Source organism: Phalacrocorax carbo, chromosome 10 (assembly GCF_963921805.1).
Source record: "Phalacrocorax carbo chromosome 10, bPhaCar2.1, whole genome shotgun sequence".
NCBI classification, from domain to species: Eukaryota; Metazoa; Chordata; class Aves; order Suliformes; family Phalacrocoracidae; genus Phalacrocorax; species Phalacrocorax carbo.
The window spans coordinates 25,648,825-25,877,118 of record NC_087522.1 but is presented as its reverse complement, the minus strand read 5'-3'; the positions used below and the strand labels follow the sequence as shown (position 1 = coordinate 25,877,118).

At 41.9% G+C, this 228,294-nt stretch overlaps 5 protein-coding genes across 44 annotated transcripts; 2 read left to right on the top strand and 3 right to left on the bottom strand.

The window, feature by feature from the left end:
• Nucleotides 1-5,735: 5,735 nt before the first annotated feature.
• On the top strand, nucleotides 5,736-76,113 carry MYBPC3 (myosin binding protein C3). The gene is made up of 35 exons (XM_064462671.1): nucleotides 5,736-5,877; nucleotides 14,657-14,923; nucleotides 21,248-21,343; nucleotides 21,597-21,683; nucleotides 21,832-21,980; nucleotides 22,941-23,058; nucleotides 24,406-24,454; nucleotides 25,713-25,754; nucleotides 28,092-28,148; nucleotides 28,858-28,860; nucleotides 33,105-33,128; nucleotides 33,880-34,046; nucleotides 34,819-34,951; nucleotides 35,185-35,187; nucleotides 35,629-35,753; nucleotides 36,375-36,480; nucleotides 40,526-40,692; nucleotides 41,072-41,237; nucleotides 42,198-42,304; nucleotides 42,628-42,657; nucleotides 42,817-42,953; nucleotides 44,521-44,598; nucleotides 45,819-45,978; nucleotides 47,058-47,162; nucleotides 50,747-50,935; nucleotides 52,945-53,079; nucleotides 54,278-54,445; nucleotides 55,793-55,881; nucleotides 60,602-60,797; nucleotides 68,790-68,929; nucleotides 69,689-69,848; nucleotides 70,441-70,577; nucleotides 73,153-73,339; nucleotides 74,417-74,459; nucleotides 74,975-76,113. The coding sequence occupies exons 1-34, from the start codon at nucleotides 5,853-5,855 to the stop codon at nucleotides 74,425-74,427; spliced, it is 3,813 nt and encodes a 1,270-aa protein (XP_064318741.1). The 5' UTR covers nucleotides 5,736-5,852; the 3' UTR covers nucleotides 74,428-74,459; nucleotides 74,975-76,113.
• Nucleotides 76,114-89,913: 13,800 nt separating this feature from the next.
• On the bottom strand, nucleotides 89,914-165,984 carry MADD (MAP kinase activating death domain). Of its 15 annotated transcripts, none has more exons than XM_064462590.1 (37): nucleotides 165,924-165,984; nucleotides 152,545-152,737; nucleotides 149,112-149,726; nucleotides 146,126-146,429; nucleotides 145,656-145,787; nucleotides 144,281-144,394; nucleotides 143,528-143,608; nucleotides 141,095-141,148; nucleotides 140,167-140,345; nucleotides 139,327-139,562; nucleotides 138,808-138,963; nucleotides 137,717-137,818; nucleotides 136,649-136,842; nucleotides 135,711-136,042; nucleotides 134,933-135,072; nucleotides 133,600-133,701; nucleotides 131,613-131,672; nucleotides 131,051-131,153; nucleotides 130,109-130,295; nucleotides 129,784-129,934; nucleotides 127,139-127,345; nucleotides 122,194-122,247; nucleotides 119,064-119,161; nucleotides 118,635-118,718; nucleotides 117,132-117,290; nucleotides 115,391-115,499; nucleotides 114,778-114,840; nucleotides 114,275-114,395; nucleotides 113,026-113,131; nucleotides 110,485-110,595; nucleotides 109,423-109,530; nucleotides 109,175-109,339; nucleotides 107,825-107,897; nucleotides 104,473-104,579; nucleotides 98,089-98,158; nucleotides 93,194-93,240; nucleotides 89,914-91,466 (listed from the first exon to the last, which is right to left on the bottom strand). In XM_064462590.1, the coding sequence occupies exons 2-37, from the start codon at nucleotides 152,604-152,606 to the stop codon at nucleotides 91,359-91,361; spliced, it is 5,094 nt and encodes a 1,697-aa protein (XP_064318660.1). In that variant the 5' UTR covers nucleotides 152,607-152,737; nucleotides 165,924-165,984; the 3' UTR covers nucleotides 89,914-91,358. The 15 variants fall into 15 exon arrangements, with proteins under 15 accessions (XP_064318660.1, XP_064318659.1, XP_064318661.1 ...); XM_064462589.1 differs by lacking the exon at nucleotides 165,924-165,984 and adding an exon at nucleotides 165,649-165,853; XM_064462591.1 differs by lacking the exon at nucleotides 165,924-165,984 and adding an exon at nucleotides 165,734-165,850 and having other exon boundaries at nucleotides 137,717-137,814; nucleotides 138,807-138,963.
• A 3,413-nt stretch (nucleotides 165,985-169,397) lies between these two features.
• On the bottom strand, nucleotides 169,398-200,586 carry NR1H3 (nuclear receptor subfamily 1 group H member 3). Of its 17 annotated transcripts, none has more exons than XM_064462657.1 (12): nucleotides 200,412-200,552; nucleotides 198,944-199,142; nucleotides 195,330-195,403; nucleotides 187,372-187,483; nucleotides 182,840-183,087; nucleotides 179,210-179,476; nucleotides 176,139-176,347; nucleotides 175,707-175,886; nucleotides 175,239-175,338; nucleotides 173,483-173,596; nucleotides 172,549-172,643; nucleotides 169,398-171,342 (listed from the first exon to the last, which is right to left on the bottom strand). In XM_064462657.1, the coding sequence occupies exons 5-12, from the start codon at nucleotides 182,955-182,957 to the stop codon at nucleotides 171,196-171,198; spliced, it is 1,230 nt and encodes a 409-aa protein (XP_064318727.1). In that variant the 5' UTR covers nucleotides 182,958-183,087; nucleotides 187,372-187,483; nucleotides 195,330-195,403; nucleotides 198,944-199,142; nucleotides 200,412-200,552; the 3' UTR covers nucleotides 169,398-171,195. The 17 variants fall into 17 exon arrangements, with proteins under 17 accessions (XP_064318727.1, XP_064318728.1, XP_064318719.1 ...); XM_064462658.1 differs by having other exon boundaries at nucleotides 198,958-199,142; XM_064462649.1 differs by lacking the exon at nucleotides 187,372-187,483.
• A 36-nt stretch (nucleotides 200,587-200,622) lies between these two features.
• Nucleotides 200,623-210,399, top strand: ACP2 (acid phosphatase 2, lysosomal). 5 transcript variants are annotated; one of them, XM_064462643.1, is made up of 11 exons: nucleotides 200,623-200,810; nucleotides 200,893-200,988; nucleotides 201,049-201,135; nucleotides 203,950-204,102; nucleotides 204,458-204,556; nucleotides 204,719-204,808; nucleotides 207,000-207,132; nucleotides 207,208-207,278; nucleotides 207,907-208,013; nucleotides 208,251-208,426; nucleotides 208,509-210,399. In XM_064462643.1, exons 1-11 carry the CDS (start codon nucleotides 200,709-200,711, stop codon nucleotides 208,643-208,645), a joined length of 1,251 nt encoding a protein of 416 aa, XP_064318713.1. In that variant the 5' UTR covers nucleotides 200,623-200,708; the 3' UTR covers nucleotides 208,646-210,399. The 5 variants fall into 5 exon arrangements, with proteins under 5 accessions (XP_064318713.1, XP_064318714.1, XP_064318712.1 ...); XM_064462642.1 differs by having other exon boundaries at nucleotides 200,626-200,810; nucleotides 207,208-207,296; XM_064462646.1 differs by lacking the exons at nucleotides 200,623-200,810; nucleotides 200,893-200,988; nucleotides 201,049-201,135 and adding exons at nucleotides 201,194-202,788; nucleotides 202,889-202,959 and having other exon boundaries at nucleotides 207,208-207,296.
• A 367-nt stretch (nucleotides 210,400-210,766) lies between these two features.
• DDB2 (damage specific DNA binding protein 2) lies at nucleotides 210,767-225,216 on the bottom strand. 6 transcript variants are annotated; one of them, XM_064462626.1, is made up of 11 exons: nucleotides 225,105-225,216; nucleotides 224,073-224,256; nucleotides 221,176-221,309; nucleotides 220,038-220,229; nucleotides 219,036-219,181; nucleotides 215,951-216,050; nucleotides 214,268-214,445; nucleotides 213,448-213,593; nucleotides 213,021-213,185; nucleotides 212,677-212,722; nucleotides 210,767-211,986 (listed from the first exon to the last, which is right to left on the bottom strand). In XM_064462626.1, the coding sequence occupies exons 2-11, from the start codon at nucleotides 224,242-224,244 to the stop codon at nucleotides 211,736-211,738; spliced, it is 1,530 nt and encodes a 509-aa protein (XP_064318696.1). In that variant the 5' UTR covers nucleotides 224,245-224,256; nucleotides 225,105-225,216; the 3' UTR covers nucleotides 210,767-211,735. The 6 variants fall into 6 exon arrangements, with proteins under 6 accessions (XP_064318696.1, XP_064318694.1, XP_064318698.1 ...); XM_064462624.1 differs by lacking the exon at nucleotides 219,036-219,181 and adding an exon at nucleotides 217,149-217,315; XM_064462628.1 differs by having other exon boundaries at nucleotides 221,176-221,306.
• Between the last annotated feature and the right edge of the window lie 3,078 nt (nucleotides 225,217-228,294).

The following is a 228,294-nucleotide window of genomic DNA, read 5'->3' as shown; positions in this document are numbered from 1 at the left end:
AATACTTTAGACATTCCCTCTTCCACTTTTTCCCACCCACCAACACTCTGTACTCTGTTCCTTCTCTAGACTCAGCCACCAGATACCTCCATATAGATCCTCCATAGATCCTCACTGCTTTATTCTCAATGTTAGTTTTCAACTTTTGCTCGGCGAGTCTTATTTCTTCCTCTTAGACCAACTTTTCTCACATGTGCCTCCAGTAAGAGTCTCTTTATGGGAACGGTTCTCAGTTCCAATATATTTGTTCAGCCATTTATAGTTTTCCCATTCCACAACCTCTTAACGCTTTCAGTCTTATCACCTACTGACTCCCAGTTCTCTTCCCTCTCTCCCATGTGTACCCCAGCTCTCCATTCAATGTTCTTGTCCTTTGAAGATCTGTTTCAAACCCCTCCCACAACCTGTAGCCTCCCTCAGTTTTCTTCTCCCTACCCATACCCTTCAATCACATATTTTTATTTCCTTGTGCTCTGCTTGGTGTGCTCCCTTCTCCCTCTGAAGGTCCAATTTTTGCCCCCCCCCCAGCTCTCCCCACCATTTTGTATGCACCTGAGGGAGATGCTGTTTGGAGCACAGGGCAGACGTGCTGTTTGCTCTTAGTTCAGGTCACAGTGGCCCAGAGACAAACACAGAGAAAATTCTGCTGACCCAACTGACAGAGTCAAAAGTTTTTCAGAGGATAAAATCTAGAAAGTTCTCACAGAGCAGATGTGGACTGCATTCTTTCCTATAGTCTAGAATGTGGAGTAACTCAGGTTGGTTACCATGAAGCTAGTTGAAAGTACATCCCTGAAATGAAAGCAAGTTAACTGTCAAATGTCCAGAAAGATCCCAAGTATGGGGTGTAAAGGGTAGGGATACAAAATGGTTGTGCAGGGTGAAGCTCAAATAAGCAGGATCGGCATTACCCAGAGCTCGTAAGCCCTTGTAAACTCAAGTTCTGTCAGTGAGGCCAAGTGCCTCTGCACTGCGCGCCCCAGAGGTCTGGGCTTCAAAACCACAAAGGAAACAGTGTGCCTGGTTTGGTGGGTGCAGCACTTCGGTGAATGACTCCTGCTGGACCTGTGTGCTGCACCGAGCCAGCTCAGCTGCCCCACCACCCACACCAGTAAATCTGCAGCCCCCTGGAACCCCCCGGAACTGTACTACCTCCTCCTCAAAAACTGCTGAATCACAGAGGAGATATTTTTCACAAAACAGAACTAAGAGGCAGAGAGACAAATAAACAGAGACAAGAAATCTTATGGCGTGACAAAAACTAAAAGCAAAAAAAGCCCAAAGTAGAAAAGTAATATACAGATTTACCACTTGGCTAGCTACATTCGGGCAAAGTCGCACCAGTCTGAAAGCATTGCCTTTTAATAGGAAGTTGAATAGCCTTATTAGAAGGAGGTGCTGCTAATTTTGTCTAAAATTAATAAATCCCCGGGTTTCTCTGCAGAAGCCGTCCTGCAGCTATCCAAAATCAGGAAGATACATCACATGGCCTGTCACTGCAGCCCATCTATTACTGTCATTTTCAAACTTGACTTTTTACTACATGATGAAAGCCACTGTCTGAAGCACAGAACAACAATTTCAGGCTTGCAAGATCAGTCCTTTGATGAGGAAGGACACCCTTTCCCCTCTCATTAGCTTTTTTAGCAAAGCCCAGAGACATTTATTACGTGTTGCTTCACTATGCTTGTACACCAGTTTCATCTGCATATGGGACGAAACCACACACTTTCTAAAAAATTGTCTAGTGTTGCTGTGCACTGGTAAGTAGTTATGATCCACTACGCATCTATTTTGGGCTGGTGTAGCCATCGTTATCACATATTTCATTTGCATAGCAGTTTTGTTATTAAAAGTGGGTAAATAAATAAATAAATATAATGTAGAAAATGCTAGAAAAAAAATTACTGTTACAACAGTGCTGCCACCTGGTAACCAGAAGTATAAAAGCACGGAAAACATTAATTTTGCTCTGCCTGAAGACACTATTTTAAACAGCATTCGAAATCACAAAAGCTGCAAAGTTATAACTGGAATAGGATCATTTCCTGCAGCAGCCTAAATCATTCCCATGGCTCTGCTTCCTTGTGGAGAAGCAGTAACTCATACCCTCCCCAGATGAAACTCGATTCAGACTCCTGGAAAGTATCTATGGAGAATAACCAGTTAAAGGACTGACTCACCACAGTACTTGAATTAAATATGCTGGATCTTGAGCAAACAAGTAGTCAGAATTATGTCCACATCTAAAGTTATTCATGTCCTACCACTAAATATTTACAGAAAGAATCAAATCTACAGTGATAAAGATATGGAATAGATAAAAGAAATCCTGAGAAAAGAGATCCAAAGAAAATAAGATGTCGGGTGTTGTCAGAAGTAGAAAAATCCATTAATGAAAAGGAAAATGCAACAACCACATTAAATGAGGAATATGTATTTAAACAGAGAAAAAAAAACACATCTAAATGTTGGTAAACATGAAATGCATTGGTAAAAGGTACCCAGGCATATAAGAGTCCATAAATCTTCAAGTCTAAAGTAGTTTCCAAGAGAAAGTGCGAAACAGAATAAGCTTATTTACATGACCCCAGCAAGCATCGTTGGGATGAACCCCTGCATGCTGTACTCCCTACATTAATAAAGAAATGCAGAATGTATTGTCTAGCTTTCCTTTCTAACCCACAGTGCAAATGCTTCTTCATCTTATCTATTTTTAGTGAGCTATTATCCTAGCATATTAGCTTTTTCAGATTAGCATAAACTTCTTTCAAATTCCCTAGGAAATAATGGCTCATAGACTGTTACTCAAACCCTCAAACAACACACCTTTAGAATTCAGTCTAATGAATTACTGTGTCCTTTGAATGGCAACATGGTTTAGATCATCCCATAAATTTCCAGAGAAACACACATATGCAATTAATCTGCAAGTCATGCAATGGCAGGATGAAGTCCCCATTTGCCCTGGAGGAAGGAGAACCCCTCCACCGCTGTCTAAGTGATAGAAGTGACCTCTTACAGACACACTGTTGTCAGATACATGCCTGACAATTTTACAGAGAAATACCTGACAATAAGAAAGCAGCAAATAAAGGAAAATATTCCCATACGTAATGTCAGGTTTAAACCATTTTAATGTAGATTTACATAGCTGTATTTTTTGTCCTAAAAAATTGGATGTGCTGTGACAAAAGTATAGAAAACAGCCAACATTCAGACAACGAATGGCAATTTCTGTTGTCCCAGAAGAAGAAAATATTAAAATTAAAAGTTGGGAAAACTCAGAATCAATAATAGAATTCCTGTTTTTACAATATGTATTTCAACAGTGGAATCACCACTGTTGGAAAGTATCGAGACCAAGGAGTAAATGTCATTTGACGGAGAAATGAGTATTTAGGTGAATAAATAATATTGAGAGTTCCAAGAACTTAGAAGAAATATTTAAGATGTACTTAAGCCAATATCTGTTAGCATTCAGAATGAGTTCTGTGTTAGATATCAATTATCCTATATTTAATTATTCCAAGGTTCTCAGTTCTTGCTTTGAAGCACCTCCTACTGGACACTCACAGAGAACAAATACAGACTTGGATTATATGATAAACACAACATGCCTGCATTTTAAAGCGTTTGTATATAGGTATATATTTTCTTTAAACCCATATAAAGGGGTTTATTTCCACTAACACCATTTTAGTTAATGGTAATAAAGGCCTATGGTGCTAACTGTAAAAAAAATTCAGAAATGAGAAATCTTTTGAATCCAAATCTAACATGAAGTGTCAGCACACTATGTATTTTATCAACTCAAGAACCTCAAAACATAGCATATAGGCTTTCAGTAAAAGTAATTATTTGCTTATAGGTGAGGGAGAAAGGCTGAAGTAGCAAAACTAGTTTCTCTAGGCAAAATGATTCCTGAGGAAGAGTAGCATATTCTGATGGCAGTTACTAGAAGTTCATGTTTTAAATCCCGCAGAGGTGTCTCCTAGCCGATAATTTTCTTTGTAAAGATATTTCAAGGCGACATGCTAGAGAGGCACCTAAGTCGAGAAGAAGCATGGCTTTTATCACGGTCCACTTCGGGATAATCTGCAGATTTTTTTTTTTCAGTCTCCGTATCAGCTGGTGGTAGCTCTGCCTCCTGTGGCCTCCACTGGCTAAGGTCTGCAGGGAGACAACTCTTCCCAGAAGGGATTTGGATGCCCTTGCAACAGCACATTGACAATCAATCAGATCTGGAGAGAAGAGAGAGTTAATGGCAGCTCTCTAATAGGAAGAACCCTTTAAGAAAGGAATAATGATCTTGACTAGTCGAGTGGCAGATTTTTCATTTTGTGGGACACAAGCCCTTTGAAAGATTTTGAGTCAAAGCAAATAGCCGAGATTTCCTGACTCCCAGTGAAATGCCTCGGCACAGGACAGTAGGTCAAAAGCATATCATGCTAACTTGTGCTCCACTAGAAACAGAGGCAACAGAAAATGTACATAGGTCACATCCTACCCATCTTCCTCAGTTATATGTAAAAAGTTCCTTCAGGAGAAGTGGAGGAAGTATTTGACCCAAAATCAGGAGAGGGAGCAGCAGTCATTCTCACGTGTTCACATCTGTCCTATCAGCCTACCCAGACAGTCAGACTTCAAAGACAGACACCAAGTACGGTGACTGATGGGCTGCCTGCACACTGGTCTATTCTGATCTCCCTGCCAAAAGCAGAAATCCTTTAAATTGAGGTTTTTACAGGCTGGTAAAACTGGAAAAACTGAAAACCACATTTTTCTTTAAATTCTTTTTTCAACACTAGTGGTAGCTAAAATGTGCTAAATGCTTGGCCTACAGGGTTTCTCTGATAAAGCTCAAAAGGAGACAGACAAAGGTGAAAGGCAATGGATACACCACCAAGTCAACAAAGGGATGATTGTCTACAGTTACTATTTTGACATATGCTAAATGTATGAATAAATAAGAAGCAATGACAGGAGCATGAAATGGCAATACCAGAGTAATTTTCTAGTGAGATTTTCCCCCAATCTTTTCCATATAATTAAGCAAAATTAAAATTTCTAGAGATATCTAATAGAACCTTGGAACTATTCTTTAAATGGTACTTAAAAAAACGACTTGCTAGTTTTCAAGAAATGTATGCTGTGGATGGGGGCGGAGGATAGAAACTATTTAAGTAATGTCACGCCTTCTAGTTGTGACTGCAGATGTCAGTAATGTATGTGTCTCTGAAAAAGAAAGTTCTTTCCTGAAGGTTAACGTTTAGTTCTACAAACACAGCTTTGGGTAAAGGGTGGGGGGAGAGAGAAACAAGGGGGGGACGCTCTCTGCGGGGCTTTCAGTTCTCACCCAGTTGTAACAATAGCAAAGATTGAAACAGGTAGCAAGAGTGCAAGCAGAGACATAATTAAATTACAGAGCCAGCACACAGGAGCTGTAGCTATCAGATCTAGTTTGCTGAATGTGCTATAAACATGGCAGAATAGGAATTCTTCATGCGCTACATATGTGACGCTGGAAAATGTACTGTACACATGTGCAATGTCAGATTGTGCTCCGGTTTGTACCAGCAGATCAGTGGTAGCCAGTCTTGGGTGGTTTGAGCTCTCTGGCTCCTGGAACTTGGCTATATTTATCCCACTGATGTAGCCTGTCAAGTGGTGTCTGCTGTTGATAAGGTGCCATAGTTGACAACAGTGGGGGATCAAAGGGGAGGAGCAGGATTGGGCCTTCTACCAAGTGTTTCTTTAAAGGGTCTCAAAAGCCCTGTGGCCTCATTCCTGTTTAACTCGGGCCCTGCTTTCCAGCTACAACTGGGACCTTCATCAGAAACAAAGTGAAGATGCCAGAGCCTGTAAAGAAAACAGGTAAGGATCATAACTAACAGACAAAACCTAAGAACAGCTTGACAGAGAAAAATGTGAGCAGCTTTTCTATGCTAGAGAAATTAGATGTCTCAGTAAAAAAAAAATAGAGAGGAAAAAGAGACAATATTTTATGAAGTTATAAGTGACATTGCAGAGAAATCAGTAACTAGTCTGGCAACCTTCAGGCACAGAGTTTTCTCAAGAGACTTTGGATGAGGAAAGAATAGAGGTGAAATCCATTTAATTCTCAGATACTTTTCACTTCTCATTTCCTTTCCCAGCCACCTTTAGGACTCTGAAAAAAGCTTGCAGAGCCTCTCTTGGGCAGTGAGGCAGTATAAACCTCTCCTAGTTTGGTTTTGTTTTTTCCCTGCTACTTTTGAGGAAGTGTATGCGGCAAACTTTGATGATATCTGTTCTTAGTGAAATCTCTGTGAAAACGAAAGCAAATGGCACCTGGTTCAGAGCTTACTCTTTCTAGTTCTTCCAGCCAGTGACAGCAGAGCTCTAGGAAAAAAGAAAACATTGTACTATAAAGCATATATGCGTATTTCTTTTCACTCACACTCTTCTATCCTCTCCCCTTGAGCCAGAACTAGCCATTTCCAGAAAGCCAGGGTCACATAGCCCAGTGCAAATTCTGCCCCATTAGAAAAACATCAGGAAAAGAATTCAGATTTAGGAAGGTTCTAATTTAAAATTGATAAAAGAGGAATCACTGCCCACATAGGAAAGAAGGGGAGGCCGAGGATGGGGTGTAAGGTGTAATGAATCTGTTTGTCTGAGAAAGAGGAAGAGAGCCTAGAAAGCAGAGGTAGGGAGAGTTTAGCTTCAGGACACCTGTGTCTGGGTAGAGGAAGATGGTTCAGGGGCACTTTGTGTCCATAATTAAGTTTGGAAAAAAATGTTGTCAAAAGGTAAACTTATGATTGTTTGAAGAGTGTGCACATATCCAATACACAAGGCTGGAGAAAATGGTACTAAATCTGGGATTCAATTTTAGACTTCCCACTTCAGTGATCCCAGTGTATACCAGAATCAATACTACCTGAATCTATAGCACAAGGTGCATGCTTTTTTAATAAAGTGCAGTTTCCGGAGTTAGTCAATAATAGCTGTAGACACTTACTAATGTAACCCTTTGTGCTTTGCAAAGGATTGAACAGGCACCTCCTGTTAGGCTGGTCAATGGGAAAATCTCCTGTGGTCACCACAACAACAGAAGAACTTGTTAAAAAGAACTTTCATTTTGGCCAAAATATTAGGAATCATCCACTGCCAGAGGCAGAGCACAAATCCGACCTGTATCACCCATTAAGAACTGCAAAGCATTAAAGCATGATTAACTCCAACAAGATTCTTTATATTCTATATGATAAGTCTAAAGCAACAGTGATGACAAAAATCCTTCAGTTTTATCAGAACTATAACATCATCTGATGTTCTTAAAGCTGCAGTTTCTGAAATCAGATGGAAGTAGAATCATATATAAAAAAGCAGTATATACCAGACCTTGCAATTGTAGAGAAAACTTTGAAAATATAAGCTGCAAAGGTTCAGCAATCACCCCAAAAACAAGACATTCATAATAATATTGTATTTTTAAAGTCACGTGATTTTTGAGACCTATTGAAATGTCTAATGTTTGTGGTTGGCAACGCTGGCAAAAAGAGATACGATGGAGTAGGCAAAATTTGTCATTGTGATCGCGTAGGCGTTGTGACTTTTGATTTCTAATGTTTTAACTGCCTTTAAATTAACGTTTTCAATCTCTGTGGATGAGAGGCAACTTCCCTGTCAGGGAAGATGCCCATCTTTGCTAGCTAATGGTGAAGAGAAATTCTATTCCAGTTTATTTCTCCAGAGAAATCTAACAGGTGTCTAGTATCACCAGTCCTACAGGATTCTTATGAAGAAGCCAGCTCAAACACTATGATTATCACAGCAGGGAGAGGAAAAGCTCCTATCACCCACTCTGACCGAGACAGAACCAGTCACGTGGCACATAACCTCTAGAGGGGATCTTCTCATTCTTCCAAGAGACATTAATCCCTTTGGTTTTCTCTTTCATGTTGTTTACATAGTTCAAGCCATTTCAAGATGGGATAATGTTGAGCATAATCTCAGGAGGGCTGAATAATCATCTAGCAATTCGTAGAAAGGAAAATGCTTATGCCAGAGAATGATCAGAGATATTCTGCCTGTATCTGCTGTTTTAACAAACCTTTTAACATATTAAAAAAAAAAAACCAAAACAAACAAAAAACCCCACAAAACCTAAAACAGTGAAGTAGATTTTCCAACAGACATTCTTTTACTTTAAACTGTCCAACTGAAATACTTCAGGGTAAGGCACTGCCCCATGTAATTACAGAATACCAGAAGAACTGTCATAGATTTCCAGAAAATCCATACACTCCCCAAGAGCTACAGGATTTAGATGACCTCCAGCAATTTAGTGTCAGAGCAAACAATCAAACATTGAAAAGCATATTTTTTTTGCACGGTTCTGTTGCAGAAACTTTATGTTCTTCTCCCTTTGATTTAAACATTTCATAATTAATCTCTGTTCAAAGGCTCGCTTTTTGGAAAGTTTTGATGGCTTTTTGTGTTGTGAAAATTCAGAAAGGTTAAAAAAAACCCCAACCATTTCCCTAACAATATTTTGTGACAGTAAGAGGAAACAGCTGACCTTTTAAACACCAAATTTAGTAGATAAATGGGACTTAATGGGAAATGTGTGCATTACTATATCTGGAAAAGGAGAAGTCTGGTATTACTCACCTTCTATGAAAATCAGTCAATTTTTATTCACGTATTTTATAGTTTGAGGAGTCTGGATTTTGCAGTTCAGATTAGGGAATTTTATCAAAGGTTTATAAATAAGGTGGCTTGTAACTACACAAAGGCTTTTTCATTATTATTAATAATAATCATAATAATTAATGTTGCATAATGAAAAGTAGACTGTAGAATTTTAGTTTGAATCATCATTTTACATTTTCAAGCACCTAGGACAGTAAAGTACTGCTTCATGATCTTCTGTGCATTACAGAAATACCAAAATAAATAATAATAATTCATATAGTTATATTTTCCTGCTTTGTAAGTTAAGATTCAAAGCAAGCTGAACACTATTATCCCCATTTTAGAGAAAGTATGATGGATGCATAGAGAAAGAGGTGACTCTGTTTGCTGAAACTATTCCTCGCTTGTTGCTCATGTTACAGGAATTTACAATCTCAGCTGCTGAAGGAGGCAAGGAATGATAAGATTGCGTAGTTCAATAGCTTTTAGATCATGGAACAATTAAGCTCGTAATTGCAAGAAGCCACTTAGGTCCCGACTGAGGAATGTTTAACATCTTTATATAGTTCCTCAGCAAGGAATTTACAAGCTCCGTTACTGAAGTCTGCTTATCCACGGTTTGGCTTTTAACTCGATGGAGGAGCAAATGGTATAAAAGGAAAACTGGATGCTAAGTGGAAGTACTAAAGCAAAGACACATTTTCACATGAAGTCTTAACGACTTAAGGAATTCTAAAAGCTAATATTACTTTCATAATATTAATTCAATGCATTGGCCAGATACATATTTTAATACCAAATACACAGAATGTGCAGTAACTCAGCTTTGTGGGAAAAAACCTGTGACACTATTTTTTCTAATTACATTCATCACAGATTTCTGTTGGAGTTTGTAGCACATGCATTCAAACAGATACATTAGATTCTCCTAAAACTTTTATACCTTTAACAGTTTTTATTTCAGAAAGGCAGAAATACCATTTGAAAGCCTTATCTAACACACGTTCTCCTTAAGTGTTTATCTCCTTCTCCTCCAGGTACATATCACAAGTAATGAATGATCAAGAGCTGAAGTCAGAGCCACTGCTCTGAAAAGCAGGATAAAATAAGTAATGGCTCCCCTCTATCCCTCTACCTAGTTAAAATCACTCTTGTGGAATCCACACTTCTTCCTCACTCCATTTCACATGCTTCACACATACTTCAAATTCAGTAATTTTTAGGAAAAGGTTTCACCTAATGTTTGTGATCCTTAAAAAGCCAAATTATTTAGAAGATGTGGCTAGGAAACAAAATTTTCCAGCCATTTAAATATTAGCTTAATATACATCTCATCTCCATTTTCTTCCACCAATAATGAAATAGGAATATCTCTTCTAGCTCCTAATACTAACTTTATTCTTATTAGGGATACAATGGTACTTAGTAGCTACTTACCAACAATTTGATGCTGTATAAAGACAACAGAAGACCAGTCTCTGCCTCAAAACAGACAAAATAAAAGCCCAGTAAATAGATAGATAGTTGAACAAGAGAGCAACGGAAACAATGATTAGTACAATAGATAGTGAGCTGGGTAGTAGCTTAGCCATTTTCTAGGTTTTTCAATAGGAAAGTAGGGAAAAATTTTGAAGCAGAGTAGTGAACCAGGGTGATGGTGGATCTTAGAAGGAGATTGCTTCAAAGCAGGTCAAAAATTAAGGGAGAAAGCATGAAGGTGCTAGTATGAAGATTCAGTAACTGGCAGCAGGAGGAAGGTAGAACACTAGTTTTATTATCTTATTTATGTGAAAAGAGAAGGAAATTGGTTTTGGAACTTAAATTATTTCATTCTAGTTTAATTTGGCCAAAAGCAAATGTATTTTATATTTCTTCAGCTTCCTGATTGAGAGATCTATTAATTAGCAAAATGCAGTCTGATCATGGGCCTCCAAGTAGAGCTTTATGTAACTACTTAACGAAGCTGTAACTCATTTAACACACATAGCAGTATGGCTGATGTGTACATCTTCAGGTGCTGCAAGACTTCTAAAGGACGGCTGCTGCATGCAAGTTCCAGCAGCAGCAGTGTTAGCCATGGAAAAGTTTTCTGTTGCAGACCACACGCTGCCCACTTCCCCTTCTTCCTGGCGCTGAAATTTGCTGTTTTACATTACTCACAAGTTATATGAAATTCTTTGCATTATGGAAGATAGAAGTGATTAGGAAGGTTTGGATATGAGCAGTGAAGTGCTGAAAAATGGGTTAGTACAAAGCGGCTCTAGCCTCGTTTTCTCCACATCCCTCTTCTCTCCTGATGGTAAGTCCCCACAGCAATTCCAATTCTATCTCCACAAAACACACACACACAGAGCACTTATCGGTCTCCTTCCCTTCCTGTCATCATCAGCACCAGAAACTCATGTGCATCTCTGCCCTCTTCAGAATTGCTATAGCATGTTAGGACTAATGTCACCTTTCTCTCCCTTTGTGCAGGGTGGGTTAGAATTTACGGGGTGGCAGAGGATGGGTGCTACTTGGCCACTGGGTGCCCCAGTCCAATGGCTCCTAAGGGAATTCGACTCGGGTCTGGATAAACATGTGACAGTGCCTGAGATCTGTCAGCGCCTGACAGGCACAAGAGCTGTAAAACATTCCACAGCATCACCTGAGAGGTGTCGCAGTCACTGGGGGGTGGTGCACCCAAGGGTGTTTTGAGTGTGGGACGGATATGTGGAACGTAGAGGGGTGTATCTGGGTAGAGGCCAGATGTTGAATTGAGAGAGGTTGCCAAATGGGGAATGTGTTTCTGATAAAAGCAGGCAAATTGAGGCTCTCCGGACAGACAAGGAGTTTTGAACAGTGGTGTTTAGGAACATTCCTAATGAGGAAATAACGCAGATTAGTGTAACTGCATGAGAAAAAAAAAATCTGCTCGTGAACTTGGATTTATGTGTTACATAAAGTAACAGCCACAACAAAGGAGACTGGGAATAGCTGATCTCTCACTTCTCTTTCTTTTGTTAAGCAGCCAATTTTTCCCCCAGAAGGAAAAATGATGGCATTCTCTTCACATGCTTGTTCAGCAATATCTCTTCTGCAATAAAGTTATTTCTTGTAAAATCTCCAGCCATATATCACTACTTTTCCTTTTCAAATACGAACAGTGAAAGACGAAAGGAAATGCAGATGGATACAGAGAGACACTATTTTGGACACAGTCACCCATCACCCACTGACCCCGAATCTCAAGGGCAGAAAAATTACTCTTAGGTTCTCCTTTATTTGTGAAAAAGTGGCTTCTCAACAACTGTTCTTTCAGGCCTTTATTCTAATGGGAGAATTTTGGCTTTTCCAGTTTTATGCTTTAGTGGCTGCTTATCATTTTACATTGGAACCAAAATTAGTCTTTTGGCAGGAAAGGGAGAGGGGAAAAAAAAGACATAGAGAATTATTTGTAAACTACTACACATGTATTTAGCTTTCCCAAAAGTCAGAAATATTATGTGGTGGTGGAGATTTCTCACTGTGCATGTACTTCTGGCCAACAATCTGTTTTTGTGGAGTCATCTAAAGCAAATGTAAGGAATCCAATCACTTTGCAGGGTGTGCAGCAGATCAGAGTTACTTCCAGGTATGCCTGTCTTGAAACCCTGCCATTTGTAGGCTGGAACCTTTACAGGCTACGTTGCTGTTAATTAATGTATTTATAGATTCTTTGGTGCTTAAATAGAAGAGTGATGATGATAGCACTCTTAGCTGCCTTATCTCTAGCTTCACAGGGAGAGGAGCCAGATGGTAGGTATTTCAGGAGTGGGTTCCAGGACTGACCTGGCTCCCCGTTGTGGGCTAGTCTGGCCACCTTTACATGCCTTTTGAATTTTGTACATCGAACCTGCTGTCTACAGCAACTCTTCTGCAATTATTCATGGTGCGCTGCACCAGAGCATACCCTGCTGTGTAACCTACAGAGGCGCAATACTGTGTCCAAAGATGTGCAGCTGATAACAGGCATTTGAGCATTACACTATAGTATACAGTCCTATATTCTACATGGCACTATATACTGTTTAAGGACAAGTATACCACTGACAGGCATGAGGTTAGGAAAAACTCAGACAAAAGCATGCAGGGCCATTCCACTCTCAGAGGAAATTTTACACATTTATATCTTAACGTGCAAGAAAAGCGTGCAAAAGAATACAACGGGAGCTCAGTCGAAGCTACTATAGGCTCAGTGCAAACCAAAATTGATTTTTTTCAACAAATATATAAGGCAGAAAATATAGAAAAAAGGAAGAGAAAAATGTAATTTAGGATTTTTATAGAACAGAGGAAAAATACAATAGATACTAAAGTCTAAAAGTATTTGTAATTGATATTTCAATTGATGTTTAAGCAGGTTTGAATCCTTTGCAAAACAGATCCAGAAACATGAACTGTATTATGGCTAAAGTCCAAAGGCCATCAGGTGAAATCTTTGTAGGTGTAACTTTGCTGAGGTCAATTAATTTATGCAGTCTGAGGACATGCTGCAGGAATAGAGATTTTGTGTAAGGAACAGATGCTATTAGTAATATACTATTTATACTAATTAAAGCACCTGTTTGAACATGAGTAAAAATTACTTCTGTTAAAATATTTCTATGCCATGTTTCCTTCATTTTTATAAAGCAGAAACAAAAGTTTTAATCTATTTATAACCATTGTTGTGGTGTTTGGAAGTGTTCTTGTTGCTGCCCGAGTAGAAAAGCCATAGACAATTTGCCACAGAGGTGACAGATATAATTAAATGTGATGGAATTACTAATATCTCATAAAAGCCTGGTTATCCAGGGGTAAGTCAATAAAAAGGTGACATAATGATGAACAGAAAACATTCAGTGCATGAATCAGAATGTTAATTACTGGTATTTTTATACATTATCATATCTCATGGCAATTAGCAAAAAGATAATATATTTCATTAAGACCAAAACATGAGCAAAACATGAAAAACTTGATTAAAAATGAAGTTGAAGAAATCTAAATAAACCAGGGTAAAGAAATTAGTAAAATAAGTTACTGTATTAACATCTGATCTTGAGAAAGATGAGGACACTCGTGGACCAAAATCATGATACATTGCTTGTTTTCCAAATTCCTACCTATAGCACTGCTTTGATTACATATGAACCAAAACAGATAATTTGGTTCATGCATGTTCACCCCATATATTTATTAATTAATTCACATTATAAGCATCGCAAGTGCTTCTTGACACATAGAGGAAATATTTTGATCCACTTTGTAATTAAGCAGAAAACTAGTTGTCGTAAGTACTTTAACTTTTAATGCTGAACTAAACATTTGAATGCAAACAACAATTTATATTATTTTAGCTGGAATAATATTGTAAGGGCCATCATAGGAATGTGCATCCCTTTCCATTAAAGCCTTGATCGGCCAAAACAGAAGGACTATAGACGTTACTAACTATACACGTTAATTCGGCGTGGTATATTAGGACACAGGTTACTGCACAAACTGCAGTTTTTTGGGGGGAGCAGGTCCTGACCTGTTTAATAACTGTATCAAGCAACTGTTAGGACAAAATTAATATTTCTGAGTAAAACTACATGGCAAATTAATGCAGAGAGCTTGGTATGTAAGAATACATATACCGTTTTGTCATAGATCAAAACATTCAGTTATGAAAAATCAGAGCTCTTTATGGGGGAGGGAAAGAGGAAGACGGAGAGTGAGGTGAGTTTGCTATCCATTCCATTTTATTTTGGGACAATATGGTGAAGATAAGACATCTCAGTCAGAGACAGAACTTGATAAACACAAAGACAATTCCACAACTTCTCTGTGGAAAGTGTTGTCATTTATATATTGCAAGGGCAGATGGGAGAGAAAGGAGACAGCTGTTGCAGCCACAGCAGCTGACTACACCAGATATGCCACAATTGCAAAACAGACTTTTTGTGAGCCCTCTCTCTTTTTTTAGTTTCTGCATTTACCAAAAAGCCCAAGACAACGGAGGTGACAGCCGGAAGCACAGCTGTGTTTGAAGCAGAGACAGAAAAATCCGGCATCAAGGTGAAGTGGCAGCGAGCAGGCACAGAAATTACTGAAAGTGAGAAATATGTCATCAAGACAGAAGGAAACAAGCATTTACTGACAATCAATAATGTAGGAAAAGAAGATGATGTGACATATGCTATAATAGCTGGAAGTTCCAAGGTCAAATTTGAACTCAAGGTCAAGGAACCAGGTACAACATTTCCTAAGCAATTATAATTTCCAGTCCCAATGCAAAACTTCATGAATGAGGTCCGTGGAAATTAGCCTAACTTAATACTGTAAAATTTCACTACCAGCAGTATATCTGTTTTACCTGCTTATTTGAAGCTACTCACAGAATCACAGAATCCCAGGTTGGAAGGGACCTCAGGGATCATCTAGTCCAACCTTTCTAGGAAGAGCAGAGTCTAAAAGTACTGTTTTATTAGTTGCTTTGTTACCTCAGTGCAATTTCTCAGCCATTTAGATACACTAAGAGGAATATAAACAACACAGGCAACTGGTTATAATCCTCTCAGCTAAGGAAGGCTGGTGATTTGGGGATATACCTGACTCTTTTTCCTGTTGCCTCGGTGCTTGTTAGCATGTCCACTAGTGACATTTCTCTGTAAGAACTGGAAAAAAGAACAAACGCCAAAAGACGTAAAGCAGCCTATGTCCATTTTAAGATACCTGGAAATACCTAGAAGAATATATATTATAAAATTATTATAATTTTCTTTTTACCTTCTTTTAAGGATCATTCCTACTTATACCAATGTTGTTTAGTCAAATGATGTAACATTTAAATTAAATTTATTAAGTAATATTGCTGTCTGTTCTAACTTGAAGATGCTAGTTTCCGTTTTTGATATGTTAGATTGTTGCTGACAGTTACAGGGCCTGTTGGGGAGTTGATCATTGGGCCTGGATAGATGGTCTTGTGATAACTGAAGGCTGGCTCGGGATCATTCTAGGTAGCTGAATTGAAACGGGCTCTCCTTTTTGCAGCTGAACTGGAAAAATGAAGAAAAGAGTAAGAATATGATGGGTGTAGGTTTGAGATGAGCAAAGCACAAAGGATTGTAATTCTAGATTGCTTGTAATTTAATTCCTTAAAGAAGGATATGCAAAATAGTAATAAACCAGCCTTTGACTTATCAGGGGACCTGTGATTTTTCTATGTCAAAACATGCTGTGCTAATTCTAGTTTCACTGGCATACTTTGGAATCAAAGACTGCTTTATAATTAGCTTCAATCTCTTTTGTCCTCCTTCAAATTTCTAAACGCCGGAGTCAATTAGAACACGTCATGAAGTTCAGTAAGGACTATGGCATGCATTGCTCTCATTCCATTTTATCATCCTCTTCCTTGCTCTCCTGCACTAACATTTCAGAGAAGAAGCCGCCATCTTCTTTGCTTCTTAACAGCTACCAACTTCAGGTAAAGCCTTCTTTCTTTTTCTTCCCTTTTTCTGAAGCAGGGAATGGTAATGTGTTGTCAAATGAGGAATATTGCTTATGAAGATGTGGAAAGGCATTTCTTGTTATCTTCACAGACTCACAGGTTAGAAGGGACCTCACGGATCATCTAGTCCAACCTTTCTGGGAAGAGCACAGCCTAGACAAGGTGGCCCAGCACCCTGTCCAGACGACTCTTGAAGGTGCCCAACGTGGCCGAGTCAACCCCTTCCCTGGGGAGATTATTCCAGTGGTGACTGTCCTCAGTGTGAAAAATTTCCCTCTCACGTCCAATCAGAATCTCCCCAAGAGCAACTTGTGTCCATCCCGCCTTGTCCTTTCCATGGGACTCTGTGTAAAAAGGGAGTCTCCATCTTCTTTGTAGCTGCCCCTTAAGTGCTGGTACATGGGGATGAGATCCCCTCTGAGCCTCCTTCTCTCAAGGCTGAACAAACCCAGTTCTCCCAGCCTATCTTAATACAGCAGCTTCCCAGTCCTCTGGTCATCTTGGTGGCCCTTCTCTGGACCCCTTCCAGCCTGGCCACATCCTTTTTGTACAGCAGGGACCAGACCTGCACACAGTGCTCCAGGTGTGGCCTGACCAGCGCTGAGTAGAGCGGGATGATGACTTCTTTCTCTCTGCTGGCGATGCCCTTTTTGATGCAACCCAGAATCCTGTCGGCCTTCTTGGCCGCAGCAGCCACTGCTCGCTCATGTTGAGCTTTCTGTCCACCAGGACCCCCAGGTCCCTTTCCACAGAGCTGCTCTCCAGCCAGGTGGGTCCCGGTCTGTGCTGCACTCCTGGATTATGTTTTCCCAGGTGCATGACCTTACACTTCCCCTTGTTGACCTTCATAAGGGTCTTGCTGGCCCACTCTTCCAGCCTATCCAGATCTCCCTGCAGAGCAGCTCTCCCTTCTGGAGTGTCTACTTCCCCACTCAACTTGGTGTCATCTGCAAACTTCATCAGGCTACACTTGATGCCGGTATCCAGATCACTTATAAAGATGTTGAATAACATTGGGCCCAATATCGATCCCTGGGGGACCCCACTAGTGACAGGTTGCCACTTGGAAAAGGAGCTATTTACCACCCCCCTTTGGGTGCAGCCTGTCAGCCAGTTCCCCACCCACTGCACAGACCCCTTGTCTAGGCCATAACGCATCAATTTCTCCAGGAGGAGGCTGTGGGGGACCGTATCAAAGGCCTTGGAGAAGTCCAGGTAGACAATGTCCACCACCCGCCCCATGTCAACCAGGCAAGTCACTTTGTCATAGAAGGCCACCAGGTTTGTCAAGCACGATCTGCCCTTAGTGAAGCCATGTTGGCTTTTCCCAATCACGGGCTTCATCTGACTTGTGATGGCCCTCAGGAGGATTCGTTCCATAACTTTCCCAGGGATTGAAGTAAGGCTGATGGGCCTATAGCTACCCGGATCCTCCCTCGAGCACTTCTTGTAGATAGGGGTAACATCTGCCTTCCTCCCGTCCTCTGGGACATCCCCCATTCTCCATGACTTCTCAAAGATTATGGAGAGCGGTCTCGTGATGATGTCAGCCAGCTCTCTCCACACCCTCGGGTTGATGGCGTCAGGGCCCATTGATTTGTGGGGGGTCAAGCTCCTGTCGTAATTCATGTACTAACTCTTCCTCCACCCATGGTGGGTCGGTGTTTGGATCAACCGGCATTTTCATTCCCAAAGCCTGGGACCCGACAGTGCTGGTAAAGACAGAGGTGAAAACACTGTTGAGGGCATCTGCCTTTTCAGCATCGTTGGTGATTGAGTCTCCTTTTCTGTTTACCAGTGGGCCTGTTTTCCTTCTTTTTCTGCTTGTGGTTGACATGTCTGAAGAACCCTTTCTTGTTGTTTTTGACATCTACAGCCAGTTTCAATTCAAATTGGGCTTTTGCTTTTCTAATTGCACCTCTGCACTCTCTGGCTATGCCCTTGTAGTTCTCAGCGGATAATCCTCCACTTCTCCATCTCTGGTGTGCTTCCCTTTTGGATTTGAGTAGACCCAGGAGGTCATGGCTGAGCCATGGGGGCCTCTTGCTCCGCTTACTTCCCTTTCCTTTGTAGGGGATAAGTTGGCTTTGTGCTTCCAGTAGAGAGTTCTTGAAGAACTCCCAGCTCTCACCAGCTCCTTTGTCTTCCATGGAAGCTTCCCATCAAATCCCTCCCAGCTGAGCCCTGAGCTCACTGAAGTTTGCTCTTCTAAAATCCAGAACCCTTGTCTTAGAGCTGACCTTCAGCACACTCAGCAGGATCCCGAACTCCACAACATTGTGGTCACTGCAGCCAAGGCTGTCGCTAACCGAGATATTACAAAGCAGGCTTTCCCGGTTTGTGAACAGCAAGTCCAGCAGCGCCTCGTTCCTGGCTGGCACATCTAACGTGTGCATCAGGAAACAGTCCTCTACGCCCTCCAGGAACTTGGTGGATGACATGCCAGCTGCCGTGTTGTTCTTCCAGCAGATGTCTGGGTAGTTCAAGTCACCCATCAGGACCAGGTTCTGTTGGCCAGAAGCTTGCTTTAGTGCCCCAAGTATTGCTTCGTCAGCATCGTCGTCATGGTTAGGAGGTCGGTAGCAGATGCCCACTGTGAGGTCCTGCTTGGAGACGACCCCTTTGACTTTAACCCAGAGGCATTTGATAGAGCAGTCATTAGTATTAAGCTGAGGAATAAATTTCCTGTGGCTAAGACACCCATTTCCAGATGTCAGAAGTCCACACAGTAGAGATCACAGAGGAAATCTCAATGTACATCTTTAGAATTCTCTGTCAAGCTTTTCAGTTTAACTATTGAAAAGCAAAGCAAAGCTAGTCTAACCGAACCTGGCTAAACTAAGATGCCTGAATATTACGCCTGTTTTTTGGGGGTTTTTAAAAATTATTCTGTTTAAATACAAAATTTTAACAAGCAACAAAAATTTTACAAGTTATGCTGTGATGCTTTTAGGAGTTCATACATTCCCAAAAACTGTCTCAAGAATCACCTGCTAATAAAAATATGTATTTCAAAAGGGACTTGAATACAATGAGTACCTTTATATTATTTACATATCACTTATTGTTACTACTTCTGTATGCATTAAAGAATCAGTTAGATGGGAAATTGAAAAACTTCCCCAGGCTTTTCCTGGGAAAAACTATAAAGAACCAAATTCACATAATTTTCTCATTAAAAATGTCTGAAGATGCTGAGGATACATGAACTCACTTGTTTTTGGGGACATTTTGTCCTTCCTGATCCATTATTTTTTCCTTTCAAAATGATCCCCATTTGCCACATCTGGTATTTTAATTTTCCCTTTTTATTTTGGGGAAAAGCCTTAAACTCAGGTTGTTTATATCACCTCCTCTTCTTTGCTATCCCTGTTTATTCTAGCAACATGATGGTAGTGAGATCTTCTGTTCAGCTGAAAAGATACTGTTGAATATTTAACAGGAGACAAAACATTCTGTTCCAGATGAAAAGACAGTGCATGACAGGTTATGAGGAAGGGAAAATCCTGGTCTGGATTAGGACAGTTTAACAGCTGTCAGGCCATATAAAAGTATGATCCTGCTGGCCATCTCATCCTGAAAGTAAACAAGTATATATTATACTAGTTATATCTTCCTCATTGTCTTTCAGGTTAGTTGCAGGTAAAGCCTGCTACAGGCAGACAGCCTACTAATAACAGACTTACGGAATTTGGAAATGTAAACATTACCTAAAAGCAGAACATCTCTGGCAAGCACACGTTGGTGATGGGGATATCGGGATGCCAAGGGAGAGCTAATTTTCCTGTATACATTACATATTGATGCCTCAAAATAACTCTTTTCTAAAAAGCTATGCATCCAAGTTATGGGGGCATCTATGCTACATTAGTTAGAATAAGGTTTAGTTCTTTCCAGTAAAAATTGACTTGAAATTAATTTGGACAAGATCCAATGGAATACCTTCTAACAATAAAAGCAGAAGAATTTGATACTTAGGTATTAAAGTAATACCAGTTTAAAATCACACTGTTTTCTTTCAAGCCACAAATACAGTTTAGGATAAAAGGCATAAATTTTCTGAGAGTGGGGTTGACCCATGTTCATAAATTCACAGATGCTGCCTTGTTTTTCAGACCTTACCAAGATTAGATTGTTAAAGGGTAACTGGATTACCTGTTATTATTTTCACAAACAGTAACAATTTCAGGTCTTGTTATCAAAAAAATTGAACCCTAACCTGCCCAGTTGCAGCCACCTCCCTTTGAGACAGAGGAGCCACTCAAATTAGTCATCACATGACACAATAGCACCAGAGATCTCTGGCAGAAAAGGCATCACAAAAAGCTGGGAAACTGCAGCGGTGCTTGCGGGGGAGGTAGGCAAGGCCCTTTGCAAGTGGCTCTGCAAAAAAGAGCGGCTCTGGAGAAAAAAATGAAATCCTTCTGCAACTGATCCGTTTCAAGAAATTCTGCCTCCCTCCATCTGCCCCAGTTGCTCACTCCTAACCTCTTTTTGTACATTTCTATCTTCTCCACCGTGCCGAACGCATTTGCCTGAAGTTGTCTGTGAGGTCATAGTTTAATTGAGAGGCCATAAGCTTCCATGAGCCATGGAGAAATGACAGACATTTTTAAAATACTTTCTCGATACTGATTACCAGCAGTGTCTAGAGCTTCTCCCAAGCTGCACACAGCAATAGCATTTGGAATATTACAATCCAACAGCAGAGTTAAACAAAATCTTATGAATAACCAAATTGTTAACAAAAATAATAATTTTTCTATTTAGACCACGGAAGTTAACACCAAATAATAGTGTTACACATCAGCTGACAAGTTTCTACACATCAAGACTATAGAATTTAAAAACCCAGTCATCAGTTCTTTCCAAGCTTGGCAACAGTGAGCCTCATCATCCAGCTTCAGTGGGCCCCTTCCCTTTCCAGCACACCCTCTAAATTCTGGAAACCACAGCTAATTTCTCTGCATTTCCTAACATATATTAAAAGCTGTTCTTTTGCAAAATTTCTTCAGAAAGGAAGTAGAAATATGACTTTCTCTAATCTTGGCTTACATTCATTTCCAGAAAAGAGCGAGACAGTCACTCCTGCTGAAGCTGCTCCAGCCCCAGCTGCCTCAGAATCACCTGCTCCACCAGTAGAAAGCAGCCAAAACACAGAAGGTAACAGAGAACACTGTCACCAGCTCTGGTTCATTAACAGAACAGGAACAGGGAAGCCTTAGAGTCAGTGAGGCAGAGACAGTGGCTGAAAGCAGAGCACTAGTGATGAATAACAGAAAATAAAGAATATGGACTTTCAGAGACGGAAGAAACACACTGAGATATTTTGAAGTGACTTAACAAATTCACCGCACGGGCTGTAGCAGGTGCTGGTGCAGAAAGTTCTAACTAGTAATCCTGATGTTTATTTCAGCTGCATCTGCTGGGGCTCAACCAGAAGAGCCTCCAGACCTTATTGGACTCTTTGTGACACGACCCCAGGATGGAGAAGTTACTGTTGGTGAGTACAAAAGTGTGAGTCAAGTGATGTTTGTAAACTGTACCTGCTGCTTGACTATCTAGCTCTCCGTGTACAGGATGACAGCAGGGATATAACAGATGAATTGAACACTATTCGTAATCTTATTTTAACCTACTTCCCTTAAAAGGTGGAAACATCACGTTCACCGCCAAAGTTGCAGGTGAGAGCCTGCTGAAGAAACCATCAGTGAAATGGTTCAAAGGAAAGTGGATGGACCTGGGAAGCAAAGTGGGGCAACATATCCAGCTGCACGACAGTTATGATCGAAATAAAAAGGTACAATTGGCAGAGAAGGTTCTCCGTCTTCTAGTTACTAACATTTAATCTGGGGAAAATACAAGCTAATATAGGAATGTTTTGATATTAAGGTACCCAAAGCTGCACACGATGCTATACTTATGCATAGAAGTTTATGTTTTGACCATGCAGACAAGAGAGAAGCACTACATACAGACCCTTGCATACCTTATCTCTGATGAAAGGAGAAAATGTCTGGAGGACTAGGGGAGCAGTTTTCCTCTACTACTGCAGTAGATTCCCTCCATCTTCCTCTCAAGTAATAGACACTTGTTATATTTAAGATAAAACAATAAATCAGGCAGATATTTAAGAATGGTCTATCTTGGTTTTAATAGATCAAGCATTCAGCTATTAGTGATGGAATTTATTGTTCTTTTGCATTGTCTAGACTACTTTAAACATCTGTGTAAGATCCATTTTTTATCACAGATGTGTTCAAAGATACACAGACAGGAATACAAAAGAGTCTGTACCACGGTGCCGCATCCTGTGTGGTGTATGAAACACTACTACCCTCTCCTGGATGGAACAGAAGACTTGCTCAATTAGTCACTCCTTTTGCTGAATTTTTAAATCAACTGTATACATTCTGGGTAGAGGCTATATTTGTTTAATGAAAGCTCTACTCCTGTTTCCAATGTACATGCAATTAGCGTATATGAAGGCTGCACACACCGGCACACCAGCATAGTTTTCTAACATCGCATCCTCTGGAAGACCTGTACTAATACTCTTTAGCTGTTCCTACAGAATTGGGTAGATATGTAATTTTTATTACGGTAATGTTATGTGCTTAGGAGGTTCTTAATTCTAAAAGAACACAGCAGCATATTTCATCCCTTGCCTATTTCTCTCCGTGCCTTAATATGCTGCATTCGCTCTATTTCACCATTTCAGTTTCTAACTTATGAATTATACCATTGGTGTCTGTTCTAGGTGTACACCTTTGAAATGGAAATCATAGAAGCAAACATGACTTTTGCAGGAGGGTACAGATGTGAGGTGACTACCAAGGACAAGTTTGATAGTTCTAGTTTCAACCTGACAGTCAATGGTAAGATGAATTCCAGGTACCTTGTTTCTTCATTTTTTTTTTCATCCTGTACGCCCACCAACAACTCTTTCTGGTACATAGTGGCTACTTAGACAAGGACAGATCTGAAATACAGACCTGAAGAGCTACAGGGACACTTACAGAGGCCCACAGATGAGCATTGGGTTGGGCTGGCAGAGATATAGAGCATTATAAGTAACCCTTGGATGTCACTCAAGTCAGAACTGTGATGCTCTTAAAGAAAACACACAGAAAGATGCAAATCAGCCCAACATTTCTCTGGCTTTATTCTGATTTCAGCTCCATTCTCTCGTGATATTTAATTCCACTAGAATAAGAGAGAGGTCTATTCTTACTTTGGCAAAAGCTCAGTAGTAAAAATGGATACTTGAAAAAAAAAGGGGGGGGAATGGAAAGATTTAGGCATGTGACACTAGAAGCACCTTGTGATATAAATTGTTTTAAGATTAGAAGACTTATTTTACAAAAGACATGGTGCCACACTCACAACTGCTATACTAAACAGCTTATCAGCAATTGGAAGGGAAGTACATTTTAACATCAATTTCCACCTAGTGTGGACGAGTTTGGGTAAAACAGTGTAAGCATGGCCAGCCTGAAAGAACTGAACATTTGGACCATCCCCTGTTTCAGTGGTTCTGCTGAAGGGACTGTATCATTAACTTGCATCCATCAACCAATGAGAGAAGACAGAAGTTTGTTGACGTTACTCAATTAGCAGTGTTCATTTCTGAAGTTTCACTAATTGGCTGTAGGACTCATAAGACTTCAGAGCTGAGACTGGGAACAGTTTTCCTCCCAGAAGTAGCAGTACATTATTCATACCAACAGGGGCTTAGAACGGAATAATAGTTTTCTCTATGCAACATCCTTGATGGAGTTTCTGTACATCTCTTCATATTTCCAGGAGTTTGCCTTTGCTTTCAGACAATGGATTACAATTTATTATTAGCAATAATATTCAATTGATATCCAGTGGTTTTCTCATTAAGATTTAAATACCCTGTGAAGCCAGTATTGAAACTGAAATTTACCAGCAGGAGAATTGACAAAGAGATAAGGCGGATCATCATCCTACAGGTTATTATGAAGCATGAGACAGAATTAAGCTATCACAAAACAGTGGATGTTGAAAGCTAATTAGTGAAGGCTACTTGTTTAGAGACGATGCTTCAATCTTTCAATATGTAACTGATCACAATTTACAATATAAGAACTTTAGGAAGAAAAGTCTGCAAAGGAAAAGCTTTAGAAAAAAAGCACTGTATTTTTTGCATTATTTTTACTGGCTCTCCCGTACTTTTTTGTCACTTTTTGTCACATCAGAAGCACCAATAGCTGGAGACTTGGATATTCGCGCTGCCTTCCGACGCACGTGAGTATGTACAGTAGAAACTTATGTAGATCAGATTATACTTCCATGCAGAATTCATGACTTTCCTTGACAACACTAACTAAAAGCAAAGTTGTTGTACAAACAAGCACAACGATAGGGATATGTGCTAGGAAAATATTTCTACTAAGAAAATATTTCTGCTATTAAAATACTATACAACTCCTAGAAATCACCTAATAGCGTTTAGACTTTGTACTAGCATAATAGTCATGCTTGTCTTCAGTTATACAATTGATAATGTGGCTAATTCTACCAAGAACTTCAGCAGGTTTTTTCCAGACCTGTAAAGAGCACTTCAGTTCTAGATCAACAGACAGGAAAAGATTCTCTGTAGTGCCTAGTCTTGATCTGGTCTGGCTTGAGGAGCTACATGTACTTTAATAGAAACATTTGATAAACAAAAAAGTGGCGTTTGATGTGAGCTTGGTAAGTAGCATATCACCGACAACATTAATACAAGCATCTTGATTGTATTTGTTTTCATGTTCTATGATTATTTTAATTGAATGAAGACAATGATACTGTAAGTGTCTGCATAAACACTCAGATATGTGTAGGTCTTAGATATTAAAGACTGCAAGGTATTGCACTGGTGTTGAAAAGGCTACTCTCCCCATATATGTAACACTGTCTGAATTGATGTATGACTTAATGGAATAATGTTCTTTTCTATTAGCAAATTTCTCAAAATTGGATTTTTTTAAATTTAGACATTAACAACACATATTTTTTCACTGTTGCTTTGTGTAATTCAGTTTCTGTTTTAGCTTTTTTATATTTTTGCAAAGTTACTAGACCAGGAATATTCCAACAGACATCTGTTTCTCTAACATAAGACACAAATCATCTGTGGCAACTCCTTGTGTTTTTCCCTATAAGTGCTATTTTTATATGAGATTTCTTATTACTATTCTATCCCAAAGAACTAAAAAAGACTTGCAGACCTTATCTACCATCAAATCTATCTATAGGTAGCTGACCAGCCTCTCTGTGATGCCTATTAAATAGAGGACACTCAGTGCATAGCTGCCTTGTGTTATTTCACTGCAGTGAAATAAGGCTTCAAGAGTTTCTCTTCTTGCTAGCACAATTAAAAGAATTCAGAATCAGTTCAGAGTGAGTGTAGTGCGGGTAGCTTCAGGCTGTTCAGATTTTCAGTTTATTCTGTAAGAATGGAGCCAAATTTTGAACTGAACTGTTTAAATCTGAAGCTTTGTCTTTGATACCCTCAACTCAGGAGCCTGGCAGGAGGGAGACGGATGACTTCAGTCTTTCCCAGGTAGCCACTGTCCGTGTCAGCAGACAAATTCAAGCCTAACAGTGAACTGTCTCTCTCTGCTTAGGAAAAGAAAAAAAAAAAAAAAAAAGAAAAGAAAAAATTCCCACAGAACTAGCTGCAGCTTAAATTCCAAATAAATCATCGTTTATTGCATGTAGTATTTATATGAGATGAATACATACAAGTAATAATGTAAGATGACTACAAATAATGAAAAGAATAATTTGATAGTTCAGTGAGAGGCAGATTCATCTACAGAAAATGCATGTGTTTTGCAAGTAGCCTCTTCTCACCACTGTTAGAAGAAAAAGTAACTTCAATTTATATGCATGTCTGTGTTAAATGTTTTCATACACCCTGTGTTTACATGTTTGCTTCTCTACCGAGCACGGCCTGACTAGAATTGTTACTACTCACAGAAATGTACCAACACACATGCGTACAAAAACCTGTCGCTCCCTGGCACACTCTTTATCATAGTATCATTAAGTTTCCCGCTCTGTGCCTTTTGTCTTCTACCCAATCTCTTCTACCATAATGAAAATAGGAACTCTGAGATTAGACCTAACTCTGTGCATGTTAAAGCAATTATTAGGGTCTTATTCTTCAGAAAAGCTGAACGTAGATTGCTAGGCTTTCCTGAAAATCTGATTTAACCGCTACCAGGGAAGCAATAAGGTGACTAGTGATCACAAGAAGCCCTTTCCAAATTTGGGATTATACTAGTGATTTTAACATACATTTTATGCCTGCAAACATTGAAAAACGTGTGAAAGTAGGGAACAAAGTGGCCAAAACTATACTTTTCTCTTTGATTATTATACACCAAAAATTATCCTGTCCAGTACTCTACTATCTTGAAAGTAATCACAGAAGTAAAACTGGTACTTTCTTAATAAAAAAAATCCTGTCTCACAACATATTCACAATCACACTGATTCAAAATTATTACTTATTCTCACTAACCTTGCACTGTCAAGCAGCACAGGTAGTTTGGCACTCATTTCTCTTCCATTTTATTAACAGTACTGTTAAAATGCCCAGCATTTATCTGTTGAGGCTGTTTTCTTACTTTTTAAAATATTTGTTCCTGCAAATATTGAGTTTTCATGAAATTCTGGTTTATACTTCTACAGACAGACTGATTTTCTCCAAAGCAACTAGCACTGTGTATTGACAGAGACAGCATTATGGGCTACAGCTATGGCCACCAGTACAACTGCAAAGAATAATTTCTATGTATAGAAAAATAATTAAATATAAGGTGTTTCTGTTGGAAGAATCTGAATGCTGTGAGCTGGCGTCACCAGATTCTTATACCCAAGACAACAGAAATGTCAAGGAGCAGCTGAACATTGATGATGGGAGACTGAGATGAAGAAAATCCATTTTGACTTTCTAAACACTGTCTGAATGCAAAAAAAGACCCTTTTTTCATTTGTTTGCTAAGTTGAGTAATCAATAGTCATGAAATCCAGTGTAACTCCCAATATTTTTATATCAAATCCCTGAAGTGATTTTTTAGGAATTAAACCCAAAGAAGTTATTTTAGTGACTTTACACTAAGTTTTCAGAGTAGATCTACACTTCAGATCTGCAGAAGCACAGCTAAAACACCAAAAATAGTATTGCGCATTCCATCTGAAATCACCATATGTAACAGACAGAATTACACATCAAAAAAATCCTACTCCGGCTTCTTGTTCTCATGAATCAGTTCATCACAACATTTCTTGCCATGATGCGTGTCGAACAACTGCATATTAAACCTCATCTGACAATCAAATTAAGATCACATGGTTCTTCTTTTGATTCTCCCAAGCACCAATGATGCAACACTTTTTTCAGTATAATGAATTGTGGAATCACAAAGAACCTTAAGAAACAACTACAGCTGGGATAAGAGTAGAAAAAAAATGTGATTTTTTTAGATTGTAAGAAGTCCCACAAAAAGGTTGGTTAAATACTGCCCCGCCCTGTAAACCATATCCACATTCCTAAAACTACAGCTTTCCAAAAGCACTAATGATTGTAAAAGAAACCTTCTGCAACACCTTTATGATAATGAATACATGATCACCAAATTAATACTCTGTACAACTTTATCCATAATCAGTACAGAAAAAATACAAGTTCATTAAATATATTCCTTAAACCTAAATGAAGACCGATACGGGCAAAGAACCTAAGTCACCTTCCATGGCAGTGGGCATCCTAAGTCAGCCTAAACCCATCAAATACTACCCTACAGAAATATATAATCTACATAATGATATAGTCTCACAAGCTATTCCCATTTCCTTCTGAAACTAATTATGGTTTTCTGTTACTATACAGTTCCGAGGGACATGAAGAAGGTGGAGAGTTTAATTTTAGTGCCCTACTGAAAAAGAGGTAAGTAAAAATCAATAGACTTAGAGAAGTAAAGTAACCAGCTTCTGCTGAACAACTCTGAAAACACTAAAATTAGAATGAATGAAAGTTTCATAAATCCAGAACTCTTGGAGTTTTCCTAAGGCAGCTGTAACTGGAAAAAGGATGACAGGTAATTATGGCAACTTCCCCACGTACTCAGCATTTGCTACATTTCCGCTAGGTTTATACTGGGCGTGGGGGGGTGGAGGGAACTGGCCTTTCCCAAGAGAGAAAAGGCTGGGACTAGCGTAATTATATGCTTCCACCAGCACTTTTCATTTAAAAAACCCAAACCACAACATCAATTTATGATACTTGTCTGTAACGCTGCCTTATTAAGAATTTTCTGTCCTAAGTTTTCACAATATTTTGCATCAGACAGCGAGGATGACAAGCCTTTTTATTAGATATTTAAATGTTACTGTTACACTATACAACTATATATTATATAGCTGTTTATCATATATATAAAAAGATATTCTACGTTGTATAAATATTATAAAAATATTTTTTACTCTTCCAATTCTAATTCTTATTTCTTTCTTTTACTTACACGTTTTTTGGTGGAATTTCCTCTCCCATTCTCACCCTTCCTTGCCACATCTGTTTTCATAACCTATCTACTTATGTTTTTCTCTTTTTACCACCATCTTAATCTGGATGTTTTGGATTCGACTGTTGCCAACAGAGAGTAAGATGCCTATTTCATTATATTATAAATGCATGGGTCAGACTGAATACAAGAACCATTTGGTTTGAAATAATGCATGCATCTTTATCTTTCTTACACATAGTGTGTGACAAAAATTAGATAGTATGGAAGAAAATTATCAGCCACCAATTTCTGAGACAAATATTTTTAAACAATTAGTGGTAGTTCAGGTTGGACCATTCAAATCAAATCAATGTACTTCTCTGAATGTCCTTTGGTCTTCACCATCACTTTCTTCTATAAGCAGTTTTAAATTGTCTTTGAATTTCCAGATTTTCGCGATAACCTGTTGCAATAGAAGTGAGAATCAGAAAAATAATTTACATAATATGCCTGCTGGTGCCTCTCAAACATGTGCTGAAGTTTTGTTCCATTCATCCTTAAACATGATAAGTGAACGTATTACTGAAGCCACTTATTCCATAAATATACAGGCTTCTCTGTTACAACACGTCTCTTTTTATTCCATGTAAAGTTTTCATTGCTCATTATCATCCCATTACTCCAAGTATGCTTCTTTCTGTTCACTGCCCCATGCCACTTACTCTGTTTTTCCAGTTCCTGAAGTTACTTGTCACTAGACTCAGGTTTTGCAAATCTAAGCTTACTCAGTTTAAGTTTTCAGTCAACTGCTTGGGCAAATGTTGTTGTGAATCTGTGTTCAGTCTCTGCTCAGGTATTGGTATCACTATTTATAACGTGTTTTATCTTCACAAAGAGTACAGGATCGTGTAGATATCTGAAGTAGTCTGGTTACAGAAGGCAACAGAGCCACAATAGCCTCACATTTTCCTCAGGTTAATTCACGCAAATTTCAGTGGGACAAAGAAGGGCACATAGGTATACAAAGCCCAGTATTATGCAATATGCGATGGATCCAACTAGAAGTGACCTCCAGCTCTGCAGTAACACTACAACCAGAACTCTCAAGAGGGCCAGCTAGCAAAGCCAGAAAGTACACCCATCTAACTTTCTATAGCTGACACTGATATCAAAGTTTCTTGTTTAATCATGAAGCCCAGAGAAGTCTGAAATTAAAAGTGCATTAGAATTTTTTTGTAATTCAAATGTAGGGAAAATATGCTTTCTGAATAATGGCAGTAATTAAAACTGTACAGGTTTGAGAGCTGAAATACAGTGTGTACAGTAGTTGTATTCACATTCTAACTTCTATAGAAAATGTTGATAACTTTTTAAAAATTTCAAATAAATTGAGGTCAACATGAAAATATTTGCATAATTTCATACAGTGACTCCAGCTGGAATTAAGTGCTAAGCACCATGAGCCCCCCTCCTAGTGTCTTTCCCTTCTGCTTTCATAATTAGTTTTGAGCAGTGATAGAACTCTAAGCAATAGTAAAAATCTCCAGTATTTCCAGAAATGTTCAATTTGCGGCGTTAATTATTCATTATTTGTTAGACTAGAAATATAGTTCTTTAAAAGAAGCTTATAAGTTTCACTGCATTTCATCACTGTTTTGACCTTTCCTGGCTACAAAGCTCTGTTTAGTGAATTTAAGCATACTGAAAAATTCACCACTCCTAGCTGTTTTTCACAGCCACTTGAGACGTAACTTGTGGATCCTTCAGGCTTTGCACGTCACAGGTTGAAGACCACTCCCATATTAATGAGAACTGATAGGCGTGAAAACTCATCACAGAATGAAAGTATCCTTCATTAAAACAGAATAGAAAAAAGGACCTCATGCTGAGGAACTCTCAAGACCTATAACAGGTTCAGAGAGAATTGAATATGCTTCTTTTACCACTTCTGCTTTCTCCCACCTAATTTACAATTGCCCCTCAGTCTAGAGGTAATGAACGTTTGCACTAAAATAAAGCAAGCTTTATTTAATACTATATCTCCTATCGCTGTGATTTAATTAACAGGTGTTGACGTACAGATGTAACGGGCCAAGGAGAGGTCACTGGGAAGAGGAAGGGAACAGCGTCACAGAACTATTAAATGGGATAGTGCGCAGAGGCCTTGAAGGAGGTGACAGCTGACAGGGTCCAATCAGTTGACAGTAATGGGATAGGAAGGAACCATCTCTGGGATGTACAAAACTATTTTTAACCCCTATACATATGTTTAAAATGTATCAGCTGCATATTCCATTTACAGCAGGTTCACTAAGCTGCATCTTAATGCCCCCAAGCACATAGTTAACCTATGAGGTGATCACTCTGAATAAGGATCCCCAGCATCAGGGTGGGAGAAACATCAGGAGCCCAGGTGCTCTATTACTTTTCATACACTGCTTAGTTCCTGTTGGTAGTGGAAGAGTACAGCCTAACTGTGGAAATTCTGTGTCTTTATGGGAGCAAAGAGAATGTTTTAACAAATACAAAATGGTGAAAAGGAGTACTAGGATGGGGGAAACTGCTCAGAGGCAAAGACCTTTCTTTTCTTTTTCAGAACTCAGTTAAACACTATACAAATGACAACTTTTAGCGTTTAGTACCATTTTACACGCAACTTACAAGCCTTTTCCTCTAGTTAGAAGGTATTACTATTTCCAAGGGAGAGGCTATACTCTTGCTTATGATCAAATTCTTTTTATTTCAGCTTGCATATACCAAAACAGTACTGCCAGATATAACAATGGGATGACACTGAGTAATGGAAAAGCTAAAGCAAAAATTCAGGAAGGAAGTCTCAATAGTGAGGTACTCTAGACTGTGGAATTGCTTCCAAATTAGAAGATTTTTCTCGTGATGTATTCAAAAATAACTCACACAAAATATTTCTGAAAATGCCACAAATAATCCTACCTGCAAATTTTCAGGTAAAGGAGTGTATACAGATGAATATATAAGTTGGCATCAACAGAGAGACCGCCAATATTTATATAATGCCTGAGGGAAAATAATAACATTTGAATCTGTTAAGTCTTTCCTATCTCCTGTGATTTTATATTTCCTTTTGAGATATGGTTTGCTGCACAGAATATTAATCATACTAGTACAAAGAACTCAGCACATACTAGAAATATTACTTATTCCTAGTTTTATGTACTTAAATATCTATTCCAATTTACATGTATTTAGAAATATTTTTAAGTTGCTCATTGATATGATGAGGGCAACTAGCCCAAGAACTGCTTATGTTAAAAACAATTCTTGGTCTATTTGGCAAATCAGTTCAATTGTCCTGCCTTCTGCTAGGCAAAACTACTGACCATTTGTAGCTGCCCCAAACTAAATGATAGGTACATAGGGAAGAGGAATTCTGATTAAATTTGTGGATGATGTGGATGCACTGTTATGGTAAAGCAAATACTCAGTAGGCTGCACTTATCACGAGGCGTCCAAACTTCAGGTACACCTATCGATTCAATGAGTGCTAGTGAAGGCTTAGTGCTTAGCGAGTGCTAAACCACTCCAAAGATATAAGATATTGCGTGCCATATTTCAGCTCAAACTCACTGAGCTGAAATCCTCTTCTCTTGCTTCTTTTCTGTTCAAGAGCTACAAGAGCACTGGAAATCCCAAGCCTGGACTGCAGTACTTTAATAAACATAGCACACTCGTTACACGCAAGCCTTTTTGGGGCAATAAAAGCAGTACCAGAAATGTTTGGTTATATTTCCCACAGACTAATGGGACTGCTCTTTTCCTGAGAAAAAAAATGTAAATACACCCAATAATCCTCCATTTTCCTCTGCAAACCTGTTGCATAAGTTGTCTTCTTGTTGGGGTTTACCACTGAACATGGCTTCATAACAAGGGTATGCTCTGCTGCGCTGGAATTGGCTGGGTCCTGGTGATATCAGAAACAACAGCCACAGGAAGTTCCTTCTTGTAAAGAAATTTTTAAGAAAACGTTACTTCTTTCATCCTTTCTCTGTTTACCAAAATGCAAGTTGTGACAGGCAACAACTCCATGACAACAGGTAGAGCTATTTGTTTCCCTGTAAGGCACTCAGCCAAGGTTAGGAATAAGCAGAAGTGCTTACGCTTACGGTATATATTGCAGAGTAGAACTGTACAAAGTGTGGGAATGAGTTTGGTTTCAATAGGGAACAGCATCTTTCCCAAGTCTATTTTGGAGCTTTTCCATGAGCTCCTTCATCTCCCTGCTACCGAAGCACAGGCTTGTTCTGCTAAAGGTGAAGATGGCATTTATGGCTCTTTTGTATTAACACACGATGCTCTGTTTCTTGCCCGTTGGGATGCTACATGTTTTTCCAAATGGTTGTCTGCATCATTCTGGAGTACAGCAGCTTCTTGCGCTCAGTAAATCGGTAAGGTTACACCCATTTCTATTTTTTATTTATGATCTTTTAAATAAAACGTATGATGACAGAAAAAGAAGGCCTTTCCCAAAGTCAGACAACCAAATTTTCAATTCGTTTTGCTAAACCAAACATTAACTCTTCCATAATCACTAGTTCTTTGGTTAAACTGTAAAACAAGTAGTCCACTATAAATATTGTCTTGTTTACCACTACTCACTAGTCTGTGTCCTTATGTTTTATAGATTACTATAGCCAACAATTGTCTTTACAATTGACAATAAATATTTTAAATATTTTAATAATCTCATTCATTTTAGTGAAGAGAAAAAGATGTTCCAAGTAGAAAAGGACTTGTTTCTTATTAACATAAACCAACGGCCTTGTTTCTAAGGCATTCTCAGGATATCAGTTCTTGCTTTGCCACATGTTTTGTGTATGACCATGACAGGAAAATAAGCCTCTTTGTGTTTCCATTACTCATTGTTAAAGGAAAGTTAAGATTTATTTGCTTTGGCTATTAGAAAGTAAACCCTTCAGGACAGCAATTGGATTTAAATCACTGTATATATAAATATAAGTAAAACTAGCCGTCAGTTTTATTTCATTATTTTAGGTAATAATACAGTTAAAAGTTAGACTGCTAATATTTTTTTATTAAGAAACGGCTTCATCAAGGCAATATGTAGCTTGCCAAGTCTATGGCTGTTTTAAAATCCTCTCAGTAGTAGCATTCAGATTCTCTAATCCCTTTCTGCAGAGGTGAAGCAAAATCTGAATCACAACCTGATGTTGATGTCTGGGAAATCCTGAGGAAAGCGCCTCCTTCTGAATACGAGAAAATTGCTTTTCAGTATGGTATCACAGATTTGCGTGGGATGCTGAAACGCCTCAAACGCATAAAGAAGGAAGAGAAAAAAAGTACAGGTTGGCAAGCTGTCTTTATTCCAAACATATGTATTCATATCTTCTTCAGGTGTTCTTCAAATATTAACATCAGCCAGATACAAGAGCATGAGAAACAGGAGCTTCCTATTGCAATTGTTCCACAGTACTTACATATGAAATGCTGATTACCAGCGATTAAAGCTACGCCCAAAGCTTTGAGCTACCTTGCTCTGAAACTATGGATATTCTGAACCTGCGCATTTTACTCGTTTCCTGTGCTTTGTCCTGTATCTTTCCCTGAACATAAAACAACACTCCCCACTCCCAAAAGTGGGCAGTATATAAGGCATCAGTGACACATTTAAATAATTTCATTTCCATTGGGATGATACGTTTGGCATTCCTGAGCCTTTTCTACTCTTATGAAGTATTAATTACCTAATTTTAACTAATTTGTTTTAAAAGTACTGAGATGATCAGTATCATTTTCGTACATGGACAGACATAGCTGTAACTCTATTCAGGATGTGTTGAAGTACATATTCACATCTGATTTAGAATATTCTACTTTGATTATTTTAGTTTATATCACATGCTTTTCATCCTGTGTTAGGGAGAAACAGAAAACAACAGGATAAAGAGCAGACAGAAATGGTAAAAATGCAAACAGAATGCAGAAGGTTTAAGATGATGGTAAACAACAGGAGAGGGGATAAAGATTTACTTTCCTGACAGAGAATGTAAAGAGAATATTTCAAGTATAAAAATGATTAAGATAGTCTTTTTTCTTTAAAATCATTCTTCATCATAGCATTCCTCAAGAAACTGGATCCAGCTTACCAAGTAGACAAAGGGCAAAAGATTAAATTAATGGTCGAACTTGCCAATCCAGATGCTGATGTAAAATGGCTGAAGAATGGACAGGAGATCCAAGTGAGCGGAAGGTAAACTAGAAATATGGGAAACCCAAAAAGGAGTGAGCTACAGGGTGAACAAAGTGGTAAGACTAGCTTTCCTTAGAAAGAAATGAAGAAAATAGGGAGAAATATGAGCTGAGAAACACTCTACATAGTGCTTTGGCTGAGGGTGAGTTTGCTGTTCTTATGCCTTTGTCTTTTTCTTCCCTCTGCTCCATATATCTACACCTGGAACTGGATGCTTACATCTGCCTACTTAGCAAGTAAGTCCTCAGATTATATTCTGATCTTTATGTGTATATCCAGGGTTCAAAATTACTTTCTTGTGATATGGGATATACTTCAGTGTAGGTTGTTTGTAAAATAAATTTCCAGTCATTGTGTGCTGAAGCCATGACAGAGCATGTTAATGGTAGTCAGGTTTGTTTTATGGCTCGATGTTAGAAAAGCATTCAACACCATTCACAGGAGTTTGTATGTCTCACACTTGTGTGAAGATTTCTCCATAATTTCCTTCGCTAATTTTTCAAACACTACTGCTGCCCACTGCGCCAGAACAGGGACACAGGGCTCGGGTCTTAACAAACCTTGCCACCGATGTCAGAAAAAACAGTAAGAACCTTTTCCTCTGCCAGGCAGGGGAAGACAGCGACAGGGTGCAAGAGAGTTACTCTCTGATAATTACATTTAGATTCTCTTTTCAGATATATTTTTGAGGCCGTTGGGAATAAAAGAATACTGACCATAAACCACTGCTCTCTGGCTGACGATGCAGCTTATGAATGTGTGGTAGGTGAGGAGAAGAACTTCACAGAATTATTTGTAAAAGGTGAGCAATGGCAGCAGAAGGAAAGAGATCTTCCCTATCATTTAGCATTGAATTACTGTCACCTTCTCTACTCTCAAATTAGTTAGTCTCATAGGAAAGGAAATCCTCAAACATATGAACAAATGCTGACATCTATTGTAGTAGGTATTTTTCTTATGGTTAAATGAAGGAAAATTTTCCCTTTAGATGCAACTAAGAAACCACAGGAAAACAGCACAGTAATAATTACCATTAATTCTCATTTGGAAAGTGATTTGTCTTCCCAACAGTAGGGCTAGAAACTTACTTTAAAAATTTGATTCCACTCATGATGAACACATGCCTCAGCTCTCCAAACAAGTTGAGTAGTACAGAAAACTAACACCTCCAGTTTGAAGTTTCAGATTATATGTGAAAACCGATTAATCCTGTGTTTGTATTCTGTCTCATGAAGCAAAACCCAAAAGGTAATTCGATAAGATTGGTAATGTGATCTGGCATAGTAAACTTTAAGTTCCAACACAGAGAGCATTACCATGTGTTTCGCATGGGGTTCTTCATGTGGAGTGCAGAGTGGTGAAATCTACCTCTGGTCTTCAGTCTTTCAGAATACTGTTTTAATAAAAGTCTCTTCATTTCCAGAACCTCCAATCCTGATCACTCGCCCACTGGAGGATCAGATGGTGATGGTTGGAGAGAGAGTGGAGTTTGAGTGTGAAGTGTCTGAGGAAGGAGCCACTGTGAAATGGTAAGGGAATAGAAAATGGAAAGAAAAAACCAAACAAAATAAAACCATATCCATCCATGGGACATTCTAGGATCGGTGTTTGTGGACAAGAGTTGTGGAATAAAAAGGAAGAAGGTATCCTACATACCTGTTTGCAGGAAAAGATTGATCCTCCTCCAATATGTCAAACATTGAGCAGGAACTGAGAGGCCAGAATATGGCAGAAAATAAATCAAGTATAGATATTTTACAGGGTCTCTAGAATTTCTTGTTCAATGTTTACAGAATGCTACTGACTGTACCAAGCTGCTAGCTTTAAAGTTTTCTAAACACTGACAGTCTAACTATTGCTGAGACTAATCAGACCTGTACTGCGATGAGTCTGCTGTACTTTACAGAATCTTCTGGTCTTCTCAACTGCAGTGAGGGTGGGTTTTTTGTTTTGGTTTGGTTTAAAAGTATTTTTTCGTAGGTAAAAAGTTAGTGTCTCTTGAGACAGAGAGGAAAGGTCTTATTTTAACATATCTGTTGTGGTTATGCTGCAAAGTCGGTCATTATGTATATGCAGCGAGCAGGATTAAGATGACAAACATTTCAACCGTAGAGTCCATTTTGTTGGGCATTCCAGCTGAGTGGAAGCTGGAAGGCTCACGCTGCTTGGGCAGGCACAGCATGCAGCGCTCACATACAGGTCTTACGCACACTGTTCTCCCTTCATTTCTCTACCAGACGAAATTCTCTTGTGCTTGTTAACAGCTCGAGGCACATGGTTATTAACTGTTCCCACAATGCCCATTACATTCCTGGTAAGTGCCAACCACTCATCTGCTCTCCCAAAGGAAGGAACTGAGAATTTAAATAGAGCCCAAGAGCTAGTATCGCTATGCAGTACACTATTAAGGCCACATGCACAGGCACACACATGCTATTGTTTGGGAACTGCTTACAGGTGCCTGGTTACAGCAGATGGGACAACTAGATCTGCCCCTCTCAGAGCACAGTGCAGCTGCCACACTTTGATCCTATGCCTTTGAACAACTCCCATACATCTTGCGGAGCTGGCATCTGTTGGATGGGCATTTGGCATGACAAGGGCAAACCAGCAGCTGTCTCAGCCCAAAATGCAGCAAGTGGTCAGAGAAACCCTGCAAATCATAGAAACAGAAAACTGAGCAGTCAGACATTTATGCTATATTTTACTGGCTTTATTACATGAGACGCGGTCAATGCTTTTGGGCAACAAAGGGAGCGTTTTGGACAAGGGAAAGAAGTGTCCAGGGAACACATGAAACACAGTATGGAGAAAGAGTTCCGGTTTTATGGCCCATTAGGGAAATGCTCAACAGTTTAAGCCAGATAACAGGCACTAATTCAGGGCACCTGTTACAGCTCTTGCACCCTTTAAACCTGGGATATAAAAGCACAAGCACATGAACAACAGCAATTGTGTCACTCACACAAGACAGAAATAAGGCTTATAGCTTCTTAGGCATGACCATCAGACTAGGGCGTGGAGAATTCATTATGTGGGTCTCTTCATAGTAAACAGGAAAGAATGTTCCCTTCAACACCCAGAAAGTTCTCACATTATTATTATGCAGTACTATGGAATAGTTCTTTCTAAACCTCAGATGGTCTTGGAAAGACTATAATTCTTGAAGAAAATGATGGAATAAAATACATCGTTTTGACCTGATTTCTCCATCTCTGAATGCTGGATATACCATCTTATCAGCTCCAAATGAAAACAAACTATAGTAATGTAATAGTAACAATAAATCTGTGTGTCCCTACTACGACATAGTACCTACATCAGTGATATCTCAGAAGAGAATAACTAATTTATCCTTACCTTCTAAACAGGAAATAGGAAAACATTTCCAGACAGAGAAAAAAGGCATTGAGCGGCAAAGTAGAAAACAGATATTTGATCTTGCAGATGTTCAGGACTTGGATTGACTAAACCACTGCTGTCCTACTTATTATTGCACTAGTTATGCTTCAAGTGTGAGGCTGGACCAGGTGACCTATGGTGGTCTTTAATACAGCATTTCTATGGTTCTACAAAATCCTCCACTTACACTTTAATATCAACTGATTCTTCTACTTCATTGCTCTAGTTACCAAAGGAAGGCCTGTAATATTAACTTATATCAGGTTTTTCACTTTTCACTGCAGCAGGGTAGTATTTTAAGCCAAATGATACCTAGGAGGTCTTTTTTGAGATTTACATTTTTATCACTCCGCTGTCTGTCAGTACACCCCTTTGCAAACTCTCTACTCATACACAGCATCAGCAGTGTGTGAGTCGCTAAAACAAACACAAGTTAAATATACTATTCCCTTTCCAGGGATTTACGACACTAGTCATTGCAAAGAAATCTATTTTCATTATTTAGACAAGATCGGAAGAGATCTCTTTCTTACCAATGGCTGAATAGAACATTCAGATATCTTTGGTGAGCCATGTGTCAAAATACATCTCAAAAAGGAAATTAAAAATTTCAGCCTTGGAACACTAGCCACAGTGCGTGTGCCTGGTTTTGCCACAGCAGCATATTGAGCTTTGGGATTACAGTCCGTTCTCAGTAGCTCAGCAAAGGTTTACACATTGCATCGTAGCACTTGTTCCAGAACTAATTGGCAGGAATGCAAATACCAGCCTTAGGAGAACAACTTGCATGTGGCCTCAGACTCTGGCTACTTAACAGAGGAAACATTACCCTGACAGAGCAACAAGCACTGTGTTTCACATGGTTGTTACCGGCATCCTCCGTTTCCTCCCTCACTAGCGTTGCAGTCCTGTGACTACAGGAGACCAGCGTTTTTCTAGACCAGCTATAAGTTCCAATATGTTGTGCTCTAAAGAGCAGTTAGGAAGGAGTAACCTGTAGTTATTTTGAAATGCAGCTGCAGCAGGTACATCTAAGTCACAAGTTGGATTCCTTGTCTCTGTTTAAAGTTTTTACTTTGTGCTTTACTTCAGCAGACTCTGACAGAGGCAAAAGGTTTCCTTGCATACATCTACATACAGGTTAGAGGTATAGTATTTTTCATGACACCCTAAGTGGCATGTCAGTTTGCTATCTTGTAAGCTCATTTGTTAAGCTGAATAGTCATTGATAACAAGTAGCACAAGGCAGAAAGGAAATTCTTACTCTGTTAAAAGCGTAACATCCTTTCTATTTCTTCTTCCACATGAGTAAGTATTGAAGAGAAAACCTTTTTCATTTACAAACTGCAGCAGTATTCAAGTAAGATAATATAAATATATTCAAATAATAATGAAAAACAGCAAATGCTACAAAAGGAGTAAGTTGAATAAATTCCAAGATGCTTTCTTGAAGCCTGTTTATGTTATTTAGGATTAGGAACAGGAAATCTTTAAAAAGCTTATGTATTTTTGTATGACCTTGGTAAACAGAGAGAATCGTCTCTGCTCGTTTGCCTTCATGATGACTGGAAATTACAATAATTAAATTTCCTCCCAGGCTGGATGGTGAAGCTTAATTTAGTAATGTCTTAAATATACCTGAATCCTTGAATGGAAAGGGCTACAAAATACAAAATACATCTTAATTTTAATCTGTCTTAAAATTTTCTTCTTCTACTGATGCCCACAAACCATAAATTTATAACAATTATAATTCACATCAGGGAAGTTAAGACCTCTAAGTCATTTCCCAGTAAGTCCCATTCACCTTATGGCAGCTTTTAAGATAGTGCATTCCCTGCTGGTGACATGTGTGTTCATCACTGTACCTTCCATAGCATTTAACATACTTCCATGTTTATCTATAGCATATAAATAGTAACAATCAAGTAATTCCTTGTCAGTGAACCATCTTGAACCAGAAGTCAAATACCTAGTGAAAATTAATGGTCAAGCTAGAAGCATTCTGGTTTTGGTTCCACTAACATTTGTTCAATGGTCTCTTTTTGCTAACTTGAAATGCTACAAAGATTGGATTTCTCTTGTGTCTTCCAATCTTTTGTAACATTGAACTGACTCTTACTCTTCTCTTCCAACCATAGCAAAATGACTCAACGCTATTTGGCATTGCAGGGAAAAGGACGGAATTGAGTTGACACGGGAAGAAACATTCAAATACCGATTCAAGAAAGATGGAACAAAGCAGTATCTAATTATTAATGAGTCAACCAAGGAGGACAGTGGACACTACACCGTGAAGACCAATGGCGGGGTATCAGTCGCCGAACTAATTGTACAAGGTAGGCAGCGGTAATATCACAGAACCAGAAAAATGAAAACAGGCTGAAGGTAACCTTCTCCAGGATAGTGCACGGGGGTAACATAATCCTCATGCCAGGGGAAAAGAAGACTTAATAAGGGGCATAAGGTTTGATAAGAAAGGCCTCAAGGAGAACTGGGACCTGTGTGCTGAATGTAACAGATACCCTGATAACAACAGGTGTTTAGCCATCCATCCTGGTAAAGCCCTGCATGCTGTGAGTTTCCTTTCATATTTCACCCTTTGGCAAAAAGCTTTCTCAGCCCCGGCCTTTTCTACTCAGTAAATCCACACCAATTGTTTACTTACAGATCTAGTCTGATTTGTTGATGTGTGTATCATTATTCTCACCGTATCAGAGAAAAAGCTGGAAGTTTATCAGAGCATTGCAGACCTAACAGTGAAGGCACGCGACCAGGCAGTCTTCAAGTGTGAAGTTTCTGATGAAAATGTGAAAGGAATCTGGTTGAAAAATGGAAAGGAGGTGGTCCCAGATGAAAGGATAAAGATCTCCCATATTGGCAGGTTAGTCTTATTTCAGAAAGCTGACACAGGCTTGGGTATTGCATTACAGCCCACAGGAACTATTATCTCAGGGGCTAGGAGTATAAACCAAGGCTTTGTCCTGGCTGCAGCTAAAAGGAAAACAGTTAGAAACCTTCTCCTACACAATCAACTTACAGCCACAGACTTGCTTTGGCACGTGTGCAGCCTTTCTGTGTTGGTACGTTTTGCATGTATGGCATCAGTGGTCTATCAGCAGAATTCATTCTCTCTTTCCATTAGGATTTCTTGTTTTCTTGGTATTCAAACAATCTAGAAAACATATTGTTGATAACTTAAAAATTAGCAGTAGTATTTAGAGAGATTAAAATAGCACTTATGTATAAATCCCTTCAGAAAAATTAGTGTTTATATTAACTCATACAGTTGCGCAATTCAGTGATCAAGTTTCTTAGCACTCTAACTACTACTGGAAATGGAGAACAAGAAGACTCAGAAGACACATAAGCTTTACATGTTTGTTAAAGTCTTCCTTGGTACTCCCTTTCTATATACTGTTTTGAATTTACAATAATGCAGGGATGGAGCATCAATTTTTATCTTGTTTTTCCAGAATTTATTGTAGCCACAATCTGATCAAATGAAACCAGTCAGCGGTGTTACAACTGCCCTAGTAAAGGTAAAGGACTGGACTAAAGCAGAGAAATTGCTTCCTCTATTCAGACTAGACTGTGCATCTAGTCTGCATCTTTTTGACAAGAAAAATCAATTCATAGACAACATGCTGACATGGCTTTGCTTGAGTACTGAAAGTAAAGCAGTCTACAGCCCTGGTGGTTGTTGACTTGATATTAGGGCAAGGTGAGAAGAAAAAGTGATTTCTGTTAAGACCACATAGCCTGCACCTTGTCTCTTAAGATAGACCTGTTTCTCCTGGAAAAGGGAGGTAAGGGAGTGGAATATATTTGTTCATGCTTCCAGAATCCATAAGCTCACTATTGAGGACGTAACACCAGGTGATGAGGCTGATTATTCCTTCATCCCTCAGGGATTTGCTTACAACCTTTCTGCCAAGCTTCAGTTTTTGGGTAAGTTATCTTTGAATATGTAATGGGAATTGCAGAGGGATAAAACGATGGCATTAGTCATGGTTATACCAGGGAAGAGTATGCAGACTCTCTTTCCTGATACCTCAATATAGGCACATAGCTTTTCCCTACTATTTTGCATTATCATTATCACATTGTTTTACAAAGCCTATTTTCCAGTTTATTGCATTAATCTCTTCGTGTATATGCCTCATGAGATTTTAAGGATGAATAGTTTTTAAATTATTTTTTAGGTGCAGATGCTACGTAAATCCTGTTTTCTGATCTCTTTCTCCCCCCCACCCCCCTTTTTATTCCCCCAGAGGTCAAGATTGATTTTGTACCAAGAGAAGGTAAGAACAGCAGTCATTATTTATATGCAACTAAACATGTTTTCAATAGCAAAGAAAGCAGTGTTTTTAATTTTTAATTTAATGCATGAACCTTTTTTTTTTCCCCATACAGAACACTCAGACTATATTTAAAACTAATTTTCTCTGCCCTTGCTACAGAACCTCCCAAAATCCACCTTGACTGTCTGGGCCAATCCCCTGACACTATTGTCGTGGTGGCTGGGAACAAACTGAGATTGGATGTTCCCATATCAGGAGATCCAACACCCACTGTCATCTGGCAGAAGATAAATAAGGTAATGTTTAACCTGACACAGTTTCTGAGGTAAAGAAGTCACAACAGGAAGTTTATCTTCTTGCTCAAATCTTGCTTTGATTTACACTTCTTAGTTACAAGTATTTTCATCTTTCTTTTAATTTTATTTTTTTAAAACCCCTAGAAAAAAATCAAATAGCTGCAACGCAGCTGTTTGGGATTTAGATCTTTTTCTAAGAGTCATCGTGAACTGTTGTGGTTTTTTTTTTTCTGAACTGTTGCCTGTTTTTCTATTCCGAAAGAAGGGACTGAGTATATATGAGTAGACATATGTACATGCAGACACTAGGATACCATATAGGTTTATTCTCTTCCTACCTCAGAGGTGAAGAAATAAATGATCACTCACCCCATCACTTTCACCTGATAGGATGGACATGTTCTGGTGATGGCAGCTTCTTTTTTAAAAAAGAAAAAAAATCTTTCTCAAGAATTCTATAGTCTATGAAGAAAATGTCTTCTTAGCAGACCACTGGGGTAAAACTATTTTGTGGAGTGAAAATAGAGGACACTTGCTATTTGCCTTATCAAAGCAATCATAAAACACCACAGAAAGAATTTAGAAGCTAGACACAAAATGTTAAGTGAGCTTCCTTTCTGGCTATCTCAGAACATCTCCACTCCTCACCATCTGTGGGCTCTTGAGCTATAATTAGCACAAAACACAGAAATACTTTGCATAATTTTATACAGCATCATTACACTTCCCATAGGGGTAGATATGGACAGAATAATATTGCCAGTTACATTAACTGCCCCAGTCTTGTTTCTTCACGAATCTGCTGCACTCTTTGTTCAGCGTAGCATACTGAATAACACTTAGGACTTCTTTCTGCAATGCAGAATTGGTATGGAAACAAACAAAAGAGCCATTTGTCCCTCTGGGAAACCAAGAGAAACTGTCTCATACAGAAGTGTGCCTAATAAAATGACAACTGGGTATCAAACAACCTCTATATAGTATTATTTCTAAGATGTGAGGTCTCAACATGTGAGTGAAAGAAGCCAGTCTTGGTTTGAAGGACGTATAGTCTATACTCACTAATGAAATCCTAAACAAACAGTAGCACAGCTTCAGAATGCAGGGTTTGATGTGTGTTACAGACCTGACTACATTTCTGACTGTTAAAACATTTACATCAACTTGCTATCCCACTGTTACAGAAAGAAGTAATCTTTTTTTTTTTTTTTTGTAGTTACTCAAGATGAGTAACTAGTACCCCAGGGCAGATTCACAACCAGTTACAATGCTACTGTAGGAATGTCATGCATCTTTGGTAATCTGTAAATTTGGTTTTGCTGACTTATCCTTCCCTTAATTCACTGCAGTCTGATACATCTATTTCCATTTCTGCTTTTTATTTTTGTATCAGTTGATTTCCTTCCCAGGTCTGCTTGCTGCCTCACTTTGCTCTTCACTTTTCTCACACTTCTATATTCAAGCCCCCTAACAAACCTATGGACACTTCTCCTCCACCTTGTAGAAACAGCTTTACTGCTCTGCTCAGAAAGAATTAGTTGACACTGTGGTTTCTTTGCGTACCTAGAAAAGTGGCCTTGTTCAAAGCAATGATGATTCCATTACTCCCTCAGAAAACAGCGGTGATTTAAATACTGATAGTAAGGTAAGTTCCTTATTCTTTATGCAGACACACAAACATGCTTAGTGTTTTCCAGTTAAAAGCAGATATTAAGACTGGTGAAGCAAATAGCACATCAGGCCCAACATCCTGCATCACAATGGTGATTACAAACACTTTGAATGGGCAAAAGAGATCTAGTGAGTAATTTTAGAGTAGGATGCTGATCAAGGAAATCTCTTTCTAGTCACTATCTCATGGTATCTGGATTACATTGAATCAAAGTAGTCACTTGAAAACCCCTTTCAATATATTTGTGAATGTTTATCTCTCCCCCCAGCCTGTAAGGTTCAATAATAACTACAGGAAGAAAAATAGGACAAAAGTTTTACAGGACACAGGGAAATATGACAATGGATTGAGAGAGTGGACTATGTATGTGCAAAAGAGTGAAAGAGGGCTCATTTTCCAACAAGTTTCCTTTTTGTCATAAATAACCTTTTTATTTTGATTGAGTAAAACATATTTAACATCTATTATGCAACAATAGACCTTTCTCAGGGTTCGGATTCTGCCGTAGTGGTCACTTTTTAGGCACATATGCTTTCTAATGGTTCGTGTTCTAAGTCTAAAGATATGCGGGCACATAAAGAAGAAATATAATAAACACACAGCAAAGTAGTGGTCATTATGTTTAGACCTCAACTCAGAGTAGAAAGTTACTCCATATGACACTGAGTGGAAGAGATCACACTGATGCCATTAACCATTACAAGAAGCATGGTAAATATTTTAGAGGGAAATTGTTTAAATCCATGTTATCTGATGCCAATTGTAGATACTGTTGATTAGGAATGTTTGCTCAACTACTGGATTTTGAATTTGCAAACCTCCTTGAGCTCACACAGGACCCAACTGTTATCCATGAAACTCTTTCAGTTGATACTGAGAGTTATCCCAAGTAGGAATTTGAGGAAGAACTGAGTAACTTCTCTGAAATGTAACTGGGTATGTGTAACTAACAATGAATCTTAACAACCTGCAGACTTTCAGAACCAATTTTCCCAAATGTTATTTATGTGAGCCACTTAGTCTATATTTTACTCTGTTCTACTTACAAATAGAACTTGAATTACTTTATAGCTTTTCAATAATTTTGATAATATTCAGTGATTTTAAGATTTTCACCAGCTTACATACAGGCTCATCAGGCTGTCCCTGGCACAACTTACAATGTCTTTCTCTGTTGCTTTCGCTGCCCACAGCTTCTGTTTGAATCTGAAGGCAGAGTTCGTGTGGAGATGCATGAAGACCACTGTGTCTTCATCATTGAAGGAGCAGAAAAGGAGGATGAGGGAGTATACAGAGTTATAGTTAAGAATCCAGTGGGAGAAGATAAGGCTGATATCACAGTCAAAGTTATTGGTAAGTGAAGGAAGGAAACAACCAGAGCATGAAACCATCTTGATTTCACTGAAACTCATGCTTCTCTAAAACTGAGGCAAGTTCTGACTTTATGTTTAGAAAAAGAGAAAAGGATCATAAAGGCAGGACAATTAGAAAATTTTGCAGAAGTATTTTTCACAGGTAGTTGCCTTCTGCGTGAAAAGTTAAGAGAAAAACTCCCAGTAGAAATCCATGTATTTTCCTTTTAGGTGTTTTATGAAATACATAAAAACGGATAGGCGATCGTATCATTATATCATTTTACAGATTATATTCCCTTCTGAAGTATAGGCTTCATGCTTGTCTGAGATAAGAAAAACGTGTCATCTTGTTGTGGTTCATGTTTTCAAGCAAAGATTACATCATTCTATAAGCAGTAAATGGTTAACGGAATAGAGAGACAAAGTATCTGACAGAATATAAACAGATTGCTACTGAGTCACAGAACAGCTGGGAGTAATATGATTTTGGGGCAGTAATTTTTATAAAATTTTTCATAATATTTGGCTTGTAACCTGCCACACATATGACAAAAGGTCAGGTTATAAGCAAACTGAGAAATTATAAAAGAAAATTATTTTCACCTACAGTAGTAAAATTTAGAATTCACTGCTTAAGTGAGTACTAAGTCTGTGTTTATCTTTTATAAATCCTAAGTCAGGATATCTGCCACAAATAGTTAAAAATAAAATATGTGAGACATGCAGCCATTATATTCTGTATAAAGTTTATTCTATGGAAAATAGGAAACTCTGGGGCAAGCCTCTTCTTACAGAACCTTGTTACCTTCCATTTTTGCAAAAAGTTGATTAGGTGTGGGAAGAGCAAGGGAGATGAATAATCAATGGTATTTAAAGGAAAACCAACCTAACATAGAAGCATCAAAGAGCAAGATTCACTTTAGACTAAGGTAATACATTCTTGATTGTACCTACTGTTGCCATCTGACAAAGCTGCATCAGTACAATAAGAAAAAAATGTTAAAGAAAGTATTTGATTGACTTGTATACAGGAATTGAAACAGCAACAACTCTTATTCATTCTCACACTTTCTTCAGATGTTCCTGACCCTCCAGAAGCTCCCAAGATCAGCAACATTGGAGAAGATTACTGTACTGTGCAGTGGCAACCTCCTAAATATGATGGCGGGCAACCGGTACTTGGTAAGAAGTGCTAGAATATAAAGTCCCCAGCAGCCTTGCCTATATATTTGTTGCTCCTTTAAAATGGCACAGAAGTTCAGTCACTCTAGGAAGCCTGACCCTCAGAAACTAACTAATATATCAACCCTTCAAACTGCTCTAGGTTCTGGCCCTTCAAGTTTAGGGAAAGAGTGCCCCCTACCCAAGCTATTTGAGTCAGAAATATATCAGCAATTTAGTTACCAAAGCACAAAAACGTGATACCAAAAATAGTTCAAGCTAAACATTCTCATTCAAGACTGAAATTTCAGGTCAGTATACAGGGCTTTGGACTTACCTAGGAATACCCAAAACAGATCTGTGGCCACCTCAGCCATCAACTCCAGTCGTCTGCAATCTCAGGCACTCATTCAATACACGTTTCTTTTGGAAAACTACTTCATAGTTCTGCTTCATATACAAGCACACATCACAAGTCACAAAACAGTTTTAAATCATTTTAATAACCTTAAAATCTGTACTAAGAACTAGCAGCCAAAGTTATCATGCAATACAGTAGATGAGTAGAAGCAATCAAGGACATCACTGATACCATTTTTAAGTTGTCTGCAGAGCATGGTGGGTTTTACATAAAACCCCATGTGAGCCTCAGGAGGAAAAGAAAATAGTGCAGGATCTTGGCCAATTTTAGGAAAAAGCTCCTCTGGACTCCAAATCTAACAATTTGTTTAATAAAGATCACTGGAGTTTGAGTTTCTTAAAAAAAAAAGTCACTGAAAGCTACATGGACTCCCATGGAGATGCCAAGGCTAGAATTCTAAAATTGTATTAACACCTTCCATAGTATCTGGAAGAGCGGAGTTTGTATTTACTTTTGGATATTTGGGCTTCATTCACTTCCACAAGAATAGAGTAACCTCATTTAATTCAACAGAGGTTATCTGTGCAGGAATAAACCAGATACTACTGGGCCAGTCCTTTGTGGTTTCATCTGTTCTGACAGGAAGCAAGCAAGAAGGTAACAATTCAAACTGCTATGCGCAAAGATATATACCAACAGCTGTCCCGTTACCACAGCTGACCGCCCCCCATTTGACTATGCAAAGCCCATGATTTTGTTTTGTAGAGTTTTCAGGACACATTTTGGAAAGGTCTTTGTTTTGTTTTCACTGTCAAAGGAATAATTCTGTTAATCTTCCACTAACAGCGCTTTGCACTGCATGGGGAGGTTTCTTCAGTTAGCACAGTGCTAACTAACAGAGCTAGACACACCTAGCTTCTGTGTTACTAACAGAGCTAGACACCTGGGAGGAAATAAATAAAGCCAAGAAACAGCACTATCCAATCAAACAAAGCTTTAACAGCAAGTTTAAAGGTAGGGGAGAAAGACACATGCATTCTTATCCGACTGCATATTGTTATAGATGGCATTGTAGGCCGTCCGCTACGGTCTTTATTAGCTATATCCAACAGATACAGAAAAGAAATTCATACCCAACTTCACTGCTAGGCAAACCTTTCATGGGATCTTGTATACTTTTTATCATACACTCTGTCATTCTGTGCATTTACAGCAATAATCTGCTTTACCAAATGTCACCAGTAGTACCAGCATTGTCTTTTTACCTCTTTTTTTTTTTTTTTAATTCAATTCTGGTGTGCCACAGTGAAGAAGTGTCTCAGTTCTGACAGGAAACTATGCTTATCTGAAGTGGCAGAAAATCAGAAAATGAGTTGCTGAAACTTCTCTGAGTCTGACAGACCCTGGTGAAGAGAGAAAAAAGCAGAAACATGGCAAAGGAACCATAGGTTCTTTGCTTACAGCATTTAACCTTGTTTAAAAGCTACTGAAAGCAAGCATGCGAGAGTAATGTTATCCAGTAGAAGTGATGACACAGCCTGTCAGCTCAAAGCTATTTCCACCACTCATTTCCCAAAACATTCTGTAGACCCCCATGCTCTTCTTGCAATTCAATGTAGACAGGAAAGGCTGCTGATGCTGATGCCTGTGCCTATAACGTGCCAGCAAACATGCCTCCAGCTCCCTTTAGATGCTTGAAGTGTGAATTATACTTCCCAGGTATACCAAAGGGGCATCTGCAAGTTTGCTAGCCATGACCTTTGTGAGCAGCTGGGATCGAATCACTGACCTACACAGCGCAATTCATGAGTCTTTACAATGTGTTTGCTATAGACTTATACTATTGTAGCTGACCACTGGTACAGACATGTCCTCTGTAGACTATGGGTAGAAACAGGCATGCAATACATACAAATACTTGGTATGTGTAAATCACTCTTCAGTGTTTTTTCTGATTTTTCACACCATAGTGAAAAGATGCTTTCAAAACAAAATCTGTTTAAAAAGAAGTCTGTGTGCATCACATCCAGGCATACTATCTGCAGCACAGAAGCAGCAGAAACTTAATATCACTAGATGGAAGGAAACAGTTGATAAGTCCTTTGAGGAAGGTCACTGGAAAATAATTTATACAAATGTTTCCAATGTGATATACAACCATCCTCCATATCAAGGATCAAGAATCACAGATTCCATTTCCAGTTTGGGGAAATGAGAAGTCTATCTTTTAAACTGATAACCCAGCCTGACTTAGTCATTCTGAAAAACAGCATGGTAGTGAGGTAAAGGCTGTGGATGTTGAAGGGCCATAGGATATGTACTATATCTGGATTCTGGGCATACAGACTACATCTAAGCTATGCTACGTATTTGTTCTGTAGTACGTGGATTTGTTCAGTGCATCCAGCTCTCTGGGTTCTCTGTAATCATACAGATTAGCTTTCTTTCCCAAGGGAATCAGAGCAAGAAAATGGTGGTGTGTGCCCAGGACTTGCTCCCCAGGAGGGCTGAAGCAGAGCTGGGATCTGCATTGTCGAGGAAGCACTCCACAATTCCACCACTTTGCAAGGAAGACAGAGATCTAACATAAGTCCTCTGATAAATCGTTACAAAAAAATAAACAAAAATCACCCACCCACAACCAACAACACACTAAAGAGAAGTGTCAAACTGTTCTTCCAACTAATTTATTTTGGATTTATGCTGTGAGTCAAGATTAGTGAATTGCAGCAGAATATAAGAAAGAAATTAATTTTTGACTCTCTGCCTCATCTTACACATTTCAAGGCAATTTCTCCTTCACTGAAAGGGCTTCCTGTTGAACGGCTGTGGTTTTTTGCATTTCTCTGCCATTAGAAGTAAATGACCATGTTCTCACCAGAAAGGATTTACCATTTAAACCAGCTGTGCTAGTATCTTTATCCTGCGTACATCTGAATACATTAATAGTAGCGTTTAGCGAGCAAAATGTGCTTGAAGCCTAACACCAGACATAGACAATTCTGAACAACTTCTACTCTGAAAGAATGATTGCTCAGGTAAGAATGTCAGATAGAAGAAAAGGAATACAAAAAGAAACTGTGGGAAAATACCAAAGCTTCACACAATTCAGTTATATGCAAAAATTCTGGATCACATTTGGCTGGTTTATGCCGTTGGAAAAAAAGAAAAGTTATTTTCTTTTTTCCTGCATGTGAGCTAATAATTTGCAGTTCTTTTACATCATAAGAGCTATTCTTTCCAGGCTATATTTTAGAGAGAAAGAAGAAGAAGAGCTATCGATGGATGAGACTGAATTTTGACCTTTTGAAAGAGTTAACCTATGAAGCCAAGCGAATGATTGAAGGAGTAGTTTATGAGATGCGGATTTATGCTGTGAATTCTATTGGTATGTCCCGGCCAAGCCCTGCCTCGCAACCCTTCATGCCTATTGGTGAGTTTTACCATGCTCTATATTATTTCTAGGACAAAACCAAGACAGGACAATTTTCACATCTTCTCTTCAACTGCCCTTATACCTAAAAAGGATGTGTTAGGAAAGAGGCTGCCAACCATCTCTATATTCCGTATTTAATCAACCTTTTCCTTTGTAATCCTCCTCTTCTTTGTCTCTCATTCCCCTTCCTGAGAAGCACAGAGGCTCCAGTTTCATGAAATTGCTGATGAATTTTTAGTTGTTATAATTAGAAGAGTGAGAGCCAAGCTGGATCTCAAAAGGAGAACTAATTGACAGAAATTTCCCTGTCCCTCTCAGCTTCTCCCATTCCCTTATGGATGCAAATATCACAGTATCCCACCCAGTACTCCCTTAATCCTGGCCCTTTCCATAGATAAAAGGATAGCTGATTGAGAAAATATTTTAGCAGTTGTTTTCTATAAATAATTCTTCCCAATGCTGCAGTGCAGTGGCTCCATCAGTCCCCAAGCAAGGAGCAAACTAAAGGAGTCCTCAAGAAGCCTGCCTGCTAAGAGCTTTAGAAAGAAGACCCAGAAAAAATACAAACAGCTGGAGATCAAAATGACTAGAGTTGCTAAATCTACAAATATCAGTGAAGGGGGACAGCCTGCTGAAGGAGATAATGTAAAAGCAGATGATGCAGTGAAGGGGTCAGAAGGAAAGGTTGAACTGGAAGAAGGGTCTCTTAATTTTCAAGCACACAGCAGCTGGTCTGCAACAAAAGAAGGCAAACAAAAGCCATCAAGTGGAGCTACTGGAAAAAAAAGGTCCAAATTTTTCATGGGACAGGCAGAGTTTTACTTGATTAAGGATAAAGTTCCCACTTACTGCTTCAGAGAAGATGTTTGGGGTTTTGGTCGTGTACTGTGTGGTTGTGCATGCTCCCGACTGCCTTTGCCTCCTGTGTGCTGTTCACAGTCCTTGCTTGAATATGAGAGATTTTGGCATAGCTACAGAAGGGAAACTGGGTAATGATTTACTTTTTTTTTTACCATAACTTTGGGAAATAAGATCAATTTCAATCAGTTGCACAATTTATTAACCTGTGCGTAACTTACATATGAAGCATTTTTCATGTGTAAATTTTGTTATGTATATTCAAAAGATGTACATTTTTTAGTACATATACACAGAGTATGCCAAACAAATTTCTTTAACATGGTTGCTTTCATGTCATGTATACTAAATTTTATGTTCCAGCAGTCTAAATGTTATTTTGAATAAATTATCTTCCTGTTTGCTTTTTGGAATCAACTATTTCACAGTAGCATTTGTAAGTATGTGGGATTCTCCAGTAAGGGCTTTTCTTGATTGTTTTTTTTCATTAGTAGACAACAGTCATGCTTAAGACAACTGAATTTAGCTAATGGTCTTTCTGAACTGTGGATTTAAAAAGAGCCACAACACTCCTGTTCTGAAGAGATGTGAAATAGCTATACCTAAATATTTTTCGCAGGCATGTCTCTGTTACAAGTGTGCAAATCAGAGCTAGCATTTCTGTAAACATGTAGTCATAAATAACTTTTGGTCATTTTCTCCACTATTAAAGGAAAACAAGTTAAGTATAATTTAACCACTGATGAATTTGGTCCTCTGACTATGTGAATTTTGTCTAACTACAATCAGGATGTAAGTAAAGCACACATTTTATGCGTTTTTATTTATAAACTTTTCTGCAGACTTCTGCTGACAATTTGACTCCCTCTACAACTCTTCTTTTTTTCATTGGTTTTTACTCAAAGGGAGCATATGTGAATAAGAGCTACTATCTTTACCTCTTCTCCTCCTCCCTATTTTAGGACTCTTATGCTGCACTTCTATGAAATGAAGTATTAGGTGTTACATTTTACAACTGAGCTTAAATATATTTTATTAAACCAGAGAGTGGTATATAATTCAGCTGCTAATCACTCCTCCTATAGCCTTTGACTTCTCACTGCTATATTGCTGTTTCTCAGAATTTACTTCTACATACTTCCTTACAGCTCCTCCAAGTGAACCAACCCACTTTACTGTGGAAGATGTTTCTGACAGCACTGTTGCCTTGAAGTGGAGACCCCCTGAGCGGATTGGAGCTGGGGGATTAGATGGTTATATTGTGGAATACTGCAAAGATGGATGTAAGTAAGCTTGAGTACTAGGCGGCAGCAACTGAATATTATTAAAATACTACAACTGCAATAGCTTCACTGCAATATCGCAGTAAGTTAAACATAACCAGTATCATTAAATATGAACTCTGATCTATGACTAACATCCTTGCCAACCATCACCAGGCTTACCGTGACATAACTGTAAACCCATGAAAGCCACGTCAACCATAGCGTCATCTTCATGATCATCATAAACTTCAATACAGAAAAGTGCTACAAAAATACCAGCGCTGTTCTGTAATCACTACTATACTTGCATTGCATTCACAAATTGCGCATTCCTTAAAATCAATATAACAACATGACTGTAAAAACATCAGTCAAACCTTCAACTGTTACCTTAAGTCATTTAATACTTGTGGTCTGATAATAAAGAGTATAACTGCACCATATCTACAACACTCAATTTATTGTGATGCTACAACAACATAATATTTATGTCATAAAAATCAAATAAATTTATAATCACTTCAATGATGACATTTTCTCTGACACTAAGCTCAATTGCCATATAACCTAAACTAGGGTTTTTATAGGGTATAATTTATCCAGAAGCAATTTATAGTATTTAATGAGATAGTACCATGGAATTAACAGAATCCCTATGTCATCATCATAGAAGAATGATTTTATCTGTTGTACTTCTGTGTCAGTAGCATAACTAAGGAAGCCCTAAGAGTTCTGTTCTGCAGTGTCAATTGAGAAGTTGTTAATAAATTCCAAGAGTTACGTGCTCTATTATTGTTTTCAGCATATGTTGCTCTCACCAACCCATGTGGACACCCATAGGAGATATATTTATTCCAAGAAAAAATTAAGGATTCACTTTCTTGCTAAAAATACTTACAAAAGTCTCTTCCCCACTATTGCTAATGAAAATAAACGTAGAGAAGCCCCACATCTCTAAGCTTTATAAACAGAACAACAAAGGAACCACCCAAAGACAATTGCCTTACCCTTAGCTATTTTGAATAAACCAAGTGTATACATTTCTTAACTCCATGTATAAACACATATTCTAGGTCCAGCGTTCTCTTTCCAGATTAGTTCATTCCCTTTTAAGCGTGGTATTGCATGTTAAAATCATTTTACCCTAATATAAGTTTACTTTCAATTGTTTGGAAAAATAATACATTATTTCAATATGCAAACCCTATACTCGCAGCTACAGAATGGATTCCAGCTCTTCCTGGCCTAACTGAACGCACATCTGCACTAATTAAAGACCTTGTCACAGGGGACAAACTTCATTTCCGTATAAAGGCTATAAATTTGGCTGGTGAGAGTGGAGCGGCAATAATCAAAGAGCCCGTAACAGTTCAAGAGATCCTGCGTGAGTATCTAGACTGAATAAATCTTATTCCTCTACTTCCTCTGGTCAAAATTCTAATCACGTACACATGCAGAAAGACTCTGGGACTGACAAGGCCGCGCCGTTTTCCGAGAATAACACCCAGATAAGTCTTTTGCTTTGACTCGGTGCCCAACATGTTATGATTCTGAGAGCATTACTATACTGTCTTGTCGTATATTTCTAAAGTGCAGCTCCTAAAATCCTACTTCTTACTTTCAAAATATGGACATTTCACCTCTTGTAATGGCACTGTCAGCATTTAAGAGACACTTTTTTTTAATATTTAGCACTCTGCTGGAAAAGCTGCTATATTACTGGAAAATTACCGCATTGGCTATGTCAAGAGATCTATTTAAGTAAAAGCGGTTATCTGTACTTGATTGTCCTAGGCTATTAATTAACACCCTGTGTATCACCCAACAGCAGTAGGTTATAATTCATTTGACTGGAGTCCAAAGATATCGAGAGCTAATAGCGGATTCCTCAACCTTGACTCACATGAAGTGCCTCCCAGAGTCTCACTGACAGTAAAATGACTCAGTGTAGATGAAACCAAGTTGTAATGCATCTCAAAACCAAACGGACATGAAGACAGATACTCCAATTGTGCATTAAGAAATTATTTCTGTAAATTACTAGGAAAAGAAAAAGGAACACATGGAGAACATAGAAAGCTTTCCAGTGAGATAGAGGAAAGCAGGGACTAGGTGAAAGAACATGCACTAAGGTCCTCTTTTTGTTAGTGAAAAGTAAGCTGCTACAATGAGACTCCACTCCTTCCACCTCAGGGAAAGAACTGTAACTGATTGACTGTAGAAAGATAAAGGAAATCCATTGATTGCCCTGCTTCTGAGTAAGTCCATAAGTATGTCCAAATGGCAATTTACAAGGAGCTGCAGTACCAATACAGTAATAGATTAATCACAGCCTATAATCACTCTTTTACTGCAGTACACCCTTTATCCCATCCCTTCTACTGAACTGATAAAGTTCTCCAAAGAAACAAAGGCCACATCGAAGGCTCACATCCAACAGAAGTCACTGAAATCTGGCATTTCAGATGCGACACAGTTTCACAAATCCTATTGTCATTGAAACCTGCCCAGTTGTAAATATATAACTGACATTTGCTCCTAAATTTGTATCCAGTAGTCAAAGACATTTTAAAGTACTTGGAGAATTAACTGTATAAACAGAGTCCGCACAACTTTCTTATGCTTACAAGTATCCACGCCCCTCCTTTTTGGTGTTTTGTCTTATTTGTGCTGTAAGTAATATTTCAAATTATCGAAGCTTTGTATTTAATGTACTAATGCTTAACTGCAGAGCGTCCCAAAATCTGGTTGCCACGCCATCTCAGGCAGACTCTGGTGAAGAAAGTGGGTGAGACAATCAATATTGTGATCCCTTTTCAGGTATGCATCAGTTTATATTTTGTCATGGTTATTTGTCATCGCTTACCTAAAGTAGTTTCCCTTGTCAAGTTCCCATTGCTTCACTGCTTAAGCAGTGGTACATAAAGTATGGTTGATGACTATTTCTGAAAGGCTGACTACAAAGATTAGAGTTTGTACATGAACAGAATATCACAATTGGCCCTATATAGAATCTGTGTGTATACAAAAAACAGCTTGGGTATTACTGTACACGAGCTTAAGGTGTAAAAACCACAGCATGCCAAGGATTATCAAGCCCGTGCATGTAACTACACGTGCTGCTACGGCATACACAAAATTGCTAAGATATACACACAAACCGAGCTCACTGGTTATCCTGTCTTTGCATATTCTACAGCTGTATAAGCAACTATAACAACTATTCATAAAACACCACATGCATATTTTCAGATGCAGGGTGGTACTATCAATACCGTGCAAGAATTAGTGTGTGAAATGAAAAGGCTTTCGGAGTGAGACATAGGAAAAGAAATTGTAAGTTGCAGATTCATTTAATCTAGTCCTCATTTATAATTTGAAGAAACTAAAATTTCTCGGCTGTTCAGAGTTGACATTTATGAAAATGTAATTGCTTATTAGTGAAGAATTTTGAAGTCCTCATGTAAAAGATGCTGGAAATATGCAGAACATTTTTTCAGCAAGGGAGACATATACGCACACATTACCTATATTCTTTTGTTTGGGGAGTACCACCAGGGGGGAAAAAAAAAATATATAAAAGCAAAATCTATGTAAAATAAAATATACGTGCCTTTTACCCTATGGTTACTGGTTTACATGAAAGTTGTTTTTTTCACAAAGATATATCTAATCAGTAAACAGCTGCAAACCAATACATGGAGTAACTGCCTTGAATTGCATGCTTGACCCACTTCGACATAATCACACGCTTTTTTTTCTTTCACGTTTCTTATCTCCAAAATAGCTAAAATGGCCCCTTCACTGAGGTCTAGCCACATGCAAAATTCAAGATTTTACATCTGTTATTTCTGAGTTATGTAAGTCTTAAAAAAATTAAATACACATATTTTAGCTGCTTTGATGTCCAAGTCGAAGAAAATTTGCACAAAATTGACAAGCTGTCCCATAAGCTAGAACTGATAAAGTTTGGCATTTTATAGATTTGTGTCTTATATCCCCTATATCACCATTTTCCCAGCCTAATAATCCACCTATTTTGCTTAGGGCAGCCTCACTGCAATATTCCCAGAGATTTGCCAGTCCTTCACCCTACGCCCCTAGGTACTCCTAGCTGACACGTCCTCAGTTCCCCAGGCCAGAGGGGAACACTTGTTGCTGTACAGTTACACACAGTAACTAATCCAGAGCTTCACTTATCCCGCCCGATCCTTCAGCTATTGCCAAAAAAATGGATAAAGACCAAGTCTTCCCTGACTTTTCCTCAGTGGGGACACTGACTGAGGTTTCCATATTTCACCTCATCGGCAGTTTTCACAAAATCATCCTAAACTAATCTTAGAGATTTCTAGAGCACTGTCAAATCTAGCTGAAATGATTCAAAAGTTAAGTTGCTGACTGACAGGCAAATCATGTGTTGGTATAAACTCTTGTCTCCTAAAAGGCAAGGCTAACAAAAAATTGCTAAGATCTGTCAACACCAAATTTTAGCTTGAGAACAAAACCAGAGGATTTCAATTCAAAAGGTATTTTCTGAATCAACTAAATTTGCAATGGTGTTGAATTGCAGCTGTAGCTACACTGCGTAACACTGGAAAAGCTATTTAGAATATGCAAAACTGAGGATCTTTCAAAATAAAAGAGTAAAAAGAACATTTCTCTTTATATTCTGGAAAAGTTTAAATCACTGAATTTCTATTGAAGAAAAACACTAAGTCAATATGATTGCAATCTTCCAATTACAAAAAGGATATAGGAGAAAATACATAAATACTGGAATTACTGTAAGCCCTGAGCTAGGGAACCCAAGCAGGCAGAATATTATCTAAAGTGTAACTCAGTGTCTTCTTCTAATTGCAGTTTCTGTACAACCTTGCCAGTGACCTCTGTGGTCACTACTGCGTCATTTAACACCAAAATTCCATTAAATACCTTGTCAAGGTATCCTGGGCTAAATGCTATTTGCAAATCTATCCAGATCTTTAGATTAAAATGTACAGAAAAGAACAAGTACAACATTATTACTAACCCTCTGTTGAGCGCGTTAAGCAGGTGGGACATTCTGCTGAATGGAAGGGAATCAACACATTCTTGTTTCAAAATGAACTACACAGACATGTGATTGAAGGGATATTATATCCCATTAGTGGATAAAATTCACAGTATTACAGAGCAGTCGTCTTGCCCATCATATATGCATGAATATAAACATCTAAAAGCATTTAAATTCATTCTTCCCTGGCAGTAAGCTCCCTGAAGACTCTCTGGTGTACTGTTTAACCACCCTGTCACTCACTGTTCTCTCTCAGATTACCTATTAGGCATTGCAGAAATCCAGTCCTCTGCGATATGTATTAGGAACACGCTTTCTATATGTTTATGCTTTTCACAGTCTATAAATATAACAGTATATGAAAACTCCAAAAACTTGCAATCTTTCACTGGCACTCCACAGCGCCTCAAAAAAGGAGGTGCTGTGAGAGACCGTATCTGATCAACCACACCAGAACACCAGCAGTAAGTAGCAAAGCTTGATATATAGGCAAGATATTTTGTGTGATAAAGATAATGCTATGGTTTCTCATACCAATTTTTGCCAAGATATCTAGGACCAGATCCTCGATTCACCTCATTACTCAGTCCATCAAGAACTATTAATTCTTGTAATCAGTCTGAAAACATAGCCAAGCATTTATCTTGACAATTTGGAAATTTAAATAAAATTTCCATATAATTATACCATTTAAAGTAGATTGTTTTTATTTTGAAAGCATTCCCATAGCCAAAATTTCCAAGCAGAATCCTCATGTCATCTTAAAATATATACTTATGTGGAAAGTAAAATAGAGTCAATTCTTGTCAAGTTCACCAATAATTAGACATGGATATGGGGAAAAAACAAAACAAAACAAAAAAAACCACATCCTTTTACTTGTTCAGGAATTTCTTTTATAACTTCCAGCTGAAGAAGGGAAGCCATGTCTTACTCTAATAGGTTTTTGTAAAGGTTCTGTGAAATAAGACCAGGGTGAAGGACAAAATCTAATATTGCAGAGCTACAAGCCTGAGGTGCCTTTACTACCTGGCAGAAAGCAGTAAGAAAATCTGTTACCAGATGGGGCAAATGGAAGATCCAAAAACATTGCTGACACAAGGTTTATCATCAGCCCTGATGTAAAACCAATTACAATATCTCTGACAATTTAGATGTCAGAGAAAATAGTATTTATCAAAGAATAACAATTTCTAGGGGTTTTAGAAGTCCTTTAATTGTAATTTTGGATGGATCTTGGCCTGACTTTTATAAAAGAAGTTTGTTTTTTTTTCTAATACCACAGGAAAATAAAATGATGCTGCACAGACTTTCTGAACAAACACCAGACAAACCTGAAACAAAGATGCAGCAAATTTTTATTTTTATTCTGCCTACCTTTAGGCACCTAAACCAAGAGTCTGAGTAGCTTAATCTCCCCTCTGCAGCCTAAGGAAAAAGTTACAGTCTTACAGAGTATGTTCCAGGAACCCAGTGAATTGAGAAGCCTTCCAGAGGTGATTACTCTGATGTTCACTAGAAGCGGAGGGCAGTATGTGTCCTAATTTCAGTGCCTTAGCCTTCAGCTCCAGGGAAGCCTAAGCAGATCTGGCTGCTGGCTTGGATGGTCTCATTTTCCCTCCCCCAAATTTGAGAGCTCCTCCTGGCATTCATCTAGCCCTGTTTCTTTTATTCTTTTGCATTATTTTATTTCATGTTAATCTGGCAGAAACTTAAGAAAACCCACTGAGTTATTGTCTGCTAGGTTGACTATAAATATATTTAATAAATATGATACGGCCCTTTCCTGTTTTCTTGGGATTCTTGGTTTGGAGCTGTACCGTGGAAGTAGTACTCAAACAACTTTTGAAGAACTAGATATTATCTAAGATTTTTCCTGGAAATGGGTGAGTGACAGTGACGTAAGCCACAGATATCTTACTGATTCCTCAATATCATCTTCCATGGGTATAGCAAGACTGACAGCTTAGGCTGACAGTCACCAAAACAATTTTTGCAATGCAGAAAGAATTGTACGGTAAATTTCACATCCCAAGACTTCAAGATTATAAAAATTTTTGAAATATCTTAAAAATGCCTGGGGATAGAGAATCAAGTGTTTTAATAAGGGGGGGGGGGGGGGGGGGGCGCTAATAAACTCCTCAGATATTAAAGACTTCTGTACTTAATAATAATCAGAGTGAGCCAGATCAACTGTTGGCTTCAGAGATGCCTGGGAAAGAGTACCACACCAGCAAAAATATATTTGTTCTCAGTATAATTTCAGTCTCTCTGCTAACTGTAACTAAATTATATCCTCAGGGCATGGTACCACTAAACCACATGGATGGGAGCAAATATTTCTCTGCAAGAAAACAGTATTTAAAGAGTTTACTATCTCAACTGCATATTAAATTAGGCTTTCTAGACTTACATATCACTAAAAAAAAATTGAAATCTATTATAGCCTTAAAAAAAAATATCTCAACAACCTTTTTTTCTCTTCAGGGTAAACCAAGACCCAAAATCACTTGGATGAAAGATGGTCAAACTCTAGACTCCAAAGACGTGGGAATTCGGAACAGCAACACAGACACAATCCTTTTTATCAGAAAGGCAGAACTTCATCACTCAGGAGCATATGAAGTCACTCTTCAGATAGAAAACATGACTGATAAGGTTTCAGTAAAAATGCAAATCATAGGTAAGAACTTGACATCATCAAAATTAAGCATATCATCCAAAACAAAATAGTGGCTGTACTGAGGCAATCAAAGATCCAACTACCTCAGAATCCCTTCTCTGACAACGGTTGATAGCAGATGACTAGGGCAAAGCTCAGGGCAGGGCTGGCATGTTACTTTATTTTTCCAGGATATTTTTGCTGCTTGAAATGATCCATTTCCTACAGACTTTCAGAGGGACAGAGATTATCATGTGTCCCATAGCTCTTGAGGGATTTTTTTTTTCTTGCATGATTTTATCCAGCCAGGTTTTTAATCCAGGTCTAGTTTCAAAATTCAAATATCCTTTTTCTTGGTGTTCTTGGGAATAACCATATTGTCCTCAAGGAAGGAAACGTGAATCCTAGAATAGATATACTCTTACTGGGCTTCTTCTTCATCAGATAAGAACAGCAAGGATCAAATCAATGCACCAATATACCTCTACTGTTCTGAGAATTAGAAATTACTATAAGAAACAGTACTGTGAATTTGGAAAATTCACATTTAATGCCTTACCCTGTTAAGAGTGTCTAATTAGCCTGAGGCTTAGTGGACACTTATTCTTTATTATACAATTCCTAGTCTCTTTTCTAGTATCATTTTAAAGGAATGCACTGCCAAAGTCTCAGTAACTTCCCTTGGGATTTTGAGAGATATATTCTGAGATCTTTCCTACTCAGATTCCATTAATGTTCAGCCAGAGATCTTCTATTTCTCCTCATTACAGGTCTATGTAACATTCCTGCGAATTGTTTTTATTTCTCTTTCCCCATATATTCACACTGTCATTCCAAATCTTCTCCAATGTATCAATACAATTTTAGAATATGTATTTTGGCACCAAAAAAAAGAGTATTTAAACATAGCTCTTAATGCTTTGGAATTAAAGATAAGATGCTGGCTGTATTCTGCTTAAAGTTCTATAAAATAATGTTGGCAGAATGGGTATGCAGTGGTGCCAACAGCAAACAAGAAAGGCATAGCAAATTGAAGCAAATGCGTCTTGATACCACCAGCTGCTTCTGCTCAAGAGGACAGCTGCAGTTCTGCAACAGCAAAATAAGTAAGTGGCAGCTGAAACAAAATAATCAAGGGACTCAGATAAAGGGGAGTAGCTGGTTATTGACTCTAGATTCCAGCACCTTGCTCTTACAGCACAGTACCAAGTAACTTCCACCCATTGCCTAGTACTGTAGAAAGGCATAAAAACACATACATGTACCGTTGTCAAAAAGTTATTTCACAGAGAAAATGAATGGCTGAAAAAAACAACTAATCTTATCACACAGATTAGTACATATCAGAGTTCGAGGACAGGTATTAAATTTTTTACTTCTTGGGTAACTTGATCAACTGAAGGGGAATAAATAAATTTCATTTAACTACTGACTAAGAGGAAGGTCTTGTAACATACACAGAAACTTCTACAACCAAGGCACTTACTCTGATTCTTGGTTCCATCGCTCATTCTTCCAAACTACCTCTTTTCAATTCTGTCAGCAGCACTTTTTGCTCTCCAGATTTTATATTCTCTTGGCAGAAGAGAAATACGGGTGATTCAGGCACTCATTCTATACTCCTAGTAATGCTTTAGGTGCTGTAGAATGTCCTTCTGAAAAGCCAACCCAGCTTTCAGAGATATAAGAAATCAGTGATCTTCTGAGGTGTCTGTTTATCAGCTAACTTCCCTTGGCAAATGTCTGTTTCATGAAGGAGTGATGCTTGTAGCTTCAGCCCTCATCTTTTTCGGACTAAGGCAAGAATGCAGGTAACCAAAAACTCTGCTGCTATGAGGAGTCACCTGTCAGTTGTGAACAGGAGGGAACACTTCTGTTACTGCATTACCTGCCCTTACGGCCAAAACTATTGCTGCAGTTTACTCTAGAGACCTACAAAATATGGACTTTTACAATGGGACTAGAGTATATTTCAAATACTTATAGAAAGGCCTCAAATAATGAAAATAACTCCAATCTCTGAAAAATATGGGTCCCCCATCTTTTTCTGCCTCTACATGAATCAATAAATGATGCCTTCCGTTATGCCTTCTATCAACCAAAGCAAACCTCAGTTCTATATTTTTAAGTTTTTTAACTGGAATTATTTACTTTTCTCATTATTTATTATTTGAAAGTGTAAATTATCATTTCTTTCTGAAAGATAATTCACACTTTATCTCTTCTTCCCATACTATAAAATTCAGTAATATGCAAAAATCCTCAGAGGAGGTTCTGCTGAGGGTAGCAGAATATTTCCCCAGAATATAAATCCCCACTCTAACATAGACTCCTACAGATGAAAATAATTTGTTACAGATGCATCACTAGGATTATCTTTTCCCATGCTCTGTTTAAATTACCAGTTAGAGATGTATTGGTTAGTACTGAGAAAGGAATAATCTACAATACTACAAAGGAATTTTGAATAGATATTCTTGCAGCTTGCATTATCCCATCAAACCACAAAGATTAAGAATATAAAAATCCATTTAGCAAATTTATCCACCTCCCTTTTTTGTAAGATTGTCCTTTACAAAGCCTTACAAACGTTGAGGCTTTCAGTACACTCTCTTTATTCCATCTGTACCACCATGGGTAGAGGTAATAATTAATTAAAAAATAAAAAGGGATCATTGAGCTGTTATCAAATTAATCTACTAGCAGGTTAATGCTTAAAGTGTTTTTCTGTTCTTAAAGTCATACCCCGAATTTGTTCCCACCCCCAAATTATATCTATATCTAGGTACCTAAGCACATACAGAAGAATGTCTTTTTAATATATATATACACACACACATTCCTGAAGTCTAACTCTTCGAATAGATTACTGAATTAATTAATTACCTGCCATCACATTGTTTTTAGTTTTGAAGGGAGGTTCCCAGATAATTGTTTTTAGGTAACTAGGAACAATAAGGCACAGGCTTCAAAATCAATCTGTCTAGTGAGGCATCCCCAAAAAGTAGGGTTTTTTCCTTTCATAGCACTTAAGACTGTATTTTTCTTCCATTTATCATTCTCCTCCTATAGTATTTAAACCAACTACCATCACCAAGATCGCCACATGTTTTGAGAAAGCATTATGTAAGCATCCCTTTACAAGAAAAAACAATGGTTGTGTAGAAATATCTGTAGGTAAGCACACAGAAAAAATACTTGTAAAACTAGGCAGATACTGCAAAGGGTTATAACCATAGGTAGACTTGAAAATAATTAACAAATTGCTAAACATCACCCCACCTGTCTACTATGGGATTGTAATACGCTTATTCAGGGCTTGTGGAGCATTGACCACTGAGACTGTATAAGTTTTCATACCCACGTATATTCATATATAGTATCCAAAATTCTTCTCTCCAAATCAGAATAGATTAACTGATTTCTGTATAATGAAGATACATGTCTAGAAATATATCTAGATCTTTTTTTTTTAAGTAGTAATTCATGACAATGGGGTGGTTTTCAATTACTATAACATGCTAGAGAGGGATGGAATCCATTGGTCTAAAATGGGCAAGGGAATCTTCAGCAGTAGGCTGGCTGACTTGGTGAGGCGGGCTTTAAACTGAAGGACTTGGGGGGTGGGATCCATGGCAAAAACGCTCACACCAGCACGTCCAATGGGGGAGTAAGTCAGGCCAAGCAGTGTGGTGATAAAGGTTCCTTAGCCGTCTCCCAAGAGGTGAAACAGAAGAGTAATTGCCTCAAGTGTATGTACACGAATGCACGCAGCCTAGGTAACAAACAGGAGGAGCTGGAGCTCCGTGCCCACCCAGAAGGGTACGACATCATAGGAGTAACTGAAACACGGTGGGACACCTCAAATGGCTGGGGGATCGCAATGGAGGGTTACAGGCTCTTTCGTAGGGGCAGGCAGGGTAGAAGAGGTGGAGGAGTTGCACTCTGCATTAAGGAACACCTTGAATGTATCAAAGTCAGCTCTGGTGACTGCGACTGCTCTATCGAATGTCTCTGGGTTAAAGTCAAAGGGGTCGTCTCCAAGCAGGACCTCACAGTGGGCATCTGCTACCGACCTCCTAACCATGACGACGATGCTGACGAAGCAATACTTGGGGCACTAAAGCAAGCTTCTGGCCAACAGAACCTGGTCCTGATGGGTGACTTGAACTACCCAGACATCTGCTGGAAGAACAACACGGCAGCTGGCATGTCATCCACCAAGTTCCTGGAGGGCGTAGAGGACTGTTTCCTGATGCACACGTTAGATGTGCCAGCCAGGAATGAGGCGCTGCTGGACTTGCTGTTCACAAACCGAGAAAGCCTGCTTTGTAATATCTCGGTTAGCGACAGCCTTGGCTGCAGTGACCACAATGTTGTGGAGTTCGGGATCCTGCTGAGTGTGCTGAAGGTCAGCTCTAAGACAAGGGTTCTGGATTTTAGAAGAGCAAACTTCAGTGCACTCAGGGCTCAGCTGGGAGGGGTTCGATGGGAAGCTTCCATGGAAGACAAAGGAGCTGGTGAGAGCTGGGAGTTCTTCAAGAACTCTCTACTGGAAGCACAAAGCCAACTTATCCCCTACAAAGGAAAGGGAAGTAAGCGGAGCAAGAGGCCCCCATGGCTCAACCATGACCTCCTGGGTCTACTCAAATCCAAAAGGGAGGCACACCAGAAATGGAGAAGTGGAGGATTATCCGCTGAGAACTACAAGGGCATTGCCAGAGTGTGCAGAGACGCAGTTAGAAAAGCAAAAGCCCAATTTGAATTGAAACTGGCTGTAGATCTCAAAAATAACAAGAAAGGGTTCTTCAGACATGTCAACCACAAGCAGAAAAAGAAGGAAAACAGGCCCACTGGTAAACAGAAAAGGAGACTCAATCACCAACGATGCTGAAAAGGCAGATGCCCTCAACAGTGTTTTCACCTCTGTCTTTACCAGCACTGTCGGGTCCCAGGCTTTGGGAATGAAAATGCCAGTTGATCCAAACACCGACCCACCATCGGTGGAGGAAGAGTTAGTACATGAATTACGACAGGAGCTTGACCCCCCACGAATCAATGGGCCCTGACGCCATCGACCCAAGGGTGTGGAGAGAGCTGGCTGACATCATCACGAGGCCGCTCTCCATAATCTTTGAGAAGTCATGGAGAATGGGGGATGTCCCAGAGGGCTGGAGGAAGGCAGATGTTACCCCTATCTACAAGAAGTGCTCGAGGGAGGATCCGGGTAACTATAGGCCCATCAGCCTTACTTCAATCCCTGGGAAAGTTTTGGAACGAATCCTCCTGGGGCCATCACAAGTCAGATGAAGCCCGTGATTGGGAAAAGCCAACATGGCTTCACTAAAGGCAGATCATGCTTGACAAACCTGGTGGCCTTCTAGGACAAAGTGACTTGCCTGGTTGACATGGGGCGGGTGGTGGACATTGTCTACCTGGACTTCTCCAAGGCCTTTGATACGGTCCCCCACAGCCTCCTCCTGGAGAAATTGATGCGTTATGGCCTAGACAAGGGGTCTGTGCAGTGGGTGGGGAACTGGCTGACAGGCTGCACCCAAAGGGTGGTGGTAAATAGCTCCTTTTCCAAGTGGCAACCTGTCACAAGTGGCGTCCCCCAGGGATCGATATTGGGCCCAATGTCATTCAACATCTTTGTAAGTGGTCTGGAAAACGGCATCAGGTGTAGCCTGATGAAGTTTGCAGATGACACCAAAATGAGTGGGGAAGTAGACACTCCAGAGGGGAGAGCTGCTCTGCAGGGAGATCTGGATAGGCTGGAAGAGTGGGCCAGCAAGAACCTTATGAAGTTCAACAAGGGGAAGTGTAAGGTCATGCACCTGGGAAAACATAATCCAGGAGTGCAGCACAGACCGGGATCCACCTGGCTGGAGAGCAGCTCTGTGGAAAGGGACCTGGGGGGCCTGGTGGACAGAAAGCTCAACATGAGCGAGCAGTGGCTGCTGCGGCCAAGAAGGCCAACGGGATGCTGGGTTGCATCAAAAAGGGCATCGCCAGCAGAGAGAAAGAAGTCATCATCCCGCTCTACTCAGCGCTGGTCAGGCCACACCTGGAGCACTGTGTGCAGTTCTGGTCCCTGCTGTACAAAAAGGATGTGGCCAGGCTGGAAGGGGTCCAGAGAAGGGCCACCAGGATGATCAGAGGACTGGGAAGCTGCTGTATTAAGATAGGCTGGGAGAGCTGGGTTTGTTCAGCCTTGAGAGAAGGAGGCTCAGAGGGGATCTCATCCCCATGTACCAGTACTTAAGGGGCAGCTACAAAGAAGATGGAGACACCCTTTTTACACGGAGTCCCATGGAGAGGACAAGGCGGGATGGACACAGGTTGCTCTTGGGGAGATTCCGATTGGACGTGAGAGGGAAATTTTTCACACTGAGGACAGTCACCTCTGGAATAATCTCCCCAGGGAAGGGGTTGACTCGGCCACATTGGGCACCTTCAAGAGTCGTCTGGACAGGGTGCTGGGCCGTCTTGTCTAGGCTGTGCTCTTCCCAGAAAGGTTGGACTAGATGATCCGTGAGGTCCCTTCTAACCTGTGAGTCTGTGAAGATAACAAGAAATGCCTTTCCACATCTTCATAAGCAATATTCCTCATTTGACAACACATTACCATTCCCTGCTTCAGAAAAAAGGAAGAAAAAGAAAGAAGGCTTTACCTGAAGTTGGTAGCTGTTAAGAAGCAAAGAAGATGGCAGCTTCTTCTCTGAAATGTTAGTGCAGGAGAGCAAGGAAGAGGATGATAAAATGGAATGAGAGCAATGCATGCCATAGTCCTTACTGAACTTCATGACGTGTTCTAATTGACTCCGGTGTTTAGAAATTTGAAGGAGGACAAAAGAGATTGAAGCTAATTATAAAGCAGTCTTTGATTCCAAAGTATGCCAGTGAAACTAGAATTAGCACAGCATGTTTTGACATAGAAAAATCACAGGTCCCCTGATAAGTCAAAGGCTGGTTTATTACTATTTTGCATATCCTTCTTTAAGGAATTAAATTACAAGCAATCTAGAATTACAATCCTTTGTGCTTTGCTCATCTCAAACCTACACCCATCATATTCTTACTCTTTTCTTCATTTTTCCAGTTCAGCTGCAAAAAGGAGAGCCCGTTTCAATTCAGCTACCTAGAATGATCCCGAGCCAGCCTTCAGTTATCACAAGACCATCTATCCAGGCCCAATGATCAACTCCCCAACAGGCCCTGTAACTGTCAGCAACAATCTAACATATCAAAAACGGAAACTAGCATCTTCAAGTTAGAACAGACAGCAATATTACTTAATAAATTTAATTTAAATGTTACATCATTTGACTAAACAACATTGGTATAAGTAGGAATGATCCTTAAAAGAAGGTAAAAAGAAAATTATAATAATTTTATAATATATATTCTTCTAGGTATTTCCAGGTATCTTAAAATGGACATAGGCTGCTTTACGTCTTTTGGCGTTTGTTCTTTTTTCCAGTTCTTACAGAGAAATGTCACTAGTGGACCTGCTAACAAGCACTGAGGCAACAGGAAAAAGAGTCAGGTATATCCCCAAATCACCAGCCTTCCTTATCTGAGAGGATTATAACCAGTTGCCTGTGTTGTTTATATTCCTCTTAGTGTATCTAAATGGCTGAGAAATTGCACTGAGGTAACAAAGCAAGTAATAAAACAGTAGTAAAAGAGTTAATCACACCCATCCAAGAAACACAAACTTCTTATTCCATTTTAAGTAAGAGTTTGTCTGGTGCCTGTGTTACTAATTCTACTGCGTTGCCTATTTCTCAGTAGGTTTCAGGCCACTCAAAAGAATATTAACAGGGTATTTGAAAGTTTCCCAACTTTCCTGTTTACAGTTTCTACTTCACATAAATGCAGTTCATTGTTATGGAACAATTATAGATTGTTATCAAGTTCTACTTCTCCCCTGCATGGGAGGAAATGACAAAGCTCTTAGATCTTGAAGCAAAAGCTAAAGGTTTGGTTTTTTTCATGTCTCCTCTGCAGACAAGCCTGGTCCTCCTCAGAATATAAAGCTTGTAGATGTTTGGGGCTTTAACGCAGCCCTGGAGTGGACACCTCCACGAGATGATGGCAATGCACAGATCTTGGGCTACACAGTCCAGAAAGCTGACAAAAAGACAATGGTAAGAAATTGCACTGAATCGGTGACATTATATGGAGTTTGAAGTACAACGTCCTGGGAACACAGAGACTTGAGGAAAACAGGTGAATTCATGACTCTTGGTTGCATGTCAAAGGTATCCTATGGCATATCAGAGGCAGTTAAACATTGAAGAATGGAATTTAAAAAGAACCAAAAGGTGAAGTATAGAACTGTATAAACTGCCTTGTAGAAAATATAAAGAGCCAGCGAGCCTGTTCCCTCTCTGGTGGTGACTGGACAGATAGCTCTACCCAGCGGGTGGAAATATATTTTTTATTTGGTATTATATTTTCCATATATAAGGAAAAACTTGAGGGGAGGGAGGAAGTGTTAGACTTGAACTCAGATGCTGGGCATGCTACGGTATATACTGGGAGAGGTATGTGTGGGAGTCAAACCTGAAAACATCTTTCTCATGGAAGTCCCCATCAAGTAGTCGTGCTCTGAGGACACGTCTTTTATCAGGTTCCCCAGATATGAGTAGGGCTAAAACGCAAGTATTTTTTTATTCCTCAAGTTGCAAGTATTCGTACATCTATCACACCAGCCAGAAAATACAAGTAAGAAAACAGATCAGCCAATCATCACGGGAAGCTACATAATATTCCATTTTGCAGGCCAGTGTTAAATACCTGTCTACCTGACTTTTCCTTGTAGCAAGAAGGATCTCTCCATACCAAAACTGTCACCATGTCTGACCTCTCATAGCATCTTTCTAAACAGTTTAGTCTTGTTACAGGAATGGTATACTGTTTTTGATCGCTATCGTCGCACCAACTGTGTAGTGTCAGACCTGATTATGGGAAATGAGTATTTTTTTCGAGTCTTCAGTGAAAATTTGTGTGGATTGAGTGAAACTGCTGCAACCACCAAAAATCCTGCCTATATCCAAAAAACAGGTAAAGCTCTTACACTTCTTCAAAACAACGATCACAAAAGCTGCTAAGTACCAGAAGTAGCACATCGGTGAATGGAAAATACAGTATTACTGGATGTCCCACTGGAGATATTTTCATTACTTAGTAACTAGCATTTTGCATTTACTAATACATTAGTATTTTAGCTTCAAGACCCTTTACCTAGGCAGACATCATGTACTAACACAAACATCTGTTCAAAAATTTTTAATCACAGAGTCTTCCTAAACTATATTATTTTAAGAAATTAACACAACTGGGGAGTTATATTTTCATTCTGGGGTTAAGAGTTTAAGATGTCTGTGGTGAAGACTTCCCCTACAGACTATGGCTTTCATATTTTTAAGAGAAGCCGAAAACCCGTGATTGACAGGACTTTTTACTTTAACTAAAGCATTAAATAAACAGGAGATGTGTTTTAGAGTGAAGCAAATGTAAAGATTTGTTATATGATAAATGCCATAGCTTTGAAGCTTCTCTAAATCATACAGGCAAATTAAGTGACAAATAGATTGTACCCAAGTCGCCAGAATTGAAACCACAGTTCTTACTATTTTGTTTCTTCGAATTGCAGGCACCACTTATGAGCCACCCCATTACAAAGAGCATGACTTCTCTGAACCGCCTAAATTCACTCACCTTTTAGTAAACCGTTCTGTGATTGCAGGATACAACACCACACTCAGCTGTGCTGTAAGAGGAATCCCCAAGGTACAGATTACATCAACTGCCATTGATAAATGTTGCAACAAGCAAAGATGCTGCCATGGAAATCCATGCCGGTTCAGCATGACGGGAGCGTAATGTGACTATATTAAGAAAAAAGTAAAGGGCACCCAATTATGTCCCACCTCACTCGTAACTGAAGCTTAACCAGAATGCACGGTGCAAGCATTTGTGTGGCTGTGCACAGAACTGGTGGGGCAACACAGTAAAGGAGACAGAGGAAAGGAGAGTCATTGCTTATGGTAACACCATGCCATTGGAAATATGCCATGTCTGCATAAAGTCTACTCACCGAAGGTGGTGAACAGCAGCAACAAAAAAAGCATCCTCTCACAATCTATATGTTGTTCTCTTTGGTCTTTCAAGAAAAGAGTAGCTCATGTTATATACTGTTCCATTAACCTAAATGATACATAGGAACATATAGAACATAGCTTGTCTGTTATGTCAACACACCCATACAGCTTTTTGAGATTCTGAGTTATTTTGCAAACTAGAATAAGACCTGCTGTTATGCGTGAAGATTTGGGTTTGGTTTTTTTTTTTAATCTCACAGTAATATTTTCTCAGTCTAAATATATTTATTGAAGTCTCTTCAAAGAGTACAAAAAGATGTACTTTTTGTTAGTGAGGAACAAGCAGTAAAAACTGTATCAGCTAGGAGCTAAATTTAGGTTTCTCAAAAAAAGGGAAATAAGCTTTTTGTCTGCAGTGAAGGAATTTACCATACTGTGACATAATCTTGCCATAAATTTAAATGAGTACAATCACAAAAATTAGTACAATAGTGAAGAAATTCTTTTCCCTTCCCCTTCTGGCTGCTTGTTTCCAGCTCCTCTTCCTTCCTCATGCCTGCACAACGATCTGATAGCTACACAGCAAAACACTTAAGATAATTGCTCAAAGTTCAAATTAACTAGAAAAAAAAAAAAAGTCTTAATGCAATCGTTTGCTGCAGCTCATTGGATGAAGGAGGAGTTCCAGACTAAACTCAAATATAAAAAAGGAAGCATACCCATGGAAATAGCTGCAAAAGAACAAGACCATCATAGAAGAAATATCTGCAAAATCCATCCTCCAGTGGCTGCCTCAGCTTAGATGAATCATTAAATGAGTGTTAGTAATGCTATTCCCCCTTGGTGAACTGACCTTTTTTTGCATCTGTATCCACTTCATTCAGTTTCCATGGTTTTAAGAAGATTCTGAGAAAAACTTCATATTTTACAGCTCTTAACTGCAGTAGTCACAGGTTTCTGAGTTGAGCGCGCTGGCTCTTCCTTCCACGCTAGCCTGAAGGATGCAAAGTAGCCCTTCTTCAGTACACCTAATACAGAAATATAGCTGGAAAAAGTTGCTTTAAGAGTATGTGCGTTGCCCAAATTACCCTTAACAAAAAGTTTCTGTACCTACTGCAGAACTCTGCAACAGGTCTTTTTCACAGAGAGTAGCTAATGTTAATAGAGCATTCCAATTCTGAATAACTACAGATCATCAAGCACACCTCATGTATGATCTGTATGGCAAGAAAAAGTTACCATGTCAAGAACAGCCAATATTCATGCCCTGGTAGCAGTGTTGAAATGAAAGACACATAACCCAGAAAGATGAAGAGCCTATAGAAAAAGAAGCAAAGAATTCTGAGGCAGGAAAAAAATTTACAGCTGATATCTTTAAAGAAAATTAAGCATGGCAACTGGGGTGCCCTGAATTGGATATCACAGGTCAAAGACACAAGTGATTCAGTAGGCTTGAATGTACTCTATAAAACAGTACAGTAGTTTTATATTTTTATGGGTGAAGAAACAGATAAGGTTAATTCCGAAAGTAAAACAAAAATGCAGAGCTTGGTCTTCCAATCTTTAAAGCCTATTTCTCGCTATTGTAATAAGGAGCTTGAAATAAACAAAAGCAGTTTACTTGATATCAGATTTTTCATTTTCAAAATTTCATTTCTAAAAATTAAAGGCACATTTTCAAGTCCTGGAAACAAAACACAATGGCTTGAATTGGTACAGAGCCAACCGCTTTATTGCTCAGCTGAAGCCAACAGAAACTTTACTTTGAAATTCCTGAGATTGCTAAAGATATGCTACATAGTTTGGAAAATCCTTTCCCAGCCCAAAACTTGGCACCCCAAGTTGGCCACCCAGCATCAGCAGACCTTTATGACAACCCTGGTCTAATAATCTGTGCAATTTAATTCCCCTTCTGTAAGACACCTGAAGCATTCAAATATATTTCAGTAAGCAAGATCAAATAACTCCTGAAGGAATTATTTGTAGCCAGTTTGTAGGATTTTTAAAAGCTGCAATAAAATAGGACACTGACCTACATTCTCTGCGTGCTATTTGAGAGTTAAAGAAAATACTAAACATTTTTATTATTGGTTTCATGATTTTGTATTAAATGAGGAAAGGTTCCTTGAAAAATTAACACTGCTGTGCAATATATAGCCCTCGCAATGAATAAACCTTTGATGGCTAAATTAAAGCACTAATATCATCTGTAAGTCTTCCATTTTCCACCTTCAATTTTAAAATTATTCTTTTGTGTTCTTCAGCCAAAGATATTCTGGTACAAAAACAATATGGATCTCTCTGGGGATGCCAAATACCGCATGTTCAGTAAACACGGTGTGTTGACCCTGGAGATCCGGAAACCCACTCCGTTTGACAGTGGCTGTTATACCTGTAAGGCTGTTAATGAGTGTGGTGAAGCTGAAATAGAGTGCAGACTGGATGTCAGAGGTAATCAGATGAATCTTACGGATAACACTAATACTGCAAGGAAGAAAGACTAACCGATAGCTTAAAAAACATAAATCCCAGTTCCCCTTTATCTAACCCTTACTTCTTTGTTGGTAGCTACAAAGTTTGATAATTATACGCACCAACAAGATTGTGTTTTTCATTCTAAACCGTTATGATAGAATTAAGCTACTTGCTAGGTGATACAGGTCAGAAGATGGACAATTAATATGCTTCAGACAATACTTCTAGAGAAGATATTTAGCTCAGGAATGGAGGGCTATCTACAAATATTACATTGTGGCTAATTTTATTATCCATTGTGCTATACTATGAAATTGAAAGTTTTAAATGAAGTCATTAAACATATGTAAAAGGTAGTTCACGCTATATCACAAAGGTTTTTCAAACACTGATAGCTTATTTTGTTTCTCAAAAGGGCCAGGAAAAAAAAAACCTCACGTTTACAACACAGTAAGGAATACTGACTGAATAGTTTGGGTAAAGCCACCACTACTGTATCTGTTTGTCAGTACGAACCTACATAGCACCACTTTAAGTGCTCCAGAAAAAGCTGTGAAAATGACCTGCATAATGGCCATTGACCACGATCCATCTTCAGCGCGGCGTGCCTATTCCTGCGCAGCAGAGTTCAATATTTTACCCAGTGCTAGATCGGGGTGCGCACGCAGGGCACCCCGCAGCGCAGAGCGCCGACATCCTACTTGGCAGCATGCAAAATAGCTGCATTGGTTCTGTGACAGCCTCGGGCTAAGAGCTCTGAAATGTCTAGCTAATCTATGCACCAGCTTATTAAGGTGTTCGCACTACTTTCAGTTCAAGAGATAGCTCAAGTATTTCTGCTCAGTGTCATACCGTACTGTGTAGGCACGGCTTAAAGCTTAATATTATGACCTTCCGAAGCTTTCCTTAGGAACTTTGAATCTCCTTGGAATCATCAGATAAAAGCAGCTACTATAAAGATTCCATATATCACCTTCAGCACCAAGCCTCAATTTAAAATTAACATCCTTTAATGTCTAATAACATCATCTTTTTTTTTTTTTAATTCTCCAGTACCTCAGTGAAACTCTGAGCCTCAATCCATCTGCGAGCCAAGGTATGAATCAAAATAATTGAGCTGGATAAAGGAGCAACGGCTGTTTGGTTAGATGGAAGATTAAACAGCCATTAGATATTAATGGCATTATAAAACTTTATGGAATTTTTATAACGCTGGGTCGACAGTGCTTGTTTTGATTTCTGTTTGGTTTTTCAATAATCATACTAAAATCACATTCCTGCAAGGCAATTTATTTGGTTTACTTTAAAGTCAGAACTTTATGATTCTCAACTTTTAATATGCTGTGCCAGTGTAAAAATCTGTAAGAATAACAGAATACTCCATACGCTTTTTTTCTTAACTCACTACAAGCGCTCCCTCTAGAAGACTTTCACATAGAGCTATCTAGTATCAAAAATCCATGCGCATTACTTTAACCAAGCAAGCAGAGTGAAAATTACAGTGCATGTAGAAGTGTAATGTACATTTTAGACTTAAAAAAAAAGATAGCTATAATAAACAATCAGGTAATGTATTTAACAATAAATCCTTCTCTCCATTCTCTGACTCAGCATCAAAATGGAACTTGAAAAGAAGAAAATTGAAGAAATTAGTGAAGAATAATTTCAGTTACATTTCCTACTCATCTTAAAAGTCATTTAATACATGTGTACTAGGAGGTGGCCTAGTCAGCATATTTTCAGCCCGTATTTCCTCTTTTCATACATCTGTTTTAACTACATTGCTCCATCTCCATGTGAAGAAATTCAGAGAAATAAAGATAAAACTGTCGCCCCCCTTATGTGTCAGGGGAAAAAATTATTACAATTATACGCAGACCCAATCCATTCCTAATGTCTAAAATGAACATAAATTCCCCACTTCTACAGTTCTCTCCATTTTCTCTTCTGAAGAATTATTTGTAATATTTAACCACCTTTCATTATACTGATCTCTGCACCATAGAAAGTGACTTTCATTCCTACTGCTTTTACTGTCAGCGCTTGAAATATCCAATTCCATGCTCCTGAGCAGATCCTTGCAGCACCACGTCTTCAACACACAACATTTGGGAGTCTCTGGCTAAAGCTGCTCTTCTGTTCTACATAGAAAATAGTTTCTTTGATAATTACTCACTACTGGTTTTCTAGCTTTTGAAAATACACCAGCACAGAATTCCAGTTATTAGTATGATGTCTATGACTGGTTGCAGAAACATCTAATATACAGAGATAATTTGTACATCAGATGAAACAGTGAAAGGCGTAGAGAGGAAGATTGCACATAAATAGAAAATTTCAAAACAAAAAGCTTGTGACTAATGCAATAAACCTACTGCCATCAAATATTATGGGAGGCTTTTGAAAGCCTATGTATGGTATGTGTGTATTTTTGCAAAAAATTTTGTCTAATCAAATGACACCATAGCATCTCCGGCTTCTCACCTGCTAGTTTGAATAGTATTTGGGGTGAGGGTATTTTTGGACCTGCAGTAGTTGTTAGTAGGTTCTGGCTGGAAAGTGTTTTTTCATGATCACTGTACAAGAGCAGGTGGGAAGATGGTCCAGGAGGCATTGCCTTTTGGAAGAATCAACACAAAGGAACCGAAGTAATACTGCTCCCCTGCCTCCAGCACGTCAGTCAAGATGGGAACGCATGCCTGACACAGCATGTTAGTTGAACTAAACAAGCAAATATATCTTCATAATAAAAACACTGATGATAATGAGATGTGTATTCTGATTATTTTATTATGGTATCAGAAGAAAGAAGGGTGCTCTTCTAAAACCAAAGGCAACTTATTCAACGTCAACATTTCTCTGTTGCATATTGTTCTGGTTTAGCCTGCAACTCACTCCCCCACCGGTGGGATGGGGGAGGGAATCAGAAGGGTAACGCTCGTGGGTTGGGATAAGAACAGTTTCATAAAGAAAATAAATAAATAAATGCAATGGAAAGGAAAGGAAAACAATGAGAGGCGTGAAACCCGGGGTGGGGGGAAGGAACCACTGAAACAAACTGCACGCGCCGCAGCCACTCACTGACCCGATGCCGCTCCCGAGCCACAACTGCCCCCCCTTAATGTACTGGTCATGGTGTCACGTGGTATGGAATGAACCTGCCATTGGCCAGTCGGGGTCAGCTGCCCCAGCCGTGGCCCCACCCCTCCCAGCCCCCTGCCCACATGGCAGAGCCCGGGAAGCTGGAAAGGTCCCTGACCACCACAGTGAAGAGAATTAACCCCTTCTCAGCCAAAACCAGCACACGTAGTTGTTATTCAACAAATAAATAAAAAAGATGGAAAATATGCAAATAAGTTATGTTGTTTTGTACTTTCTTTTTTTGAGCAACACCATTATCTAAAAAATAAAGCACATACCACACACATAAAAGTCAGAGACATTCTATATTATAAAGAGCCTATGACCAGAATGCAGTGGACTGACAGGATCATCCCAGCATCTGTGGGACAATATCTATTGAAAAGCAGAGGCTGAACTGCAAGAGCTTAGATTGCAAAGGACACTTCACCCTCCAGGGAGTTAGGTGCTGTACAAAACACATTCTATTATCAGAAAGGCATTTCACAAAGAGAGTAGACTTTCATGTTGTAACAGGGTACGATACTGAAAGAGCGCAAAAATAAATCAAAAGTCACTAAGGAAATGGCATTTTCCAGTCAATTCTTAGCTATTCAACACGAGGACAATGTTTTTGGGAACAGCAGTGCTTTCACAAGTGACCATTTATTTCACCTCTCAGCTGTGAGAAACAGTATACTGCAAACTGATGCTTTCACTAGATGGTAGTCAATTTTTTAATGACATTTCATTATTCCAATGGTCTTCAGGTATGAAATTCTACCATATATGAAATAAGTTTCCGGTGTTCACAAATTTACTTTCTGCTGGTTTGAAGTCCTCAAACTTATGAAAACCAAAGAAATGACTCCTCAAAAAAAAAAAAAAAAGCAGCCAAGATACTACTTCTGGAATTACTTCATGTAGAGTAGCACCAAATAGAATCTCATTCTAAAGGACCTTCTAAGATGATGCTGTACATGAAAAACAAAAACTAGTTTTAACTTCCAAAACTTTCAGTGACAAGACATGAACCAAATCCAAATCTGAATAGTTACCAAAAAGAAGCACACCCTAGTTAGGTTTCTAAAAATTATTCTTAGAGATGTGAATTCTGACAATTCAAAATGCCAACCACTTCTCACACACCTGAAAGGGGGAAAGGGGGAAGGTCCACCTGTAAGATCTGAACTTTCTGTGATTAGTTCTAGAAAGGTCTTTAGAAAGTTGTAGGTGTTGATGTTTTGCAAGCATATAGTATTGTCATTTAACTGTTCCATGGCTGATACCGATCCCAAATGTATAGTTCATTAATTGCCCATTAATTCCCTGTAGTTAATAAACAAATAAACTGCTTCCATTCCAATCTGATTAAAACTACATAAACTGAGCAGCTTCTCCCAAGCCCAGCTGGCTAAGAACAACAGAGTGTATCGCAATTTTTCCCCATCGCAGCTGAAAGACTGGCTGACCTAAGATGGTTTTAACTACCTTTTTCTGTGTGGGGTCTCCCTGATGCAAAAATTGGATGGACTTATCTCTAAAAGTCATGGCAAATGTTCTTACCTTGTAGTTTTTATGTGCTGTTAGAAAGAAGTGTGCGAGGTAAGATCTTATGAAAAGAAGTTACTAAGATAGGCCATAAACTTTAAAAATTCTCATCTGCTGGCATTCTCTTTTAGCATATTGTGCCTTTCACAGCTGACAGCAACCACTATCAAGAACAAAAACAACAGTCATACTGAGTCCTTTCAAGTTTTCCCAAGACAAAAAAACTCTGCTATTGCTCGAGTAAGAGATCCTTCCATGTGAAAGTATTAGACAATGTTTACTTGCTCCTGGCAACGGGAAGCTTTACTTATTACTCTTTATAAAAGCCACAAGATGTAATTAAACTGTCAAACGCAAGCAATCCTTAGCAGAACTCCTCATTTCTTTTAGTCGCTTGATACTGCCTTAGCGTTCAAATCCTGACCACCATTCTATGAGTGAAAAATAATAGCAAAATGAGTTAACAGTCAAACAATATTTTTAAAATAACAAAAAAAAAAATTAATGAACCACCATGAACAAAATATAGTCCTTATTTAGGGGCCAAAGTAAAGCAAAGCAGAAAGCAATTTCTGCTTGGAATGTCCCACCTCTCCAGATGAAGCGTGCTTCTCTCACCAGGGCTGACTTACAGACCAGCAGTCACCTCCACAGTATTTGCAGACACGTAAACTTCGTCAGAAGATCATGTGGAGGAAATACAATTTTGAAGGCTTGGGAAAGCATCTGCAAGAAGCTGAGAAATGTCTCTCAACTCCCATCCTCACTAATTCAATTTTAAGATGTACAAATAAGATAATATGATTTAAACATAAATCACCTTCAAATCTGCAAGCATTACGAAACCTTGGAAGATAACCTGTGTGTTGTCTTGTTTTCATCTTGTTCTCAAAGATGAAAGATTGGCTCCTTCAAGACTATATAAATTATTTTCTTACTGACTAACCTGATTTTAAAGCATTACCCAAATCTTACTTAAAAAGCACAAAACTGAGCTTCTCATCAGGATGCTCACAGACTAAACTTCAGAGCAGTGATAGGGGAGGGGTTTAACTTAAACGCTAACACCTGACTTTTGGGTAGTGGCTGTAGCAGGATTTGAGGAGGCTTTGAAATCCACCCCCTTCCAGGGCCACAGGTGTAAGCTGGTTAGGACAGCTCAGCACTCCTGGCCAGCGTGGCAGTCCCCCCCCAGAGACATGCATTCCTCCTATTAACAAAGGCGAAGTGGATCAGTTGGCGCTAAAGAAGGGGATAAGCCGTATGTCCATGCTGAAGTCATGACAATGACTGCATTTGGTGGAGCTTCTCAGGTTTTAGCTATTTTGTATTCTGCTATCATAAATACATGACTACTAGTATAAAACCAGCAGGCATATCCATGGTAACACCTGCAGAATAAACATGCTTATTGTTTCTTTCCTAAGCATTAGATTTGTGACTCGTTAATAAAAAATCTATGTAGTATTTCATCCCCAAGCCACTGTAAATCCAGGTGTATGCTCTAGTACTAGAGCTATTCTTGTAGTAAGTGTGCCAACTACTAAACCTATTTTTATAGGTTTACTATGCTGGTGGGTCCTTGTGTGACCAAGGAAGGGTAACCTGTGTAATAAGAAGCTGTTTCCATCAAAATGAGCATATTGTTGCAGATTAGGTACTGATGTATTTGATTTAGCTATTTGAGTTAGGATTAACTACACCAGTCCACACTGGTTGTAACAGAAGGTGCACTAGTGCAGTTATGCTGATACAAATGTCCTAAATTTTCACACATTCACGTTTGCTACCAAATCATTGCTTGGAAGATCATTAAACCATTAGAGAGAAGTCAAAATAACACAAAGAAAACTACTTGCGTTTAGTAACATGTTTAGAAAAATTTCGTTTTCCTTAGTAGCTTGTAAACACTAAGCATTGTCCTTGATGGATTGTTTCAGTTTAGATGATCAATTTAGTCAATGTATGACCCAATTTTAGCACAAGCTGATGATCTGTGCCCCTGCTTTGTTGCTTGTTACAATACTTAAGTGATACGGTGGGGCGAAATGAAAATTAAATGGATTGAGCTCAAATTGTCCCAACAGAATGTTTAAAATGGAATAAATACCTATCACAAATATATCATCCTGTTCTCTCTGCAAGAGGGAACAGTTATCTTTATTGACTTTTTCAGATTTGTCTGAGCTTATTATCATAGAATGCCCTGAGTTGGCAGGGACCCACAAGGATCATGGAGTCCAACTCCTGTCCCTGCACAGGACACCCCCAAAATTCACACCATGTCTCTGAGGGCAAGTGCATCTCGAATAGCGTCAGGCTTGGTGCTGTGATGCCTCCCTGGAGAGCCTGTTCCAGGGCTCCGCCACCCTCTGGGGGAAGAACATTTTCCTCATAGCCAACCTAAACCTCCCCGGCACATCTTCCTGCCAGTCCCTCGGGTCTCTGTCATCGGTCTTCAGAGAGAAGAGATCAGTGCCTGACCCTCCCCCTCCCCTTGTCAGGAAGCTGTAGACCGCAATGAGGTCTCCCCTCGGTCTCCTCTTCTCCAGGCTGAACAAACCAAGTGACTTTAGCCACTTCTCATACGGCTTCCCCTCTAAACACTTCACCAAATTCGTGGCCCTCCTCTGGACCCTCTCCAGTAGCTTTGTATCCTTAACATACTGTGGTGTCCAAAACTGCACCCAGCACTTGAGGTGAGGCCGCACCAGTGCGGGGCAGAGCGGGACAATTCCATCCCTCAACCAGCTGCAGCGCAGGGCTTGATGCCCCCCAGGACATGGTTGGCCCTCTGGGCTGCCAGGGCACGCTGTTGGCTCATGTTTAACTTGCCATTGACCAGAACCTCTACGTCCCTCTGCAGAGCTGCTCCCCAGCCCCTCATTCCCCAGTCTGTGTGTACACCCAGGGTTGCCATGCCCCAGGTGCAAGATCCAGCACTTGCCCTCGTTAAATTTCATATGGTTGGCTATAGCCCAGCCCTCTAATTTGTCTAGATCACTCTGCAGGGCCTCTCTGCCTCGAGAGTGTCAATGGCTCCTCCCAATTTTGTGCCGTCAGCAAATTTAGTTAATATTCCTTCCAGTCATCGAAATCATTTATGAAGACATTAAAGAGTACTGGCCCTAAGAAGGACCCCTGCGGAACCCCGCTAGTGACTGGCTGCCAGCCTGATGTAACCCTGTTGTGGTTTAGCCGGCAACTCAGCCCCACACAGCTGCTCACTCACTCCCCCACCGGTGGGACAGGGGAGAGAATCAGAAGGGTAAAGCTCGTGGGTTGAGATAAGAACAGTTTAATAATTAAAATAAAACAATAATGACAACAACAATAATGCAATGAAAAGGAAAATAACGAGAGAGGTGAAACCCGGGGCGGGGGGACTGAACCACCAGAACAAACAGTACGTATGCAGCCGCCCACCGCCCGCCGACCCAACGTCGCCTGTCCCTGAGCCGCAACCACCTCCCCCACGCGCCAACTCCCCTCGTTAATTTATTGGTCATGGCATCCCATGGTATGGAATGAACATCCCACTGGCCAGTTTGGGTCAGCTGCCCCGGCCGTGGCCCCGCCCTTCCTGGCGTCTTCCCCATGTGGCAGAGCGTGGGAAGCTGGAAAGGTCCCCAACTACTACAGGCTCTACTTAGCGACACTGAGCCGCTACTTAACAGCAACTAAAGCATCAGTGTGCCATTGGCACTTTACCAGCCACAGTGAAGAGAATTAACTCTATCCCAGCTAAAACCCATTTGCTATGACCCTCTGAGCCCAACCCGTCAGCCAATTGCTCACCCACTCCATTACGTATTTATCCAGCTCTATGCTGGATGTCTCGTCCAGGAGGAGACTGTGAGAGACAGTAGTGAAAGCTTTACTGAAATCCAAAAAGATTACATAGACTGGCTTTCCTTGGTCAACTAGGTGGACCTAGTCATAGAAAGAAATTAAGTTTGTTAAGCAGAACTTCCCCCTCATGAACCCATGCTGGCTGGGACCAACAACTGTGTTGTCTTTCATGTATTTTTCAATAACTCCCAGAATAATCTCCATAATTTTGCCAGGCACAGAAGTGAGATTGATGGGCCTGTAGTTACTGGGGTCATCCCTTTTGTCTTTCTTGAAGACTGGGACAACATTTGCCAGATTCCAGTCAACAGGGACCTCTCCAGATTCCCAAGAGCATTGAAAAATCATTGAGAGAGGTTTTGCTATGACATCAGCCAGCTCTTTAAGTACCTTCATATGAATTTCATCAGACCTCATTGGCTTATAGGGATCCAGCTGAAGCAGCAAGTCCCACTCAAGTTCAGAGTTGTTTGAGAGTTTATCATTCGCACAGTCATGGCGCTCTAGCCCAGGGCTCTAAGGATCCCAGAGCCCAGCACCGATTAGGTGTTGAAGACTGAGGCGAAGAAAGCATTAAACATCCCTGCTTTGTCTATGTCCCTATATTTGCAAGGTGACCATGCTCATCAAGCAATGGGCCAATGTTATTTCTGGCCTGCCTTTTGCCATTAACATATTTTTTAAAGCCCTTTTTATTGTCCCTCACAGTACTGGCCAGCTTCAACACTAATTGAGCTTTGGCTGCATGCATTTCCTCCCTCAGTGGCAAACAACATCTCTGTAGTCCTCTCTTGTCACCTGACCTTGCTTCTGTGACCATGTACTTTCTTTTTTTACCTCATTTCTAGAAGAAGATCCCTGCTCAGCCAAGCTGGCCTTTTGCCTCGCCTGCTTGACTTCCTACACTTTGGAATTACCTGCTCCTGTGCTCTTAGGAGGTGGTTCTTAAAAGGTGACCAGCACTGATGGAGCCCAGCACCTCCGAAAGCTTTTCCCCAGGAAACATACCAATTAGTTCCCTGAGCAACCTGAAGACTGCTCTTCTCATATCCAGAGCTGAGGTCTTGCTGGCAGTTTTCCTCCTGTTACCATAGATTTTAAACTTAACCACTTCATGGTCACAGTGGCCAAGGCAGCCACCAGTCACCCCTTCACCCACGAGGCCCTCTCTGTTAATAAGCAACGAATCAAGGAAGGCACCTTTTCTGGTTGGTTCCCTTAGTACCTGTACGAAGAAGTTGTGTAAATGGTTTAGAAACCCTTTGGAGGTGCTTGTACCAGCTGTGTGGTATTCCCAGCTGACATTTGGCAAGTTGAAATCCCCCATAAGGACAAGGTCAGATGACTTAGGGACAGCCCTTAGTTCCTTAAAGAATAGTTCAGTGTCATCATCCTGGGTAGGTAGCCTACAGTAGACTCCCACAACAACATCCGATTTATTTGTCTGTCCCTTAATCCTTACCCAGAGGTTTTCAACTGTGCCATTGCCAACTGCAAGCTCCATGCATTCCAGCTCCTCCACTACATACTATGCCACCCCCTCACCTCACCTCACCTGCCTATCGCTCCTGGAAAGCCTGTAGCCATCCATCATGGCACACCAGTCACACGACTCATCCCACCAGGTTTCACTCATGCCAATGATGTCACATCTCTGGGACTGGGCCAAGGCTTCCAGCTCCTTTTGCTTGTTCCTCATGCTGCATGCATTTGTGTAGAAACACTTCAAGTGTCGCTCGTTGTACCCATCCGGAGCAGTCTGAAGAATCTCACTAGCATGCAGGTCCTCGAACTTTAGCATGCCATCCCTGACTAGCCTCGTATTGACCTTTCCCCCTTCCGATCTAGTTTAAAGCTCTATCAATCAGCCCTGCTAACTCCTGAGCAAAACCCCTTTCCCCTTCTGAGAAAGGTGCATCCCATTGGATGTCAGCAGACCTGGTGATGAATAGACCATCCCACGATTGAAAAAGCGGGAATTCTGCCAATGACACCAGCCTCAGAGCCACACGTTGATCAGCTTGGTCGGCCTGTTCCATTCAGTGTTCTTCCCTGCTACTGAACGGATCAAATAAAATGCTACCTGAGCACCTGAGCCTTCAACGAACCGCTCTGAAATCCCTTTTGACTGCCTTTGAACTTTTCTTTACTAAATCTTCTCTGCTGACATGAAGAACCAATAATGGGTAGTGGTCTGAGGACCTTACCAGACTAGGGAGTTTTCTAGTGACATCCCTTGCCGTGGCCCCAGGAAGGCAGCAGAATTCCCTGGGGATGGGTCTGGTCAGCATATCTGACCCTCCGGTCCCCTCAAAAGTGAGTCACCTGTGGCAACTACCCTTCTTTTTTTCTTAACATGAGTGGTTGTGATGCAGCAGGTGGGCTGTCTAGACGACCCCTCCATCCCAGAAGGACCTTTGTCCCAACATCATCAGTTGTCTGCCGTTCCAATTCCAGGGAATTCCATACCTGTCGCGTACGGGCAGCTGGGAAGGTGAGGCCGGCTGAGAGTGGATTTGCCTGCTGCCCCGCACAGTGCTTCCGTCCTCCCCGACCTCTGAGGTCTCCTCCTTCTGCCTGGTGCTGAGGGGGTAGGGAGTCCTTTGTCTCTTGCATAATTATATAAAATCAAATATAAAAATTAAATTCTATTTGTTGAAACTTACAGTGAGATGTCAAAAGGTTCCCATATATTATTGTAACAAAGCTTTTCAATGCAGGACAAGATAGATATTTAAGATGGCTTCAGCACACCTCACCTGCAGCTTTCATTCCTTCTAAGAAAGGATTATTGTGCTAGCTATTCCAAGGGGGATCTATGATCGAGTAGAATTACTACAAAAACAAGAAAATACTAGCTGATAGCATTTTTTCCTTAATTTAATTATCTGATGTCCATTCAAATGAGAGCAGTAAGGAAAAAGATGTTTCTGGAAATTAGAAAAGTAATTTATATTGCTTTTAACACAGAATTTCTTTGAAATAAAATCCTTATATATGTTTAGGAGAGAGGTTTGCCACTAACATATCGTCCTGAAGCAGGTTTAGAAATACAAGCCATTCCTGTCTCCTTACGAATTAATTTTGTCAGAACAGTCTGCTGAGATTAAAAATAGCCCCACTGATACCTTTCAAGTGCTTCCCAACCACAGAACTCTATTTTAGGGAAACAAAAGTTGTCAGTGAGATATCCTTTACTTGTCTTTGGGCAGGGTCCACACAGCAGTCTGCATAAGCAACACATCTTAAAACAGTTTGAACTGGTGAAAGTTTAAAAGAAACAGATAAGAACCATTTATTAGGTCCTGATATGGAAAAAATAGTCTAGCATCTGCTTCCTATGCCAGACAGAAACTTTGACAATAAGCAGCCCTAAAACCACAGATAACTGTCATAGCTATGACAGTTTCGGTCACAATTCGGTATTAGGATAGCTTTACAGAAGAGAAATAATCCAAAAAATGACTAATCCAATATATATAAAATATCAGTGGATACGAAAATGTATGGAATTGATATAAGGTGGAAAAACTAAATGGTAAGTGTGTCCCCTTGTTGTTTCTCCACCAAGTTCAGATAATCATCTGAAATAAAAAGACTATCATACATAGTTTTCATTGTTTTGCTTAGAAGTATAAATTGTGGGACCCCAAATATATGAACCCAGAATGTGGATGAAAGTAATTTAACCTTCAGTAAGGTTGCATTTGCTTGGTATCTGTCACAATGCTAATAATTGCCTCAGTGACCCAGATCTACTCCGGGAAAGTATGATCACAAAAAGACTAATTACTAATATAACTCTCAAATATATTTTTGCAGTTTACTGCTGGTTTTCATACACCAAACCCAGAAAAAAAAAAAAAAAAAAAGCTGAAAATCCAAGCTTTCTTCTGCTTTGTAGGTCAGTTCATGTATATGTTGTCCTAAAAAGAAAAACAACCCAAGTACAGTAGATTTTGATCATTGGAAAGTCCTCAAAAGTTTCTACCTGGAAACAAGACTTTCCTTCCTCACTGGTATAAGGGGGGCTTACAGTACTATGTATTTACAAAGCAAGATATTTCCTCTTATGCTTTTTTGTTTCCTACAGCACTGAAAAATGTTAACAATTTGTTAGGTTACAAGTCTGTTCTAGACAAGTTTGTTTATTTTTAACATCTGATCAAATAGTTGATCCATTTCTAACAAGGAATGTAGGGATGAGCTGCTGCTGGGAGCTATGACAGAGCAGCAGAATTAGGACTGGAAATCGTTTCTTTTCCCTCTATAGCACTCTTCAGCACTCCACAAAAAATAATTCCATTTAAATGCAAAGGGAGTAAGAGCAGAATAAGGCTGAGGGATGAAAGAAGGTGGCAGAGAGCTTGGTAAGAACAGGAGAGAGGAAGATGACTACGAGTGGAGTCTGGAAGGGGGCAGCGACTGGTTGGAGCAGGAGACCAGGGAAGCGCATAGGTCTGAACTGCTTGGGCAAAAGAGGCTGGAAGATGATGATGGTCGCAGAGGCGAGAGCGTATGAAAAAACACTAAGGGAAACAGATGGAGAAATCTGATGAGAAACTGAGGTGCAGAACTGAGCCTGGCTGGCTGAAGAGAGCGTAGGCCAAGAAAGTGTGAGGAAACGATGAGGAATCTGAGCAGGGAGACAGGTAAAAAGGGAAGAGAACCTTTTGGTTCCCAGAGCACCGTGGATAGACTGGCACTCACTGGAGTTAATAAGAGAAACTGAAAAGGCAAAAAAGAGTGGAAGGAATGGAAATACAGAACTAGAGTTTTTGTACACTTGAAGGAAGAAACTGTTTAGAGTTTTACTGTGCTTTTCCTGCCACCGTTTCTTCCTTTTTATGTACAGCTATTTTGGGAGAAGGGGATTTCTATTTCTATGTAGGTTCCTAAACCACGTTTATCACTATAGTAACTGTTGCAAATACAAGCAGGACTGTTTGCCCCTGGCTGTTTGTATATATGATTCTTTGCTGGACTGATGCTTTAAAACAAAATTAGTCAATGCTAGAACAATGCCGCAGAAGTTTCAAACCATTGTACACAAGTAAACAGAAAATTAACTTACAATTTTACTAACCTCGGTATAAATGTTGAGCTGACTTTTATCAAATCTGAGCACAGAATGAGCCTGAAAGGGGTCCTCTGTAAGTCTGGTTTGTACTTAGCTGCACTCAAACCTCCTCTATCACCAACATCGAGCTTTTAAACCTTCAGATACAGCGCTGGAAAGAGGGGTCACATACCCATTATTATTTAAAGCATTTCTACTATTTAAAGCATTTCTACTATTTTAGTTAAACAGCCACACTGGGAGCTGCTGTAGGAACTCAAAGCTGTCGCTCACGCTGAACATCTTTCAAGAGTGGTACAGGGTAGGGCTGTAGTAGCAGAAGCGAAACAACGGGTGTTTGCCCTGAGCGGTATTGCCTGTGTCCTGCCCTCACGACAAGCAGATGCCTCTGGCTGAACCGCAGCTTCTGGAAGAGCAAGAGGCTCTTTGGAATTGCCTTTTCTCTGGCAAGGTCATTCGCACAAAGGTTCTGCTCCTTGGTCCCAATTCCCACTTCTTCAGGAAGCAGGAGATGTTGTCTTTCACCAAAACCTGGCTCATGTAGGAGCAGTGACTCGGAGTTCCTGAATATCACTGGAGTGAGGGTTGAGCAGAAGCCATTTTACTCACAGAAGGAAGATCTCGCCTCACAGGCACCTTCTTCTGACTTTCACCCATTTGGCAATCAAGGGGAACTGGGAAGTAAATATTGGTCTTCGTGAGAAGTTCAGCTTCTATTTTCTGCTTAGTTCTGAATTCAGTAGTAACAGGAGCCTATGACTGACACAGGGGCAAGCGACTGGTTTGTTCCCATTCTAGGCAGCTGCTTCCTTACTAACAACACACTCAGTTGGAATCAAAAGCCCTCCTCTGGCATAAGCAGGATGATTCTAGAAATATCTCCAATATCTTTGCAACATAAACATTCTTACAAAAGCTTAGACTCATAGCCACATTTTTCCATCCACTTTGATCCCTAAGATAGAACTTTAGCTGGAATCAAAATTCTTCATGATTTGCATTTATGAGCAGTTTAGCTTTTGAATGCCCAGCTGAACACTTTATCTTAGAAACTATGCTATCCTGAAAGTGTCAAAGTAGGAGGGCAGGGATTATCTGAAGCTAGTAATCAGTGTGTGGGAAATTTGTAAAATGGCCTTCTTAAAGTAATGAACCCTTCCCTTCAACAGACACCTTCAAAGCTTTTTTCCAGAGATATCCTCAGTAAGTATTTAAGTACCGTTGTTGTGACACTCACTGGCGTTAAAACCTTTAGCCTTTAAAACATGGGCACATACATATTAGAAACCAACCCTGCATTCACAAACAAAACAAGGGCAATGTTTTTGAACATTACAACGAAGATCTGCGATCCAGAAGCCAGATAAATTAGTAACCTTGGTTTCACTTCGAAAACTGCCAGGAAGGCTAGTCACAAACCCCAGTGTTTGCAGAGAACACTTAATGGTAATTTTGAAAACAAACTTCCACAAGCAAGGAATTGTAACAGAAAAAGAAACTTCTTCACAATAAACAAATACCTTAAGTTTTAAGGCAAGTTCGTGAATCTTTGTCACATTTGTGTAAGTGCCTTGGAAATACCAGAAGCGCTAAAATTAGAAGTTTATCTTGAAATACATAAACACTAAGACACAGGCTCCTCCTAGTGGTAAAACAAGGAGGATTATTCATTTTGGTCTAAGAATCTTCTAACACTATTTATTATTACCAAGTATTCTCAGTTTGTCTTCCATTTGGTTCTGGAAGTTTTAGAATCCTCTAAGTTTTACTGCTGCCAAGGACTTCTTACCTAAAGATGAAAACAAGTGAGACATGACAAAACACATGCAAATTACTGTTAATTTTTTTTTCCTCAGAAGTAATGTTTTCATACTGATTAATGCTTAGGAGTAAGGAAGTGAAGGTGGAAAGGATGGAAGACTGCATTCCAAAAGACTTATGCTCCCGTAACAATTTTAAGTCCAACCTCCAGGTCTGCGTTTGGTATCCAGAGAAGAGCACTGTCTATTTAGCACTGGAAACGCTGCACAGTGTGCCTTTATCTCAGATGAATATGCTACATTCTCAGTTAGCAGAACACCTGCCAAGTTACAGTCATCACAGATAAGATTTTGTAAATTTCAAAAATTTTGAAGCCAAGTCAGTTGCTCTCACCTAAAGAGCAGAAGCCCAGTGTCTGAGGTTGTTACTGATTCTTCCTCACCATTGAACGTAGAATCATTAAGGTTGGAAAAGACCTGCAGGATCATCAAGTCCAACCCCCAACCCAACACCCACAGGCCTCCTAAACCATGTCCTCAAGTGCCATGTCTACATGTTCTTTGAACACCCCCAGGGGTGGTGACTCCCCCACCTCTCTGGGCAGCCTGTTCCAACGCCTGACCACTCTTTCAGGAAAGACATTTTTTTCCTAATATCCAATATAAAGGACACAGTATTACAGTAAATGGAATATCCATTGCAGACCAAAGTGATTTTACTCTTAACTGTGTTTGTAATACAGTAGTACCAATAATACTACAGCTGCTAAAAATTCAGATATTGCTAGAAGTAAATTTACAGTCTCAGAAGAAAATAAGTAAATTAAATACAAAACAGGCTAATTTCAGGCTTTGCCAATTTCAGTTTTGCCTTTATACTAGGAAAGGATGAAAAAAAACTTTATTTTTTGCTTCTATTTGTATGTGTGCAAAAAAAATTCATTGTTTCAGATGCATCTGTTTTCCCTATTCATGTTTTTCAATTTTTGTTTTTTTTTTTTTTAGATTGATTACACGGACATTATGATAGAAGAAAAAAGCAAACCCAAGTTTCAACTGCTTATGTGGAAAGAACTGTAGATTTTTTTTCTACTTAGTCTTCTCTTTTTCATTATTTCATATATGTGTATGATGTATTTTGTATATAGCTACGTTAATTTCAGAATAAGTTGCATCAATAGAAACACACAGGAGGATGAAAACCAGTTGCTGGTTGAATGACATTTTATTTTCACATTGAGACAGCTGTACAGTTTCTATAAATAGATGTGGTACTACAATATTTACATCATTTCCTCATCCATTACTAGTGTATTCCATTCAAAATGGTAGACACCCTGACCAAGCCAAAACAGGGTTATTTCTGGGTGCATTTACTCAGAATTCTATGTCAAAACATACAATACATCAGTTTGCAACAGAGCATTTTTCCCAGGTGTTTTACATGTCACATTATTTTCTCCAGACAGTCCCTCCTTCCAGCACCTAAGAGCTTTCCAGACAAGTGCAGTACAGTTCGAGAACAAAAAACAGGATGCAAAACACATTCATATTCAGCCTACTTAAAATAAGGAATGTAATGGATAATTTTAACCATGGGAGTTTCATTATACATTAACATGCTATTTGCAAGTTTTCTTGATAATACAGGTACAGGTTGGAAAAAAGCAATAGGCTTAAAAAATCTGGAGACAGCATAATCCTTTGGGATTCTGGACATATTCTACAGATTGCTACAGAAATATCTTGAGTAGAACAGTTACAAACCCAAAAAGACATGGGTCTGCCATGTGCTTCTGCCAATAAGGTTTCCAAGTTTTACATTTCTTTATTCATTTTCTAATCCCTGTGATTAACTGCTTTAGGTAGTGCTTATACGCATCTACTGACTCTACTGCCGCGATATCTACAAACATTACCTAAACTCTCATTTGAAAATCCACACTATCCATGACGTGTCAGGGTTTTCACAATATACTGCCTTCGAAGTTTTTCTCTCCACTTCTCTTCCCACTTGAGAAGCAGTCACCTCCACAGATGGACCAATTTAATATCCACGCTTCAATTGTCTCATGATATTTTAAGACTATGGTAGCTAAATTGTTCACGTCTACCAAAAGGGTCTGAAGAACTATGTGACAAGTACTCCATGTTGGGAGGTAAAAATGAACAATACAGAAGGAAAACAATAAGACCACCACATTTAAACAACATGCAGGACCAGACTGCTTCCACTGTGCACATGCCAGAGAACCTGAAAGTAGAAGCCTGCAGTTGTAAAGTGATTAATCTGTAACAAGTACCACTAGAAACAAAAAACCAACCAAAATCAAGCTGATAGTCATCTTAAGAAAAAAGGAATTCCAAAGGAATGGCCAGAGTAGGTCACTCGCAGCTGGATGCTGATACTCAAAACTGTCTGATTAAAGAGCTCATAAAACCTCCATTAAGGATGAATTCAGGAGACTGAGCAGTGAAGTCTTAGTTTTTTTTTCTATGGGTAAAGACTTGCAGGTTCATACATGAACAATCAAGTTCTCACAGAAGAGAGTAAAGTGAGCTTCAGTAACCAGTACAAATGGGAGCGCTGCACGTCAACATGCCAAAGGGTAGGTGTTTCCCACCGTCGTGATCAACTGGAAACTGGTCGAGGTGGTTTGCTTTTGTTTTCTGCCTCTTTTCCACGAATGGCAGCAACATAAGAGAAGAGACACAGCACAGAGTAGCAGATCTCATGAGCCTACAAGAATTTAGAAAATGAGATAATGCAATTCAGATGATTTAGCGTTTTACAAGATCCACTGCACAATTTGTATTTTGCTACATCTTCCTTCGTGGGACAATTACTCTGGCTACAGACAAAATCAGGCAAAAGTGTCCCACAGTACCTTATAAATGAGATGGACAGAGAAGAAAAACCTTATAAGAAATTTTAAAAACCCTCCTTTGGGATAAAAACATCAGTTGCTTGATAATACGATTCTAATCATTAAGAACAGCAAGCTAAGCTAAAAAGTTGGCCAGCTGGCTTTAGAAAAAACATCCTACGTATTTGCTTTTGGTCTGTCATATAAAGTTATGAAGTTACAAAAAATTCTCTGGGAAGGGTCGAAAAAGCTAACTAAAAAGGCTAAAACTAAACATCCAATACTGTACCTTGACTCATGAGATGGTGGGATTCTTCCTTATTCACAACTGTCTTTTTATGCTCAAAAGTACAAGGACTGGTAATCCTTGTAATTTTTAACCAACGCTAGTGAATCCATGGATAATACAAGCTTTTTAATTCTTTTGCCTTTTTATTAATTAAAAAAACATAACCCAACATCACGTTTCATATGAAGAACACCAAGCAATTTTGTCACTACCTTAAGGCAGAGGGTTTCACATAGCATTAGCAAGATTTATAATTATTGCTTTTAACTCATTAAGTGTGCTATGATTTAACAGAAAATCCTCTTTCAGCATGTGACTGGCAGCACAGTTTATATCCTAGTTCTAATACTGGCTATTCTGATCATCTTAAAAGTTCTTGTCCTATAAATTGACATTTATAATCTTTGTAAAGGTAATAACAACGTGTTGCATTGTATTACAGTACAAGTAAAACACTTGCGTAAAATACAATTAATTTCCATTAAACTGGCTTTTCTTATTAAAAGATACAGCTATCTGCTTCTTAAGTTACATATATTCTAAGCATTTTGTTTCTAAAACATTTCTACCTTCTTCAAGTAATTTCCCTCTCTCTCCTCTCGAAGGGCTGAGTTTCCATGCAATCACCAAATGTACATGCTGCACTTCAGACATAAAATAACTGGAGAAATTTCAGTTCTGATCATAATCATTGGCTTCTATTTCTTCCTCATAAGTGCCTGTAAGCCTGATCATTGAACTATTATGTGTAAGAGCACTAAGTATCATTATTGACTGCTGGTGTTCAAAAAACGTTATGAAAACTGAACAGTAAACCAAAGCAGTAACTCACCTCTATGGCAGGAATCAATACTTACACTGTTCTCTTGCATCTCACTGCTCACTTTCATGAGGAAATGGGAGTTTTTCCATAAACTCCATTAGCAATCATTTTATGCCCAGGAACTAGTCTCCCATTCCACCTGTTCTGTGGATTACGGATCGTGTTCTGCATTGTCTTAAATTTACCAGTTCCAGTAGCTCTTACGGGGCTAAAGTTCATGTCAAACCAGCCACCTTGCACCCTTATCTATCTAAAGAAAAGAGACCACGCTTTCTGCACTACCTAAGAGTTCCTCTAGTTTCACGAAAACAACAATCACCAAGTTTCATTTTCTTCCCTTAAGGAAAACTATCAGAAAAGAGCAGGTGATGTTTCGCTGCAGTATTAGCATTGAAAATCCTGCAATCTCAATGTAATTCTTTCCACCACATGAAAATGTAAAGATATATCCTCTAAAGAACTACCAGAGGGCATCGCAGTTGACTCACCATTGGCGTCTTGTACTTGTGGCTCACCACTTCTTTAGTTTCAGGAACTAAAACCGGACGGGCAAGAGACAAAACAAAAAGTTCAAAAAACGAGAGGAAAAAGGGAAAGAAATAGCACAATGTTCCCATAGGAAAGGGAAGGGCTGCACACAGACAGCAGGTGCAGGTACAGGGCACCTCACCATCCCTCATGCCTAGATACTCTTCCTTCTCTTCATTTACATTACATATGTCCTTGAAGACACTGGTAACGTCATAATAAACTACTCAGATTGGCAAAAATATTTCACTGCCTCTGTTTGGAAAACCATAGTAGATATTTGATAGTTCTTAGAGGCTCTAGCTTTTCTCATACTACTTATTCCTGCCAGACACAAAAATTAATGACAAAATATGCCTAATGTCAACTACAATAAAGCATAAACCAGCAATTTCAGAGGAGTTTGTCAGTACACGATTCCCAAAGATTTTATCCTTTAGGTGTTTGAATCCTTCTCTGCTGAAAAACAGACCTCAAAAGAACTGTTGGACACTGTAGTAAGTTAGTAAAATCCGGGGCGGGGTGGGGGGGGGAAGGAGCTGATGGAGAATTGGAGAATATTTTCTAAACTGGCAAGCTGTTTCCCGGTTCTATTTCAAGAGTTTCTCAAAACATTCTTTCTCCTGTCAAGGATGTGTGTGATGGTATTAACTTGACATACTGAAAACATTCATTGCTTTCGAACAAGTTGCCTTAAAATAAAATACTGATTTTAGTTGCACGTATTCTTAAAATACCAGGCTTGTTGATTTCTAGAAAACTTTCTATATAAAGAGGATTAGGGCACTGATGAAAAAAAATCTATTATCTGGAAAATTTCATCTTGCTCCCTTGCACTGCCTCAAACTAACAGAAAAGAAACAGGCGTAATATAGCTAAAGAAAATTTGCCTTTTGTTCTCATTGTGGAATGCATAGAAAAGCAAGCTGTAACCATCCCGGTAGTGTGCATTGCATCTGAACTTGCCTTTGACCCACACTTGGTCTACAAATATTGTTGTGAACAGATACCATGGGAAATCACCGGGAGAGAACAAAGACCACACTAAGAACATACAAATGGCAAATCTAAACTATTAAGGTCATTAGAATACCAACATCAACTTTGAATACGTCCCTTCCAGAATTGCTGAAATTTGCCATGGAATTTCTGTGCCACAACAAAAAAAATTTAGAAGCAGCAATACAGAAATTACGCAAAACCAAATCATACCAGGCTCACAGAGGAAGGGTAAATGTTTTATTACACATAGTACTAGTGACAAGAAAAGAAACAGCGGCAGATGAGTTCAGTATGAATAACTAGGAAGCCCACAACAAAACCTATCCATGCAGATGTCACCTTTTCAACTGTGATATGGCATGGCTAAACACTGAAGAGGAAGACGGATCACACTCTAAGGGGCCAAAAATAGGCAGTGCAGACTGGGTTTGAGAAAGTGGTCTAAATATAAACCAGTGCCTACTAATTCTCATATATCATGGTATTTTCATTCTTGAAAAAGATCTAGTGAAAAGTACAGAATATGATTGTAAAAAGTAATGTAATATTTTTAATTTTTCAATTCTCTCTTTTCTTGGAGTTGGCAGTCACATTAAGGACTGAGAAATAGGGGAAGTACACACCCAGGCTGCACTGCCCCCGTGCCAGTGACTAGAGTTGGGGAGATACGGAGGTGCACATCCAAGGTACCTTACCCGTTGGCACCAGCTGTTCCAAATTAACTCTATGTCACCAGGGGATAAAGGTGGGAGTGAGGCTGGTGCACAGCCAAATAGGGTAGGAATTTACAGCTGTGTAAGTCTCACTGCCCACGGGATAACACACAACTGCTCACAGACTCTTCAAAAAGCAGGGAGGGAGAGCTGTAAGGACCTTGTGCCGTGAGGGAAGGAAAGAAGGGAAGCTGTAAAGTCCTGTATCGTAATTGAGGGGACAGGAGAGCACTGAGACAAGGTACTGTCCCCACTTCACTGTCAGTAAGTTGCCTTGTCTTTAAGTACTCCTTCACGGTCCTTCCAATGGGGAAAATTCTCCCGAGAGGACTGAGTTAGGAAGAGTAAAAAGAGTGGGTTTGGATTTACACTCAGAGAAGTCAAAGCACTACCACTGCAGAATACAAAGATAAAAGAAGGGGGGGGGGGGGGGTGGAAGAGACCCAAGCCTCCAATTAACAGATTAGCAGAAGCACTTGTATTCTAACATTAAAACTTATTCCTGATGCTGTTGAACTAAGTGGATGAAGGGAGTAAATTAGTAAGCACCATCCTGCAGCCTTTGGTCCTGTGAATGAAAATATGGCGCTAGCATAGAATGAGTTTAGGGGACTTCACTTTACCTGCTGGAGAATGAAGGTTTTCATAGCAGCGGCGGTGAAGGGGCCACAAGAAAGTAAAGCACAAGTACACAGCAGTAACTCAAATTCCAGAGGGAAGAGCCTTACATTTCCTCACTTAATTAAATCTCCACTTCCATTTGTGGGCAACAATTCCTGAACTTCTGTTTGCATCCTCCCCTGAAATCACAATTCCAACTTTCACACTGCCACCTAAACCCAGCGTTAACACAAACAGACCTTTAATTTCCTGATGCGATATCACTGAAACTGGAGCACTCATGCTTGGCAAAACCAAAACAAACAAATCTTGCATCGAAGTATTCCCCGTCGGGCTGGAATACACATGCTTACCACTCCCTGCCTTTCTGAGAGGAGACAGTACTTCAGTATACTCCTCCTATAATGAATCTGATTGCAAGTTCATGATGTTTAACACAGCTAAATAACCTCATTCTTAAGAGGTCTGTGCAAGTTTTCGGTGAATGCTGTTAGTTTACTATTAACAAATGAACATGTTAATTTCTCTTGAACAGGACAGATTGGCATACCTTCTCATCTTTGTAACAATTAAAGCAGCTCTGAGGTTGTCTCTTATCTCTGCACAAGAAGAAAGGTTAGCTCCCCTGCAACATCTTTCTTCCTTTCTTCTTTCTCTTTGTTAGCTGGATGGGCAAATTGTAAATCTCATTTTGTACCTTTAAATTGGTTTTTGTCTGTGACCTCTATTTTTAATTTGTTTAATTTCTGGTTTTGCTTAGAGTGTCCAACTCCCAGTTTATTTCTAATTTTTAAAATTCTTTTAATTCTTAAAATTACCCTTTCCTAAGTTCCATATCACAATTCTAGCTTTTGCAATAGGCCCTTAATTATAAAATTTTCTGTAAAAAAAAATGTTCTTTTTCTTACAGTTATTACATCATTATTTAGGGGGTAAATGCCATATTACAGAGTCATGAATAGAAGCTGACTGGAAACAACTCAGTCAAATGCTGTCTTTCTTCTTGTGCAATATAAACAAACTATTAAAAGAAATACTTTGAGTTAAAACCCCTCAAAAAAGATCCAAAATTCATTTCTGATCCAAGTAATTCCATTTAAGTTAAAGATTTCAGAAGCTGAAGCCATTCTTTCAACTAATTTTACAGCTTCTGAGCTCTTATCTCCGAAAAACTCATCAATAATCTTTTACAGCCTTACGCAATTTCTGTAAGTAGTAAAATGAATCATGCCCGTCAGGGTGAAAACAAGGTATCAAAGGAATATGCAACCATAAAGTGCAGACAACTAAACTATTAGAAATTTTTCAGGGTTTAAATACACTGATCTGATCATTTCAACAATGAACAGCATTTTTAGAAAATGGGAAAAAAATTGTTCACAAATTCAAATCCCAGACTTCTGAGAGATTAATTTATGGCAAACAACAGCAAACTGCAACAGTCAGAAAGGCTTTATCATTTCAGTACCTTATAACTTTGTATCACCGAAAGGAGACAACACATTATTATGTACAAAGACATTAATTTCAGCAATCTCATATTAACTGTCTTTTATATTCGAAGAGAGAATCCCTTGGCCAGAGCATTCTATTCACGGTACCAAAGCACAATGAGAGTCTTGGTAAAGGGAGCTGCTGATTTAGATTTTGATTAACAGACGAAGTGTGGATGCTGATCTACTATGGAAAGAATGATTTATCTTCTTTTTAAGTGTTTCATACATACACTTAAGACCTAGACAAATGTCTCACAGATGGGTGGAAGAATAAACCTATATGGGTTTCAGGATTATTTCAAGCGAAGTATGTGGAGAGTATTCTGGAGAACTGCGTCTGAAGTCATTCATTTTTTCCAGACATGAGTCAAGTGTAATGTGAGTGACATTAACACTGAATAGTAACCCAGAATTTTCCCCAAACTAGACTGTAAACAGATTATATACAATAGCAATCACTGACCAAAATAACACAAATTCTCTATTCTCCTTAACCTTTACTTTTCCACTCTTTACCAGTCATGCTCTGAAACAAAAACCACAGGATAAATAAAGTGCAACCTGGCAAAACATCTTCTGCTTCATACAACAAAAATGAAATTCCACATAGAGCAAAGAGGAAACTTTGTAATTAACAGTAGTTCTTTGTAATGAAAGCATAGTGTGTTCAGAAAGATCGACCATAAGTCCTGCTTTAAAAAAAGTGCTTTCTCAGATGAAAAAGGAACATGCCAAAGAAAATTCCTACACACATCCAAGTTTAACTGTTCTTTTGATTCCTTCAGAAGACTCAGGACATCATCTTTGTCTCTTAACAAAAAGCACCTAGGCCACAAATCTTAATATGATGAAAATTAATGTGTAAATTTCTATGTGAAGTCACCCATCTCTCAGGCAACTTTTCACATGCAATCTACATTTCCCTCCCATTTTTGAAACTGCAGTGCAACTCTGAGTGTGAAGACTGGAAATTTGAGTTACTGCCATGTGAGTACAGACCTAATATCAAAATAATGTAATTACCAAATTCCTCCAGGACAAAGACTCCTCGCACAGTATTGCACTTTTTAATGTGATTCAGCTCTATGAAAACCTATAAAAACAGGAGGGAAAGTAACATAAAATTAGTCAGGTTTGGTTTTTTTTTAAACTAAAAACCAAAATTAAACAAAAACATCACAGCAGATACAGCCTGAAGTGTTGTAGCATAGACTACCAGTTCATTTACAGTTTAATATATAAAGGGTGAAAAAATATTCAAAAGACAAACTTGCCACAATGCTAGAAATCAACAAACAACTTAAAAGTGCTAAGAAGCGAAGACAGCAGAAGATGAAGTACCTTCCGCTCCTTGCAGGAGGAGAAAGCATGGAAGAGAAACGAAGGAGTTAGTAACTCTGACATATCCAACATTGCTACCCCTTCAGGCACTCAAATGAGTTATTGCAAAAAGAATACCAACACACCTGAAATACAACAGAAAAGGGGGACGAGAATAAAGCTGGCTCCCAAATTTGGCACCATTTGTAGCCTCTGATCCATCCCAGTTAGTTTCTGCCCCTCCATGCATCCTCCTCCAGCACAGAGGGCAGGTAAGGGGCACTACACTTCCCACCCTGACGCTGATCCTCCTTACCTATCCCATAGCTGAGTTTAATCCAATGAGGAACCACTGATCTTCCTTCTCCCCAAGAGCCCTGCCATGTAAGATCTTACTACATTTTATGACACATAATCTGCATACTTACTCCTGGAACTGTGTCCTTTAACATTCAGTACCATTTTTCTGCTTTAGGCAGGATGGGAGAGTTTGGACCCTTCTCTCAATAGAGATCTATTTTCTCACTTCACATATGGCTGCCGCTAGCTGAGCTGTCACTTAGAAAACAAACCTGCTTTAAACTCATGTTTTACTTACGTCAATCCCAAAAGACAAAACAGTTGAACTACCTGACTAGCTTTTTCAGTCCAGAACCAAGATGGCAGGATTGCATGAATAAAAAAGTTCTCTGAGCATACGGAGTTTGTTCAATATCCAATCTATTTCAAGATACAAAACAGTCCCTTCTTATATACACATCTCCAAAACAGTCAGAGTCAGTTAACAGACATAAGAATCCATAGAAAGTGCTATAAGGAATCAATTCCATATTCCAGTTCCTAATATAATTGCTTTTCCAAAGCAAGAGAAACACTAAGAGAAACATCGCCCTAACATTCAGAGTAAGTCTATGTCCATTACCTTAGGGAGATTATATTACAATAGTCTGGATTGATACTTTCATTGCCTGTACACTTATCACACCATGATCTCAGGACCTTTTTTAAAAAATGTTATTAGAGAAACTTCATTGTCTTGGAAAGAAGGGAAAGGAAATCTCTGCAACCCTCCTGAAACCAATACTAACACCACCCATGTAATCATAGATGATATGCTACCCAAGAAAGGCAAAGGAAGTCAACACCAGAAATCGCTGTGGCTTTTTGAAGAAACAGGCTTATCTATACCAATAGACATCAGTAAACGCACCCTACATCTGAGAGAAGTCAGGGTGAATTTCAAGCCAAAAGGGTTTTATTGTTATTAGCAGAGAACTAATATACAGACCAGGATATTTTTTTCAATATAAAAAACTAAACTTCCAATTTACTTAACAGAAAATCTGAAGCTTGCTTTCTGCTTACATTCAAGCATGCAGGGAAAGACGACTTATCATAGAAACATTAAGGTTGAAAAAGACCTGCAGGATCATCAAGTCCAACCCCCAACCCAACACCCACAGGCCTCCTAAACCATGTCCTCAAGTGCCATGTCTACATGTTCTTTGAACACCTCCAGGGGTGGTGACTCCCCCACCTCTCTGGGCAGCCTGTTCCAATGCCTGACCACTCTTTCAGGAAAGACTTTTTTTTCCTAATATCCAATATAAACCTCCCTTGACACAGCTTGAGGCCATTTCCTCTTGCCCTATCACTAGTGACTTGAGAGAAGAGACCGACCCCCACCTCACTCCAGCCCCTCTCAGGCAGTTGCAGAGAGCGATACGGTCTCCCCTCAGCCTCCTCTTCTCCAGGCTAAACCCCCCCAGCCCCCTCAGCCGCTCCTCATCAGACTTGTTCTCCAGATCCTTCACCAGCTTCGTTGCCCTTCTCTGGACACGCTCCAGCACCTCAGTGTCCTCCTTGTCCTGAGGGGCCCAAAGCTGAACACAGGATGCAAGGTGGGGCCTCACCAGTGCTGAGTACAGGGGCACAATCACCTCCCTGCTCCTGCTGGCCACACTAGTCCTGATACAAGCCAGGATGCCATTGGCCTTCTTGGCCACCTGAGCACACTGCTGGCTCGTGTTCAGCCATCTGTCAACCAACACCCCCAGGTCCTCCTCCACTGGGCAGCTCTCCAGTCACTCTTCCCCAAGCCTGTAGCGTTGCATGGGGTTGTTGCGAGCCAAGTGCAGGACCCAGCACTTGGCCTTGTTAATCCTCATACAATTGGCCTCAACCCATCGATCCAGCCTGCCCAGATCCCTCTCCAGAGCCTTCCTACCCTTAGCAGATCGACACTCCTGCCTAACTTGGTGTTGTCTGCAAACTTACTGAGGGTGCACTCTATTCCCTCATCCAGATCATTGATAAAGGCATTAAACAAGACTGGCCCCAAAACTGAGCCCTGGGGGACATCACTTGTGACCCACCACCAACTAGATTTAGCTCCAGTCACCATAATCCTGTCACTTAATCCCATCTTTCTTGTTTGCCTGTTTTTGCCCATGTTTTATGTCAGTATAGTTGGTCAAAAACATTTTATTTTTCAAGGAATATTTACAGAGAAAACAAGTCAATAACAGAACACTGTTGCACTTAGTTTCCTTTTTCTGTAATGGTTTCTGTGAAGTTTTTGCTAGTAGTCTAACATACAAAATTTGCAAAGTGAATAGAAAGGCTCAGTTGAAGCATTGGTTGTTTTATCTGGTAACAGTAAAGCTGCCTAGAAGACATGACTGCCCCAGGTGCTCATGGTCTGAATATAACGTTAAGGAGTGCTGTATTCCCACAAAGGTTAAAGCAAGATGAGAATTTATTTTGTCACAATTACAGTAAGTTATCAGTTTTCAGAAGATATATGAGTTGATGGGCAATTTCTTGTTATGTTATTTAAGGGACAGAGGTAGTCTCCTCTCACTCAATCGGAAAACAAGAGTAAAGGAAATAGCAGTTACTTACCCTAGGGAAACTGTGCTTCTTCAAGACAGAGCATTCAGTGTGGATCCTACTGTAGATGGGCATGTGCCTGCTGCATTTTATTAAACTTCCATCTATTTTTGATACAGATTAATTCATAACGGGGACAGAGTTACTGAGGCCCAATATTATAACATAATTTGTAGATGTAAACTCAGAATAGTCCACCAACACCACAGGTACACTTGATTCCTCCTTATTCCAAGGGACTTCCTCTGACCTGCTAGGCACAGATAGACTTGAACATTTTTTTCTTCTTAAACTTACATGTGCTGCTGGCATGGTGAGATGATTTGTGAACACTAAAGACAACTATCACATGTCGATAATAGGTTGGCCCACCATGCATCTAAGACATTTCCTGAGGATTTCACAATACGGTAAGAAAGTATATGCACTGCAAATCAAGATCCTTCAAAAACATTTTCATGAAAGCAGGTGTCATTCTAACACTGAAGGAGTATGTTCAGTCTTCTTCTCAGGTAGGACAGAATAGACTCCATTTATCTTCCTTTTTTTTTTTTTTTGTTTTAAAGAGGAACTGTCTCTTGCTATGCTCTAAATCCATGATTTCTGATGCCCAACCCAGAAAAGCAAGAGAAATACCTTCTTTTAGTAAGCTGCATTGCTGAAAAGAAAACTTGGAAAGTGGGCCAAGAACAAGGCCTGTATAAGGAGTAAGGAAAGGAAGATAAAGAGAAAGCTGTGCCTGATGAGGTCCTGTAGGCGTTGGTCAGTATCCCCATCCAAACTCAACAGGAACAGAAAAAGCCATTTTCAACACAGAGAAATGGCTATAGGATCCTGGTCTTAATCACGCTCATACACATATTCTGAAATCAACTGCCTTGGGGAGCAATTTATATAATTTATATAAAAATTGGAAATGAAAATTCATCCAGACTTATTAAGAAAGCAGACTGGTTGATGAATGTTAGAATAAAAATGCAAACATCCTTTAGCTCCACAGATTATGAAACTGGAGGGGATTTTTTTGGATGGTGCAACTAGAAGTCCTTTCCATAACTGCTACAGTTGTCCATTCTATACGGACCCTCAAATGGCAGACCTCTGATACCTGTCTAGACACTTTGTTTTGAGAAGGAAAACAAGGATATGTCTTAGGTCCACTAAATGGCACTGAATGCCCCTGCCAACTGGCAATGTAAATCTAACAGACCAAGAATTAAGCATATTGAATAAATGAAGTAAGTTTTCCAGAACTGTACTTGTTTCAATACCCATCTTAAGTAATGGAAACTGATCCAGCTACAGCCTTATTGGAAGGGTGATCAAGAGGAGGAATAATCTTTCAGCTGGGGGACGCAGCTGGCATACTTTCTGGGTTTGACCTGCACAGATTGTCTTCCAGAAAAGATGTCATAATTTGCACCACGGACAGCAAATGAGAACATTCTCTGTAAGGAAGGATATGATAAAGCTAGTACTCTAGGAGTGCTGGTGGTAGCACAGGACTCCGCATCCATGGTAGGAAATTCAACTGATAATGGTCCTGACAGTTGTATAATAACAATCAGTACTAGCTTTTCCTAAGGTTTCCTTCAGAATGTCATTCCAGTCTTTTGGGGAGGGGGAGGCTTTGATTTAAGGGCAAGGGTATATTCTAGGATTTAAAGTTTTCCTTTTGGACAGATGCACATGTGCTCGCTACGTGCTTAACACTGAGTGTCTCTGTCTTGTGAAGATGCCTGTTACACTTAAGAAACCATGATGATGATGATATGGCTACCTTCTTATATCTTTTCTCACTGCAAATGCATTTATACCTGGGTGTTCATTTATGAAATAGAGTCATCTCCATAGACTGTTCAAGAGATGAGCAGTTAGAGGTCAAGATCTTCTTTGAATTCTGGCAGAAGAAAAAGGAGAAGCAAACAGAACACTCCCTGTTACCTCTGTCTATAATGATATCAAACTGTTGCTTTGAGAAGCTGGTTTAATTTTCAAGTGCTTCATACCTGCCATTTCCAGTAACTATGAAAATTCATTCTGTATTACCCATGAGTTCCTCTTGCAGTTCTTCATAGTTTGGCATATCCAATAAAAAGGTAAAACCGATAACTAAGTCATACAGGTAGGCTGTTCCATCACAGAGTAGTTTTGAAATACTAGAGCAGGTCAGCTGTAATCCAGGTTCTACCTTAGTAATAGACAGGAAGAAAACTGAAGGGGAGGTTCACAACTCTCCACTCGTTATACTGGCACGTATGAGCTCAAAGAGGCACATGGTGCTGCTGTGACCCTGGGACAAGTATTAAAGATTTTGAGCATGTGTGTTTGAGATGCACGTGCACTTCCAGTGGGATCTACACTGATGTATCCTCAAAGAAGAACAAAGCTTGTGTGGGGAGAAAAGTCTAATCAGGAGGAAAGGAAAAAACACTCCACAGAGGACTGACAGAAGCTTCTCTCTCTCCCCTAAAAATTGATTCTACTGTCTAGCATAGCATGCATTTAATGTCATATGCAAAACAAAAAAAAACACAAAGCAAAATAAAAAACAAGAATCAAAGGAAGCAACAGAAACAACATCCGGAGAAAGGAAGAAATGACAATTCTAGTGTGTTTCCTCTATGCCCACGAGATCTGCTATTCAGAAGGAAAAAAGAATCAGTATTTTTTTTCTTATTTTTGTATATTACAGCAAGAGCCACTTTCACTTTCTATTTTCACACTAAAATCTACGGATGATTTCTCCAATTTTAAAACAAGACCAATTAAATATGATGCAGAAGGTTGCCCTCTGTACCTGCAATATTGAAACACTATCTTTAAAGTTGACGGCCTATGCCATCAGGATATGTTCACAGTGTGACACATGATGTGACACTTTCTGTCCCTTAATAGAGTGGCTACCATTTTTTTTGTGCTTGGACAATTCAGAGCCCCAGAAACAAAAAGCTGAAACCTGTATCAACGTTTTTCTTCAGTTAACTATAGTTTTCCTGAGGATATTTAATTTCAGAGTATTTTTACATATCTTTACATATTTTTATCTGTGTGTGAGTGTAAATATACATATGCTTTTTTACCCCCATCACACTATCCCTTTTCCTTGTTGACACTCTGGGAAGAGGAAACACATATGCAGGCATGCAGCAGAAAGCTTCATGCTCACAGTCTTCTCACAGATTTCCCTCATACCTGACTGTGCATAAATTTCAGGTTAATTCCTTCCAGCGTGACCTGAAGAAGACCACCTTCACCAGTCTTCATATCTTGTACAGGGAACTCACCACCCAGCTCAGGGCCTGTGATGGGAGAGAGGGGGGGGGAGAGAGAGGGGGGGAGGGAGAGAGGGGGGAGAGAGGGGGGAGAGAGGGGGGAGAGAGGGGGGAGAGAGGGGGGGAGAGAGGGGGGGAGAGAGGGGGGGAGAGAGGGGGGGAGAGAGGGGGGGAGAGAGGGGGGGAGAGAGGGGGGGAGAGAGGGGGGGAGAGAGGGGGGGAGAGAGGGGGGGAGAGAGGGGGGGAGAGAGGGGGGGAGAGAGGGGGGGAGAGAGGGGGGGAGAGAGGGGGGGAGAGAGGGGGGGAGAGAGGGGGGGAGAGAGGGGGGGAGAGAGGAGGGGAGAGAGGAGGGGAGAGAGGGGGGGAGAGAGGGGGGGAGAGAGGGGGGGAGAGAGGGGGGGAGAGAGGGGGGGAGAGAGGGGGGGAGAGAGGGGGGGAGAGAGGGGGGGAGAGAGGGGGGGAGAGAGGGGGGGAGAGAGGGGGGGAGAGAGGGGGGGAGAGAGGGGGGGAGAGAGGGGGGGAGAGAGGGGGGGAGAGAGGGGGGGAGAGAGGGGGGGAGAGAGGGGGGGAGAGAGGGGGGGAGAGAGGGGGGGAGAGAGGGGGGGAGAGAGGGGGGGAGAGAGGGGGGGAGAGAGGGGGGGAGAGAGGGGGGGAGAGAGGGGGGGAGAGAGGGGGGGAGAGAGGGGGGGAGAGAGGGGGGGAGAGAGGGGGGGAGAGAGGGGGGGAGAGAGGGGGGGAGAGAGGGGGGGAGAGAGGGGGGGAGAGAGGGGGGGAGAGAGGGGGGGAGAGAGGGGGGGAGAGAGGGGGGGAGAGAGGGGGGGAGAGAGGGGGGGAGAGAGGGGGGGAGAGAGGGGGGGAGAGAGGGGGGGAGAGAGGGGGGGAGGGGGGGGGAGAGAGGGGGGGAGAGGGGGGGAGAGGGGGGGAGAGGGGGGGAGAGAGAGAGGGGGGGAGAGAGGGGGGGGGAGAGAGAGAGGGGGGGAGAGAGAGAGGGGGGGAGAGAGAGAGGGGGGGAGAGAGAGAGGGGGGGAGAGAGAGGGGGAGAGAGAGAGGGGGAGAGAGGGGGGGAGAGAGGGGGGGAGAGAGGGGGGGAGAGAGGGGGGGAGAGAGAGAGGGGGGGAGAGAGAGAGGGGGGGAGAGAGAGAGGGGGGGAGAGAGAGAGGGGGGGAGAGAGAGAGGGGGGGAGAGAGAGAGGGGGGAGAGAGGGGGGGAGAGAGGGGGGGAGAGAGGGGGGGAGAGAGGGGGGGGAGAGGGGGGGGAGGGGGGGGGGAGAGAGGGGGGGAGAGAGAGAGGGGGGGAGAGAGAGAGGGGGGGAGAGAGAGAGGGGGGGAGAGAGGGGGGGAGAGAGGGGGGGAGAGAGGGGGGGAGAGAGAGAGGGGGGGAGAGAGAGGGGGGGAGAGAGAGGGGGGGAGAGGGGGGGGAGAGGGGGGGAGAGAGGGGGGGAGAGAGAGGGGGGGGGAGAGAGAGGGGGGGCAAGAGAGAGGGGGGGCGAGAGATAAAGAACAGAAAGCAGTCATCCAAGTCATGATATGTGGAAAAGAAACATAAAACAATAAAAATAACTTTCGTCTGATGCATATAGCACAAGGACACTACAAAGAATAGCAGGCAGCATTTCAATAGAGCCCACTTTCTAATGACAGCCTTCTGAGAACCACTAGACTTTTAAGTATTGTAACAAATTTCATCTTGGTTACATGAAGGGACATTGTAGTTCATATTGGGGTTTTGTTCATTTAAGTGCCAAGTCTCATTTCTGCCTAGTAAGACGCTGCAATTACATAACACCAGATAGCATAGTCTTAAGTACAAAAACATAAGCAAGTAGAAACTAGGCTTGCATTTGTAAGCTTGATGATTTTGTATGGCATTGTTTTATGCTTTCAACAATGAAAAAGTCAACATGGTTACAACAAAGACAATTTAATAGAGTGCATTGATAGATGACAATCTAGGTATTTTCATCTAGTTTCTTTTACATCATTCAGTTCAGCTAGAAAGTGCTTTCTTATAGTGATTTGTAAAAAAAAAATCATTTATGCAGAATGGCTTTCAAATATATTTTTAATACTACATTATTGCCTAATTCTTAAAATGGCTTTCAAAGACACTTTTGCCCCCTCTACCCTCAGTGAAAGTCCAGTCCTTCCTCCCCCTCCTCAAGTTAAGTTGGACTAACGGTAGGAAGAAAATGGTGGCTCTTCCAAGCTCCTACAGCTAGCTGAGAGTTGAACACTTAGGATGCCAGATGTGATTCTGTGATTTAAACACAAGTCATTTTCTCAGTCATGCTGATGTCATTTATAAGTATAAAAAGTAGAACCCTTTGATGTGGCATTAAGACACACCTAAAATAGGCTTGTACCTCAAAGCATGGCTCCCAGAGTCCTAGCATTCACTTAAAAAAAGAAATACTTGCAACAAAAATCAAACCACAGTGATGTTACCCTGAACCTGCAAACAGCCTCCAACAAGAGAAAAACAACCATCTTACGAAGGTAGAAAGTAAGCCACCTTCGTGTTTTTTACGCAGGTACATCCAGCACCTGCTGCTCTCTGAGGACTAAGAAAAGTGGAAAATCGCCTTCCCAAGAACTCAATCGCCCAAAACTGCAAATCCATTTTTCTAGGTTTTTTTGACTCAACAGGAAAAGGAAAGAGGTGTTTGCCAAGAAAAGTTTCATCAGTGTAATTATACTATCCTGTCCCAGATGATGATGCTAAACTAAGAAGAATAACTAGACTGAAGAAATTCTACTGATACAAGGACGTTGGGTTAACTGCACCTTTTGACTTGCACCAGTAGGAAACTTTCCAATGTAGAAAAGGTTTGTGCATTGGAAGTCTGCAGAAAGCTGCAGATTCATCGCTGTAGATTCACGAAGACAAACAACCATATTTACTAGCCTCCCTTCTCAAGACAAAGTGGACAACATAGAACTATGTCTCAGTCAGGAATATAAGAGGTAGCTAGCCAACCATGAAGAGAAAGTAAAGCTGAAGTTTCATAGTCTTTTCTTAGTTATTTTACTGGCAGCTAGTCCTTCTTACATGTAACTCTTCCTTATACAGGTGTTTTGGTTTTGTTTGTATTTAGAGTGAGAAATATGGGGGCAAGCTAATAATCACAGTAGGTCTGCTATGTACACACGGATGTACAAAACTACCCTCAGATTTCCAAGTAAAAGGAGATTACATTCAAAGTTATTATTAATTAAAAATGTTACTGATTGCAGATTAAACAGCAAATGCTGCCAACAAGCAAAATCTTGTACCTGGTTTAATGCTTTGCTGTCTTGCTGCTGCTCGCTCCATACTGTCTTTTACACAGTAGTATAATTCCCGACACTAACATATAAAAAAGAAGAGTAATGTTATTTTTCCAAATTACTAAGGGAAAAGAACAGCAAGATTCTAAGATTCTACAAAAAGAACACATCCCACATGGTGCATAACAACAAAAAGCCTACAAAAGTTCAATCACAGCTAATTACTATATAGTATTTATACTTATTTTTCAAGTTCACAGAGAAACTACTTCACATAATTTCATAACACAAGCTAGTGATGAGCTCATGGCTTGGCACATGCTCATGAGCAATCTAACCAAGTTTACTCAGTTTCCTAGCATAGAAAAAGCCTCAAAACAATATCACAATACCTCCCTTTCTTTCAGCTTCCAGCAGTCAATGTTACTGGCCATGCCAGACAATCTATCTTTTTGTTATTCCTATCAGTCTCCTTATGCCACATTGTTCTATTCATCTCCTCCTAACTCCCCTCTCTAATATGGAATAATGATAAACCATAATCTCAGAGTAAAATTTAAGAAACTTTTCTAACTGAAGTCCAAGTTACATGCAATGAAGTTTTCCAAGTAGCACACTGCTTTTGTCCTCCTTCCCTTTGTATTCACACCTGCACTATGATGACCTGGTCTATGTAAAATGAATTTGTGGAAGCAGAAGTCTAATCCCTTTATATATCTCAAAGATAATAACCTTTCAATATATGACTTGCATTTAGAACTCTCTACATTTTCTTTGCTGGTCATTGTGTAGGAGTTAGAGGAGTTCTAAGAGTTACTGGAGTTTTCCTAGTAGATTCAAGCTATTTCTTTACATTTGCAGTTAGTCATAAGGAGAAGAAAAGGGCATTAATATTAGTGGAGAATGTAGGCATATATGAAAGAAAAATCAAATATGGTCCTGTGGAGAAAAATTTTTACCTATTTTGTCAGTTTGGGTGTGCCATTAAAAATGACACAATTAACTCAATTACTAAGACAGTTTTGTTTAGCTTTTTCCCCATGAATCTACCACAATACTTTTACTACCTTTATAAGCCTGCAAAATAATGCAATATTTAGTAATACTGATGCTTTCCTCCTTCTAACCAAAAAAAACAAGTAAATTTATTAAATTACATCATGCTGTACTGCTGTCTTCAGGTAAATAACAAGGCATAACAGACGTCAGTGCTGTTAAACAGCCACTGCAGTTCAGTAACCAGTGCTGGAGAGACAACGCTATTTTTTTGACTAAACATGGAATATGACACACCAAGGATTTGTTCGTTCTATGCAGTTTTCCCTCTGTATTGTGTGTATTAAACAAGACGTATACCTTCTTTGTATAGAACTTGTTCAGTTGTGTCTCCTGACCATTCCTCCGCCAAAGGCACAGCACTTTTGTTTTGGGACAGTAAGTCATGTTGATGAGCTTCTCATACCACCAGCGTTCATACACTGTTCCAATGTTGCTTCTCAGCACAATGCAATCATCACATACCTGGGAGCACGAAATACTACATAAGATTCCTAATATAATTTGTTGAACACTATTAGTTGCATTAATATTATTTTTGTCTCTACCTCCATGAAAAATATGTCTCCTGTTGTGTCTATCCCAGCATGTACTACAAAAGTCTGCTTCTTGATGTGGCGGCTACCACTGGGTCTCACAGGGAGCTCCCGTCCATTCTAGAGGGGGGAAAAAAAAAAAGAAACCATTACTGAATTTGAAACCAAGTTCACCTGACCTATTGAAAAAAAAAAACCAACCCATTAGGTGACACTAGAAGCATTTTCAACAAATAAAAGGAAAAAGAAGTATTTTCAACACAGCTGATTGGAAGCAATTTTGGACAAAGCCTTAAGCAAGATACTCTAGGAGTGTGACAAGTTTAGTTTCAAAAAGCGTGACTACAAGAGTTATCACGCCATACAACAACGTTCACGCTGGTACCATACTCAGTATGGGATAGTGAGGTGCCTAGGTTCCAGTGATGTTGCAGTAAACTGGTCTGCTTTTTCCCAATTAATTGTGAGATAATTTTGTGTCCTTTTTTGTGCATAAAACTAGGTTCCAAATGCAAAATGCTTTGAAAAATGAGCTTTCAAAGGGCCTAACTCCCATCTGCCCTGGTGACGGTTAAGTTAGTAAAACTAGCCAGCTTTTAACACAAGTGTTAGCCTGTATTCTTAATGAGCGTCACAGGACGTAAGGTTTATTCTGCATAGCAGCTGACAGAGGAAATAGTTTTGTATAGAAACTGATTGCTACAAGTCTTACAATGACCTAGAAACTGATGGAATACTAAATGTTTGTTACACTCGTAGTAAGAATAAAGGTTTCCACCCACAAAAGGGCTATTAAGAAAATGTTAGGGTTACTGTGGAACTGAAGTGTCATGTTTATACATATTTGTATTGCAGTTCTAATTGATAACTGCATAACATTTTATAATATTATAAATGTGGTCATACAATCACTGTCTTTATTCTATATATGCATAGGCAGCATTTAATAATTCAATTTTATTATTTTTAGTATTCTAAATTAGTGTTGCAGGGCATTTATAGAAAATTTTTCAGATAATTTTTTTCCTCTACTGTAGCTCCCACAGGTACATCATTCATCACTGTTTTACTTACCAGATTGGCAAGTTTGTCTAGAATATCATTTATTTGCTGGCTGTGCACCAATCCAATATGCGATTTTCCCATTAGACGCCGTACCTTTTTCCTTATATCATTCTTGTTCACCTAGAAAGCAGATATCAAGATAGTTACATACTCTACTCAAAGGCAGCAACTCCTATCTCCCAAAATCAACATCTCTTGTTCTCCATTGCTAAGACAGCAAAACAACCGATCTCCAGCTCAGCCATGCTGGGGCCTCTTTAGCCCAGCAGTACAAGCAGAAGTTGCAAGTACATCACTTTTCCCAGCTACTGGGCAAGCGATACTGTGAACAACAGATTTCCTGCCTACTCTTGCACAACAGAGCAGCAATTCCACTTCCAACTACTGACATCAAAAGCTTCAGTTCTCCATGTTGCCACTTATGTGATGGGTCTCATCTGCCAGGCTAGCTTCTCCACCTTTTCCTCTGCAAAGAGCTGGTTTAGTCAACCGTGGAGCCCATAACACAAGAAATATTAACTTTCAGAATTCTCATTCTTTCAGAATCTGTTTCCTGGTCACTAGACCAGGGCTCTAACAAACATTTCCCGATAGTCCTCAAACAGCAGCAGGTTCCTCCTGAAGACGAACTACAGGGAAACAAAACACATGCCCCAGGGGCCATTTCAAAAGGCTATTATGAATGCCAGCCGTTGATACTAAAGGCTTCAAGACGGTAAACTCATGCTTGAGAGCTGACTTCATGCTAGATGGGACATTCTTTGTAATCATACTGTGATTATGACCGTAGTGCTACGGAACATATGAAACAAACTCAACCTGCTTCCTTCCTTTGGCAAGAATTCTTTTCACTTGAATGCAAGCACTGTATTTTTTAAAAAAATTTTTTAGGTAAAAACTGTTAGACTCTGCTATCTCAAAACAGGAAAATAAACTCAAACATCAAGGTGGTGGGTTTGGAGTGTAATGGTTCCCTTGACGGCTAAGAAGAACCCACTCCTCTAGTAACAGAAGGCCTTCCAACTTCACAGTTTCTACTAGAAGCTGCCCTAAGATGAGATACTTTGGTATAGTCTTTAGTCTCTGAAAGCTTTCACTCTAACTGCTTGAAAAAATCCTATATACAAATAATATATACCAAATTCTAGATTCACCACCTTTTATCCCAAAACTGATAATCGGGGGGGAAAAGTAACCACAACAATAACAACAAAAAAAACACACAACACCCCACAACCCCTCTTTTGCCCAGTTCTTCATCCCATCCTCAGTCTTGAGTACCTCTGACGATGCACCTTAAACAATATTTTTGTCACAAGTCTCAGATCCCCTGTATTCCCTTTTCACCTATAACCCATAGGCCCAGAGTGATATCAATTTCAAAGGCATAATATCCTGTTTGCCTCCTTATCCCTTTCCCCAGGAAACTGTTTTGTTGGGGATCCGATTATTTTCACCACACCAAAAGACACTCTTCCCCTCTGGGACTAACTCTGTCAACATCTGCCATGAGGTAGCCTTTTGAAACCAATATTATCTGCTCTCCTCTTCTGCTTCCTGGGATGAAAGTATCTGCACTGGTTATTATTACTTCTATGTTAAGTACTGCAGCAATGCACACCCTAATGGCCAAATCCCAGTTGTCTTCTGAAAAAAACTCATTCCAAATATACTCAAATCCCATCTTAAAAGTTGCCTCCACATTCCTTTTATGTCAGGTAAAATCAATACCTTCCTTCCCTCTCACCACTCCTTCCTCCCACCCACCAAAAAAAATAATTACAGACAATAACTTCTTCCACTGGTTGGGTAACAGACATTCTTTACCTATGGAATGATGCCTCACCTCCTCATTTAAACAGTGAAAGTTATCAAACTATCACCTGTGTACAGCTATTCTTACTGGCAAGCTGTTGCACCAAACAGCACAGTGCATCAACTCTGTTACAGGTGAAGCCATGCACCTAAGCCAATGCTAAACATGACAAAAATATTAGAAAATTGATTTTCCAGTGACTTTGACGGAGGATTTGGACAACTAAGAAATTAATCAGACTAAAAGAAAGATATTGCTAGTAATCACCTACAGGATTATGGTGCATATAGACAGCCTACTGAATGAGATAAAAAGGGTTGCTTACTAATAACAGCAAATTTCTTGTTAAGTTATTGATACACATATTCTAATCTGATTTCGTCACAGCTGCAAATTCCAAACGTGGGCAGATTGTGAAGATGCTCTCTACTTAATTTATAACTCATACTCTTAAAAATAAGAATTTCATCTTAAGTTACTAGTAGAAATACTAGATTTCTATTTTAAATGGCAAGGTATATGCATAGGACAGCGTAAACTCAGATAATATATCTCAAAGAATCTCCAAGTACTGAAGCATTTTTTTCATTAAAATTAGATGTTTTATAACATTCTTTTACACTTTGCTGTTCTGAGCTCTGTGAACAGAGATATATGGTTTCAAGACAACACCAACAAAATATACTGCTTAAATCTAAGCAGCGATCCATTAAAAAGGAAAAGAAAAAAGTCACCTTTATCATAAGCATGTAAGCAATCATATTGTGCAGCAGTGTAGCCAACAAGCGGTCCTCATCATCCTCCAAACGTTTTCGATCATGTTCTCCCAGGGAAAGATACCTGCAAGAAGAGCTAGATCTGAAGCAGACTCACAGGCATTCTTCATCCAATTCACTAAAGCACTTGCAGAGGACATATGACTATTTGTGAAGCGTATGGCACCTAAAATCTCCAAGAACACTAAGCCAAATGGGCATTTTCCAGTGAAACACTGATCACTAATTAAACATTTCCATCACTTATTAACTAGTTGAAGTAAATACCACCTGCTCAGTCAAAAAGGTCTCAGTAAGCTACTTATGGGCTTATCCATTTCCTCTTTTCTGCAGTCACAGCTCCATGACAACTGCCAGAAGACGAACATATAACTCAGTACAAGAGCTACCCACCTTTAGAGCTTAAATGTAGCTGTAAGGCTGAAACAAACTGATAAAGGAAGCACACAGGCACTGTCTTTTTCCAGTGGGGTAGGTAAGCTTATGGAAAAAGAAACCGCTTTCAAACTAGCACCCCACAAACTAGTTCTTACGCATATTTTTGCCAGATCCCATGTTAACATGATAGCATGGGTGTAGGTGGTACAGCCGCAGGTGGTAGACAGTGCAGAGGATGATCAGATATTAACAGAGATGAGGAAAAAAAAAAAAAGAGCAAGCAGGTAGCGAAGGCTGACATCTTAGAAGCAAGTCTAGCTTTAACCAACCATGCAGATATTTCTAGAGAGTGATTCCCTTGGGTTTTTTGTTTGTTTCTTTTAACTACAAACTGTAAAGTAAACGCATTTGTAAGTGACTCTGCATTTTGAGAAGGCTCAAAATGCAGTTTCTGAAGACATTTAGTTCTTTCACTTTATGCCAACACACTGATATCTTCCTTTATTCCAGAATGTAGTTATCTTTCCAGAGAAATCTTTATTACTGATCTAGTCTATTCCATCTATTCATCCAGTGATTATGCTTACATTACCCATTTCTCTAGAAATATCACCTCTGCCAAAGAGTTAAAAAAACATATGTGACAGCTGAAGACAATATTTCAGTAGCAGGAGTTACTGGCCAGCACAGAGACAAAAGGAACAGTCATGTATTGCAACAAGGTTTACAAAGTGACAACAGCATGTTCAGCAGAATTAAAACAATTATTTTCCTATTTCAGCCCTAGGTGAAACAATGAGGAGGAAGGGGGTCTACTAAAAAACCTTACCTGTCAATCATCTCCTGAGGTCCCTGGTCCATCCCCATTCCTTCTCTCTCTAACATCACAGCATCCAAAAAAGCATCTTCCCAGAATTGCATCTGGTCCCACAAAGTTGAACGTTCTTTGCCTATGCAATGTATACAGAAATTGAGCATTTATTCCGTTAAATCCAGTCGAACACTAAGATTAATTCCTGTTCCTTCCTACTCCTTGAAAACACCATAAGCCAACACACAATTAACCCATATTTAAAAAAAAAAAAGTTACTTTTAAAAGCAAGCAATATCACAACAGAAGAAAGGTGTAAAAGAGAAGACAAGATGTACCTCTCATTCTAATTCATAGCATAATATTTTCAAAAGCTTACAGACAAGTACCTCTAATCTCTATTCTTTAAGGAGTACATCTTCTTCCATACACCGTTAACACTGCCCCAAAGAGACAGGAATATCTCACACAAACACAGATCATGGCAAACATACAGAGGAGTAGAAAGATAAGATGATTACTCAGAGAGAAGGTTTCCATTGCAGCATCCTCTAACTGGTCCCAGACAGATCCTTTATCCCTACCTGCACCATTCCAAGCAGGGAGGAACGATAAATGGAAAGAATGAAAAGCACAGGAAGAGAGAGCTTTTAATTAACAGCAAGTCAAGATTAAATACATTTCAAAAAGCCAATATACTCCTAATTCAAGGATACACTCAAAGGCTATTAGTATTCTGAGTTCAGTAGTCCTCTGTTCAATGACTTCAGCTGAAGGATCTTTTTTCAACATCAGTCATACATTTTAGCCCTCCATGCATAGCTAAGTGATTTCCTTCTCCTCTTTTTCCAACAGTTGAAAGAATTCATATCAAAGAACAGCAGGAGACTTGGACAAACTACATTTTATGCAAACCACACCACCCACACCAACTTTCTCTCACTCTTATTCAATCTCCCAGCAAATCTTTTACCCTGAATGGCCTAACACACCCTCCTATTCTACCAGTATGGACAACAGTAAGTGGTTAAAATGGTTAAATACGGTCTCTGGGAATGCAAAAATTCCAGTCTGCCCCAGACATGACTCCACTTCAGTCCAACAGATCACCTCCCACAAGAAAAAATAGTTTACCCAAGAGGCCTTCATAGAGATAGACACGTTGGTTGCCATCCTCTGGACCTCTCCCTGAAGTACTGCATTTGCTATCCTTCACACTCTGCTTCAGGCTGTGAGACTTCGCCTGAAAATAATGCAAGAGATGTCAGACAATTTAACTCTGCACCCTGCAGGGCTGTTTCTTGCAGTCCACTGTTGTATTTAACAGAAGTAGTTTGCAAGCTATACTTCATAGATTTTTCTCCCACAGATGTTCACAAAACAAATAAGTTACTCTGTTCAAACAGCAAGGTAATACACTTAAAAGTCCAGAGTCAGACAAAGGAAAACCAAAGACAGATAGAGAAATCAGAACACAGAGGAAGCAAAATGCTTCCCTGAAGGAAAACTGAGACAAAAGAAAAAAATGCAACTTGTAGACTAAAGAACAGTTAAACCTCTTCTGTACCACCCCCATATTTCATGTGTATGCAGTAAGTTCGCCCAAATTCTGATAGTAAATCTTATTCAGCTATTTCCTAAACAGTGAGAATCACTGTCATTGTACAGATCATGAGGAAGAGGAAGAAATACGCAGCCTTCTCAGGACTACGCAGAAAATGAATATTCACAAGCTGAATAAGATTACCGGAGCTCTAGCTCACATTCAGACTTTACAGGTTTTTCTTTCATTTACCATTCATAAAAGGTATGACATTAAGCAAATTATTATGTATCATCTGGTCTGAAGAACTGGGTGCTGGGACTATCAGCCAGCAGGAGCTGTGATAATAAAGCTGGCCCATCTAGTTCTCTACCACGAGGTAAACTACAGTGCGATACTTGACATCCATCATACATCATATACGCCCATCATCTTTGTTCTAAATCTGTTGCAAGAGTTCTTAAAATTCTATTTAGTTTCATTAATCAAGCAGAAAAAAATGCAGAACTGTTTAAAAAAAAGTCTAATTTTAGTAACTGATAAGACACCCTCTTGCAGCTAAATAAGTGGACATGGTTACCTCATTTTCATGCTTTTAGAAGAAACCTTCAATGAAGCACAATGATTTTGTTTGTTACTTTAAAATTAGAAGTATAAGATTGTAAAAGACTTTACAGGGCTTATCAGGATTATAAAATAATGAACACAGTGAGACCAATCTTAAGGCATTGCAAGTTGTTTTCATATTTGGCTGACAGCTTGATTTAGCCAATTGAGTATGTGATTATTTTCTTGGTAAAACGTGTATTAGAAGTCATACCCAATAATCAATGACTTTAAAGCAAAAAATGAACAAGAAGTACTCTCAGATCATTTGAATTTTACTGTATACAGATCTTCCAACTAGGAAAATATATTTAAAAGAAACAGAACAGCTGCTAAATCTACAATGGGTCATCCCTTTCCTGTATCAAACAACTGCTCCTCAGAAACAGGGGAATCCGTTCCTTTTGGTTAGATAAGGTCAAACAATGTCCATCAACGTTCTTTTGCCTCTGAAGGGCAATTAAATGTCCATTTCGTTGAGAGAAATATTGAATGAGGGAGAATTAAATATTTCTAGACCCTGTAACATGGTGCAAGATGTGAATCTACTATTCTCAAAGAGCCATGGAAAGCCCAGGGAATGAAAAGAAGTATGTGGATCCATACAAAATTACATCTTTAATATTTTAATATTGTAAGTCGTTGCTGATTAACCCTTAGAACAGAATCAGAGATCCTCTTCCACACAAGCACACACATTGAAAGGGAAGTCTGCAGTGCCCTTACAAAAATAGAGCTAGTAGCAGAGTTTGTCTCAATTTCACTGTCTGACACAGTGCCTCTGGATCCTGTCAAATTGCCACCATTTTCCACGCTCGGGCCATCACCAGCATTGCTACTCAAGTCACTGTCTGCTCCTAATGTCTCTCCAGAACTGTTGCTAACCTGTGGAGAAAAATAAAGCAGTTACCTGCAACAGACAAAGACACTGTGGAGAGAAAAGTTGTAAAATGCTTCTTCCTAAGGCACAAAATAAGAAGCAGTACAACTGAAGGCCACATTATCTTTCTTGTACCAGATTTTTCCTCTGGTCTCAGGGGCCTGGGATTCCTGAAGGCCAGTTTTACTGGTAAAGACTGAGGCAAAGAATACCCCCAAGTACCTCAGTCTTTTCCATCTGTCACCAGTTCCCCTGCCCCATTCAGCAGCAGGCCCACATTTCCCCTAGGCCTGTCTCTTGCTGCTTATGTACCTGTAGAATCTTTTCCTGTTTCCATTCACATTCTTTGCCAAGATTCAAACTGCAGGACCATATTGGCTTTCCTAACCCTATCCCTGCAGGATGAGACAGCAAATCCGTACTCCTCATGGGTCACTGCTCCTGCTGCTTCCACTTCTTGTATACTTCCTTTTTATATCTGCATTCAGGTAGGAGCTCTTTGCTTATCCATGCAGGCCTACTACTGCCTTTGCTTGGTTTCCTACTTGTCGGGATAGACCTTTCTTGAGCTTTGAGGAGGACATAGTTGCATATCAACCACGTCTTCAAGACTCCTCTTCTATCTGGGGCAGTGTCCCATAGAATACAGTTTATGGGTCCATTAGAGAAAGACAGTCAGAGTTGTCATTCCTGTTACAGGCTGGGAAAAGATTGTGGAAAGCCAGATATTCACAGGTATACAGCAGTTTAGAGAGAAGAAAAACCAACAACAAAAAAGAAAAGTTCCTTGGGTTTTGTCCCTGGAATATGCCATACCAGATAACATGTGGTAGGAAGAAGGCTCAATCTTTTTTTACTGAATGCATTCCTACTACCTTTTCTCTCTAGGTCCTATAATCGATCAGAAAGTAAGCAGGTGTATTTTAATACAATTCATGTGCTTTAAGGTAATATATCAGAAACTTTGTTCTTGTTTTTAATGCATCAGATGATCTGCCTTTTTTGCTCTCAGGTTCATTTTTAAACTTCTTTATAAGTGGCTTATATAGAACTAAAGCATATTTATAAAATTATTGCAATCTACCAGTTCCATAAATACATCAATATATAGGAATATGTTAAAGCAATGAGCACCATACATGAAGGATGCAATCTGCTAATAAAGCACTGCACGTGTTCTGTCAGACACACTTGCTACCCACTCAGAGGCTCTGGAGAGAGAACTCAGACATAAATTACGCATGTGTGACAGTATGCAGCCATACCACGCAAAACGTAGGCACAAAACGCCCTCTCCCACTTTAAAAAGCAGTGAATCACATCAAGATTTCACTTTGGGCATATCCTACCACTGTGCTAACTTCAGAATCCTGGCTTGTACTTCGGACCATAACTGCTGGTCCTCCGCTGGGAACTGAGTCAAAATCACTCTTCTGTAATAAAAACATATAAAGGACAAAGAAAAGTCACATTAGTTCTTACTGTAAAGAGAGAACATCACTTCCCATTCCTTTGAGATCTTGAATCACACACCTTACGCTTCCTTGGTTTATTTAGCCAGCCAAATAGCAACTACTGCCTGCGTGTCAAAAAGATCACGGGGTAGTACAGTTGAGGATTTTGCAAAGATCAGTCCGCTACGGGAAGGGGGGGAAGAAATTTTACTGAACGAGCCTTTCAAGAATGCTCAAACCCTAGAATTCTTCCCATAATTAAGTAGTGAATAGAAGAATCCTCTCTCTTATCACATAAATAAAGCAAGCATAGGAGCCACTGACCTGAGAACCTGAGGCCAAACTGAGGCCACTGTCTGCACTGATTTGGGATTTTTTCTCATCTGTTTCTCCCAAATCAATGTGTTTCACACCTTCTGGCCCTGAACAAAATAAAAAGTAAATCGTTACTGCACCAAGAAAAAACAGTATGGCAGAAAGCAGAGGACAGACAGAAAGCAGGAACAGTACCAAGAAAACAAATTTGCTTTCTCATTCCTTTGAGTTTTTTATGTTCCCTGGTACTGTAAACAACAAGGCCAGCAGAACACATCTGCCATTCTTCAAACATTAGTTGGAATTCCAAATACTCCATAGGCATAGTCCCAGAGTGACTATCACTAAACAGTACCTTTGTTAGCCATTCAAGAGAGAAAAGAGGACAGACAAAGGTCTGGTAGCTTCCAGTTACAATAACACATGCAGAGCAGTTGCCATTCAACTCTAGGAAGCCACTTCCTTATTCTTGGTAAAATAAAGGACACCTATTTACTTGAAGTGAGAATCCTTTTTTGAACAGCTAATTTGCTCAAAGTCTTGGACTGAGTTTGTTAGGTTGCCCACAGCAACTATCCAGGCAAAAATCAGGCAACACAACAATAACATAGACAGCAGCAATTGGTGTTACACCAGTAAGAATTTCAAGGAAGAAGCTTATATGATGCTGTACTTCATAACATTCCCCAACTGCATTAACAAATGGCTCTCCAGAGTTGACAATCACATAGGTCAGTAGTGACAGAGGGAATTAGCAAGCTTTAAGTCATGCATTCAGTAACCCGGCAATTAAAAAAAAATATATAAAAAACTTTATGTTCAGTATCCCGTGGAGTTCTAGAGTCATATCATCTATTGTCCTCTGATGGGATGGCAGAAGGAAAAGAGAATGAAGGAGAGGCAGAGCCTGAAAAGAAATTTGGATAAGCACTGAACGAGGTAAATAACGAGGCAAGAAAAGAATGTGTTATCGACCGTACACAGAATGACACTACTCTCAGAAAGGGGAAGAGACTGAATGCAACACTTCTGCCATATCCATATCTGCCAACTATTCAGTAACAGGAACACGTGATCAGCAGCTGGCATATTTGTGTTATATACTCATTGCTATATCCAGTATCTCTAAGCAAACAATGCCACTATCTCTTATAACCACTGATCACAACCACCTGGGAATTATGAACATGTTTGTATTATATGTAATATTAGAGAGGGTAAGACAGCGAAAAGGAAAGATAAAGGGAAGGGAAGAGAGAGAGAGAGAAGGATAATATACAAAGATTTGTGGGAGTGAGTTTGAGATGGTATGTAAACTCATGAATAGCAAAGCCATAAGCGGGCTGTGCAGACCATACTAGCTTACTACGCAACCAACAATTCTCCATGTGAAGTGTTTTACAGAAAGTGTTCTTCATTTGTTAAAGTATTCTGCCTCTAAATCCATATGCCTTAGTTACTGGAAATCAAACCACTGAAGATTCTATCAAAGAGAAAGTTAAAACAATTTTACAAAAAATAACTAAAAACATTATTTCTAAGAATTTGGAATCTTATTTTCCACTGAAATACACACTGCTCACTTCTAGAGGTCTATTTCTGCTCATTCAAATGGCCACCGTTTCTAGTTCTGAATAATGATGCAGCAAAAAGTTTTATATCTCATTACTACGGCAAGAATATTAAACTTCATCTGTGTCTTTTAAGCAATTTAACTGTTCCCTGTCCCAACCAACACATAAATTACCAGAAATATATCTGAATTGACTTCTAAAGCAAGTAAAACTGGCTGAAGCAGTCCAGGTAGTTACTAGTATTGCCCACAGCTGTCAAATGAGTTTAAGGAGCACAAAACCCACAATCACATTGTTGTTACTATCAATTTACAGGTACTTGCAAACTTCCCCTTCACTTTATGGAAGACTGTATGTCTAATACACATAAAACACTAAAACCATAATTTATCCCTCCCAGTGTAGGCACCTCCCTGAAAGGCCCAGTCTGGGAGCGCAGGTGTGTGCGTGTGCTATGTGTCTCTCTCACACACGCTCCTAGCTCAGCAGAAAGCTATTCAGATCTTAAACATTGTAAGCTGTACTGCAGCAGTACCCCATTCCCTCTGAACTAAACTCCAGGTGCTCTCTAGCTCTTAACTGAGGACCCTAAAACTAATGTAGCAAATCGAGGCCTAGTCAGAATGTCAGTAATTTTCACCCATTGATCTTATATATTAGTCCTCCCCAATCTTCAGTCTGTAAAAGGGACATCAGCTCTGCAAAGCAGAAACTACACTTATGGTTAGTAAAACATCTACCACATCATGGTTATTATAAACTAGCTATTGTCCTTATGACATGTGTCCTTATTTACAACAGTCATAACCAAAGAGCAAAACTTTGTATTATACCTGCAGATTATATATATTCAATATTGTATTCAATATTGTATTCAATATTATATTTCAATAGATGTTAAGATTTGTATAGATTTGGACTACTATTTAGACTCTGCAACAGTCTCAGACTGTTTCACTCCTTTAACATGAGATATAAAAAACAAAATCAGGTTGACTCCTTATTATGAGGCTATTCTCCAACAGCCATCACTAAATACAATTCTTCACATACACCTTCTCTCTCCCCCTCAAAAGTATTTGTTGTTGCAGACCAAGTGTGGTCATAAACTGTTGATGGTTGATGCCAGGTAACAAATTTGCCATCCCACATAATTCTTCATTTCAGTAACATTCAATCAATCAATATATTCATGTCAAAGATTTGTTAAGCAAAACTGGTCTTTAACTTTTAAGAAAGGAAATGGAATATCTTAAAATCCTTCCATATATAGCTGATACAGTGAGGATGCAGAATATCTGCTTCTTCTTTGAAGAAGGCAACATTCAGGGGAGGAAAAAAGAAAAAAAAAAAAAGATACATTAGAATACAATTTCCCCAAGGCAGACTGATCTGTTTGGTGTCCTCTATAATGCAGGCTTTCTTGATAGACCTTTGCTCGTGCAGGCATAAAAACTGTTGCCATAGATGCAAGCTCACCCTGCACCTGGGGAGTTGGCAGTTATGGGGAGGCTAGAGGAGTCAGTTTCTATGTGTGGGTTGGTTGGGTTTTTTTATTTCCTTACTCGTTTTTTCCAAAGATTTTTGCTTTTTCACTTCCTGGTGCTTGTTCCACAATTCTACCCAAGACGCATTGAAAGCAGGAGAGAAAGAGAAAGAGTCAGCAGCTGATCAGACAGGTGAAAATGTTGGGGGGAGGGGAGAAAAAAAAATTGAAACAAAAAACCCACCCCTTCATCTCAAAAAAAAAAAAGGCAGCAGAAATTTACAACTACTGAGTGAAGGGTTAATTAACACCATTTTACAAGAAATCAATGTTAGGAATCGAGCACTGCATCATCTCATTTACAGAATTCAAAAATTAGAGATGACTTCATAAAGTGAACCAACTAAGAAAAAGCAGCTATTATGAACACATATAATGCAATTAATCACCTTTCATGAGAAAGGCCTTTAAGATTGTCAGATATTTATTCTTCCAAAACATAGGCATCACAGAAGCTAATTAAATATTTTAATGTCTCTAGTTTAAATCATTGAAAGGAAAAGGCATAAAAACAAGCAGCAGCAATTCCAAGAAAATTAAAACTGTAGGTTAACACAATATTTAACCAATATTATATCTTAAAAATTATCACAAAGTTTACAAGTACAGCAAATTATCTTTGACCTGGCAGCATTCTTAAATTATTGGCTCTGCCTATCAACCAGTCCTACATGCAAAAAACTGAACTTCTCTGCATCCACTTCTTCCTATCAGGGTATAAAGAATGCAAAATAGGGAAGAAGAAGAAGAAGAATGAGCAAGATATCAGTCATGCTTAATGCCAGCTTCCAAAATTCAAATTAAGTCACAGCATCCCAAGTCAAGGAGTTCCATAAGAGGATACAATGCAGAGAAAAGGAAAGTCTGAAGTCTGAGAGCACTCTTTTCACTTGAGGCTTAGCCCTGAGACAAAATAGTGATGATGCATTTGCATTTTTCTGTAACTCACATTCCTCAACCCTCTGAAATGCAGCCATCTTTTCTGCTGAGAAACATCAGATCATTCCAGGTGCTGGCCTGTTGGCCCAAGGAAACAATGCAAGCTGACAAGCTCGACTGACTCTGAATGCTGGCACTGTCCTCTCTCACTAGCATGGTTAAAGCTGGGAATGTTACAGAGGAAGATACTCTTAGAAAAGCAGCAAAGGGAAGGAAAAAGCAGTACAATATTCTTCTATTGCTCTTCAAGGAAATTTGCTGAGCAACCAAAAAAGGCCACTTGAACTGTGTCAGAAACCCATCCCACCCTGCAAACGGCAGAATTTAGGGCAAGACAGGCTCTGAAAAGGTTCTATTTAGCAAAATGTCTACTGGAAAAAAAATTTAAAAGGCTAGTGTTACAATTGTGGAGGAAGGCTCCAAAGTATTATTGTTAAGCATATCAGGAGCAAGGCAAATGTAGCCAGGGAGAAAAAGCTAGAAAGACAGCTGCTAGACAACTGATTTCTATATCTGCTTCATGATTGATGGATGTTCCTTCAACTTTCGTAAGTACACAGATGGACAGGATAGAAGTGCTTATGGATCCAAACAGCATCCTATAGGCTTATCTAGCTGAGCACTCACTGACACAAGTAACAGTCTCTTTAAGAGGTACTGAATTTGTTTGTTAAAGGGCTTTGAAAACATCTGACCTCTTAAGTGCTCAGTCTCTATGGCTTTACTTTAAAAACCACCAGGCTGAAAGCTACAATACCTGCTGTTAAAGTACTTTTAGCTGACTTGCCTGTTAATTCAGGGTAAAGTACAATAGCACATTAAAAACAGACTAGATTTTACTCTCAACTACTTTGACAAAGAAGAAAAGGAAAACCTCCAATAAACTTAACGGGCATAAAATACTACACCTGTGACTTTACTACATGAGCCCAAACTAAACAGGACAGCAGGTCCAGAAATTATTTGATGCAAACAATGTAGGTAGCATAATCTTTTCTGCTTCAAAAAAATGTCAGAGTCATCTGCCAGCATTAAACAATTATTTAAAAGGTAATAATGGAAGCCTCAGTAAGTACTGACATTTTTATTAACAGTTACTGCAAGTACGCAGTAAAACCAAACTAACCACTAACGTAAAGGGGAAAACTATTAACTATCAACTTCAAAGCCACCAGTGTCCTAATAAAAAGGCCAACACTACAGATGATGACCCTGGAAGACAAGAACCCCAGAAGTAACAAATAATTGGTGATCTTTTAGGAAACAAAGTATCAGAAGCATCATCTTTACAATAAATTTCCTAGCTAAGCAATTAGGTACTAAAGCACAGCAAAGACCAATCCTCAACTGATAAAAATCCATCACTCTCCACCTCAGAAATAAGAGTTTTGAATACCAATGGCCTTCCCTGTTACAAGGAGGCATCTTACATACTTCAGAGAAACAATAATCTTTCCAAAAAGTGATGAAGAAAAGGTCAAGCAGGAACACACCCACCCCGAACTTTGAAAAATTCTGAGCCTCCTGGCCATTGTTTCTGTAGTACAAGAAAACCGCACACATTCAGCTACCGTACCTCTGCATCTCAGAGATGAAGTTTAATCGCCACACTTCATGTACGGCTATCGCAAACAGTGCCATACATGATTTTACTCCATCATGCTGATGATTCACTTTTCGTTCTAGTATTTTCTCTTGTAACTAGTTCAAAAGGTTGACGGCCCAATTTGTATTTTGTCCATACAATACCAACAGATTCATTGAGAGTTTTATTTACATATCTGCAACCTGAGGCTGTAATCACCGTCCAAACTTCATAGATTTAAGGTGCTGCTGAGGTTTAAAGGGACCTCTGGAGATCATCTAGTCAAATCTCCCTGCTCAAAGCAGGGCCAACTAGAGCAGGCTGCCACAGGACCACGTCCAGTCAGGTGCTCACTATCTCCACAGATGGAGAATCCACAGACTTTCCAGGCAACCTGTTCCAGCGTTAGATCATCTTCACACAAAAACATTTTTTCTCATGCTTAAATGGAATAACTTCCAAATACTTGGTTATTTCAGCAACATGTAAATGTTTACCAAATGCTTCTTCCCTGAAGAAATTAGTTTGAACAAGAAAGCCTACATTTCTCTACAGAAGAGATTTCAGCCTAGCTATGACTAACTCTGGTTCTATATATCCAAAGTATTGTCTTATAATGAAGCTTCCATAAAGGAATTATAATAGCCAAGCAGCTTTAGATCATCTTTCTGCAATGCAAGAGTAACTCCCTTTACTTCTAGATCTCAAGGGTCAGATGAACACAGACACTACGATGCTTTTAAAGCAATTTCTTGAAGACTAACTTGCATACTAGCTCATGGTTCTTGATGACAGACAAAACCACTTCGAAAAAAAGATTTCAGAAAAAACAACAGTGTCTTTCGAACTTTGATCAGTTTTGGTGAAACCATATCCTTCCTGTAACTTAGTTCGATAGAAGACAAGTGGAAATCATTAAAGCATCAGAGCCACAATAAGAATTTACCTGTTGCCTGTCCTTGACCACTGTGAATTGTTTAAGGATAAGATTCTGGCAACAGTAGTTAACGTAACATATTAAGTAGCACTTCTTTTGGAACGCACTTCTTATAATGCTTCACAAGCATGGACAGTCTGATCTCTATGATTTCCATTTCTATGAGGCTTGAATTTCACCTGAGGGAAAGGAGCAACCTCAGCAATCCAATCAAAAGATTTCCCTTCATTCTTTAATAGAACACTGGCCTAGCGTCTGTTTTATTCTTAGTTGTGTCAGAAGCATACTTTCCTTCTTCTTTTCTACAGAAAAGAAATCAAGTACCCAGAGCTAACCAAACCACTAAACCAAAACGCTGGAAATCTGAATCTCTTTTAGCTCCCGACAGATTTCCAAAGAGTGTACAAAAGCCTAGTTCCTGAGCAACGGCCTCCATAGATTACCTCTTGAAACAAGAAAGCAAATCAAGTCAGAGGGGTTCAGTATCAGTTCAGAAGGACTTGACACCACTCAGCCTGCAGCTATTATGTGGGTGTAAGAATGAATATCTGCACTCCTGCCACATAACTGCCCATACACATATTCCCTTGTCTTACACCACATACTGCACGTGCAGCCACACAATAGCACACTGCTTTCAGGAGATTAATCTTTCATACAATGATTCAATTAAAAAGTTATTTTAAAAGGGCTATAAGAAGCAATGGCTAAAATTTAACGTGACATATTTTTGGAATTGACAAAGAATTTGTCTCATATGCTGATGGTACTTTTCTTTTGTTTATAATCCACAGCAGGTTGGATGCAACCAAAATATTTTTTTCCTTCCCCCCAAAACAAAAAATCTGTAAAGCCCTTTTTAGGTAAAACAGTTTAAAGCCTACCTCTAACTTTTTCCCAGACATAAGGAAAAGCTACACTAGCTAAGAAATTTAACTGGGAAAATTTCCAGTGGCCAGCCTAGCAGATGCTGTTTAGGACATGCATTCTATTTGCTATTGCATAGAAGGAAGATCCATCAGCCCTGCTTACTGAAACTGTAACACTACAACCAAAATCTTTTTGGCAGCTTCTATTATTAACAATAAGCAGACCCTGGGTCCCACTTCTATCAGAAGTGCAATCTATGCAATCTAGATTATCCGCAGGTAGTCAGCAACGATTATAAAGCTTTCCCCAGTTGCCCTTTCCAAAGTCCTGATGGCCCTGTTTCCCTTTTGCCATTTCCTGTCGCTTGAAACATCAATCACAGAGCAAAAAATAAAGCTGTCTGAAGTGCAATGAAATTCAGAAACAATTAAGATCAGAAAGCTTCTGGGAGAAAACTGCCCTGGATAGTTTATCCAAGAGTAGAGTGACAACACATATGATTGTTCCTTGTGATCCAAAGTGTAAATGAAATATGTTACAGAAAAATGTAGTGTGTCAAAATGGGGAGAATGCAAATAGAACAAAGCCAAAACAGAAGTCCCTCCTGCACTTCACATGCACCTCAATACACACCAATCGAAGCAATAAAATTTTCTTCCTTTAGACTCCTTGTGTCAAACTCCCTTGGCCCTTTGCCTGCAGGGCTCGGTGCCTTTGGCATCAGCTGAGGTACTGGCAGCTGCGTCACAGGTTTTGGATCCGCTCTTGGGGATGATGCAGGATCCTTGCCAACTGGAGTGACAGATCCATCCGTTGGACTTCGTTTTCTCTTTTCTGGTTCTTTAAAGAAAAAAAAAACCAAAGCATTAAAAAAAATAAGGACAAAGGAAATGAGAGCAGAAAAAGGAAGATGAGACAGACAGTCTCACCTAAATCATCAAACCTGGCACTGAAACAGCTCAGTCCCATATTTGTTCCCATAGGTCACCACGGCTTGCAGATAGTCTGACACACTGGTGGAAACAGCAGATGAGAAAGCCAGCGTGCTGGTTTTGGGATACTCAAATTATCTCCTTCCTGTATACTTGGAACCTAGGCATCTTCTTTGATCCAGTCACTGTAGCATCTCCTCTGCTCAGTTGTGCAAGATTGAACAACTCTGCCTAACCTACCAAGAATATCTCTTCTAGAATACACATAAGCTCCTCTCACAGTGAAAAAATGAAAAATACAATCATATTTCACAGGGAACCCTCAATGAAACTTCATTTAGGGAAAAAACCCCAAAAACCCTATCAGCTATAGCTCTTTCATCATTCTCCAAGACTTCCTATAATCATATGTCCCTAAAGGATTATTTCTCTGTATCAAATTCGCAGTTTGAATTACAGCAAAACTTTCAGAATAGAATAATTAAAATTAGGTTTTCCATAAAGAACCTCCTGCAATTCTGCACAAACTGTTCCAATACCTGATGAGGCTAATAGTAAAAATTGCTTATCTTAATATATAAATGTGACGTACCACTAGACCTTGTGATACCTTTGTCCAGTAGATTGAAGATTCTGCTATCAGCAGCACCTTTCAATTTAGATAACTGAAAACAATCAGCACCCTACATTCAGCAGACTGAACACCTCCATCTTTCAGAGTAGAAGTGTTTTCCCAATTCCTTCTAGGCCTTTTCAGAAACCTCCTAAATTTTTCAAGATGCAATGACCGGAACAGGAAGCACTACCTGTGCTGTGGGTCTTGTTAGTGACATATCCAGAGACAATACAATAGCTGCATCCCAAATCTATATTCCCAGGTTTACACAGTGTCCCCCTCTCCCATTTTTACAGACACAGTAAACAGTGGGAATTTCCCACACAGCTGCCATTTTCAGAAACACTGCTTCCTAGGACATAGCTCCCAATCTTGCTATTATTGCCCACCGTCCTTGTTCCTAAACACAAGCTCCTAGTTTGCCCACATTAAAATAAATTAATCACAACCATGCTTTATTAAGATTCAGCTTCCTCTAGACAAACAACCTATATCCATCATGTCCTGTTCAAATAGTATGCATCATATGCAAACTGAACAATTTTAGGATTACTAGATCACCACTATGTGTTAAATAACATTAAGATAAGCACTAATCTCTATAAAACATTTCTAGAAATATCTAGATCAACTCATGGAAAACAGGTAAAACATTAAACAGCTAAAATTTGACTATAAATCTAGATGTCATACAATAATGGGAGAAGTCCTTCAAAGATGTATCAAAGCTTTAAAAGTTTATATCAAATTTTGTCTATCATGACCACAATTAATTTACTGGGTAAACTCTACTTATCATCAAATTATGGTATCTGGCATTATATTAGCAAGACTTCACTCTATAACCATTGAGTTTTACAACAGCCACTCTATAATTTTGCTCAGGATCAGCGTCAGACTAAAAAGCTTATAATTACCAAGATCAGCCAGTTCCCCACATTCAGGACTGTTACAGTAGCACAGTCTTCCTTACCTTCCACAACATTCTAATGACAATTGGAAATTAAGACCTTTAATCCACAGGGCTTCTAAGCCAACTTATAAAATCCCTGATGTAAGCCACCCAGAACACCAACTATAAAGGGTTTAGTATATGTTACTCCTCTGCTATAACAAAATAAATAGCTTTCCATCATCTGAGATTACAGCTGAGTCAGATATTAAGCAGAGAGATTTTGGTCACCTCTTCCTCTTTCTCCTTACGCATGCATTTTCTTATTTTGCATTAAGAATCAGATTTTAAGAAAAAGCTGAAAAGTAAAGAGGTATTTTCAGACTTTCCTCTCCAAGAGTACTTAGTGATTACAGGAATCATTGGGTAATGCAGAGTGGTTGGTGAGAAATAAATCTCACATGGTTCCACATTAGAAAACTCCCCCTCCCTATTCAGGTTGTCTGCAATAACTTTCCAAGACTGTGGTTGGGACAGTGTTAGTTGAAGGTCCCCACTCAGAATTTCCACTTGATCTGTAAAAGTCCCAGGTTTTGTATCTTGCTGCATAGTTTCAATTTTCAATCAAATCGCAGTATGGCCATTATTTTGCTTTGGTCTGGTTACATGTGTCCAGGAGAATGGTTTCAAGCTTTGTAAGGTTTCAGTAACGATGGTACGGTTCTCACCTATTTTAGAAGTGTCATAAAACCCCTGAAATATCAGAAGACGCAGAACAGCTGCCTTCACAATAAGGATCTTGTTTGGTTCACTGTATTCTCATAAACATTTTTCCTACCTTTGTTGTAATAGTGCGTATGTGCTATCTCTAGCAGGCCAAAAACACTGGCCATGCCTCCCAGGCCGGCATTTGCGTATGACTGCTCCAGGCTCAACACAGTGCACTTCAGCAAGTCCAGCATGCCTTTATAAACCTTGCGGCTGATCTCCTGCAATGAAAATCCCATTAGTGTCGCTATTTTGGAAGCGAGAAAGTAATTCAAGAACATAAATTCCAAAACTACTGTAACATCAACATTTAGGAGGCAATTTAACAAAAACTCTCTATGGATAGAGCCTCAGCAGACACTAGGTATGAGGACCCTGCTATGTTCAGCACTGACCACATCCTGTATGACATCCTGTCGAGCATCTTCTTCTGACTGGATCACACGATTCAGCTTGCTTAGTACAAAGACGCGGAGCTGCTCACTCTCCAGCAGGCGTCGGACTCTCTTCATGTTCAGCCAGCCAACACCTTGCCCATCGAGAACATTGTGTACCACCTCCTTCAGGAACTGCTGGTTCTCACTGACAGATTTAAGAGGAAGCAGGCAAAAGTTAGCCCTCTGCTTACCTTGGCTTGCATGGAAAGAGAGATATGGCCAGGACACACACAGAAATGCATTTCCTATCAAAGCTAAGTTTACAGGAAAAGAAGTTCAAATCTAGCTATGCCTGCTGCTGACATAACTGGAATGGTAAGAAGGGAACTCCTGTGCAACCTACTGCATACCCCCCTGTGAACTGCAGTTACTGTTCTTGCTTGTCTCCCAACCACAGCAGCTCAAAGTAAATTTCACTCCACCCATGACTGCTACGTAAGAAAGGGAGGAAAAAGCACAGGCACAGGTCAGGTAATGTTTACTTGCACCATTCTGACTCCCCTCCCAAAGGTGAGAAAAGCATTTCTTGTGACTTCATGGAATCAAACTACTTCATATGACTCAGCTGGTTCCCTGCATGGTGCATTAAAATTCCACTGGCTAGACTAGCTTGTTCAGAACAGACTCAATTACAAACAATAAATACTGAGCTAAAGTAGGGACTTAAATTTTTTTGGATCTCAGACAGAAAGAGGATACATTTTGGAGCACAGAAGAATATGTATGTGTGCTGTTAACTATAAGTCCATCCATACAGAATCTTCTCAATAATACGTGCAAGCTTGGGGCCATAGAAAAGTACTAATTAGTCTTCAACAGCTAAATTTCTGAGAAGACATTGGCCAAGTATAAGACCACTTTAATAACACTTTAGACTCAAAAAGCAATGAAAAGTATTACCTGGAATTGCTAGTTCGTCCCTGAGGCGATGAAGACTCTCTCTTCACAGTCGGGCTGTGCTTAATGACCGAAGACTTTTGATCCACAAGGGCTCGTCTATTTCCTACACAGGAAAGGAAACAGGATGAGAGGAAGCGGTGGGAGGCACACAGTCTGATGCCAGGACAGTAAAAAGCAATGCTAAGGTTGGCTAACAGACCTATTCAGATTACAGGTAACAGACTTCAAACAAAATGGAAACTCCAAAAAAGCAGCAGCGTATATCATATTCTAGCATCACACATCGGCAGAAAACAGTAATGGGAGTAATGCATAGAGAAAAAGAGAAGATAGTAATGGGAGCAGGAGGTGAAAGGCAGAAAACATTTGGCTGATCTGCATGCAGTTCCACAGCATGAACCATCTCCATATTAGTCACTATATGTAAAAGCATAATGCACCAGGGGTGACTAGTATAGATCATGTGGTACTGGTTACCCAGTGAGAAAGGTAGCCCAAAGTCAGGCATAGGGAATGCTGGAAATTGTTATATCATGCACAGCTCATGCTGTAGGGAACCCACCTTCATTGCTTACTGGGCCAGCTTCAGTAATAATCTCCATTATAGTATTTAACCCAAATACTGGGACACAAAATATACAATTAGTAGTGTACTACAATATCTACACTCCCCACCATCAGCATCAAAAGAATCCAACTAGCAGCTTCTTCCCAGCCCTCCCTCAAAACAAAACCCAAAAGACACTAGAGCAGGAAGGATGCTTGAAAGCCCAAGACAACAAGGGCCAGAGCAATTAATCTCAGAGAGAGTGATTGACTTGAAATTTGGCATCATGGAACCAATGTATTGCATCTTCAAGGACACACTATTGCACATACTGTATGTCAAGGGCACTATCAAAAACATTCTGCATCACTGAGGAAAAAATATCAATGGATATGCACGAAATAAAAATTAAAAAGGAAGATGGAAAGTGATCAAACAGCAGCAATGAGATGGCATCCCAGCATCATTTCCCATTACAGTTCGAAACACAGGGTACCACACACACTTGCTAAGAACAAGTTAATGCAGCAATTTTATACCTATACAACAGAGACAAAAACATTTGAAAACCAGTGAAGTGCCCAGTGGGAATCACAGTGAGCCAGCATGCACACATAAATGAACACCAACACACACAGACTTGCACATGCATAAAACAGACGGAGCTACTCCACAGAAATCCCATCCTCGTATCTGCATAGTAACATTAAAGGCCCTACAAGATTAAATAGTCAAGAAAAGAACACCAAAGTGCAGAAGATGAGGCACAAAGCATGAATGTGGAGTGGCAAACCCCATCACTGTTTTCTTCCAATGCATGGAATCAAGTCATTAAGTTTACCCATGGAAATAACCCTGACAGGAAGCACGTTTCATATCCAGTACAACTGGACATGAAAGCATAACCAACTGGTAAAAGGTTGTCAAAAACAGCTTTGCAGAGTCTCTGCTAGTGTTTTTACCATACCAGTCCTGTTCCTCCTCATTTTACACACAGGGAATGATTACTTGTCTCAAAAACAAAGTCCAAAGCAGAAACACAAAACCCAGCTTTTGGCCTTTGTTTCTACGAGGTCAAAGGTCAGCAAAACATCATACCAACCTTCATCCATATCCCTTCCCACTTCCAGATTAAAGTAATCTTTACCGATGAAAATGATGAGGAGGAAAAAATAAATTTAAAAAATCAACATATTAAAACAAAAGCAGTAAGTTCTAATCAGAGTAACTCAGAAGGTAAAATAAAACCTTTCCCCAGTTTAGCAACTGAAAAGGTCTCAACACTAAAACACTGGCACGTGTTCAGTCACTCTTCTGTTATTACATCTTGTACAAGGACAACTAGGCTGTCTAACTCCCCACGGTAAAAGGGTCATTTCTCTAGTGGCCAATCAGACATGCCATCTAATGATACTGCAGAAAAATGGGAGATGTTCCAATGAGAAGATTGTGCACATAAGTTAGGGATCGATCTTCACTCTGAATGAGCTGAAGTATGGTTATAATTCAATTTTGATCGGAAATTTTCTATTTTAATGAACTGAAAAGACTATAAACACTTTTGAAACCCATGTAAACTGCAGTCTCCATGGGAAGTTGGCATTATCCCCACTTACAAATGCAGCATCATTGCTCTAACAAGCTACCTAAGGCTAATCATTACGATAGTGGCAGTACAAAAAGTGAGACCTACCTCTTGGTTCCCATTCTTTACACTAAGTACTTAAAAATAAACAAAACAAAATACAAAAACAAAACCAACATTCACAGTGTATCCATTAACAGAGGTTGGCTAGCCAGTCTCCCATCCCAACACAGCCCAATTGCTGGGAAGAAGTCTGACTGAGAAATATCAAGACAATTTACTGTCTTGACACTTAAGACAGGTACTACCCAAACTACCAAAATATATCACCCCCAGGATTCCTGTTAGGTTAAGACCTCAGGCTGCCAAGTCAGAAGAACTGTAAAGGCTGTAGAAGACAAAGGGAAAAACGGTTACCTTTCAGGCTGGGAAAGGGAGTATTCTTGTCTCTCCCAACTTTGGTTGGTAGGGCTAAGTTGGACAAACTGAAACTTGTGCTGTGGTTTCTGTACAGGCTGCCTATGACAGAAGAAGAAAACAACTAAATGCCTAATACTAACTGCACACACCTGAACTTCCTAAACTTCCTGTAATTCACCTTTTTGTTCCAGACCCTTAATGATGAAGTAGTTCTTTTTTACCCAAAAGTCTCAGAAGCATAATATCATTGCATTTACATTGCAACACCACCTGTAATCAGACTATTGTAAGTTGTACAAAAACGTAATTCTTAGCTTTCACGTTACAACCATTGCTGTTGTACCTTTGAGTCTTAAATGTAACACCTATCTTCCTGCACTTAAACAGGTAATCTCATGTCAGCTGTGTCTTCTAGTTTGATCCTCTTTTTAGGAACAAATGAATGGTAGAGGCCACATGAGAAAACAGGATGACAGAAGATCTCCAAAATATGTAATTCTGAAGGAAGGACTCTGCACTGTGTCTTGTGAAACACTAAATCTGCCACAGAAGCATGTTTTAAAATAGAAGCTTTCAATTTATTAGGAGAAAACCAAAGTTCTCTGTAGTACAGACAGATCTTAATGCAATAATGCATTGTCATCTGGTTAAGCCTGTAGACGTCCTGAAACCATCTCATGTAGATCAACAAACTGATTAACACTTCAGGATGTTATTTTGAAATGACAGCATACTGTTTCAATTTGCTCTGGTACTTTTTTTGCAGCCTTATTTTAGTAACAATCATTTTACCAGAAACATCTAATATACTTTCTCCACTGCTGTAAACTTCTTGCACTGCTCCCCACTATTGTGCAAGATTCAACCGGCCATATCTTCTTTCATTCATTAAAAAACTCTAGATTACTTTGACACCTGTGGAATTATATTAAAATACAACTGACATTAGGTCAGCATGGTCAGGAAATTGAATTCAGCACCTAAACACCCAACATGGTAGCATGGAAGGCACGTTGATGGCAAGGTTTTTGTATCAACCTCATGAAATTGCACATATTTTTGTTTAAATGAAAGAATTTCTGGTCTGTGCCTTAACTGCCTTATAACTCAAGGGCCTAACTGCATAAGTAAAGTCCTTCTTACTGAAAAATACATAAAGCAGTAGTTATCAGCAGTGTAAGTCAAATAGGTCCTGTGGCTCCCAACATGACTTCTGGACAGCTGGTAACAATTTAACAACGAAGTTATTCTCTTGACTAGCCATCCTTTTATTCCATCTCTCTGCAAGCTCTAATATAATAAATAAAACCAGCTTAATGAAAGTACATACTTGCAAAAGACATGATGCCCCCAAAACCTTCACTGCTGTTGTTGGAGATAGTAGAGTTTGGGGAGCTGGCCCTGGAATCTGAATCTGCATCAGAATCACTGGCCAGTTTTAAACTGTTTGGACGGAGTAACTTCTGAGACCTTTAAAGAAATTAAGTACAAACATTATTAGCTTCCCCCCTTTCCACCCGAAATCAACACTTTATATGACTGTGAGAGATTGATGCTGGTCTCATTCCACATCAGTTTTCACTACACTACCCTTACCTTGTGGGAAAGATGAAAAAAAAAAGTTAAAAAAAAAAACCATAATTGAAGCATCTTTGTATTCAGGCTTTTATTACCTTCCAGGGCATGCTGAAAACTTGTCTGCAAAAGGGCATTGGTGGATTTGGTTCTGCTTTGAGAGCAATAAGAAGAAAACTCAGTGACATCAATCACTATAGTATCTTTTCCTCAAGACACAAAACTTCACCAGAAAAAAACCCAATTTGCTCAAATGTTTCCAGAAATCAGTAGGTAATATACTAGAATGTTTCTAGGAAGAACTGATGATTTTGTTAGCTCCTATTGCTTACATAAAAGCAAGGAACTGAAGGAACTGAGCAAATGCCTTTACTGAAACCAGAAGGATTTACAGAATTTCAATATTAAATGGAAGTGATCAACAATACATTTCAGGTGCAAAAAGCATTAGAGCGAATGAACGTTGAACTACATTAAGCAGATGGAGACTCCAACAGTGCTGTACAGAAGGGTAGGAAACAAGGAGGACTCGCCTGCTTCCATTGAGATTCTGGTTAAATCTTGGGGTGTAGCTCTCTTCCTGCTCATCATCTTCATCCTCCGTAGGAAAGCCGTACTGTGGTTCAAAGTATGGATTGTCATACTCTCGCTTTCTCACTACCCCTTCTGAGGAGCTCATGCTGCCAGCTGCACTGCTGCTCTCTCGACGATCCAAACTTATCTTGGGAAAGCTTGATTGCAGCGGCAAGGAGGAGAGATGGTTTGAAAATCCAGAAACCAACTTCTCTTCCATTTCTGCTGAATCTGCTGACTCCTGTGGACCAGTCAAATCATTGATCTGTTCTCTAATTTGCGTTACATACAACTGAAGGGCAGGACAAGAACAATTATTTCAAACTGGGAAGTCTGCAGGGTCCTTGCTGTTTGTTACTAGGCCCCTACCCCATCCTCACTACCCGTGGCTCTAATCTAGGATTCCATATACACTGCAGTATTTGTACACTGTTCTAGAGACTTACTCCCCTGTAAAACAGATCTTACTGGCAAGTGTTAGCTCAGGAAAACAGCTCTCCATTACCCTGTTTAGTGGTTATGCAAGCAACTCCCTTTCTTCCTAAATGACCAAATTCACGAGTTTCCCCACACCACTCACCATTCCTCTAATGCATCAGGTCTTTCCAGACATTGTAAAACTAATTCCTGCATTTACAACCTGGACCACTGCCCTCTGTTAATGCTGCGTTTTTCAATGCTTGGAAGATTTTACATACAGAAGTGCCCTATCCCAGCATAAGACAGTACCAATACATTCCACCTTGCTCAGAAAGTCCAGAAAGAGCATGCAATCTAATCTGTGCATGGTTTCACAGTCCTATTAGTTTTCGCCCTTCTCAGAAAGAACCACGTGCATTCTCCCATTCTCTATATCCCAATATGGTCATCTTGGGGCTGAACTCATCTCAGCACTCACATGATTCACTCCATGGATGACGGTGCTGGGGCTGCTACTGGCTGTAGTACTGGAACTTGAACGAGGCTGGTTGTTCTCTTGGGAGTTTTCACTGTCCATGGCCTGTTCATCCAGATCCCCTGAATATTCTTGAAAATCATCAAATTCCACTTCACTAGCATCACCAAGGGCTGCGTGAGTCAGGGGGTCAACATCTGCAAACACATCATTTTGCATTAAAGAACACTGCCTTCCTCAGCCTTTTGCCCATCTAACTAAAGTTGCCTAGCAGATGAGGACTTCTCAGCAGAATAAACTTGTATAAAAATTGAGGTTGTAAAAGGCTTTTGGAGCTTATCTATTCTAACTCTCTGCTCAAAGCAGGGGTAACTTCAAATTTAAAGCAGGTTGCTCAGGGCCTTGTCCCACTGAGTTTTGAAAGTCTCCAAGGCTTGACATTCTACTGTGATCCTGGGAACTTGTTTAACTACACTAACCATTAAGATATTTTCCTTATGTCCAAGCAGAACTCCTTTTGTTGCAACTTATGATCACTAGTTCTTGTCCTTGGGACATAGGAAATGTGTTGGCATTCCTAGATTTAGTTTACTGAAGAAAGTGAGAGTTTCTCACATGAGCTATTGCTGCAGCCTCCACATAAGCCAGAGAATGCTTTTTCCTGTTCCCACTAGGATAGAGCGACTCATTAAAGCCAGCACTGAGAACCAATATGCGGGGGCAGGAGAACCTCATACTCTGCTGCCCATATTGCACAGTATCTACTGGCAGCAGCAGGCTGTTCCCAGACCTAGTGAGCAAGTTTTGTTCAGCAGCACCATTTCTGATCTTCCTCCTCCCAGTGTCCTTTGGAGGGCATTGTTTATAAACAGGAGAAACATCTTTTTTCAGCCTACTCCTGGATATTGAAGGAGGAGTATAGAAGACACTTTCACCTCAGAGCAAGACTACAATGGAAACATACTTTGCTCTGATTCAGGGACTTGGGGGAGGCATTCTTCCCACAGTGCAGACAAATGGGAAAGAGGAACCCGTGTGGACCTTGTGAAAGTACAGCTCAAAGTTACTCACTTGGGGTATCGCCATTAATGTCACATTTCATCATCTCACTGACAAAGTCACCGAGGGAGGAGTAGGAGGAACTTGAGTCATCATAGTCGACACTGTCACTGCCACAAGAGGTGAGAAAGAGAGATGAGTGGCAGCATAACAGCAACAGCAGGGCCTGATGTTTCAAAAAAGTGAATCAGCATTGTTTTTTGGGGCCTCTTAAAAAGCTCATGATATTACAGTCTCTACAAACAAATTTCTGCAAGGGTCAGAAGCCAACTTCATGAAAGGTCAGAGCAAATAAAATAACTTTGAGGTATGTCAAAAGACATATGGAAAACACTTATATACTTTCAGCACAGTTGGTGAGGTCAAGCATAAGTGAGCAGGGAGTGCTGCATCAGTTCTTTATGTTTATGTGTGTGTGTAGGACAACTTCAAGAGAACTGGAAATCACAAGTAAAAGCATTCCCTTTCTATAGTAGTGATAAATCCCACTCTGTCAGGGCCACTGGTGCTGTGCAGAATGCAAAAGATGTGCAAGTCCAAGCCTGAAAGATCTCACAGGCTAGCAGAGAATGAAGGATAATAAAACTAGACGCAAAACTCTGGGAAATATGGCCAAAACTACTATAATAAAAAAGTTTCCTCTCATTTTACTGAGCACACAATGAGGCCTCAGGCAGTGGGTAGTACTAACAAGCTTTGCATAACTATGTGCACTGAGTAGAGATTTGCAAGACTGGTAGGATGGGTGAGAGTACTTGTAGTACTGCAATAGAAATAACCAGAAAAAGAACAGCATGGAAGGAAAAAGCATTAGGGTGGGAAGAAATACCAAGTGTCAAGTGGTACACAGGTAGCAAAAGAAAACAGGAAAATACAAATGGGGAATCACATTAAATGAAGGCTTGAGAAGACACTAGCAAAGGGTTAAGAGGTTGCTGCGATGACAGAGCAGTAAGATAATTTACTTCAGTGTCAGTATTCTGCCCAGACAGAAGAAATTAAAGAGCAACCTGGCAGGCTAGAGGAAAAGGCTGCAAAAGAGAAGTCGGAGAGGCCCAGCAATCTGAACTATTATGTGACTAGGGTTATGCTCCCCACTAACCTGTCATCAGTGGGATCAGAGTCTGTTTCTTTCTCTACTGGGACATTCAGTGCTTCAGCCAGCTGGGAATTACTGTCATAGACACGATAGTGGATGGGCTGCAGCTGGTGAGCATACCACTTCGGTTTGTCACCAATCAGTGCTGGGTCAAACATGTCTGCACAACAAAACAAGGAGAGAATTAATTTAGCTCATTTATTGGTGTCAAAGGCTTCCTTCACAGTAAGACTACCCCCTACTAAGTCTTGCATAAAGGAAGGGACAGTCTCTACTCCAAGAAACCTATAAGACCAAACAAGACAAGGGGTAAAATTAATTGGAGGAATGAATGGCTAATACCAGGTCTAACTTGCTAGAAACACATGAGGACATACATGAAAACAGGAAAACGCTCCTTCAGCTGGATTTCTCTCTCCAGCAGGAATAATATGGTGTAAAACTAAGTCTTTCCCTAGAATCTTTCTGCTTTTTAAGTTCCTGCATTACATCCAAGTGCAGGAAAGGCAAGACCAAAACTTACTGTTATGAATTCTTTGGAAAGCGTAGTTAGTAGGGTTAAGTGACCATTCTCCAAAGTACTCTACTGCCTGTGTTCTGGAAAGCTTATCTGCAAAAGGTGTTTGCTTTGGCCTAGAGGCAAGGAAAGAATTTGCCTGGAAGGCCACCACCGGTCGGGGGAAAAGACGAAGAGTGCGAGTATGCATCTGGAAACCTTGCAAAACATTTGGCGAGTTGAAGAATCTCACCATGGCAACCCTAAAAAGAAACAGAGGACAATACATCAGATAAAACACGCAGAACACAACAGAAGAAAAGACAGAGAGGCTTTAAAAGGTATGCAGTAGGCAATGTTTCAAACCTTTGAAGAACAGTAACCCAGTATGAAAAACTAAGTCCCCTTAGAAAATAGTTGTCTTTAAAGAAGAAAAAACAAACCCACACCCCAGGAAATCACTTTGTTTTAATTCACCACCTCAATGCCAAGACCCACCCAATGAGGGACACCATTCTCATATCCACTAGCTGAGGTGACAGCTAAGCCTCCTGGGTTTTTTTTTTTGTAGTTTAAGGATTGTGATTTAAGCTGAGGATGCAATATCAGACTGACAAGTCCAGATAAAGTGGATGATCTACAGGAAAATGCAAGAAACAAAACAACCCCTCAAGATACATAGTTATGCTCTTGATAGATCTGAGATAAACACTAATTTCTGCTCTTTTTTCCCCCCATGATGTAAAGTAGAACCTGCAGTAGAACCCAGAGGGTGTTGCTTCCACCACAGGACCCATGGAAGTGTCTGTGCTGCCTTCAAGTGCAAACTTTATGAAGATTCAACACTACCTTCCTGTTCAGCCTCACCTGGTAGCCACATCCACAGAGTCCACATCATTTCCATAGATTAGAGGGTTGAATTCTGTGGAGGGAGTGGACTGCAAATCATTCTGTGGTCTTCCCAGCAGCAGTGGCACCTCCTGCCCCTCATGGAACTTCTCTAGATTAAGAATGGGCTGAGTATTCAGACTCATGCTGGCCAATGCCTAACGAAGAACATGAAGCACACACTCAGCAAGAAAAGGTATTCAAAGAACGAGAGAGATCAGAACTACCCTGCCCTCTAGGCAACTGCAACAATCAGGAATGCTCCATTAGCTTGTCTTAAACCATCTCCTACACTGAGTCAACAAATATCTCCTGGCCCTCCTTTATGTAGATTGTCAGAATGATCTCAATGCTGAAACAGTCGTTGAGCCAGCCAAGGGGTAGCAGAGAAGTCCATTTTGCTAGATCATTCATGACATGAAAACAGATAGTCCAGATTGGACCACTAGTAGTATAGCACTGTGTACAACTTATTGTAGAGTTATTCCCATGTGTAACTTGGACACATCTTGGGACCTAGAGGCCTTGAAACTTGCCTTCAACTTGGCTATTCAACCAGTGACCTTGATATCCCAGGACAACGTGGAGTCACCTTTACACAGGCATCTGCCTGTATCCCTGCAAACCTCCACTTCACATCTGAATGAGGTCTTCATCTCTCCATAAAGCTACCATCCTCTTCGACCCTCATAACATCTTCAAGGATATGTACTGGAGCAACACAAGTGGTAAATCAGTCCTGCACACCCAGACCTATCCTAAATCTTCCTCATTTCTTCCATTTGCCCACCAAGTCTTCATCTTTTTATTTAAAAAATAAATAAATTTATAAAACAAAACAAAAACCAAAACTTCAAAGGAAAAGGGTAAAATGGAAAAGTGAGGGGAAAATAATAAAATAAAGAACCTTGTCAGGAGCGAGCAGCTGTTTCTGAGTGATTGCAGTCATGCTAACCAGACACTGGACGCAAGATGGAAGATCATATGATAACACCAGCAGCCCATCAGAGCCAAGACGAACACATGACCACAGAGAAACAGATGGAAGGAAAAAAACATCTATTACTACCAAATATCACAAATGAGAGGAAATAAAAGGGACCACAAAATAGGCACATCTTGGGAGACAGATCTAACTGCCCCACCCCCAAACATTCACATCTGGCCACTCTGGAAAGTGGAAAGGGTGCTGTCCTTATTGACGCAGCTAAGAACTTTCTACTGCAGTTTAAAAGCAAATATCCTGAATTCTATTCCGTGACACGAAGACCCAACAGCACACAAAAGTGTTAATAAGCTTAGTGACGTGGGCCACAATTAGACTCCTCTACTTTGTACAGCAAACAGTAGCGCTCCTTCTCCTTTACCAATGATCAACTCTTAATGATAACAACTACAGGAATACATAGGGATGTAACCTGAATTTGGGTGAACACTCTGAGAATTTTAAATATATCTTCAAGGAAATTGCAATTTCTTCTTCTGATACCCAACTTTGCCCTAGTGAAAGAGTTTCACTGAATAGTGCCCGAAATTGCAAGGGGGTGAGGCAGAAGTCAGGGGAAGGTGGATCTAACAAAACTCCAAAGCAACACATCGCTTCCATCTGTGCTGACAGCAGGTACTGGGGTATCACAGAGGTTACACACTTTGCTCTCCTGGTCTATGAGGAGAAAGAAAGAGCAGCACTCATCGCATTAGTAACACACTTTACCTTTAGATACTGCATGCAGCGTGCATAAGGAAAACAGAAATAAAGAGATAAAACCTGCTTGACACGATCAGCCAGGATGACCCAAGCTGATTAATGACCTGAGAGGAGAAACTGAGACCTCACACCAGAGCCATGAATGGAGGGGAAACAAAGATGATCATAGGTTGATGGATCAAGTCAGAGTTTACAGCCCACATGGCAAATGTAAAGGAGGAATCTGGAACTTTCTGCACCAACTGGAAACAAGTTAGCCTTAAACAACAGTAGAAAACAAACCATCTGTTGTGTTCAGGAGCATTTCAAATTATCCCTCACCTGGCTAAGAAATTAACTGCAGTTACAAGCCTTAGTGACCACTCACTTTTCCAAATCAAAAATCTCCATTAAGATGGAGAAGTAACAACAGGATACCTACCACTTAACTTCTGTATCAATTGATACTGCTTTTCAAACTCAAAATGCTGTTGTATTCTAACATGGTGTCCTGGTTTCAGCTGGGAGAGAGTTAAACTTCTTTGTAGTAGCTAGTATCAGACTATGTTTTGGATTTGTGCTGGAAACAGCGGTGATAATGCGGAGATGTTTTGGCTGTTGCTAAGTCGCGCTTACACTGGTCAAGGACTTTTTCAGCTCCCCGTGCTCTGCCGGGGGCACAAGAGGCTGGGAGGGGGCACAGCCAGGACAGCTGACCCCAACTGACCCACGGGATATCCCGTACCATATGCCATCATGCTCAGGATATAAAGCTGGGGAAGGAGGGGGGAAGGGGGGGGATGTTTGGAGTGATGGCGTTTCCCTTCCCAAGTCACCGTTACGCGTGATGGAGCCCTGCTCTCCTGGGGATGGCTGAGCACCCGCCTGCCCGTGGGAAGGGGTGAATGAATGCCTTGGTTTGCTTTGCTTCCACGCGCAGCTTTTGCTTTACCTGTTAAACTGTCTTTGTCTCAACCCATGAGTTGCCTCACGTTTACTCTTCCGATTCTCTCCCCCGTCCCAGCAGGGGGGAGTGAGCGAGCGGCTGCGTGGGGCTGGGTTGCTGACTGGGGCTAAACCACGACACATGGGGAATGTTCTAACTGGCCAACTATACAGAAGAGGCATCTTAAACATGTTGACAGGAAATTCCTAGTCCTGTGCTTCCCCTACAAATTACAAAGGTGGAAGCAGCAGATACAGCAAGAGGTGAAACAGATAACAAAAATTACAATTAAGTCGCCTGGAAAACAACAGAGAGATCTGAAACAAAAAGAAAGTCTCAGATTCAGCCTAGCCAGGAGAAGACAGTGTTAGAAAGTCATACAGCTCAGGGAGCTCAAAAGACTCCCCTGTATCATTGTTTAATCAGCCACCCTATTGATTAGCCGACCTCCACATTCTGAGAAGCAGACCTCTCCAGGACCAGTCAAGAGTATTTGAGTCATCTGATCTGTTTTCACATCCATCTGACATACCAGGATACACATGTGCTTTTAAAACATTTTGCTTTACATTTGCTGACTTGCATTTTTGTCCAGTATAGCAGAAGAGCTGTGGCAAGACTACACCCCTGAGGTCCTTTCCAATCTGTGATTCTGTGATCTGCTAAGTTCTACTGAATCTGAGTCCTTTCCCCAAAGTGCTTATTACCTGTTTCAGATGCTTTTTCAGCTCTGAAGCTTCTGGTTCTGGCAGTGCTGGCAAAGATTCTGCATTTGTGGGAATGATCACCTGGAATTAAGCACAGCAACAGACTAAAAATTCCCCAGCTGTAGTCATTTCCAAACCAGAAACTCCTGGATCTCCGGCACTCCAGAGATTAAGGAATAAAAGCCACAAAGTCAAACAATAAAAAAACAACCCCACACACAGACACCTGCGTCAGTACTTTGATTTTCACTTCTTTATGGTTGTTATTGTTTACAATATCACAAACAATGGAGGAGTTACTTTATTGTGTACCACCACAAAGAGAAGCTTGAATGAACCCACACTCATCCTTTGGAATTTCCATCAAGTAGATGATGTTATACACATTTCCCTTGAAATACCCTTGCTCATGCCCCATTAGAAACCAGGATACATAGTCCCATTTGAATCATGACAACCAGTGCGGCTGGGAGGCTCTTAGATTGGGTTTCTTGGGTAGGGCTATAAGAGACAGAGTTACAATTACTCAAGACCGCTTAACCATTTGTTTGAGGATTTATCTTCTAATGATATAACCAGATGGATTAACTGAAAAAGAATGCCTAATGAGCAAAAGAAATGGGCACCTTGAGACACAACAAGGAACAAAATCCTAAAGTTGAACCCGGGAGTGGCAAAGGCAGACTGAGGACAGGCATTCTTAAATTCTCAGTGGGTACATTGATGAAAGCGCACCTTATGGGCACCACTTACCCTGTTGGTATCCAGGTCAATAAGCCATACATCATCAGGCATTTTAAAATCCAGTTTGTAAAGGAAGAAACTTGCTGGAACACCAATGATATAAGGTGTAGGGGCTAGAAGCAACTGAGAGAGAGAGACTTTAATGAGGACAAGATCTGCGTGTGCTATCACTATGTTCTTCTCAAATATTTGTTTGTTAACTACAGTATGTTTATAGCAGAGAAGATGACACACAAGGCATTGGTGATTAAGTAATTAATTCCATACAATAGAAACATTTAAAAAATAAAAGAAGAAGAATAAAAGTTCCTGCTCAGAGAGCTTCAATTTTCATTTAAAAGAAAATAAATTTCTGCCTCCCATGCTGCCCCGCCAGGGATGTAATTTATGTGTCTGCATGGCTCTTTGTAAAAAGCTTAATCTAGGAGCTTACCACATCTATCACGGACCAAGAAAAAAAGATGTTCAGAGTAAGAGCCTACTAAAGAAACAGCATGTCACAGAAGAATACACCTTCAGCTCAAACTGAGTCTGTGCCATTGTAAATGTGAGGGCTTTGCCATTACCCTTTAATGGTAATTTGGTTTCAAAACAATAACATCTCTAGAAGCAGATGAAATAAACACCTTTTTTTTTTTTTTTCAAATGTACATGGAAAACCTAAGGAGAAATTCTGGTTGTTTCTGATAAGTGAATCAGCAGAGGGAAAAGGTCTAAATCAATAAGGCATGTACCTACTTCAGACCAGTGGCTTGGGAGGCTAATTTATTCTTTACATCTAGAACAGCTGGGGTCACCTCCAAGGGGCAGTACAAGAACAAACCTGCAGCATCAGTTGCAGGATAGCACTGAAGTAGTTAGATGGCCTGAATTCTATCTTTCCAAGCAAAACAATGAGCTCCTGCAGAGAGCCAACTATTGGTAAAACCCAGGCTTCCAGCTAAAGTAACTCAGCACTTCATACTTCTGAGGAGAATAAATTGCCATCAGTAGTTTCCAAACTCTAAATCAAGAGCCCTCAAGTGTCCTTAAATATTACTCTGGAGCTTCCCCAACAAACCTTAATACTCAGTTGGCAGAGGGAGCATAAATACTTATCATAATATTGTGGATCTATGGCCTTTCAGTCCATTGTTTGTGAGTTACTGTGAACTACTGCTTTGAATCATACTATTCACCAAGTGTGCTTTGAAGATATCCTAAGTAAGTGGTGCTACCTACGATTTAAGTAGTTAGTGGTGCTCAAAGAACATTCTTGCAAGGCCGACTTTGCTACAACCCCTAAGAAAACAGCAGGGAAGGAAACGAGGACTACTCCTATATAAGTTTCAGACATCACAGAAACATCCTTTACAAAGAAAAACAATAAAGGAAAAATACGTACCTGTTCTGCAGAGGCCATGCAGGTGGGAAGCAGAGGAATCACTGGGAACATGTACTCTAATGGGTAGATCATAGCCACAAAGGCCATCACAGACATTGAGAGCGCATTATAATCTCTGGACTGCAATACAACCTGCAACCAAAGAAACTCACTCAGCATTGCGGCAACCATTCACTTCTAATACTTCCCCCCAGGTTATACAAAGTTGACAGCCTGCAGGCCTCTGATTTGATGGCTGTGAACTGGATGACGCTCCATTAATCTGTCTGAAAACAAGCTTCAGGTACTTTTTTGAGTGAGAGCAAAACTTTTCAAAATGGGAACCTCAGAAGGAGCTATTCCTTCCCTCCACAGACAAACTGATTCCAGGCAGTTCAGGACACAGCTGTTCTACACATTCAGCCTGCCCTGGTTTTGAAGAGGGCAGAGCTTCCTATGTACATATCAAAGATCAACCCTTCCCTTCCTACCTTGTGCTCCAGAAGGATGCAGGTCAGCACCTGCAGACAGGCATCCACTCCCAGCAACTCCAAAGGCAGATGTAATGGAAAATCCACCAAGGTGAAGCGGGATGGATCAGGAAGAGCAAAGGTCAAAGCTGGCTGCAACTCATGTGGCAAGACTTCCACATCCACCCGCTTCTGACCAGCAACAGGCATCGGTGAACGGAGCAGCCGGTATATCCAGGCCTCAATCTCCCGCAGGTCATGTAGCAATGCACTAGACTTTTCTTCCACCAGGAGGGAGCCTGTGAAAATCCTCCACATTGTATCCCTGTACAGGGAGAACAACAAGGTTAATACTCCAAGAGCTTCGTGTGACAGCCGTTCCACAAGGCTCTTTCTAGGAAAGGGCAGATCCACCAAGGATTAAAAGGTGCAGCTAACAAACTTGCGTTCCCACAGAGGAATGGAAGGTAAGGATTTAAGCTGACTGAAACAACCACTATGGGGAATTATAAATCTTTCTGTGGCAGGAATCAACTCAAGTATGGCATTTCCACCTGAGAGTTCATTCATTCATTTAGATGTTTCACTTAGGTCCACATCTCTGAAGATCTCTCATTGCTCTGGTGCTTGAAATTCAGCATGCACACAGCACTCATATCTCGTCCAGAATTGTGGTCGACTGATCGCTTGTAGGATTCTGCTTCCGGCGGTCCTACAAACCTTTGCAAGACTAGGAACTAAACCTGAGGTAATAAAAATATGCCACACCAAGATCTCCCAGACGTTTTGGCATGATAAAATACTCTTTTTCTTCCTATCCTAAATTGCACTGTATCATTCTTAAGAGCTGAATAACCCACAGCAGAAGTGGATGCATTTCAGCTGAGAATACAAATTTCTGAAAGCTGTCTAGAAAGTATTTAGGTACCTTAGCAAAATAAGCAGCAATTTTCCCACACCCTAAGCTAGCAATTTGCAAACTTGTAGCTGACAGGCTCGCTGGCCAAAACATATGTACAGCATTGCTCAGGGCCTTCAGAGGTTCAAAACTTGAAACTGGGCCTGACAAGGGAAGCAAAGTGGCTTGTCCACTTCTACCCTTAATGTCGTAGCACAGTGAAGGCTGCAAACCTGCTATAACCATTCTGCAATAAACTTCAGTCTGATAATTATCTACAGTTACTGTAATTGATCCCTTTGAATGGTATGGGTTCAAATTAGAGGTTCTACGTTAGAGTTCACAACGTAAAAAAAATTAAAGAAAAAGAAAAAAACATTATGATATTGGAGGCTTCAGAAAGGAAAAAAAATTAGAGAAATTTGGAGGGGTCAAAAGGAGGGCAATTTGAGATTATGGTAAGTGATACACCTCTCAGGAACTGTGTGCTTCCCATCCTCCACTCTTCCTTCAGCTGCCTGTAGTGCACGTGGCATTAGGTTGTTAACAGGCACGCTCACTCTTTTGCAAGCTGTAAGGATTCAGTTTCACCTTTATTCTGCCACCACTTCAGAACTATTTTACTTTTCCAGGTCACGGCTTGCAAACCACATCGTAGTTCAAACCTGCTGCTTCGCTCTTCCCAGAGATGAATGCTCAGCGTTCCTTCTCTTGCCCTCCTCATCTGTCACTCAGCTATTCTCTTTAAAAATTATGTTCAACAAGAGCAAATTTTTCAAATGCCACATCCCATTCAGACACTGGAATACTTTAGCATCCCTTTCAAAAATCAGATGAGCTCAGAGAGTTGAGGAAAACCATGAAATTCAGCTTTCTGTCTGCCTCAGTAATTATCAGACTAAACCAAGTGACAAAATAAGCTCCCTTAATACATACCTCCATTAGAGGGGGGAACCCTTTTGTTCTGACAGAATAATTTTTCCCCAGCAGTCAGTGGATTCAGGTGATCAATCTGCTGATGCAGGAGTCAGTCATAAGCCCAGGACACTCTCCTAGAACTATTCTGGTACAGTAACCCAAGAAGTAGGCTACTGCTCTGTGAACAGATTCCCCCTTTCATACAAAATGTAAAGCACTTAAAGATTAAAATTATAGATGTCCTGCCATTTTTTGCTTTAGACAAGTTTAATTTGGAGTGTACCAAGCTACTTAATTCACATTATGAGCTATCTCACAGCCCCATTCCTCCTACTATTGAGATAATCCCCTTTCTCCAGAGATGCATTTTGTATTTTCTCTTTTCAGTTAGCGTATTAGAAAGGAAAATATCATCCTGGAATGTAGGTGTCAGGCACAATAACACAGGTATACATCCATGACTGATATACATAAAGACATTGTTCCTTCTGTACCCTGCAGTGCAACATCTTTTGTTACACACCCAACATATAATACCAGATATGTAAGATTACTACATTACATTAAAAATACACCAGGATCCTGTCAAATATGCTATTACCAACCCCCATTCTCATATGCTTCCTAGACAACTCCTTTGTTTTCTACCTCTCCTCCCTCTCCCCTTCAAATACTATACTTGGATCTCTTTCAGCCACTCCTGCTTCTCTAATCTTTCCTCTCCCACAGCTGAAGTTCAGATTGTTTCATAAGCTCATTAAACGCACTTTCATCATCTCCTCCTGCCCCAGTTGGAAATTCTCTGTTAATTCTTGGCTGTTTCTAATTTGCCAGAGAATCAGTCCTGATGTACACTGCCACGGAGCTTATATGCCAAAGCAACAGTAACAGCATCAGTGCTTAGCTTCAGAAAAGATGATGCTCAGTCAGCTTCTAGCAGGATAGTGCCTCCTTAGGCGTATCAAATGCAAATCAGACCAGGTTACAGAATCAGACAGAGAAGTTTTAAAGAAATCACCACAAAAATTTCCTTTTCCTACTGTGATCTTGGGTTAAAACAGCAAAAAGATCAGCCATTGTTGTTTGACTGCTTCTGAAACGACACCTGTAGCCACAATTTGCCATACAGACAATTGCAGCCCTGGACACAAACAGTGGGAGGAAAAAATTCTTTCTTCCCCCTCAACATACCTCTGTACCCCACGAGGAATCCCCAACTTCTTGCCCAACAATCTCTCACTACAGCAGTCCACAAGTCTCTTGAGGGTGTACAGACACTCACGAAAGGTGGAAAAGAAGGGATAATGACTAAGGATGCACAGAGAAGTCAGAGTGCTGTTCCGAGAGTGATGGCTGCCTTTGGCCAGACGCTTACTGCGTGGTGATCGATTCACATCTGGGGTAGACTCTGTACTTGGAGCCTGCAGTGAAGAACCACTCTCTGAACTCTCAGTGACCACCTCCTCTTGGGGTGCAGATGCATCCCCAGATTTGGAGATTTTCTGTCCCTCCCGAGCTCGATGTCCCCCTGTGCCTTCTCCCTTCTCCTTGGGTACTCGTTTCTGGAAGGAGCGGTAGAAGTTGACACAGATTCCATAGCGAATGACACCTGTATCTTTGTCTGTGAGCGTGAAGACAAAGGAAGTGTCATCACGGAAGCTCATGCGTTTTTGCCGCACGCTAAGGCATCCTTCTGGCTGGCAGAAGAATACAACATCAGGCGGTAGAGGAAAGTCCACATGGTCTTCCAGAGGGTAACGTCGCAGCAGTTCAGGAGTCTGAGCAACACTATCGCTATTTGGCTGCCTACAAAAAAAAGCAAACAAAAAAACCATACGTAGTTGACTAATGCCAATAAAAATCTTTGGTATATCCCTACCAACATGTCAGGAGCCTGTGGGCTCAGCTTCATCTTTGTTTATTCTCTGCCCTACTATCCAAGGAGAAAACAGCTTCCCAGTCACTAGCCACGATGCTTAATCCCTAGCACAAAGCCACAATCGTAGAAGGGTTAAATAAAATAAGTCTATACCATCATTATCAAGGCCCAACAAGGAGCCTGTTCAAATTTGACTGAGAAAAGGACTTTCAGGAGTATGCTGTTCCCAGGAGAACATCATATTGCCACTTTTCTGAGACTTTGATTTCCAAAATGAATCTAACTGCACAGGTCTCTGCGCAACACTTTGGTAGGAAATACACTATCCCACTTCAAATATACAGTCAGATGAAAACCCCCTGAATTTCAGCCATTTATGAACAAGATGAAAAATTAAATGACAAAATCTGGTGTGAATTCTTAACTGGGAAAAACAAGAATTTACTAGGAAAGAATTCAGACAAATGGTGAAATGATATGGACCTCCTCCTGTAAACTTTTCATTAAAAGGTTCTAGAAACCATAGATACATATATTTCTGCGTTTGATTTTCACGTTGGATTTCAAGTCCAACTTATTATAAAAGTTGGGTAGTAATATGCAGGTCTATTTAACACTGTGGCTCACCAACCTTTTTACCACAAATCACTAATGGAACAAAGACAGAAAGGCAATACCGTTTACTCCTAATTTTCCACCAGAACAGATTATTTCAAGGTATTAACTATTTTCCTACCACTACTTTTCCATGAAAGTTACTGAATAGCTGCCAGAGAAATAGTATCAGATCCACATAGTGAAGGTGGAAAAATACATCCCCAGAACAAACTCTTTTTGGTTTGACCCCTTTGCTAGAAAGTCTGATCTCTCACCATTTGCTAAAGTAATTAGCATTTAGTATCATGTTTACTAAACGGGATGTAGGAGACCTGGCTCTATCATCACTCCCCTATGGGATCTCATACAAGACATTTTCTCACCTTGACACTTTAAGAATTCCCCATCTCAAAACACAAATGATACTTGCTTTTCTCTTATCTGAGATGTGAGAAAACCCAAACAAGCAGTAATAGAATGTTTGTAATTTACAAAAGAAAACCGCTGGTGTAAATAGGTCTGGTGAACAATTCCCCCAAACTAATATTTAACTAAAGAAAAAGTAAAAATGCTTTAGTAATAAAGCATAAACTGGTAACAAAATTTATAATGTCTGTACCATTAAGTACTGAAATGCCATATGAAAAAGAAAGAAACCCTAAAAGGCTTTTATATATCAGTGGACACAATTAGTGCATCATCTGCTGAAGAAGAAATGACAAATAATGCTGGTAGTGTTTAGAGTGTCTATTTGGCAGTGAATGGTTAAAAAAAATGTCATCAACAAAGTGGCAGCAAATATATCATCAGCTCATGCCTTTGCAGTAATATTAGCTACAAAGACAGAGTCTTCTCAGATGTTTAGAAAATTTGCATCTAATAAAAAGGAGTACTTCCAAAAGGCATTGCTATTTGTGCACAGTGGATAACAAGATGTAACAGCAGAGGCCACAAGAGCTCCTAAAGACTTCGCAGTAGCAGCTACTTCAGTCAGCTCCATCTCTTCTCATAGGCGTTTGCTGAAGTGCCCAATGAGACAACAGACCTCTGAGCATTAGCAATCTAGCTACCGCTGCCCAGCAAAAAGCAAGAGAACTGCAGGAATCCAGAAGTGATGCCAGCAAATTTCTAAGTGAGCACATCAGATGCTATCAGCATCACTGGAGAAGGCAGTTAACGTTTCCTCCTCCTTCTTTTCCTAGTCGGTGACACACACATGGAAAACTTGGTTATTTTTCTACAGACAATAAGAAGTAATTAAACTTCTTCTGTCTGTAAAACAGAATAAAATAAACAATAATAAAAATAATTAGTACTTAGGATTATGTAATTTCCTCCACTTAGCCTATTTAAATATTGCACTCAAAGTATTCTAAAATGAAAGTGGCAAGTAAAGCAACAGGCTGATGCACATAAACCACCAATATTTTGAAATGAAAGTAAAATAGGCTTTGGAATACACCCATTAAATAGACTGGCAGAAAGTTACTGCATAAACTTTGAATAAAGGAAAATAACATTTACTGAGCACCAGTGTGTTTGACAAACAGCTTACGTATCAACACCACATTTCATACATGCTTTAAGTAAATAAGCGTAACATTTTATCTATCGATAGTTAGTAAGATTTTTTAAAAAGAAAACATTCATGTCATTTCTATGAGGATAAATGAGTATTAGGGGGAGAAACAGCCACGTATGGCAAGTTCCAGCTTTTTGTTTACACTGTAAACACTGAGTTTACAGACTACACTTCAAAAGCTAGAAAAGTATCCCCAAACTAGTAATTTACTTGCATGTGGCTTTCAGTATTTTCAATTTGTGAATCCCTCTATCCTGATGCCAGCAGAAGCAAAGAAGTTCAGACACACAGACTACCACAGAGTCACATATAAATTGACTTTTCTTAGCTACCCTTTGCAGAACCTTGAAAAGGAGTCTAAAGACAGCAAGTTAAAACACTCTGGATGACCAGTATCTTTCAAAAAGTGCCCCAGCCCAAGTAAACACTCCCATTATGGCAGCATTCTGCAGGCATTCCAGACAGCACTTCCTCAGCACCAAGTAAGGCTTCATCAATGGATGCTAGGCTATTTATCCCCACTCTACTGCCCAAGCAAAAGCAGTGGTGAGACTCTTTTACGTTACCTGGCTCCAATGATCACAAGATAGTCAAGTAACCGAGGACAGATTTTCTTTTTCTGCACCATTGTCCTTGACACCCCTCCCTATGTCATCTCAGTGAATTTCTCTTCATCGATCCAGTAGTCAGTTATCCAGCCAGCTGTGATCGGCTGCCTTGGGGAACAGGATATGCTTGGAACTGTCTGGCAAGCCCAACCTACGACCAAGAAAAGCAAGAGCATCAAAGGCACAATCAGGAATACCAAATATGTATAAGCAACTTCATGATCTTAATTACATTCCCAAAAAGCCTCAGTGTTCTGTGCAGTCATGGCAATCCACAGATCTCTCTCTTCCTGAGTATAAACCCACAATAACATGCCCACAAAAGCAGAGAGCACTGAAAAACACACAAAAAGAGTACAAGAGTATCTCAAGAAAGACCACAGTCAAACAAAGCAACACATCACTGGCAAAGAGTTATTCATTAAATGGTTCCGGGCAAAAGTATTGTTTAGGCAAATCCCTGGGATTCCTACAGTGCTTGGGAAAAGAGTTTTAATTGGCAATTCTGTACAGTTAAACAGGACTGAAGAAAAAAATGCAACCTGAACTTCAGCTGTCTGATAAACAGAAAAACTAAAGAAAAGATAATATGAAGAGAAGTCCAATTTGATATAACGCACCTCACCCTCCCAAATGTGAATGTGGCCTAGAACAAGAATGATCTCCGCAATCCCCAAAGCCTGCTATCTCTAACACTTTTTCTCTTAAGATATAGAACAGCAGTTCTACAGAACTATAGAACTGCAGCTTGCAATAGCAAAAGTGCTTTTTGTAAATCATACGGTTTCTTTCACTCACTTTATTCAATTCCATTTATCTTGTGTATCTTCAACATTTTACTCTTGATACCCACGCCTCCTACAGCTACTATCTCTGCCCATTTTAGAACAGAAAAATCCCCTTGGCTTAACTGGTATTTTACTACAGCATTACTATTTCTTAACAACTATGCTTAATAGACATCCAGAACTTAGTAAGCACTGTAAAATTGTTCTTTCCGATCCCACCATTCATACTTCATTGAATTAATGAAAGAGAAAAAAACCCACCTAAAACCTTAAAAGGTAATCAAGCTCTGTATTAAATATGAGAAAAAACTTCTTTACTGTGAGGGTGACAGAGCAGTGGAACAGGCTGCCCAGAGGGGTTGTGGAGTCTCCTCCCCTGAAGATATTCAAAATCCACCTGGACGTGGTCCTTGGATTACCTTATTCCCTACCTACATTTGAAAACAATCTGAAAACAGAAATTTTCTGAAAAAGAAGGTTCTGAGAAACTCTAAAATCAGAGATGGTCAAACTGTATTACTAGTTTACTGAGCAACCCAGTGAAAGCATTAATAGTTATTTTATATTTTAAAAAAATTAACTGCCTTTTGGGGCATATTCAGAGTAAGGTTTCTATTTCAGTTAATTTTTACAACCTATGGCTATCAAAGAATTCAGAGAATTATTATTACTGTACTAAAATCTTTCAGTTCTGCAGCGTATTTAGATTTCATTTGTATAAAAGTATAACAGATTTACAAACAACCTGTAAATCTCAGCAAAATTTGGTAATTTTATTTATGTTTCTCTCATTACTTCACAACCCAAAGTTAGTTAAAGGCACTGCAACCGTCCGCATCTCACATTCAAAGTCTAGTAACATACCAGCTTTTTTCCCAGCCAACATTCCAGGTACAGAGTTGGAGAAATTTACTCATTACCCTTCCAAATACCAGTAAGAACACAAACACACACAAAAAAGTATGTATATGATTTATCCAAAAAGGAAAATTACACTAGCCAGTAAGTATTAATTATGGAACAATAAACTGAAAGTAACCTTACCCACACACATGGAACCCCCCACATTTTGTAAGGCTTCGTGGCATGGTTTTAGTAGACACCTCAACTACAGTTGCTCTAGGTTCCTAAGTGACAGCACTACTAATTACCTTCTCTGAGCAGCAACACTTTCATAAATTATCTTCTCTGAACAACAGATAAAACACAGACACTGAAAGCAAAGCTTCTTCGTTTTAATATTACTGAAAACATTGCAGAGTCTGTCTTGCAACAGCTCTTGATCCAACATATTCTGCACATATCTTGGCGTAGATAAACCAGATGAAGTTGGAATGATCAAGTGGACCTTTTTGCCTTCAGTTTGAAGAACTACTTTATCTGTTTATTTCAAATATCTTTACCCAGAACTGTTTAAGGAACTCACTGTTCAGTTACAGATAGGAATAAATTACCACAAGGTAACATAGAAGTGTAACTTCGAGGAACTTCCGTTACTCAGTGGTAACCAAACCTAGGTTCTTCCTCTACAACAGAGACTACCCTACCCCACAGTGGAGGTGGAGAGAGTAAACTGCATTTACAATGGAGTAAAAACACGCAATGACTACAGAGTAACTGAGAGGCTACAAGGCCACAACCTGAGCTTACCCTTCAGTAACTTGTCCATACCCTGTGGTTTTTCTCCTATTCTTTAGCCTGGATAACAACTCTTATGACTGCAATTCATTACACATCTTTCCCACTGTTCTGCAAAGGAAGTCGCAAGGTATGCAATGTGAAGACCTCCATCAAAACCACAAAATTTTCAGGAGCATCCAGGCAGACCAGTACAAGGAACGCATGCAGAGCTTCCAAAGTCCCTGGAATGACTGAAGCTGCATCATGGTGATGCCGTACATCAAAGTTTCTGTCAGTTCTTAAAAAAAAAGATCTGAGCACTTTCTGAAATGTCTGATTTCCTCTGCAACACAAGGAGACTGATGCAAATATTCTGCAGCGGCTTCCAGAGTCTTCTTTACTTGTTTGCTTATTCTTAACAAGGCCATGATTACAGTGAGACATAATAGGACAAAGGCTTTCTTTTGGAAGATGAAGTTTTATTGAAGAAAGAGATAGAAGAATTAGAACCAAGGTCAGGGTTTTTTACCTTCCCCTACTCAATCTCTTGTTTCTTCAGAGATCTATTAATGGCTGATGACAGCAATTAAAGAGCATTAGATCAATATTTGCTGGAACCCATCTTCCTATTCCTGGTTGCAATCAGACACCACAGTTTATGATCTGTATAAACCAACACAAACAAGCATTACAGTCCTACCTCTCTCTCCCTACCTGCCAAATGCTTGCTTTCAGGCCAGTGTCATGCCCTCCTCTGTGCTGGTAGAAGTGTTCATGCAGTTACATGGTGAACCAGATTGTGGAACTGATATGGACTAAAACTACGACCCTCCCTTCTCCTCCCTTGCCACTTTTGTTTTTACTAGGTTATTTCTATGACTTGGTTCACTGAGTAGCCACACAAATGCTTGTGTAGGTACAAAGAAAAGGTAGGAACAACTAGCTAAGGGTATTTGGAAAATTTGATTGAATGTAATATGAACACAACTACAGATGACAGCTTCTCTAGGGGCAATAAAGAGGTAGTTTCTTTCTCAGAGATTTGTTATCATCCTTCCTCTAGCTCCTAGGTTTTAAGACTAAGTGCATTAGAACAGAAAGAGATCAAACAACCAAGAGGTACTTCCATTTCTCCTCTTCCATGCTGGCATTTGGACCTGAACTGAGAGATTATCTTGACTCTGAGATGGTACTCGTTTTGACATTGATGGCCTCTTCTCTCTCTCTCTAGGTTGCTTTTTCTGAAAAGGTCTTCTGCAGCATGCTTTCTCTTTGCAGACATATTGGAACCAGCCCTTTGAAGGCTGAATACTCAAGCAGCGCTTGAGAAGAAACTTCCTGTAACTTCAACTCAAGAAAAGGAGAAAAATAAAGAAGTGGGTGCCACCGCAGAAACATACTGCACAAACATACCACATATCAGATAACACCATAATATAAATAAGCACTCATATGGATGGTGAACAGGTTGGTGAGAACACTACCTGCGTACTGTGGCAGCTGTCAGCAATACTCACGAACTAGTAGAAATTGGCACAGTATCCCAGATGCAAAGACAAAGGCCAGAGCCAGTGCTAACCCACTGCCTACCAGTAACTCAAGACAAAAATGTCTTTCAAACAACACTTCTATTACTGGAACTACTCTACATTTCAAAATTCCTCAAACATCCACATTTTAGGTTGTAGCACAACTTCTTAGAGGCCAATCTGCATGGTTTAAAGTCATCCCGGAAATAAACACACACACTCATGAAAAGCACCACACTACAGAAGAGATATGGTAGAATGGAAGAACTGCAGCAGAATTTTTATCAGTTTCGAGACATCTGTGTCAGACTGATACACAGTATTAGTCCCGACAGACATGAATTGTGCAGCACCCCTGTCTCATCTACCCCTTGGAGTCTTCAGTCTTTTTAGAAGTGTCTTTTCTTTCTAGATGCAAAGCTAGAGGAACAAACTCATTTACTCAAAGGATAACTTCAACACAACAAACTGTTAACCCAACTTAGCTCACTTACAGTCATGTTTCTCACACAGAAGCTTCCAGCCTTATACTCAACTGCAATAGTCAGCAGGTATTTAAATCATTGCTTGAAAAAATGATACAAAGACAGTAGACTACCTTCCAACAGGCAAACATTAAGCCCTGCTTTCCTTGCAACTTTTGCATAGTTTAAGATGGTACCAGAAAAGCCTCTCCTTTCATTATCTCCATCTTTTATCTGGTACGAGAATCATACTGCACAGTATGGAGTACTGTGCATGGATACCTTTAGAATAATAACCAGGGTCATAAAATTCAATTTACTGAGTGAAAAGCATACAGTGGGACATTAATTTCTAAGAGAAAAAAGAGGAAGTTGTGAAGGAAGGAGATGGCAAGAATTACAGGACAGAAGCCACATGAATTCTGGTTCGCTGAAATCTCACCTTGAGAAAGACCAGATTTCCAGCCATGTCCAAAAGGAACTAAATTTTCAGTTCTAAAATTTCCTTGGAACACCTTGAATTTCTGTTTATTCTCAGCCAAGACAGTCTGTACTCAGTTCAGATCTACAGCCGCTATTCCTGACCTTAGTGCATTGTTTACTGTGAACTTGAGTACCAGCCAGGCTAAACTGAAAGCTGAATCAAATACAAATAGGGCCAAGAATTTCAATGCCTGCTTTTTGGTTGATTTGTGTTTCTTTTTCTCACATTACACACCTTGAGTACGCTGAGACAGCTATCTGCAAAGCTATGAGAAATAGGTCCAAGTACCTCAGGACTAGCCAACCTCACCTCTGTGGCCAGAAACCCCACTTAACTCACTATGAAACTGGAATCAAGAGAGTCTGAAGCATAATATGAACTATTCATGGTAGCTTTGACATGTCTTTAGACATTTTAATAATCTTTAGCACTGAAATTTTGGTTACACCTTCTTCAAAGTCTGTTTCAAGTGATTCTAACCATTATCTCTGGTACAGGCATACTATTTTTGCTTGTACTAAGCTTTTAAATAAGCAGACAAGCAGTCCCTGCTTCACCTAGCCTTTCACACCTTCTCTGCTTAATAGCCATATTAACATTAAACACTGCTAGTAGTTTAATACTTAGAAATATGCAACATTCTAGGAAGCCCACTACCCCTATTATCCAGACACTACAGTGGTTCTACTACACAAGAAACACAGATGACAGCACAGATGAGTTGAGAACACTCCAGAGCTTGACAGAACATGGAATATTTCCAAAGTAAGACCTGGATGGACTTGCTATACTGGTGCAGCTGCTTTGTGTGCTACCATCCACCTTGGCAAGGCAGCAGTGCATGCCAATGTTGTGACTCCTAAAAAGATACTTGCACTTTGGCACCAAAAAAAAAAAACAGAGGCACTTTCAAAGCATTGCAAGCATGCCTAAAATAGACAATGGCATATTTATCTAGTACGGTTAGTCTATAATATAGGTGTGGTTCTGCGAAATACCTAGGGATAGTTCCAAGCATAAGAAATCACTCAGCAGAGAACAGGACTGCAGGCAGACTCTAAAAGCATCCTCCCTGGGGCACACGCATCACTTGAGGCAGTACAAGTTCCTTATGGATAAAACAGCAGATGCATCCCAACTGTTTCCACTTTCCATCTATCCATAGAGCTCAAGGGAAAGGACAGAGTAAATCAGATTAAAGAGAATTAGAACTGTGAAAACAGTTTTTGGTAATACAAAAATATATCCTTGGAAGCCCTTCTGAAGCATGATAATAATTTAAAGATTTCTTCCTTTCCTACTACGGAATGGTATTATCTCTTTGCCTTTTGAAAACAGTACTGACACAGCCAAACATCTTTAGCCTCCACATCGGTTTTCCAGAGCAAAACGGAGGTAGCATGGGCAGGGATGCCCATAAATAGACTGAACATGACCAGAATTAGTTCACAAACATAAGTATCATGCCACACAGGCAGGAACCTTTCTGCAGCATCACAGAGTGAAGCTGGACTGATTTGGTTCTCAGTTGCTATAGCAACATATTTCCCCATCCTTGTCACATGCTGGCCCTTCAGTGTTGCCTCCTCTTTCCCCCCTGCTTCAGCCAAATGCTTGGCTAAAGCAGCCTGCTGTACATGCAAGACCACACAGTCGCCACACATGCACATGGTGTGAAAACAGACCCACAGGTAATCTGTTTCAGATCAATCTCCATAGCAACCCAATCTTTAGTCCCTAGATCTTAGCCTATCAGGTCTATTTATAGAGCAGCTGCAGCACTCCACCACCAAAGCTCCCAGCACAGCCCACACCACAAACAGCCTTCAGCCAGGCACAAGGACTGCCTGGAGCCAACGCTGAAACGTACTCCTCCTGGCACCAGCAGGCCCCTGAGCTAGATAACAGCACAGTGTCTGCAACACGTTAAATGCCTCCCAGTCGGTGAGGTTTGCCATATCCATGAATACAATACAATACAATACAAATATCAGATGTCATCACTGCTCACAGAGAGCCGAGTACCGATGGCAGCTGACAAAATCCGCTTAGCCAGGTACACATAGGACACTTCCACAGACATCCACTGCATCTGCTCCTTTAGTCTCACAAAAAAAGGACATGCAACATGTGCCACCACGAATGTGCAATCCTAACGGGAACTCGCAGGCAGCAGCAAATGCAAAGGAGTGGTCCCAGCAGGACCTGCCCCAGAAAAGCACAGCTGTACCCACCAGCAGATACTTGAAAACCATGTGCTGGAACATTCATCTGCTAACTGTTTTAAAAAACAAAAGAAAAACAAAAAGAAAAACCAAGACTGAGACCTTGAATGAGCCATGAGAGATAAGCAGGTGGGAAAGAATGGTATGCAAATACTGTTATCCTTTTTATTCTATCACACTCTTGGAGAAAATGATCAACAATAAACTAATGCAAGAGAAGGCTATGTTTTTACAGTACTCTACTTGCTAACAGGAAGAAGATGACAGATTTTAGCCTCAGCCCCAGTTCGTTTCACACACTTCAATTTAGGTTAAAGACCTTATTCTCCTCCCTCCCATTACTGCCTGAAACACCTCTCTCATGATCCTTCCTGCAGCTCCTCACAGTGCAGGGCACGCAGAGCACCACTCACCATCTTCACACAACATAAATTTTGGCATAAAAACCCTCTCTCAACCCAGCCAGTTCTCCTGCTCTACACTGTTTGAATTTAAATTCATCTTTTATTTAAAAATAGTCTCCAGAGATTTGCATGACAGAACAGTAAAACAGGAGCTCTTGCTCCCTGCCCTTCACTCTGTTCAAGTCCATCCTTTTTTTTCCCCTCCTCGTGCAACATCGCCATCACAAAATACAAGAGCCTTCTCATCTATTTCTACCTCATCAGCTTTTCAGCAGTCCTCAAAACTCCAGTAGCAGCTGCTCATATACTTTGCAAGGTGGGGGGGAGGCAACTCAAAACATACACAACACCCCTGAATTAGCCTCGCTTTCTGCAACCACCATGGCAGCACATTCTTTTCAAAACTAGATCCGCTTTTGGCTCAAGTTTTGAGCTGAGAAATTTTCTTGCTGCTTTTGTGTGCAGCTTAGACCCCAGTACCCATGACATGCTTCCATTCCCAGCCCTCTGTGCCCAGTTCCTGCTTGAGAAGTAGGCCACAGTTCCTGTAACACGGACACCAGCAGGTTTTTTTCCAAAAGCCAAACGCTGCAAATGCACAGCCTTAAAAAAGTAACACGATAACAACAAAGCATGTGACATTTAAATTGAGAAAACTGCTGGATGCAGCTGCAACTGCTAAATTATTCAGTGCTCTCCCTCGAGTGGTAAGCAGTTCTGAGCCAGGAGCTCGGAGGAGAGACTTGTACAAGAGGACAGCAGGTAAAAAAGACACACCACAGGCAAACAGCGAGGAGCATGCCAATGACTAGTGGCTTCTCCTCTCACATAGGGTTCAAGCTATTCACCTACTCATTTAACAGGTGACATCACTCATGGCACCACCACCACCAAATACAGGCATGTTCAACTCTCTTTCCTGGAGATGGGCCACAGAGGGAGAAATGACAGCCTCACCAGGATCCCAACAATGAATTCTAGGCTTTTATAAGGCAGAAAAGGGGGGATGCTCACAACCAGTGTGGAAACACTGGAACTTTGCTCACAATAATGAGAATTGGAAAATAAAGATAAATAATCCCGTTATTTGGCTGTTGTTAGCACCCCAGAACTGGTACTCAGAGCCTCACATCTGGTTTGCATCGTCTTAGGAACACTCAGCCTGCCTCCCTGCACGTACCACCTGCCTTGTTATTCCTTCCCTCTACACACCTTCCCCTTCTCTTCATCAACTACTATTAATTTTGGTGATAAATCATACTACCAGCTGGTCAAAACTGAAAGGAAAGCAAAGAGAAAAGCCCATTTTCTCTCTGCTAGAGCTCTGGGAGGTGGGAAGCACACGTTTGGCAGACTCACCCACATGTAAACATTGGAGGAAGCAAGCTCAGCGCAAAGAAGGAATAGGAACTGCCTCAAATGACTGTTAGGGCCAGCGAGTGACAGATTGAGGGGTCCTGAGAGGACCTTCTAGACATCAGCAGTCACCATGGCAAAGGAGGGAGGGAAAACGCAACACCTGGTAGATATGTCTGAAGACTAATGAGAGAAAGAAGGGAGAAATGAGATGGCCTAGAGGAAAAGCAAGCATGCCCAGCTCATAGCTCCAGCAGAGCACAGTTTAACTGCTATCAAGCGGAAACAGATACCGACACGGCAGCAGAGTGGCTCAGTGCTCTTGGGTGAAGCAATTTTGGTGAATACCAGTTTCAATTCTTAATCATCTTTATCACAAAAAGCACTCCTCTCCTCCTGCTATCTGATGCAGAGGCAGAACTCCCCATCTCCAGCCATGAGGGCCTTTCCGGAGCAAGTACAATATACCCAGGCAAGAAGAGACCCAGGGAAACTGGTGTCAAAGCTACAGGTAAAAAGGCAACCAAACACTTGATACTGACAGTGGGAAATTCAGTTAGAATATAAAGGGAAGCAGGACACCACCATGACGCTGAACTCGCAGACGTGACAAAGAAAAGGAACAGACTAAGGGGGAAAAAAAAAGGCTGCTCCGCTCGCAAGATAACACACAGTTCCTGGAGGTCATCAGATACCCAAATTGACAGTAATGTATCTTTGTCCTCAATTTTTTTTTTTAAATAAGGTTAATTTCCTGATTCTGACAAATACCCCTTAGAACAACTGTTTAGAAATTAGTTACAAACAAAACAAAAAGGAGAGCTCTGACAAACATTACAGGATACCTCAAAGGTAACATGATGACCAGCCCTTTTTTGAGGGCTGCCACTGCTGTGAAATATTGAAGGAAGAAACAGAAAACCATGAAACTTTGTCCCTTGCTGCTACACCGACATGTTATTTCTCACAGGAGCCTGGAAACACAACAGTCTCTCATGAACCACAACACCTAGGAGCGCAGCATAAGAACTGCTTCAGCATAGGTAATTTTGGCATATGCAAGCACCGCTTATTTTTAAATCACTGCAAGGGTCCTGCTAGTAGCAGTGATTAAAAGTAAACACAATCTCTCACAATTCAGCATTTCTGGGCACCAAAAGGCACAGCCTCCTCATTTTGGAGTTCTCCAGTATAAAGATATTTTTAGGGCTCCTGGCAGTACGTGGGTCATTTCTTCAGAGTCTTGCTGGGTTTGTGGTTTCAGTTGGTTATTCTATTTCCAGGAGATAAATCAGAGGCATGTTTCTCAGTCATCAAGAGTAATTTTCATATGGTCATGACAGCTTTAAAAGCCTCTAGTGACAGAGAATCTAATTGCCATACAATTATTTTCTAGCTCAGACAACAGAGCAAAGACCAGCTGAATTATACAGGCTCAGTTCCAGAGAGCAAACAGCAGGTCATCGTAACAGTTTTTCGTAGCTCTTGAGGTAGATAAGGAAAAGCAGCAAATCCTTCCATCACCAAAAGAAATACCACATTATTCCAGAGGTCAACATATAAATCCACTAAAAAACACCCCCTTCTAACTGATGCCTCATGCTGCTTATCTTTGTTTCACTTCATGTCTCGTTAGGTCACTGACAAGGCTTTTCCTTCATGAAAATTTATACCTCGAGATAGGTGGAGATCATTTAAACTGGGGAAGTGACATTAATCTTGCATATCAAGCTCCTTCATTCTTGTTTCTAAATCCTTTCCCCGTTGCTGCATATCCCCAACCAGTAGCTACATCCTGTGTCTTCTACTCTTGCGTTAAACAACTACATCAAAGCCTTTCTGCTAAGGGGCTGCCTGGAAATTTAATGCAGTGTGTCTTAAATGCAGGCACAATAGGGCCAAAGGATATTTGCAGGAATTAATCTGGGTTGTAACACATGCGTTGCCTGTCTCCAATTCCTTCTTAACGGCAAATAAGTAAAACACTCAACTCTGTACTTGGTTTTAACAAAAAAGTATCAATTTCCATCTTGTGATCACAATGGCACTACCCACCTAGTTAAAAAACTACAGTGTGAAATGACAGCCAAGTTACTAAATTATACATCATTTGTTATCCACTCTCATGCACTAAATCTCTAACAGTATTTTTTCCTAAAAAAAGTCATTTCTCTAACAAACGTATCTGGGAAGAAGTATCAGAGAAAATCCATTAGCTCAAGTGCTGTAAATTAAAAACTGTGAAGAGATTCATTCTCTTAGAATTCAGCAGTACTTATGACTTGCTAATTTAATACCAGAAATATTCATAGATGTTTGGTTTTTCAACTGACTTATTGCAAAAGATGTTAAATAGAACAGACTGAACATCTTTCCAGAGGTAGGTCTAGTACATCCTGCCTACACATAACTTAAATATTTTATATGGCTTGAGGTGAGAGGGAAAAAGCTATCAATTATAAGCTTCTGTGCCCCTTGCCCCAAGCCAGACAAAAATCAAAGCCAACATTAATTTAATTTAGGAAGATGATATGAACAAGCACTTTAGTAAGACTTGAGATGCACTGATGCTGTTACCATTTCTACTGAACCATCAATCCTGATAATCTAAAAACTGAAAAGCTACTTTGGCTAGGTGGGCAAGGCTTACTGTTAAAAATTATTGAAACTTTTATTTCTCCAAAATCCTTCTGAAACAGACTGAAGTTGTGTGTGTGTAAGAAAGACCAATCTGTCTGCATTCAAAAGAGTTACAGAGTTGCGTCAGGGTTGAAGAAGAGGTTTGCCCTCTAGAATATTTGTTTTTCAATGAAAACTTGAAACTAGAACACTTTTTTTTTTTTGCCACTCACTACACATTCACGGCTTTGGCACGTAACACATACATCATCAAAACATATCTTGGGCTCTGAAGCTTACAGCCTGAAAGCTGTTAATTTGGTAAAAAACACAAAAGTCCAGGCTTGTAATACAGCTACAGCACCACTGGACAGGCATGTAGAAAATTTTTTATTGTGGACAAGACCATATTATTTTTCAAACAATAGTGTTCTAGAGACTTGCGGGTGATTGTGCATTTTATTAAACATACAGTAAGGTGCTCTGTGAGCGTCAGATGTCTCGGGTGCTCTCTCCGACGTATCAGGATTGCAGATTTTCATTAGTGCCGAAAACATCAAGTACTTCTTGTGCCTATCCAAAACAGCTCCCGAGGTTCCTGCAGTATAAAGTCCAAAAACGGGGACACTTCCCAAGCAGCCTATATTTGGCTTCCTTTGGTTTGGTTACATGACCCTCAGGACACCGCATCTCCCCTCCCCTTGCTTCCGCCTATCAGTAACATCCTTTTTGCAGATAAGTGATGCTGCAAAGAGCAGAGCGAGGACGTCGGGGAGCACACCAACAGAAATGCTGACCCGGGGTTGCTCTGAACACACAGAAAATGGCTGGCTCACCGAGGGAAGGCGCAGCGTATTGCCAGACTCACAGCCCTGTCCCGGGGCTGCGAACTTACAGCGTGTGTTATTCCATAAAAGTCAGGGAACAAGCGCGGTTTATGGGCCACTTCAAGGGAAGAAAGGGAGAGGAGAAAGCCAGGCAACAAATCAGATTCCCCCAAAGCTTCTAATTTCTCTAAGCACTTCTTCATAGTGACTCCGCGCGAACCGTAACGCGGACCAAGCTTTCGCCCCTTCCTCCACCTGGAAATTAAAGTGCGTGACACAGCGAAGTGGGGACGCCCTTCTCTAAGGGGAAAACGCTCTTGGTTTATAGGTTACTTCGTAAGAAATCGCTTAGTATAAAGCGGATTTCCTAGTCTATTGTCTCGGGGAGCGGCAGAACCTGCCGCTTGCGAACCAAGGGGTACGCGCACCCTCCCCGCCCCGCTGCCGCAGCGCTCCCTTCGCAAAGCCGCACGCCCAAGCCCCTCAAGGGGGACAGCTCCGTTCGGCGCCTCCCTTTACCTTCTTCATCGCCTCCTCCCGGCGGGGAGCGAGGGGAAGCGGCGGCAGGCCCGGCCCTGCCCGCCCCGCGGCGCGGCGCGGGATGGCGGCGGGCCCCGCGCCCCCTCCCCGGCCGGCCACGCCGCCATTTCCAGGGCCCCGCTGCCTCCTCCTCAGCTAGAATCACGAGAGCGACCCCTGCCCCAGGCTGCCCAGCGGCCGCCACCCCCGCCCCCGCCTGCAGTGACCTTGCGGGAAGGCTCGCCGCACTCCAGCATCGCCACAGCGCCCGGCCGGGCGGCGCCGGCAGGCGGAGCGGGGGCAGTGCCCTACCGCCAGCTGCGCCGGCGCGATCCCCTCAGGCAGCGCCGCCGGCCGCGCTCCACAACCTCCGGCCCGGCCCGGCCCGGCCCGGCCCGCGCGTAGCGGCGCTACGGCGGCGTCCACGGTTTTGGCATGTGCGTGTCTGCGCGCGTGCGTGCGCGCGCGCGCCCTGCCCGCCCGCCCGGGCAGCGCCGCTCACCTGCCGCCGCCGCGTCCAGCCAGTTCCGCATCGAGCGCCGGGAGCGGAACGCGCCACCGCCACCACGGGGAGGGAGGAGAGGAGCAAACCACTGGCACCGGCGGCGGGGGGGGGAACCGCCTCACCGGCGCCGCCGCCGCTCCAGCCAGCGCCCCAGGTCGCGCCTCCGGGACTGGCGAAGCCGCGGCCTCCCCCGCCGCCATCCCCCTCAGCCGGGGGGGTGAGGGCAGCCGGCAGGCACCCCCAGTATCCGTACGGGCTGGGGGATGAGGGGTGGAGAGCAGCCCTGCAGGGAACGACCCGAGGGTACCGGTGGGTGAAAAGCTGGACGTGACACAGCTCAGAAGCCAGTTCCGTCCTGGGGCATCCCCAGCAGCGCGGCCAGCAGGTCGAGGGAGGTGACTCTGCCCCGCTGCTCCGGTGAGACCCCACCTGCGGTGCTGCGTCCAGCTCTGGGTTCCTCGGCACAAAAAGGACATGGAGCTGTTGGAGCAGGTCCAGAGGAGGCCACAAAAATGCTCCGAGGGCTGGAGCACCTCTCCTACAAAGGCAGGCTGAGAGAGCTGGGGTCGTTCAGCCTGGGGAAGGGGAGGCTGCGGGGAGACCTTATTGCGGCCTTTCAGTACGTAAAGGGGTGCTGTAGGAAAGATGAGGACAAACTTTATAGCAGGGCCTATTATGACAGGGCAAAGGGGTGATGGTTTTAACTAAAAGAAGGGGGACTCAGACTAGATATGAGGAAGATACTTTTTACAATGAGGGTGGTGAAGCGCTGGCCCAGGTTGCCCAGAGAGGCTGTGGATGCCCCATCCCTGGAAACATCCCAGGTCAGGCTGGACGGGGCTCTGAGCGACCTGAGGTAGTTGGAGATGTCCCTGCTCACTGCAGGGGGGTGGGACTAGACGGCCTCTGAATGTCCCTTCCAACCCAAACCATTCTACAATCCTAAGATGGCAGAAGGAGAAAAAGCCGCGCAGATGCAGCTCTACAGAGCAGTCCACCTGACAATCACCTGGCACATTTCAGCCACCCAAAGCATCAGATGACTGCCTTCAGACCTCCTCCTGGCAAGCAGAAGGTGAAGCCTGGCAGCAAAGCCCGGCTCCAGGCAAGCGAGAGCTGCATGGGTAAGGAATCACTACCTTACAACCAGGAGATAACAGCGCTGTGTGCTTTCACCCTGTGCACGCCATGCTGCTTTCCAATTTGCTACCAGCTTCGTAAGATTACAAGAGAATGTGATTATTAAAAGCCTAAGATGCAGCTTTTTTAAGCCCTTCCAAGCTCCCATAAACCAATGCACTGCACAACCAAATCCATTTATTGAAAAACAAAATTACTAAGATAAACCCCAAGTGCAACCAAAACTACCACAGGTATCCCAATGGTTTAAATAAATAAATACAAGGTGCAAAATGGTGAAATACTTGATTTGATAGTCCACATCTGTACTCTGTCCATCGTAGGGGAATTGGGATTTCAGAAATACACCCATCTTTTCTTCCTCCCCCCATTAATCTGAACAGATGGTGCGCAAACATGGCTGTTGCATAAGGGTAGAGCCATCAGGGAACACCTCCTGAGATTAGATTTCAAGCACTCCATGATTCCTCCAGTGGCCAAGTTAGCAAAATTAATTTGAGAAGATAGAGTACAGAGGCTTAGAGTGGCAGGACCAGGTCTCAAACCTAGGTAGCATTTTGCAAATACAGAAGTACAAAGGGCCACTGATCTCAAGGAAGGTTCTTCCCCACAACTGCTTACTTCAGCTCCCTGGGCTCACCTGGGAAGCTGCTATAAAATGAAAAACTAATTCTGTACTGATTTGCACTTTTGAAAAAAATGAGAACATGAATATGTAAATAAGGAGCTTATATTTGATCACGTGACAGTGAAAAGGGATGGAGAAGCAAGAACAAAGGAAAAATCACCATTTTCACCACAGCCATCAACAACGACATTATAGGTTGCACCTTGAAAATACATCAAATTTACATGCAGTTTTTCCTGTTCAAATTAGCAAAAATGAGATGCAGCATAAAACGAAGCTAAAAAAAAAACTGCAGCTTCACTGCTACTGCCTCTTCACTGCTGACAGCCTTGTGGGTTAGCAAATCCCAGCCGCCCTCTACCCTCGCGGGGCTGGCTCGAGGTCTTGAGCTCTGCTCATTACTCCCCACCGCATACCCCACTGCAGTCTCCTATAAGCCTATTCCTATTCCATCTTCCTCTGTTTCAGTATATCGTGGTTTTAGCTGGGGTAGAGTTAATTTTCTTCACTGCAGCTGGCACAGTGCTGTGCTTTGGACGTAGCGTGAAAACAATGTTGGTAACACACCGATGTTTTAGTTGTTGCTGGGCAGGGCTTGTGCTAGTCAAGGGCTTTTCCAGCTCCCCAGGCTCTGCCGGGGGCATGAGCAGCCAGGAGGAGCGGGGGGCACAGCTAAGGGAGTGGATTCAAACTGACCAAAGGGATGTTCCATATCATGTAATGTCATGACCAGTGTGTTACTGGGAGGGGCTGGCGGGGGAGGGAGGCATCGATCGCAGCTCGGGGATGGGCAGCATCGGTCGGCGGGTGGTGAGCAGTTGTTTGTTTCTGGGTTTTTTTTTTCCTTTTCCATTTTATTATATTGTTATTATAATCATTATTATTTTATTGTAATTATTAAACTGTTCTTATCTCAACCCACAAGTTTGTTGGGTTTTTTTTTTCTGCTTTTGCTCTTCCGATTCTTTCCCTGTCCCACGGGGGTGGGGGTAAGTAAGCAAGCGGCTGCGTGGTGTTTAGTTGCCGACTGAGGCTGAACCACGACATAGTAGTTTCAAATTTAAATTTTGTACTCTGACATAATGCACAGGCTTCAGAACAACCTGTGGCATGGAGCCTTGCTGAATTGTTGATTGCTGTCCTTGAGTCATTGTGGCAGGGGATCTTCCAAGTGCTGAGGAAGCAGCACATGCTGGACAGCTCTCTGCTTCCCCCCATCTACCACTCCCTTCGAGGCAATGCACGTGGATACCTATTCCTATTAATTCCCCAATGCAGATCATTTCCAATGTATTCACACAAAGTATCAGCTAGGATTCTGCTAAAAGCCACTCAACAGACAGGGGCACAGCAGAGTCCTATTTCAATTTTGGTGAGCCACGATAGGTGGAAAATGGAGTAGAGCACATGGAATAAAAAGGGTTAAATTCTGAATCAAGGTGAGGTACGTATGGGTAACTCATGGTCTTCATGACACGCACTTAATCCACTTCACCCATTTGCCAGCATTAGCCAACAGCAAGCTAAAATCTCATAGAAGAGGCCCAAAGAAACTGCCTGGGGTTGCACTGCTATTTCTTTTTCACCACTTCTTGCTTCTCCCCAACCTACATACTGATTTTCATATCTACTTCAGTTTGTTACATCAAGAACTTATTCCACACTCCTCCAGCCTAATGACAGCACATCAGAGAATGTCAAAATCCTGTATTAGGCTTTATTCTTTTATATAAACATTAACATTTCTCAAACAGATTAGTTAAAAATACAGATTTAAACAAGAATTTTTGCAATTGCCATGAGTTATAAAAAACAACAGATTATTTTACAGATTGTTACAAGTGCTTTACAAAGGTGCAGAGTGAAGGCCAGTGGCAGGGGACCAACCTCAAGTGCAAAATGGACACGATACCCTCACCACGGGCATAGCGCTCAGATACACAGCCAAAAAAAAAAAAACACAAAAAAAAAACAAAACAAAAAAGAGCCATGTGAACCTAGGCTCTTGGGATGCTCACCGGGCAAGCAAAGCTAGACCCCTATGACAGAGAAGACTCATGAGACCAAGCTACCAGGATGCTTAAGGTTACATCTCTGAGATCAGCCGTAAGATGTTGTTTCTTGGAAAATAAGGAACATGTTTTATAACAGTATATTTCTCTTCCATCACATGAGATATTGCTGTAAATCCTAGAATAATTATGGATGTGGATACTTAAGAACTTGGGGCATAAATCCAGTGTGGATCTCTCAGTGCCCAAGGCAAAGAAAGGTTACAAGATCCAAGTGTCCTTCTAAAGCCGTTGGGGGTCCTCTTACAGGAGGGGCCTCCATATTCCATTACCATCACTAAAACCTTGAGGAAGTACCTTGGAAAAACTGGCAAAAGGAAGAAGATGCAAGTGGACCTGGTTATTCCCAATATTCCTGCAGCCCATGATCTAAGAGTTGTGCAGCCCATAGCTTACGCAATGCCCACGTATTTCACTAGATGCAGAGTGTCCTCTTTCCTCAGCTGATACATCTTCACATCCACCTTGGAACACATACCACATGCTCCAAATTCTTGGAATTTTTCTTTTTTTGAGATCCTTCCACCACACCTACCTTGCCTAGGTACCTGTCCTTCCCACCTATCTTTCTTCTATTCCACCCCTAAAGATAAAATCTATGCCCTGATTTGTTTTGAACTAAAATTATCAGTTGTTAGCAAATCAAAGGTAAAGTGAACTGGCTAAGAACCAGCGTGAGATAAAACTGCAATGTACTACATTACAAAAAAATCCACTACTTTATGCCTGATGTCTTTCTGATGCACAAGTGTTCCCTACCCAGGGAGTCTCCCTGTTAGACAAAGGGCACTACATATTAGAGGAATCCTTTTTCCGAAGGAGGGACAGAGTGAAAGGGCTGCTCTAGAGATTAAGTCTCATAGTAAAGAAATAACAGCTACTTCTCTTGGAATTGTTGTAAAGGGCAGCACAAACAAGGGATTGTATTTATAGGAAGCCCAGTGAAACCCCTAGAACATCCACATTGACTTCCCTGAGCTCCTCAGATCCAGGTACACTGGGGACCCTGCAGAAGCCTTTTGAGCTATGTTACTCTCAATAGAGAGGGTTTGGCAAGTTCCTGCAAATTCATTTTCGTAACTGACAAGAGAGAAGATGATCAATGGGCAAACCCTCAGGACATGCTTAGAGAAGAGAAAGACTGAAGAAAGAGGTTTATGTGTGTGGGGAAGGTCTTCATTTCTACCGTTTTCAGATGTTTCACGTTATTCCTTTTGGGTATGGGCACTACAACGAAACCAGCCCTCCCATCTGGTCTACCCCAGCTGCCTCCTGCATAGTCTCATGACAACACTGAAACCCCAGGCTCATTACTCCCTGCACTGTCTAGCCCAGAGTTCAGTGCTTTGGAGAGGGGAGGCTGGCTTCTCATTAGCAAAGGCTGGGAGATGGCATTATGTCAGCACATCAGCGCCCTGGGAACATGCAGTCACTCATGCACATCCCAGATTTCTGAAAGCAGGGGAGGGAGTTTCTTGTCCTGCAGCCGAAGGGCAAACACCTGTTCGGAGTGGACACTACTTAGTGTCCGAAGACTGACCAGCTTCATTAGCATCCGTGGAAACATCAGGCGGTCCTGCAGAGTCAGACAAACCAACAGCTGTTAGTAAATTCACACTAAAACTTTGGTCAAAAAATTACCACACCTAATAATACATTGTAACCACAGTCGTGACTTCTTCTAAACCCAGCATTCTCCAGGAGACGGCAGTGTGGAGGAACGCAGATACTATACAATGTCCCAGAACTCCAGACTTCCATGCTGACTAAACTACGGAACATAGACAGGCTGAATCGATGGGCTGAGGCCAATTGTATGAGGATTAACAAGGCCAAGTGCCAGGTCCTGCACTTGGCTCACAACAACCTCATGCAACGCTACAGGCTTGGGGAAGAGTGGCTGGAGAGCTGCCCAGTGGAGGAGGACCTGGGGGTGCTGATTGACAGATGACTGAACATGAGCCGGCAGTGTGCTCAGGTGGCCAAGAAGGCCAACAGCACCCTGGCTTGTATCAGGAACAGTGTGGCCAGCAGGAGCCGGGCAGGGATGGGGCCCCTGTGCTCGGCACTGGTGAGGCTACACCTTGAATCCTGTGTTCAGCTTTGGGCCCCTCAGTACAAGGAGGACACTGAGGTGCTGGAGCGTGTCCAGAGAAGGGCAACGAAGCTGGTGAAGGGTCTGGAGAACAAGTCTGATGAGGAGCAGCTGAGGGAGCTGGGGGGGTTTAGCCTAGAGAAGAGGAGGCCGAGGGGAGACCGTATCGCTCTCTGCAGCTGCCTGAGAGGGGCTGGAGTGAGGTGGGGGTTGGTCTCTTCTCCTAAGACACTAGTGATAGGACGACAGGAAATGGCCTCAAGCTGCATCAGGGGTGGTTTAGATTGGATATTAGGAAAGAATGTCTTTCCTGAAAGAGTGGTCAGGCATTGGAACAGGCTGCCCAGAGGGGTGGGGGAGTCACCATCCCTGGAGGTGTTAAAAAAAAAAAAGGGTAGACGTGGCACTTGGGACATGGTTTAGGAGGCCTGGGGGTGTTGGGTTGGCAGTTGGACCTGATGATCCTAGAGGTCTTTTCCAACCTTAATGATTCTATGATACAAGACAGCAGGCTGTGACAGCTCACATATCCTGCATTTACAGCTGCTACCAAACAGCTACAGAAGGGAAGAACATGACAGTACAGGCAGCAAGACACCTGTTACGGACAGTACTGCAGAAGCCATGCCTGCATGAACACAAAATCAGTCTGCATCATCACTGGAGATGTTCTGGTCAGGCACTTACATTTGGTCTGTTGATGCAAATGTAAGAATGAAGGGCTTCCACATAGGTGTGCTGCAGCCTCTCCACCAGGGACTGGTCCTGCACATTCGGTCGGTCTGCGAAAAAGCACGTTATAAGTAAGCAGATGGCCACAGGCAGCTTCACTCAACTTGACATCCTCCCTAACCCCAGCCCCGCAGTATGGTCTCACCCCAAACCCCCATCTAGCATTCACCCAGCACAGCTGGGAAGGTCATCCACAACTGCCACAGTTACATCAGTTTCCTGTAACTGTTCTTTCTCAGTGATGTCTACTGCACATGGGGAGCCCAATCTGACTCCTACAGAGGCAGAAGGTTAGAGACATCAAACAGCACTAGGTGTGTTTGGTCTCACATTCCTGTCCCAGGGAAGATGAGAAGCTGCCTATTCAGGAGGGAATGGAAAAGTCTCTCCAGCATCTGAGCCAGTTAGAAAACAGGAACAAAGGGGAAAGAAAAATTTAATCTTTCAGGTCACAAGACAGAAGAGAGAAGTAAAGAGTAGAGGTGGGTTCTCCGCAAAGCCCTGTACTGGCCCAGAGCAATACTAGTCTCACATCCAGAGTATCTTTACTTGACCACTAGATGTCACTCATGGCACATGACCTGGGTCACACCAGAGAGGTGCCAAGTACCTTCAGGGGACAGTAAAATAGCAATTTTTAAGTGAGGAAGATAAATATTGGCTGATTTTTCTGTACACTGTTCGATCAGTGGGGAATGCTGATTTCCTCTGGAGGTAGCACCAGAAAATTAAGGCTATAACAAATACCCTAAGAAGTAGCAACACACTCCCACTGTCACTAGACCCTGTGCACCCTCTGACTCTTCTTCAGCTTGTGACCTTCTTTAACTCTACTGTCTTTGCCCTCTGATTCACTGCTGCAGCTTTTCAGACCTCCCTGGCTTTTTACCTGCAGAGAAAATGTTGATGGCGATTAAAAGTGCATATTCAGCATCGTTCAGCTGTAGCTCATTCATTCCCTTTGAGAACTCAAAGATGGGGTTAATGAACTCAAACTGCAGACCTGCAACAGACAGAAGAGAACAAGGTGACGCAATGACAATTTTCCCCTCTCTCTCTCTCCCTCCCGCTCATGAAATAAGCTGCCAGAAACCCATCACAGTACACCAGGGAGCGGGTAGGACAGGCAGGCAGGGAAAAACCTTTACATTATGTTCCAAGTGTGGCTGAAACCTCCCTTTACAACTCACTGCTACTGATGAGCGCCATCAGTGGCTGGGGAGTCAGGCTCTAAGTATAAAATGATGCTATTTCTGGGTTTTCTTAGAGCCTTAAATGCCCCACAGCACATTACTAGGCAACAGCTAGAGGAACAAGACATCAACTATCAGTTAAGTCCATCAAAAAGTCAGAATCCCATAAGTACAACACCTACAGTTCCCACGCTCGCACCATCACCTCCTTCAAACACAGCAGCCCTTTTTCTTTCAAAGAAAGCTTTAATCCCATGCTTTGCATTCATCTGAAGTCTGTCTGAGCTGAAAATATATAATTCCAAGAAGTCTGAACTATGCCATTTCCTTCAGCTCAAAAAGCTGGGAGAGCTGAAGCAGAACCTGACTTAGGCTTGCAATCACCTTCTTTGATAAAAGCAGTCAGGCAGAAATGCACTGGTATTTATGGTCATAGAATACAGAGGCCACTGTCAAATCATAGCACTTTGTGCTATGCACTATACAATCATGCTGACAACTTTAGGTCTTTCCCCCAAAACAGCACCTAAGTTTTTGATTTGGTGCAAAAATGATAAAAAAAAAAAATGCAGTCATACTGCATCAAAGAAGGATGAACAAGATGGAGGGAATCTTTCTGGCTGCCTGCTTTTTGCCTTCCTAGTAATCTGAAAAGGCGGCTACCAGGAAAAGTGTCAAAGAGGAAAGTTTTATATACAAGCCATCTCAAGTATGTTAAATAATACATATTGGGTTAAGTAATAATACTGGGTTAATTGGGTTAACCCAAGGAATAAAAAAAGAATCACATTAATAACAGCCAACATCTTGTTTTACAGAAATGCTGAAGATACACACTTCCTGTTACTTCATCTGAAATTACAGACACTCATCAGTCCTGGAAAAATATATTTCAGAAATCACATCACCACAGACCATCGTACACTGAGCTGATGTCTAAAGTACTTTGTGGGGATCTTCAGTGCACAATACAGACTTCATATCAACTGAAATGTAATCACACTGATGTCATCACTCAAAGCATGCATCCAGATTAGCAAGTGATATACTTGCAAGGGAGAAAAAGACTAGGGATTGATTTGTCATGATCTGATGCAGCTCCAAGACCACATGCCCACATCAGATCTCTACCATGAAGGAAGTTCACACCAGCTGCTAGCCCTCGGTGCACTCTTACAAGAAAGATTTTCATGCTGTAAGAGTCCAAATTTTCCAAAGCAAGTTCACATCTTAAAAAGAGACATGAACTGAGCTAGTATCACATGTCAAAAGTGGGGAGAGGAAAAAAAAGGGTTTGTGGGGGCTATTGGTCTGGTCCTGTTCTAAACCTCTCACCCGACTTGAGTTTTACGGCCCCACATACTATTTCCAGCAGCCTACATTAAAAAAGGACAAGATGAAAGACACAAGACAGGGAAGGAAGAAACAAGAAACACCTGTCTAATGCACCACCTGCTTTGGCGAAATCATCCCGATTATAGCTCAGGTCCTTAAGAAAGGTGATGCTCTCAATCTCTGGATTGTAGCGCCGAGATGTCTCCAACAACATCACCTGAAACCAGAAACAGATAAACTTGATTTGAAAACAAGAATGTTACAACATCGATAGTTTGCTGAGTGTTAGAGCACCTCTGAAAGTTTCTCTCAGAGTGCTTAAAAATTCCAAGGTAAATTCTGCTGCATCCTTTGCGGTGTCTGCTTCTGGGAAAGGGGAAATACTTGCTTACCGCTACTAAAGGCTTTTGCCTCATTCTCCTCCACAGCCCTTTGCCAGTATAGCCTGGCACTGCAGTAATGGTCCCACAGCTGAGGTCCTTCAGCATGCCATCCCAAAAAAAGGGATGGAACCAGTTCTCCAGGTGGGTACTCCAAATTCTTTCATCTCTGCAACTATGTATTGTGGTGGAACCAAACTCTCACCTCTATGGTAGATGTCTTCAATAAAGCAATCTGATCTTCCCTGGTGAGCTCCAGGAAGCCAGGTAGTTGCTTGGCAAAGTCCACAATCTCTTGCACAGAGATAATTGCAAGTTCTGTAAAGTGAGCAAAACGCTGCTGCCTTGCTTCACGGTTATTAGGGTCAGGAACTTGGGGCCACGGCTGTGGGAATGGGAAGAGACAGTGTATATATGTGAAAGATGGAGCCAGGGCAGAGAGATGAGAAAATGAAGTGAACAGAGAAAGAAAATGAGTCACATTGGAACATCATCCTTTGCTATTCTTCACAGAATTTTAAGCCCACAGATCCAATGCCTAAAGTATCTCTGTTCTACCAAATAATTTACCCACAACCCCAACTCCCCAAACTTCACTTTTTTCTTATTTTGGGTATACCGGTAGAGTAGTTTTTACCGTCACTTTGAGCCTGTCTGTGAATGAGCGCTGGTTGCACTGCTGCTGAGCGGCCACAAGCTTTTTTATCATGCTCAACTGTTCAGGCGTCAGTTTGTGGGAAGGGCTTGGTGAATTCGGAGGGTTTGGACGCACCACGACTGTCCGCGCCTGATCATCTTCCTGCTTTTTCAGTTTCTTCAGTCGGATCTGTTCTTCAGACAGAACATCTAACACAGGAATAGCCAGAGATCAATCATTAAATATGAGCACACTGGAAACCACACTAAACACAGGGTAACACACTGTGCGTGGAGAGGAAGATATCACACCTGCCTGTATCTGGTATATAGGAGCAGACACACCACAGAGTGATACTTCCCCACCCCCCTCCTTCCCCACTTTTACATTCTTCCATTGCCTTTCTTTTAATCATACTGCCCTGCAAAATGTTCAGAGGACAGAAGCTCCCTTCATGGTGCCCCACAGATTTCAAGACAACAGTGACTTTCCCCATTGAGCAATTCCCCAAAGTACATGTTATAACACATTCCAACAGGTGCTCTCATCACATGCTACAGTGCATCCATTTATATTATCCCACTATTGGGTCTTTTTCTGATACTGCTGCATTAACAGCTTGTGTCATTTCATCTTACTCTTGAGAGGTCAGAGTCAGCACTGGATGGAGTTTGAGAGTGAAAAGAAAGGGCCATTTTCTACATAGCCCATCTGCAGTGGACTGTAGAGTAGTAACATACTGCATGATAAATAATGAAGGAATAGCTTTGTGTACAACATACTGAGGACCACAAATCCTTCAGGAGTAGGGCTACAAGTCTTCAGTTGTGAAGTCAAAGGATATGCTATTTATACGTAACATCATAAGGAATAAAACAACTCAGAGGCACACGTGAAAAATCTTATTGGACGAACTGCTCATTAGGCAATTTAAATACAAAAGCCTGTTAATAGCCTGTAACTCAGTTAACTGAAGAATTCACTGATTTGAATGTAGAGGAGGTTTGTTGTTTCTTTAAGTCAAAGCTGCAAAGACTATCTGCGAGCTGCATCCAATAAAAAAAAAAACTACCAGATATACCCAGATTCAAATATCATCTTCAAGAGAATCATCCTGTGAGTTAGTGATGAACAAACAAGGAGCAGAAAATGGACGGGTTGTGGGGCGAGGGGGAGGGGAAGGGAAGTATCTTCAGGAAAAAAATACCTGAAAAAAATAAAGCTTGACTTTGCAAACAAGATTTTAAAAGTGCTGAAAGATTCTCTGGCCATTTTTTATGCACAGGTATCAAGGAAACAGGCCCCAAAACTGAACAAGTACACACTTGCATTTCTCAAAAGAATCAGGTTAAACATGAAGACGAGAAATGGAGAACTACTGTGACAGGGCATTCTGAAACAGACAGTCCATGGGATTGAAGGGAAAGACGAAGAACATAGCACATTCAAGCTGAGAATAACCTTTATCCCCAACTTCCAACAGGGAGAATGTGCGCACCGGTACACACACGCACAAAAATTCCAATTCTAACAGCAAAGACATTCAATACGATTACCAAATTAAGGGGGATCTGCAAGATTAGAGAATGCTAGTCACAGTGTTAGTTTAAGAGAAGTAATTGATCCAAGCGATTACAGTTCCTCGTCTTGGGACTCAGATGCACAAAGAATTTGTAGCCAAGTAACAAGTTAACAGAAATTACTGAATCTTCAAAACTGCCTATGTGCAAGCTTCTACACCATGCTAAATTCAAAACAATCTAAGTTACTTGGTTTGCAGTGAAAGAACTATTTAAACTCATGGTTCACACTGGCTTAAGAACAATAAACTGGCCATGAATAACTTCAGTCTGGGAATTGGAAGAATGTTTCCAACAATTAGTAGAGGGAAGTTCTGGAATGGCCTTCCAAGTGAAACTGCTGGAGGAAAAATCCCTCAGTTGGTCATGATTAACAAGGCAAATTTGCAGTGGGGATTACAGTGTCAGACAAGAACTGCCAAACACTTGATAATTCCTTTTGGCCTAGTTTTCCTGAGCTGTCTTCAATGCAAGACACTGAGGAAAAGCAGAAACACATTGAGGCTCTCTAGTATCTACCTGCAATAGAAGTGGACAGGTGCAAGGTAGACAGGTAGCCTTGCTGCATAGCTTTTCAAATACATCTGTTTTGTAGCTCTCAGGAGCAGGGGGAAATGGGGCAAAGACAGCATACATAATGCTGATACAAACCACTGTGTCAAAGATACTGTTTACATGTTAGGTATGCCATGTTTCATGTTGAAAACACTGAACAGTGTGTTTCCTTGGTGCAGCTCAATGGGACTTATTTTTTTGCAGATGTGTTTTTACACAATGTTTCCGAAATGCCCCATTCTTCACTGCTCTGGGTGATGGATGTCAGAAAAGGAGACCTGACACAGATTTAATGTTAACCAAGCGTCCATTCTGTCAGTCTTGGCCAGCAAAGGGATGAAACCCAGATGCCTTGGCTGAGGAGAGCTGTTCCTGGTATGTGAGAGCAGGAATGTTGTTGAATATTCAGAAACAGCAGCCTTGCAGCTCGTGTGAGAAAAAATAGAGTTCACTAAAGGGAGTAACGAGATCGGGTCTGCACAAACACAGCTGCAGTACTGGGGTGCTGCCCTTGACCTCTGTCACAAGCTCACAGTATGAGGCAAAGGAAATGCCTGTTGTTCAAGAAGCATGGTGACCAACCTTGCACTCCTGATCACAAGACACACAAAAGCCGGAGTTTGAGTTTACTGATACAGTTTGACAACACACTGAAGAAGGTGTAAATCTTCGTTGCAAGTCTCTCCTCAGATGCCATATTCCACAAGTTCTTAAAAGGAATACAGCAGGGTTGGGGCTTTCAGCACACCAGTGGTGTTCCACTAACAGCTGCACCTCTCCACCTGCTTCTTCTCAGGGACTTCCCACACACGTTCCAGCATGTAGCCCACATGGCTCACATGTGACCCCCAAACACTCGCACTGACCCCCTCCTTACACCCACCAGCCCCCAGCCCACCCCCACGGCATTCCACCAGCACTGTTCCCTGCACTCACACTGCTCCCGCATGCCTGCCTCCTGGCACTTGCGCAGACGACACTCCTGACACTTGCGACGCATGTACATGTCCATTTCACACTTGCCACCATTCTTGCAGGTGTACTGTGCACCCTTGATGACGCTGCGGCGGAAGAAGCCCTTGCAGCCTTCACAGCTCAGCACGTTGTAGTGGAAGCCGGAGGCCTTGTCCCCACACACGCTGCACACTTCATTTCCCAGCATCTTAGGGGCTGGGCCCTTCTTCCGCTTCAGGGGGGGATTTTCTACCAAAATGAACAGTACCAAGGAAAAGGGAAAAAAGAAAAACAAAACACACACACATGAAGGAAACACGGTGTTTGCAGGTGACTGCCCCATTCTTTACAGTAACAGATATCCTCCCTCAAACCGACTATCTCCCAAACACACAGATGAAAGGACCAAAGTCTTCCATTTCACAGGCTCCCCTTCCATGCAAACATATCTTCTGAAAAAAAAAACCCCAACTATTGACATAATCCAAACAGTTTCAACTCGACTATATAAGCAGGTACAGCTCAACGCTTGGCTTGTTTTCCTCCAAAATAGGGTAAAAGAGATAAAACATGCTCAGGCCAAATGTTCTTCTGCACCTTCCATCAACAGGAGTGTCAGATAAGTTACCAATGTGAGAAAAAGCTGCAAAAAAGTTGAGCTGAAATCCAGGACTGTGCGGAAAGTAATTTTCTTCAGAATTCACCTTAATTCTCTTACTTCTATTCTCTGCCATACTCATGCACAAGGCTAAGGAAAAATGGTTCAGCAGTCAAACAGTGACAGAAAACCAGTGCTGAAACTGTGACTCTACAAAAAGCAGACTGAGTAGGCAATCCCTGTAACTCGAATACTTAGGGAACCTGTCAGGACAGAAGACAGCAACTTCATGGAGTCTGGGGCAATAAGCAGGCAAGCAGCGCTCTGTGAACCTTTGGAACCCTCAAGCTATTATTTCTTCTTCAAGATGACTGCTCCCCACTCCTAAAACTGATGCACTCTCATAGTGACGGTTCATTTACTAAACCTTATTATTCCATCCAAAACACAGGGCCTTCACTACTGCCTCACATTTCAGGGGGTCTTGTGCAGCAGCTCTCAGTTCTAACATTCTAACAGATCTTTATCTTGTCACCAGCTGTGCATTCTGAAAACAACTTCGATCTACTCCAACACATCTCACCTTAAGCTTGCCAATATTATTTGTGTATTCCCTCCTATTAGCTCTCTCTTTTCATTCCGTTTAATTCTAGCCATGTCGACATCTGACATGTCCTTCTGCACAGCTCATAGCAGAAGTTTTCCTGTATATCAGCTGTTAAAGACTCCTCTATGGCAGCTGTTCATAAAGATTGCAAAGACCATGTCTTGATAAATCTCCAGATTACATTTGGGTATACCTGGAAAGCCTTTACACTGGAGTTAATTCATAGGGACTGGTCTGCAGGACAAGGCTGCTGCATTTCCTGATCAGCTTCAGAGTTACAATGGCATGTCTCATCTTCATATGTATGCTTCTAATACTTCTATCTTTACTCTCAGTAACACTTACTATTCTGCTCGAGTTCCTGAAATGGTATTTAGGTTAGTCTCAGAAATTACTGTTAGGGTTCTTCACTACATATTTGTTTTCAGTGTTAAGTATCTTGGTGTTGATTTTCAATCCCATTGACTTCACAGTGGTCTGGAAGTCACTCATTTTGGACTGTGCTTCTCATTGCAGATCGGGCAGCAGGAAAATGTCACCAGAAAGGTTAAGTCTCTTGTTCTACTATATTTCTCTTCACACAATCTATTGCCAAGAGGAAATTACGCAGTACCTTCAGTTATTTCAAATTACTTCATCTGCCATTGCATATATATTAACTGGTATAACAACTTTGCAAGAGCCTCAAATGATGTTCATATGTTTCTGAGGGACAACAGAGTAATCCAATGACTTCCACAAGATCACAGAATCAAGAATCACAGAATGGTAGGGGTGGGAAGGGACCTCTGCAGATCATCTTGTCCAACCCCTCTGCATGAGCAGGCACACCCAGAGCAGGGGCACAGGAACGCAACCAGGTGGGTTTTGAATGTCTCCAGGGAAGGGACCCCACAGCCTCCCTGGGCAGCCTGTGCCCCTGCTCTGGCACCCGCACAGGGAAGAAGTTTTTCCTCATGTTTAGCTGGAACTTCCTGTGTTCCAGCTTGTGCCCATTGCCCCTTGTCCTGTCATTGGGCACCCCTGAAAAGAGTCCAGTCCCATCATCCTGACACCCACCCTTTAGATATTTATAGGTATTGATAAGATCCCCCCTCAGTCTTCTCTTCTCCGGGCTGAACAAACCCACGTCTCTCAGCCTTTCCTCATATGGTTGATGCTCCCGTCCCCGATCATCTTGGTAGCTCTCTGCTGGGCTTGCTCAAGCAGTTCCCTGTCCTTCTTAAACTGGGGGGCCCAAAACTGGACACAGTACTCCAAATGTGGTCTCACTAGGGCAGAGTAGAGGAGGAGGATAACCTCTCTCAAGATGGATCTGTCCATGTTGTGGATTTCTTAGCTGTCTTTAAGTCATTACATAAATGCCTGATTACCGTTCCTATGGCTGTTCTATTGAGACAGACAGGCTTATTCTTTGATCTATGCAAATTATTTTGCATCTCTGAACACTAACCATTTTAGTTATATAGCTTATTATTATAATTTTCTGTAGTCAAAGATAACACCGAAGTAATTTGAGATGTATCAAAAGTGAATGCCATCTCTGCACCTTTAGCTCTCACTAGGGTCCTCCTTCTTTGGTAGACCCTCTATTTAATAATTTTTTTTTACCACATTTTGTGGCTTTTTTTCTTGCACTTTTCTAAGGCATTTTTCTTTTCATGTCCTCAAATCCATTTTAAGGACTTTTCTTGGGTAATACCTCTTCAGCTTTCAACTACTCCCTTTGTTTCTACTCTGCTGATGAGTCCTTTTTCAATGTTCAGATAACATTTTTCTATCAGGGGTTGCCCATTGTCTCACTGTTCAAATAAATATATTTGTCATATTTTCATTAAGTTGCTATGCCGGACACCTGACTTGTGCTTTCCTTTTTTTCCCCCATTACCCGTCCAGAGATATCGTACTACATCTTCTTACAGGTTCAAAAGTGTAGGATTGTGTGTGTCAGCAGCAACAACTGCAAAAACTCAATTCTGTTTCCAGATACTTTTTAAATCTCAGTTAACCTCAGAAATGCGTAAAGGAACCTTCTACTGTCTTTCCGTTATATGAATCTGCAAGAAGCTATTATTTCTTTGCATCACTAACCCTTGCTGAATTGTCAACAGTAGTAAAGCTCTACTGTTCAGCAGCTTTTGATAAGGCTAACAAAAAGAAATTCATTTTACTGCCAAGGACCGAGCCTCTAGAATGTCAAATAAAAAAAAAATATTCAACACATTTATCACCTGAATAAACTGAGTCATCTTCAGCCATCAATAACTGATTCTATTCTTAGGTACTCTAAGTGCCTCAAGCACAGCAAAACTCACCCTAAAATTTTGCCAAGTACCAATTCTGCTTGCAGCTGAAAAAGAATGGACAACCTTTAGCTTGCATAGATTTAAGAAGAATTTTTCCATACCTGCATGCTCAGGGGGGTTCTCTGAGCCAGGGAAGAGCGAAAGCCCTTCCTCCTCCATCTCAAATACACTTGCCACCCTCTTCCCATGATCCTGTGTGCTGAGTTGAATGGGACCCATGGAGGCCACACAGGAAGGGCTCGCTATAATCTCATCGCTGCAGCATTGTTACTGTCGAGCAAGGGGCCACAGGCGTCTTTCTTCAAGGTCTTTAGTTTCTCTCTGCTACTGAAAGTCAGAAAGGAAGTACCTATGGAAAAAATACAGATGCCAAAGAGGCAGGAGTTCAACTACTGAGGCTATTAACTCCCAAAATCTATTACAAGCTGCATCACAAGCAAGCTTCAAGCTTTTGTTTCCTTTATTAAAAAGGGACAATTAACTTTTTATCAACGTTTATGCTCTTAAAACACAATATTTTAACAAACTGTGCTGAAAGGTACAAGATTAGCACACCAGGCACAAAACTGTCTTTTTATTGTCAAAATATTTATCAAAGCAGGACAAGCCTTCATTACCGCTAACACCACCAGGGGACTTCAGCCCTGACCTCTCCAAGTGTGTAAGAGGGAAATTCCAGATTTTACAACCAGTGGCCTTTGTTAAAGCTTCCAGTAACAAATAGCTCATTGCCTCCAGCTGCCCTGGGTTTTGTGGCACGCACTACACAGCACATAGAAAATTGTAAAAGGCAATTTTGATACAATTATTTAGCAAAGACTGCAAAACAAACTTCCCTATTAATATCAGGATACAAAGGTTGTGCCAAAGATCAATGATATATCAAAGATGAGGATGACAGGTCTTCCCCTCACCTACAGCAAGAAATTAAAAGCCAGTATCATACCTATGGGAAATGACCATTATGCCACCCTCAGGAAACAGATTCACCACCAACCTTCTGAGAATACCCTTTTCTGGAACCTGGAAACCATACTGAAAAGCATCTTTATTATACAGCACTAACTCCACTACAGAATCGGAACCTGGAAAGTGAATCCAATCACTTTTTCCAAAAAGCCCCACCTGCACAGAAAAAGGTCGTACTGGTTTGACTGCACAGACTTTGTGAAACTGATGCAAACTGCTAATGTAAACACCCCTAATCTGATTGAACATGCATTTGATCAGTCAGTCTTAACTCAGTGACTTACCAATGCAAGCTAAAGAGATTAACTGATTTAAAAAGCAACTACATTAAAGGCCGGTACCAGTTTAACTTGAGTGAGTGAGTTCAAGACTGGAAGCCTGCCACTCTCTGAAAGACAGGAGGTGACACAAAACCATGCAGCAGCCCAGATACAAAAGCATCAGGTAAGCAGGGGCATGCCTCACACACTGCAGTGCTAGCTGGAAAGTGGTAGAGGACCACAGCCCCAAGACCCTTCTTCCCTCCTGGGTATTTGGACAAGACAGTGCAACTTTTCTTAGAATGCCAAAGGCAAAGATGAAAGCAATACTTCCACAAATCATTCCCCTCCCAGTACTCTGAAACAGTCATCAAGTCTAAAGCAGTCCTACTGACAAGCCTGCTGAGCTCCTGCCATCTCCCATTACACTGTGGCAGATAATAGATGCAGGTGTTAATCACAGGGCATATTAATTCACATGACCTTTGTAAACACAATCTCAGACTGTATAAGGAATTCAGAGCTCACTCCCCCTTGGTGCACGTAACCACTGAATCACTGGAGAAAGACTATCTAGGATAAAAGCAGTGGCAGCAAATATGAAGCTCAAAGCCACTGAAAGAAGTCCTACTGTGGGATATTACAACCTAACTGATGTGATTTGCAACCAATTCAAAGAGACTTAAAAGAACAACGCGGCTATCACAATCAACCTTTTTTTTTTAAAGAAAGTCCCCACAGTAAATCCTGCAGCAACTGAAAACCTTGTGGAGAGGCACAGAGCAGCAGATGGAGATTGGAACTTCACTGAAACAAACCCAAACCCAGACTGTATTCCTAGTCCCATGTAAGATGCTCACTGATGCCAATATCAGAGGTCTCTGGACACGTTTGGGCACGAAACAAGAAACCTAAGTGTACTGCCTCAGTACATCTCCAGATTCCTTTAAGCCACACAATAGACTCACTCAAACATTAATTATTCTGCAGAATGAATCACCAGCAGCAGCACCACAGTAATTTTTCAAAGGCAGAGTTTGATCCCCCAGCTGAGGGACTGAGTGACAGCGCTCCGGCCCCACACCTTCAGTTTGGTGAACCCAGTCTAGCATGCTGCATACCAGCCCTGACTGCCATGTATTCCAGAAAGCAAAAGAGGTAGAGCCTGATGGGATTTCCGAACTGTGTCATCTGCACAACCATGGCTGACATTGCAAGAGTGAAACTGACTGACAGCAGGACATCTGGAGACCAAAGAGGAGTTTCTAGAAGACTGCAAACTTTCCATCAACATTTGAGAAGTCTGCAGCTACCAACAGGGAGGGCAGTATAAATCCATGTGCACACCCAGGACATAATGAGGGCTAAGGCCTATCAGGCACTGTCTTAATGCTGTAAAACCAACCCACACACTCCTACTTTGTGCACCAACCTCCAGCCTTCTCAAAACAGAATGGGCCAGATAGGAGAGGCCTCTTGTCTTCTCCGCTCCTAACACACGGCATTTTTTAGTTTTGTAGATGCAGTAACAGTTGCAGGCTGTGGAAAACCAACCTAACTACAACCAGCAGCACTCTGGTGCTAGGTATAGAAACCTAAACTACCATGTTCTAGCCTCTAAAACACAGGAACCCAATGAGCACAGGCACACAAGTGGAAGGCCATATGACTAAGCCAGGGAATTAGTTTTCACAGAAACACTTGAGGATTGTTTTCAAATTACTAAAAATCTTGCTGAGTTCTGTACTAATAATCATGTTATTAGAGGTTCACATCTTCCAATTTGCACCACCACTTCAAGTAAAACTTCAGAGGGGTAATGCAAGCCATAACTGCAAGAGGGAACACTGTCTTCTTGACATAATCCACTGTGCTGTCTCCCACTGTCTGGCTCAACTCTTGTCAGTTTTAGTAACCAGGACTGGCCAAATGACAAAAGAAGCAGCAATCACTTCTCTAACACAGCATCTAGAACAGAGGAACCTGATGAGCAGACATAATCCTGTGAGGAAGCACATACAGATGAAAGGCTAAGGGAAACAATTTTCTGCCAGCCCCTACCACCCATGTCTCAAATAAGACACTAAGCACTTCTGAAATGTGTCGCTACCAGCTTCGCCCTACTCCATTTCTTCCCTCTCCCTTTCTTTTCTGAGACAATGGAACAACTTCGATACCGATGGTCTCAAGGTCAGCGCTCTTGCAACAGAAAGTACTCTTAACAGAGGCTAGAGGTGGCAGCCCTGGCTCCTGCACCTCATCCTAATTGCCAGAAACATTTATCACCTCCTCCAGCAACAGCCTCATCCCATTCCCTCAGCTGAGTCCTCTCCTCTTCCAAACCCAACTGAAGCACTTAGGCACCCTTCTGGAAGCCTTTGATCTGACCTGTCATCAACAGACACAAAGATACCAAAGATGCCTAATTTCTGTCCCATATTCATTGAGGACAATAAAGGAGGTAGCATCAGGCAGCACAGCACATAAGGAAACCAAATGAGCCAGATGCAGTTACTGTGACACTTCTGCTAAACAGGTCTCTCCTCTCCCTGCACGTTTGGTGCTTTCTGTGAGAAATTTAAGGAGCAGGAAGAACCAGACCAGATGCAAGCACATCTTTGAAGAAACTGTACTGTGGAGTGCAGGAATAATCAGAGGAATGTCGCCATGAGCCCTTTGCCTCCAAATACTGGATGTTCAGAGGAAATGTTAGTTTTTTAGGAAGACTGCGGAAGTCTCGGATCTTTCAAAACAGGATTTACTGGTCAGAGTCCTGGTCCTCTAAATTACAAAATACAACAGCCATCTGCCAAGGGAAAATATATGGTTATGTTTCAGTTCTGTAACGAATCATGAGCATGCACTCCGCAGCACGTCAGCAGCAGAGACCTTAGGTTTGTATACATATGTTAACATGATTGTGCTCACACACCACACAGCTGTGTGTCAACAGGACCGTGCCTTTGTGCATGGGCTTATCAGGCACAAATTTTCTGCCAGCCCTTGCCAGTGCATCTGAAAGGAAGGGCTATAATTTTGCATTTTGGCTTCTAAGTGTGTTCTGACATGCAATACAAGTGCTAGCACCCAATCTGAATATACCTCTGAAAACTGGGCTCACATAAGGGTCTTCGCTGAAATCTAAACATGTAACTCGTACAGTGGTGATGCCACCTCAGATATCAAAAGCTGCAGATCTAAACAGCCAAGAAAAAAGCCTGTTGGACTGAGATTTCACAGGACCCAACAGCACCAGTACAGAACTAGGCCCCTTGGGAGACAGCACTGTTCCAATCCTTTCACAGGGAGTAACCAGTATTTTCTGACCTGATGCTCTTCCTATACTGTCTCTGGTGTAGCAGCCAGAGTATTTTCACAAACCTTCTCAAGGAAGTTGGTACTACCTTGTAGATGTCTCAGAGAAACAAAGGGTGTTCCCAACTCACATCGGCTCATTCCTCCTCCTTCCCTCTGCATCATCACATTTCTCATTAAATGCTGGAGCAGCTAGTAGGTCTGTAAGCAGGGCAAAAGTACACATATGACAGGTTTCAATTAGGAAAAAGTTGAAACAGACACTTGTACTTTTCAGGGCAGAAAAAGTCACTTTCAGGCAAATCTGTCACTTTGAAAATTAAGTAATACATAATATGCGATAACATGACGGTTGGACTTGATGATCCTAGAGGTCTTTTCCAACCTTAATGATGCTATGATTCTATGAGAGAGCTATTAAAACTCATGAGGAAAAATAACCAACTTCAGATTGCCGATGGAAGGGACAAACCATGAAAACGCAAGGTGTGCAAATCAGTGCAACAGGATAGCATGAAGAATGATTTTGAACAGTATATATAACAAAGAATGGAAAGAATGGTTGTGTAACTCTCAGGAAATGGAGACTAGCTGTGCCCCCACTGTAAATCCCTCTCTACACCTGCAGGGACACCGTTTGAAACAGCATTATCCATTTTGATCTCTCAGAAGCATAAAGACAGCACAAACTGGAAGGAGTTTGCAAGCCACCATCAGCCCCAAGCTGATAAAAACAAAAGCGCTACAGCCTCCTGATTGCTTTAATTTGATGTCAAGCTAAGCTTCAGCTCACCATGAGTATCTGCCCAAGCGTGCAACACTGGCCTGTAAGCCTTGCAAAGTGTTGCCACCTCTGCCAGCTATGCAAAAGAGTCATTCCTGGCTGCATAGCCTGCCCCTCAGGGATGGGCAGCTGCATTCTGGTCTCTTGACCCCAAGTTAAGGGTCTTATTCCCACCTCTGCCTCTCTAGCTCTAAGTTTTAGAGGTCCCCTCAGTCCTCTTATGTTGGCTTTTATTCCTGCCGCTCACCAACTCCTTTATTACCCATGACTTTGCTGACTTCTGGCAGGGCCTTTGCCCGTGCCTTTATCTCCTCCTTTGAACTGGTACATCCCTGAGCTTGACTGGGTTCTCACTGCTGCACCCAGCTCTCATTGTGAGGACTTCCTTTGGCTTTAGTCTGGTCTCAACACAGCATGCTGCCTCCTACCCAAGTTAGGTATGGATGCCATGGCAGAGTTCAGAGAACAGCAGTAAATGTAACTCGCAACCAAACAGATTAAGATAAACAAACCTGTGTCACTTGGTTGAAAGAGTACTGGGAAGAGAAGCAGGAAGGTGTAATGATGGTATACGGCAGGATGAAAGGTGTTATTCTGAAAGATGGTATGCCTAAAAGGAATAGAAGGAAACTGAGCAAGGGAAAGTCAGGCTACTACAGAAAACACCCTAAAGGTGAGTTCTGAGAGACTGGAGTGTAGTCTCCGTACTTTTCCTTCCAAAATTAGACCTTCTATTACAACTAAAATGCAAAGAGGTCTGCAGATGTTTCTCAATTTGAGCCTAATATGATTTAGATGCTCTTGACCCCCAGAAAATGCTATTATAAACAATGGCAGCAGCAGAAGTTACAAGCCTGTTCCACCCTACCTCACATAAGACTGAAACAAAAAAGAAGTCTCTCTCCATTGAACAAACTGGTTAGCGAAGTGAATTAGGATCGTATGGCACAAGTGTACTACCAAACAGAATCCAATAATTCAAGGCTGAATCAGCCCAAAGTACTTTTCCTTTGTTTCACATAAAAAACCCAACCAAACTCACTCCTTGCCCATGATCTTCAGAGCACAGGATTTCTTTCCTTCCTGCACAGCCTGTGGATCCCTCTGTTTTGGGAGCACGACTTCCCAAATTGTACATCAGATGAAGACAAAATGAGCCAACTCCAGTCCCATCTAAGAACCTACAAGCTCTGCAAAGTTACTCCCCACCCCAACAGCAATTCTTTTGCAAGAAGTCAGCTCTCCTGTTCACACACCCCAATCCAGCAGGAGATGCTCCCTCCCCGCTCACGTGCCTCTCATTATTCCTGGCCTGCCAAAAGGTGAGGTTTTGGGTTTGCCCTTGCCTTCACCTCTTGGTTTCTGCCTGATCAAAGAGTGCCACGTCAACACAAGTAGCAAGAGGAAAAGAGAGCATACATGTGACTGCTTTCAGGGTGGGTAAGATCCTGAAATGGGCTCTGCCTTTCTGTTTCCTCCCTCCCTCTCTCCCAGCTGCCAGATGCCCTCGATCCTGCAACTGGAAAGAGGAGAAAGACGAGGTTACTGGAGTTCGTTCACACTGTGCACAGGGCTGCCCTTGCCTCTCTTCCTGTTTGCATGGAAGTATCAGTCCCTCTGACAAAGGGGGAGAGGAGGCAGATAAAGAGAGAGAAAGGGAGGGCATGATGGTAAGAGAGGATAGACTTTCCCAGGTTAATGAACCGGAAATGGGTAACAAGTGATATCAGGAGTGATGTTGTCACCTTGCTGCCATGAAAATTCCCAAAAGGCCATTGACATGAGTTCCCCTGAACCCTGGAAAATGGCACAGCCAGATCCAGGTAACAAAGCTCCTGTCCATTTTACTCCTTCAAGGCTTTCTGCTGTCACCTCAGCTTTCAAGCTTCTGGCTAACCTAGAGTATAACCACCTCAGGAGTGGCGAAGACTAGAGCAGGCACTGGGTTACAGCAAGGAAGGTGTTACAGCAGCAGCATCGCCCCACCTTCCCCTCCAAGCTGTCTTGTAAAATGACAAGTCATCCCTCCTCAGCTCTGTCTGGCCAGATGAGCTGGGAAGCCAGTGTCCCAACACAGGGAGCAGACAGAGCACAGCCACTTTGGAGCGACACCAGCTCCTGCAGCAGCACGGGGACAAACATGAGCAGAACTTGCCGTGTGCAGCTGAACTGCAATAATCCCCGGTGTCTGGCTGCAAATCCAGCTCATCGACAGCTCGACACCACTATCAGCACTGACCTTCAGATAGCAGGAAGCACAACTGAGGCTTTGACAGGCTTCCAACAGGAAAAAATCCCATCTGTGCTCCTCCCAGGAGGATGAAACACACAAAGCAGAGCAGCTGCCCACTCCTGCTAGCAGAGGAGCAAAGGGCAGCTCTCTGACACCCCTTGGGAAGAAGGGGAAGGGAAGGGATCCAGCCTAGAGCCCTCTCTACAGAATACGTTTGTCCGCAGCTGCTATAATAGCAAACTCTCCCTATAGAAACTCACTTTAAAACAGCAATCTTTTGCCAGTACCACTCACTATTTCCCCAAGCAAATTAAGCTATCCTACCAGAAAGTCTTTTTTTCTCTTGCACATCTAAATATCCATGCAAAGGTGCTTTTGGTTTGAGTGTTTTTCTTCCTAGGGTCCCTGTATTGTCTAATGGGGTAATTCTTTCAGACTTTTAACCACACCACCAGGCACATATACAAAAAAACCCCAAAGATTAAAATGAAATAGGAAAAGTGTTCAAGAAACCTAGAAAACTTGGAAAATGAAAGTTTAGATGTTTGCAGCTCATTATTCCTGCTGCTGACCAGCTCTCACACATCCTGCATGCAGAAACAGCTCATCACATCCTACCTGAAGGCTGAAAATGAGGTCAACCCCACCACCTTAGTTTCCTTATAAATGCCACTGCACAGCAGCATGAAAAACATGCCCAAAGACTCCATTTCTTTTTGGATTCCTTCTCTAGCTTTACTCAGCCATCAACGCCTTTTTCTACACAATTACACTTAACTATCCAGAACATAACAGCCAGCCATTCTTTGAAACAACAGTTTTAAGACCCAGAGCTTCCTTAGTCTTCCCAGAGAAAAAGGTTTAAAAGAGACAGCAAACACACCACACTGACATCCAGATCAGAGGTAACGGCAATAACCAGCTAGGTTCAAAAAGCTGAGGGTTTTTAAATTGTTGTTGTTGTTTGTTTGTTTTAAATGGGGCGGGGGGGGAGAGTAGGGAAACAGAGAAGCCTCAACCCCTCTCTCTTCAATGGTGGTCTTCCACGGGGGCACCACATTACAGAACAAAAGAAAACTCTATCTCAGATCCTACATTCCTCCTTTACGACCCTCAGTCCCACAGATGTTACAGCCCTGCTTCAGGGAACACAGGTCTGACTCATGGCAGATTTGAGATGTCATCCCAATGCTATCTCAAAACTGAAGAGAGAGATCAGAACTTAAAAATTTAAAAAGCAAGAACAAATACCCAAAATAACATCCTGATAGCGGTGATTCCAGGGAAAAAAATTAAAGCTAGTCTGTGAGCAACATGAGAACCAACTAGACTATGCCTAGAAAAACAGCACTGCAGGCCTTTTTTCTGCATGTAGAAAACCATAATGATAAATAATGACACAACATAATGTTCACCAGATTGTTTCCTTAAAAATCATTTCACCTCCACAAAACTATGCAATGAGGGAATGTCATGGCCCATGTCTCTTCTAGCCAAGTGTCTTTATCAACTAGTGTCATGAAAGGGAAATCTGCTCAGGTCCCCAGGCTGTCTCATCCCACCTCTTCATCATCAATATCACAAACTCCTGTTGACTCCTCCAAGCAGGAACAGGGCCCAATCCATTGTGAGCACTGAACTACTACTAAAACAGGTAAAAGCAGTAAGAAACAGCTGCAATATTTTACCAGGAAGAGAAGATGACAAAGGACACAGCTCTGGGTTCTGCCACAGCAAAGCCAGGAAGAGAACTTAAGAAGCCCCCAACTCCTAGACCTTGTCCAGACTACCTTCTGTTTCAAACTGATCTTCTCCAACTTCTAGCAGCTATGAAATAAAAGCATGTGAAGAATAGAGGCAAAAAGAGGCAAGAACACAATAAAGGGGACGGCTGTTTACGGTACAACTGCTTGCTGACTTTTTCTGATTTCCTCCTTTCTTCCCACCCCAAGAGTACTTTCATCAGTATACCACGTATCACCATAACTGAAACAAGATTGCTCCTGGGAAACAGCTTTTTTTATAACATATCTTTATAGCACTTAGTATCCAAGAACCATCCCACCTAAAAGCATCAATCAAAACAAATATTATTGCTCACAGGCAAAACAGAAATACAGTACCAGATTACAAAACAGGCAGGAAACTCCTCAAGATTCCCTTAAGGGCAGTAGGGGAAAAGTCCTGATTCCCATTCACAGAAACATCATCCCTAGATGTAGCACAGAGGTCAGGAAGAAATGACAGTACACAAAAACCCAGATAAAGGACACATTGGAGGGATACTAGAATGGAATTTTAAATTGCGTCAAAGCAAGCTGACTGTTCGTCTATTTCCCATTCATCCCTTACCGGGGATATATTTTGGCAGGTTTTGCTACCACTGCTCTTAGAAGAACAGCAGAAGAGACGCCGGGGTTCCCACCCGGCAGCAGATGTACATATCTAAACCTAGATCAGCCAGAAGACTGCAGCAGCAGCAGCAGAGATATCAGAATTGCTGCCAAGAAACACAGTGAAGACTGTCATAGAGGTGCAGGTTAGAATAAAGGACTATTAAAAGCTCTGTTGCAAAGTAAGCTTGCCCTGCTTTTGACTTTACTATTTTGGATCCTGGCTTGTATGGTCTATTTCTGCTTTGGAGGTCATTGCAACTGAATACTTATAAGGTGCAACAACAGCAAAATAAGGAGGAATTTTTGTTTTTTATAAAGCGGCAGGGTGGAAACTAGGAGGAGAGGGTTAAAGGTCTGAAAATGAGAGAAAGAGGATCTGTGCGACAGGAATGGAGCATGTGAGAAGACATGTGACAGGCTGCGTAGCAGAATGTGTGTCTAGATCTCATTCCTTCCGAGGCTCTTGGCCAAATGTGGAGCTGAACTTTCTGCAGCCTTTGTCCTGCCAAGTCATGTTCCCTTCTCACAGTGCCTGACATCACCACAAATACTCAGCTGGAAAACAGTCCAGAGCCGGACAGAGTCCACTGCTCAAACAGCAGCCAGCAAAATGGCTGTGCTGACGGCACACCCACCAGATGGGAAACAGAACCACCAACTCTCCTCGCAGGTTACCTCCAGGCACCCAGGAGGCCTCATCCATCCAGAAAGAGCCCTAACAAGGCACAGAGATCAGAGGTGCCAACAGGCAAATGCTTTTTCTATTGCCCAGATAATATAGCCCGGAACAGTCTGAAATCCTGCACAAAGGATCTGACAGAGTAAAGCAAAAGAGCATAACCATCATATTGTCAGGTTTTGTCACAAGCAACACGCTGCAAGGAGCCCACTCTGTTCCCACCTCCAGCGCATCCCTGCCAGGAGGGGAAGGAAGCCATCACACACAACCCATGGACAAACTAGGAGCCAGCAGTTCTGCATGACTGACGCTCCAGCAGGGTCTGCATGAAGCGGGCAAGCAAACATTATACTGTCCGAGAGCCCATATCACCTGACTTCTCAGAAATAATTGCAAATCCAACATTGGTGCTGGAAAATGCAAGCACACGTACAAGTGTGTGGGAGCAGGCAATGGGGCTAAGCCAACTGGTGGCTTATTTCAATCCCTCCTGTATCAAGGGAGAAGGGTGGGGATGGCCCGCTGATTCTGTGACACTGCTAAAGGCACCACGCAGAGCAAGTATCAGTTGAAGATGATACTGAAACAAGGGAGGACAAAGTCTGCAGCCTCTTCTTGTTTTTTCTTCAGCCTTCACACCCAGCCTGCTGCTTAAAAGCAGTGTGATCAAAAATGCCCTCAAAGTACACATGATAGGGAAAAAATTCATGTTTTCTTCAGGCAAAGAAAGGTTCCTGCTTTCTCCACTCCTTTTCTATTTCTAGGAAAACAAACAGCAACTTGGGAGCTTTCTGGAAACAAAGAGAAAATTTTTCTTCAGTCCCATATAACACAGAAAGCTAAGTCCCCTCTTCTCAGACACACCTAGATAACAGAAGCCATATTATACAATCTATGTTTATCAATATTTTACATTTTAAAACACCCCTCACAAAAGAAGTTCCCTCTTCCTTCGCTAAGGGAGTCTGACACCTTAAAGGTCTAGCAGTGCAACCTTGCCTGTCCGCATGCTATACAGACCTTAAATCATCTCCCCAGAGCTTGCTGCCCAGACCTGCAGATGCCTGCGAATCTGTCCCCCTCACCAGTTGTAAACACAGAAGCCATCTTTTGAACTTCCTCCTGGCCCTTTCACAGAAACCAGAATATTATTCCCCTCCTACAGACAACAGCCAAGGGTGGGAAGCAGTCAACCAGAAGACCAGAAGCACAAAGTTGGTATTTGAAGGCAGGGTGACAGCTTCTCCTTCTCCTCTCGGAGCACACAGCGGGGTGAGCTGCCCTGCCTCGGTAGCAGTACTCACGCAAGCTGAAGCATGCCGGCAAAGAAGGCTGACCACAGGACTCTGTGTGTGCATGTGTGCACACCTGTCAGGGCAAGCACCACCAGAGCAAGTCTCAAAGGCTGTTCCGATGCAACTTTATGTGCCCACAAACATTGGCATGTGGGTTCTTGCTGGTATGTGCACAAGAAGCCTCTACACATGCATATCCGATGGCCTGACTCTGTAAAATCCTCCAGGAAAATTCACTGGCACGGCATGTGGAATCCTTTGGGGGCCAGCACATTTCTGCATGTGTGTCCCTGGCAACCAAGATACACCATGGAGCTGTTGCAGAAGCTACCTCTTCGTCCTCATTTCATAAGGGCCCTAGATAGACTATTTAAATTCCAAACATTTTCCTTTAAATTAATTTTACAACATTTTTCAAGATTACACTTACTAAACTTATTTTCTAAGTTAATGACAATTTATGATAAAGCCTAAAACAGTCACTTAGGCAAACAAATGCACGTCCTATCCAAGCAGCGCATCGTTGCTGGAGAATGTTTAAAAGAGCGTAATTCCTAAACTCTAGAAAGTCACTAAGTCTGCAAAACCAGAATCCACTGACGTACCATACCAAGCAATTATTTCTTTAAAAAGGGCAGAAAGATTAGTTTCTTCACTTACTGAATTAGTTCAGTTCACTCAAGGTTGGGGAAGGCAGCATAAAATGGGGAGGAGCTGTTTCTCTTTTCCAATCTCTGAATAAAAACAAGACAAGGGAGAATGAGTTATGCTCATTCTATGATCTGGAAGGACATAATGATCAAAAACAACCAGTTCATTTTGCCATGCACAGATAACACTTCCCTATTAAACTAAGTCAGTTTTAATAGCACACACTCCAGCAAACATTTTCTCTTATGTATCCAGTGCATGATTATAGTTTAATTACCAAAAATTTGCATATTTAATTTGACCTTTTTATTCTAATGCAGTTTTTAATAAGTCATGAGGAAAGAAATTACTCACCAAGTAAACACAAATGACCATTTTCCAATGTAAACATTTACTGTCATATAATAGCATAAATAGGTGTACATAGATACCCTGTATTGTCCTGTTTAGCAAGAAGCAGTAATAGATTAGCCTAACCAATTAAAATAAACCTTCCTTTTAAGAAAGTATCTAATGCAAAACAAAGCTTAAACGAACTAAATATACATCACCGATGATTTAAACCAGCAAGTGGAAAGCCTTGATTTAAACCCATTAACCTTGCTTGCTTCAGAGTAGTGCTAGGACACGCAGGCCAGGACTGCCCCTACCCCTAGAGGGAGAAAGGATACCACTTCCATGCCCAGTTCATTTCAAGAAATTTTGCAAGTATATTTGCCAATATTTAAAAAAAAAAAACAAACAACCAACAAACTTAAAACAAACTAGAAAGCCTTACATGCCAGGAGGCACCCACTCTCTTGTCAGTCATCTGCTTTAGCAACCAGTCTGATACTTGCCTAACATCTTTTATTTACATCCCAGAGAGGTTTCCATGTGTACACCATACAACCTGACCCTGCAGCACAGCTTTTAAATTGCTTCAATCCTCACATCCCACGAGAGTTCTCCTCTTAATCCTACAGACACTAAAGTTGATCTGTTCAAAATAAGAATTAGATTTCTCATTCTCTAGCATTGTTCTCTTCATTTCTTCATCAACCTCCCACTAAACAAACACCTATCTTTTCCGCTCCCTTAAAAATACTGAGCAGTCTGTAGTGCTCTGCTCTCCTCCATACACTACCCTAATCAGCCTTTGCCCTCCCCAAATAAGGCACTTAAAAGCTTGACAGTGCCTACTCCAAAGCAGTATAATTTCATAAATTGAAGTTGAGTATATCACCTTAACAGCTTCTTTTTGACACTCAATAAAGCAACTAATTTTGCTTTACAGGAAATCTAGTTTTGAGATATCCAGATCTAAAAGTGCAAGCTATGCTGGCTCCAGGGGTGTCTCCTTTTTAGTGAGGACACAAAAAGGAATTTGTCTGTGCTCCAAAAATGGAAAAGAGGTATTCTGTCCAGAGCAGGAAGTCACAGAACAAAGACCATACAGGAGTGCTGAAGTAACCCATCGTACCACTTCTAACACAGAAGCTCTTAAGATCTGCCAGAAAATGGACAGCCTCTCATCTAATTTCACAGTATTATACACACACCTCAAACCCAAACTGGCTACAACACAGCTTCTAGCTGCAGTAACCGCAACAAAAATGCTAAGTCAAATGCTGTACTTGTATATTAGCAGGCATATGATCTAATGACCAAGTTCAACCTGTTTGCAGCCTATATGCAGACCTGTACCTGTCAGCAGGGAATACTCCCCTGAACTCCCTCCCAAGATGAAGTTCCTTCTCACTGAGACAGTTTCCACAGTCAAGAGAATGTGATTCTGCCTTCCTAAATTATCAGGCTGTGAGGAAAACAAGGTAACATATCCTTCTGCAGACCAGCAGAACAATTTCCTCCAATGAAACAAAATAGCTTTTTACAACAGGTTTCACCTCAGCTCTGAACCATTGATTCTTCTCCAAGATTGTCAGGTTTGTGAATGTTATTACTTGAAGGCAGCGGGAGGTGACATACAACATCATAAGCTTTCCTATTCAACATGCAAAGTCGCACACATCTGCAACAAGACTTTCACAGCAGCTGCTTCCAGAGCAGAAAGCAGGATCATCCTTCAACACACTCAAGGCAAAGCCCATTATATCCTATACTTTTCCTGGGGCAGATGGGAACAGGACTTCTGAAAAACAGCAACAGTCACAGACCTTAAATTCAAAACTTTACATTTTGAAAACTGTCAATCTTGAGAGCCATGCCATCACAGACCAGATTGAATTGCAAGAGACATGACTTTTGATGACCATCTGAGACCACCACCGGATCAAATAATTAACAACAGCAAAAAAATCATCCTTCTGTTTACCATGGAACAACTGCTCTGAGTAGTGAAGACTAATCCTAGAGAAAGCATCTTTCTTGGGAAAAAAAAAAGTCAAAGCAAATCAAATGCACTTTAACACTCTGGGAACATGACTTTACCTGCAGGTGTGAGATCAGGATAAAGCAGCAAACTCACACTCTGAACCTGCATGGCTGCATGCCTGTTCTGCACACCTTCTGCCTTGCTGCACAGCCAGCTGGTGAAGGAAACATGCTGACACGGTGCAGAGAGCTGCGGCAGCAATAACTAGAAACAAATGAAGATGGCAACCCAAGGCACACAGCCAGGGCATGCTAATTTTATTATAAAGTTTACTGCTTTTTTAGATTAGGCAATTACTATAGATATGTAGTCCCTGCTACGGTACTTCTTACACCCCTTCACAACACAAAGTGCAGGCTTCCTCCAGCAGCTACAGAACTGCTAAGCAGCTCCATAACAACCCATGTTCTGCCCTACCTGACACTGGTTTAGGTTTATTCCCCCCACCTTTTTTGGGGGGTTAGGAGGGAGACAGCTGGTAATTATTTTCACCACTATTTTTCTCCTGCAAGGGCCAACCTTCTGTATGAAGGACGCATGGACACATGCATGCATGAGAAAGAAGCGTATCGCTGAACTCAGTGCCAGGTATCAAAAAGGGGTTACACCAGGAAGCCATGCAGTCAGCCTGTCCTCGCAAGTCTTGCAGCAGCAACAATCTTCTGGTGAACGTGCCACAGGTGTGATAGCAGAGGCACACAGCAAGGCCAAACTCCATCCCATGCCCTCTTTCCACAGCCCAAAGAAAAGAAGGGCTGAGCTCAGCAACACTTAACTGAAATTTTCAAACTGTGTTTGCTTCCCTAACTAGAAGGTAAGACCTTTTTTTCTGGTTCCACCTCAGCAGGGGGTCTTGATTAAGACTCACTCCACAATCCAAGCCCACCACTTGCTAAAGGAAGGAAAAGACAGCCTTTCCTTCACCTTCTGCCTGTCCTTGGGTATAGCCTTCTCCCTGACACCTGGGGAGCAGCAGACATTCCATGCACCTTGGAATGAGCACCAGAGCTGAGAAGACTCTTCCCTACAAACATAACTTGCAGTCATAGCCAGAAACCAGCTGACACTCAGTGATCCAGTCAGAAATATGACTCAATGTCAGTGGGTCCCTCAAAAGAGCCTTACAGTAAAGGGCCCGGCTGTGCCATTAGGAAAAAGAAAAGGCAGGAGGAAATTTCAGGAGATAAAAGTATTTTTCTTTCACCAGTGACCCAAGCTGGTGGCTTGCTTCTGGCCCATAACAAAATACCTGTCCTGACAGACCTGCAGACCTTCGCACAGCGAGCTGCAGTGAAACAGCACAGTTAAGGGTCATCACCAACGTCAGCAAAGTTATCTTTCAACAGCACCATGCAAACTTCCAGCTGTCCGGGCAAGTTTGCATCCTAAAAGGTTCCGATCTGGGCTGGCAGGTTGCAAGAGGTTGAACGAGACAGAGAAACGCAGAGCTGAGTGGAGGAGGCAAGGGAAGAAGAAAGTTAACAAGTTACCACGAGACGAGCGAACATCAATCCGTGCTGCACCTGACAGCACCTCGGAAGACAGCAGAGATCCGGGCTGTCTGGACGCACGGTAACAGCCAGACAGCCGGTATCGGCTGTCCTTTCCCTGAGGGCCCGTTCTACCCCACCAGGTCCCTCCACCTGCTGCCGCTGCCCCCGTTTGCAAAGGCACCGTCTGCTACGGCGCCACCGTCCCACTGCTCCCCGCCCGAGGGCCGGCCCCGCTGCTGCCGCCTGCAACCGGGCGGCCGCCGCTCCGGCCCTTCCTCCCGGCCCGCACCCCCGCCAGGCTCCGGGCGGCTCGGCGAGACGGGCCGCCACCGTCGCCTCCCACCTCCTTCCAGCACCTTCCAGCGCGGCCCGGCAGCACGACGGGGGCAGGCGGCGCCGGGGTCCCGGGAAGCGCCGGTGCGGCTGGGGCTGGCGCAGGCCGTGGGGCGGGAGAGCTTGTCCCGGTCCCGCACCGTGAGTCACGGACACGCGGGGCGCCCGGGCCGGCCCCGAGGAGGAGGCAGCACCCGCCCCACCGCCCCCACAGCCAGAGCCGAGAAGTCACCGGCGCGGCCCGCGGCTCCTCACGGCGGGGCTCCCGTCACGTCACGCGCAGCGACGTCCCTGGGTCACGTGCAGGAGGCTCCCGCCCCGCCTTCCCCCGCCGGCCAGCGCCACCGCCCCCGGGCCCCGCCCCCTGGGTCCGGACCCCGGACCCCGCCCCCGTCCCCAGCCACACCCCGGGCCTGAACCCCGCCCCTGGGATCGAGTTCCGCCTCTCCACTCAAGACCCCGCCCCCAGCCCGCCCCCTCGGCCCGGGACTCTCCCCCCCCCCGGAGCTATTTCTGTCCAAACTCAACGAACAGGAGCAAATTAACCCATTCTTCGTCCCTGCCCCGGGCCGGCGAGACGCCGCGCCAGGCCCGCGATGCCCCACCCCCTGCGCTGCGCGCCCTGAGCTGTTACACACGTAACTCCCGCGCGCTGCGAATCGCGTGAAGTACGAAACAAACAAACAAACGCGCGCGAAGGACGCGGGCTGGGGCTGGCGGCTCCGGGGCCCCTTTGCAAACCCGGAGCCGCGTTTCCTTCTTCTCCTACATAAAGGAGAAAGCCGAGAGGCCCACCCAGCCGCGGGCCGCCACGCGCCAGCGGGTGGTGACGAGCAGTAAACGTCACAGACAGCGTTACCCCCCCCCCCCCCCCCCAACCCCATGTCTCACCGGAGCCGTCGGCCTCGGGACGACCCATGGGACGACAGGACGCGGCCCCCGGCGACGGGCTCCGCCCGCCGGCGCGCCCTCCCGCTCCCCGCCCGTTAACACCTTACCGGAGGGGTGACGGGCAGCGATACCAGAACATGACGATTCGCTTTCTGACCTCACAGGAAGCCGCCGGATGGCCGGCTCCGCCCCCCTCGAACCCGGCCGCGGCGCTTCCGGTGTGCGTAGGGAAACCGTCCGTGTGGGCGCCCGCGGACGGCGGCGGTTTGGTTCCGCGCTGAGCCGGGAGGAAGCGCCATGGCGGCCAGTCCGGCGGGGTGCGGCGTCACCCTGCTCCTCCTGGCTCTGTGCCTCCAGCCGCCGCCCGCCAGGCCCCGCAGCCTCCGCTTCGTAACGTTGGTGAGGAGGGAAAAGGGTGGCGGTGTGGGGAGCCTGGGCCGGGCCGCGGTGCCGGGCCGGTGTGACGCGGTGCCGCCCGCAGGTGTACCGGCACGGAGATCGCTCGCCCATCAAGGCCTATCCACGGGACCCCTTCCAGGAGGGCGTATGGCCCCAGGGCTTCGGGCAGCTCACACAGGTACGGCGGGGGCGGCCGGGGGGCGGCCGGGGCCGTTGGTAACGCCCAGTGTCGTTGCAGGTGGGGATGCGGCAGCAGTGGGACCTGGGCCAGGCCTTGCGGCGGCGCTACCAGGGCTTCCTCAGCGACACGTACCGGCGCCAGGAGGTTAGTGCCTCGGCGTGCGGGCTGCGGCTCCTCTGCCGCCACCGGGAGGGGTTGGGGGGAAGCCGGGTCCCGGGGTGCGTTGTGTCCGGCCCGTTTCCACTGGAGGCTGCCGAGAGCTTTGAGGGGCGGCTTGGGGGTCTCGTGACTTACAAGTCTGATGAGAAGCACCTGAGGGAGCTGGCGTTGTTTAGCCTGGAGGAGGCTGAGGGGAGACCTTATGGCTCTCTACAACTACCTGAAAGGAGGTTGTAGTGAGGTGGGGGTTGGTCTCTTCTCCTAAGACACTAGTGATAGGACAGGAGGAAATGGCGTCAAGCTGCGTCAGGGGAGGTTTATATTGGAAATTAGGAAAAATGTCTTTCCTGAGAGAGTGGTCAGGCATTAGAACAAGCTGCCCAGGGAGATGGTGGAGTCACCATCCCTGGAAGTGTTCAAAAAATGTGTAAACATGGCACTTGGGGACATGGTTTAGGAGGCCTGGGGGTGTTGGGTTGGCAGTTGGACCTGATGATCCTAGAGGTCTTTTCCAACCTTAATGATTCTATGAGGTGAGGAAGGGAGGGCAGGGTGAGGTGGCAGCACTCTCCCCAGTGTGGGAGCTGGGGCAATCCCGCCAGGGCCCCAGAGAGACTCAGTCAAGGAAATTAATTGCAGGTGGAATTGGAAGCAGGAATGCTGTGCTGGAGCCAGTACTTGTTTCTTACTTGAGATCATGATTTCTGGGGCGTTTTTGCCATGCCAGCTGACAAGAATGCAGCCAGTGTTTGCCCTGCCCTCCCCAGGGCACCTCAGGTGCCATCTCACATGTATTTGAACACATAAGCAGTAGTTACTAACCAGAACTGACTCTCTCCTTTCTTCCTGCCTGTAAAGTATATACAGCTTCAGTCCCCCAAAGCTATTAACTTTCCTCTGTCCCTTCAGGATGTTGCTACACTTTATAATAGCTCTTGAGAAACAGGTAGGTTTCTTTTATAAAATGTTACAGAACCCTTGTGGAACCCTGTGCTAAGCCCAGGAGAAAATTTGAAAGATCAAAAAAAAGTAAGGAAATAGAAGATCCACCCCCACCCCCCTCCAAATACTCCTGCTAGCTGATCAAAGAGGTGTGAGTCAAGTGGAACACGAGCACATGCCATGATGAGTGGCTTGCTGTCACCTGGAGTGGGTGGCGGGCCATCAAGACCCTCTTGTTCCACCCCTGGCTCTGTGTTGGCCCAGTTATTTTAGCTGAGCTCAGTTTGGGTGATTGACCAGACGGGGCGTTTTCCTGTCTTTGTTTCCCCCCCTTTTTGGGGTCCCCAGTAAATACCCAGCTTGCCATACTTCAGATTACATCCCTTCTTTGACGTTTGCTTCATCAACAAAACTTCCAGCGTCAGCTCAAACGCAGATCCTTTAACCTCCCTCAGCAGTTCCTTCCCAAGCATACTTTGCTCTTACAAAGCTTTTGCCAGCTGAAACTGTTTTCCTTCTCTTGCTCAAGAAGGAAAAACAAACCGAGGCATATGCAAACAAAAGCTGTTCTGCTAACCAAGCCTGAACCTCTGCTGGAGTTGAGCAACCTCCCTCGTAGGAGAAGTGTTGCCTCCTGGTGACACTGTATGACCGTCTGTCACCTGACTCATCGACAGGCTGGAGCCCTGGCAAAAGGTGCTGAAGAAAACACATACGCTTGGGGCTTAATTGTCTTTTATGACACTTTTAGAATTAGATCATTATCTTTTAAAATATTTCCTTTCTATTTCCTCAGAGCTTGCTAAGGATGAAAGCAGTCCTGCCTAACAAGTACAGGGTCCATTGTTTTCCAGCTGCAGATAGGAGGTAAAAGTGGGTAGAAATTGTGAAAGAAAAGGCAACTTTTTTTTTTCCTCATGACTGTTAGGTTTTGAGATACACTTAACATGGGAGATGCTATTTGGAGTGAGTATATGTATTTTTTCTTACGTTTCTCTTCATATAACATTAAAAAAAAATCCCAATCTTGACATTGTATTTCAACTTCCTGGCATTTTATTCATGTTGTTTCAGATTCAACATGCTGTTTTCTAGCACATCCATTATTTCCTATGTCTTCCTCTTGTTTTATCACTGGTTTCTCTTCAGTCTTCCCCTAAGTGTTTTCAGTACACAGGTACCAGAATACCAAAGTTTTGCCATTTTGGCCTTATGAACTTTTCTTTATTTTTCTCGTTTTTCTTTTTTTCTGGCTCAGATCACTTTCTCTCTCAGCTCTGAAATGGTAAGTCTTGGACCATTAATCCCAAGAGCCCACAATGATCAAATAAAATCCCAGCTCCCCCTTTTCTTTCTCTCCTATTAGTAGGATCACTTTCGTCTTCATTTCTCAGAAAGAAAAACTGAGGTTTGGAGAAGCCAGTTTTTTTCATGAGTACAGCAGGTCAGTTCCTAGAACTGAACGCAGAAGTTTACCCCAGACCTGCCCTGCAAATACAGTGCATTTCCTATCCGTGCCTGTCATTATCTGCACCTCTGTCTTGCTCTTGTTTGACTCTACCTCATATTCAGACTCCTTTCTGTCTGTAATTCCAGTGCATCTGGCTATCCCACTTACCCAGAACAGGCTCCTCTGGTATTAAACTCCAAATTGTCTCTGTGTCTGTCTGTCCTTAGAGTTTTGTCCAGGTTGACATCAGCAGGATGACATCAGCATCACTCCAACTCCTGTCATCCTGTCGTCTGTGAGCAGCTGCAGGGTGCTTTGCAGTGTCCTTTGGCGGGTGCGTCATCCGGCATCCAAGCATCGCTGCTTACAGTAGCATTACTAACGGCACGCTGTCCCTGTCCTGGCAGATCTTCATCCGCAGCACAGACTGTGATCGGACGCTGATGAGTGCAGAGGCCAACCTGGCAGGCCTGTATCCCCCAGAGGGACAGCAGATGTTCAACCCTAACATCTCCTGGCAGCCTATCCCTGTACACACAGTGCCCGAGTCTGAGGAGAAGGTGAGTTAGTCTCAAGGATATGTACCGACTGCTCAACCAGCATGTCGTGCTGACTTCTCCGAAAGTCTTTCCTTCGCCCTCCATTCAGATTGTCTTGAACTTCTTCTGGGACCTACCTTGCAAAGGTTCTGCTGTTCGCAGAACACGACAAGCAGTCAGGGCTTGCGTTCACTCAACAGGTTAGCTGCAGCCCCTCAGCAACCCACAGACAATCTGCAGTATGTCAGGAGGCAGTACTTGAGGCTCTTTATTGGTGCATCCAGCTAGCCAGGGTTTCAGTAGCCATGCATGTTGACTGCAGATTCTGTATGTCAGTGTTCTCAGTGACCTAGCTGCTTTTGTTGTCTCTGCCCAGCTACTGAAGTTTCCTTTGACCCCCTGTCCACGGTATGAACAGCTACAGAATGAAACACGGCACTCAGCAGAATACATAAATAAGACCAAAGCTAATTGGGTAAGTGATTGTTTGCACAAGATAAGGTGGTCTTAGGCTTGTAGCTTAAGTATTATCACCTCTATATAACCAGAGCTCTGAGAAAAGCGTAGGAATACATCTGCATGTAATACACTATGGGATTGGAAAATTGAGGGCCTTTTTCTTTTCTCGTACCTATAGCAATTCCTGCAGATGGTGGCAAATGAGACTGGAATCTGGAACATCTCTCTCGAGTGTGTTTGGAGTGTGTATGACACACTGTTCTGTGAAGTAAGTTTGGCCATTGTCTTACAGCCACAGGAGTTTGGTCTTTAGGGGGCACTGGATTTGGTAGAAAATAATTTTGCAGAATCCTATAAAACAACTTTTCACGATTCCCACCCTACAGTTAGAAGTAATGTTCTAATTTTAGAATAACAGCTCCTACTCGCTAGAGGTGTGTGCCAAGAATTACCTATTTTTGCTCCCTGTAACCTCTCACTTTGGCACTGAGATATACATCATGCCAGAGCCACCATAAGTCCCACCTGCATAACAAATATCTCTCTTGAAAGATATCTCAGTAGAAAGTGGCCAGAGTCTGAAATCTTTAGATCTCTGTGGACGAGTCTGAGTTAAGTAAGGTAGAAATGAGATCTCTGGAAACTGAACGAGTGTTAACTTCATGATTTAAGTTGGGAGCTTAAATTAGGACTATTCCTGGTTTTACCTGTAGCTCTCTGTTACTTTCGATCAATCACTTTTCTTTCTGTGCTTCTGTTAATACCACCTCTGAAAGAAAGTAATGCTTTTATCAGTTAAGTGGGGTTCGCCCACACCTGGTTTTTGATCAGTTCTCAGGTCCTTTCCCAGAGAAAGACTCCAGAGACAGATGTTACCCTTTTGCTGTCTGGTGTAGGGCACCACGCTCTATATTCTTGTGGAGTTTTGTTGAAAGCACATCTCACGAAGGCTTAAACAAAACAAAAAATTGGGTTAGCTGTGCTGTGATAATGCTAAAGTAAAGGTCAAGCATCCAGGAAACTTACAGTTGTTGGACACAAGTTTGTTTGCGTATAATTGTACAGCATGATAAAGTAAATTATAGACATCTTTCATGTCGCACTAGCTGATTGTGGAAGAAGCAGTAAACCCAAGCATTTTCACACTGTGTCATCTGATTCTATGGAGGTGCAAGGCTACTTAGCTTGCTGGCAGCGGTGTACAGTGGTATATACTGTTTTGGGGATGCAGAAGATAAATCTGCACAGAACTGCACTTTGCTATGTAAAGTAGCAGCTTGAGTTTCTGCGAGCTGAGAATATTCCTGTCCAGAGCTGCACTGCACTATGTAAATTTGCCCTTTGTATTATAAACCCGATCTCCTAACGATCACAATGAAGCAACTTCTGTCGGTAACAAAAATTCCTTTGGTCAGAGAGGTCAAGATTTTAAAATCTTCTGCATTTTCAAGACTCACTTAATGACCTTGCAGGCTGGGCCTGGAAGGCCAGCTGACAACCCGTGTAATCCCCAAGAACCTGGAGAAAAGATCAGTGTCCCAAACCAAAACCAGAATGCTTTGAGGAAGTTTTACCCTCCAAACTATACCCTCAGGCTGATCAGTCTCTTCACCTGCTTTGGGCTTCCTCTGTTTTTTTCACTCTTACTAACAGTTGCCTGAAGAGAAGGATTGCTTTTCTCACCTGAGCCAGGAGATTTGCTGTACCGTCTGGCTGGAGAAAACGAAAAAGTCCAAGATACTACTCAGACAGAATGGGCCCATACGGATATTCAGGCTCATCTTCTGGCAGTTTAATGGGATGTGACATAGAAGTTTGCTCTGAGTAATGTCAGGGAACCACAACTGCTGTTTGTCTGCCAGTATAACTAATCCTTCTTGTAATGGGTTGGTTGCAATCTTGGCTCCCAGTTCTGAGCATTCTGGGTTTGAGTACCGGGCTTTGCCAGTGGTGCATCCCAGTATTACATCTGCACAGCGCTCGTTTTCTCCAGTATCCTTCAGTGGCCCTCAGAGCCTCTGGGGAAGTTGTGCTGCAGGTGCACCAGAAATCTTGGATTTGTCCTCTCTCGCTTTTCTGTTTTTTTTTTTTCTTTGCAAGCCATCTGCAGGGCATAATCAGCCACACGTGAAGTAAATGCCCTAAGATTATTGTGTCAGTGTTACAACATAACCCTGTGCTCCAGTTGTGCTTTCACAGGAACGTAGCTCCTAGATTTTAATCTTTATGCTTCTCATTATTAGTTTCTGAAACAACATTAAAACCCACATATATTCTTTGTATGCAGCACAGCAGCGTGAGGACAGCAGCATAAATAGAAAAGGGGCGTATTTAAAATAATATAGGTTACTGCTACTTATTTGTAGCAGTATGGGCAGGTCTCCAGACACCCCGACTGCCGCTCTGATTAATCTGCGATCAACGCTACCTGCAGATGAGTATTCTGTTTCTCTTTCTAGCAAGCACACAAAATGAATTTGCCAGTATGGGTGACACCAGATGTCATGACTCAGCTGAAGCAACTAAAAGACTTTGGTTTCGAATTTCTATTTGGGATCCACAATCGGGTAGAAAAATCTCGTCTGCAAGGTGGTGAGTGCACCGGGGAGGGAGCTTCAGGCTGCCCTGTCTAGTTTTTGCCTCTCACCAGCTGTTCTCTTTCCTCAGGGGTCCTGCTGGATCACATACGGAAAAACCTAACCAAAGCAGCAAACGTCTCTGCCCCCCAGAACCTGAAAGTACTTGCCTATTCAGCGGTAATTCAGAGCTTGGGGCCTAGCTTTTATCATCCTCCTCATCCTCACAGGGGCTTGGGGCTTGGTGATAGTTTTAACCCTTTCTGGCTTCTCTACAGCCCATGCAGTGATCAGGACATGCATCTTTGCCTCTGGCTGGGTGGGATGAGCAGGATCTGGCATGATTCCTTTGAGACCCCTGAGGAAAATTCCCAACCTGCACTTTGTTCCTGTTAGCTCAGGCTTGTGGGTGTGGCTTTGGGAAGCCACTGCTGTATTTATTTGGTAGATGGGTTGATGCTACTCAGATGTGATGTTTCAGCAGTGTAGATACAGAGTCACCCTGCCTCTCCAGCAGCCTACTGCCTGGAAAGTCAAGCACCTCTCCCAGATTGCTCCCTAGAGATTAATTCTGACAGAACAGTGCAGGATCTATATGGCTCTGTTTCACTTTGTCCCCTTCTCTGGCACCGTCACAAACCACCATTCTAGCAGTGCAGTTCCTCTCTTCCAGATAAAAGTTACAACAGTGATGTCCCCCTCAGCACTGCCCTGTCCGTTACCGGTATGCTGTAAGCTGCCCTGCCATGTCCATAACAGTGACTGATTTGGTTTTTTTCCCCTCTCTCAGCACGACACCACACTTGTGGCACTGCAGATGGCTCTAGATGTCTACAACAAGATTCAAGCACCATACGCCTCATGTCATTTATTTGAACTGTACCAAGAGGATGATGGGTGAGGGCTGCAGTAAAGACATCAGCTTTGATTTCACCTCAAGGGTTAGGTGCCTAGGCTAGGCTCCACCCTAGGGGGATGCAATCTTGCTCCTAGTGGCAGACTCTTAGGGAAACTACCACCAGAATAAAGCAAAGGGTGTGCACACTGAGTGTTTGAAGGAAGGATGACTTTAGCTGGAAGGGGGGAAAAAGAAACCAACCAAACCCAAAACCAACTAGCTGTGGTTTTTTTCAGTAACTTCTCTGTGGAGATGTTTTTCCGGAACGACAGCAGAAAGGAACCTTTCCCACTGACAATCCCTGGCTGTCAGCATAAATGCCCACTGCAAAGATTCTTGGAACTCACGGATCCTGTTGTTCCCCAGGACTGGGAGCGAGAATGCCAGGTAGCAAGCAGTGTGCATGACACAGGTGAGCCTAGGCTGGACCAGAGCGTGGCAGAAGGGGAAACTTTGGATGATACCATGTTGACCACTTGTTTCCTCCCTTGCAGAACTATTTGTGGGTCTGGCTGTGTGTGGATCCATTCTTCTCCTCCTTATAATCCTCCTCTTGACGGTACTCTTTTGTATACAGTCTCAGCCCCCCGGCTACCGGCACGTTTCCAACGAGGGAGAAGAGCAGGCCTGACAGTTGTTTCAACTCCTTCCCAGGCGGTAGGAGGGAGCAGTGTTGCTGCTAAGGGTGATTGGGTACCTTCAGTTCTTCTGCTTTGCCCATTGCTTCCCAGAATGAAACTGGACTTGATTTTTGGATGCTTTCTAAAGGTGACGTCCCAGAGAGAGACGACTGAGCTACTCTAATGGAAATGACACCTTAATTCTGAAGCCAGCCTACTGTGTGGTACCCCCAGTCCCCATCCAGCTTCCGTAGTCTGGGATTCCCAACATGGCCAGTTGGAGCTGGTCAAGAGTTTTCCTCCTTTCAGTGATTGTAAATGTTACCACTCACCATGACTCTGGCAGAGGGGCTTGGGCCTCCAGCAGCTGCCACATCCAGTGCCATTAGGAGTTGCAGCTTTCTTCAGGGTCAACCTGCTTTGAGTGCTTTTCTCTCAAGCTGTTGGGCTGATGGTGGTTGGTGTAGAGGGCCCAGGTCACCAACAATGCACTGCGACTCACCTAGCATCCATGCAGAGGGAACTGCTGCAGATGATGGCAGACAGTGAAAAGCATTTCTTGAGGTTGCTGCTAAGTAGCTGCTGCTGGCAACTGGTCTTTTCTCCCACTCCTCGCATCGTGGTTCAAGAGAGAACTGGCTTGGAATCAGGACAAGATCGAAAATCCAGCAGTTTTTAAGAATTCAGCTCAGAGTAGGTTACATGTGATCCAAAGAAGCTCCAAGAGCTTCATCAGAGCAATTAATTCCTGTGACCGTAGCAAACCTGCACCCAATTTCTTACACAATGTTGGCTCTCGAGTCCCCATAGATCAGAAACTTTGGCCCTGTCTAAAGAGTCAGCCTTTGAATCCAACTTCCTGACCTCTGAACTTCAAGTACCTACTACAGGGACTATCCAGTACTGCAGGCAGCCCAGATTTCAGCTACAAGCCCAAGGAATGCGCTTTAGTAGCAGAATACTGTAATTAAAGAGATGTAGCAGAGCTGTTTACCTAAGGCTAGATTAAATGCCAAGTTCTGTAGTTTTTCTTCCTATCCTCCCTACTGGATGGATGACAAACAAAAAAAAAAACATTAAGGGTGAGAGTCTGCAGGTGACTGTGGATCCCTTTATTTGACATGCTCTGGCATTTTGTCCAAAGCATGATTCTTTTTCCAGGCTGGCCTCTGTGCACACGCTGCAGCGGCTGCAATGAACTTTACGCCAAGGGCTCACCACCTGCCTTGTAGCTTTTGGCAGAAAATGAGAGACTGCAGCAGGCACCAGAAGCACAGGCTCTTCACGTGGTAAGGCCGCACATTCACTTCCCACTTTTACTTCCCTTTCTGGTGCAGTTCCCTTCCCTTCTTGGCAGCAGAAGCCAGTTCTTAGGTTACAGACGTTTCCTTTTCTTCCCCTATGGGGTACTGTGGGGACTTCACCCTACACCATAATCAGCATCTGCCAGCATGGGAACTCTAAATCAGCAGAAGCAGCTTGCTGTTCTCAGCATCTTCCTCACCTTTTTGTCCTCTGAAGATACAATCTAGGTCTCCTGCACAGCAAGACAGTCATAAAGAAAAAGCTGCTGCCTGTAGGAAAAGGCACTAGAAAGAGGTAATAGAAAGTGCATTTCAGAGGACCAGACCTGTTATTTTTAAAGGCAGCAAATTTTGCACACGCAAAGATTTCTATCATGATTTAGACATTTTGACTGTGAATGATTTTCTGTAATTGTTCCAATACATTTCCTTTTCATGATTAAAAGCAAATTCACACTGAACTCTACTCCTCTTCTTCTCTAAGAGTTCACAGGGCTAGCACCAGGGTGCTCCGTGTTGGAAAACAGGCAGTGCTTCCTGCAGCGTACCCCCCCACCCAAGGTAAATCCCGATGTACAATCCCACTTGCAGCAGGGTGAGAATTGAGATAAAACTATTTTTGACTGCAGCAACCACACATAGGTACAGCTGAGAAGGCAACGTGTCCAACTTGGAAAGGTCTAGTGCAGACACAGTACTGATGACTGGTATTTCCACCACTGTTCTAGGTCTCTTGGCCCTCCTGCACAAAGGTCAGTAACTTCTTCCCCCCGTACAAAAAGTGCTTCAGCAGAATGCTCAAAGGAGCTGTTCTCTATTTCAAAGAAATTCGGTTTAGTACAAAACTTTTATTAATATCAATACTGCAAAACTATAAAAGTGAACACAGAGAATCTGAGCAGGCCCAGAGCCTGTCCCATCTATTAACCTCTGGGACAGCAGCAAGGCCCAGGCAGCTTTGTAAACAAACTAGAAAAAGCAAAACTTTTCAGTTTAACAGCAGTCTTTGAGATTTGGCTCTGAGCAGGGGTGTTCAGAAGAAATTCCTCATTTCTGCTTTACAACGTTTTTCTCCAACATCCTGAAGCACACAGGCATGGATGGAAAAAAATTACCTCATCAGTGCCACAAAAAAGCCTCTAGAGCTCTGAAAACAGAAACTACACAATCAGTAGGTTCCCAGCTCCATACTGCCCTTGCATCCCATGAGGCAGGTGAAGAGCTCTGGCATCATCGTGTTCTTTGTGGTCTAGTTAAATAGCTGCAAGCACAGAATAGGCTAAGCCTGAGGTCTCGACAGATGCACATTTTCCAAGACGCTTGCATACAGGAGGTTGGTGTTACCTAGGCTACACAAGCAACCCATTGCCTCATCCCTGTGAACATTCTACCTTTTCGGGACATTAACCATGTTAGCAAAGGGTTTCTCAGCTCAGTTTGACTAGAACAGGCTGAGGGACCTGGTCATGAGCTGCTCCACAGCAGCCTGCAGTAGATGGTAACCTCTGACAAGTGATGACAAGCAGACGTGGCAGGCTGCAAGCAGTAACGTCAGCAGGATATGAGAACATCTTTGATGTTTTCCTAGTGCCTCAGAAAATGGGAGGTAACTCCACTTGGAGGAGGAACTGAGTACTGACACAACTTTCTAGACGGGGAAGCAGAGGGAGTCAGGGAAACAAGATCAGATCCAGGGAGGAAGGACGAAGTCAAAGTGTAATGCCCTGCACATCTTATAGTGCCCATTGCCAAGACTGAATTTGTACCCTGTGATCCAGAAAGGATCAAAATACTAAATCAGTTATCTAGATCCTTCCCTTTTCGCTTCCTTCCCTGTGATTTAGAATTGTTGTTTTTCGTTCTCATCTCCTCCAGCTCCCAAGACAGTAAGTTAGCTTTGAGTTTGCTTGTCCCAGGGTTTGCCTGCCTCTGCCCTCCACGTCTGGACAAACTCCAGCTTCCAATCCCCTGTTCTGTCATGGCTTTCAAAAGATGTTCTTGCTTCTTGGCCACCATCTCCTCACGGCTCCAGATCAGAATATTAAAGCCTGAGAGGAAAAATTAAACACTGTGCATCAGAAACTCTACATCAAATATAATACCTTAGACTCTGTCACTTAAAAACGCCAGAGATTCAAAATGCTTTCTCTCTTCTAAGGTATTTCCAAGGTACAGAGGATGTAAAGATGCTTACTGCAGGCGCTATCTCCACACAGCCATGGAAGTTTGATCTAATTAAGAAACGTGATCAAGTAGTTCCTAATCTCATCTGTCTCGCATCTAAGACCTAAATCTATAGTTAGCTCCCTTAATGCCATATGGCCTGTGAAAAACTGAGTAGTCTTGGCTCTGCAGCCTAGGAAATGAGATAAATTAAACAAAGGGAGGGGGTACAGCCTAGCAGGATAAGGCTTGTCCCCCCTACCCCCACCCCATCCTTTTCTGTGGCAGATGGCAGCAGCTCCCTGCTGCAGGGAGGCTTCTCACTCCTCTGGACTTCATGCGCTCAGGAATGTTGCACAGCAGATGACTAGCAACCTGTTTTCTAACTGCAAAGGTGGAAGACTGAAAAGAAGGCCTTGATCTCTTTTACACATGTAGGAAGTCATAGAGGACTACTAGCAAGTGGGATTTGGGACACCCTCACTCACAACTTGCTTTAGACTGGAGAAACAAGCCTGCCCTTTTCTGGGACTGGAACCCACCCATGCTTAGTGCCCTAGGTTCTCGTTACTTACCCATGCCAGAAGCCAGCGTGTCTCCCATAGGGTTAAATTTATTGAGCTGAAAATGGAAACATAATCAGAGCCTGTAAGAGCATCGCTGCTTTTGTAACAGCAACAAACCATCTGGAAAACCCACTGTTCCCCAAAGAGTATTACAGAAAATCCACAGATGACCGTTGACCAGCCCTGCTTGAGTCAGCAGCTAAAGCTGCAGCTTTAGTCGGCAGCCATACCCCCACGAGAGTGTGAGCCTGTCATAAGGAAAGAGGATACTCCTATTGTTCTAGTCCCTAACCCGTATCTCTTGGCTGCGATTCAACACACAGCAGTCCTTTTAGCAGTGGCGCTCAACTTACCGAGACGATACCAGAAGCATTTGGATCGTGGAGTTGACAAACCATCTCTCCGGTGTTTCCATCGAATACATCAACAGTTCGTAGCTCATTCACTGTGTATCCTGGGAACTTAGGGTCTGGGTAGCGACCTGCTACGATGAGGTCATAGCGCGGGTGCCATGTTGCCTAGTCATAGAGCAGAGTGAGGGGGACACAGCTCATACTGACGCACACCAGACAACCAGCAGTGTAAGCAATGGGTTGTACATCCCACCCACAGCCTGAGGAACAAGGGTATCCTCAGAACAGTGCTCTGCTGGGAGTTGCTGCAGTGTGAATATCCACCCATCGATGTAGTATCCTGACCAGGAATCAGACTGTTTTGGATGTACGGCCAGCTGTTAGCACCAGGTGTGATGCTCCTCTCAGACTGCGCTGCTTAACTCACCTTAATAGGTGTGAGGTGCTGAAACTGCCGATGTGGATGTGGGATCAGATGCTGTGGCTTGGTCCAGTCTGAAGAGGAGTAAACCCTTATTTCACTGCGCTGGTCTGTGCTCAGGAGTTTGGCACCATCTGTTGGGCTGAAGTAAGCTAGGGGAGGGGGGCAACAAGACAAACAAAAGGTCACAATGCTGTGATTGACAAGAAACACGGAAGTCACATTTCTCTGATTGGAAACCCATTGCTGTTTCTTTACCAGGGAAGTGAATATGGCCATGTGCCCCAAAAGACAAGACTTTCCCTGTCTCAGACAATCTCAAAACTCTTACAATCAGTAAACTGAGACCTACAGCACTGGATTATATAGGAAAAATCATTATCCTCGTTTTAGAATCACAGAAAAAAGATGTTGCAAAGAAAGGAACTTGCCCACTCAAATGGAAAGTTAGCGGAAAAGCTGGAGACAGACACCTGCAGTTTGGACTTCCATGAACTGGTACAACGGCACCCAAGAAACAGAGGCTTGAGTCTGTCAGAGGAACTGCCCCAATAAATTCCATTTTCTAATCTCAGCCACTGCTGCTTCCACACTTACCTCTCAAGGAACAGTGCCACAGTTTGTACGGCAAGTCTAAGACTGTGCTGCAGCTGCCCTATCCCCCACCCTGCCTCTGGCAACATGTTCCCAATGCCTGCCTTGCTTTAACACTAGCTACCGTGCAACTTCGAACTTGAGTGAAAGTCAACATTGCCACAACAATAAAAGGCGAGCTGAGCAGACTCTCTGCAGACATCCACACAATGAAATTCTTATCTCAACTCACCTGCATTAACAGGTTTGTCATGAGGAAGCACATGAAGAAAATTCATTTTGTTTTTGATGTTTCTGAGGTCCCAGATTTTGACTGTCTGATCCACAGACGCTGTGGCCAGCAACCACTCACATCGGGAGTTAAATTCCACATGAGTCACTTTCTTCCTGTGCAATTTCAGCTTCCAAATCTGCAGCAGAGGAAACAGAAAATCACATAGGAAAAAAATAATCAAGGACTGGAGTAAAGAAATGGAATAATAATCTACTAGAGCAGAGTAAAGAGGTCATACGTTTACACAGTAACAAAACTTCTAAAATAAACCAAGAGTTTATCCACTGGAAACAAGAAAGGAGAAGAATGACCTTGGGAACTAACTATCTAATTCTAGGAGAACTCTGATCCACCAGTTTATTACAGCCATGAGAAAGGAAAACGCAATCCCTGTTTCATGGAGGGAAACATTAATGCCACTGTACAAAGCAAGATCACATCTGGAATGCTTTATGCAGTGCCAGTCTTCCATCTGCAGAAAAATTAAAACGAACTGGAACAGGTACAGAAAATGCGCAGCCGAGACAATAAGGAAGGGCCTGCTTTGTGGAAGAAGACCAAAAGAGCTTGCTTTATCTTAGTAAAAAAGGTGAGAGGAGACATAACTGGCATCTAGAAATACATCAGCAAAGAAATGTGAGGGTAGGGGAAATATTTCAGTTAACAAGAACAAATGGATATAAACCGCCTGTGAATAAATTTCTATCCAAAGCCGGAAGATTATTTCTAATCAAAAGGGTGAAGCTGGCTCATCCTCCCTACAATAAAGGGCATCTCACTCTCTTTCAGGAGAAAAAAGGAAAGGAAGCAACTAAACATAAATCATTAGGAGCACTCCTGACTCTGCCCACTAATTTACACAGACGCCTCTAGCCACAGCTCACTGGATGGCAAACTCTTATAGCTGTTACCCTTACAGGCAGGAGAAACGGTAACTGCAGTGTGACAGTACAGCAGGCTCTTGAAAACAGGGCTCACTCCAGCTGTTCTCAAATATGTTTCTGTACTGCTTCAGAGTGGAAGGTGCAGTCTAACTCTGCCTGCCCTCTCGCGTCAAATGGCAGTAGTGCAATTTCTATCCCAACATTTGCTGTATTGCTCGTGTACCTGCCCCAAGGTCATGGAAGGCTATACATCAAAGCAGTATCTCCTAAATGGCTGCCATCAGCGCAGGAAGTTTCTGGAAGTGTGAAGGTCGTTGGCAGAGGGTGCTCACATCTTCAGGTTACCCTGTAATAACTCTGGCCAGTAGAATCATAGAATCATTAAGGTTGGAAAAGACCTCTAGGATCATTAAGTCCAACCATCAACCCAAAACCCCCATGCCTCTTAAACCATGTCCCAAAGTGCCACATTACATGTTTTTTGAACACCTCCAGGGATGGCGAATAGTAGCAAATACTCTTAAAGAAGAGGGAGCACAGAACGCAGTCCCTGTTTGTGAATTGTTACTGTTACGCTCAACAATGTGAAAACGTCTAATGAATGGCAGAAGCAGAGGACTTCTCACCACCTAGACAATGGGTGGACTCATCTCCTGAGCTGCAAGGTACTTTCTCCTCTTTTCAGGGTCCTTGTAGTGTAGGAAAGCACATGAGCCTTGAAGATTCCCGTAGAGAAGCTGCATGGAGCCATACAAACCTCTTCACCTGAAGTGCTGAGCAGGACCACGTTGCCTATATTATCACCTGTCACGACTGCACGGCAGCTTGCAGAAACATCAACGCTGCAGTACCAGCAACTAGAGGGAAAGACAAAAAATCAGTGCTGCCTCCCCCAGGCAAGTGAAGGCAGGGGAGCTGTGGTTCAAATCTCATCCCTGGCAAGGGAGACTGTAACAGATTGTAACTGCAATGTCCTGCCTGATGGTGTGGGCCTGAGTTTCAGGAAGGGGGGCAGCTTATCAGCAATGCTTCCTGGTGGTGATTGAATATGAAACAACTTCCTAGTCATTTGTGAAGTGCTCGTTAGATGGAGTGTGACACATTGGGACACTGAACATAATAGAGGCTAAAAAGCCACTTGGTGCTTGCCCACGGATACACCTTGGGAAAGATCAGAACACCCTTGTGACATTGACAAATGTACAGAAACAGCTTTAAAAATCATATTTTCCACAAAGCACTGAAGTAACAGTAAAGAAATTACAAAAGCTTTGGACTGGAAAGTTGGACATCAAACTCTCTCAACTTCACACTCCAGGAAACAAAACAGAATAGAGACTTATGTGATACAGACTTATGTCTTAACCCCAGCTCTGCTGGGAGGGGAAAGGCAGAGAGAATAAAGCCGGGGTCCTTTGGGAACATGTTAGGAAAGCTTCACTTGCAAAGATAAATTATTCTAGAATTCACGGTCATGGAAACTAGCATGGTGAGCCTGAAGCCTCCAGAAGGGCAGCAGAGTAAGCTCAATAGCCTGAAACTCAAGATTGTGCAGGGATGTTTTGTGGCTTTCCTATGCTACCTGAGCTACTACAGACAAAACACAGAACACAATGAAGAGGAGGAAGTTATCCTGCTCTTCTCACCTCACACTTTACGAAAGGAAAAGCTGTCAGTATCTGCAAGACAGGAGATGGCGTCACCAGAAAGCAACTTCATAAGATGCAGGCAGCACACCCGGCTGCTGTAAAAGCCCAAGTGCCCTGGGACTGCCTAGCTTGTCACCCTCCCTGCAGCACTAGGTCTCGAGCAGGAGCCAGTCTCCAAGCTCCCTCACAGGACCAATTCAAGGGTGTCCTAACACTGGCAAACAGGAAGATGTTAGAGAGCACACAAAGCAGCATAGCATTAACCCCAAGGAACAGAGAATAAGCCTCACACTGCTCCCTTCTCACCAAACGTTATGGTGCTCATGGCCACAGTCCGGGGCACGGGAGATCACCTGCACTGCTCTGCCCTCAAGGTCCTGCAGACTTAGGGTGCCATCCCCTGATGCCACATAAAGCTTCGCTGCCTCATAAGGACTGAACTTGAAGTCTCCAAGAGAATCTCCTGGCCCTTTCTGGAATACACACAAAGCCAAGAGGCATCAAGGTTAGAGTGGAAGACAAAAACCTTAATACAACACTCATCTGGAACACACTGCTGGTTTCCCTAGGTACAATGCACTGCTTTCTCACAGGGCATGTACATAAGAACTCGTCTTGCGAGCTGAGCACATACATTCTGAGCCTGTAAGTTCAACCCCACTGCTTTGGGCTGCAAACCTCATTAGCAACATTGCTTCCTCTGCTCCGGGGGTAGGACTAATCTGCAGTGAACCACCTGGCTCAGACCAGGCTCAGGAGATCACAAGCAAAACCAGCACCTTTCCAGGCAGAAACCACATAAAATCTCGTGATGGTCATGCACCGAGCTTTTCTTACAGAGACTTCATTCACCAGTTCCCTACAAGCTGCTTCCAGTGCTGTATCTGGTCTTTCTCAAGGTACCGGCAGGCAAGATGAGAGCAGTGCAAGGAGAAATCCTACTGCTAACCCCATGGCACAGGAATCTTATGTTCTGTATTATGTTGTATTGTTGTTATGTTGTTTTGTTAATGTTATTTTCCCCCAGTCTGTCTACTGAGGAAATACGGAAACCCTACACAAGGACAGAAAAGAAGGATGCTAGCTGGGAGTCCCCAAACTCTTTGATACTCAAGTGCACTCCATCTGTTGCTCATAGAGCAAACACTTAATAAAGTCTGACTGTAAATTCTAGATTTCAAGAATCCAATAAGATAAAAACAGGCCTGCCCACAGAGCTTGCCTGTTCTCAGAGCGGTAGGAGGGTGGCATGCCCTTTCAAATCCAGGCATCATTGCTGTGACAGGCATCCCAATGTGATATGAGATCCTCATGTCCCAGGACCCAGTCTGTCCCACCTTGCTCACCTGGCCAGTCACCCCAGCACAACCTGGGTTCACCTTCTGCCCTATTACAAGGCCGCAGCTGAAACAGCCAGTTTGGAAACCAACCACAGAAGTTGCCACCCAGAGAATCGGGTGGAGAAAAGGAAAGAGGTGGCTAACCCAAATTCCCTCACTTACCTTTAAGCACTGAACTGAAGTAACTAATTGAAGAGCTCAGGCTTCTTCATGAGTCCACAGAAAAAGCAACAGTCTGAGAGGGTGATTCTAAGCACAGGCAGACAGAGTAGCCTCTAGCAATTCATCTCCTCTTTTCACTCATTACTGAAGGAGCCCAGACTCTTTAATTTTGCTATTTTAGATAAGCACCAAAAAAGTTAGATGGGATGAATTGGGGTGATCCCTATGACACACGCACCACTTGAATTCAGTGGCCTTTGCGGAGAAGCACTGAGGGGACTATAAATTGCCCTGTAAAAACCATCTGACAACAAGCATCACTGCTAACGGGTGAAGAGGTTAGAAGGTCCCCAGGGCACAAAGCTATGGGAGGTTTAAGAACAGACAGCTGAGGAAATGCACTGGCACCCCCATGCTCTACCATGTACAACAGGCAGTAAGCAGCATCAAAGAGTCCCTCCCCTTCATGAATAAAAGCTCTCTCCTACCCACCACCCTGTTTCAGGGAAAAACAAAAAGGGACAGTGAGCCTCCATGGAAAAGAGAGGATCCCTGAAATTTAGAGGATAAAGGTCGTGTACGTGGAGAAGAGGAAGCCCAGGACCCACGTAGTAGAGACAAACATCTCTCTCTCTCTGTAGTGCTCCTGCCAGCAGGACACAGAGGCCCAAAGCATTGCTGTATTTCTTACTCCCAGTCCTCGGTGCTGGTGAAGACCCGGACAGTATTGCCATTAAAATCCTGCAGGGTGGTAGTGCCGGCAACTGACGAAGTGTACAGCTGACTAGGGTTAAAGGGGTTAAACTTCATTCCTGTGATGGCCCCTCCAGCTCCCATCTACAAGGAAGGGGATGAACAAAAGAAAAATCCACTGAGTGATGGGGAAGGAGAAAAGTGTGTTCTGTAAGTCTGCATTCACTGCTATGTCCTTAACAGCAACAGTGAAACACACCACAGCCCTTCAAGGAGAAAAAGACAACCACGTCTTCCCACATGATGGCTGTCTAGACAGCTGCCCTCCTGGAGGACAAAACTGCAACTCCTTCAGTCCCCAGGCAATGTATTCCCTGGCTGGCTGGCACCATACAATTTACAAAAAGAGAAAGATGACCCTGCAATTTCTGGAGGATAGACCTCCTCCCAGTGTATACCTGTGTATACACTTGGGAACAAAAGTTACTGAGTCTTTGAGCCCCTGTCAGTATGAGAATGGCTGAATACAGTGATAAGGGGGCATGCCAGCTATACAAACCATTCATTCTACCTTAGGTTCTCACTCCAGATAAAGGAACTTTGTTTCTCCCCACTCAAAGTCGTTTCCTCATCTGACACAGAATAAAAGGCAAGCAGAGAAAGATCAAGACCTAAAACAGACAAACCCTCTCTGCCTACTTGCTTCCAGCATCCCTTTAAGACAACTGCTTTGCCAGTTGCTGAATTATTTTTCCACTGAGCACACACCAAGTACTGCTTCATTATGAACTTCAGCAACATGCCTTAGTTCTCCCCAGCACTAGAACAGTCTGGGTCTTGGGAACAGACATGCTGTTGCATCTCAGTCCTGCCCCACAGCTGGCTACCCTGCAACCCGAGACCCTTATGGGCCTCTCACAACAGACCTCAGTTTTGATCTGCATTATTTGGTGGCACTCCCATTTTCCCTCCCACCCATTCCACACACACAGAGGCTTACCCCTTTTATGAAGCAGGTTTTAGTAAGTACTTCATAGTCCCAAAGGATGATGTCTCCACCTTTGGAACCAACAGCTACAGTACTGGGGTGTGTTGGATGCCATTCCAGGCATGTCACTCTCCTGTCAAAGGGACTTGCTGTTCGAAAGAGGCGGTATGAGGCAAGAGAACGCAGAAAGGGCAGCTGCAGACACTGTTAAAAAGATAAAGATAATTATTACTTTTGCAGGGATCCACAAGATTCTCTGAATGAGGAGGCTAACAATTTCTAACTGCCATCAGTGTCAGCACATTCACACATTCACACGTGCCGCTCCAGCTGATGGAAATGGGCTCTGTTGTTTCTCACCATTCATACATTCACATTCTAGGCCTCTTTGTAGAATGAACATGCTGTCCCCAAGGGAAACAGCCTGTCACCACACAAATCCACATCAGCCACAGCACTCGGAAACCACAGAGAAATGAGAGATACCGTACCTTAAATGGTGTACAAGGAGTTAAGCCTTGTGGGCTAAGCTAAAAATTAACATTTACATTAACAAGGAAGGAGAACGTGCCTCCGCACCACAATCTGTGTCTTTACCAAGCATCCCAAAATGTTACACATCGTCCAGAGATACAATATTATGTTCCCCCACCCAAACTGCCTGCAGCTCAACTATACAGCATAGGAGCAAACAGAATACTTCAAATGAAAGAGGGAGTATGGCTCTGAAATCAGTAAAACATTATGGATTTGATGTCTGTGAAGAGGAAACATCAATAGTAAACCTGACATGATTATCAAAGTAGAGTGGGTACAAAAACAGAATGACAGAACAGTCAAGATTAGTGTGCGAAAGTAGCACTGTGCAATAACTCCAATGGTAGAGTGGGTAAATTTAAATGTGATTCAAGGAAGCACAGAATTAACAGAGGGATAAAATGTAGAGCGTCAGGGCCAGGACAACCGAAAGCGAAAGCCATCTCAGCTCTTGCATTTTACAGGATTAAGAAACATAAGGGTGCACCAGACTTGGGAGCCACAGTGTACGTGAGGAACTTTAAGCCCCTTTAAAGTTTCCCAGCATGTGTTCATGATGTTTTTATGTAGGGAGCTGAGATGTCCAACAGGTCGTGAAGGAGAAACTCCTCACCTGCCTGAGCTGGGCACGAATGGAGCCTCCCAGCATGTTCTGGTAGACATAATGAACAATGCTGCACTGCCGCTCCAGCTGACGGAAAAGGGCTCTGTTGTTTCTCACCATGGACCCGCCTCCACTCCAACCTGCTGGAGAGGAAAGGAGTAAAACTTACTGAGAGCCAACATCTCACATGCTCATTCAATAAAAACATGGGAAGACATCTGTATTTGCTGCAAAATCCACAAGAGAAGTGTCTCTAAATGATTCTTACATACCTAAGGTGCAGCAGCCTCTGCAATTATGGAACCTAGTGCTTCCCATAGCCTGCCAGAGCTTTGCATATGCTTCCTCTTGCTAAACCTTCCTTCTCCTTGCCAAAGACTTATCAAAAAGACAACAGGAGAGGACTAAAGCAAAGCCACAGATGGTGCATCTCTTGGACAGTACACACCTTCAGTGGTTCATCCCCAAAATCAACAAAGCTATCCAAAGCCCCAGCAAATTGGAAATACCCCATGGGAGGCGGTAAACCCCAGGTTACAGCAAAGGGAAGGTCAGATGTGTGACCAGCAGAAACATTAACATCTGAAAATTCCCCAAGCATAGCGACACAAGTTCCCACACGGTTCCTGAAATGCCTGCTTGTGAATCAGAATTTTCGATCTGCTTGTGCTGTAACCCATAGAGTCTGCCTACAGCACAGCGAGTTCTGTTTTGGATAATAGACTTGCTGACACCTCGCTGGCAGAAAACCTTTCTGTTCGGAGTGATTTTTGCTGAGTACAGCATGCTTCCACATTTTGTTCATGTTCCAAGTTTTGATCTTCAGGGACCTTTACATAAAAACCAGATCTGTTCAGTCCCATGTCTGTGATCTAATCATCCGCACAGCAATGGTCTGTAACACTCCAGGGGATCTAGATGTCAAATGGGAAAGAAGCATTTCTTAAAAAACAAAAATACTATTTTCGTTTAAGGATGATTATAAAAAAGAACCCAGAAATGGCACCATTTAATATGATTAGAACCCATATAAAATCTTTTTTTAATGCAGTGGTGGAGCCTAGAAGCGCATGGGTGTGAAACAGAAGTTCTTTTTTCACATGCCAACATAGTGCCAACACTTGGCACACCTGTTGAAATAGGTTAAAAAGTATTTATATTCTAATTCCTGTTTTTCACAAAAGAATTAGCATCCGCAGTTCCTTCTGATGGATCCATTTCATTACAAAGGATAATTTATTAAGAAACAAACTTTAGGCCTTTTTAGAATCTGCTGGAAGAAACCCTTTACAAAGGTGTTTCAGTTGGAAGAAACTGAACCTGTCCGGGAGAAAAAAAAAATTTCCAAAACATATAAAAATCAAAACTGGAACACGAATGGAAAACCTCAAATACAAAGGTCTTCATCTTCAAAAAGCATTAAGGGAAAAATTGATTGGCTTCATTTTTCCAAAGTACCAGCTACATCCAGTTCCCTCTGGATCTTACAGGAACTGCAGATGCTCACCAAATTGGAGCACCAGGCCATGAAGTTGCAACGAAAATCAGGTAGCTAAATTAACTACAGAAGATGCTTTAACTATCCACAATTATTCACAGAACTCCTTTTAAATAAAGTATTTTGCCTCTGTGTCCACTGTTCACACTGCCAACTGCTCTGAGTTTGGAGTTATACACCAGACAATGGAGACAGGCAAAACTGTAGAACTCCGCTATCTCTGACTGTTGAAAAACACTTCAGCAATTTCTGGATCCTTACAGCCAAAAGTGTACAGAAAGTGTGTAATATTTCCATGCAAGGCAGTAACTCTAGTGATCTCCTAAACAAACAATGGAATTAAACGTTTCGTCTGAGAAAAGGAGGCTGAGGGGAGACCTTATCACTCACTACAACTACCTGAAAGGAGGCTATAGTGAGGGGGGTGTTGGTCTCCTTTCCCAGGTAACAAGTGACAGGATGAGAGGAAACGGGCTCAGGTTGTGCCAGGGGAGATTTAGATTGGATATTAGGAAAAATGTCTTCACTGAAAGGGTTGTCAAGCACTGAGGAGGCTTCCAAGGGAAGCGGCTGAGTCACCATCCTGGAGGTATTTAAAAGATGCATAGATGTGGCACTTAGGGATATGGTTTAGTGGTGCACTTGGTGGGTTAATGGTTGGACTCGATGATCTTAAGAGTCTTTTCCAACTTAAATGATTTCATGATTCTATTAAAATAGTCCTTACCATAGCTGAAGCCTACACAGCTTTCTTGATAATACAAAGCACTAACTTTTCCAGTATCTTAGAACTTAATCACCGCTCCTCGTTACATAAAAAGTCATTAAGAGATTTGTTTTTTAAAAAGTTACATACTAAAAAAATGCACAATGGGAGAAGGGTTAGTGGAAATTCTGCCCAGTCTAATCCAAACATAGAGGTAGAAAGTATTCCTATATACTGTAGCAAAAGTTAGAATATGCAAAGATTCAGGTGGAAATGTCAGTTTAGACTGCATGCTGCAGGATACCAAGCTGCACTAAGAATTGCATGGGAGAAGAAACAACATTTTACCAAGACTGGTCTGTCCTACAATAAGGCAGACATCTGGTAATTCAGGAATACCACAGAACTTAACCACACTCAAATGAGCTGTGACAGCATCTTCAGTGAGCAGGCTTCGGCTGAGGGGTGCAGAGTCTCAAAAATTAAACACGCATGCATGTGCGCAGGCACTCACTCACTATACAGATAACCGGAGGAAGTTACTACCCTGATTCGTGTCTGTGTATCACTTCAATACATAACCCCATCTGAACACTCATGTCTGAGCACGCGTCTTGGCATTCTCCCTCTTCAGCTAGTTGGTGCCTGTCACTTAGGGTAAATCTTGTTGGGAGAAACAGTAAGGAACTGAGGAAATGTTACCGATTTTCTCGGGGGGTTTGGATGTTTTTCTCACAAACAACCTCTTTGCTTGTGGCTCGTTCCCTAGTTCCTCGTAGTCCCATTTCCTCTTCCCAGCTGATTTTCCCTCTTCTGGCCAACGCTCATGTGCGCTCTCATGCTTCTTGTCCTTTGGATGGTTCACTGGAGCCATTCTGTCTGACCACTATAAGCAAACAAAGCACGGAAGGTAAGACTGCCATACACTTTTAACTAGGAGACAGAAAAACGGGAATTAAACATATCCCAGTGGTCTGACAGTAGTGATTATACCTGTACCCTCTTTCACCAGCAAGACACTAGCTTTTTGTTGCGCTCTGCTGGAGAGGGAGATAGGTTCAATGAACTTCTTTGTTCACATATGAAAATGAGCATATCCTAAAGCATGTGTTTTGACAGATGTGCTTCTACTGAACTTTCAAGCTTAAAACCTACAGATCTGCATAAAGTACATCTGTGAAACCACATAATACACTAACTGTTTCTCCAGTAGCTCACATTGAGCTCTTTAGATTCAACTGCGAAAAAGGTCAGAGCTTTTCATGACAGTGGCCAGGGCTAGTCTGGCAGCAAACAGGCTGAGGGCATACCCCGCGTAACGGCCCCCTGCCCTCAGCACCACCGCCCGGCCCTGGGGCCGGGCCCCCCGCGGGCTCTGCGTACCAGCCGCGTGACGCAGCGGCTCCTCTTCTGCGTTATGACGCCACCCAGCCCGCCAGGAAAGGCGCGGGCCTCCCACCGCCTTCCTGGTAGCTGCCGGGTGGCGCGTCACGCGCTCCTCGCAGCCGCACGTTTCCACACGCGCACCCCCTCCCCAAAGAAGAGCCTCCCCGAAGAGCCCGTACTTATTTATAACTCGGGAACTGCTGTCACGGACACCCGCCCGCGTTAAATACAGCGCAGCGGCGGCACGGGCTTCCCCACACGGCGCCCGGCCCGCGCCGGCCCCGGCCCCGCCGCCCTCAGCCCCTCGCACACCCCCGGGCAGGAAGGACGGCCCCGCTCCGGCCTCACCTGCGCGGCAGCGGCCTCTCTCCGCTCCCCCGACGCGGCCGAGGACAGCGGGCGGCAGTCGGCCCCTCCCCCGCGGTTTCATAACCGGGGCGGGAAGCGGCGGGGGGGGGGGGGGGACGGACACGGGGACGGGACAGACACAGAGACGCGGGGAGCGGTTCGGCGCCCGCCCGCCCCGCCGAGCCCTCTCCGGCGGGGAGCAGGGGGAGGTCGGGGGTGCCTGCTCTTCTGGCCCCGCCGCTCCTACCCTTGCCGGCGGGACTGGGAGGGCGGCCGCCAGGCTGTCGCTCCACCGGGGCCGCGGCCTGGCCTGAAACGCGGAGCCAAAGGCTCCGAGGTGTCCTTTAGGCTTACCGTTGTTGGCTTTTTGGCACAAGACTTAGGATCTTAAATACTTTACTGGTTTCCAGAACACCAGATCGATGTGTTAAAGCTGCACGGTAAGGGCCCAAAATACACCAAACTGCAACCAAAAGGAAAAAAAAAAAAGATACTATTTCAAAACACCACTTCCACGAGAAGGGGGACTGCAGGAAGGATGGGGACAATCTCTTAAGCAAGGCCTATTATGACAGGGCAAAGGGGTGATGGTTTTAAACTAAAAGAAGGGGGACTCAGACTAGATATGAGGAAGAAATTTTTTACAATGAGGGTGGTGAAGCGCTGGCCCAGGTTGCCCAGAGAGGCTGTGGATGCCCCATCCCTGGAAACATCCCAGGTCAGGCTGGACGGGGCTCTGAGCGACCTGAGGTAGCTGGAGATGTCCCTGCTCACTGCAGGGGAGTGGGACTAGACGGCCTCTGAATGTCCCTTCCAACCCAAACCATTCTGATTCGAAGATGCACTGGTGTTAGAACTCAACAGAAAAAATGCATTTTAAAGGCAGATGAAAAAGTCACAGCAAGATCAGCTCAGAGACTACCAGATCCTATGTGAGAGAGCAGACCAGAGTGGGGAAGGAAGAGCCCTGCCAACACAGCTGGATGTACCGGCATGTGCCCCTCCACCTGCAAAGGAGGCTGTGTTGTGTAGGGAGCCTTATCTCTGGAGTGGTAGGCTCTCATGCTTCAGGCCCACCAGTAACCGTGCTGAGCAGTTACGGTCCATCCACGCTGCTGGCTATGAACACAGGTCCCAAAATATCTGTCCATAACCACTCCTTGAACTGTGGGGCTTTAGGGTTTGCTTTTGGGTGTTGGGGTTTTTTGGGTTTTTTTTTTCACTATAACTACAGTTACCTGTGCATTTTCTCACGTATTAGAAAATGCATAGAAAAACTGCTAAGAAAAACAACAAAGACCCAGACTGTGTGCTTTCTTCCTGAACTGTAACAACATTGTATTGGTTGCTGCCATCCTAAGAACGAGTATCAGGATGACATGCACAAAAAATCATAACCACTGACAGATAACACATTCTGGTTTTGAACATATATGTCAACCCAATTAGCAAATCTTAAAGGCTTGTCAAGCACTTCTGTAATACACAATGTTCTTTTTAGAACCATACCCATTAGTAAAAAATAGCAAGAGGAATAACTGAATGTAGCACTTCCCTTCTTCCTTCTGAAGCCTCGAAGGCTCGATTTCCAGGAAGGGAAAGTACTCTAGAAAAAGATCCTTCTCATCTTGACAGCGATCAACAGTTTCATCTATAGGTCTGCAGAAGTCGTCATCATTGGAGACAGAATCTGTGGAGTTCATCAAGAACCACCAACAAAACATCAATTAAGTTACATGCTCCTTAATATCTTTCGGTTTTCATATGCTTTAAAAGGGGAACATTTCAAAATTTGTAGCTGAAAAAAGGGCCCCAGATACCAACCTTCTTAAAGTATACTGAAAGCCTTGTATTGATTTCAATGTTGTATGTATCAGTCCCAAAGAAAACTCTGATGCTGTTATCCAAACAATCTCCAGCAAAGATGTGCACTTCCTGTCCCCGCTCCACTTGTCTCCCAGCAGTAGTGTCCCTGCGCAGAGCACACTTGCAGTAGCCTACGCGTTTCCCTCTGGGAGCTATCATGGTTAGCATTTTTTAGAATGGATTTGAATGGAATGGAATAGACTTTCTGTTGGAAGGGACCTACAACAACCATGTAGTCCAACTGCCTGACCACTTCAGGGCTGACCAAAATTTAAAGCATGTTATTAAGGGCATTATCCAAATGCCTCTTCAACACTGACAGGCTTGGGGCATCGACCGCTTCTGCTGGAAGCCTGTTCCAGGGTTTGACCACCCTCTTGGTAAAGGAATGATTCCTAACATCCAGTCTAAACCTCACCTGATGCAGATTTGAACCATTCCCAGGCGTCCTTGTCCCTGGATCCCAGGGAAAAGAGCTCAGCACCTCCCTCTCCACGTCCCCTCCTCAGGAAGCTGCAGAGAGCAATGAGGTCACCCTTTTCTCCAAACGAGACAAACCCAGAGTCCTCAGCTGCTCGTCACGGGACATGCCTTCCAGCCCCATCACCAGCTTTGTTGCCCTCCTCTGGACACATTCAAGGAGCTTCACATCCTTCTTAAATTGTGGGACCCAGAATTGCACACAGTGCTCAAGGTAAGGCCGCACCACTGCTAAATACAGTGCTAAATACAATACACTAAATGAAGTAATTTTATCAATTACTAACACCAGGTTTGCTTTCTCTCTAGAGAATCACCAGATATTTTTGTAATTATTATTCACTAAGGACAAGAATAGCACAGAGTATGCAAATCATGTGCAGAAGAAATGCCACTGGCCAGGGCTGTCACAGCTCAGTGTCTATGCGGTACACTGAGCAAGCCAGAGAAAGAGTAAGTTGAAATAATATTCTTATATGTCTTTACAGTCTCACACTCTTTGAACTACAATATGCAGCAGTCAGAGAAGTATGATTATATGCGGGCAGGATATTAGGCTTATTTTTATGATGCCTTCTGTCTGACGTACAGACAGTTGAAGTTGAGGCTCTGCCTTAGTTACAGGACGTGGTTCTGTACTGCAGAATAAAGCTGTCTTGTCACGGGGTCTGCTAAAGCTATATTGTGACTAAGACCATCAACTTCATGGTATTTATAATACCGTTAGGTATTCTGCCTCCTTGCCGCCAGGATCTTTTTCCAAAGCATGAATATTTTTGGCTACTTTAGTCTGACTGCTGATGTAAAGAGTAGCATCACCGCAAATAGAGCTTGTCATGCATAC

Bases quoted from the DNA above. Each gene is read 5' to 3' on its own strand.
- NR1H3 (XM_064462664.1), bottom strand. From the start codon at position 182,957: ATGGGTCCCATTCAACTCAGCACACAGGATCATGGGAAGAGGGTGGCA. The intron at 176,348-179,209 runs GTGAGTGCAGGG...TTCCTGTGTTAG, and splicing joins GGCAGGCATGCGGGAGCAGT to ATGTTCTGTCTGAAGAACAG. The intron at 172,644-173,482 runs GTAAAAAGCCAG...GCTTTTTCGCAG, and splicing joins CATCAACATTTTCTCTGCAG to ACCGACCGAATGTGCAGGAC.
- ACP2 (XM_064462642.1), top strand. From the start codon at position 200,709: ATGGCGGCCAGTCCGGCGGGGTGCGGCGTCACCCTGCTCCTCCTGGCT. The intron at 204,809-206,999 runs GTAAGTTTGGCC...TTCTCTTTCTAG, and splicing joins ATGACACACTGTTCTGTGAA to CAAGCACACAAAATGAATTT. The intron at 207,297-207,906 runs GTAATTCAGAGC...CCCCTCTCTCAG, and splicing joins AAGTACTTGCCTATTCAGCG to CACGACACCACACTTGTGGC.
- MYBPC3 (XM_064462671.1), top strand. From the start codon at position 5,853: ATGCCAGAGCCTGTAAAGAAAACAG. The intron at 25,755-28,091 runs GTAGCCACTGTC...GTTACTATACAG, and splicing joins ATGACTTCAGTCTTTCCCAG to TTCCGAGGGACATGAAGAAG. The intron at 36,481-40,525 runs GTAAGGGAATAG...TTGGCATTGCAG, and splicing joins GAAGGAGCCACTGTGAAATG to GGAAAAGGACGGAATTGAGT.
- DDB2 (XM_064462624.1), bottom strand. From the start codon at position 224,244: ATGGCTCCAGTGAACCATCCAAAGGACAAGAAGCATGAGAGCGCACAT. The intron at 212,723-213,020 runs GTAAGTTGAGCG...TTCCATTTTCAG, and splicing joins ATGCTTCTGGTATCGTCTCG to CTCAATAAATTTAACCCTAT. The intron at 211,987-212,676 runs GTAAGTAACGAG...TTTTCCTCTCAG, and splicing joins CACGCTGGCTTCTGGCATGG to GCTTTAATATTCTGATCTGG.
- MADD (XM_064462590.1), bottom strand. From the start codon at position 152,606: ATGGTGCAGAAAAAGAAAATCTGTCCTCGGTTACTTGACTATCTTGTG. The intron at 107,898-109,174 runs GTATACGTCTTG...TTTATATGTTAG, and splicing joins ACAAGTTCTATACAAAGAAG to TGTCGGGAATTATACTACTG. The intron at 93,241-98,088 runs GTAATTACATTA...GTCCGGTTTTAG, and splicing joins CTTTGTCCTGGAGGAATTTG to TTCCTGAAACTAAAGAAGTG.